The sequence below is a fragment of the Tachyglossus aculeatus genome, chromosome 16 (assembly GCF_015852505.1).
Source record: "Tachyglossus aculeatus isolate mTacAcu1 chromosome 16, mTacAcu1.pri, whole genome shotgun sequence".
Classification (NCBI taxonomy): Eukaryota; Metazoa; Chordata; class Mammalia; order Monotremata; family Tachyglossidae; genus Tachyglossus; species Tachyglossus aculeatus.
Genome location: NC_052081.1, coordinates 40,964,706 through 41,253,063, shown reverse-complemented (window position 1 = coordinate 41,253,063; position 288,358 = coordinate 40,964,706). Strand labels below are relative to the sequence as shown.

General features: G+C 47.7%; 1 protein-coding gene and 1 non-coding gene across 3 annotated transcripts; both read right to left on the bottom strand.

The window, feature by feature from the left end:
- Nucleotides 1-73,787: 73,787 nt before the first annotated feature.
- Nucleotides 73,788-73,925, bottom strand: LOC119938827. Its single transcript, XR_005454528.1, has one exon. It is a non-coding gene; the product is annotated as a small nucleolar RNA SNORA7 (small nucleolar RNA).
- A 29,969-nt stretch (nt 73,926-103,894) lies between these two features.
- Nucleotides 103,895-280,001, bottom strand: GRIK3 (glutamate ionotropic receptor kainate type subunit 3). 2 transcript variants are annotated; one of them, XM_038757791.1, is made up of 17 exons: nt 279,887-280,001; nt 165,567-165,743; nt 164,198-164,455; nt 163,334-163,515; nt 159,453-159,506; nt 150,083-150,256; nt 147,060-147,203; nt 141,606-141,713; nt 136,090-136,203; nt 128,895-129,098; nt 117,915-118,138; nt 117,379-117,417; nt 114,636-114,754; nt 111,140-111,357; nt 106,871-107,093; nt 105,898-106,148; nt 103,895-104,110 (listed from the first exon to the last, which is right to left on the bottom strand). In XM_038757791.1, the coding sequence occupies exons 1-17, from the start codon at nt 279,999-280,001 to the stop codon at nt 103,916-103,918; spliced, it is 2,799 nt and encodes a 932-aa protein (XP_038613719.1). In that variant the 3' UTR covers nt 103,895-103,915. The 2 variants fall into 2 exon arrangements, with proteins under 2 accessions (XP_038613719.1, XP_038613718.1); XM_038757790.1 differs by lacking the exon at nt 117,379-117,417.
- Nucleotides 280,002-288,358: the final 8,357 nt, after the last annotated feature.

Here is a 288,358-nt window from a genome sequence, read left to right as displayed (position 1 = left end):
TTCCCTCGTCTGTAAAATGGGGATGAAGACTATGAGTCCCACGTGGGACAACCTGATCACCTTGTAACCTCCTCAGTGCTTAGAACAGTGCTTGGCACATAGTAAGTGCCTAATAGATGCCATAAAAAAAAGGAGCACAGGCCTGGAAGTCAGAGGATGTGGGTTCTAATCCTGGCTCTACCACATGTCTGCTGTGTGACCTTGAGCAAGTCACTTCACTTCTCTGTGCCACAGTTACCTCAGCTGTAAAATGGGGATTGAGTGCGTGCCCATAGGGAACAGGGACTGCGTCCGATCTGATTACCTTGTATCTACCCCAGTGCTTGGCACACAGTAAGTGTGTCAGCTGTGTGACTTTGGGCAAGTCACTTCTCTGGGCCTCAGTTCCCTCATCTGTAAAATGGGGATGAAGAATCTGAGCCCCCCGTGGGACCACCTGATCACCTTGTAACCTCCCCAGCGCTTAGAACAGTGCTTGGCACATAGTAAGTGCTTAATAAATGCCATTATTATTATTATTATTATTAAACAAATATCACAATTGTTATCATTATTATTACTAATTGATTGGTGGATCGATCAGTCCACTCATTACTTACCAAGGAACCGCTATGACCGGTGAGATCTTCTCTCCGCCCCTGACCCCAGGGCTTTTCCAGACATCTGGTCTCTTGCTCACATCATCTGCTCCCAGAATACTCCTCTCTTTTCCGACGTGAGTCTTGCTGACTGCCTTGTTCTGGGAGGTGCGGAGAAGTCAGATGGGAAAACCCAGCCCAGGAGTGAGTGATATCGAGTTTGTCCATTCTCCGCCCAACCAGAACTCCTTCCTTCTGTTGGTCTGACCAAGGCGAGCCCCGTCCTTGATCCTGGAGCAAGCCGGATCTCAAAGAGACGGCCTCTCGGAAGCCTCTCTCCTTGCCGGCAGCGGGAAAGGGTGAGATGATGCCTTTTGTCTGACTCCAGACCTAGAGATGTGCATCAACTTCCTAATTGTTCCTTTATGTCCTAATTAATCATTTACGGTTGAAGGGTAGAGAGAAGAAACTCAGCCCGCTTTTCGTGTCTGATGGTTGTAACATCATGTAAAGAGCCAAACGTTATTAAAACGGGGAGGGGTGGGGAGCGGGGGAGGTTGAAAACAGATTTAATAGAATTCATTAAGGGATGATACTTCACGAGGAGGCTTGCGATAGCAGTCAGGGAATACTCTACGCTTGTCGTTATAATAGCAACATTTTCTGTGCTTTGATCCCACCAGACTCAGAACTTTTCCCCGCATGAGCTGCTTTGAAGGCCTCTGACAATCATCTTTGATGTGGCAACTTTCTGGTTTCAGAACTGAGGGGGCCACGGGCAGGGATGGGGGAAACACAGCCTGGGTCGGGCAGGATTTCAGCAGGAGGGATGTTGATTTCTGGAGAACTGGAATTCCTAAGGAGCCTGCCTGTTCCAGGATAAGACCACCCTCTGGAAATGTTAATCCCTGGTGATGACGTGTTTAGTGGGGAAAAAGAATAACGCATTGGCACCGAAAGGCTGGGGAAATCAATCAATCAGTCAATGATATTGAACGAGAGCAATAATTACGGCATTTGTTAAGTGCTTACTATATGCCAGGCACTGTATTAAGCACTGGAGTGGATACAAGCAAATAGGGTTGGACACAGTCCCGGTCCCATGTGGGGCTCCTAGTCACAATCCCCATTTTACTGATAACGTACCTGAGGCCCAGAGAAGTAAAGTGTCTTGCCCAAGATCACACAGCAGACAAGGGGTTGAGCCAGGATTAGAACCCATGACCTTCGGACACCCAGGCCCATGCTCTATCCACTGGGCCATGCTGCTTTCCTGTTGGTAAACATATAGTACCTACTGGGAAACATTTCTAGTTCTATCTCCCTCATCTGACACTAAGCTCTGTAAGGGCAGGCAATGCGTTTTGTGCTTTTGTTGTTCTTTCCCGATTGACCTGGAGCAGTGCCTCTGATTCAGTAAATATCATTATTACTACTACTGTTAGTGTTTGGGAGAGGAACCCAAGCCTCTAAATGGGGTTTGAAATTGCCTGGCTCCCGGGCCTGAATGAGAATCTAGCGGTGATGTTGCTACTGAACTCCCACCTTGTCAGCCAGACGGCAAGGGGAAAATTGCCCCCAGCAAAGCACTCCTCTGTCCTTCAGACTGCTTGCAGCCACAGGTTCCCAGAGAAGCAGTGTACTTAATGGAAAGAGTGCGGTCCTGGGAGTTAGAGGACCTGGGTTCTAATCCTTGTCTTATGCCGTTGAGTCGTCTTCGACCCACAGCGACGCCATGGCCACATCTCTCCCAGATCACCCCACCTCCATCTGGAATCATTCCGGTATTGGATCCATAGAGTTTTTTTGGTAAAAATATGAAAGTAGTTTACCATTGCCTCCTTCCATGCTGTAAACTTGAGACTTCTCCTTTGATTCCCTCCCATGCCGCTGCTGCCCAGCACAGAGTTTTGACTTGTGGCAGATTGCCTGCCACTCGCTAGCCACTGACCAAGCTAGGAAGGGAATGGATATGCCTCCGTTTCACTTTCCCTCTCATAGTCTGGGAACTCTCCAGGTGTGACCGTGAGAGGGGAGGTTCTAATCCTAGCTTTGCTAAATGTTTGCTGCTTGACTTTTGGGCATGTCACTTCACTTCTCTGTGACTGCACATAGTAAGCGCTCAATAAATACGATTGATGATGTTCTCCCTCCTACTTAGACTTGGTTGCCTCATGTGGGACAGGGACTATGTTTGACCTAACTACCTCACATCAACCCCAGCATTTAGAACAGTATTTGACACATAGTAAGGGCTTAAAAAAATACCATGAAAATAAAAAAGTTCAGCTCACATTTATAGCAAAGGTTGGGGCTCTAGATGGGTTCAGACCATGGTTTTAGAGGCAGCTCTAGAGAAGTGGTGTGACTTCATGGAAACAGTGCGGACCTGAATCAGAGGATCTTTGTTCTAATCCTGATTTAGTCACTTGCCTGCTGAGTGGCCTCTGGCGAGTCACAACTATTGTGTGCTTCAATTTCCTCACCTGTGAAATGGGACTTCAAAACCTGTTTTTTATGGTATTTATTAAGAACTTACTTTGTGACAAACATTGTTCTAAGCACTGGAGCAGATTCAAAATACCTATTCTCCCCTGTGACTGTGAACTCTGTGCAGGACAGGGACTGTGTCTGATATGACAGAGTTGTATCTGTCCCAGTGCTCAGTACAGTGCTTAGCACATAGTAAATGCTTAACAAATACCATGATGATGATGATTATTGTTAGAAGCTTCAGTCCATGGCTCCAGTAGAAGCTCTAGAGATGTTTCTGGGTTCTAATCACGACCCTGCCACTCCTGGGTGACCTTGAGCAAGTCACTTCACTTCTCTGTGCCTCAGTTACTCCATCTGTAAAATGAGGATTAAGACTATGAGCTCTTTGTGGGACTGGGACTGTGTCCACCCTGATTAGCTTGTATCTATACCAGTGCTTAGTACAGTGCCTGGCCTCTAGTAAGCGCTTAACAAATACCATAAAAAAAATAAATTCCAGAAGAGACCTTGGATGAGGTTCTAGGGAAGACTCCCTCTATGGTTCAGAACAATTTCCCCCTGGGAGGAGCCAACCCAGATTCATGTTGACGAGGTGGGAATTTTCTGAGATTTCCAGGTGGTTCAGGCAGCGGGGGTTTCCCACCTGCTGTGACAGCTCAGGATTCACAGCCTTCAGGCTGTATGAAATAGACTCCGTCTTCAGATGGCCATCTGTCAGGGTGGGAGCCAAGATGAGCAAGGGTTGTTGAAAGAGATGTTAAAAGCGATTGTTGAGATGCGGCCACCCTGACCCTGGGGTGTGATGAATGCATTTGTGAGCACTAATCAATCTGGCTACCTCCCATTCATCAGTGCAAAATCAATCTCAAGGATGCCCTGTGTTGCATCTACTTTAATGTTGATAAAGGACACTTGAATTGATGAAGTGTCTCAATATGCACCTATTTATTGCTCAGAAAACTGACTACATGTTCAGTGTGATTTTCTTCCCTCGGTTTCATTTTTTTTTCAATATCAAACTCAACATCAAAATCATAAACCTGGGCTTATGAATCATTTTCACACTTTCTCCTTCTCTGTCATGGAATCTTGTCTTCTGTGGCCTGAAGGATGCTGTGTAGAGGTCATTCACGCTGTCCATTCTCCTGCCTCCGGGCGAAACTGCCTGTATAAGAGGATAGACCAGTGTTTATCCTGCTGCAAGATCATCCGTTTCAGCTGCATTTATTAAGGGTCCAAGGACCCAACAGTATGCTAGACTAGAGAGGAAAGTAAAGGACGTGATTCCTGCCCTGAAGGGGCTTACACAAAAGATAATATATTTGTCAAACGCTTAGGTTAGATGCAAGGTAATCAGATCGGACACAGTCCCTGTCCCATATAATAATAATAATAATAATGATGGCATTTATTAAGCGCTTACTACATGCAAAGCACTCTAAGTGCTGGGGAGGTTACAAGGTGATCAGGTTGTCCCACGGGGGGCTCACATTCTTAATCCCCACTATACAGATGAGGTAACTGAGGCCCAGAGAAGTTAAGTGACTTTCCCAATGTCACAACTGACAATTGGCGGAGCTGGGATTTGAACCCATGACCTCTGACTCCAAAGCCCGGGCTCTTTTCCACTGAGTCACACTGCTTTGTCTAAGGGAGGGAGGTGGAACAGGAATAGAATTCATATTTTACAGAAAAAGAAACTGAGGCACAGATAAGTGACACAGAGCAGACAAATGGCAGAGCCGGAATTAGATCCCAGGTCCTCTGGACCTCAGGGTGAGTAGTGTCCTTTCTACTTTTGAAGAGGGCTTTATGGTGGTAATTGGTTACAGGAGAAGCAGCATGGCCTAATGGAAAGGGCACAGGCCTGTGGGTCAGAGGATCTGGGTTCTATTCATGCTCTCCTAATTGCTTGCTACGTGATCTTGCACAAGTGACCCAGTTTCTCTGTGCATCCATTCCCTTCTCTGTAAGGGGGAGCAGCCTGGCCTATTAATAATAATAGCATTTATTAAGCGCTTACTATGTGCAAAGCACTGTTCTAAGCACTGGGGAAGTTACCAAGTGATCAGGTTGTCCCATGGGGCCTCACAGTCTTAATCCCCATTTTACAGATGAGGTAACTGAGGCCCAGAGAAGTTAAGTGACTTGCCCAAAATCACACAGCTGACAATTGGCAGAGCCGGGATTTGAACCCATAACCTCTGACTCCAAAGCCCAGGCTTTTTTCCACTGATCCACATTGCTTCCCTATTAGAGCACAGGCCTGGGAGTAATAATAATAATAATAATAATGGCATTTATTAAGTGCTTACTATGTGGAAAACACTGTTCTAAGCACTGAGGGACCCGTGTTCTAATCCTGGCTCTGCCACTTGTTTGCTGTGTGACCTTGGGCAAGTCACTTGGGCACTCTGTGCCTGTTACCTCATTTGTAAAATGGGGATTAAGACTGTGAGCCCCATGTGGGACAGGGACTATGTCCAACCTGATTAGCTTGTATCTACTCCAGCGCTTAAAACAGAGCTTGACCCGTAGTAAGTGCTTAACAAATACCATCATTATCATCTTCTAGACTGTGAGCCCACTGTTGGGTAGGGACTGTCTCTGTATGTTGCCAACTTATACTTCCCAAGCACTTAGTACAGTGCTCTGCACACAGTAAGTGCTCAATAAATACAACTGAATGAATGAATGAATGATTATTGTTATTACAACGAGGATTCAATACATGTTCTTCTTCCTACTCAGACTGTGAGCCCCATGAGGGGCAGGGACTGTGTCTGACCTGACAAACCTGTATCTACCCCAGGCTTTAGAATAGTGCTTGACACATAGTAAGTGCTTAACAAATACCCCAATTAACAAATACCGTAATTATATTAATTTTCTCTTATTTTGGGTCCATTCATGTTGGCATCTGTCTTGCCTCTCCATGTGGAATGATCTCTCTGAGGGCAGGACTGGGCAATCTTCCTCTCCAATTTCCCACAGTGCCCAGCGCATTGGGCCCTTTAGTAAACTGGCAGGTGCTGCCACTTCCGTCAGTCAGTCGTATTTATTGAGCACTTACTGTATGCAGAGCACTGTACTAAGAGCTTGGGAGAGTACAGTGCAACAGTATAACAGACACTTTCGGGTTAGTAGCCATTTATGGATTGAACGCCTCTCCAGAGATTTCCCAGGCTCCCTCAGGCCCTTGGAGAAGCTCTCCCTCGGGCGCTAATTTGGTGCAGGTTTCCACCGGGATCATTTACATTTTGCTTTATTAGACAAAAAGTCAAAGTAATTAATCAGTTGATTGCTTAATTCAGAACTCAGTCAATTACAATTTAGTCCTCATCAGTCTGCTTTCCACATGATGAACCCTGTCTGATACACTGGAAACCTTGGGGAGCTTGGCTTTGAATACAGAATAGTGACTCATGGCCCCTTCCCAGCTACTTTTCAGTCCTCTTCATCACCTCCCTTCCACCCCCACCCCAAGCCCAGAGTCCCCTCAATATGAGGAGGGGACGAGATAACCCCTGACTCCTGTTCTGCCCTCAAATCGGCCCAAGAATCCCATTCCCCCAAATCCTGTTCCTTGACCTTATTGTACCCTCCACCTCCCGCCCCATCATCCTTTTCTGGTTCCTGTACAAATAATAATTATGATAATAACAACTGTGCTGTTTGTTCAGCACTTTCTATGTTCCAAGCACCATAATAGCCCCCGGGGTAGATTACAAGATGCATTCCTTGTCCCCTAAGGGGTTCCTGGTGTAAGAGAAGTAATGTAGCCTAGTCAAAAGAACATGGGCCTGGGACTCAGAAGGACCTGGGTTCTAATCCTGCTCCCATCACTTGTCTGCTGTGTGACCTTAGGCCAGTCACTTAACTTCTCTGTGCCTCAGTTACCTCATCTGGAAAATGGAGATTGAGACTGGGAGCCCTATTCATTCATTCATTCAATTGTATTTTTTGAGTGCTTACTGTGTGCAGAGCACTGTACTAAGCACTTGGGATGTACAAGTTGGCAACACACAGAGATGGTCCCTACCCAACAGTGGGCTCCCAGTCTAGAAATATGTGGGACAGGGGCACTGTCCAACCTAATTATCTTGTATCTACTCCAGCGCTTAGTACAGTACATGGTACATAGCTTTACAAATATCCGGCTTGAATACCACAGTAATTATTATTATTATTGCTACAAGGGAGAACAGGTATTGAATCCCCATTTTACAGACGAGGCAACAGTGGAACAGAGAATTTAAGTGAGCTGCCCAAGGTCACACAGCAGGCCAAGCTGGAATTAGAACCCCATTCCTCCGACACACAGGCCCATGCTCTTTCCTCTGCACAATGCTGCTTCCCAGTGAAGAGCTGAACAACTGGAAGGGGCTGTCTATACTCACTTCATCCAGTTACCTCTCTACCAACTCTCTTCCTGATCTCCAGGAATTTGGATTTCACCAGATCTCTGTGGCCTCCAGGCTGGTTTCCTTGTTTCCTGTTGATTACTTACAGAGTCAACTCCTGGTTCTATTTCTACCTCTAAACCGCCTCTCCACAGGCTGACTCTTTTTAAGGTATTTCTCAAGCACTTATTATATGTCAAGCACTGTCCTACACTGCGGTAGATACAAGTTTATTAGGTCAGACACAGTCCCTGTCTCACACGGGGGCACACAGTTGGAGGGAGGAGGACTTAAACCCCATTTTACCGATGAGGTAACTGAGGGAAGTTAAGTGACTTACCTAAAAATCACACAGCAAGCAATTGGAAGAGTCAGAATTAGAACTCAGGTCCTCTGACTCGCTGGCCTTTGCTCTTTCCAATAGGCCAAGCTTTGGTTCTCCATTCATCTCCCTCTTCCCTTCTTTCAGGGAGCTCCCCTCCTTGTGGAGTTAAGCTATCGTGGGTAAGTAGTGAATTTGACTATGATGAGGCAGTTAGGGAATTAATGTCACATGAACGGCAGTTAGCATCATACCAGTTTACGGGAGGCAATGAGGTTGTGTCTGTACCATCTTAGAGCTCAAAACAGATGCAGTTATAAAATGGAGCATCTGCCCTAGTTCTAATACTTTTCCCTCAAATTAGGGACTGGCCCCAAATGTTTTCCAAGGCCATTTATCTGTCTGCTCTCTACATGGCTTTTTCAGTCCCTCTAGAGAAGCCGGGTTGCCTAGTGGAAAAGGCTCCTCTCAGGATGGCACCCGGAGAGCTACCTCACCCGTGTTGGGCAGAATAATAATAATAATGGCATTTATTAAGCACTTACTATGTGCAAAGCACGGTTCTAAGTGCTGGGGGGGATACAAGGTGATCAGGTTGTCCTGCATGGGGCTCACAGTTATCACCCCCATTTTACAGATGAGGTAACTGAGGCTCCGAGAAGTTAAGTGACTTGCCCAAGGTCACACAGCAGACATGTGGTGGAGCCGGGATTCGAACCCATGACCTCTGACTCCAAAGCCCGTGCTCTTTCCACTGAGCCACACCGCTTCTCTAAGGAGGATGGGAGAGAGTTGAGGGCGGAGCCTTAGGTTTACTGCTTGGAAGGAGGCAGTGGTAAACCACTTTTGTATTTTTACCAAGAAAAACTCTATGGATACACTACCAGAATGATTGCAGGTGGAGGTAGGGCGTTTGGGGAGAGATGTGTCCATGGAGTAGCTATGGGTTGGAGATGACGTGATAGCATAAGACAAGTAGAAAGGGCATGGATGAGGTAGGGTGGCGGTGGGGAGGGTTGGAGACCTGGGTTCTAATCTCCGCTGTGCCAGCTGTGTAACTTTGGGCAGGTCCCTGAACTTTTTCTTCAGTTTTCTCATCTGTAAAATGGGGCTTCAATGCCTGTTGTCCCTCCCCCTTAGAATTTGAGCCCCATTTGGGAAAGCGACTGTGTCCATTCTGATGATCTTCTATCTACCATTCTTTGGCTCATAGTAAGTGCTTAACAAATACCACAGTTATTATTATTACCGTATTGTTTTAGATAGTGAGCCCTGAGGGACAGGGTATTCTTCCCAGCGCTTAGTACAGTGCTCTGCGCACAGTAAGATCATAATAAACTGAGAGCTCACCTCCTCCAGGAGGCCTCCCCAGACAGCCCCCTCCTCCCCCTCCCCATCCTCCCTGCCTTACCTCCTTCCCCTCCCCATGCCACCTATATATATGTATATATGTTTGTACGGATTTATTACTCTATTTATTTATTTTATTTGTACATATTTATTCTATTTATTTTTATTTTGTTAATATGTTCTGTCTTGTCATCTGTCTCCCCCTTCTAGACTGTGAGCCTGCTGTTGGGTAGGGACCATCTCTATATGTTGCCAACTTGTACTTCCCAAGCGCTTAGTACAGTGCTCTGCACACAGTAAGCACTCAACAAATACGAATAAATGAATGAATGAACACTATTACTACTGTTATTACTACAGCCTCTATGAAGCCGACACCCAAGTCTTCATCTCCAGCCCAATCCTCACCCACTTTTACTTTTCGTAAGCTCGATGTGGGCAGGGAATGTGTCTACCAACTCTGTCATATTGTTCTATTGTACTTTCCCAAGTTCTGAGTACAATGCTCTGCACACAGTAAGCACTAAATATGACTGAATTATTTTTTTATGGTATTTAAGTGTTTACTTTGTGCCAGGCACTGTATTAAGCACTGGGGTAGATACAAGATACTCGGGATGGACATGGTCCCTATCCCGCATAGGGCTCTGTCTAAATCCCTATTTTCCAGATGAGGTAACTGAACACAAAGAAGTGAAGTGACTTGACCAAGGTCACACAGCAGACAAGTGGTGGAGCCAGGATTAGAATCTAGGTCCTCTGACTCACAAGCCCATGCTCTTTCCACTAGGCTACACTGCTTCTAATCTTACATTCTAGATCCTCCTAAACATTGATTTTTTAGGATGATCACCTCCTTAAAAATCACACATTAAAAATAAGATCCTCATCTTCCCTCGTAAAGCTCTTCCTTTTAAATTTTCCATCACTGCTGACCATGCCACCCCCACTTAATACAGTGACTAAGCCCCCCTTTTCCTCTGCTCCCCCTGCCCTCCCCATCGCCCCAACTTGCTCCCTTTTCTCTCCCCCCGACCCCAGCACTTGTGTATATATGCACATATTTATAATTCAATTTATATTAATGATGTGTATGTATATATAGTTCTATTTATATTGATGCTATTGATGCCTGTTTATTTGTTTTGATGCCTGTCTCTCCCCTTCTAGTCCGTGAGTCTCTGTTGTCTCTTGTTAAATTGTACTTTCCAAGCGCCACTTAGCACAGTGATTTGCACACAGTAAGCGCTCGATAAATACAATCGAATGAATGAATGAGTGATTGACTGACTCAGCTCCTGTGTGGGTTCTCTAATGGACTCCTAATTGGTCTCCCTGCCTCCAGCCTCCCCTCTCTTCTATCCATTCTGTAGTCAGCCGTGTTGACCCTTGCCTGGATCACAAGCTAGTGGGTTGGGGTTGGGACAGTCCCGAAGTACTTCCCAAACGCTTAGTACAGTGCTCTGCACACAGTAAGTGCTCAATAAATGATTGAATGAATGAATGATGAATCCAGTCACTCAGAAGACACCCCCTACCCCCCCCCCCCCCCCCGAATCTGTGGCATTGGCTTGTATTGTGCTGAAAAATTCTCTCCCGTGGCGGCTTTGTAATCTAGTAGCCTGGAGCCCATGAAATGAGATTTTCAGTTCTGTGAGCTAGAAATGGGAATAATACATTAAAGCCGATTGGCTTCCCCGATAAGGAGGCCCCAGCCAGCAGCCTCGTGAATCAGGCTCCAGTGATGCGTCCAATTCCTGCCCCTGCCTTCCTGAATCCACCCCTGCGCCTCCCACCCCTGTTTACCCCCAGCCCCTGCATCCACCTCTGCAGCTCCCTGCACCGAAGCTCCAAAGATAGGTCATGTTCCCTGACCACAGGAACAAACATATTTACAACTAGAATAAACAAAATCGAGAATTGAACGTGCAGTTGAATAAACAGATGCACCGAAGTTGTGGGGATGGGTAGAAACAAGTACACGAATAGTAGAAGTGGCCGATGGGTAGAAATAACTTGTGATGCTGGGATTTTAGCAGGGAAGGTTGTCAGCGCTTAATAAATACCACTGATTAATTGATTGAAAGATTGCTGGTAGAAGTGGAAGTTCTGGGGGTTCTGAATGTGGGGAGATCTGTGGTCTGGCAGATCTGGGGAGGGAGTTCTGAGGCAGGGGAGTAGCGTGAGAGAGGAAATGGGGGAGAGAGAATTGAGATTGAGGGGCGGTGATAAGGTTGGCTTGGGAGGAATGAAGAGCCGGGTGAGGAAAGCAGATAATCAGCCAATCACATTTATTGAGTGCTGAGAGCAGACTTCCTTGGTCTGGAAGGACCCTGTAAAAGGTGATTTTAGGTGGGCAGTACTGATCCCGTGTCATTGCAAGCTTGATGGTTGGAAAGCTCAATTAATGCTAACCTGGTTTTTAAAAATGGTATATATTAAGCGCTACTACAACTACTAATGATAATAATAATTATTGTGGTATTTGTTAAGCACTTACTGTGGGCTAGGCACTGTTCTAAGCACCAGAGTGGTTAGGTACAGTCCCTGTCCCTCATGGGGCTCACAGTCTTAATCCCCATTTTATAGATGAGGTAACTGAAGCACAGAGAAGTGAATAGATGTGCCAAGGTCACACAACAAAAAATTGGCAAAGCCCCGTTTAGAAACCAAGTCCTTCTGACTCGCAGGCCTGTGCTCTACCCGTTCAGCACAGAGTAAGTGCTCAATGAATATTACTGACTGATTGATTCCTTTGCCCATTCCCCAGGTGGCTTAGTTTCTCTGAGTCTGGCTCCTCTGAAAACCCTCCCCGGCAAGGATTTAGGCCTGAGCTTGAGGGGTCCAGATCGGAGCCAGCGATGTTTCCTTCCCATGGATGATTCCGGGGAGCTCGGCCTCACTAGCAAGGTCATCCCCGCCTGACAGAGGACCGTCACCCTTTGAGTCAATTACAGCTGCCTCTCCCTGCCTGGATGGCTTCCTTTCTCTGTTGTGATATTATCAAGACGCTTCCAATGTTTTACCTGTCACCATTCAGACTCATGAGCTTTGCAAATAATAGGGCAATGCACCAAAAATGGCAGCTCTTATCTCTACTGACACACACACCGGGAACTGGGCTTTGACTCTATCACCGGTAACAGTTAGGCTATTTATTAGGCGCTCACTGCATGGTGATACACAGTAATCAGCTCACCCCATCCCTGACTCACCCAGGACCCTCAGCCTAAGAAGCAGGGAGCACAGGTAGTGAAACCCCATTTTACAGGTGAGGAAACAGGCCCCGACAGGTCACGTCACTTGTCTAAGATCTGCCGGCAGGTGAGTGTCAGAGTCGCAAATAGAACCCAGATCTCTTGACTCCCGGATCCACAATCTTCTCCATCAGGTCACTTTGTCTTCCATTTCTCCATCATCATTCAGTGGGTGGCCTAGTGGGAAGGGCACAGGCCTGGGAGTTGGAGGACCTGGGTTCTAAGCCTGATTCTGCCACTTTCCTGCTATGTGACCTTGGGTAAGTCACTTAACTTTTCAGCACCTCAGTTTCCTTATCTGTAAAATGGGGATTGAGGACATGTGAGCCCCCTTGTGGGATAGGGACTGTATCTGACTTGATTATCTGATTCCTACCCCAGCGCTGAGCCCCATGCTTGGCACATTGCATGTAACCAATACCACAGTGATTATTATTATGCTCGTTTTGGATCTGGAGGTGTGGGAGATGAGATGTAGTCTGTGCTTACTGTGAACACTTACTGTGTTCAATAAATACCATTTTTATGGTATATTTTAAACACTTACTATGTGCCAGGCACTGTTCTAAGCACTGGGGTATCTAGGAAGTAAACAGGGACACAGTCCATTTCCCACATTGGGCTCACAGCCTTAATCTGCATTTTACAGATAATAATAATAATAGTATTTGTTAAGTGCTTACTAGGTGCTAAGCACTGGGGTAGATACAAGGAAAGCAGGTTGTCCCACATGGGGCTCACAGTCTTCATCCCCATTTTACAGATGAGATAACTGAGGCCCAGAGAAGTGAAGCGACTTCCAAGGTCACACAGCAGACAAGTGGTGGAACCTGGACTATAGAACCCATGCCCTTCTTACTCCCAGGCCCGGGCTCTGTCCCCCAAACCACGCTGCTGCTCACTGGTTGATAGATTTACAATGGGGAGCCGGGATCTGATATTTCTTAAGCACTTACCTTGTGCCAGGCGCCGTACTAAGCACTGGGGTAGATGCAAGTTAATCAGGTTGGACACACATAGGGCTCATAGTCTTAACCCCCATTTCACAGATAACCGAGGCACAGAGAAGTGAAATGACTTGCCCTAGGTCACACAGCACACAAGTGGCAGAGCCGGGATTACAACCCAGCTCCTTCTGATTCCCAAGCCCGTACTTTATCCACTAGGCCATGCTACTTCCCTGTGTCCCTCTACACAGGCTAGATTCCATCAGATAATTACCCTGCAACTGGGAGGTCCCTCTGACCTCTGCCCTGCCCCCCACCTGCCCTCAAAGTCGAAGCAGCATGGCTCAGTGGAAAGAGCACGGCCTTTGGAGTCAGAGGTCATGGGTTCAAATCCCAGCTCTGCCAATTGTCAGCTATGTGACTTTGGGCAAGTCACTTAACTTCTCTGTGCTCGGTTACCTCATCTGTAAAATGGGGATTTAGACTGTGAGCCCCCCGTGGGACAACCTAATCACCATGTAACCTCCCCAGCGCTTAGAACAGTGCTTTGCAATCAATCAATCAATCAATCAATCGTATTTATTGAGCGCTTACTATGTGCAGAGCACTGTACTAAGCGCTTGGGAAGTACAAATTGGCAGCACATAGAGACAGTCCCTACCCAACAGTGGGCTCACAGTCTAAAAGGGGGAGACAGAGAACAGAACCAAACATACCAACAAAATAAAATAAGTAGGATAGAAATGTACAAGTAAAATAAATAAATAAATAAATAAATAGAGTAATAAATATGTACAACCATATATACATATATACAGGTGCTGTGGGGAAGGGAAGGAGGTAAGACGGGGGGATGGAGAGGGGGACGAGGGGGAGAGGAAAGAAGGGGCTCAGTCTGGGAAGGCCTCTTGGAGGAGGTGAGCTCTCAGCAGGGCCTTGAAGGGAGGAAGAGAGCTAGCTTGGCGGATGGGCAGAGGGAGGGCATTCCAGGCCCGGGGGATGACGTGGGCCGGGGGTCGATGGCGGGACAGGCGAGAGCGAGGTACAGTGAGGAGATTAGTGGTGCAGGAGCGGAGGGTGCGGGCTGGGCAGTAGAAGGAGAGAAGGGAGGTGAGGTAGGAGGGGGCGAGGTGATGGAGAGCCTTGAAGCCCAGGGTGAGGAGTTTCTGCCTGATGCGCAGATTGATCGGTAGCCATTGGAGGTTTTTGAGGAGGGGAGTAATATGTCCAGAGCGTTTCTGGACAAAGATAATCCGGGCAGCAGCATGAAGTATGGATTGAAGTGGAGAGAGACACGAGGATGGGAGATCAGAGAGAAGGCTAGTGCAGTAGTCCAGACGGGATAGGATGAGAGCTTGAATTAGCAGGGGTAGCGGTTTGGATGGAGAGGAAAGGGCGGATCTTGGCAATGTTGCGGAGCTGAGACCGGCAGGTTTTGGTGACGGCTTGGATGTGAGGGGTGAATGAGAGAGCAGAGTCGAGGATGACACCAAGGTTGCGGGCTTGTGAGACGGGAAGGATGGTAGTGCCGTCAACAGAGATGGGAAAGTCAGGGAGAGGACAAGGTTTGGGAGGGAAGACAAGGAGCTCAGTCTTCGACATGTTGAGCTTTAGGTGGCGGGCGGACATCCAGATGGAGATGTCCTGAAGCCAGGAGGAGATGCGAGCCTGGAGGGAGGGGGAGAGAGCAGGGGCAGAGATGTAGATCTGGGTGTCATCAGCGTAGAGATGATAGTTGAAGCCGTGGGAGCGAATGAGGTCACCAAGGGAGTGAGTGTAGATTGAGAACAGAAGGGGACCAAGCACTGAACCTTGGGGAACCCCCACAGTAAGAGGATGGGAGGGGGAGGAGGAGCCTGCAAAAGAGACTGAGAAAGAACGACCGGAGAGATAAGAGGAGAACCAGGAGAGGACGGAGTCTGTGAAGCCAAGGTCAGATAACGTGTGGAGGAGAAGGGGGTGGTCCACAGTGTCAAAGGCAGCTGAGAGGTCGAGGAGGATTAGGACAGAACATAGTACTTGCACATAGAACTTGCACATAGTAAGTGCTTAATAAATGCCATAAAAAACCAAATCTCCCAACAGGAGGATGGCTTTTATCAGCAAATTGATCAATCAGTCAATCTTGTTTACTGTGTGCGGGGCACTGGCTTTCAGCAGCAAACTGCTGAGGTTCTGCTGAAGAAATGTTGGGTTTTCCCAGCCTTCTTCCTCCCCAGCTCCGGCCCTCTCTGCTTTGAACCCTTCTCCGTATGCACTTGATGGAGATAGAATAATAACCAAATAATGAAAAGCAATTCAGCCTTTCCTGTTCTCCCAACCCCCCGGCACTCTAATCATTTACCTGACATTGGTGCAGCCTTTAAAAGTGAATCAGTCAAGTCCTGCTTAAAAACTCCAGTGAGGAAAGAAACTGGGGCTCCGTTTGGGTTTTTCGGTGCTAAATCATTCAATTGCATGTATTGAGTGCTTACTGTGTACAGAGCACTGTACTAAGTGCCTGGAAAGTACAATTCAGCAATAGAGACAATCCCTGCCCATTTGGGGCTTAAGTGAAGTTGATTCAAAGTTGCTGCTGGTTTGTGTAGACATTCCTCTGTCTTCCCCTCTCCCTGATCGTCATAATCATCATAATTATAATAATATTATTTATCCAGTGCCTACTATGTGCTAAACCTTTGGATTAAGTGCTGGGATAGATACCAGACATTAATTCAATCGTAATTATTGAGCGCTTACTGTGGCCAAGTGCTTGGGGTAAATCATATGTGGCCCTAGTCTCAGCCTTTTCCTCTTTCCCTCTTTCTGTCTCTTTCTCCCTGGTTCCCTCCTAGGGCTTTTAGTAGCCGGCATCCATTTCTCTGGGGAACATGTCATGCCTGCACTGACTTTCCTCCTTAATAATAATATTATGGCACTTGTTAAGCGCTTACTATGTGCCAAGCACTGTTCTAAGCACTAGGGTAGATATAAATTAATCAGGTTGGACTGATTATTATAATTAAGTAGGCTTACAGTCTTAATCCTCATTGTACAAAAGAGGTAACAAGTCCAGAGAAGTGAAGCAACTTGCCTAAGGTCATGTGGCAGAACCGGGATTAGAACTCATGTTCTTCTGACTCCCAAGCCTGTGCTCTGTCCGCTAGACCACTTTGCTTCGGCAGAGAGAGTCAGCAGAGATATGTAAACTTATTACTGGCAGGGAATGTATCTGCTAATTCTGCTGTACTGTAATCAATCAATCAATCAGTCAATCGTATTTATTGAGCGCTTACTGTGTGCAGAGCACTGTACTAAGTGCTTGGGAAGTACAAGTTGGCAACATATTGAGACAGTCCCTACCCAACAGTGGGCTCAATCTAAAAGGGGGAGACAGAACAAAACCAAACATACTAACAAAATAAAATAAATAGAATAGATATGTACAAGTAAAATAAATAAATAAATAGAGTAATAAATATGTACAAACATATATATACTGTACTCTACCAAGCACCTAGTCCAGCGCTCTGCCAACAGTAAGTGCTCAATAAATAGCACTGATTGGTTGACTGTCAATCGGTCAGAGAGTGGTCAGCCTACTGAAGCAGAAACTCCTCCTTCTGTCTTTCTGTCTCTGTCCTAATCCCAGCTCTGCCACTTGTCTGCTGTGTGACCTGTGCTGCAAGTTACTTCACTTCTCTGGGCCTCAGTGACCTCATCTGTAAAATGGGGATTAAGACTGGGAGCCCCATGTGGGACAGGGACTATGTCCAACCTGATTTCCTTGTAATAATAATCATAATTATTATTATGGTATTTGTTCTTCTAGACTGTGAGCCCACTGTTGGGTAGGGACCGTCTCTATATGTTGCCAACTTGTACTTCCCAAGAGCTTAGTACAGTGCTCTGCACAGTAAGCGCTCAATAAATACGATTGATTGATTGATTGTTAAGCGCTTACTATGTTCCAGGCACTGTACTAAGCACTGGGGTGGATCCAAGCAAATCCACTCCAGCGTTTAGTACAGTGCCTGGTGTACAGTAAGTGCCTACAAATACCATTATTATTATTATTATTTTATTATTATCTCTGAGGGGAGCACTGTCCGGAGAGGGCCACCTCCAGGTGGAAGGAGCTCAGCTTGAGGTGTGTCTACAGGTGCAAGAAGCTGGGTGATTCAGAGTCACCAAACCTCCGGGAAATAGTTATCAGTGACTGACAGTCCTGGGCAGGGCCTGCGAGCCTGCAGCCACTGAGTCTGTCTGGAATACCTCCTGCATTTATTTATGTATTTGAAGGTTCTTAATGACTTCTAATTGGGAAAGGACTAAGCTAAATTTGCATCTTGATTTGACATTTAAGTGTATGATTAAATAAAAGCTACTAAGGTCATCACTTGACTAAATTGCCCTAATGAGAGTTGATTATACTGTGCATGTTAATTTGATTTGCCACTGATCACCCTATCTCACTGACTTTGAATCCATTATCACCTCCAGTTCGATTGTTAGGCAGAGCTACCACACTGGGGCCGGTCTGGTTCACCCCTTGGACTGTCCATATTAAGGGAAATGTGCCTTTAACTGTGAAGTTTAAGCAACATGAGGGCAGGGGATATGTCTCATTCATTGTTCTATGAATTCCCATAGAATTCTTTGGGAATTAATAGAAAGGCCTAGTTTAGTGTTCTGCCTGTGAATGATGGAAAATGACGATAGAAAAGAAATGGACATGTATTGGATAATAATAATAAGACGAATGATGATGGCATTTGTTAAGTGCTTACTATGTGCAAAGCACTGTTCTAAGCACTGGGGGGGATACAAGGTGATCAGGTTGTCCCACATGGTGCTCACAGTCTTAATCCCCATTTTACAGATGAGGTAACTGAGGCTCAGAGAAGTTAAGTGACTTGCCCAAAGTCACACAGCTGATAGTTGGCAGAGCCGGAATTTGAACCCATGACCTCTGACTCCAAAGCCCGTGCTCCTTCCACTGAGCCACGCCGCTTCTCTCCTCCATAGATGACTCCTCCATCACCTTAACTTTGAAATATGGAAACTTTAAAGAGGTCAGTCAATCAGGGGTATTTGTGGAGCTCTTACTGTGCAGAGTACCATAATAATTATTGTGGTATTTAAGTACATACTATGTGCCAGGCACTGTACTAATCGCTGGGTTGGACACAGCCCCTCTCCTACGTGGGGCTCACAGTCTCAATTCCCATTTTACAGATGATGTAACTGAGGCACAGAGAAGTGAAATGGCTTGCCCAAACTCACACAGCAAACAAGTGGCAGAGCCAGGATGAGAACCCATGACCCCAGGATGAGAACCCATGACCTTCTGATTCCCAGGCCAGTGCTATATCGACTACACCATGCTGCTCCTCTAAGTACTTGGGAGAGTACAGTACAATAGAACCAAAATCCAGCAGAAATAAGAATATTTCAGAGTTATTACAATGAAGTTGCTAAGATTACACTCTGATTAGGAAATAATGTTCCTAGATACAGTTTTTAAAATCAATTGTGCATTTTTTAACAGTCCTCTAGACTGTAAATTCACCAGGGGCAGGGCATGTGTCTGCCAACTCCATGGGATTGTACTCTCCCAAGAGCTTAGTACAGTGCTCTGCACACAGTAAGCACTCAATATAAATACTATTGATTGATGGATTCAATTCTGTAGGAAGTCGGGCAGATAGAAAATATCAGCAAATTTAAAAAAGGGTCTGCCACTTTCCTGCTGTGTGACTTTGAGCAAGTCACTTGCTTCTCTGTATCTCATTTTCCTCAACTGTAAAATGGGGATTCAATACCTGACCTCCCTCGGAGCCTGTGAGTCTCATGTGGGAAAGAGACTGTGTCTAACTCGATAAATCTGTGTCTATCCCAGCTCTTAGAGCACTGCTTGAGACATAGTAAGCTCTTAACAAATACTATTTTTTTAATAAAAGGTTGGATAAATTCCTGACAGAATGAATCATAATGACTGACTAGAGGTAGGATTGCAGGTGTCTGAGGGGCAATCCGGAGATGCTACACGGAACATCCCTAGCCATTAGGATGGATAGCAAAGATGGCATCCATAACCCAGTTCCTCCTTTTTTTTATGGTATTGGTTAAGTGTTTACTGTGTGCCAGGCACTGTACTAAACACTGGGGTAGATACAATTTAATCAAGTTGGATACAGTCTCTGTCCCACATGGAGCTCACAGTCCTAATCCCCATTTTACAGATGAGGTAACTGAGGCACAGACGTTCACTTCACTTCTCTGTACTAAGCACTTGGGAAAATACAATGCCATAGAGTGGGTAGACACAATCTCTGCCCTCAAAGGAACACCCAAGCCATGACCAGCTGCTATTTATTTATATTAATGTCTGCTTCCCCCTCTAGACTGAAAGCTCATTGCGGGCAGGGAATGTGTCTGCAACCCTGTTGTACTTGTTACTCTCCCAGGAACTTAGTACAGTGCTCTGTACGTTGTAAGTCCTCCATAAATATGATTGATTGTTGTGACAACGGGAAACTTCCAGGTGCTTAATTGAGAGGAAAAGTGGTGATCCAGTACAAAGAGTCCCGTGATGGGATGTCAGAGCTGCTGACAGGGTACAGCAAACACTGGGAGAGGGAAGGTTTTCCGAGTGTCTGGGAACCATTTCTTTGGCTCCACCTGCCTCACCTCGTCCATTTACTCTTCAAGGGGATTTTTCTCCCCAAAGTTTTTATTTGACCTGTGCAGTTCAGCAGCTCCTAGCAAAAAAGATTTCATTCCCCCAACCTTGGCAGAGTGACAGGGCATGTTTCCTCACTAATGGGATGCCATTTTTCACTTTCTCTGATGCTGGTGGACGGGTATTACCTCGTGAAGAGCTATCATTGGAAGGGGTGTTATTACTTTATTCCTTGCCAAGTTTCCAGAGGGGAAAGAGAAATTTAAGTGTGTATTATCCTGACATAAAGCTCCTTGGAGGCTGAAGATTTGGGCCTTTTCACCTCATCACAGGGAAAGAAATAGTCAGATAATACCAGCTAAAGTGAAATCTGTCCCAGCTGCCTAATCCCACCACTGGCAGCTGGGTAATGCAGGTCAAACCCCTCCCGTTCCCTAATTATTCTGGGAGAGATTTCAGATTCGGCTGAAATTCTGCAGTCTCTAGCCGCAGAGAGAGACACATGGGGCATATTTAACATGCTGTAGGATGCTGTGTGTAAACATGGGGAAAAATTCCATCCATTTGCCCAGTTTATTTATTTATATTAATGTCCGTCTCTCCCTCTAGACTGTGAGCTTGTTGTGGGCAGGGAATGTGTCGGTTTATCGTTGTAATGTACTCTCCTAAGCACTTAGTACAGTGCTTTGCACCCAGTAAGCGCTCAATAAATACAATTGAATGAATGAATTTGCCAGATTTAGCCACAGCCATTGCCAGCCAGAAATCCACACAGATGCTTCAGGACTGCTGCCCCCTGATTGAGCAGGAGCCAAGAGCTACCCATTTCCTTGCCAGAGGGGCATGGGTGGCCTGGCAGTGTGGCCTGGTGGCAACAGAGAGAGGTGTTAATCAATCATTGGCATTTATTGAGCTCTTACTGATGATGATGGTATTTCTTAAGTGCTTACTCTGTGTCAAGCACTGTTCTAAGCACTGGGGGAGATTCATTCATTCATTCAATCATATTTATTGAGCGCTTATTGTGTGCAGAGCACTGTACTGAGCGCTTGGGAAGTACAGTTGGCAACATATAGAGATGGTCCCTGCCCAACAGTGGGCTCACAGTCTAGAAGGGGGAGACAGATGACAAGACAGATCATATTAACAAAATAAAATAAATAGAATAAATATGTACAAATAAAATAAATAGAGTAATAAATACGTACAAACATATATGCATATATACAGGTGCTGTGGGAAGGGGAAGGAGCTAAGGTGGGGGGAGGGGGAGGGGGCTTAGTCTGGGAAGGCCTCCTGGAGGAGGTGAGCTCTCATTAGGGCTTTGAAGGGAGGAAGAGAGCTAGCTTGGCGGATGTGAGGAGGAAGGGCATTCCAGGCCAGGGGGATGACGTAGGCCGGGGGTCGACGGCGGGACAAGTGAGAACGAGGCACGGTGAGGAGATTAGCGGCAGAGGAGCGGAGGGTGCAGGCTGGGCTGGAGAAGGAGAGAAGGGAGGTGAGGTGAGGTAGGAGGGGGCGAGGTGATGGACAGCCTTGAAGCCGAGGGTAAGACAAGCTAATCAGGCTGGGCTCGGTCCTTGTCCCACATGGGGCTCACAGCATTAATCACAGAGCATGGGCTTTGAAGTCACAAGTCATGGGTTCAAATCCCAGCTCTGCCAGTGGTCAGCTGTGTGACTTTGGACAAGTCACTTAACTTCTCTATGCTCAGTTACCTCGTCTGTAAAATGGGGATTAAGACTGGGAGCCCCCTGAGGGACAACCTGATCACCTTGTAACCTCCCCAGTGCTTAGAACAGTGCTTTGCACATAGTAAGTGCTTAATCAATGCCATTATTATTATTATTATTATTAATCCCCATTTTACAGATGGAGGAACTGAGGCACAGAGAAGTGAACATACTTGTCCAGGGTAACAAAGTGGACAAGTGGTAGAGCCGGGATTAGAACCTAGGTTCACCTAACTCCCAGGACCATGCTCTTTCCACTGTGCCGCACTGCCACATGCAGAGTACTGTGCTAAGCTCTTGGGAGAGTACAATACAACAGAGATGATAGACACATTCTCTGCCCACAACGAGCTTCCAATTAGAGGAATCTCAGCTTACTAGGGAAGATTTCATGGGTCCAATTCAGCCTCCTCGGAAGCATAGTCACCTACCGGGGAGCGTCTTCTCCAACTCCCGCCTCACTCCACCCTACCAGAGGCCTGGCTCTGGGAAGACTGGGGAGCTGTGGCTAACATCGGGCCCCGGGACCATGGACCAGGGCTGCAGTGGCTGTTCCCTGTCTCCTATCCATTTCTGTCATAATGCGGGTTTTTGCTGCTCATTTTGGGTGGGATTCATAATAATAATAATGATGATGGCATTAAGCGCTTACTATGTGCCAAGCACTGTTCTAAGCACTGGGAATAATCATAATAATGGCATTTATTAAGCACTTACTATGTGCAAAGCACTGTTCTAAGCACTGGGGAGGTTACAAGGTGATCAGGTTGTCCCACAAGGCGCTCACAGTCTTCATCCCCATTTTACAGATGAGGTAACTGAGGCCCAGAGAAGTTAAGTGACTTGCCCAAAGTCACACAGCCGACAAGTGGCGGAGCTGGGATTCAAACCCGTGACCTCTGACTCCAAACCCCGGGCTCTTTCCACTGAGCCACGCTGCTTCTTGGAGGAAAGATTCATTCAAATCATTGAAAAATTCACTCAATTCATTCATTTACTCATATTTATTGAGAGCTTACTGTGTGTGGAGAGCTGTACTAAGCACTTGGGAGAGTACAATGCAACAATAAACAGACACAGTCCCTGCCCACAATGGGTTTACAGTCTAAAGGGTGGGATGCTGAAAGGGAAGTAGGGGCTGCTTATCTGACAACATGAGGCTCAAGAGCTAAGAGGGAGGAAGAAGCAGCGTGGCTCAGTGGAAAGAGCCCGGGCTTTGGAGTCAGAGGTCATGGGTTCAAATCTCAGCTCCACCAGTTGTCAGCTGTGTGACTTTGGGCAAGACACTTAACTTCTCTGGGCCTTAGTTCCCTCATCTGTAAAATGGGGATTAAACTGTGAGCCCCCCGTGGGACAACCTGATCACCTTGTAACCTCCCCAGCACTTAGAACAGTGCTTTGCACCGAGTAAGCGCTTAATAAATGCTATTATTATGATTATTATTTAAGTTCCTCTAGACTGTAACCTTGTTATGAACAGGGAACGTGTCTACCAACACTGCTTCAGTGGTCTGGGGGCTTGGGTTAAACCTGATTCAGGGCTGGCCCAGCTCAGCTTCACCCCAAAGCCGGGGCCCTGCGTCCAATGTCCAGAATTTGGGCTCAAAAGCTGGGGGCTGGTTCAGACTACCCCCAGATTGGGCCAATTGGGAAAGTTGACCTCCCCCACAATTTTAGGGGACCATTACAGGAACCCCAAAGGTGGAAGTGATCTCAAGGGATCTCAAAGAATCAGCATGACATAATGGGTAGAGCATGGGCCCAGGAGTCAGAAAGTCATGGGTTCTAATCCCAGCTCTGCCATTTGTCTGCTGCGTGACCTTGGGCAAATCTCTTCACTTCTCTGTGCCTCAGTTACCTCATATGTGAAATGAGGATCGAGACTCCGAGTCCAGCATGGCTCAGTGGAAACAGCCCGGGCTTGGGAGTCAAAGGTCGTGGGTTCTAATCCTGGCTCTGCCACATGTCTGCTGTGTGACCTTGGGCAAGTCGCTTTGCTTCTCTGAGCCTGTTACCTCATCTGTAAAATGGGGATGAAGATTGTGAGCCCCATGTGGGACAACCTAATCGCCTTGTATCCCCCCCAGTGTTTAGAACAGTGCTTGGCACATAGTAAGCGCTTAACAAATACAATTATTATTACGTGGGACAGGGACTGTGTCCAACTCGATTTGCTTGTATCCACCCCAGAGCTTAGAACAGTGCCTGGCACATAGTACGTGCTTAGCAAATACCATCATCATCATTATTATTATTATTATTAAGAGGGCATCTAGTACAGCCCCTGTCTCCTGGAAGGATGATGGTCAAGAATCCAGGACAGAGGGTTGGGAGGGTCTCCCCGTAAGATTGTAAGCCCCTGGAGGGTGGAGACCAGTCCTTGCTTCTCTTGTTCTCTCCCAAGCACTTAACCAGTGCTTCGCATACTGTAGGTACTCAGTAAGTTCCATCAGTTGGTCGATTGTCTGAAACTTTCCAGGATCAGTCAGATGGGGTCCCAGAAGGCCCCTCCCCTCGTCCCCTCCAATATCAGCCAATAAAGTGGCAAGGGGGTGATGAGGAGCTGGTTCAGTGACTCAGGATCCATAACCCAACCACTCGTGGTTTCCCAGAAACCCACTTCATCAGCCCGCTAGTGGAAAAATCCATTTACAGACGGATTGCTGAGTTGTTCTGCTATTTTCCCCCAGAGCTCATTAAACCCATTTATATAATGATTCTGCCGCCGCACTGCCCCACATCTCTTCTTCACGGATCGTTCCCGACACTTTCAATTCATTTAATAATAATTTTTTTAAAAATTTAAAGACCTCAACCAAACCACCAAAGTGGCTTAATCAGGATAAATTAAGTTACGGGGTCTTTTTTCCCCCTCCTCCTCTTTTCCTTTTGGAAGATGGAATCCGGACCACTGTATCCTCACGATCGTGCCGGCCCCTCTTAGAACTCTCCCGGGCCGGCCGACGTGGGGCGGCTGAGAGGCTGACATCTCAACAGTGTCAAGTTCTGGGAAGCAGCCGATGCTGCCACCTGAGCCCGGACTGCTGGAAAGGGCCCTGGAAAGGAGCAGAGAATGCAGGGATTTCAGGAGGAGGCAGTTGAGCTGCCATTTTCAGCCACCATGATGGCAGCCGAACAATCAATCAGTCAGTCACTAGTATTTCCTTCTCTCTCCCTCTTCCTTCCTCTCATCTACTTCCTGCTCTTTTCCTGTTCCTCTCCCTCCTCCCATTATCTTCCTCTCCCTTTTCCTTCCCTTTGTCCCTTCCTCTTTTCCTCCATTCCCTTCCCTCCCCGCCGTCTCCTCCTCCTCCTCTTACCCCCATCTCTCCTCCTCCCCCGTTCCACTCTCTCCTCCCCCTACCTCACCCACTCTTTCCTCTCTTCTTTTCCCTCCTCCTCCTCACCCTATTCTCCTTCATCCTTGCCCCATGGCCCACAGTCCTCCTTCCCCTTCCCTACTCTTTCTCCCCAAACTCCCCCCCACCCACACCCCGTCTTCTCCCTAGCGCCACACTTATTCTAGCAGAATTCTTCTTTCCTTCTCCCTTTCCAGGGACTGTGCCTGAATCTTGCTGACCATCCAAACAGTGGGATCCTGGGAAATCTTGGGATTCAATCGCCTAAAAGACATGGGTAATTTGGGGGCACGGCATGTGTTTTACTTATTTAATTAGGTTTCCTGGATCTGCCTGAAGCTGACAGGAGGAGCAGAAGCTCTGTTCAGCTGTGAGAAAAGAGGCCACATGGAATGGAAACTCTTTGGGACAAGACCCCTCTCAGGTCCACCCTGGTCCCTACATTTAAGCAGGCAGGCAGGCAAGCCGACAGACAGACAGGAAGGCAGACGGACTGCCTATTGGCCTCCTTGCCTCTCAGACAGACATGCAAATAGACGGATAGGCCAAGAGACAGGCAGAGTGTTGTCAGTGTGGCTCATTCTTTCTTTCTCTTTCTCTTTTTCTCTCTCTTCCCTCTCCACTCCCCCGCCCAACCCTCCAGGGCTCTTGACCCCCCGAGTGACCTCATCCTTATCTGGTCCTCCCAGGCAGTGGGCAGGGGGATGGACCAAATGACCTCTCAAGTTCCTTTCCAGCCCCAGAAGTCTATGAGGCTTCAGTTCGTGAGTCCAGCTCATAGCAGGAGAAAGGGTCCTCTGCTATGGAGATTGCTGAGTAAGAGCAGAGGTCTCCCAGCTTCCCACCCAGCATTTGGGGCTGGGGCAGGACCCGGGGCAGGGGCAAGGGCGGATTCAGAGACATCCCATGTGATGCCAAGATCATCCCAGCTCCTGACTCCCCAGGTTAATGTACTTACTGTGACAGGCTAGTGGCAACAAAACACTCCCAATTTAATAGAACAGCTCCCACAGTGGTCAATTTAGCTATTCAGTTTAAAATGTTAGTCTCTTTACCAGGGAATGGCTCTTATTGGATGCAGACCACAAACCTGACCAAACCCAAATTAGACTCCAGATTTCTCCCCATGGATTTTTGACCAGCAGAAGAGAATGAATTATCGGAGGGCAAATCGCAAGCACGACACTTCCCAGAAAAGCCTACTCTTCGCTTTTCTCGGTATCTGCCTTTTCCTGCTGCACAAAATCCCACTCTCTCCATCTCTTCCACACTTCCTCTCCTCCTTCCTCCCCTTCCTTCTCTCATTTCCTCTCTTTCACTTTCTCCACCCTTTCCTCCTCTCCCTTTTCCCCTCTCTTCCTCTCTCTCCTCTTCTGCCTCCATCCTCCTTTCCCCTTTGCCCCTCTTCTCCTCTTCCCTGTCCCTGCTCCTTTCAGGTTTACAGGTTTACAGTACAAATGTCAAAGTCTCTCTACAAAGCCACAAGTGTTTTCTGTTCTGCTGATAGCCAAACCTGGTTCACCACCGTCTGATGGTTAGCTAGATCCCCTGCCCTGCCGGATCTTGCTAACGTGATCTCTCGTTGGCAAGCTGTTTGGCTGCGTCAGAAAAAGGCCTTAAACTGCAGATGCTGGGGAAGGGCTTGGGGACTGGATGGGCTTTTAGTCCTGAGGTGGAAAGGAGAGGCCACTCCTGGCACAGTGCTGACGAGTGGTGGTTTGGGGCACCTTAAAACAGCACGCAAAGTAGCCCCTGGGCCTTGGAGAGTAATGATGCATTCTAAATGTCACTCTGCTTTAGGGTAAGCTGGTGGAAAGTTCCTGCAGGCTGGTGGTTTTCTGTGCTTGTTTGCAAGTTTAGCTTAAAAGTCTTGCGAGGGAGCAGAGGCCTCTGAGAGTGGGGCACTCCGGGTCCCCATGGGGCAGAAAAGAGAGGCCTATCCTGATGGGCACAAAAATGTCAGGGCTAGTTAGCCCTTGGCAGAGTGCTCATGTTTTTCTGGGGTGAACTCCCTTCCCCCATCAACTCCCCCTGCCTTTGAATGTCTCTGATAGCCTCTGCCTTGTTTGTTCTATTGACAGACCTAAACTACTACACAGTTTCTTAATCAGCTTTTAGCAAACATTGTTAAGGCTCATTAATTCAAATTAATAGATGATCTACTGTACCCGAGCCCAGATCCCCCACCCCGCCTTTGAACTTACACTGGCCAGCAACTTTAAAAATCAATTTTTCAGTCCTGACTCGGAAATTGATTTATGGTTTTCGTCCCTGCTCGGGTTGGGCCTGCTCTTTCTCAGTAGCTCCCGTGAGTACCATGTTCCCCGAGGGGACCCTGGATCCAACTCCTTGTTGAGAGTCTGGTGGGGCAACAACAATCAGAGACTGAGGGATCTGTCACTCTCGGATGGTGGAGAGGCCAGGGGAATTTTTTAAGACTGGTTTTGTGCCTGGCAGTAAACTTAGACAGTCGGCAAGCCGCCTGTTCAGTCTCTATTTGCTCAACCTCCTGTCTTGCCCTCTCCTTCATTCTTTCCCCCTCTTTCCCACCTTATAAGTCCTTCCATCTCTCTGTCTTCTCCTCCACCAATCAACAGTATTTATTGAGCACCTGCTCCATGTAGAGTGCTGTATTAAGCGCTTGGGAGAGAAACTTAGAAGTCACCACTGCTGTAGTTGTGACTGGATTCTGAGCCCCGAGAAGTCTAAAATCCTACTTCTGTAGGCACAGTTCCCTACTGATCTTTGTTTATGTTGTCCTTGTGATTTTAGTGTTTTGTTTTATATATTCGTTTCCAAGTGTTTATTACAGTGCTCTGCCCACAGTAAATGTTTAATAAATACCATTGATCAATTGATCTGTCTTTAGGTATCTGTCCTCAGTCCTCTATCCCCCTTTTTATTTTTAGATTGTAAACCCTCTGAGGGGGAGAGACTGTGTCTAATTCTCACCTGGGTATTCTCTTCCAGCACTTAGTACAGCTCTCTGCTCACAGTATCAAGATCTGGTTGTTTATGGTATTTGTTAAACACTTACTGGGTGCTGGAGTAGCTACAAGGTAATCAGGTTGGACACAGTCCCTGTCCCACATGCGGCTCCCAGTCTTAACCCCCATTTTACAGATGAGGTAACTGAGACACAGAGAAGCAAAATGATCTGCCCAAGGTCACACAACAGGCAAGTGGCAGAACTGGGACTAGAATGCAGTTCCTTCTGACTTTTAGGCCTGTGTTCTAGCCCCTAGGCCTTGCTGCTTCCTGCTATCCTATTATGTCCAACTTGATTATTTGATAACTACTCCAGTGTTTAGTATAGTGCTTGGCACATAGGTACTTAACAAATACCCCAGTTACTATTATTGTTATTATTATTATTATTATTGTCAGTGGCCACACTTCCACACTCTCCCCTTGGCCTGCCTGACAGCAGAGTCTATAGGTGAAACTCTGAGAAATTTCTCTATCTACCTGAGGTGTGCTCCCCAAGCTCCTGGCCCAGTGCTCAGCCCCTCCGAAGGCACTCAGTACATACTGGGGATACTGGTAATCCTGGGCAGCTGCTGCAGAAACAACAAGGCGAGATGAATGCCTTGAAAGTTGTCTCCACTTAGGAACCTGCTGGGAATTTAAGTTGGGAGTGATTAGAAAACAAGATATTCACTGCCAAATTGCATAATAATCAGTAAAGTGTGAATTAGCAGAAGAACGAAATGGGGTTGGAAAACTTTATTACGTACAAGTCCCTAAAGAAACATTATAATGGTCTCAATATTGGTTGCCAGTCTTGGCTCAAAGCTACAAAGAGGCGGGCCTGGAGCATGCTTGGTTTTGCCTCGTGGAGTCTCCGGTGAAGAGGCCACGGTCCTGGGGGACCCCTGCTGCAGGATGCAGATCAGGCTGGAAGCCGTGGACACCCCTGCAGGCCCCCCCACCGGCCCAACCTCCCCCCTCCCCCCCACAACCGGGTCATCTTCACGCCCGTTGGTCATGTGACTGGGCCGGGGGTCTGGCCCAGTTTGGCTGGACCATCGAAGGTACTTAGTATACATGCATTGAATCTATTGTGCTTTCGTGATGACTCTTTTTTTAAAATGGTATTTCTTAAGTTCTTACTCTGTGCTAGATACTGTCCAAAGACCTGGCATAGATATAAAATAATCAACTGGGACACAATCCAAATCCCGCATGTGGCTCACAGTCTTAATCCCCATTTTACAGATGAGGGAACTGAGGCACGGAGAAGTGAAGTGACTTGCCCAAGGTCACACAGAGCACACAAGAGCTGGTATTAGATGCCGGGTCTTCAGACTCCCGGGCCTGTGCTATTTCCACTAGGCCATGCTGCTTCTCCTTCTGGCTGCCTTCCAGGGGGAACCAATCTGCCATTATGTTGGGGTCTGCGGAGAGAAGTGATGTGTTCAGTCCGGAGGGCCGGTGACCACGATGGGGAGGCGGGAGAAGGAGACAGTCCATGCAATGTGAAATGTGTCGAATTACAGCCAGAAAGCAGGTTTCTTGGGAATCCTAATAATAACTATAATTATGGTACTTGTTAATGCTTCCTATGTGCCAAGCACTGTTCTAAGTGCTGCGGTAGATACAAAGTCAATCAGGTTGAACACAGCCCCTGTCCCACATGGGGCTCACACAGTTAAATCCCAATTTTACAGTTGAGGTGACTGAGGCCCAGAGAAGTGAAGTGACTCGCCCAAGGTCACAGAGCAGACATGTGGTGGAGCCAGGATTAGAACCCAAGTCCTTCTGATTCCCAGGCTCTATCCACTAAACCACACTGCTTCTCAAGTCCTTGGGCTCATGAAAGGAAACCGCCAAGTTGGGGCAGGTGGGTGGGCTCCTCTATGCCTCCACCCTGACTTGTCATTTCTTGTTACTCTGGCAACAAGTTATTCTGGTGGAAAGTTATTCTTGTTACAGTTTTGCAAGAGACGTTGGCTTATCGGGCGGGAGTGGTGTCAATGTAGTCGTTTGACCAGGGTCATTCACTCCATTATTATTCCCATCGCCATGGTTCCTGTGTGCCGCCAGCTGGGTGATCCTGAATCCGGGATGGCGGGGATCGACGAGGAGGACAGGCAACCCAGAGCTCAATGGCGGAAGGCAGAGTGGCTTAATGGAGTTTGGATAACACTAATTATGGCATTTGTTAAGCACTTACTGTGTTCCACACACTTTTCTAAGTGCTGGGGTGAGATACAAGTTAATCAGGTTGGATGTAGTCCCTGTCCCTCATGGGGCTCACATTCTAAGGGAGAGGGAGAACAAGTATTGGATCCCCACTTTACGGAAAAGGAAAATGAGGCTCAGAGGAGTTAAGTGATTGCCTAAGGTCTCACAGCAGACATCTGGCAGAGCTGGGATTATTAATCAATGAATGAATGAATGAATTATGTCACAAATTGTTATATTCTCCTATTTCCCCCATTGGTCATTTATTTTACTGCCTCTCTCCCACTTTGGACTATAAGTTCTTTGTGGGCAGGAATTGCATCTGCCAACTCAATTTTATTGTAATTTCCTCAGTGCTTAGTACAGTGCTCTGCACAGAGAAAACACTCAATAAATACAGTTGATGATAGTGATGATGGTATGCAGACACTGAACTTTTTTTTTAAGGTGGTACTTTGTTTTTTATGATATTTAAGGGCTTACTATGTGCCAGTCTCTGTACTAAGTGCTGGGGTAGATACAGGATAATCAGGTTGGCTACAGTCCATGTCCCACGTTGGTCTCACAGTCTAAATTCCCATTTTACGGATGAGGGAACTGAGGCACAGAAAAGTGAAGTGACTTGCCCAGAGTCATACAGCAGACAAGTGGCAGAGCTGGGATTGGAACTCAGGTCCTTCTGACTCCCAAGTCTGTACTTCATCTACTAGGCCATGCTGTATCTCAACATGACAGCAGGCTAACTCTGGGAGTGTTTTAAACACCCCCACAAATGCCTGACAATCCCCCAGACAGGCACATATGCTCTGATTTCATCTAGAACCATTGAAAAAAAGAAGTGAGGGAGCTCTGCTTCTTTGCTTGAAATTCCCTGAGAATCTCAAGAGTAAATTTTGGACTGGCCTCTCTCACAAACATCCCATGAGACTTCACTCTGGTTCTCGAGAGAATTCAAGCTCAGGGCGGTTCCACCAGCATAGCCTCGTCTATTCTCCCCAAAGGGATTGAGACTATCTAATTGCAATATTCATTAAATGCTTACTAGGTGCCAGAACATTTTGCCGAGCACTGGAGGAGATTCAGGATTATCAGATCAGACCCGGTGCTGAGAAGAAGGGAGAACAGTTATTTTATCCCCATTTTACAGATGAGGAAACTGAAGCCCAGAGAGGTTCAGTGACTTGCTCAAGGTCGCCCCGCGGGTCAGGAATAATAATAATAACAATAATAATAATAATAATAATAATAATGACATTTATTAAGCACTTACTATGTGCAAAGCACTGTTCTAAGTGCTGGGGAGGTTACAAGGTGATGAGGTTGTCCCACCGGGGGGGCTCACAGTCTTAATCCCCATTTTACAGATGAAGTAATTGAGGCACAGGGAAGTTAAGTGACTTGCCCAAAGTCACACAGCTGACAATTGGTGGAGCTGGGATTTGAACCCATGACCTCTGAGTCCAAAGCCCGTGCTCTTTCCAGTGAGCCACGCTGCTTGGAGCTGGGTCTAGGATTTGGGCCTCTGGAGTCCTGGTCCCAACCTCTTTCCACTAGCCATGCTGCCCACTTCATATTACAAGAGAACACTGAAGCAATCAGGAGAGTCTCCTCTTTAACTTCGAGAACTGTAGAGACTTGATGCAGGTACAGAGAAGGGCAACCAGGATGATGAGGTGACCAAGAGATTCTAAATCTCATAGGGGAAGGTGAACCCCTAAAAGGATTCCTTCCCATTTTAAATTCCAACATAAACCCTGGGAATAGAATCCCAATGGAAAGAGCATGGACCTGGGAATCAGAGGTCCTGAGTTCTAATCCTCACTGTACCTCGCTCTCGCCTGTCCCACCGTCGACCCCCGGCCCACGTCATCCCCCGGGCCTGGAATGCCCTCCCTCTGCCCATCCGCCAAGCTAGCTCTCTTACTCCCTTCAAGGCCCTGCTGAGAGCTCACCTCCTCCAGGAGGCCTTCCCAGACTGAGCCCCTTCTTTCCTCTCCCCTCGTCCCCCTCTCCATCCCCCCGTCTTACCTCCTTCCCTTCCCCACAGCACCTGTATATATGGTTGTACATATTTATTACTCTATTTATTTATTTATTTTACTTGTACATTTCTATCCTACTTATTTTATTTTGTTGGTATGTTTGGTTCTGTTCTCTGTCTCCCCCTTTTAGACTGTGAGCCCACTGTTGGGTAGGGACTGTCTCTATGTGATGCCAATTTGTACTTCCCAAGCGCTTAGTACAGTGCTCTGCACATAGTAAGCGCTCAATAAATACGATTGATTGATTGATTGATTGATTAATCCCACCTTTGCCATCTCCCTGTTGTGTGACCTTGGGCAATTCATTTAACTTCTCGGTGCCTTCATCTCTAAAATGGGAATTAAATGCCTGTTCTATCTCCTAATTAGACTGTGAGCCCAATATGGGGAAGGGATTATGGCAAACCCAATTATTTTGTATCTAACCCAGCACTTAGTACAGTGCTTAGCACCTGGCAAGCACTTAACACATGTCATTTTAACAATGAAGAAGCAATGCTGTACAGACCATTCTTGGACTGTGGAATCAGAGGTTTGGCATATTCATTCATTCAATCGTATTTATTGAGCACTTACTGTGTGCAGAGCACTGTGCTAAGCACTTGGGAACTACAAGTTGGCAACATATACAGTCCCTACCCAACAACGGGCTCATACTCTATTAGGGGCACATCCCTGAAAGAGTTTCTGCTCTCAGTAGGACAACAGCAGATTTCTCCCTGGAGCAGAATCTCTTTCAACCCCCCCACCCCCCAATCTTTTCCCTCCTGTCTGCTCTTTGTTTGCCAGTCCGGACACAAGTTCAGGATTTGGGGTTGCCCTGGCAACTACCCTGATGACCCAACTCTCCTTTCCCTCCTTCCACACCCATTGTGGAGAACCTCACTGTCTTCCCTAATTTGGGGGACTACTGGAGACTCCCCCAGGGGACAGGACCTCAAGATCCAGAGGCTTCTCGTGTCTCCCATCCCCCAACATCCACTGGCTGCACCCCGAGATGGCTCTGATGTCTTTATTGGAGCTGGAAGGCTTGGTGTGATCTCACAATTCTGGAGCTCCATCCCTGGACTCATTGAAGGTGCACGCATGCATACACACTCACACACTTTTATCAGACTGATGTGCCTGGAATAATTCATATCAGCCCAGGGCTCTTCTCATTCTCAAATATCTCTTCCCTCTTTCGACCCATGATGGAAGGAAAGCAATAATCAGACAATATTTTACTCATTGGGACTTGCTGCTGGCAGGTGCTTCAAAATAGAGTCTCAGGATTTATGTCACTGGGGGCCAGTTTCCCCGGGAAGCAGGGTGATTAATTTCCCTCCCTAACCACGAGGAATGTTTTCCCTATTCTGATCAGCATTAGCTGAAGACATTATCTCAATGGGTCGAGGCTCCATCCTTCCTTCCCCTACCCCCATGGGGCCCTGAGGTGGTTGGCATCTCAAAGTGGAGTGTTTCTCCAGGCAGGCGAAGTGAGTCTGTCATAGATGACCATAAGATGCCCAAAGGATGCAATTAGATACCACAGCAGGAGGAGCTGAATCCCCAACCTCCTACATCCCAAAGCTCTGACAAGATCTCAGAATTAATTGCCCAGCAGAGTTGAAAATCCATCAGTGATATTTATTGAGTGCTTGCTGTATGCAGAAAACTGTACTAAGCACTTGGGAGAGTACAATATAACAGAGTTGGTAGACACATTCCCTGATCACCATGAGCTCCCAGCTTACAATCTGAGGGAGACAGTCATAAAATAGTTTACAAATAGGAGGAAGAAGGGCTCAAGAAATAGACTGTGTGAAACAATAGGTACAGAAGTGTGTTCAAAAGTAGTGAGAGCCAAAGAGACGATCTGGAAACAGGGATGATGGCTTTCAGGGCTCCAGTTTCTTCCCTTGGTGTCCCACCAGGCATGGCATTCTCAGTGGGCACCAGTGTGATGGCACCATCTGGGTCTTCCTGCTCTCCTTGCCTCTGCTTTCTTTCAGCAGCTGCTTTGCCTCTTGCCTCCAAGACCCCGAGAGAAAGATGCTCACCTGCCTAAGCAACGTGACCCAGTGGAAGGAGCCCAGGCTGGGTGTTCAAAAGGTCTGGGTTCTAATCTCCGTTCCATTACTTGCCTGATGGAAGACCCTGGGCAAATCACTTTACTTCTTTGTGTTTCCATTTCCTCACCTGTTGAATGGGGTTTAAAATCCTATTCCCATCTGCTTAGGACAGGGACTGGGTCTAATCTGTTTACCTAGGATTTACCCTAGAGTTTGGCATATAGTAAGTGCTAACAAACACTGTGCGAAAGAGGAGTCTGCTGGCTGGGAGTTGTCCCAATCCCCGGGGGTAAAGTGGATCCCAGTAATAATAATCACTGTGGTATAAATTAAGAGGTTACTATAGGCCAAGCACAATCCTAAGCACCGGGGTAGAGGTGATGATGGAATTTGTTAAGCCCTCACTCTGTGTCAAGCATTGTTCTAAGCGCTGGGGCAGATCCAAAGCTAATTCGGTTGGACATAGTTCCTGTTCCACATGGATCTCACAGTCTTAATCCCCATTTTACAGCTGAGGTCACTGAGGCAGAGAGAATAATAATCATAATAATTTTTGTGGTATTTAAGCACTTACTATGCGCCAGGCACCGTACTAAGCGCTGGGGTGGATACAAACGAGTTGGGTTGGACACAGTCCCTGTCCCACATAGGGCTCCAGTCTTAATCCCCATTTTACAGATGAGGCATCTGAGGCATGAGAAGTGAAACGACTTGCCCAAGGTCACACAACAGACAAGTGGCAGAGACAGAATTAGAATCCAGATCCTTCTGATTCCCAGCCCTGTGCTCCAGCCTCTGGGCCTTGCTGCCTCTCTAGAGAGGACATAGATGGATTCAGTGCTGGGCTCACAGTGGGAGCACAATGGGAGGGTTAGGGTATGCGTTCTGCCCCAGAGGCAGTGGGAATTGCGGCCGGCCACCGAGACAGGCTGGAATACCAGCCAGTCGAGTTATCTGTGTCTTTCAGCCCTTTCCCGGGGAGCCTGGGGTCCTGGCCCCGGCAGGGAACAGTTTGCATGGATCAGCTCCTTACTCTGTATCCAAGCTGCAGCAAATAGCCCCATTATGGGCCTCGCTTTAAATGTCAGGTTGGTCTGACAGCACCTAAGCATCTCCAGCCCTGGGACTGGAGCAGCCAGCCATGGTGGCTTCACCCTGGGGGCTCAGCTCTATTTGGCTCATCATGTACTCACCGTCTTGAAAGCATAGTTTAACGTATGTATTTATTATATGTACACACACACACACACACACACACACACACACACATAGTCACACACATTCTCACAGTCTCACACACCTTGAGCAGCTGGTTAGTGAGGCAGAGATTTCTGTTTGTGTTATTTTGTATGCGCACATACACACAGCAGCTAGTAAGGGCAGCTAGTAAGAGATTTCTGTCATTGTTATTTTGTACGGAGGCTGCTATCCCAGATGTGGAACCTCAAAACGGATCTGTCTAGATTTTCCTCTCCTTTGCCAATTCCATGTCTAAGAAGAAACTCTGGAAATGTCAGGCTTATAGAATTCCCTCTCCTCTGGCTGGAGGAAAATCCAAAGGACCATCAGATCAGCCCCCAGCTTTCAAGTTGGACTCTATTTCCATCGATCATGCAATCACTGATATATATTGAGAGCTTACTGTACAAAGCATTGTGCATATCACTGTACTAAGCTTTTGGTACTCTAAGCACTTGGTACTAAGCTCTTGGACTACATCAACATAGAAATATAGAAGAATCATGGCCTAGTGGATGGATCACAGGCCTGGTAGAAGGATCTGGGTTCTAATCCCAGCTCTGCCACTTAATTGCTGTATGACCTTGGGCAAGTCACCTACCTTCTCTGTGCCCCTGTTACCTCATTTGTAAAATGGGGATTAAGACTGTGAGCCCCATGTGGGACATTGGACGGGGGCCAACTTGATTCTCTTTTATCTACCTCAGTGCTTAGTACAGTGTCTGGCACATAGTAAGCACTTAATAAATACCACAATGATTATTATCAATAAACACAAACCTCTACTCCCTGCTCCTTTCAGGCTTACTGGGGCCACCTGCTCTCCTGAGTCTCTCCTCTTGTGAGACAGAGAGATGAGGAAAAATTTGAGAGAAAGAGCGAACTCTTCCTCCTGGCCTCTTCCCGTTCTGGCAGGCTGTAAGGAGATGAAGAGTCGATTGAGACTTTTCTTTCCATCACGTATCACATCTTGGGTGTCGGGAGAGGATTTTTAACAGATGCATCCCCATCCCCATCTGCCCAGAGCAGCTTTTAAAAGAGGGGCAGACGCTCGACATCCAGGGTGTGAAGTGAGGATTGGCAGCCATCTCTCGCTGCACAGAAAAATTGAGGAGGGTGGAGATGTGGCTAAGGGAGGAGGGAGTATGAGGTGTCTACTGCAGCTGAAGCTGGCCTTAATGTCGGAGCTCTTGGGATGGGGAGGAAGATTGGCCAACCCAGGGTTGTGCACGGATATTTTGAGGGCTATTTTGGGCTCTGTCACTTCCTGCTTCCACTTGAGTTCCCATGGTGGGTGGGGAAAGTCCTATAATCCTTGCAGGAATTAGAGGAAGGTAAACTCATTATGGGCAGGAAATGTGTCCTCTAATTCTGTTGTTCTCATCTCTCCCAAGAGTTTAGTACAGTGCCCTTCACATAGTAAGTGCTCAATAAATACCATTGATTGATTGAATGACTTGGGTCAGGGATTGGGTTGGGGTGTTTGGGGGAGGTTGGATGAGGAAAGTTTCCGGGAAGGGGGAAGAACAGGGTGGTTGGAGCTGTAGATATGATCCCTGCCTCCTGAGGAACTTACATTTGAGCAGGTTCGGTTTCCTCCCCAGCTCGGTCAGCCTCCCTAACCATGTGTGGGTTATCAATAAGTCAATCAGTCATATTTATTGAGTGCTCACTGGGTCAGCAGAAGGAACCCGGTGGTTGAAAGCCCAAAGGAGGGGGAAGCCAAGGCGACCCCCAATTTTTTTTTTATATTCTTTCAGCTCCATTAGCTAGCACAGCTGCCCAAGCTGCTAACTGGTTGAACCTAATGAATATGTGCAGAAGCGGATGGTTCACGAGCTAAATTACTGAGGAGCAAAGCAAAACAGAATTAGGCAAGGAGAAAACCTGATTGTTTTTCAAGCGATAAAAGATTGGCACGAATTACAGGCACCATTAGAAATTTGGAAGATATGTAGATTGAAATGGATGCATTTGTTTCAATTAGGTAAACACGGAGGACGGGGAAGCACGTTCGATAATGATAGCGCCGGAGTTTCAGATCCAAATTGCCTCGGTTGATGGGGCTCCAATGACAGGAAGTTGCAGATTGAAGAGTAGACAAGATGAAGAGGAGGATAGGGGAGTATGCGGGGGTTATGGCCCGGCTATGCGGAGAGGGCATGGGAGAGCACCAGGACTGCCAGGCATGGTACAGTGGATAGAGCCCAGGCCTGAGGACCAAAAGGTCCTGGGTTCTAATCCCGGCTCTGCCATTTGTCTGCTGTATGACCTTGGACAAGTCACTTCACTTCTCTGTGCCTCAGTTACTCCATACGTAAAATGAGCATTGAGACTGTGAGCCCCACATGGGACAGGGACTGTGTCCAAATCAATTTGCTTGTATTCATTCATTCATTCAGTCAGTCATATTTATTGAGTGCTTACTGTGTGCAGAGCACTGTACTAAGCACTTGGGAAGTACAAGTTCAATACAATCCAATTCAAATACGTATAGAGAGGGTCCCTACCCAACAACGGGCTCACAGTCTAGAAGGGGGAGACAGACAACAATAAATAAATTTATTCATCAGAATAAATAGAGCTAAAGCTAGATGCACATCATTAACAAAATAAATAGAATAGTAAATATGTACAAGTTAAATAATTTATTTTTTTAAATATATTTTAAAAGTAAAATATATTTTGTATCCATCCCATTGTTTACTACAGTGCCTGGCACATAGTAAGCACTTAACAAATACTGTTATTATTATTATTATTGTACAGTTGTTTGGAGGTGAAGGGACAAAAGATCCTAAAAAATTACCACGGGGTTCCTGAGCTACTGTACGTCCAGTGGCCTCCAGGTCAACCTGCTGAAGGGCCCACAAACCCCTAGGGAGGAAGGATTCAGATGGGGCGGTGCTTCTCAACCAGTTCACAGGAATAGGGAGCAGGCAGACGGAACCTAGAGTCATTATTATTATTAATAATAATGACATTTATTAAGCGCTTACTATGTGCAAAATCCTGTTCTAAGTGCTGGGAAGGTTACAAGGTGATCAGGTTGTCCCACAGGGAGCTCACAGTCTTAATCCCCATTTTACAGATGAGGGAACTGAGGCACAGAGAAGTGAAGTGACTTGCCCAAAATCACACAGCTGACAATTGGCAGAGCCAGGATTTGAACCCATGACCTCTGACTCCAAAGCCCGTTCTCTTTCCACTGAGCCACGCTGCTTCTCTTAGAGTCTTAGACTAAGATTTAGAGTCTCAGTCTTTGACCAATTCTGCTACATTATACTCTCCCAAAGACTTAGTGCAGTGCAGAAAGCTGCCAGAGGCAGCATGGCCTAGTGGATAGAGCATGAACTTGGGAGTCAGAAGGACATGAGTTCTACTCCCACCTTCACCACTTGTCAGCTGTGTAACCTTGGGCTTGTCCCTTCACCTCTCTCAGCCTCAGTTGCCTCATCTGTAAAATGGGGATTAAGATTATGAACCCCAGGTGGGACAGGGACTATGTCCAACTTGATAAATTTGTATCTATCCCAGTGCTTAGTACAGTGCCCGGTACAGAGTAGGCGCTAAACAAATACTATAAAAAGAAAAAAAACCACTCAATAAATACTGATGACATTGATCATCATCATTGTTGCCACCATGAGCATTTATTGATCCTACTTTAGTAATAGTAGTAGTTGTAGTAGAATTTGTGAGCACCCACTTGGTGTAGTGCACTGTAATCACTGATAATAATTGTGTTTGTTAAATGTTGACTGTGTGTGAAGGCCTGTGTTAAGCACTAGGGTAGGTATAATACAGCTTTTAGCTTTAATTCTATTTGTTCTGACGTCTTGACACCTGTCCACATGTTTTGTTTTGTTGTCTGTCTTTCCCTTCTAGACTGTGGGCCCGTTGTTGGGTAGGGACTGTCTCTATATGTTGCCAACTTGAATTTCCCAAGCGCTTAGTACAGTGATCTGCACGCAGCGCTCAATAAATATGATTGAATGAATGAATGAATACAGTCAGATTGCACACAGTCTGTATCCCTCACACAGTTCACAGACTGAAGGGGAGGGAGAGCAGGTACTGAACCCTTATTTTACAGATGAGAAAACTAGAAGGAATCAAAGTCATTCATTCATTCAATCGTATTTATTGAGCGTTTACTGTGTGCAGAGCACTGTACTAAGCGCTTGGGAAGTACAAGTTGGCAAATGACTTACCCAAGGTCACACAGCAGGAAAGCGGCAGAACCTGGATTAGAACTCTGACGTCCAGGCTATTTCCGCTAGACCAAGCTGCTTATGCAGATTAATCAATCAGCAGGATTGATTGTTTACTGGGTGCAGAGCACTGTACTAAGCACTTGGGAGAACCCAATGCAACAGAGTTGAAAGACACGATCCCAACCCATGGGTGTCTTTTCCTTGGAGTCTTGGGGCAGCTGTGGAAAGAAGTCAGAGGTAGCGGGCATCAGGGGTCCTGGGTTCTAATCCTGACTCCACTGGTCTGTTTTGTCACCTTGGGCAAGTCATTTTATTTTTTGGGCCTCGGCTTCCATACCTGAAAAATGGAGGTTAAATACATGTAATAATAATATTAATAATGGCATTTATTAAGCACTTACTATGTGCAAAGCACTGTTCTAAGCACAGGGGAGGTTACAAGGTGATCATGTTGCCCCACAGGGGCTCACAGTCTTAATCCCCATTTTACAGATGAGGTAACTGAGGCCCAGTGAAGTGACTTGCCCAAAGTCACACAGCTGACAATTGGTGGAGCCAAGATCTGAACCCATGACCTCTGACTCCAAAGCCTGTGCTCTTTCCACTGAGCCACGCTGCTTCTTGTACTCACTCCATCTACGATTGTGAGCCCCATGTCGGGCAGAAACTCTATCTACCATGATTATCTTGGGTATACCTCAGTGTTTAGTACTGTACTGTTCCAAATGCTTAGCACAGTGCTCTGAAGGGAGCAAGTCAGGACGATGCAGAAGGGAGTGGGAGAAGAGGAAAGGAGAGTTTAGTAAGGGAAGGCTGCTTGGAAGCACTGAAGGTGGGGGAACATCATTGTCATTATCTGTCAGATATGAGGAGGGAGGGCCTTCCAGGCCAGAGGCAAGGCATGAAGGGCATTTCAGAAAAGGGGCATCGGAGCAGTGGATTCTTGGTTCCATTTTCTCGGAGGTTCCTGGCTCCGGGGAGGAGGTTTGTGAGGTCGATATTTGTGACTTCATTCAATCGTATTTATTGAGCGCTTACTGTGTGCCGAGCACTTGGGAAGTACAAGTTGGCAACATATAGAGATGGTCCCTACCCAACAATGGGCTCACAGTCTAGAAGGGGGAGACAGACAACAAAACAAAACATGTGGACAGGTGTCAAGTCATCAGAATAAATAGATGTAAAGCTAGATGCACGTCATTAACAAAATATAATGGCAAATATGTACAAGTAAAATAGAGTAATAAATCTGTACAAACATATATACAGGTGCTGTGGGGAGGGGATGGAGGTAGGTCGGAGGGGATGGGGAGGGGGAGAGGAAGGAGGGGGCTCAGTGTGGGAAGGCCTCCTGGAGGAGGTGAGCTCTTAGTAGGGCTTTGAAGGGAGGAAGAGAGCTAGCTTGGCAGATGTGCAGAGGGAGGGCATTCCAGGCCAGGGGGAGAACGTGGGCCGGGGGTCGATGGCGGGACAGGTGAGAACGAGGCACAGTGAGGAGGTTAGTGGCAGAGGAGCGGAGGGTGCGGGCTGGGCTGGAGAAGGAGAGAAGGGAGGTGAGGTAGGAGGGGGTGAGGTGATGGACAGCCTTGAAGCCGAGAGTGAGGAGTTTTTGCCTGATGCATAGGTTGATTGGTAGCCACTGGAGATTTTTGAGGAGGGGAGTAACATGCCCAAAGCGTTTCTGCACAAAGATGATCCGGGCAGCAGCGTGAAGTATATACTGAAATGGGGAGAGACAGGAGGATGGGAGATCAGAGAGGAGGCTGATGCAGTAATCCGGTCGGAATAGTATGAGAGATTGAACCAGCAGGGTAGCGGTTTGGGTGGAGAGGAAAGGGTGGATCCTGGCGATGTTGCGGAGATGAGACTGGCAGGTTTTGGTGACGGGTTGGATGTGAGGGGTGAATGAGAGAGCGGAGTCGAGGATGACACCAAGGTTACGGGCTTGTGAGACAGGAAGGATGGTAGTGCCGTCAACAGTGATGGGAAAGTCAGGGAGAGGGCAGGGTTTGGGAGGGAAGACAAGGAGTTCAGTCTTGGACATATTGAGTTTTAGATGGCGGGCAGAAATCCAGATGGAGATGTGCTGAAGGCAGGAGGAGACATGAGCCTGAAGGGCTCTGGGACTTCTGGGTCTTGTTCCCTTCCTCTGCTCCGGGAAGAAGCATGTCCTTGGTGTGGCAGCCCGCTTGGCTCTCTGCAGGCAGCAGATAAAGCAAGGAGATGGGGCTTGGTTCCCGCTGTTTGGGCTAATCAGCATTTTTGAGGCAGCAGCATCTGTATCCTGAAGGGTTCGAAGCGGGCAGCATGCTGCGGGCAGAGAGGCAGCCCAATAGGAGGATCCTAGAATGATGGGCTTGTGGGCGCATGTGTGTGTGTGTATGTGTGTGTGTCTATGTCAGTGGGGGGGATGCTATTAGTCTGCAGAAGATGAATAGAGTTTGTTTGGAGCCAAAGGGAGTACTTAAGTAACTGGTTTATTTCAAACTATTACAGTTATCTGGGGTTAATAAACCTCACGAGTTCACAAAGGAAGAAAAAAGAGAAGGCTTGGGGATGGGGGAGGAAAGGAGAGAGAAGAAGGGGAGGAATAGGAAGAGCCATCAGACTTCTTGAAGGCAGGGATTGTCTACCCATTCTATTTTATTGTACCCTCCCAAGAGATTGATACAGTGCCCCACATGCAGTATATACTCTAGAAATACTATTGATTGGTTGGAAGAAGTAAAAAGAGGCCCTGTTAAGCGATCCAAGCTCCTGGCTGGGATCCCTGGCATGGGCTTTGGAGTCAGAGATCATAGGTTCAAATCCCAGCTCTGCCAACTGTCAGCTGTGTGACCTTGGGCAAGTCACTTAACTTCTCTGTGCCTCAGTTACCTCATCTGTAAAATGGGGATTAAAACTGTGAGCCCCCCGTGGGACAACCTGATCACCTTGTAAGCTCCCCAGTGCTTAGAACAGTGCTTTGCATATAGTAAGTGCTTAATAAATGCCATTATTATTATTATTATCCCAGAGGGATGGGCTGCCGCTCTGCAGGCCCCTGGGATGTCTTCACCCCCGGGTGGGCCCCCGGATGAAGGGTAGATGGATGTGGGAGGGTGATACGGGAGTCACACCCAGGGAACCAGACATCCTGGCACGAAGCCTTCATGACGACAGCTCCGGGTTACCTGACCAGATTTTCTAAGCGCTTGCCAGCCGGGGGAGGGTGAACCTCCCAGTGAAAGTGATAGAAGTGGGGGTACTTGCTAAACACTTCCTTGTGGAAAACGCTGTGCTGAGTGCTGGGAAAAGCACACGGGTGAGATATAGACCTCCACCTAGCTGCCCTTGAACTGACACTCCTGCAATCAGTGGTGTTTATTGTGCACTCTGTGTGCAGAGCACTGTTCTAAGCTAAATCAATTGTAACAGTCCCTGTTGTAATCAACAACAGGGGTTTTCTCCAGGATCCTTCTCTTCTAACCCCACCCTGTTGCTAAGCATTTGGGACAGTAGAGGACTATGAAGTTGGTAGCCATAATCTGTGCCCTCAAGGAAGCAGTGCGAGTTAATGGAAAGAGCACAAGCCCGGAAATCAGACAACCACCATCTTAATCCCAGCTCCACCACTTGACTGATATGTGACCTTAGGCAAACTAATCAATCGATCAATAAATCAATCATATTCATTGAGCACTGTCTGCATTAAGTGCTTAACAAATACCATAATAATTATTAATTATTAATAACTGAGCCCCTTCCTTCCTCTCCCCCCATCCCCCTCTCCATCTCCCCCATCTTACCTCCTTCCCTTCCCCACAGCACCTGCATATATGCATATATGTTTGTACATATTTATTACTCTATTTATTTATTTTATTTGTACATATCTATTCTATTTATTTTATTTTGTTAGTATGTTTGCTTTTGTTCTCTGTCTCCCCCTTTTAGACTGTGAGCCCACTGTTGGGTAGGGACTGTCTCTATATGTTGCCAATTTGTACTTCCCAAGCGCTTAGTACAGTGCTCTGCACATAGTAAGCGCTCAATAAATACGATTAATGATGATGATGATGATTAATTATTAAGGCGCTGACAATCAAACCAGGTAGACACATGCTAAAATAAATTTCAGGGAGGAGGAAGCAATAGGGTGTAAAGATACGTGCCCAAGTGCAACAGTCGGGGGCTGGGGGGTGAGCCCCCAAGTGATCAAATAGCAGGACTGAGATGACATCACATGATAACTCAACGTGCAGGGAAGAATAAGTCTGAGTCAGTCAACTTTCTCTTTCCTCCCAGTCTGATTTCTCCCAGGGTTTGCCAAATTAAAACTCGTTTATTTTGAATCCTCAAGCTGTTCAGCACGTTTATTTCTTTCCTCTGGCTTCCAGCGGAGTGGTTCTGGAACAGATCACAGAGAACAAGGGCAGAGGGGCCTTAACACTGGGAAACAGGATCATGGAGAGGGGTTGAAAGACTCCAAGGGCAGGAAAGGGGACCTTGAGAGATCAGCTCATCCATCCCCCTGCCTCCCAGCTCAACCACACCTGAGGCAGCCAAGACTGAAACAAGAGGATTCGTCACCTGGTAATAACATTATTTATTCATTCAATCGTATTTATTGAGCGCTTACTGTGTGCAGAGCACTGTACTAAGCGCTTGGGAAGCACAAGTTTGCAACATATAGAGACGGTCCCTACCCAACAGCGGGCTCACAGTCTAGAATTGAGCATTCACTGTTTGAGAGACACCTTATTCAGTGCTAGGGAAAGTACAGCAGCTTCCCTGCCCACGGGGAGATTACACTCTGTTAAATAATATTAATGATGGTAATAATAATAATAGTAATAATAGTGTTAGTTAAACACTTATTGTTTCCCAAACACCAAACGAAGTGCTGGGGTAGATACAAGATAATCAGGTCCCACATGGTGTTCGCAGCCTAAGTAGGGGGGAGAACAGGTATTGAACTCCTATTTTGCAGAGGAGAGAACTGAGGCACAGAGAAGTGACTTGCCCAAGGTCACACAGCAGACAAGTGATGGAGCGGGGATTAGAACTCATGTCCTCAGACTCCCGGGACCATGTTTTTCCCACTAGGCCATGCTGCTTACTTTAATGGATTTGTTTACACTTACTTGTGATCCCCAGGGCTCTAGAGTCTCCGCTTCGCACCCCCATTCCGGCTTCTGGCCCTGTTCCCGGTCAGGAAGTTGTTGTTTCCTCACAAGGACGACACAGTTCCCTCCTCTACCTCCCACCATCCTTCCAGTTCCTGAGTCTGAGCCCGTTTGCTCATTGAATCTCCTGCCTGGCCACTATTAGAGTTACCATCTAGATTCTCCCCTTCTAGATTGTAAGTGCGATGTGGGCAGGGGATGTGTCTGTTTATTGTTGTACTGTACTCTCCCAAACACTCAGTACAGCGCTGTGCATGCAGTAAGGGCTCAATAAATATGATTGAATGAATTACCGTCTTAGGATATAAGCTTCTGGTGGGTTGGGGGACATCCCTCTGGGCAAGTCACTTAATTTCTCTGGGCCTCAGTGACCTCATCTGTAAAATGGGGATTAAGATTGTGAGCCCCACATGGGACAACCTGATCACCTTGTATCCTCCCCAGCGCTTAGAACAGTGCTTTGCACGTAGTAAGCGCTTAACAAATACCAAAATTATTATTATTATTATTATCCTTTGGGCTTGGACTGTAAGCTCCTCGTGGGCAGGGAACGGATCCACCAACTCTGTCACATTGTCCTCTCCCAAGCGCTTAGTTCAGTGCTCTGCGCACAGTCATGCTTACCAATTTCCATTTATGATGAGGTCATACTCTCCCAAGGGCTGAGGGCAGTGCTTTGCACTCAGAAGGCACTCGATAAATACCATTACAACACTGTTGTGAATTTCAACAGGGGTACTTACAAGAAAATCAATTAAAAGAGAATCTTGGCAAATCCCATGATTAGAAGAGGATGCACTGGAGCAGAGATGGGGGAGGGAAGTCTCTGTGCATCCTGTTACGTAGCGTGTCTTTCTTTCTCCTAGCTGTCCTCTGGCAATGTTTACCTTGGACTGATTCCTACCTGTGAGCTCAGCAGAGCAGCGGGGTGCACTGCATCATGGCTTACCCTAATTCTCTTTTCCTTTTTGGGGACTCTTACCCAGCTGGCTGCTGGGAGCTGTTTATTTTAATTTGACAAGTCACTTAACTTCTCTGTGCCTCAGTTACCTCATCTGTAAAATGGGGATTAAGACTGTAAACCTCACGTGGGACAGGGACTGTGTCCAAACTATTACTTTGTTTCTATCCCAGCGCTTAGAACAGTGCCTGGAACATAGTAAGTGCTTAACAAATACCGTAAGGAAAAAAGAAAAGCTGACCAGGTGACGTGAATTAGATGGGATAGTCTCCAGATTCCCAGGCCCATCCCACAACTGCTGATTCCCAGGCCATGGTGATGGTTGTACTCGTGTCTGGTCAGCATGACCACCCAAGCCTGCCCTCCCCTCAAGACTCTCTCCCCTCCCCCACCAATTAATAATAATAATAATGATGGTATTTGTTAAGCACTTACTATGTGCAAAGCACTGTTCTAAGCGCTGGGGAGGTTACAAGGTGATCAGGTTGTCCCATGGGGGGCTCACAGTTTTAATCCCCATATTACAGATGAGGTAACTGAGGAACAGAGAAGTGAAGTGACTTGCCCAAAGTCACACAGCTAACAGTTGGCAGAGCCGGGATTTGAACCCATGACCACTGACTCCAAAACCCACGCTCTTTCCACTGAGCCAAGATCCCTCTCCAATTCCCCCCAGCTTGGCTTTTATTACAGTTCCGTCTCTGGAGATGTGCAAGTAGTCAGATCATTTATTGAACGCCCGCTGGGTGTCATGCAATGTACTGAATGTTTGGGAAAGAGCAACAAAAGCATGTGACACATCCCCTGCCCACTGGAGTGTAAAGAGAGTAATCAGGATAGGTCACTCAGAGTCCGCTTGATGATGCATACCTGCAAGTGCTGAGGATGGATAGAAATAAAAATACTGATAATTATGGCAGTCTGTAAAATGGGTATTAAGGCTGTAAACCTCATGTGGGACAGGGACTGTGTCCAAACTGATTACTTTGTTTCTACCCCAGTGCTTAGAACAGTGCCTGGAACGTAGTAAGTGCTTAACAAATACCATAAGGAAAAAAGAAAAGCTGACCAGGTGACCTGAATTAGATGGGATAGTCTCCAGATTCCCAGGCCCTTCCCAGGAAGTTACTATGTGCCAAACACTGTGCTAAGCAGGGGTTAGATACAAGATAATCAGGTTGGACACAGTACCTGTTTTACCTGGAACTCCCAGGATAAGTGGAAGGGAGAATAGGTACTGAATCCCCATTTAACAGAAGAGGAAACTCAGGCCCAGGGAAGTGAAGTGACTTGGTCGAGGTCATACAACAGGCCAAGGGGCTGAGCCGGGATTAGAACTCTGGTCCTCTGCCCCCAAGGCCCGTGCTCTTTTCAAATGCCTGAGGCTCTGGAAGGAGCTCCAGAAAATCGGAAAATGGTGCAAAAAACAGGGTTCCCCGATGTGCCACCTCATCCTACACGTCGTCCATCCGTGCCAATGACAGGGTCTGCCAGCACATGGCTCATCCTACACCCCGTTGGCCCATACTAATGACATGATCCCCTGGAACGCTACCTCCCCTACACCCCATTGGCCTGTGCCAGTGTGCCACCTTGCCCCACGTCCCGTGGGCCTGGATTGGCATCTTCAGCGGAAATGACTCGCCGTCCGGAAGTTAGGTGATTTGGAAGTGCTCAACCTGCGTGAGCTTTGGAATTGGAGAAGGATCTCCACGTCAAAAGAAAAGCTGTCATCCCATCACGGTGTGCGAATAATGGCTCATCGCAACATTACATCCGCATTAAATGGTGAAAAACGATTAGATATTTAACCGACATTTAGCCAGATAGCCCCCAGCAAGCTGGATGGAGGCTGGCTGTTGCAATAAATGCCACCATTAAAAAATTAATTGCCAAGCCATCCAACTTGCTTTGGGGCTGTCTTGTAAAATATTAATGGGATGTCTGCGGATATGTTACAAGTCGTCTGCACAGCTCTGATGTTCTCGCCGCCTCCCAGAACCCGGCTGAGGCCCAAGTGGGATGAAGGGGCGGCCAGGGTATCCTGTTTATCAGGTGTCTTTGCGCTTCCCCAGCCTCCCTACTTCTGGGCCCAGAGGGGAGGGATTTGATGCGGAAGATGACTATTTTATAGAGGTGGAAGCAACCTCAGGGGGTCATTTGGTCCAGTCCCCTGCTTCCAGGCAGATTAATGAAATGGTAAAGATCCTGGATCCTGGGTCTCTCTCCATGCCCTCCCCATTTCCGGCCCCTTCCACCCAAGGCACAGCTACACTGAGGTATGGTGAATATATTGGGGGAGATTCAAGATAGTGAAATCAGGCGCAGTCACTGTCCCACACAGGGCTCTCAGTCTGAGGGAGGGAGAACAGGTATTGAATCCCCACTTGGCAGATGAGGAAACTGAGACACAGAGAAGGTAAGTGACTCGCTCAGGGTCAGAGACGGGGGATGAGTCTGGGTCTTCTGGCTCCCATTCCCATCCTCTTTCCATCCCGCCATGCCTGCTCCCACAAGGGAGGGTCTTAAAATGTTTAAAATGCAGATAAAATAGATTGTGAGCCCTAGGTGGGGCAGGGGCTGTGTCCTGGTGCTTAGGACATAGCAAATATTTACTAAATGCCGTCGTTGTTAATGAATGTATCCCAGAGAAAGATTTGTCCACTGTATTTGTATCAGCTTTTCAAGACATCAAAAGGCTCTCCCCACCCACCCTGTGAGCAGATGACCAAAGGAGTTATTGAACTGGGGAAGCAAGCTGATTTAGAAATGGATGATGTGGTTACTGACCAGTTCATTATCTCTCATTCACAGGAATCATCCAGCGAAGACGTCATCGAACTTCCACACACCAGTGAGTCATTGCACATGCCCAAACCGATGAACACGATATGGTTTCTTCACATCTGTTACAATCTGCTATTACAAGCCCTGGATGAATTTTCAATAAGTTGAAGGAAATTATAAATACGATTGAAGAGGACCTTAACGGAGAGAGGAGTTAAAAGGTATTTATTGAGTGCTTACTGGGTGCAGAACACTGTATTAAGCACTTGGGAAATTACAATACAATAGATTTGGGAGGGAGGCTGGGATGAGTATCAAAGTTCTTAAGGGGTACAAAGACAAGGGCAAGGGGATCGCAGAAGGGAGGGTGGTTGGGGAAATGGAGACTTAGGGAAGGTTTCTCGGGGGGAGGAAATGTGATTTTAGGAGGGTTTTGAAGGTGGAGAGAGTGGTGGTTGGATATGAAGAGGGAGGGAGTTCCATGACAGAGGCAGGATAGAGGAGAGCAAGATACACAGAGTAGGTTGGCGTTAGCAGAACGGAGTGTGCTGGTTGGATTGTCATAGGAAATCAGTGAGGTAAAGTAGGAGGGAGAGAACTGATTGAGTGCTTTTAAGTTGTTGGTAAGGAGTATCTGTTTGATGTGGAAATGGATGGACAACCATTGGAGGTTTTTGAGGAGTGGGGTGATATGGACTGAATAGTTTTTCAGAAAAATCATCCAGGAAGCAGAACGAAGTAAGAACTGGAAAAGGGGAGAGCAGAAATGACTGTAATAGGTTTTTATGTATTCACTTAAACCCATTTTCTCACTTTTACCTATGCCTATTTAAAGTCTTCTCTCTTTCCCTTTAAATTATAAACTCCTTTTGGGCCAAGATGACATCTTTTCTTTCTTTTGTATGTTCCCCGAACACCTATTCAGGTCTCAGAAGCCAGTAAACAGCCCAATATATCCTTGGAAACTGACTGTCCTCTCTCCTTACGTGAAGTAGGGGGCAAGAAGCAGGGAAGAGTCTCAAGTGAAGGTAGTAATAGGAAGGAGCAACCCTGGATAATCCACTGCTTTGAATGGGGGAGAGCTGATGAGGGCTGAAGCTTGGAATCACATTCACTCAAGTGACACACTCTGGTCCCCTTCTTTCCCAGATGCCTCAGTATCATCAGTGATGGCCTGGCTTTAGTCACTTCCTGGGATATGGTATTGGTAAAGCGCTTACTATGTTCCAAGCTCTGAACGAAGCGCTTGGGGTAGATCAGGGCTTACGGTCTAAGTAGGAGGAAGGCTAAGTATTGGATTCCCATTTTGCAGTTGAGGGAACTGAGGTCTGGGGAAGCTGTGACTTGCCTAAATTCATACAGCAGACAAGTGGTGGAGTTGGATTAGCTCCTCTGACTCCTAAACCCAGGCTCTTTCCACTAGACCATGCTGCTTCCCATAAAATGTCTTCCTAATCTGTGAACAATGGAGATTAGAGATTCTTGTCCAAATAATATGGGCAAAAATTAGGTCATTCTAGTGTCTATTAAGGGGTGACACTGTGCTAAGTGTTTGGGTGGGTACAAGATTACCAGATTAAACAGTTGTTGCCCCACACCGAGATCATGATCTGAAATACAAAAAAACAGTACAGCCTAGGGGGAAGGACATAGGATTGCAAAACAGAGGTACTGTGTTCTAATTCTGGCTCTGCCCCTTGCCTGCTGTGTGACTTTGGACAAGTCACTTAACTCCTCTGGGCCTTGGTTTCATCAATCAATCAATCAGTGGTATTTATTGAGCACTCACTATGTGCAGAGCATTGTACTAAATGCTTGGTAGAGTGCAGTATGATAGATTTGATACATGATACCTGCTCACAGAGAGGTTACAGTCTAGAGAAGGGAGACAAGTATTAAAATAAATTACAGATAGAGGAAATGACAGAGTAAATATATATATTTATGTGATACATAATTGCTGTGGGGCTGAGGGTGGAATGAATATCAAGTTCCTGTTCTTCCTAGTACTTATTCTAAGAGCCCTGTGTGGGAAAGGGACTATTTTCAACATGATTAACTTGTATCTTCCCCAGTGTTTAGTTCAATGCATGACACACAGTATTTAACCAACCAATCAATCAATAATATTCATTGAGTGCTGACTGTTTGCAGAGCCCTGTACTAAGATCTTGGGTAAATATAATAAAACAGAGTTGGTAAATAAGTTCCCTGTCCACAACGTAAGAGAAGCAGCAAGGCCTATTGGATGGAAGTCAGAGGGGCCTCGAAGTCAGAAAGACCTGGGTTTTAATCCTGGTTCCACAACTTGTCTGCCTTGTGACCATGGGCAAGTCACTTAACAGACCATGGGAAGCAGCGTGGCTCAGTGGAAAGAGCCCGGGCTTTGGAGTCAGAGGTCATGGGTTCAAATCCTGACTCCGACAACTGTCAGTTGTGTGACTTTGGGCAAGTCACTTCACTTCTCTGTGCCTCAGTTACCTCATCTGTAAAATGGGGATGAAGGCTGTGAGCCCCCGTGGGACAACCTGATCACCTTGTAACCTCCCCAGCACTTAGAACAGTGCTTTGCACATAGTAAGTGCCCAACGAATACCATTATTATTATTATTATTATTATTATTACTTAACTTCTTCGAGCCTCAGTTGTCTCATCTGTAAAACTGGGATTAAGACTGTAATCCCCATGTGGGAAATAATTCACTTGTATCTACCCCAGTGCTTAGTACAGTGCCTGGCACATAGTAAGCACTTAACAGATATCATTGACTACTCTAGACTGCTTACAGTCTAGAGGGATACAATTATATTTATTATTATTATCGTATCTCAAAAAGCACATGGTCTCTATCCCTAATCTCAGGTTGCTGGGATACAATAAATGCATTCATTTTAATTAACCAGAGGAGCAGATTCTTACAAGGGCAGTCATTACTTAGCAGGACCAAATTGCAAACTCCTTGAAGGCGGAGGGCATATCTTTTTTATGGTATTTATTAAGCATTTACTATGTGACAGGCACTGTTCTAAGCACTGGGGTAAAATAATCAGGTTGGACACAGTCCCTGATCTACATAGGGCTCAGAGTCCTAATCCCTATTTTATTCATTGATTCATTCAATCGTATTTATTGAGCACTTACTGTGTGCAATGCACTGTACTAAGCACTTGGGAAGTACAAGTCAGCAACATATAGAGGCGGTCCCCGCCCAACAATGGGCTCACAGTCTAGAAGGGGGAGACAGACAACAAAACAAAACGTGGACAGGTGTCAGGTCATCAGAATAAATAAAAATAAAGCTAGATGCACATTATTAACAAAATAAATAGAATAGTTAATATGTACGTGTAAAATGAATAGAGTAATAAATCTGTACACACATATATACAGGTGCTGTGGGGAGGTGAGGTAAAAAGAAATGAAGTGATTTGCCCAAGGTCACACAGCAGGCAATTGACAGAGCAGGAATTAGAACCCAGATCCTCTAACTTCCAGGCCCCTGCTCTTTCCACTAGGTCACACGGCTTCTTCTGTTGTACTGTCACAAGCGTTGGGAATCACGCTATGCCTTCCATAGGTGGACAGGAAATACTATAATGCTGATACCACATGATCTTCCCTTCACCCAGAAAACACGCTCTTTCCCAGAAGCTGGACTCTGAAATATTGAATGCAATTGCCCCTCCTGGATTCCTGAGAAGGTAGTTAGAAGGAGGTCACTCGCTAGACATTTTTCCCCTGGAGAAACTTCAGTTATAACCGATTACCTCTGGAGGTCAGTAGAACAATGAGAGAAGAAGGCAAGAAAATAACTTTAAAGTCACCCTTGGCCTGTTCCATTCCTGTTATGTTGCCCGCAAGGGGCAATCAGCCCTGGACGGAGTTGCCAGGTGAGCCAAGTAGCCGCTATCTAAGACCTTCAGGAGAAAGCCCTCTTGTACTGTGGAAGGAAAAGAAGGTTTGAGAAGGAGAGGGTGGGAGGCTCAATCCCCCTCGCTGTTTGTCTTCTCAGCCCAAATTTCCCAGATTAAATTTATCCTGCCCTCTGTCCCGGGGTGGGCACGGCCCCTGCTCAAGGGAAGCGAACCACTTGATGGTTTGAAAGGAAAACGAGGCTGAAACCGCAGCAACCATTAAGCAGCCCACAGAATTCGCTCTGAAGCTTTTTGTTCGATGGAACAATGGGTGTTTGGCGGCCGTTAAATCGTGGAGGAAAAATAGCGGTCTCCACCCACCTGGACAAAACCTTGTGGAGACAAAGATGCTGAGTTGTGGGGGTGTGTCCTATTGTGTATGCCTCTGTTTGGCTCAGGAATCTGCACAAGTGTCAGCTGGCACTTGGGGTTCAGGGGGCCCTACCCTCCACCTAGGACTGTCCCAGGTAGATCCAGTCAGGGAGAAACCGGCTGGCTAAGACCAGAGCTTGACACATAGTAAGAGCTTAGCAAGGTGTTTATTAAGTGCTCACTATGGGTCGGGCACTGTGCTCAGCAGTGGGGCAGATACAAAACAATCAGATTGGACACCATCTCCATCCCCCTTAGGGTTCGCCACCTAAGAGATAAGGAGAGCAGGTATCTTAGCCCCCCTTTACAGATGAGTTAACTGAGGCTCGGAGAGATCAAGTGATTTGCCCAAAGTCACACAGCAGGCCTGTGCAGACCTGGGACAAGAACCCAGGTCTCCTAACTTCCAGGTGCACTCTTTTCCCTAGGCCTCTATGCCAGGAATTGGGACTCTCCTGAAAGTGTTACATGAATCTGGAAACATGGACTGCCTGTCTGTTTATCTACCATAGTGAAGTGGATTCGGGACAAGTATTTTTTTTTTCCAGTGGTATTTGTTAAGTGCTGACTATGTGCCAGAATTGTACTGAACACGGGTAGATCCAAGCTAATCAGGTTGGACACAGTCCTTATCCCTAGTGGGGGTCACAGTCCTAATCCCCATTTTACAGATGAGGGAACAGAGGCTTGGAGAAGTGAAATGACTTGCCCAAGATCACACAGCAGACAAGTGGCGGAGCTGGGATTAGAACCCAGATCCTTCTGACTATCAGGCCTGTGCTCTATCCACTAGGCCATGCTGCTTCTCAAGTTGGGAGAGAAGGGCGGGGAGGTGATAGATTCTGAAATTTTCCTTCCCTCAGATTTTGTATCACCCATCCACAAAGGAGCAGGACTTTAAAGACCTTTAAGCCACCCTGAGAAATTCACCGCTCAGGACAAAGAAACGAAAGGAAAATTCAGCAGCCTGTACCTGGAGAAGCAGATCTGCCCGGGTACTCTCCAGCCTCAACTCCCTCCCCGCTCTCCCCCACCCTCCAGAGAAGCTACACTTGGGGCCCTCCGGTTCTCGGGGTCCCAGGGACGGACATCAGCCTTGTTAAATCTAATTAACGGGACCAGGATCTCCCCAACCCTAATCCATCGCCATGCTCCAGGCAGCCCGGCTCCATGAAAATCTGGGAAGCTTCTGTCCAGGCTGAGTTTAATTGCTATTCAAAATGTCAGCCCTTTCAAGCCTACAGTATTTCATCACTTACCTTTAAAGAACAAGGAAAAAAAAAATCAATTTGGCCGGGGAGTTTAGGTGGCAGTCACAAAGAAAGGAGCCTTCCCTCTTTACCTTCGGGGATCCAGCGGCTGTGCTTTTTATTAAAATAGCTATTTTTAAAAGTCGCTTTCTTTCTCCTTAAACCAAGATGAAAAATCCCAGCTACAATCATAGATTCTTTCATGAGGGAATAAAAAAAAAAAAAGTAAGGAAAAAAGAATCCTCGACTTGAAAATTTGCACTTCAGTGACTGGCCCTTTGCTGCCTAAAAGTTTTCCTCCCACTGGTCAGAAATAGAACAGGGGCATTTTATCAGAGACCCTTTTAAGCTTGATACTCACTTAACTATCTGCCACGTTCAAAGTCGCCACTGCAACCCCGAGGGGAGTTTTCCTCTAAAAATACAAAAAAAAAAAAATTAAAAAGGAAACTAATTATTTTGGAATATTCCTGGCACTGGAAAAGGGAATGCTTACTTCTTACAGGGATGTCGGGAAAGACAAATGAACTTCGGTGTTAGAGAACTAATCAACCTTGGGATATCTCGGAGTTAATAAGAGATGTAAGAGATGGATCAATCGGGTTCTTAATATAACCTAATGAGATGGTTCAAAGCAAAGGCTTATGAAATCGACTCTAAAAAAAAATCCACTTAAATCACCAGGTATTCGAGAGCGCTCTACAGTACAAACAATCAATCTTAATTGACACTTTATTAGGTGTCGAGAGTTAGGTGGCAACTTGGTAAATTCCCCAAATTACTTGAAGAAGTCCTCAGAGCCAGAAAAGAGGAGACTTTATTGCAGTGAAAACTCTGACTTGGACTCCAGGAGGACTGGGGGGAGGTTGAGCTAGGACTGGGGTGGGGTGCATTAGGCTTTTGAGATTTTAAGTCTCTAGAGATTATTTTTAATTTTTACTTAAGCATTTCCAAAGGTGACTGTCAGCTTCCAACAGTGTCTGTCTGCCAAGTCACTCCCTCTTCTTCCTTTCCTGATCTTCCAGCAAAACTGGAGGAGCTGACACGCTCCTGCCAGGGTCTCCTGTCCCAGCCAACTTCAGACCAACCTGCTGTGTGCCCTGGGACAGATCACCAAACCTCTCTGGGCCTCGGTGTGTCCGTCTCTAAAATGGACATAAGAATCCCACCTCTGACTCCCTAAGGGAGGTTCTTGCCAGCTGGCCTGGGAGTCAAAGGACTTGGATTCTATTCCCAGCTCTGCCACTTGCCTTCTGTGTCACTTTGGGCAAGTCATTTAACTTCTCTGGGCCTCAGTTTCCTCATTTATAAGAGGAGAATAATGATGATAATGGCATTTGTTAAGCACTTACTATGTGCAAAGCACTGTTCTAAGCACTGGGGGGGATACAGGGTGATCAGATTGTCCCACGTGGGGCTCACAGTATTAATCCCCATTTTACAGATGAGGTAACTGAGGCTCAAAGAAGTTAAGTGGCTTGCCCAATGTCACACAGCAGACATGTGGCAGATCTGGGATTTGAACCCATGACCTCTGACTCCAAAGCCCGTGCTCTTCCCACTGAGTCACGTGAATACAATCACTATCCTCCTTCCTACTTTAATTGTGTGTCCCATGTGGATCAGGAACTGCAGTTGGCTTGATAATCTTTTATCTACCCCACAACTTAGTACAGTGTGTGACAAATACACTAATTTAATTTGTGAAAAGATAAAATCTGATAGCATATGAGTATGTTTTTATTTGGATTGTCATTTGTGTATTCCTTGAGGGCAGCTAGTTCTCTCCCAAGCGCTTAGTACAGTGCTCTGCACACAGTAGGAACTCGATACATACGTTGGGCTGATTTACTGACTACTCATTCTGAGGCTTCTTGTTATTCCCTCTTATGGACTCTTTTTGAAAATAACTGGAATCTGTTTCACCAGTTCGAATGTGAGCTTCTTGTGTCTTTTCTTCTCTCAGGGGCTTAGTACAGTGCTTCATCCTCAGTAGATGCTCAAGTAATGTCACCTGCCAATTGGTAGATTACATCAATATAAATAAATAAAATTACGTGGGCAAGGGAGTGGGAAGGGCCTTATTCCCAGGGCATAGTTTGCAAGAGACATGTTCTAATGGACAGTCCTGGTCCAAAGATTTGGTCATGTGGATTTGAAACTGAGTATAACATGGTGAGCACTTCTGCAGGATGAGGAGAGCACATCACCAACAACAGCATCAGTGAGTAATGAAACTGTGGTATTTAAGTCCTGACTTTGTGCCTAGCACTGGGGTAGTACATGCAGATCAGACACAGTCCCTGACCCACATGGGGCTCCCAGTCTAAAGAGGGGAGGAGAACAGGTATTAAATTCCCGCTGTCCAGATGCAGAAACTGAGGCCCAGAGATTTGCTGAAGGTCACAGAGCAGGCGTGTGGCAGAGCCAGAATTAGAACCCAGGCCTAATGACTTCCTGGCCCGGGGGGGCTTTCCACTAGGCCACACTGCTTCCCTAGAACTTCCTCTAGAGCTGTGATTGGAAACTTTTCTAGAGCCCCCTGAAGACGTCTCCCCTTCCTCAGGGGCTGTGAGCCAGACGGGGCTGGGCTGGGCAGGTTCCCCATCCCGGGCTAGAGGGGCAGTGGTAACTGAGGGCCGCCACCACCTCCTCCGGCTGAGTCCTTGAGGGCAGAGAGGTCAGATTGGCACTTCTTCTAATCAGCAGAGCGTGGCCGGAGGGGGCTGCCGGGACCCTGGGGACTCTGCCCTGAGGCCGGGCTGGGGATTTTAATGATGACCAGAGGCCTCAGAGAAGCCTGCCAGCCTGTCGCTCTCACTCGTGCCATGGCAGGGAAATGGGCCATTTCTCTTTCAGCCCCAGCCCAATTAGTATCAGCAAATCTGGGTTGGCACCTCTTCCCTCTGTCAAAACTGCTGGGGAGGGGCAGGGGAGACAGGGAGATGAGCCGGCTGCAGAAACCGGGAAAGAGAACTCTAGACCCAGCCTCTGGGTGATGGAGCACCTGGGATTCCTGACTGTTGACCCTGCCTGAGCCTGGGGTCCTAAAGTCAGGCATCCCAGGCACCGAACCACAGGTCCTTGAACTAAGCATCCTTAGTATAGAGCCTCAGGTCCTGGAAGCAGGCATCCCGGGCACCGAACCATGGAAACTAGAGCCAGTCAACCTGGCCACCGAACTATAGAACGCAGAACTGGTTGTGGCAGAGAAGTGGAGATGTTTGGAAAGTTGAGGCAGGAGGCCTCTTCCTCCCTTCAAAGCCCTACTGACAGCTCACCTCCTCCAGGAGGCCTTCCCAGACTGAGCCCCCTCCTTCCTCTTCCCCTCCTCCCCCTCCCCATCCCCCCTGCCTTACCTCCTTCCCCTCCCCACAGCACCTGTATATATGGATATATGTTTGTACATATTTACTACTCTATTTATTTTACTTGTACATATTTATTCTATTTATTTTATTTGGTTTATATGTTTTGTTGTCTGTCTCCCCCTTCTAGACTGTGAGCCCGCTGTTGGGTAGGGGCCATCTCTATATGTTGCAAACTTGTACTTCCCAAGCGCTTAGTACAGTGCTCTGCATACAGTAAGCACTCAATAAATACGATTGAATGAATGAGGCAAGAGAATCAGAGTGGTCTAGTGGCTGTAAATTTCACTGTGTGACTGTAAATTTCCTGAGGGCAGGGATGAACGGGGTGTCAGGGGGGTGTGGTCCCAGGGTTTCCTAGTCACCATCACACACGGATGGGTGCTACTGTTGTTGGCAACCTCATCTTTGAAAAGAAAGGATGACTGCATATACAGCAGAGAATTCTGCAGAGTGGACACTCAAAGAATGCTTTTATTTTAAAGATTCGATATGTACAACTTAAACATTTTATAAAAAGCTTGAGATAACCAGCCTGTTTCTCAGCGACCAGTGACCCACCCCAGAAGCCTTCTGCTCTCCGTGGGAGGAAATGTGGCCTAGTGGAAAGAGCACGAAACAGGGAATTGTGAAACTTAGGTTTTGCTCCCAGCCCGGGTACGGACCAGTTGTGTGACCTTGGACAGGTCACTTAACCTCTAGGTCTCATCCTCAAACCGCTGCCAGGGGAAATTTCAAAATGAATTGGATGCGGGCCCAGTCCCCGTGACTCGGCCGGTGCCTGAAATGTTGTTATTGTTAAATAGACAGCCTATTTTTCAACGGATTAGACCCTGAGCCGGCACAACTGTCTGGATTTATCTGCGGTGTCCACGGACAGAGGAAGTTTACCCTTGGATGTGACAGGCACAGAGCGTGTCTTGGGAACTTCTGGATCGGGCACGGTTGTGATTGATCTACTGCAGCCGGCAGAGGCCCAGCCTCCCGGCTCCGACTCTGCTGACAGAAGCCGACCCCCTTGGAGACAAATGACCCTGGTGATGATCCACGCTGCTCTTGAAAACTCCAGAAGGCTCCTTCCAGGACAGAGAGGGTTCATTCAACCTGCCCACTGCCTGGGGGATCTGGAGACTGGGAAACAGAAATGGAAAATTCCAGACCAGGAAAGACCTTGTCCTCGTAGGAGACAGCGGTAGGAACCTGGAATACTGGATGCTTTATTATTTTATTATTTTCATGGTATTTGTTAAGCACTTACTATGTGCCAGGCAGTGTACTAAGCTCTGTGGCAGATGCAAGCTAATCAGATTGGACACAGTCCATGTCCCACATGGGACTCGCAATCTTAATCACCATTTTACAGATGAGGGAAATGAGGCCAAGAGAAGCTAAGTGACTGCCCAAGGTCACACAGCAGGTGGTGGTGGAGCCAGGATTAGAATCCAGGTCTTTTTGATTTCCCAGGCTTGAGAGTCAGAGGTCATGGGTTCGAATCCCAGCTCCACCACTTGTCAGCTGTGTGACTCTGGGCAAGCCACTTAGCTTGCCTGGGCCTCGGTTCCTTCATCTGTAAAATGGGGATTAAGACTGTGAGCACCATGTGGGACAACCTGTTAACCTTGTATCTACTCCAGCGCTTAGAACAGTGCTCAGCATATAGTAAGTGCTTAACAAAAACCATTATTATTATTATTATTTGAGGCTGGTGCTTTATTCACTAGGCCATACTGCTTCCCTTGTTACTCATAGTTCATTCTCAAGTTTTCTGTCATTCAGAGCATCATCAGTAATAGGGGTACCCAGCATGGTTTTGGGGGCTTGGTGTACTTGTTAGATAAGTGGTCTAATTCCCACCCTTATAGTCCAACCCTGATTATGCATTCCCTCATCCCTCCGAGCTAACCAGCCTGATCTAATAATGATGATAATAATACTAACAGCAATGATAATAATAATAAGACTTGTTAATTGATTTTATTTTATGGTATTTTTCTAAGAGCTTACTATGTGCCAGACACTGTTCTAAGCACTGGGGTAGATAGAAAGTAATCAGTTTGGACACAGTCCCTGTCCCACATGAGGCTCACAGTCTTAATCTCCATTTGACAGATGAGGTAACTGAGACAAAGGGAAGTGAAGTGACTTGCCCAAGGTCACACAGCAGACAAGTGCAGTGTGGCTCAGTGGAAAGAGCACGGGCTTTGGAGTCAGAGGTCATGGGTTCAAACCCCGGCTCCGCCAATTGTCAGCTGTGTGACTTTGGGCAAGTCACTTAACTTCTCTGTGCCTCAGTACCTCATCTGTAAAATAAGGATGAAGACTGTGAGCCCCACGTGGGACAACCTGATGACCTTGTATCCCCCCAGCGCTTAGAACAGTGCTTTGCACATAGTAAGTGCTTAACAAACGCCATCATTATTATTATTATTATTCTCTGTGCCTCAGTACCTCATCTGTAAAATGGGGATGAAGACTGTGAGCCCCCCGTGGGACAACCTGATCACCTTGTAACCTCCCCAGGGCTTAGAACAGTGCTTTGCACATAGTAGGCACTTAAAAAATGCCATTATTATTATTATTATTAAGTGGAGGAGCAGGATTAGAATGCAGGTCCTTCTGATTCCTCTTCTCTGTTGCCAAACATTGAGGGAGATACAGGATAATCAGATCAGACACAGCCACTAACCCATTGAGTCACTACCCCACTGTTCACAGTCTAAGGGGGTGGGAGAATGGGCATTTAATCTCCATTTTCCAGGTAAGGACTGAGGCACCAAGAAGTGAAGAGACATGCCGAAGGTCACACATCTGGCAAGCGGCGGAGCCAGGGTTAGAACCCCTATCTATCCACTCCCAGTCCTGTGGTCTTTCCTCCGGGCCACACCGCTTCTCAAAAGGATGGGGTCTCCTCCGGCTCCCCTGCGGTCCTTGTCGAACAGTATAATCAACTCCGTTCCCTCTTTTGAAGTCGTGGAGAGCAGAGGGTTCTGAGTAAAGTCAGCCCTGCTCAGAGTAAACAGCAAAGCTCCGGAACATGTTCCCCACATCAGTTTCAGATCTGAGGGGCTGCGCCTGGGGCCTCCTGGATAAGAGCAAGGAAACAGGCATCCGGGGAAGACGAGAAAAACTTAAGATGGGAATCTGCAGCTGGGCCCATCTCCTGTCAGAAGCCCGGGCAGGAGCAGTTGGTTCAGTGGGGGAAGAATCTCCAGTCTAAGACAGCGTGATGTGAACACTGATGAAGGAAAGCTTGTATTCATTCATTCACTGAATTGTATTTATTAAGCGCTTACTATGTGCAAAGCACTATACTAAGCTTTTGGGAGAGTGCAATGTAACAATAAGTAGACACATTCCCTGGCCACAGCGAGCTTGCAGTCCAGAGTCTTGAATTACTGTTGGGTAGGGACTGTCTCTATATGCTGCCAACTTGTACTTCCCAAGCGCTTAATACACTCTGCACACAGTAAGCGCTCAATAAATATGATTGAATAAATGAATGAACGAATTATAGATTATAAATTATGTATTTATGTTAACATCTGCCTTCCTCTCTAGACTGTAAGCTCCCTGTGGGCAGGGATCATTCAATTCAATTCAATTCAATTGTATTTATTGAGCACTTACTGTGTGCAGAGCACTGTACTAAGAACTTGGGAAGTACAAATTGGCAACATGTAGAGACGGTCCCTACCCAACAGTGGGCTCACGGTCTAGAAGGGGGAGACAGACAACAAAACAAAACATATTAACAAAATAAAATAAATAGAATAAATATGTACAAATTAAATAAATAGAGTAATAAATACGTACAAATATATACATACATACAGGATCATGTCTGCTAACTCTGTTCCCAAGCACTTAGCACGGTGCTTGGCACTTTGTAAGCGCTCAATAAATACCATAAAAAAGAGCTGAATTCTCCCCCCAAGGAAGCAAAATGAATGGGGAAAAACAGGTAATCATAATAATGGAGGGTATTAGCTTAATCGATTGATTTATTAACTGCTCTGTGCCAAGCATTGTGCTAAACCCTGGGGTAAATAAAAGAAAATAAGATCAGCCACAGTCCCAGTCCTACATTGGGCTCCCATTCTAAGGGGGAGGGAGAACAGCACTTAGTACAGTGCTTGGCACATAGTAAGCGCTTAATACCACAAAAAAACCAGGTGTTGAAGCCCCACTTTGTAGATGAGAAAACTGAGGCACAGAAAGTTGAGTAACTTGCTCAAGGTCCCACAGAAGATAGATGGTGGAGCAGGGAATAGAACTGAGGTCACCGAGCTCCTGGTCCTTTGCTGTTTCTAAGGCTCCCGGGTTGAAGGGATCGAGTCAAACGCTCAGTGTTCATCACCCCATGGGGGGCGGTCCATATATACTCTGAGCCTCACCAGGCATAGTCCCCTGAGATGAGGATTCTCCGCCTGGCTTCAGCCAAGGGTAATTTGCCAGACAGAAATAAGCTGCACACATGCACACGTGACTCCTTGGAAGCATGATTGACAGCTGTCAGATGTGCAGTGGAGACCCAAGTCACTTTAATTTGCCTCAAGAGATGAGAGATTTCCCAGCTATGCCTAGCACATCTCCGGAGGCGGGAGAAGTGAGGGTTGTATTCGTTTTTCTCAAGTCCTCCAGAATCAGGATTCCATTCCCTTGGCTCCCAGGGGAGCCGTGGCCTCAGAGGGAAAGAGGCAGCTTGGAAAGTTCGCTAAGCATAATTTGAGAATGTGCCACTTTGTTGAGGGGAGCCGGGTCCAGACCACTGGAAATCTAAGGATAACTAATCATTCCCGCTTTCCCGTACTGGAAACTGTGGGATATGTTGGGAAAACACATCCAATGACACTGAGGAACAGCCGACTTCAGGGAAACAGTGTGGCCCAAGTGTCAAGCACTGTTCTAAGCGTTGGGATTACTCTTCTTCTCTCCTCCCCTCTCCGCTATGGGACCCATTCACCTGCCATCACTGCTATTAAGATATTCTCCCACCTCTATCACCTCGCTCACTCTATTTTCCCAGCTTGGAACATCTTCCCTTACCAAATCTGACCGGCAACAGCTCCCCCAGGTTCATAGCCTGTTAACCCCCATCTTGCCTAGCAAGCCTTCCCCCATTATCTCCTGACACCTTAAATCATATCAGCCCGGCATCCTCCTTTAGAACTTAATTTATTTAACCTTTGCTCAGCACTTGGGCACCTAGGTAAACTTAATCACCTATTCTCTCTATTTTTAAACAGTATTTTGCGTGTCTCCCAGATTAGACTGAAACTTCTTGTAGACAGGAAAAGTGTCACATGCTTCTGTTGTCCTTTCCCAAGTGCTTAGTACAGCGCATCGCAGCCAGTGGGTGTTCAGTATATACCAGTGTCATCAGCCTCTTTATACTATACTTTGTCCCACCTTTGAGGACATTCAAATGGGATTCCGTGCACTCTTTGTGGGCAGGGATTGTGCTTTCCAACTCTGTTGCATTGTGCTCTCCCGAGTGCTTAGTACAGTGTTCTGCTCACAGGAAGCCCTCCATAAATACCATTTATTGATTGATCCCTGATTTCCCCAGTGAAGCAGGGGCAGATACCAGCATTTCCTTTCTGTCTTCCTGGCCCCTTGTGTCATCCTCTGAAAAAGAGAGGTGGAAGAGTCCCTGATGGGGATTTCATGGTCACCGAACGGAGACTGAAACATTTGTATATCCGAGCTGACAGGGTGCGACGCAGACTGTGAACGAAAGTTTGGAAGAGGACAATTTTGACTTGATGAATGATTTATTTTCCACTTGCGAGACAATGGGTGGAGGGTGCCTTGGAGCGGTGAATTCCAGGTGCATAATGCAATCAAATGTTGCTTAAATATTCATTCTCTGGAGAAGAGTGGAGCGCACAGATGAGAGGGACTACATTAGGTATAGTAGGAGAGATAACAAAAATCAAAATCCATCAGGAACCCTTCAATCAGCCTCAAAAAAAAGAAAAAGGAACCAGTCGTAGGTGGCAGGGGGCCGACTAGGGGGCCGGAAAAAGAGGGAAAAAGGAAAGCGAGTCATGGAAATGCAAAATGTGAACTGAGGATGTAGCTGAGAGGGAGGAGTCAGAGCCTCTTCCTAGATGAATGAAAATCTGAGGGAGAAACTGTGGCAAGGGAAATGGCTAAGACTTCCATAAGTAGGTCACCTATTAACAGGTCCTATAAGGCACTTTGGAAAAGTGACTTCACCTGACAAGTGGACTTGTCAAAAATCCACTAAAAAAATGGACTTTGGAAAAGAGTAATCTAAATTTTCCCTGACATTTTGGGGTTAGCGATTTGGGGGATCAACAGAAGAAGAACTGGGAACTCTGGACCCATGTCCGGAAGATGACTGTGTCTCTGAGGAACAGACACAAAGAAACAAGCTCTGTTCTCCCTCTTACTTGGACTGTGAGCCCTTGTGGGACAGGGACTGTGTCTGATCTAATTAACTTGTACTTTCCTCAGAGCTTAGAACAGTGTTTGACACATAATAAGCGCTTAACAAATCCCATAAAAAAAATCTCATGAATTCAGGTCTTTCTATAGCTAGAGAAATTCTTCTGTGAGCTTGTTGTGGGCAGAAAATGTGTCTACCAGCTCCAGTGTATTGTCCTCTTCCAAGCACTTAGTCCAGTTCCCTGCACACAGTAAGCACTCAGTAAATTTGATTGATCAATCGATTCAGTCGGCTTCCAACTAAGGCTGACGTCCTAGGTTGGTGATGCCTAGGTTGTGTGCTGAGAGGCCATGGTGGGTGTTGGGAATCGTGCAACAATCTGGGGGATTTCCTTGGGAAATACTTCAACTGAGGTTCGATGAGATGGCAGCGTTTGGGGGAAGGAGCATGGATCTGACCTCAGTTTCCTCATCTGAAAAATGGAGATAATAGCAAAGGTCTTTCCCTTCCTCAGAACTGTGCTGTGAGGATCAAAATGAACTAAGTAGTAGAGCTGAAATTAAAATCCAGATTCTCTGATGCCCAGGGCCAGGCTCTTTCCTCTAAGCCACACTGCTTCTCTAAGAGAATCAATCAATCAATCAATTGTATTTATTGAGTACTTACTGTGTGCAGAGCACTGCACTATGAGCTTGGGAAGTACAAGTCGGCAACACATAGAGACAGTCCCTACCCAACAGTGGGCTCACAGTCTAGAAGGCGGAGACAGAGAACAAAACCAAACATACAAACAAAATAAGATAAATAGAATAGATATGTACAAGATAAATAAATAAATAAATAAATAAATAAATAAATAGAGTAATAAATATGTGCAAGAGAAGTGAAGTGACTTGCTTAAGGTCACATAGCAGATACGTGGTGGAGACGGGATTAGAACCCCGGTCCTTCTGATTCCCAGACCCTGTGCTCTTTTCACCAGTCCATGTTGCTTCTCTTAATGTCTTTGTTTTGGGGATAAAAGTGCTTTATAAAATGAAAGTATGACTGACTCTATTTTATTTCTAGAGAAATTTGACCAGTACGACTTCAGCCCCAGTCCCACGTGAGTATGAGTGCAGACCCACCTCCGATAGACCAGATCATCCTCAAATCCCATCTATTGCTGGCCCTGAGTCGGGAGCCAGAAGCCCAATGCTGCCCTGTATTATTTTTACATAAAAATAGTGGCATTTGTTAAGTTTTTACTATATTCCAAGCACTGGGGTAAGTTACAAGATAATCAGAGATACTTGTTTTTCTATGTTATTTAAGTGTTTACTATGTGCCAGGCACTTTTTTAAGCAGTGGGGTAGATACAAGCTACTAAGGTTGTCCCTGTCTCACATGGGATTCACAATCATAATCCCCATTTTACATCTGAGGTAATTGAGGCACACAAGAGGTGAAGTGACTTGCCCAAGGTCACCCAGCAGCAGCATGGCACTGAACTAGAGACGAAGCATAGCCTAGTGGAAAGGGCATAGGTCTGGGAGTAAAGTTATTTGGATTCTGATCCCGGCTCTGCCAATTGCTTGCTGCGTGACCTTGGGGAAGTCACTTAAATTTTCTGTGCCTCAGTTTCTCAACTGTAAAGTGGGGATTAAATACCTGTTCTCCAACCTACTTAGACTGTGAGCCCCATGTGGGACAGGGACTGTCTGACCTAATTAACTTGTACCTTCCCCAACACTTAGACCAGTGTTTGACACATACTAAGTGCTTAACAAACGCCTTAAAAAATTAAAAAATCAGATCGGACACTGTCCCTGTTCCACATGGGGCTCACATTCTAAACGGGAAAGGAGAATGGGTATTGGATTACCATTTTACAGATGAAGAAACTGAGGCCCAGAGACATTAAGTGTCTTGCTCAAGGTCACCCAGCAGGCAAATGGTGGAACTGGAATTAGAAGTCAGGTCCTCTGGCTCCTGGGCCCTTGCTGTTTTACGCTAGGCCACACTGCTTATCCAGCTGATTTAGGGAGTTCAATAAGGAGCCAGTAACTCCCTCCGCCCCCGCTCCCCATTTTTAATTCCTTCCTCTCGTTTGTATGACTGAGTGATCTTGAAGCATCTTTGTCTTGCCTGAGAAGAGCTGAGGGGGAGGCTGGCAGTTTCAACACTTGCCAACATACTGTCGCGTTTCTTTTTCCTTTCTGTTGTTGCGGCGTTTCCTAAGAGCTATAAAACTCAGTGACCTGAACATTACATCAGATTGAAAGAGTTTCCTAATTTGTTCTTCCCCCTTGGAAGTTTCAGGGCTGGTTTGGGCTGACTCTTCTGATTTAAAGGGAGGAGAGAAAAGACGAGACAGTTTGGACCCCAAAATCTGGTGAAAATTTGGCCTCTGGCAAGGGAGAGTTTGCCTTAACACCAAGTTCTGGTTGGCTGAGGACAAATGGCTGAGTAATCTTCAGGGTGTTCCCGAGGAGAGTGGTCCGTGCTTCCTCAGGCCCTGCCCAAATCCCAAAGTGGATCTCAGAAAGAGGCTCCAGGAGAAGGTTTCTCCCAGCCTGTGCTGGTTCTAGTTGGGAAAGATGCCATCTTCCTGGTCCACAGAGGGAGTCTTTGGTGACTTGGAAGAGTCATTTAATCTCTCTGGGTTTCCTCATATGTCAAATGGGGATAAGAAAACTGCTCTCTCTTACTTTTAGATGTGAGCCTCTTGGGGGATGGGAACTGTGTCCCATCTGACTGGTGTTTGGCACAGTGCTTGGCAAGGAGGGTGTCGTATTAGTTAAGCACTTATGATGTGCCAAGCACTGAACTAAGCTCTGGGATAGATACATCCTAAACAGGTCAGGCACAGACCCTGCTTCACATGTGGCTCACAATCTACGTAGGAAGGAGATCATGTAGTGCATCCCCATTATACCGATGAGGAAACCAAAGGACAGAGGAGTTAAATGATTTGCTCAAGGTCACACATAGCAGGCAAGTGTAGGATCCAGGTCTTCTGACTCAAATCAGGCCAGAGCTCTTTCCACTAGCCCCTACTGCTTTGGCTAATGCCTTGTTGAACCCAGGAGCGGTGCCAGAGGAGCCAGTCAATCAGCGGGTAGGCTGGACCACCAACCCTATGGGATTCCCATATTCTATGTCCTGGCACGTCTTGGCTCCATGAGAAGAAAAGGTCAAGACCGGGTCTTCCGGGGGAGGTTGCTTTCTGATAAAATTTCTGTCCTCTCAGTACCCTTTCTCTCCTCAGATTTTGCTATTTCTCATCCAAACCATGGCAATATCTACTTACTCAATAATCTCTCTCCTTCTCCCCTCCCCCCACCCACTGAGTTCGTCTGTATTTTTACTCTAGCGAGGGTACGTTAAAAAGGAGAAACTTTAAATTAAGTTTCAGAGAGTTTAAATTACAGAAAACAAACCCATCATTATTATCACCAGGAAAAAAAAAAAACCCTAAAAAAACATGCTTCTGGCTTCAGGCCAGAGAAGGATAGAATTTTCCTCATTGTGGAATGAGAAATCAGAGATTTTGTTTTTGTTTTTGTTTTCCTCCTCCAATATACTGAGTTCAATAAATGAGGGACACCCATGTCAGTGTTTTTCCATGTCCCCGCAGAGAAGTAAAGGGTGTTAAAATTATCATTTCAGATGTTCTCCATAACCCATCAGTGAGTGCAGATTTTCACAGATATGATTTATTCCTTTGGCTCAGGTCAGATCAAGGTGGGGGAACTGCTTCCAAACTGGTTATTTCATTTTTCTCCTGGGATCTAAATTGTTATCATTATTATTACTATTGAATTATTTAATGGATTTCTTAAGTGCTTACTGTAGGTCAAGTACTGTTCTAAGCCCCGGGTAGATTCGAATTAAACAATCACTGGTATTTATTGAGTGCTTACTGTGTGCAGACCACTGTACTAAGCACTTGGGAGAATACCGTACAACAGAGGGAGGAAGAACAAGTATTGAACCCCCATTTTACAGAGGAGGAAACCGAGGCCCAGAAAAGTGAAATGACTTGCCCAAAGCCTGGATTAGGGTCTAGGTCCTCTGGCCTCTCATTCTAATCTGCTCTCAAGAGAACAACTACCGCATAGACTTCCCAAACCTGGCCAGTTCACTGTTAACGTGGGGCTGGTCAGAAAGGGCACATGACCCTGAGGAAGATCCAGCATCAGGATCTCCCATTAGTTAAGACAGCGGTTTTCCTCTGTGGGGCAGAAACAGTTCCTGATCGCTTTTCTCCCAGAATGGGTTTGGGATGAATCCGTTTGGTGGGGTTGAGTGGGCGGGGGGACGACGCCGACCATTATGTGTTTCAGCAGCAATCATAAATACACCCCCAGATGCCTTTGGGGACACTCACAGGCCATAACATCCTGTGGAAATGGGCTTCATTACCACCAGCTGCGATCTGGGTAATCAGCTTCGGTGAGTAATTTGGAAAACTATTGAACCACATAAAATTGGCTGTGGAGGCCTGGCGTGCGGACCCCAGGAGGGAGTGAGGAGACCACCAGGCTCCCTCAGGCCCCAGACATAGTAGAGAAGCAGCTTTGCCCAATGGATAGAGCCTGGGTTTAGGAGTCAGAAGGAACTGTGTTCTGATCCTGGATCTGACCCTTGTCTGCTGTGTGATCTTGGACAAGTCACTGCACTTCTCCATGCCTCAATTCCCTCATCTGTTAAATTGGGATTAAGACTGTGAGCCCCATGAGGGACAGGGACCGTGTCGAACCTGATTTGCCTGTAGCCACCCCAATACTTGGTAGAGTGCCTGGCACATAGTAAGCATATAGCAAACACTGTAAAATGAAGTGCCCTGTGAGCCCCAACAAAGATCCTGTTCCCAAGGATCTGAAAGAAAGGAGGCAGCAAGCCTAGAAAAAATGAGGCAGTGAGCCCTCAGCTTCTGTTTTCTTTCTAGTGTTGGTGTATTTCTGTGTCAAGGGTGTTTGCTCGTGGGCTCTGAGCTAAAGCACTTGATATTCACCCCACCCTTAGCCCCACAGCACTTATGTCCATTTCCTGCCATTTCCTCTTTTTATAATTTATTTCCATGCCTGTCTCCCTTCTAGACTGTAAACGCCTCATGGGCAGGGATCATGTCTACCACCTCTTATTATATGGTACTCTTTCAAGTGCTTATCACACTCCTCTGCACACAGTAAGTGCTAAGTAAATACAATTGTTTGATTGGGTAGCAGCCTCCTCCTCCTCCCCTCCACCCTCTCATTGCCCCCGGCACCTGGAGTTCCATGCTCCCTGGCTCATGGGATGTGTCATCCCAACAACAGACAGCGTACATGCACCAATAATTAGCTAATGCGTGCAGCGTGAGGATGGATAATTCAGTTAGGGATGAGATCCTAAATCAAAACTGACATGCAGGGAGGTTGCCACTTTGCTTTGCCTGATATCTACCCTCGCTCTGAAAATTTCATTCAATCCTATTTTTTGAGGGCTTACTGTGTGCAAAGCATGGGACTAAGCATTGGGGAGAGTACAATATAACAATAAGCAGACACGTTCCCTGTTCACAAAGAACTTCAGGCGGGAGGCTTTGGAGGGCTTTCTCCCTTCTCTTCCTGAGTCACCCCTGGCCTCTGGTGACTTAGTTGATGCCCCTCCAAAGGAGCCTCTCCAGTGGCAGCCAGAGCTAGGTGTGGGCTGGGGTCTTTCCAGGGGGAGGAGTTTGGAACAGATACTTCCCAGTCCCGCAAACATGATAGTCATCTAAATAGTAACTCCAGTCCGGCTGCCTGGCTGTAAGAGTAATAACAGTAGCAGCAATAATATGTACTAAGCTCCTTCTATATGCAAAGAGGACCTGGATTTTAATCCTGGCTCTGCCACTTGTCTGCTGCGTGACCTTGGGCAAATTACCTTCTTGGCACCTCAGTAACTCATTTGTAAAATGGGGATTAAGACACTGAGCCCTGTGTGAGATAGGGGCTGTGTCCAACCTGATTAGTTTGTTCTTCCCCCAGCATTTAGAATAGTGACTGGCACATAGTAAGCGCTTAACAATTACCGCATTAAAAAAACGTGCTGTACTAAGCACTGGGGAAAAGTTTATGGATGAAAATTAGACACATCTGGGGAATTGGGGAAAACCAGCCTGGGCCTTAATTTCCAAATATTATTCCTGAATGGAAGATGTTAAATTGAGACTTGTGGAACCACTTCCCAAGAAGAAGCGTTGATAGAATAGTGAGGCTTCTGCTTTACAGGTTCTTAGAAGGAGAAAGAGGTGGGTAGGATTGGAAGTAGCACTACCTACATGGGCAGGGGGATAGATCAAATGACCTCTTGTGGGCTCTGATCACCCAAGGACAAATTTTTTGGAACGAGATCGATCAGTCAGCCATCGATGAGTACTGAGTACTTAACCTAGGCCAAGCACTGCTCTGACTGCTAGGAGAATACAATAGACTTGGACATAATAATAATAATAATAATAATAATAATGGCATTTATTAAGCGCTTACTATGTGCAAAACACCGTTCTAAGCACTGGACATGATCCCTGTCCACAAGAATGTGCAGTCTAGTGGGAGAGACAGGCATTAAAATAAATTTCAAATGATAGGGGAAATGGTGGAGTATAGGGATATGTATATAAGTGCTCTGGGGGTGGGAGAGAAATGGATCTTTTCAAACACACTTACACCCTCACACACACAGATACTCATATACACACACCCACACAACTGCACACATACTCTCTCTCTCTCTCTCTCTCTCTCACACACACACCCCCCCCAGAACTCCGAACAGAGAGAAACTGCTCTTCCCAAAATGAAAGTCCATGAGACCCATCGGCTTAATTCTGGAAAACCTGGAGCAGAGTAAATTGAATTAAAGCTGTTATTGTGCATGGCGACTAGGTCTGTGGGCAATTGACCTGTTTTATTTATTTTGTAAACCATCAGGAAACCCAGGCTGTATATTATTTATGCTAACGAAAATGACTAGATCATAAATTCAGAATGAGGATGCCAGCAAAACAGATGGCAGTCAGTGGGGCTTTAATGGCAGGTTCTGCAGAACCTCCCCTGCCGGTGCCCTCGACAGTGAGATAGCCAGTCGAGACCTGTTGTCAAAGTGCTGTTTTTTTTAAATGGTATCTGTCAAGTGATTACCACGTGTCAGGCACTATACTAAGCGCTGGGTTAGATACAAGCTAATCAGGTTAGACACAGTCCATGTCCTACACAGGGCTCATAGTCTTAGTCCCCATTTTACAGATGAGGTAACTGAGGCCTAGAGAAATGAAGTGACTGGCCCAAGGTCACACAACAGATGAGTGGCAGAGCTAACATTAGAACCCAGGTCCTTCTAACTCCCAGGCCCATGCTCAATTCATTCATTCAATCGTATTTATTGAGCGCTTACTGTGTGCAGAGCACTGTACTAAGTGCTTGGGAAGTACAGGTTGGCAAGATATAGAGACGGTCCCTACCCAACAGCAGGCTCACTAGGCTACATTACTTCGCCTGTTGGTTTTAGGAGTTTCACAATAGCCACTGGGCAGTATCAGAAGGAGGCTAGAGAGGAAGGATGGGCTAACTCAGGGAGGAAGTTTCTTCTCCTCTATCTCCCATATGTTTGTACGTATTTATTACTCTATTTATTTTACTTGTACATATCTATTCTATTTTATTTTGTTAGTATGCTTGGTTTTGTTCTCTGTCTCCCCCTCTTAGACTGTGAGCCCACTGTTGGATAGGGACTGTCTCTATATGTTGCCAACTTGTACTTCCCAAGCGCTTAGTACAGTGCTCTGCACACAGTAAGCGCTCAATAAATACGATTGATTGACTGGTTGAAATCTCACTGTGGGCAGGAAACATGGCTACCAACTCTGTTGAACTGTCCTCTCACAAGCACTTAGTACAGTGCTCTGCACACCATGAGCACTCGATAAATATGATCAACTGATGGACCACCTGGGCCACCGTTCCGAGCCTGGACACCCTCTCTCACCCTGCGAGCTCTGGAGTTCTTTCCAACTGGCTCCGACAGAGTCAAGCCCCCATTCTGGAAGCTCGCCAGGCGCGGCGTACATGACAATCTTAATTCCAAACAGCCACTTAAAATATCAAGCTGCGGTAGACTCCAGAATGTAAATATGCCCATCAGCTTCCTCCCGCACGGATTGCCAGCTGTCTCCGCTATCGGAGAACTGAAAGAGAATTAGACTAATAGGATGGCATAATTCTTGACGACTGGCATCTCTGGCACTCTGGGGCTGGAGATGGATGACCTGAGGAGGTTGAGGTAGGGGATCCTGATCACCGGGGTGGTCGCTGAACAGAAATTCCCAAATGGGGGTCTCCTCCTGGAATAGTGATTACCATTATCTCCCATCAATACACTGATAAATTGTTATCACTAAATTATCCTCACCCCATGCAGGTTTTACATCAAGCCGGTATGAAATCCATTACTGTCTGTCAAACCCTGTGGCTAATGGAAAAAAAGGAAAAAAAAAAAGGAATGGCTCCTTCCATTACATTTTGGTCCGATCCCTTTATCTGTCTATTACTTTTACTATAACTCCCGGTAATGGAACCAGGCTAACGTAAAATGACAAGGAATCAAAGAATATGACATACAAATGGCGAGATAAATAATTCCATTTCACCCTTGATGGGGCTTCTTAAGGAACAGAGAGGGTAAATTACATGAAAGACGGGCTTTCTTTTTTCTTTTTTTTTTTTTTTGTCTTTTTCCAGCCATTCCTCTAAGGCTTTGAAGATTTATTTGGGTATTGAATTGGTTCAAAAATACATATATTTTACCTTTCCCTTTCAATTATGATTTAATCTCTGGGAAACTAGATCACTACCGTGATTCCCAGCCACGTTAACTGTGCAGACTGGAGAGGAAGACTATTTTTCACTCTTCACAGTTGACCCATCTTGAGTTGACTTGTTCGGATTCATCGGTTACATCAACGTAATTCAGTTTATCCCATTTTTCAAACATTCATTGTTTCAGATTCTTGGGAATGGGGATTTTCAGTCCATCCACTGATCCGCAGAGGAACAGTCAGAATATTTAAGCCTCCCTGATGTATCTCATACTCTGTAGTGTCAACATTACTCTTCCCTTCGAACCGAAGTCTCTCCCCTTCGAGCTTCCCTTTTAAGTGCCACCATTATTCCCCTTAAATAGTACCTCCTTCCCTTGGGAGTTTTCACACAGGGATTTATGGAGAGTGACCATAGGCTTCTGTGTTCTTTCTTCCTCTGCTGTGCATATTAAACATGGTTAATCTCCCTACGGTGGTTGTGTCAAGGTTTTTAATGTCCTTATTGCCAGGGTCACTCTTACACAAAACCTTGCTACCTAGGACCTCAGACATCACTATAGTTACTTTGAGCCAAGCTTTTCTCTCTCCCCCTATAATAATAATTGTGATATTTGTTGAGTGCTTTCTATGGGCCAAGCACTGGAGTTGCTGTTGCTGTCTTGTGCTGTCGAGTCATGTCCGAGCCATAGCAACGGCGTGGCACATCTCTCCCAGAACCCCCCACCTCCACCTGCAATTGTTCTGGTGGTGTATTCATAGAGTTTTCTTGGTAAAAATACAAAAGAGGTTTACCATTGCCTCCTTCTGTGCAGTAAACCTGAGTCTCGGACCTCAACTGTCTCCCACGCTGCTGCTGCCCTGTGCGGGTGAGTTTTGACTTGTAGCAGATTGTCTTCCACTCATTAGCCTCTGCCCAAGCTAGGAATGGAATGGATATGCCTCGGCTTGACTCTCCCTCCCGTAGTCTAGACTGGTAGAGTACTGGAAACTCTCCAGGTGTGACTCTGAGAGGTGAAGCACCGGGGTAGATGTAAGATAATCAGCTTGGACACAGTCCCTGGTCCATGTGGAGCTCACAGTCTAATCAGGAGGGAGGACTGGTATTGAATTCCCATTTAACAGAGGAGGAAATGCAGACCCAGAGGCGTTAAGTGACTTGCCTGAGGTCACACAGCAGGCATATGGAAGACCTGGGAGTAGAACTCAGGGCCTCTGACTCCTAGACTAGGGCTTGTGATGATGATGATGATGATGATATTTGTTTAGCGCTTACTATGTTTCAAGCACTGTTTTAAGTGCTGGAGTAGAGACCACCTAATCGTGTTAGGCACCTTACGTCCCACACATGGCTCACAGTCTCAATCCCCATTTTAAAGATGAGGTAACTGAGGCACAGAGAAATTAAGTGACTTGCCCACAGTCACACAGCAGACATGTGATGGAGAAGGATTAGATCCCAGGTCTTTCTGACTTTCATGTCCATGCTCTATCCACTAGATGATACTATTTCCACTCTCTCTTTTCCTCTCTTTCCCTCCACCCACCCCATTTCCTTTCTTGCAGCCAGCATTATCTGAAAGTTTAATGATAAGTCAAGATCTCTACTGGAGTTCCATCCCCCTCCCACTTCTCCATGTCTGGGAACAGGCAGGCAGCTGTTCTGGGCCCAGTGAAGGAATGTGTCTAATATATTGTTATATTGTATTCTCCTAAGCACTTAGTACAGTGCTCTGCACACAGTCAGTGCTCAATAAATACTATTGACTGACTGATTGAAAAGGAGGAAGCCAGGGGCTGAGAGACCTTTCTTTAGCTCCCTGCTATAACCCACAGCTGGCTCAGAGAGCATCTTCTCTTCCTGCTCTACCCCTTAGTCCTCTCTCCAGAGCTTGATAGAAATAAGAGAGAAGGGTGGGAGTGGCTTCTCTTCTGGGCTCTGGGGCTCAGAGAAAAGTCCCAGGGATGGGTCCCCCTCAGAGATTCATTCATTCAATAGTATTTATTGAGAGCTTACTGTGTGCAGAGCACTGTACTAAGCGCTTGGAAAGTACAATTCGGCAACATATAGAGACAGTCCCTACCCAACAGTCTAGAAGCAGGGGACAGACAGCAAAACAGAACAAGTAAAGTAGACAGATGGGCCACCTCAGCTTCTCCATCTGTGAAATGGCAACAATATAATTAATCAGTCCATTAATGGTATTTATTGAGTGCTTACTGTGTGCAGAACACTATACTAAGGGCTTGGGCTAGTATAATTGAGTAGATTTGGTAGATGCAGTCCCTGCCCAGCAGGAGTATACAATCTAAGACAAGATAGACATGTAAAAATGCTTTTGGGAAGCAGGTATGCTACAGAAACTCAAGTCTGACTTTCAGGTGCAGCCCACACCTCAGACCTTCCCGGAGAGAGATAGACAAACCAAGAATCCATCACTGATGTGTGGAATGAAAAGATGACTCCCATAATAGGGATCTTGAATCCAAGGGCCTTCTCAAATGAGATTTGCCACCTCAGAAGGCCTGCAAAGGCTGCTCATGGCTCATGGGGAACTTTCAAAACCCAATTAATTGTTTTATTAAAGACAATTAGATTAGACACTCATCTGCACCGAACATTTATTTGGCTCATGCTGGGTGAATTTATTCATTTTCCATTAATGTGTTGAATTTATTCACTTTCCATTAATGTGTCCATTTGATTCTCAGTTTCCAATCCCGACAGTTCTCCCCCAACCCTTTCCTCTTCCCTCTCCCCTTCCTTTCCAGCTCTTTCTCTCTTCAATCAGTCCATCAGGCATGGTATTCACCGAGCACTTACTGTGTGCAGAGCACTGAACTAAGCTCTTGGGAAAAGACAATGCAACTGAGTTCGTAGATGTGATCCCCACCCTCATGAAGCTAACAGTCCTTGTCTCTCACCTTACAGTCCTTGTCTCTCCCCCTCCTTCCCTTTTCTCTCCATCCATCTCTCTCCCACCCTTTCTCCTATATTCTCTCCCCATTCCTGTCATCTGATTTTCTCCAAGGTTTTACCTGTGGAAACGACTGGGGTAAGGAGTCACTCCGCTTTGGAAGGGCTTGGATATAGACTCCCTGTGGATTGGGAATGAGCCCCTGTAAGCCTGGCCTCTTGCTAACTTGCTCCTTTCAAGTATATGTGAGACTAAATATGATTGATTAACTGATAAATCCTACTCAGGAGAGGCCTACATCTTCTCTCCTTTCACCAAAGGCAAACCCTGTGGTGAGGCCAATGAAGATGGGGTGGTGGGAAGGGTCTCCATGGAAGATTCAGGCCCGGCGAATGTCTTCAGGGTGACCATTGTCAGGGTGACTGAAGCCACACAGCCTGCCTCCCCTTTCCTCCCCATCACCTTCACCCACTCCCCACAGAAGGCCCCACAGGGCCACCGCCTCACTGTATGTCCACATCCTTCCTCCCCAGGCTCCGCTCATTCTGGTCGACGTAACCGACAGCTGTTCCCTCCCACTGCTGATATTCATTTTGGGGTTATGGAAAATCCATCAAATTTGAGTTATCAGGAGCCGCGTGAGCCGGTGAGGGAAAGGCAAAAATCAATACTGAGATATTGTCTTATTTAATGGCTTCAGTAAATAGTTCTGCTATAAAGCTCTAGTGGAGGTAAATTAGGGAAGGAGAGGTGAGGTCCTTTTAATGACATTTGTTTCTGAAAAGCAGAAACCCAGCATAGCCTGGTGGTGACCCTGCCCTTTCTTAATAGGACAAGACTTGGGGTTCAGACTTCTTGGCCTTTGTAAAGATCTGGTAGGTTTTTATTAGCACTTCTGCACACTGTAGATGTTCTGTATATGCAGAGGCATTTAACATGAATTATATCTGCACGTTGACCTTTTCTCCCCTGTTTAGAAATACCAGGGATGCTGAGATGTGCAGAAAATGAATATCTAGCAAACAGAACAAGGTCAACTGCCCCTTCAGTTAGAGAGGTAGAAGTTTTTTCTGGTATTTTAAAAATACTTACTATGTGCCAGGCACTGTACTAAGCATTGGAGTAGAGACAAGTTAATTGGGTTGGACCCAGTTCCTGTCCCACATAGGTCTCACGGGTCTCTTAATCTCCATTTTACCGATGAGGCAACTGAGGCATAGAGAAGTTAAGTGGTTTCCCCAAAACCACAAACAGCAGACGAGTGGAGAAGCTGTGTTTAGAACCCAGGTCCTCTGATTCCCAGGCCTTTGCTCTTTCCATTAGGCCATGCTGTTTCTAGAGAGAGCTTTCTTGCTACTGCTGTTCTCCATATTCCTTCAAGAAATCTGTGGTATTTATCAATCCCCTACTGTGTGCAGAGCACTGTAGAAGTGCTTGGGAATGTTTAATTGTGTTAATAGACATGATCCTTCAAGGAGCTTCCAGTCTATGGTGGGTAGAGCACTGTTTCCAGCACTTGGTAAAGTACAATACAATAAAGTTGGTAGACATGGTCCTCCCCATAAGGAACTTACAGTCTAGTGGAGGAGCCAGACACTGAAATAAATTATAGATGGGAGGAAGTAATAGATTGCAAACTCCTTGAAGGCAGATATTATGTCTTACCAACTCAGTCATACTCTCCTAAGGGTTTAGTACTGTGATCTGCACAGAGCAAGTGCTCAGTAAATACCATTGTTAAATTAATAAAGATGTGCATAAGTGACTCAAAAGGGGAGTCAGGGAAGAATATGTGCAAGTGGTCAGGTTAGCACAATTCCATCATCATCATTTTTTGTTATTAATTATTTTCCAGACTCTTTTTTTTTTCGGTGGATTGGTATCTGGTAAGTGCTTACCATGGGTCAGTCACTGTTCTAAGCACTGGGGTAGATACAAGCCAGTTAGGTGGTTCACAGTCCCTGTCCCACATTGGGCTCATAATCCAAGCAGCAGGGAGAACAGGTATTAAATCCCCATTATACAAAAGAGGCAAGTGAGACATTGAGAAGACAGGTGACTTGCCCAAGGTTATGAAGCAGGCAACTGATTGAACTGGGATGAGAACCCAGGTCCTCTGATTCCCAGACCTGTGCTCTTTCCACTGATGGCCAGCTTAGAGCCGTGCAAAGGCTGGTCCAGCCCTAGGGTCCAGCTATTTCAGTCGGACAGACCAAATAACTTGAGCACGTGGAGAGTAACACACAAAGACGCCGATCTCAGAGGGGTAAAAAACTTCCTTCGGATTTTTCTCATTATGATGGCAAATAAGATTTTTAGCACCTTAAAGAGCATTGGTGAATATTTTATGGTTTACTATGCTTTATTGCATCTTCTTCGCAATAAACAATGTCTCGGAAATTAAAGCTTCTTTCTTGAACCCATTTTGTCATTGGAAAACGCTGATCTCATTCCTGTTTCTCTGGCAGAATGAAATTAACCGTGATTTGTTTTTGTTTTAATGGCTGAATGGATCCTGGGTACTGAGAACATGTGACGTGGGCCAAAAATAGCAAGAGATTGGAGTGAAGTGTTCAAATTTCTGCCTGTGGAGCCACACCCTACCAGGGGACAGGTGAGAGTAAGCATTAATAACATGAACTGTGGTATTTGATAAGCGTTTACTCTGCATGAAGCACTGTACTAAGCACTGGGGTAGATACAATACAATCTGATCAGGCACAATCCCTGTCCTCCATCGGGCTCATTGACTAAGGGGGAGGCAAAATGTGAGCTCGTTTTGGGCAGGGAATGTGTCTGTTTATTGTATTGTACTCTCCCAAGAGCTTAGTGCAGTGCCTTGTACATAGTAAGCACTCAATAAATACAATTAAATTGAGTTGAATTAATGCCCATTTTACAAGTAAGGAAACAGAAATGAAGTGACTAGCAGGGATTAGAAGCCAGGTCTTCTGGCTCCCAGGCTTGTGAGGGTCAGCAGTCCTGTTCTGGACTTGCTAGAGGTTCTAGCTGGTGCCTCAGTTACCTCATCTGTAAAATGGGGATTAAGACTGTGAGCCCCATGTAGGACATGGACCCTGTCCAACATGATGAGCTTGTATCTACCCTAATGTGTAGTTCAGTGCCTGGCACATAGTAAGCTCTTAACAAATACCATTAAAAACAAACAAACTAAGAGCTTGCTCTCTGTGGCAGGCATGATGAAGAGAAGCCTTTAAAGCCCTAATCCATGCCCCTAAACCCGTCCCTGGAAGCTGTTCTGGACTTCTCTTCCTGAAAAGAGAAACTTTCCATTGCTGGAGTTGACAGATCCCATGAGGTCATCCACAACCCACCACCAACCCATCCTCTTTTTTCCCCTCTCATTTCCAGATTCAAAAGGAGATTTTTTTTCCCACCCTTTTAATATGCACGCTCCTCTGCTCGGATGCAGTCGTCCCAGTTAATGCGGAGATATTTTCCCCTCATCTCTGTTCATTTGTGACTTCTGTTTGGCTCGTAAAATGTTTCCTAGAGAAGCGGTTGCAGACCCAGAGTTCACCCTGGAGCCTGCTGAGCAGCTGTAATTAAGCTTTGATTAGCCGGTTATACATTCCCGAGCAGAAGTCAGCACTGTACTTTGAGGATGTCCACAGATGACAGAGCAGTGAGCGGGTGGTGGGGGAGTGGTCCTGGTGGGCTTCAGTTTGGCAGTCAGGGTCAGTACATGCCAGTCTCTCCCTCTAGACTGTAAGCTCATTGTGGGCAGGGAATGTGTCTGCTATATTGCACTCTCCCAAGCGCTTAGTACAGTGCTCTGCACACAATAAGTACTCAGTCAATATGATTGACTGACTTGGAAGAGTTATAGGCCATTCAGTTTGCAGTACTTATTAAGGGAAATCAATCAGCCGTATTTATTGAACACTTACTGTGTGCAAAGCACTCTACTAAGCACTTGGGAAACTATATTATAACAATAAACAGACATATTCCCTGCCCACAATGAGCTCAATCAGTCAATCAATCGGATTCATCAAACGCCTACTGTGTGCAGAATACTGTACTAAGCGCTTGGAAGAGTACATGCTAAAAGGATTGGCCCGCCCACAACCAGCGCACAGTCTAGAGGGGGAGAGAGGCGTTAATATAAATAAATAAATGATGGATGTGGATAAATGATAAATGATAAATAATAAATGATGGAGTGCTGAGGGGCTGAGGGAGGGGTGAATGAAGGTGGTAAATCCAAGGGTGACTCATAAGGGAGTCTCCCAAGTGATTAGTATAGTGCTCTGCACACAGTAAGTGCTCAATAAATACGACTGAATGAAAGAGGGGAGTGGGAGAAGAGAAAATGAAGGCTTAGTCAGTCTAAGGAGATGCGCCTTCAATAAGGCTTTGAGGGCAGACCCGCCGCTGCTGATGGGGTATTCCTTAGCAGTTCTCAGATTGCACCAATACCTGCCCGTAATGGGCCTCCTCCTCTTCCAGGACCCTCCCTCACCACCAACATCACTACCGGGCACTCCCGCCTTCCATCTGAAGGTTCCCCATCAGATGACAGATTTCAGGGAAGGCATTTAGTAATTAGGTAGTCTGCTCCCATCAAGGAAAGTAATTAGTGGGAATCCATGCCGTTTACAAAAGCCAGTTCAATTAAAGACAAGAACACGCTTTCTGCGGCAACAAAGGAAGGACTAAGCGGACTTCACTGAGCAAATAAAGCCATAATCAGGGTGATTAATTTTAAATCTCAGGAAGGGATGGATTAGATTGATATTCCAGAAGTCTAATGGATCCCACAGGACAGCAGCAGAAATCATTTTGCTAAGGAGAAGCTGGGTGAGCAGGGGGGTCTCATTAACTGTGAACAATGGAGGCCTGAAAAATGGATTTTGGCCGAGTTTCCTTTCTTTTGTCAACACAATAGTTACTTTGTTTCTCTCCTCTGTAAAGTGACTCAGGAGGAATAAATCTCCAGGTTTTTTCTCTGGGAAAGAAAAGGCGGCAGCCTCAAAGATGGATTGGTTAGGGCTACCAACTTCAGTGAAACAAATCAGTGTGTGTGTGTGTGTGTATGTTTGAAAGCGTGTGTGAATGTTTGTGTTTGAGTTTGCCTGTTTGAAGGCACATCTGCTTCAAGAGGCCTTCCTTGATTAAGCCTTCATTCCCTCTTTGCCCACTCCCTTCTGCATTGACCTGATTTGCTCCTTTTATTCACCCCTTCCTCAGCCCCACAGCACTTATATATATATATCCATCATTTATATATATCCATCATATATATCAGGATATATATATATTATATATATATACATATATATATATATATATATATATATATATATATCCATCATTTATTTATTTATATTAATGTCTGTCTCCAGCTTGAGACTGTATACTCATTGTGGGCAGGGACTGTGTCCACCAATTTTGCAATATTGTACTCTCCCAAGCGCTTAATATAGTGCCCTGCAAACAGTAAGTGTGCAATAAATTCATTCATTCAATCGTATTTATTGAGCACTTACTGTGTGCAGAGAACTGTACTAATCATTTGGGAAGTACAAGTTGGCAACATCTAGAGATGGTCCCTACCCAACAGCGGGCTCACAATAAATACGTCCGATTGATTGTTGGATTGTTGGATTGAGTTTGCAAGTGCGTGTGTGTGAATGAGTATTTGTGAGTGTGTATGTGGACGAGTGGGTATGAGTTTGTGGGTGAGAGTTTGTGTGAATGAATTTGTGAGTGTGTGTGTGCACGAATGTGTGGAGGGGGAGGAATATGGGGAAGGGATTTTGGAGAGCTGCTTTTTCATCCTGACACCGAAGGAAAATTAAGGAATTTTCCAAGTGTTTTTCCAATGGTCAGAGTGAGGAACCCCTCATGGGAAGGACTGAATTAGGGCACATTCGGGGCCTGAGGGAAGGAACCTTCAAGGGAAGAGGATTCCTGGGACCTGGGTACTGCAAGCAGGGGAGAGGGCATTCCATCTGTAACCCAACATCCTCCACCTTCCACAGGCTCCTGATTCCTCGAGAATATCTTCTCGTCACCAGACTAGCAGGATGCTCCTCATTCCCAACTCCAGACCCCGGCTCTGCCACCTGCCTGTTGTGTGACCTTGGATAAGTCACTTCACTCTACTTCAGTTGCCTCATCTGCAAAATGAGGGTAAGATGTCTGTTTTCCCCTTAGTCAGCAAGACCCATGTGGAACAGGGACTGTGTCTGACATGATTATTTTATATCTTCCCCCGTGCTTTGAACAGTGCTTGACACGTAGAAAGTGCTTTCCAATACCACAATCACTGTACCTGTCTCCTGGTTCTCTCATCCACGAGGAAAAAACAAAGTCTTCCCAGCCACTTGCGGAAACTAGTTGCGGAGGATGAACTTTCTGGATTTATTTCCTATTCTATACACAGTTGGACAACAACTTCCACTCTGGCGTGGAACTAACTTTCATTTTATTCACCGCCTCTGAAAAACTGATGATTTTGTATCATTTTATTACACTTGATAATAATTTAAAAGGCAGCTTTAGTGCAACAATAAAACCGACTTGGGTAACAAGCTTGTGATGGTAGAAAAATATATTTTGTTGAGGCTTTTTGTTTAGGTTGTAAAAACATAGACAGGTAATTTACAAAAGGGTGACCATTTTATTTGCTGCAACCTCCCCCGCCGTCCTCTACCAGCTGCCTGCTACTGACTCATTTCAAACCTGGAGGCTGGTGTTTTCAGAGACTGTGACCAGTAACAAACATTCAGCTTTGAGAATCAGAATTGGGAGAGTTGTGCATTATAGGATGCTTTCATTATTTCATTCAGTTGAATTTATTGAGCGCTTACTAGGTGCAAAGCACTGTACTAGGCACTTGCGAGAGTACAATATAACAACAAACAGACACATTCCTGCCCACAACAAGCTCATGGTTAGAGGGAATGCTTCAGGACTGTAGATTGTAAACTCACTGTGGGCAGGGAATGTGTCTACTAACTCTGTTGTACTCTCCTAAGCACTTAGTACAGTGCTCTGCCCACAGTAAGTGCTCAATAAATACCACCGATTGATTCAGGAATTGCCCCATGTCAGAGAAGAGGAAGGAAGGTCCAGCCCAAATCAAAGTCCTGGACTCTGCCCAACTTGATTATTTTGTATTTATCCCAGAGTTTAGAACAGTGTTGATCCATAGTAAGTGCTTAACAAATACCATTAAAAAAACCCTCTTGAAGTACATGTAAGAAGGTTTCTTTAACTTTCACAGCAGACTTTGTTTCAGGCCTCTAGCTGGGGCTATGTTTTGTCTTGTTTTATAACATCTAGTTGCCTCCGACCCATAGTGATTCCATGGATGCATCTCTCCCAGAACACCCGCCTCCATCTACAAACGTTCTGGTAGTGCATCCATAGTGTTTTCTTGGTAAAAATATGGAAGTGGCTTACCATTGCCTTCTTCCGCTCTGTAAACTTGAGTCTCTGCCCTTGACTCTCTCCCATGATGTTGCTGCCCAGCAGAGGTGAGTTTGCCTGACACTCGCTAGCCACTGTCCAAATTAGGAATGGAATGGGTAGGCCTCTGCTTGCCTCTTTCTCCCATAGCCGAGACTGGTAAAGTACTGGAAACCCTCCAAGTGCTAATTAATTAATTTATATTAATGTCTGTCTCCGTCTCTAGACTTTAAACTTATTGTGGGCAGGAAACATGTCTGTTTATTGCTTATTGTTATTGTTATATTGTACTCTCCCAAGTGTTTATTACAGTGCTCTGCACACAGTAAGTGCTCAAAAAATACTATTGAATGAATGAATGAATAACTGGCAATGGAAAATCCCAAAGTACTTAGGGAGATAGGGGATTTGGGGAAAACCTGACCAAGCCAGAGATCATGTAGATCAGAGCTCTCAGTTGTGAGCACGGTTGGATTGGATCTTGATAATAATAACTGTGGTATTTGTTAAGCAGTTACTATGTGCCGAGCACTGTCAGATACAGTCCCTGTCCTACATGTAAGATCATTGTAAGCTGGAAGCATGTTTTCCAATTCCATTGTAATGTACTCTCCCAAGTGCTTAGTCCAGTGTTCTGCACGCAGTGAGCACTCAATAAATACAGTTGAATGAATAAATGAATGAATGAACTAGAATAATTCCACTCCCATTTGCTCCTCTGAATCCTATTTAAGACTGAAACTGCACCCAGACTTAATATAGCCCAGAAGTGGCATTTCTGAGTGTATGAATAGCTCCATTGTTAGCTCAGCATGAGGAGGATTTGATGCCTGATTCACCCCTGCCCCCATCTAATCCCTTGAAAATAGCCATTTCCTCAGCAGTGGAGGCCCAGAGCCCTCCCTGGAAATTGTTTTTGACCTATTGATGCCTTGTGTTATCCCAGTCACCAGCCCCGCTCAAAAGCCTCAAAGGTCTAGAGAAGCAGCATGGCCCAGTGGATAGAACACAGGCCCGAGAGTCTGAAGGACCTGGGTTCTGATCTCATCTCTGCCACTTATCTGTTGTGTGACCTTGGGCAAGTCACTTAGTGAAGTGACTTCTCTGGACCTCCGTTACCTCATCTGAAAAATGGGGATTAAGACTCGGAGCTCTATGTGGGACATGGACTGCGTCCAGACTGATTTTTTTGCATCCCCCCAGTGCTTAGTACAGTGCCTGGTTATAGAGTGGATAGTGGTATTTGTTAAGCATTTACTAGGTTTCAAACACTGTACTAAGGACTGGGGCAGATACAAATTAATCAGGTCTCCCTCTAGACTGTAAGCTCTGTGTGAGCAGAGAATGTGTCTGCTTATTGTTATATTGTACTCTCCCAAGTGCTTAGTATAGGGCTCTGCAGACAGTAAACATGCAATATGTACAATTGAATGAACAGATAAAAGGTCTCACATGGGGCTCAGTCTACATAGGAGGGAAAACAGATATTAAATCACCATTTTACAGATGAGGAAACTGAGGCCCAGAGAATCAATCAATCAATCAGTCGTATTTATTGAGCGCTTATTGTGTGCAGAGCACTGTACTAAGCGCTTGGGAAGTACAAGTTGGCAACATATACAGTCCCTACCCAACAGCGGGCTCACAGTCTAAAAGGGGGAGACAGAGAAGTTAAGTGACTTGCCCAAGGCCACACAGCAGACAAGTGGTAGAGATGGGATTGGAACCCAGGCACTCTGATTCTCAGCTCCGTGCTCTTTCCAATAGACCACACTGCTTCTCTGTGTAATTCCCACGTACGTACCCTTTCCCAGGGCTTAGTACACAGTAGGTGTTTTAATAAATACTCCTCCTCCTCTTTCTAATGCTGCTACTATTTCTACTACTACTACTATTACTACTACTTCTGCCAGTATTTCTGCTAGTAACTATTGTTCGGAGGGATGCATAGTGTGAGGAGTGAGTCATGGTTCCTCCCAGCTAGACAGGAGGGAGAAGAGAGAGGAGGGGGAAGCCATTTCAGAAATAAACCCTCTTCACTTGTTGAGCGTATTTTCCCCGGGGACAGCAGTGGAACGTAGCGCTGGGAAGCCGAGCTTGGTATCAAGAGCGGCTTGGTTTTTTCTTCCCCTATTGCTTCTTTGAATGCCGCATTGCAAAAATAAATAAAAAATAAAAGGCTTTGACACACTGCAGGCTGGCTTTGAGTAGAGTATAATAAATTGGATTTAGATGCCGGAGGAGAGAGAGAGAAAGGAACAAAAAAAGGAGACAAAAAGGTCTTTCAGAGGCTGCGAAAGGTCAAGTTGAGGTGCTCTGTGAAAGCCCATCTCCTTTGAGGTGCTGCTGGCAGAACCCAAAGGCTGGGAGCCTCTGGGGGATGGGCATCTGGCTTGAAGTTTGAAGAGCTGAAAAAGAGAGAGAGAGGGTGGGGGGAGAGAGGGAAAGAGAGGGAGGAAGAGAGGGAAAGCTGGGGAGACAGAGACCCATAGACAGATGGAGAAAGAGGAGAGAGGGAAAGAGTGAGCAAGAGCGAGAGAGAGGGAAAGTGAGTGAGAGAGAGCAAGAGGGAGAGGGAGGGAAAGTGGAACAGCATGAGAGAAGGAAAGAGAGGGATAGTGGGAGGGAAAGAGTGAGTTAGAGAAAGAGGGAAAGATGAAGAGACAGAGACACAGAAAGACAGAGGGAGAGAGAGGAAAGAGTGAGCAACAGAGAGAATAAGAGGAAAGGGAGAGGGAAAGAGAAGGAGAGAAAGTTGAGAGATAGACAAAAAAAGACATAGAGAGAGAGGAGGGGGGAAAGAGTGAGGAAGAGAGACCAAGAAGGAGAGGAAAAAGTGGGGGAAAATGTGAGTGAAAGAACGAAAGATGGAGAGACAGAGAGAGACGCATAAAGACAGATGGAGAGGAAAGAGGGGGAAAGAGTGAGAAAGAGAGAGCAAAAGGGAGAGGGAAAGAGGAAAAGAGGGAAAAAGAGAGGGAGAGGGAGAGGGAGAGCTAGGGAGGGAGAGAAAGAGAAAGAGAGGGAAAGAGTTTGTGAAAGAGGGAAAGAAGGAAAGATGGAGAGACAGAGACACACAGAGGAAGGCAGAGGGAGGGAGAGAGGAGGGGAAAATGAGAGAGGAAAGAGAGAGGGAAAGTGAGAGATAGCAAGAGGGAGAAAGGGAAAGTGAGCCAAAGAGAGCAAAAGGGAAAGGGTGAGTAAAGAGGGAGGGAAAGAGTAAGCAAGAGAGACAGGGAGGGAGAGGGAGCAGGAAAGAAAGAGTTAGAGAGTGTTATCCACCAATCTAGTTGCAGGCTCTGGTCTCTTCAGGGAAGAGATGGATGCTTGAGTTTTACTATGGGAGCGATGAAAGACAAGGCTCCCTAGCTTTGCCCACAGTCTGTGGGCAAACAAATGCCCCTGTTGAGCCAAGAGAGCCTCACAGTAAATTCTCCTGCAGGGGTGGCAGTGCTAGAATGTTTTGCGGGGAATGAAGCTTGCTGGAGATGCTGGAGGAGAGAAGGAGAAAGGAACAAAAAAAGGAGGCAAAGAAGACTTTCATATGCTGCTGAGGGTCAAATCGAGGTACTCTGTGAAAGCCCATCTCCTCTTCTCTCTTCAGGCCCTGCCTGCCTGCCAATCAGGAAACAATGAAGTCTTGGGGTGCCAGGGGCTGGGGGACAGAGGGGTGAGTAAAGGGAGCAAGTCAGAATGACACAGAAGGGAGTGAGGAAATGAGGCTTGTGATGTTCTGTTCTTGTTGGTGAAAGTTTGCCTCATAGTACCTATCACACATTTCTCCAGGAGGACTTGGCTTCTTGCTCTGTCATGCAGTCAAACAATGGCATTTATTGGGTGCTTTCTTGGTTTAGAACTCTGTAATAAGCGCTTGGGAGTGTACAATACAACAGATTTGGTAGACACATTCCCTGCCCAGAATGAGCTCATGATCTAGAGGGAGGAGCATACAGTTATTCAGCTCCTCTCTTCCTATCAATAAGTTCCTTGAAGGCAGGGATCACGTTTACCTCATTATGCTCCCTTTAGGAAGTCCTTCTAGACTGTAAGCTCGTTGTGGGCAGGGAATGTGTCTGTTTATTGTTGTAGTGTACTCTCCCAAGTTCTTAGTACAGGGCTCTGCACACGTTAAGTGCTCAATAAATACGATTGAATGAATGAAATACCGTTGATTAATGGATTAAGTGAAGCTTTTTTTGTGTTGATGCAATGGGTTGGCTTGCTTTAGTAGCCAATTTGGGTGTTCCAGAATCCCTTGCACCTCACTAAATCCCATCCCCCCTAACCAGACATCCTGGTTCCGATCCCTCCTGAGGTTCCCCCTGGTTGCTCGGGGAGTTGAGACGACTCTTATATTTACTGAGTGAGGCATCCCGGCCGAGCCCTGCTTTCTGCAGCCAACAGGCAGGGCTTTGAGGCTGCTCCTTCCGTGTGGGAGCCTGATGGAAATCAAAATTTTGTGTCCTTTAAGTGTGTTTTCTTCCCTTGGCCATTACCCGCGGCTGAAAGCCTGGTGAGGGGACCCTAAGGAGGGGCTGGTAATGAGGCAATTTTGCATGTCTTTAGCTGGCAGGAAGTCAAGGGAATGGGCACCCGGGTAGGAAATAATGGCGGCTGAGCTATAAATAAATAGGAGAAAATTTAGTGAGGCTTTATTCCTGAGGCCAGCTGCAATAGAGGCCGGAGTTTTCAAAAAAATAAGAAGCAGGTTCCTGGGGTTTCTACTCTTTTCTACCCCTGATGGCCCCACTACTGTGACTATCTGTACTGGAAGGTGGCTGGGGTTTATTTTTTAAATCTCCTTTCCCAGGGGATTTGGTGAATGTTCCTTCCTCAGTCTGACACTCCCACCCAAAAGCGGGGAGGCAGTTTTGCTTGGTGGAAAATTTGTACACTGAGAATCAGGAGTCTTGGGTTATAGTCCTGGCTCTGGCCAGTGGCTGGCTATGTGTCCTTGGATAAGTCACCTAACCTCTCTGGGCCTCAGTTTCTTCATCTGTAAAATTTGGGGTGAGATTCCTGCTCTCCCTCCCTTTCAGATTGTGAGCCTCGTGTGGGGCAAGGACTGTGTCCGATCTGATGATCTTGCAATGAGCCCAGCGCTCAGCATAGGGATTGGCCCATAGTAAGCACTTAATAAATGCTACTACTTCTACTATTACTACTACTAATAATGATGCTGATAATAATAATGTATTTGCTAAGCACTTACTGTGTGCCAAGCACTGGATTAAGTGCTGGGGTAGGTACAAGATGATCATTCAATCAATCAACGGTATTTACTGAGCACTTCCTATGCACAGACCACTCTACTAAATGCTTGAGAGAATACAATACCACAGAATTAGCAGCCATGTTCCCTGCCTATAATTAACTTACAAACTAAAGGGGAAGATGGCATTAATATAGATAAGGAATTTATAATATATACTTTAAAGATATGTTCAAATCTCAAATATCAACTGCCCAAAAGTCACAGATACCAAGTGCATAGGCGACACAGAAGAGAAAGCAAGACAGAAAAAAAAGGCCTTAATCGGGGAAGGCTTCTTGGAGGAGATGTGGCCTTAATAGTGCTCTGAAGGTGGGGAGAGCAATGGTTTGGCATAAATGGAAGGGAAGGGAGTTCCAGGTAGGGGGACACAGTCCCCGTCCCACTTGGGGTTCCCAGTCTAAGTAGGAAGGAGAAGAGGATTTGAATCCCTATTTTACAGATGAGGAAACTGAGGCCCAGATAAGTTAAATCACTTGCCCAAGATCATTCAGAAGGCAAGTGGTAGTTCTGGAATTAGACCCAGTTCCCCTGACTCTCAGGCTCACCTTCCATTCATTAGGCCACGCAACTTCTCGATTAAAGACATTCCAGACCGAAGGGTGCCAGAACTATGGGAGTGTGGCATAGGAAGGGTGTCATGATGGCAAATACTTCTTCCTGCCTGGACCACCTCTCACCTCCCTGTTCGGATATTCCGAAGTCTAAAGCGAGCTGAAAGGGAAGAAAAATGTAGCCGAGGTTCTTCGCATGGACAGTAGTTCTGCAACCTTACAGTGGTGATATTTGTTAAGCACTTCCTGTGTCAAACACTGTGCTAAATGGTGTACTAGATACTGTGTGACCTTGGGCAAGTCACTTCACTTCTCTGGGCCTCAGTTACCTCATCTCTAAAATGGGGATGAAGACTGTGAGCCCTATAAGGGACAAGGACTGTGTCCAACCTGATTAGCATTGTATCTACCCCAGCACTTAGAACAGTGTCTGGCACAGAGTAAGTGCTTAACAAATACCATTTTTTTAAAAAAAGAATCAGATTGGACACAGTCCCTTCCCACCCAGGGACCCTTGCTTGTGGGGTCTTGGGGCCAGGTCGGCTGCACTGACGTCAGAAGGGATTCAGCCCTCGTATTAAATTTTCCAAGCTTTCCGTAAAATAATTTTCCCGGAGGGAATTTGCAGGCTGGGTAATGGACGGTCCCGTTTTCTATGTCGCCGAATTCCATTTGTGGGAGATGGGTGTTTTATTGCCGAATCAGTGTTTTCAAATTGCCCTCTATTTTCTTAGCTGGATGGGAATTTACAGCACCCGGTTGGGAGCGGAATTGGTCTCTAGCTGGGGTTCGGGAATCACTCTGGACAATTGTTTGTGACTGGGTGGTCCCTCGGGCAGGTTTGGCAAGAATCTAAGGGGAAGAGGCCAGTAGAGACTGAAGACCAGAGGATATTGGGATCAGCTTGGGTTTGGGGTGTCTGTAGGATGGGGGTGAGGGACAGAAGCACCCTGGTCTCACCTGGAAGTGGAGTGCAATCCAGCAACCTAATTTAACTTCTACCTACCCCAGTGCATAGAACAGTGTTTGACACATAGTAAGCACTTAACAAATACCATTTTTTTAAAAAAAGAAAAAATTCCCTACCCACAGCTGAAGTAATCAGAAATAAATAGGTTAATACATGATTGAATGAACATATATACAAGGGGCCAAGAATGGGGATAAATCAATAGGCAAGTGGTAGAAATGGTGGTGGATTTGAACATCTTGAGGGGCTGGGGAACTAATTTGGGAAGGCTGGTTGCCTAAAAGAACACAGGCCTTGGGGGAACTGTCAGAATCCAGAATCCTGGGCTCCTCCAGTTGTCTGCTTTGAGACTCTGGGCAAGTCTCTTTACTTCTCTGTGCCTAAATCACCTCATCTGTAAAGTGGGGAATTAAGACAGTGAGCTCTGTGTGAGACAGGGACTGTGTCCAACCTGATTATCTTGTATCTAAGCCAGTGTTAGTACAGTGCCTGGCACATAGTAAGCTCTTAACAAATAACGTAAAAAAACCCAAAAAACCAAAGCGAAAAAGAGAGTGAGGCACAGAGGGGAGTTGGGTTTGGGAGGAACCAAGAGGGGAAAGAAAGCAGCAACGTAAGATGGGGAAATTTGGTGGAGGGTTTAGAAGCTGATCAAGAGGAGTTTGTGTGGAACACCGTGTCCATCAAATCAGTGGTATTTATTGAGAGCTTACTAGGTGCAGAGCAGGGGAGACCATTGTGGTGTTTCACTTCCCCTGGGTGCAGGCCTGAGCGAAAAACAGAGAGAACAGCCCCCCGCCCCCCAACCCTCCCCATCCTCACTGGAGACCCCCCGAGATTGATAGTTTTGTTTCAAACCCCAACCATGTGGCGAGGAGCTCCAGCAGCTAATTGCCGCTAATTAATAAAGCACATTGTTTATCACTTTTATGAGAGAAAAGCCCCATAACTTACTTTCTGTCCCTCCACAACTTGAGGGCCATTAAGCATTTGGTTCAGCTCTCACTGTGGAGCCGCAAGCTTTAATTAGTGACAGAGACGTGCTCCCTCCCAAACGCTGGGGTCTGCTTTCACTAAACGTTCTGGGCCTTTCGTTCCCCACCTGTGAGATCGTAACGACGCTCGGCACATCTCCGCATTCCCATCTTGACATTTAGTTTTGCTTGACTCACGGCCTTCTAAGGTGAGAATGACCCCTCACCTGAACCATCCCCCTGCCTCCAGGAGGGACTTGACCTAAACCATCTCAGTCAGATGGGAATATCTCTGTTCTCAAAGATTTCCAGGTAAAGGTTCCATAACTTCCCTCAGTGGCATTCTGGTGCTCAAACAACCCATTGGAAAATTCTTCCTTAGGTCTAACTGAAATCTTTTTTGCAGTAGTGCTGCCAATCCCAGCCTCGTCTCCCCACCGAGTCAGCTGAGTTCTCCTGGCGGTGGTCAGTCTGCGATCTTTCCCCAGACTTGTTTCAGACAGTGCTGCCTGTGCTGCTTCTCCACACCTTTCTTAGAGTTAATAATAATAATAATAATAATGATCATACTTGTTATCATATGTGCTAATTACTGTTCTAAGCACTGGGGTAGGTCCAAGTTAATCAGGTTGAACACAGTCTCTGCCCTAGTTGGGACTCACATAAAATGGACCTCATTTTACAGATGAGGTAACTGAGGCCCAGAGAGGTTAAGTAGCTTGCCTAAGGTCACACAGCAGACATGTGGCAGAGTCAGAATTTAGAGTCCTCCTGACTCTTAGGCCCTTGCTCTATCCATTACGCCATGCTGAGCGGGGGACCAGAGGCCCCAGTCACCCACACAAGGCTGCCTTGGCCCTGACAGTGGTTTAGGTCGGACCACAGTGTCCGCCCATTCTCCGAGCAAATGGGGTCAAAGTAGATGGCGCGGAATGGTGAGTTTCCAGCGATTCAGCCACATTGGGGTGGGAGATGGGGGCAGGAGGGCAGCTTCAGCACTGGTCCACTGCCATTCTCATGACCAGACCATCAGCCCCTAAGGGTCTGGCCAGGATAGGCTAGACATTCCCAGTAAGCCAGGTCCACAGCTTACGGAGGTGTATGTGATGAGTTCGTCCAGTCCACAGGGGCTTTCATGAGTCGGTCCATGGCTTGCGGAGGGGTTTGTGAGAGCAGCATGGCGTAGTGAAGACAACACTGGCTTGGGAGTCAGAAGGTCATAGTTTCTGCCACTTGTCTGCTCAGTGGCCTTGAGCAAGTCACTTCACTTCACTGTGCCTCAGTTACCTCATCTGTACAATTGGGGTGAAGACCGTGAGCCCTCTGTGGGACAGGGACTGCATCCAACCCGATTTGCTTGTATCCACCCCAGCGCTTAGTACAGTGCCTGGTACATAGAGTAAGTGCTGAACAAATACTATCATTATTATTATTATCATGAGCCAATGCACGGATCATAGAGGTGTTTGTGAGCTGGTCCATGACCCGTGGAGGTGTTTGTGAGCCAGTCCATGGCCTGCAGACATGTTTGTGAGCTGGTCCATGGCTTGCAGAGGTGTTTGTGCACCGGTCCTCAGCCCGCGAAGGTATCTGTGAACTGATCTACAGCCTGTGGAAACGTTTTTGAGCCGGATCCCCAGCCCGCAGATTTGTCTGTGAGGCAGGTCCACGTCCTACAGAGATGTCTGTGACCCAGTCCGTGGCTCAAACGTGGAGATGTTTGTGAGCCGAGGTCATGGTCAAAGGAGGTTTGCTGATTCTAGGCTGCTTGGATTCCTGAACCTCCCTGCTCCTCTACAGGCCGTTCTGGGCTCAGGGAGCTGCATCCTGCAGGTGTGGAAATGCCGATGGGGTCACTGCCTGTGAAATCTCCCCTCAAGACCTCCCCCTGAAACTCTCATGAGCTGGGGGGTGCAGGGGAAAGAGGCTTCGGCAGGGCAGTCAAAATGAGAGGGGAAGCCCTGTTCTTGAGAGAAAGCCACTCCCATTCGGCCTGAACTGTTTGGGTATTGATTTAACCTGGCAGGGACCCTCTGTCTGAGCCATGTCCAACATTTCGGGTAATAAAGCTAATGGACTCCTTCATCTTGGAGCGGCTGTATCGTCTCCGAACAGATGCTCGGGGTTATGGATGGTCTAATTAGGTCGCTGCCAAAGGCGGCCTGCCAGGCGTGGCGAGACTTTACAAATCTGGTGAACCCCAAGAGGAGCCAACAGGAAAAGGCTCAGTTGGCCAAGGGCAACCATTGGTGGAGGCGGTGGGATCAGGACAGAGGAGAGTTGGTGAGAGAGAAGAGACGGCAGGGGGTAGAGCAGACAAAGGAAAGTGGCGGGAGAGGAGAATGTGGAAAGTGGAGAGCATAGAGAGCGGAGATTATGGAGAGAGGAGAGCATGGAGAGAGAAAGGTGCGGAGACAGGGGAATGCAGAGTGCTGCTGCCACCACTGCTTCTGGGGGTCCAGGCCTCGAGATGGATGATGCCTGGTTCTTAGCCATAACTGGGGGCTTTGTCCAGTTGTGGGGAATGGGGTGAGGGGGTGGGGGAAGGAGGGTGCAGGCTGAACTCCATTTATAGCCAGGTGGAAGCAGACTGCCCTGTTGTTAATAATAATAATAATAATGATGTCATTTATTAAATGCTTACTATGTGCAAAGCACTGTTCTCCAGGAAGCCTTCTCTGACAATAATAATAATGATAGCATTTATTAAGCACTTACTATGTGAAGAGCACTTTTCTAAGCGCCAGGGAGGTTACAAGGTGATCAGGTTGTCCCACGGAGGGCTCACAGTCTCAATCCCCATTTTACAGATGAGGTAACTGAGGCACAGAGAAGTTAAGTGACTTCCCCAAAGTCACACAGCTGGCAATTGGCAGAGCTGGGATTCAAACCCATGACCTCTGACTCCAAAGCCCGTGCTCTTTCCACTGAGCCATGCTGCTTCTACGATGCATTCACACCCCTGACAGTCATGGCAGCTCTGCCTAGCCTGCCATCCTCCCATGCCCACCTCATCGGTAAGCACTCATTGCACACAGTAAGCACACAGTAAGCGCTCAATAAATATGATTGAATGAAATACGATTGAATGAATGAATTGGGAAACGGGATTTGTTTGCCACAAAGGAGACAGCAGGAAAACAGTGGGAGGGCAGCTCCAGATTGAGAAGACTGTTGGCCACTGCACTATAAGTTGGTTGGGGGCAGAGAATGTGTCTGTTTATTGTTGTACTGTACTTTCCCAAGCGCTTAGTACAGTGCTCTGCACACAATAAATGTTCAATAAATGCAATTGACTGACTGATTGAATGAGTTCCCCAAGTTGTTGGTGGGATAGCCTTCCCAGACCATACACTAGGCCCGGACTGGGGTCAGCTCTGGGGTTGGAGTCTGGCTCAGGGCCATTTAGGAGCCCCCCGATTTAGCAGGGGAAGGGATGGGGATGGAAAACGAGAGCCACAAAGCCACAAAGCCACAAATGCCACGGCAATTCGGTAGACAAAGTGCGGTGGGGGAGGGTCAATACATTTATAAATAAGGATGAATTCATCTACACCTCGGGGGTTAGAAAGAAAAGTACTCTGGGCAGCTGTTGGAAAGCAGCAATGTAAGAAGATGGTACCTAGTCTGGGAAGGCCTCCTGGAGGAGGTGGGATTTTTGAGGGCTTGGAGTTAGGGAGAGATGGGGTCTGGAGTACTTGGAGGAGGAGGGAGTTTTAGTCAGGTGAAAGGGGTCAAAGGTGGGAGAGATGAGAACGAGGCACAGTGAGAGAGAAGTTTGGAGGAATGAAGAGGGTAAGCTGGGGTGGAATTGGAGAGGAAAGTGGATCAGTATGGGGGGGGAGTTGATGGAGTGCCTGAAGCCAGTGATATGGAGCTTCTGCTTTGATGCAGAGAGCAAAATAAGTATCATCATCTTCTGTCTTACTGGCCTGACTTCATTGTTTTAAGCCCTGGGAATGTGAAGCTGGGAGGAACCTGCGGGGCTATTTGTAGACTGTAAGTTCTTTGTGAGCAGGGAACATGCTTACCAACTCTACTGTACTGTTCTTTCCCAAATGCCCAGTACAGTGCTTTACAAACAGTACACACTCAGTAGATACTATTGAGAGAGAGAGAGAGAGAGAGAGAGAGAGAGATTGCCAGGGCCTCAGGAGGAGGAAGAAGAAGAGAAGGAGGAGGAGGTCGAGTGGGAAGAGAAGGAGGAAGAGGAGGAGCAGGGACAGGAGGAGGAGGAGAAAGAAGGAGGAGTAGAAGCCTGCTATCCAGGAGGGTCTTCGCGGCAGTAGTTCCCTTGCCAGGGCCGGATAGGTTCCGGAGAGGGATTTGGGGAATCTATTCTCTGGCTTCTACTACAACGTGGTACAGAAAAAACCATCACAATAGCCTGGCAACTTTGTTTTCCCAATGACAGACCAAACGCTTCCTTGCCCCATCTCTCAAGTCTCCCAACACGGACCCATCTCAGCTGCCGAAGAGGAATCTGCCTCCACAGAGTGCCTGGCCAGTATCCCAGCCACCCACCTCAGCCAGCCCGGGCCCCCTGCTTGCCAAGCCGGTCACGGGGGTAACAGAGAGGAGTCTTTGCATTCTGAGCTAGGGCTGAGGGAGGTGAGGCAGGGAAGGCAGGCGGGGAAACAAAAGGCTGAGCTAATCGACAGCAACCTGCAACAGCTGTGGACAATGGCCACCTGCAAAGACAGGTGTCTGTGGGCTGTGGGAGGCCTGCCGACCTTTGTGCAGTACAGCTGGAGCTGCCTGGTTCTGGTCAGATAAACCAAAACCTCACCTCTCCCCTCCTCATATGCTAAAGCTCAAGAGTACAGTGATGCAAAGATACTGACTCAGAGACACTGGCTGAAAAGGATCTCAAGAAGACATCTTGTCCTACAGGTAGGACTTGATCACAGAACCACCCCTTCAACTGGGGGGGCATGGGGAAGTGGTCTAAATCTTTCTTTGAAAGCTCTTCAGAGCCTGGGGGCTCCTTTCTTTATTGCTCCCAGTGAATCACATTATGGCAAGTCAAATTTAAACTTGGAAAAGGGAGAAGTAAGATGCCATTTTGTTGCCTTTCTCAAGTGCTTAATACTTGCATGGCATTCTAGCCTGTGAGCCCGTTGCTGGGTAGGGACTGTTTCTATATGTTGCCAACTTGTATTTCCCAAGCGCTTAGTACAGTGTTCTGCACACAGTAAGTGCTTAATAAATACAATGGAATGAATTAAGTAGGTGCTCAGTAAATACCATCACTACTACTATTACTACTAGTACTATTGTTTCTGCTGCTACTATTGCTAATAATAATGATGATGGCATTTGTTAAGCACTTACAATGTACCAACCACTGTTCTAAGCACTGGTACAATGTAATCAGGTTGTCCCACTTGGGACTCACAGTCTTAATCCCCATTTTACAGATGAGGTAACTGAGGCACAGAGAAGTGAAGTGACTTGCCTAAACTCATAGAGCTGACAAGTGGCGGAGCTGGGATTAGAATTCACGATCCCTGACTCCCAAGCCTGGGCTCTTTCCATTAAGCCACGCTGCTTCTCTCCTGTTATTACTACTACTACTACTACTAGTAGCCCTTCTGCCACTATAATAATAATGATAATGATGGCATTTATTAAGCGCTTACAATGTGCAAAGCACTGTTCTAAGCACTGGGGAGGATACAAGGTGATCAGGTTGTCCCACGGGGGGCTCACAGTCTTAACCCCCATTTTACAGATGAGGGAACTGAGGCACAGAGAAGTTAAGTGACTTGCCCAAAGTCACACAGCTGACAATTGGCAGAGTCAGGATTTGAACCCATGACCTCTGATTCCAAAGCCCGGTCTCTTTCCACTGAGCCAGGCTGCACTACTACTGCTAGGTCCAGACAGCCAGGGGAGGAAGGTGTTACAGATCTGAGCCCCTGTGTGCCAAACACTGTTCTAAGTGCTGAGGTAGATATACAAGTTAAACTGGACAGAGGCCCTGTGGGGCTCCCAGTCTCAATAGGAAGGAGTACTCTCCCAAGTGCAGCTTCTCGAGAGTAAGGTCTATTAACTCTATTGTACTCTCCCAGAGGCTTAGCACAGTGCTTGACACACAGTAGAGGGCTCAGTAATTACCACTGGTTGATTGACAGAGCATTTATAATAATAATGGCATTTATGAAGCACTTACTATGTGCAAAGCACTGTTCTAAGTGCTGGGGGGATACAAGGTGATCAGGTTGTCCCACATGGGGCTCACAGTGTTCATCCCCATTTAACAGATGAGGTAACTGAGGCACAGAGAAGTGACTTGCCCAACATCACACAGCTGACAATTGGCAGAGCCAGGATTTGAACCCATGACCTCTGACTCCAAAGCCCGGGCTCTTTCCACTGAGCCACTGCATTTGCTCTGGAGTCCAGAAAAGGAGGGGACTGTGAACATGCCCTGCCCCTTCATCCTGCTCTGCTTGGTCAGCTCTGATTAGGGAGAGGGTGTGTCCTCCTTTCTGCTCATTTGATGCGGAAAGCTCCCCAGCTCCTGAGGCTGACACAGCCACTCGGTCGCTCTCCCTCAGCCCCTTGGATTCTTCTAACCGAAAGAGAGACAGAGAGAGAAAGAATGGTGGGGGGGTTTTCTAGAAATCATTTTTTTATTTAAAATTTAAAACCATATTACCTCATACAGCAAACTGTGCACTTTGATATATCACAGTGTCTTAGAAAGGAAAATAATCGGAATTCTTTTGAAATTGTATTTACACCAGCTTAGAATGATTAGCAAGTAACACAGTTACTATGAAACCAAAATTGTTACAAAATGTTTACAAAAAACTATATTCATAGAAATTCTGCATGTCCACAAAGGAAATCCCCTGATTGGCACCGAGACCAGTTTGTGAGAAACCTGTCCGAGGAAGGTGCTGAGAGCCAGGGCCGTTGGAGGAGGGGTGGGCTGTGTTGGAGAGGGGTCCCGGGGGTGGGGGTGTCAGAACCAGAGATCTAGGAGGGGCTGAGGAGGGGGTGGCTCGAGCTAGGCCTCCTCCCCCCACCCCCCCGACACCGTTCCATCCACTGGTGCTTGGTGGGTGGTCCCATGGCCCCCAGAAACTAGACACGGCCCATATCCTAGCGGGGGCTGGGAGGGAGCTGACGCAGGAGGAGGTTACCTTGTTCATCTGTCCACTGAGATGGCCTTGGGATGAGTGGTCTGACCCTCACTGGCCCCCACTTCTCCTCTGCCTGCTCCTCTGATAGGGGCATGCCAGGTCGAAGTCAAGAACAAACCAGGCCTGGGCCCGGCCCAAATCCAACCTCCACCCAACCCAATCTAAGTCCCCCCAAGGGTCACCAGGAAGAGGATAAGCCATGCCAGTGATCTCACAGAACTACAGGATGCAGACGGGAAAAGTCAAATATTGCTGAGAGACTAGCAGAGAGAGCTTTAGAGAGAGAGACAGACGGAAGGAGGGGATGGGGAGTGAAAGGGGAGAGAGGCAGGGAGAATGTAGGCGGAGATGGAGCAGGTTTTGTGCGTAAAGTTACAGACCCAAGAGCTTGGTCTGCAGGATCCGAGCATCTGAAGCCAGTTTCCAGGGTGACTTGAGGATTTCTGATCTGGGTACATCTTCCACCCAAAGTTGCAGGTTTGTTTCCTTCCCCTTTTTAATTTCTTAGCAGTTAAGTGCTTAGTACAGTGCTCTGCACACAGTAAGTGCTCAATAAATATGATTGAATGAATGAATGAGGTCTCCTGTTAAACACTACTGGTGAACCCTGGAATTAAACCCAGGACCCCAGAAAGAGGAGCTGATTCCAGTGCTAGTGGCTGGAGCTGCATCATTCACACTCAAGCCCCAGATGCCTGCTCTGGTCCTGCTGGGGCTCGGAGGGCAATGAGCCAGTGGGAGAGCAGGGCTGTTCCTCACTGCAAAATTCTTGGGACAACTTTGCCCAAGTTAGCCAGCTTTGGGCAGGACTGGGACTGGAACCCAGGTGTCTTGATTCCCAGAGATGGGCTCTTTCCCCACGATTGAAAGCTGGGCTATTCAAGACACTCCCCCCACCCCCATTTCTGCCACTCTCCAAAGTACCGAATGGGGGACATGGGCCAGCTGAAAATGGCCCTTAAATGTCCACCCCACCTTAGTGCAGCCCCCTGCTCCTTCCCTCCCATGCTTCTTTGCTCTCCCTTGTGTGAAGCCAACTGGGCTACTCATCCTGTGGCCCCAGGGGTACCCCAACTGGGGGCTGGTGCCCAGCCAGATGCCAGCCTTTCAGCCACTAGACCGCCCAGGTGGGTCCTTTCCAACATGCCCTCTGGAGGTATCCCGGGGGACACAAGCCTGAAGGGTATTGCCCAGTTATATTTCTAGCAAGTTTTTAATGGGGTTGGTGGAGGCACGATCAGTGCATTGGGGAGGGAGGCCTGCAGGCCCCTGGATGTTTCTGAGTATTCAGCTTGGAGTTGCAGCGAGCCACTCTAGTCTTCCAAAGCAAAAAGCTCTGTGGAGCACCCCGGGAGGAATCAGCCTGTCCAGGGCAGCCACTGTGGATGGATTTGGAGGAGGTGATGGGGGAAAGAACTACCAGCCCTATCCTCCCACTCCCATCCCAGGATCCCCAATTCTGCCCCTGGGCTGTCACATATTTAGGAGATTTAGACCCCATGACCTCCGATTCCAGTCCCTAGAATTGGCTTGATTGACTTTCCTGGAGCTGAAGAATTGTCAGTCCCAGGGGTCCCAAGAAGCAGCATGGCTCAGTGGAAAGAGCACAGGCTTGGGAGTCAGAGGTCATGGGTTCTAATCCTGGCTCCTCCACTTGTCAGTTGTGTGACTTTGGGCAAGTTACTTAACTTCTCTGTGCCTTTAGGTACCTCATCTGTAAAATGGGAATTTAGACTGTGAGCCCCACGTGGGACAACCTGATAACCTACCTCAACACTTAGAACAGTGCTTGGCACACAGTAAGCACCTAACAAAAATACCATCATTATTATTACCCACATTTTCTATTTGGACTGGGGGGCTCATGGCCTCTGAGGAATATTCAGTTCAGGGGCCCTCCCGGGAAGAAAGCTTTCACTGGGGCAGCAGAAAGACATGGCCCGGGGATGGGGGCAGGATGGTGGATTGAATGACCTCTCAGCACTTTGGGCAGACTGGGGGGCTGGGAGTGTCCCCTTCTGGCTGGGGCAGTGGTCTTTGGGCAGGACTGGTGGCTCCCGGAGGCTCTGGAAGGTGAAGACAAGGAGAAAACCAAGGGCTGTCTGGTACCCAACCAGATGGGCTGGTGAGTCCCCACAGGAACAGTTATCCAGACTTCCCTGGGACAAGGGGCGCCAGGTGGGTCAGAGCAGAGGAAGGATCCCGGGCAGACTGAGGCTCCTAGGGTCACGGTACGGTCACGGGGTGGGGGAAGGCAGCAGGAAATTCCTCAGTGTGATGCTCCCCCAGAAGGGCCCAAAGCAGGGCGGCCTGGGTGTATCCAGAGGGGGCGGACAAGGATGGGGACAAGTGGGTTCAAGAAGAGAAGTGGGAGGATGGAGAAGAAAAGGAGAAGGAAGTCAAGGAGAGGGCTCTGAGAGAGTGCAAGGAGCTGGGTGGGGGGGAGAGGAAGAGGGGCAAGATGGTCGGGGGAGAGACACAAGGGGCAGAGATCCCTCAAAAACCAATCCCCACCCACCCCCACAAATGTCCCAGATTCCTTTTTGCCCAGGGTCCAGGCAGATGTTGCTTCACCTGTTCCCCTTCCCCAACCAGGACAGTGGGGACTTCCTCCCCCGAGCTCCCTCCTCCTGCGTCAGTCACGGCAACCCCCTCGCAGAAGGGTCCTCCCCACCACAAACGGCTGGGCTGGCACTGACCGCGTCTCCGATGCCTGCACACAAATACTGGCCATAGTATATGCATTGTGTGTGCCGTGCGTGGGGGTGCATGTACACGGGGCCCTGTCTATGTACACTGTGCGTGTTATCTACAGTAGAAGTATGTACACCCCTTTGTACATTCATATATAGATAAGTATATATACTGTACAGAGCATCAGCCTGCCGGCGGAAGGGAAGAAGCAGTGGTGACCACTCACGTTTCAGCTGTAGAATGAGGATGTGGCTCGGCAGAACGTTGGGTGAAATGAAGGCGTTAGCTATGGCTCTCAGGAGGTGGGAAAGGAAGGAAGTGAGGGGAGGGGTCCGAGGGGCTCCTATCCAGATCCATCTTACCACCTTGGAGGGTTGGCTAGCCTTGCTTTTCAAGCCCTGAGACCCAGCAACTGTCCTTACCCCAACCCATGAGTCTTGAGGTCACTCCAGAATTCAGGCCCTCCGTTTGTCTCCAGAAGCAAGAGAAGAAGGGACCCTAAAAGTGGGGACTGTTCGAGTAAGAAAGCACGGGGTGGGGCAGGAAAGGTGTCAAGTTGGTGGGGGGGGTCTCTGGCTTGTCCTTTTCTCGAACCCCAGGTGCCACGGGGCAGACACGTTTCTCCACGCAGAGGTTCTTGGGCTGTCTGATTTGGTTGAAAATCAGAAGGTGGTAGAGGTGTGTGTGTTGGTGTGTGCACACACATGTAGCAGGTTAAGGCAGATGGAGGGGGAAGGGAGGAATAGGAGTGGGGTAGGGGTTGGGGGGATTTTACCTTTTTCCCCTGCTAGAAGTGGGAAATAATTTGCAATGTCTATCCAACTGGCCCTGTCCCAGCCTCTTTCCCAGCCTCCATTCCAGCCTCTATCCCCAGTCCTGCCCCAGCCTGTGTCCCAGCCTCAGTTCCAGCCCTGTTTCAGCTTCTTTCTGAGACTGTCCCCAGCCCTTTCCCAGACCTTTGTCACAGCCCTGTTCCAGCCTGTTCCCAGCCTTATCCCACCCTCTTTTCCCAGCCCTGTTCTAGTCTGTCTTCAGCCCCCTTCTAGCCTGTCTCCAGCCCCATCCCAAAATCTGTTCTAGCCCTGTCCCAGCCCTGCCTTCCACCCCACTCCCATTCCCCAGACAGGAAGGTAGTCCTAGTGTGAGCCAGTGGAGATGGCACTTCAGGAGCTGGGCTAGAATGGTCAAAGGTTCCTCACCTGGGAGGGAGGGTGGTGACTGGGCTGATTGAGGGGCTCCAGCCTTAGCTGAGGTGCACCCCCCAGATCTGTAAGATTTCCTTGCAGGACATCAGTGCTTATACAATGTGGGGCACAGAGAGTGCTTGATAAAAAGGAACCATGAAAGTGAAGTTCCCTTAATTGTCCAGGGGAAGGGATGTTTGGGCCTGGGTTGACCCGGGGAGGGGAAAGTGGGGATTGGACTGGTTGACCCAGAGGGGAGGGAGTTTTGGGGGTTGGTTGACCGGGGGAGGGACATTTTTGTGGTAGTCCTCCTGGGTCACTAGAAACTCTGTCCCTGTGTTCACAGCCCCGCAAGCTCCGGGGGCCCTCTGTCGAGACATCTGATCCCTTTTGTAAATTCTCTTCAGAGACCCACTGTTTCTCCAGAATCTCATCACATCCCGCTAACCCAGCACATCACAAGGAGAGGGGGTGGTGCTTAGGCACTGGGTTCTTTCCTGCCCTGGGAGCTGTTCTCCAAGGGGGCAGTTCACACTGGAGCTCAGCGAGAGTTCTCTGCTCACCACAGAACCATTCCAGGGCTCAGCCAACCAGGCCTGAGGCCAGATGACCCAAAGAGCCTGGCCACCACTTCTGGGGATCCCTTCTCTCTAGCGTCCTGGAAATTTGGGGCCCATGGACCACCAGCTGCCCAAGAGCATGGACTGAGCCCCCCGTGGTTGGTTCCCAGAGGACCAAGAGAGACGGATTGGAACTGACCACAGGTAGTAGACGGTGGGAGTGGGGAGGGAAAGGAGAATCAAAAGCCAAAGGCCCTGAACCAAAAACAAGCTCCAGCATGAGAATCAAAGCAGTGTGGCAACCCACCCCCACCCACCTCCCCAGCACCCTCTTCCCCTTCCCCTACCGTTACCACCATCACCGTCCACTTCCTGCGGTTGAGGGCCCCGTGGATGTCCGTAGTGACAGCTCTTTCTCTTCCGGGCTTGGGGCAGGGATGCTCATCCACAATCCTGACCAGTGCCGGGAAGGCAAAAGTCCACGGGCTGGCTAGGTCCAAAGTTCTCTGGCCTTGTGTAGCCAACTGGTGTGACTCAAGATCGTCTCAGCCTCTTGCCTCTCCTGGCTCCCAGGCTCTCTATTTCATGAGCTCTTGCTCTCTTCCCTCAGCTCCATTGCCTGCGATCGGGGCCCAAGAGCAAGGAGTCACTCCAGAACTGAGCTACAAGGTCAGTGGTCAACTTCCTTTAAGCCAGTGGCCTTTGGGCCTCAGACCGTCCATTCTAGGTGCCCCAATGCCTGCCCCCCATGTGCTCTGGGTCCTTGTGTCTCTGTCCGGAATTCCAACATTCCCAGGGACCCACCATCCTTTCCTTGATTGTCTTTTATTGCCATGCGCGTAGAAGCCTCGGTTGGGGTCACAGTCTGTGGTGCAGGGCTAAGGAGCAGCATTGGTTGTTTTTGTTCCGGTGTCTCTGCTGAGACGCTGTTTGAGTGGATTGATCCTGGGCCTCCCAGAATCCTCAAAGTGACCAGCAGGCTCGCAGCAGTAACACGGGTCAGTGCCGGGGTGCCCTCGGCCCAGGCGTTCTGCTTGGCTTTGTGGGAGGAGGGAAGAGGAGCTGGGGCCTGAGGCCTGCCAGTTCACGCAGGCTTCCTTGCTATGCCCAGGGCCTCCTCGCCTCCGAAGGTGATGGCAGACGGAGTTGTCCGTGAGGAGGAGGAGGAGCCCAGCTAGGCCTACATCAGCGGCTTCCTGTCGGGTCTGCCCCCAGGAGAGAGAGGGTCCCCTCCAACGCCTCTTGCCTAGTCCCCCCATTCCTCCCCTCCCCTCCCCCCACCGGGGCCTAGGGAAACACGGGTGTCAATCCGGTATTGCAGGCCAGGCTGTCCTTCCCCGGGAGCCTCCGGTCATTGAACGTGTGCATGTTGATGACGGCGTCGGTCTTGACCATGGCGGCCGGCTGCGGCTTGTGTCTGACCCTGCGCTGGCACGTCAGGGCGAGGCGGATCTCGTCGGCCACGGTGCTGCAGAAGGAGCGCTGGGGAAAGACCAGGGGCAGGAGGGCGGGAGGGAAGGAGGGAGGGAGGGCGCATTTACTCCAGGCCTAGCGCTTTTCGGGGGGACGGACTCTCCGGGGGCCAGTCTGCCTGAGACGCGGGCAGGGGACCGACCGGCCACTTCCTGGGCTGTGGTCACACCGGAATTGCTCCTCCAGGAGGCTTTTCCCGCTTCATTTCCTCTCCCCGGGTCATGCCCTCCCCTTCCCCACCTCGGCCCATTATCACTGTTGTTCAAATCCATTCAGGCCCCGGTCGATCCACCTGTCCATACGTCCGGGCTACCTCTTATCTGCAAATCATTTCGTGTCTGCCTCCCCTGGTAGAGGAGCTGAGGCCTAGAGGAAAGACCACGGGCCCAGATTCTAAATCTGGCTCTGCCACTTGCCTGCTGTGTGACCTCAGAGAAGTTACTGAACTTCTCTGTGTCTGTCTCCTCATCTGTCAAATGAAAACTCAATACCTGTTCTCCCTCTCATTTAGACCGTGAGCTCCATGGGGGACAAGGACGGCGTCCAACCTGATAATCTTGAATCTACCTCAGGGTTTAGCGCAGTGCTTGGCACATACTGCTTAACAAATGCCACGGTTATCATTATCAGGTGAAGCTCCTCGAGGGCAGCGACTGTGTCTTTCACCTCTACATCTTCTCACAGTGCTCAGTACAGAACAGCAGGTACTTGAGAAATAATGATTAATGGATTGGTTGAGATTTGAAACAGGGGGAGGGGATGGAATGTGGAAATCTCAGGTTTGGAGGTGAGGGGAGATAGGTGTCTCAGACAGAGCCCTGCTGAGCTCAAAACAGAATGGCTGTTGGTTATGGCTGCCGTTGCTGCCGGGGGCAAACTTGGGTCTTGTGAACTGGCTGAGCCGCTGTCCACCCCTTCTGCTCCGGCTTCCCCCCTCTGCTCTTTTGGAATATCTGACAGGATGATGGCCAGAGGGAGGTCTTCCTTCCATGAAGGGAGGGTGGGAGAGTAGAAGAAATAGCAGAGAACCACTGGCCCAGACTTTCCAGTGGCCCCCGGCCCTGGGCCCAGTAAATGCTATCGATCCATTGACCGACTCACCCAGCGGGGGCAGTGGGAACCCCGATCTATTGCATGGGGAGACCTGAAATGACACTTCCAGTGCCGGGCAGATGTGGCCCATGGGCCGATCCTTGCCATCAGGGAGGGATGGGTTTCCTGCAGGAAATGAGTCCCCAAACATGGCTCCAGCCCCAGCCCCCGCGAGATCAGCAGCGATCCTGTGGCTTTTCTGAGAAGCGTCATCTGGGCCATGCCGGGTGGAGGGTAAGGTGGAGGACCGGGCCGAACCCGAGGTTGGACAAACCCCCTCCTCACGCCGTTCCCCAATCTGGCGACGCTTCACCTTATCCCATCTTCCTCCCTCCTCTCTTTCAGATTTTCTTTCCAAGCTGAGGCCACAGCTCAGGATAGACGCTTAGTTCAGTGCACAGCACTCAGTAAGCACTCAATAAATTACCATCATAACTACTAATACTACTACTACTACTGTTGCTACTACTATTACTACTACTGCTGCTGCTCCCCTCCTCCTCCTCCTCCTCCTCTTCCTCCTCCTCTGCACCCAGTGATGGTCACACTTCTTGCCACCACCAGGTGCCCATCCTGCCCCCGCAAGCCCTGCCTCCCCCCTGCGGCAGGAGGGGGGGGCTGTCCTGGGGCCCCGGGCTCGGGGGAGCCCCCCAGGGCTCTGGCGGGGGCCGAGGAGGAAGGGTGGCGAGAGGGAGGGGAGTTACCTGCTCGCGTGCGGCAGTTCGGCGGAGTTTGTAGACAAACTCCCCGACGGCCACCAGCACGGAGAGGACCAGGCCGGCGGCCAGCACGATGAAGATGCCCCCAATCTTCTGGATCCCCAGGGCACTGGCCTCCTTGTTCTCCTCCTCTGGGCAGCCGCTCCCCCTCCACCACTTCTCCTTCATGATGTGTAGCTTGTCCTCCTCCTGCAGCTGCAGGATGGCGATGGTGATCTTGTCTCGGTATGGGGAGCCTGCCGGTGGCGGTGGAGGGTGGGGGGCGGAAGGAAGAGAGAGGAGAGAAGAGGCAGGTGGATGGAGGGAAGGGAGAAGAAGATGTGTCGGGGCATAGAAGGGAGGGGAGAGGGGGCCGGGGGATGGAGGGAAGGGGGAGGCGAGAGGGGAGAGGGAATGGGGAGGCAAGAGGGGAGAGGGAGGATGAGGAGAGGAAAGAAGGGGCAGGCAGACCAGATGGGAAGGAGAGAAGAGGTGGTGGGGGGAGTGGAGGAAAAGTGGAGAGTGGAGAGAGCAGGGAGCAGTGGAGGAGTCAGAAGGCACAGGACAGAGAGGGGAGAGAAGGGGGAGAAGAAGAGGGAAGAGGTTATAATCTCCACAACAGTCCAGACCACGTTCTCTGCAGTCCCCGGGGACGGAGCCGGCCGACCGGAGAGCTCAGTGGAGTGGAACCACCGGGCTTCTACCCAAAGGCAGGGGAAGACCCACTGAATGGGGCCAAGGGCCTCTCCCCAGTTCCTCACAAACTAGCCTGGAGATGGAGTGGAAGCAAGTGGGGTGGGAGCATGGGAGGGGTCTCTATCTCCCCCATAGCCTGTACCCGGGGTCCTTTCTCCTATCCCCACCCCTGCCAACTGCCCCCAGTGCCGGCGAGTCATCCGCCTCCCCCTGCCCATTGGCGGTTGCCCCCCAACTGCGGCCCGAGCTCCGGCCCAGTGTCGGCGGGGCCCCCTTCCCTCACCCATCGGCGTGCCCACGCCATAGCCCTTGGAGTCGATGAGGCCCCCGATCTGGGTCAGGTTGCAGTTTCTTTGGGTGATGTACTCGATGGCAGTGGACTCCATGAGCAGGGCGTAGTCGGCCGTCAGAGCCCGCTGGACACCCTCCTCGTTGTTCTTCACCAGGGCCGACGGCTTGCTGCTCATGAAGGCCCACATCTTCTCGAAGGTGGAGATCTTGGATTTCTGGGAGGACGAAAAGGTAGGGGGAGTGGAGGAGGGAAAGAAGGAGGGAAAAAGAGAAGGTGAGGGGAGGAGAGGGGGAAAGGGAGATCAGATTCGGCTACCGAGAAAGCAGAGTGGCCTCTGCAGTAGGGTGGCAGCTATCCTGCAGGCAGACAGAAATTCGAGATGGTCCAGCTCTTTACAACATTGCACTTACCCTCCCCCTACCAAGCTCCACGGTGGTCATAGTGGAGTTTTTTGCCTCAAAATATTCGGATAACAGAGGCCGAAGTGAATTAAGGCCACAGTTGCCTAAATGATTGGTAAACCCTGCCGAAGAGGGGGCAAAAAGGCCACCTTGAGGCAGCGGACCCTGGTTGAAAACGCACTGGACAAGGTGTCAGGAAATCTGGTTTCATTCCCAGCTCTGCCACTGGCCCTCCATGTGAGTTGCAACACAACCTCTCTGAGCCTCAATTTCCTCACCTGTACAATGGAGATTGCCAGGTGCCGTGTGGGTCAGGGACCCTGTCCAATCTCATAACCCCGTAGCCATCCTAACGCTGGTGTCTACCACACAGTGTGCACTTAATCTATGCACTAAAAACTATCATTATTATTGTTATCATTATTATCCCGGAGGACCTCTGTAATAAAGGCAGGGTTAGGGGAAGATCGGAGGCACTGCTGCTTCTTACACTTCACAGCAGAGGCGACCAGGCAAGTGTCCAGAAACTAACCGGATCTGATACTAATGCTCCCGGGCCTATTGATCTGAAGGTAAATCGCTGAGCAAACCGAGGAGATGTTGGCATGCTCTCCCACAGACATTCACCCCCAAGCTTGTGGATCTCGCAATCGACCTCACCCCAAATGCAGGACAGAGGCCACGTCTCCTGAGGCCAACTGATGCCTTGCTGCTTTCCTGCAGCAGTGGACTTCCCCAGAGACCCAAGTCTACCCCGTAAAAGGTTGGACTCGGTGCCAATCCCAGAAACTCATCCCGGGTCCAACAGCACAAGGGATCGTGGGTCAGTGGAGGAGAAGGCTCTCTGAACCCAAGTGGGGCAGCTCACATCCCCAGTGACTAGAAATCCATTTTTTCTGGCCACTGCTCAGAAGCCACTGGTGTCTCAGGACCGTTCACCCAAATAAATTAATGGAGGAGTTTAGAGGAGCCAATATGAGGCACATTGCCAAGACATATATGCTTTTTTTATCAGTGAAATTGGCAAGAAAGTAAGTTCCAGGCTTACGACTTTCAATTCCAGCCTACGCAAGGAAGTAAATTGATTTTCCCCAACTCGAGATACTTAATCTTGAGAATTTAACATTTCTGTACAAGGGAAATATATATTTATATTAATAGCCCCAGAAGAGCAGAAACCAGGATTTTTTTTTTTCTGTCCAGAGAGATAGTACCCTCTGCTACTCGCAGGAGACTGGGCGTTTTCCATATTGGAAAGTAGATACCTGCTTCTAAATGAATTGCTCTCTGTCCCCGCAGCCGGGAGTTTCGGGGCTTATCTGATCCGCACTGCTTGGCAGTTCATCATTTCCCTGGAGTAATTTTTCTGGGGAACAGAATCACCTCGGTTCAGGCATCTCCCTCGACAGCCATTCCTTATGGCAGGCTGGTCCTGGGGTCGACCTCTCCGACAGCTCCAGCTAAAGTCTCTGGGATCAGCCCTTGTGTGGGGTTATGATTATGATAATGATTATTGTATAATTGTTATAACAATATAATAATTCTGTGTCACCCTTGTGCTTGGATTTGTACCCTCAGTAACCCCACCCTCAGCCCCACAGCACTTGTGTACAAATCCGTAATTTATTTATATTAATGTCTATCTCCCTCTCTAGACCCTAATCTCGTTGTGGGCAGGGAATGTCAACCATCTCTACTATATTATACTCTCCCAGTACTCTCCCAAGTGCTTAGCACAGTGCTTTGTACCTAGTAAGTGCTCAATAAATGCCATTATTAATGTATTTGTTAAGTGTCTACTCCCTATAAAACACTGTTGGAAGCACTAGAGTGGATACACATTCCCTGTCCTGTGTAGGGCTCACAGTCAGAGGGAGAGCAGGTATTGTGTCCCCATTTTACAGATGAGGTAACTGAGACCCAGAGAAGTGAAGTGACTTGCCCCAGGTAATCGGGCAGACAAGTGGAGGAGGCAGGATTAGAACCCAGGTCTTCTGACACCCAGGGCCATGCTCCTTCCACAGTAAGAGAACCTGTGTCCTCCACAGCTTTGTGTGTTGGGCCTCTGGAGTTCACTTGTCTGCTGTGTGACATTGGATAGTCACTTCACTTCTCTGGGCCTCAGTTACCTCATCTGTAAAACGGGGACTGAGACCGTGAGCCCCACGTGTCAAACCCGATTTGCTGGTATCCACCCCAGCGCTTAGAACAGTGTCTGGCACAAAGTAAGTGCTTAATAAACAAGATAATAATTATTATGATGATGATGCATCTCTCATTCCCTCAAACTGAGTTGGTTTTATCCTCTATTCTGCAGGTACCACTCAGCCCTGCTGCCTCTGCTACCAATGAAACAGGGGCTGGGACCGCTATGCTCTTGGAGGACATGGAATCTCTGAATCCCGGCTCCCAGCCTGAGCAGGAGTTGTTTTCCTGCTCTAATGAAGCCTCCTGGCCGGAAGACTGAGGCTGTTCAGTGGTGAAGACGGCAAGCCCAGTAGGAGGCCGAAATCTGGAAGAAAATCTAAGGACCTGCACTAGGGTGGAAAGAGACCCAATCAGATTTCATGACGTTGTGTGGCTCTGAATACTGCTTATTTGTGCCACTTGCCTTTGATGTGAGGGAGTTCTGCTTGGAGACTGGTTTCATGCTTAATGTATGAAGGAGTGACGAGGGAGCACGATCAGAGGCCTGGGCTGGAGCCAGGGAATAGCCACAGAAACCCAGCCCCGCTTAGCATTTAACAGGCCCTAGGCAAAACCAGAACCTTTAACTTCCTGCCGGTCTGTAATTCCAGATAACGACCTGTCTAGAGGGCCTCTTTGCCAGCTGTCAAGTCGGCTAGGAGGGGAGGTTTTGGTTCTTTCCCCCCCCCCCCTTCTTCCTTCTCTCTTTCTTTTAGAAAAGAGTTGGGCCAGTGTTCCTGAGGTTTTATTTCAGCTTGGCATGGGTGGTGGAGGCTTGGGGTTTTATTTGATCTCCTCCCTTCCCCTAGGCTCACCATTCTATTTGAAGTTCAAGTGTGTGGTCCACAGATTTCTGTGAGTTAGGCCTGGGAGAGGAAGGGCATTTTGATGTGGGGGGGGGGGGGTCATTTAGAGGAGATGGTGGCAGAGGGAATGGTCACAGGGCTTGGGAGGGTATGGCGTCTAAAGAGGACACTTTAAAAGCCAGAGGAGGTATTGGACAGGAAGGGAAAATGAGTGGTTCAATACAAGCGGCCTGGAAATTGAAACTGATTTGGGACAAGGTCTCTTTCTTGAATATCCAAATGCAATTTGTTGGAGATACAAAGCTCTAAAAACCAAAGCAAATTATCTTCTCTCCTGTGAGAAGGAAGCTCAAATCTGAGCCAGATCCAACCAGAGCCTCGACGACTGCTTGGTTATAAGAGAGAAGCACTATGGGAAGCCTCCTTGATCCTCTGAGGCCTTTAGAAAACTTAGTCTCCCTCCTTAGAAATTTCCAAACTAAGAATACACATTCACCTGCCTGGAGATAGGGGAATGGCCCAGGTGATGATGGTGGTATTTGTTAAGCGCTTACTATGTGTCAAGCACTGTTCTAAGAGCTGGGGTAGATACAAGCTAATCAGCCACAGTCTTAGTTCCCATTTTACAGATGAGGGAACTGAGGCACAGAGAAGTTAAGTGAGTTGCCCAAGGTCTCATAGCAGGTACGGAGCAGAGCCAGGATTAGAATCAAGGCCTCTTACTTCCAGGCCCTTGCTCTTTCCACTAGGCCATGCTGCTTCTCATTGAGGCCGTCTCCCCGAATGAGACGCCCAAGATGAGACAAGCTTATGGCCCTATTCTTTCCGACTCATCCCACGGGGCTGCCGGGCAGCCCTGGCCTCACCTTGAAGAAGGTCATGGTGGCGCCATCCTTGACCGCCCCGTACTCGATTTTGGTCTGCTTGGCCAGGTCATCGGCCGAGTCGATGGGCGACTCCATGCGCTCCACAGTCAGGAAGGCCGCGAGGTTGGCGGTGTATGACGAAATGACGATCAGCGTGAAGAACCACCAGATGCCACCGATGATGCGTGTAGACAGAGCTTTGGGCATCAGCTCCGATCCTGGAGGGGAGGGGAGTGGGGGAAAGGGACAGGTTTAAAGTATACCGTACCAGGATCTTCAGGTTGGAAATGTCACTGACCCTGATGCCCCTCTTCTTCCTGGCCAGATGGCCTTGGGCAAATCACATCATCTCTCTGGGCCTCAGCTTCCCCATCTGCCTCACAGGGATGATGGCAAGAGGAAATGGAATAAGGGTTGGAAAAATCCCTTTGCAAATAATAATAATAATAATGGTATTTATTAAGCTCTTACTATCTGCCAAGCACCGTTCTAAGCACTGGGGTAGATACAAGCTAATCAGGTTGGCCCACTTGGGGCTCACAGGCTTAATCCCCATTTTACAGATGAAGCAACTGAGGCCCGGAGAAGTTAAGTGATGTGCCCAAAGTCGCACAGCTGACAAGTGGTGGAGCCGGGATTAGAACCCATGACCTCTGACTCCCAAGCCCGGGCTCTTTCCACTAAGCCACGCTGCTCATTTCTACTGCAGAGGTGGTGTTTCTAGGTGGATCTCAGGTTGAAGAAAAATCCGATTTGATTGACAGTTTGATTGACTGATTGGATGGAATTCCACATCCTTGGACTGAGGCTGCTGACTCACACAAAGTCATTTCTCCTGAGACCTTAGAGAACTTTCCTAAAACTCCATCAGGGGTCCACCCAAGGGGAGTCTAAAAGTCCGCTATGGATGACCTAGGTATATGCCACTTTTCTTAACACTACTATTAACCAGCCTAATTCTTTCAGTGCCTAAAAGTTATTTTCTGGTACAGTCAAACACTTGGGAGAAGCATTATTCTTTGCTGGCATCTATGTCGTCTCACCACCAAAGCAACGTCCTCAACAGTCATTGGGGAAGCAGTGTGGTCTAATGAATTGAGCACCGGCCTGGGAATCAGAAGGAACCGACTGAGTTCTAATCCCAGCTCCGTCTCTTGTCTGCCATGTGACTGTGGGCAAGTCACTTAACTTCTCTGGGCCTCAGTTACCTCATCTGTAAAATGGGATTAAGAGTATGAGCTCCAACCTGTGCCCAACCTGATTGACTTGTATCTACCCCAGTGCTCAGTACAGTGCTTGGCACATAGTAGATGCTTAACAAATACCATTAATAAAGAAGTCCCCGAGAGGACTGAAAGGGTTAATGCCCCTCCCAAACTGCCTGACGGATGCACTGTTAGACTAAACTCGCTGCTGGTAACAGTTCTTGGTCATGAAAGGGGAAATGAAAGCAGACCCAACCGTTTTCCAGTTATAATAATAATAATAGTGGTATTTGTTAAGCACTTACTGTGTGCCAGGCACCGTACTAAGTGCTAGGGTGGATATAAGCAAATCGGGTTGGACTCAGTTCCTGTTCCACCTGGGGTTCACAGTCTCAATCCCCATTTTAGAGATGAGGTAACTGAGGCAGAGAGAACTGACTTGCCCAAGGGCACACGACAGACAAGTGGCAGAGCCGGGAGTAGAACCCATGACCTTCCAACTTCCGGGCCTGTGCTCTAACCACTATGCCATGCTGCTTCTCTAAAGTTATCTTCCCAAAGCAGAATTGGGCACCTTTGGACAGATGCCTGTGAGTCACAGTTTGTGGGGGCCAGAAGTGAACACCGGGAAAGTGTTCTGAGGACCCTTCAGCCCTCCTCTTCTGCCCAACCTCTGTGATGAAGTCCTGTCAAGAGGGGAAGTATTCCTATTGGAGGAATTATCTGGGCAGTAGCTTCCAAGGAAATCCCAAAGCAAGTAACCCCTGACCTTAGCTGGGGATTTGACCCTGTCCCTGAAAAATCTTCCTGCCTTGATGTGGACATCTTTGGGGTTTTTTGTTTTCGATTTTTTCCAAATGAATCGCTCAAGGGAGAGATTTTCCACATGCACAATTTATTTTTTTTCCCTAATCTAAACAGCAGGAGAGAATAGATGAGGGTTCAGTGCTCCAGAGAGCAACGGGAGGTACGAGACAAGGAGCCATCAGAAAGGAAGAGGGGTGACAGTTCTCTAATGGCAGTCACTCCCAGAGATGCACAAAATGAGTGGGTGCAGCTCTAGTGATGACCTCAAACACTTGTTAGGGGAGGAAAAACCTGACCCTGCTACCAGGGAGCAACCCCAGATACAGGACTCCAGCGTTGGAGGATCCTCTAGACTGTAAGTTCGTTGTGGGCAGAGAAGGTTTCTGCCAACTCAGACTGTACTCTCCTCAGTGCTTAATACAGGTCTCTGCACACAGTAAGCACTCAATAAATACCAATGATTGATTGATTTAATAATAATAATAATAATAATAATGGTACTTGTGAAGCGCTTACTATGTGCAAAGCACTGTTCTAAGTGCTTTGTGGGGGGGATACAAGGTTATCAGGTTGTCCCACATGGGGTTTATAGTCTTAATCCCTGTTTTATAGATGAGGTAACTGAGGCACAGAGAAGTTAAGTGGCTTGCCCAAGGTTACACAGCTGACAAGTGGCCGAGCCAGGATTTGACTTGCAAGCCTGCACTCTTTCCACTGAGCCACGCACCGATTTCTGACCACACGCCCGGGCTAGGTGCCCCAGAGCCTTTTAGCAAGGCAGAATGCCCCGTTTGGAGCTCTGGCAAACTGAGGGTGTCAATGGGAAGCAGCATGGTGTAGCAGATGTAGCTACGGCCTGAGACTAAGAAGGAGCTGGGTTCTAATCCCATCTCTGCCATATGTCTGCTGTGTGACCGTGGGCCAGTCACTTAACTTCTCTGGGCCTCGTTGCCTCATCTATAAAATGGGGATTAAGAGTGTGAGCTCCAAATGGGGCAGGGACTGTGCCCAACCTGATTAACCTGTATCTACCCCAGTGCTTGGCACATTATTATAGTAGGCGCTCAATAAATGCTACTATTGCTACTAGCACGGCAGGAAGTGGAGTGGGGGAGAGGAGGGGTCCAGCTTTAATAGATGGCCACAGCCTTCCTGATTCAGGGGCAGGAGGCAGGGCGGCCTGGAGCTCTCGGATCAGTGCTGGTGTCCGGTTCTGGCTCAGTGAGATAATCCCCTCCGCTCTCTGAACGCGCTCCTAATGAACTGCACCAGTCATGCCAGGGACGGAGGCATCTCAAGGGCCTGCTGGGGGCAGGATCAGAGGGCCGGGGGGGGTGAAGAGCCATGGGGAGGAGGAGCAGGGGGATGAGGGGCATGAGATGGAGGGGCTGGGGCGGGAGGGCCGGGGGGGTGAAGAGCCATGGGGAGGAGGAGCAGGGGGATGAGGGGCATGAGATGGAGGGGCTGGGGTGGGAGGGCCGTACCTTGCTGCATCAAGGACCCCATCCCGAACCAGAAGCTGTTGAGGAGGGTGAAGTTGTTCTCTACGACATCGGAGCCTGGGTTGCAGGGGTGAGCGTCGTACCACTCGTAGGGGCTGAACCTGCAAGAGGCAGCGTGGAGCACGGAGCGGTCGGGGAGGGGGACCTCTGGAAGCCAGGGCTGGGACCCCGGAGTGGGGCCACCGGTGGAGAAGGGCTGGGGTGGAGGCGGACAGGAAGAAAATGGAAGGGGAATGGGGAGAGAGAGAAAGGAAGGAAGGAAGGGAGAAGAACCAAGACAGAAGAAGAGGGTCCTCCCTTTTTACCGCTCCTACCCCACTGACGACAACACACAGGAATATTGGATGGTGAGCAAACAGTAACAGCATCATAAACCCATACGAACATAAGCTCATCTGAACTTAGAGCGCTCTGAACCTCCCCTCCCCCACGGTGCCTCTGCTCCATTCCCTTCCACTTCCCTCCCTGTCAGTAGGTCAGTCAATTGTATTTATTGAGCGCTTACTGGGTGCAGAGCACTGTACTAAGCTCTTGGAAGGGTACAATATAACAATAGACAGACATATTCCCTGCCCGCAACAAGCTTACAGTCTAAAGGGCCTGGTCCCTGGTCCCCCCGAACACGGAAGCCATTTCCAAGCTGCGGAACCAGGCGGCAGGGGCCACGGCAGAGGGAGGCTGGGACTTGAAAATGGAAATACCAGACAAAGATGTGCGATGGTGCTTCCAGACAGGACAAACGGCCAACCTAAAGCCTCCCCCTGCCCACCGAAATAAGCAAGGAGCGCTAACTGTAATCGATTTTAACATCTACTTCCTGTAGACTGTAAGCTCCTTCAATCAATTAATGCTACTTATTGAGCACTTATATGTGCAGAGCACTGTACTAAGTGCTTGGGAGAGTATACTGCAACATAATTAGCAGACACGTTCCGTGCCCATAATGAGCTTATAGTCTTAAAGGGGGAAGACAACCACTAAGATGAATAAATAAATAATTTATAATTTAAAGATCCATGCATAAGTGTTGTGGGAGTGGGGTGACTATCAAATGTCCAAAGGTCCTTTTGGGCAGGGATCACGCCTGCCAACTCTCCTGAATTGTATTCTCCCAAGTGCTTAGTATAGTGTTCTGCACATAGTAAGCACTCAGTAAATACTACTGATTGGTTGATTGGAGACTGGCTGGCTAGGGGCTGGGAGATTAAGGAGAACCCTCGCCTTCATTTCTGGACTGTCGCCTCTCTGAGCCAGGAGCTTTTATATGCTCTCTTCCCAGGTGAGTACTTCCCTAATCCCGGATATGCATTTTCTAGAAGGCCCAACTTTTCCCGAGCCATTGAATTCTGGGGTAATTGCTTTGGTGCCAGACGTGCTAATTATTATTCTTGGTTTCCTTAGTTCAAAAAAGCCTGGTAGTTTCACAGTAATCTGCCTCCCTCCGCACCGGCCATGGAAACCGCCTCCAGGAAGGGGTCTGGGGCAGATACGGTGGGTTCTCCTCCTCTTATCCCTACTCCTTTCCCACAAGAATCCAGCCTGAACTCTTCATCCCAATCACTAAAACATATTCCCCATACCTTGATCTCACCTCTCCCACCAATGATCCCTCAGCCACACCCTCCCCCTTCACTTCTGACTGACTTGCCTCTAACCCCATCTTCAAAGCCCTCCTAAAATCCCTGCCTAACCTCTCTTTTCCCCAATCCATTCACCCTCCCTCCTGCATCAGCTATGTGTCTGTACCCCTCAGGCACTTTGGCATTCCCAGCCCCACAGCACGTAAGTACAGATCCTTATTCTCTGCAAATTCCCCTATCTGTAATATATTTTAATGCCAGTCTCCCTGGCTAAACCAAAAGCTCCATGAGGACAGAGATTGTGTCTATCAACTCTGTTCTATCGTCATCTCCCAAGTCCTTAGTACAGTAAGCGCTCAATAAGTACCACTGAGTGATCGATCAATGATGCTCCAGCTGGGTGCATAAATCAAAAGCAGGACTTCCACTGATCTCATCTTTTAGATTCCTTCTAACTCTCTGGCCTGTGTCCCCAGGCTTATCTGCAAGGCTGGGTTAATTAGCCGGGCCTTGCCTGCACTAGGTTAAACCCAAGTTCCTGCCACCCTGTTCAACCAGAGGGAGCACAGGTGAAACTCCCTTCAGCTGTAGGATGAAAGGACATGAAACAGTTGGTATGGGGAGATCAAACGGCCCCAGAGCCACTGGTGTGGGGAAGGCATCAAGGGGCCGAGAGAGCGAGCAAGCAAGGGCGGGGTGGGGAGAGAGGAGCAGAGAAACATGGGGAGAGAACCTAGCGGAGCTGCTCGAATGACAGAAAATATTCTGAAAATTGTAAAGCAACAGCCGGGAAGCAACTATAGGACTTTAAAAGGCTTGTTTGACCATTTAAAAAACCAGGGGTGGAATGAAGGGTCTTTTTTTATTTTAGGGAGGGCCTTTCTACCCAGTGAGATGGGGACATGATAAGCCGGGACTGTGATGCTGTGGCCTCAGGCTGCATCTCTCCTTTCTGGAGCAGGGAGGTCTTAGAGAAAAGGAGACATGAGAAGGTACAATTTTAGCTCTAACATCTTTTCCTTTTGGTCTCTCTTAGCGTGGAGACTGAAAGGGAAAAAAAAACGGGGGGAGGGGGGGAAGAGGGGTGGGTGGAGAAAGCATTTCAAAGCAGGCTCAGCAGAAAAAAAGACCGTAACACAAAGTACTTGGATCTCAAATTGCCTCTCCAGAGGAGTCTCTCAGAGCTTCGTTAGGATGAAAAAAAGGAGACAACAAGAAGAAATAATATATCAGAAAATAAAGGGGGAGTTGAGGAGCATGGTGGGAGGGGGTGGGGGGCATCTCCGTCACCTCCCCGGGGACGGTGGCTGGGGATCACCGCAGGGGAGGATGAAGACAGTGGTCCTGACCTATCAATCAGGTTGAAAGGTGGTTTAAAGATGTTAATGGAGTGGCATAGTGCCCCCTCCCACCCCCGAGGCCCTCATAAACCCACACAGGGCTCCCATAGGGCACCACACTAGCTACCATGGTGATGAGGGAATGCCAACCCATGGGGTCCATCCCACTTTCTGAGGGGGTCTGTCTCAGTCCCGGCCTAGTCTAGTCTAGTTTTGGCAGCCACCCAAACTTCCCCACCTATTCAGTGGGGCCCTCAAGATAATGCTCAGGGGGTCCCTGGGCTGGGCTTCCCAGGGGACTGGGAGGTCGGGGGGTGGGGGGAAATCTCAATTTCACACACCTGGCAATGACGAACAGCACACAGCTGACCCCCAGGTAGGCCAGCAGGACATACATCCAGATGTCCGGGGACAGGGGGTTGAGGAAGGAGAAGACGCCAGGGTTGGTGCCGTTGGGCTTGCGGTACAGAATGCTGACGCCCAGAGTCATGAACGGCTTTGAGAAGTCGATGGCTTTCTCCCGGATGTGGGTAATGGTCAGCGGGGCCACGGCCAGGTCTGCTTTCTGGGTGGGGTCGGGAGGAGGAGGAATGCACAGAGGAGAGGAGGGGAGAGAGAGAGATACAATCAAGCAGGGCATCAAGTGGAGGCTGGGGATAGGAGCTGGAAAACTGGATAGCTGATCCCTGCCTCCTGATAAAACCAGCCTCGGAGAGTGGAATGACTGACATTCATTCTCGCTCTGATTTTCAATGCCAACTGTGTGCCTGTGGTTTTTCAGTTAGTCAAACCACCCAGGCCTCCCGTCACCCCGCCAACTCCCTACCCTGTCAGAACAACCCCACCCCCACCTCGTCCCAATTCAGCTCTCTTGTGTCGATCAGTTCATAATCCAAGATGGTGGCACCAATGGGGAGATCCGATCCGTGCTCTCGGGTGGGGTTGAAGAACCCCACATTTCTAACCCGGTGTGTTCATCAGTTGCCTGTAAAGATGGGTCCCGAGGGCCAGGGACCGAATCTTATTGATCCTCTAATGAATTCTTCCCCAGTGTTTAGTACAGTGCTGTGCACACTGAGGGCGCTTAATAAATACTACTGAATAAATGGGTCCAGGAGTCCTGCAAATGGCCCTGTGTGCTGTGGGCTCAGAAAAGACCTAGTGGGGAACAGATGAAGGAGATTCACCATCTATCTGTACTCAGGGAATTCCCTATTGTTTCTCTGTTGCCTGAGACTGTGAGCCCACTGTTGGGTAGGGACCGTCTCTATACTTTGCCAACCTGTACTTCCCAAGCGCTTAGTACAGTCCTCTGCACACAGTAAGCACTCAATAAATACGATTGAATGAATAAATGAATGACCCGAGGAAAGTTCACTGGTATACGGAGCTGAGGGAGGGTGGGTGGAAGAGGTTGACACCAGGATCTGGGGGACATCACATAGGTTGAGCCAGTTAAGCAGCATGGCTTAATGGAAAGAGCTGGGGAGTCGGAGGTATATGTTGCCAACTTGTACTTCCCAAGCGCTTAATACAGTGCTCCGCACACAGTAAGCACTCAATAAATACGATTAAATGAATGAACGAATAATCCCTGCTCCGCCACTTGTCAGCTGTGTGACTTTGGGCAAGTCACTTCACTTCTCTGGACCTCGGTTACCTCGTCTGCTAATGGGGATTAAGACTGTGAGCCCCACGTGGGACAACCTGATTACCTTGTATCTACCCAGCGCTCAGAACAGTGCTTTGCACGTAATAAGCTCTTAACAAATGCCATCGTTATTATTACCCCAGCGCTTAGCACAGTGCTTGGCACATAGTAAGCGCTTAACAAATACCAACATTATTATTCTTGTTATTATTAGTTAACATCTTATGTTATTTTTCCTCTCCTCTCCCAACAGTTCCAAAATGACTTTAGCCTTTGTCCTGACTGAGCTGATTGGCAGGCACGAGCCTCACTTTCACAGTGCATCACGGGATGCCTGACCCACTGCCGCCTCTGCTAATCAGCTTGGTCAAGATGCTGACCCACTTCCTCCTCTTTCCCGAATCTCGTTCCCATCTTCCAAAGGCAGGACTGCTTAGGCTTCCGGAAATGACTCTCACAAATAAACCTCTAAACTCCCTGAAGAGAGTCACCCGACCTTATCTCCAACAGGGTCTCACCCTGATCAGTTAGCATCCCCACCTGCTGCAGCAGCCAACCCTCTAACTCCCAGGAAGCAAATCTCCTCACTTCTCTCCATCCCTCCCCACCTCCCCTCATGACTTTAGACGTAGCAAAGGGGCCCTAGAGAGAAATAATTGGGTCACGGAGTAACGGGCCAGGCAGAGCCCGGATGAGAGTTCATTTTCTCTCTCCACAATGGCTCTTGACAATTCTAAACCTCCTCTCTCCTGACCTTTCCCGGGGCCCATCTCACTTCCTCCAGTGCCCCCAACCCTTCTCCTGAAGGAAGCCAAACCCCACCAAGAGCGTTTTGTGAGATTGCTGTTCCTCAGGCCCTGAAATGCCCATTCCTTCCCCGACTCCTGCATACAAATACATCCACCCACCCTCCTTACAGGTCCCAGGAGCTGCCCCGTTTCAATCTGTTTAACAGATTAAAAAGGGAGAAAATAAAATAAGTAGCTCAACCAAACACCAAAAGAGATGAGGACAGAATAGGGCATGCGGGAAGCATAGGTCAGGAGCACTGTACCCTAGTCAAAAGAGCCTGGCCCCAGGCCCGGGATTCAGAAGACTGGGTTCTAACCCTGCCTCTGCCACTGGACTGCTGTATGAACTTGGACAAATCACTTACCTTCTCGGAGTCTCAGTTTCCTCTACCATAAAATGAGGATTAAATACCTGTTCTCCCTCTCACTTTGTGTCTGCCCCGACTATAATGTAGCTACCCCAGTGCTTGGCACATAGTAAACACTTAAAAAATTCCATTTTCATAATCTGTGATTGCTTCAGTTGCTTATTCACTCTGTTGACTCTATGGCCTCTGTCCCGCCTCTCTTATTATCCTGTTTGCTCCCTGTGGGCAGGACTGGTGTCTCCTTGTGGCTCTGGCTTTACTCTCAACCTGGATCGCAGGGTTCTGCACCCAACAGACTCAATCAATTGTATTTATTTTATTGAGCACTTACTGTGTGCAGAGCATTGTACTAAGCACTTGGGAGAGTACAAGAGGAGCAGTATGTGAAGCAGCCTGGCTCAGTGGAAAAGAGCCCAAGCTTTGGAGTCAGTGGTCATGGGTTCAAATCCTGGCTCTGCCAACTGTCAGCTGTGTGACTTTGGGCAAGTCACAACTTCTCTGTGCCTCAGTTCCCTCATCTGTAAAATGGGGATTGACTGTGAGCCCCTCGTGGGACAACCTGATCAAGTTGTATCCCCCAGCGCTTAGAACAGTGCTTTGCACATAGTAAGTAGTTAATAAATGCCATTATAATTATTAATTATTATTACAATATAACAGAATTAGAAGACACCATTCCCTGCCCAGAATGAGCTTACAGTCTAGAGGAGAAGAAAGACACTAATATAAAATGAATGAGTTATGGATATGTATATAAGTGCTGTGGGGCTGAAGGTGGGGTGGATAAAGGGTACAAGCTACTGTACAGCAGCATGGCTCAGTGGAAAGAGCACAGGCTTGGGAGTCAGAGGTCATGGGTTCGAATCCCTGCTCCACCGCTTGTCAGCTATGTGACTTGGGGCAAGTCATACCTTCTCTGTGCCTCAGTTACCTCATCTGTAAAATGGGGATTAAGTCTGTGAGCCCCATGTGGGACAACATGATTACCTTGTATCCCCCCCAGTGCTTAGAACAGTGCTTGGTGCATAATAAGCGCTTAACAAATACCATTATTATTATTATTACTGATTTATTGACTGGTGTCTATAAGCCACCAGCTCACTGTGGGCAGGGAATGTATTTACCAAGTCTGCCCTATTTTGTACTCTCCCAAAGTACTTAGTACAATGCTCTGCATGCAGTAAGTGCTCAATAAATAACACTGATTGATTGATTGATTATATCTGCAAATCCTCCTGCTCTCGTCCCCGGCCGCCTCATCTTGCCGCACCCATGAGTCGATGGGAATTTCTAGGCAATCAATCAGCCCCATCTCCTGGAGCCTCCTGTTCCCCGGAAGTCGAGCATATGGAGAAATGTGAATCCTCCCCGCTCAGGATCACAGAAACATAGGGTGAGAAAACGCTTCCACTTTTGGAGTTTTATCCCTTTTTTTTTTCCCATTGCCACACATGTGTCTCAGTTTCTCTGAGACCTTCCCGGGCAGCTGCTGAGATATAATCGTAGATTCCATCGAGTTGGGTGTTTGGCTTCTTTGCAACCACGCCTGAGGATTTCTGAGGAGAAGGGGAAACTGGGGTCTGGGCTCAGAAACCCTGAGGGGTTGCCGGAGCATGGAACTCCCACCTGGATTCTGACGTTCTCCGGGAGTCATCTGAGAATGGTAACACGTCCCGTCCCCTACATCACATAGGGTCTCCCTCTGCTTGGTAACATTTGGAAAAAATGTGAGCCTTATGTCTGCCTCCCCTGAGAAGAAAGTAAGCTCCATATGGACAGGAAATGTGCCTTGGGCTTCCATTGGAGGCTACCTGTTGTCATAGCATTTAAAAAAACTGTTATTATGAGAACTGAGGAAGTTGGGAATAAATTCAGAAGTGCTCAAACTGGCTGAAGGGATGATTTGGTTCAGGGTGCCGGAGATTAACAGGAGCAGGCTTGTTGGCGGGAAGTGGATTTTAGGAGGAATTTGAATGTTGGAAGAACTGTTGTCTGTCTCATGTGGGAAGGGAGGGAGTTCAGTACAGTGCTTTGCACTCAGTGGGCTCTCAATAAAGAACATCATAACAGCTGCTACTACTGCTACTACACATTTAGAAAAGCAGAGTGGCCTAGTGGATAGAGCACAGGCCTGGGAGTCCTGGCTCTTGTCTGCCGTGTGACCTTGGGCAAGTCACTTAACCTCTCTGTGCCTCAGTTACCTCACCTGTCAAATGGAGATTCAGGGCGTGAGCCCCATGTGGGACAGGGACTGTGCCCAACCTGATTTGCTTGTATCCAGCCCAGTGCTTAGCACATTCATTCATTCAATCATATTTATTGAGCACTTACTATGTGCAGAGCACTGTACTAAGCGCTTGGGAAGTACATAGTAAACGCTTAACAAATTCATTCATTCAGTCATATTTATTGAGTGCTTACTATGTGCAGAGCACTTTACTAAGCACTTGGGAAGTGCAAATCGGCGACATATACCACAACTATTTTGGTTTTACCTTTTGTAACTCTAAGGAAGGAAAATATTCCCAAGAACCCAGTTCCCTTACGCTCCCCCATCCCTCAAAAGCTATTGCTCAGTGAAATGTTCAAAGCAGCGGCCTACACAGGCTCCATCGTCCTTGGCCAACAAAGTCAAGCTCAAAGTCGACCAGATTCGTAGCAGCGGACAATTCGCCCCGGTGATCCTGGGCTATCACTAGTCATGGGCATTAGACTTTGCCGTCTTTCACCTCCTCTCCCTGAAGACTCATCCTCAAGGTGGGCGGTAATGAAGGATTTGCTGAGTGCCGGGTTCTGAGAGGGAAGTCAGCTGGATGGTGGGAAGACATGTGTCAGGTCCGGGAATTTATCTGCTGACCTTAAATTTCAGTCCTTTGGTCAGTCAAACAAAAGTCTGCGCTGACAGCCAGCTGTGGACATAGCTCTGAAGTAGTAGTAGTAGCAATACTAGCCACCTCTGTCCCTCCTCCTTAGACTGTGACCTCATGTGGGACAGAAACTCTGTGCAACCTAATTATCTTTTATCGACCCCGGGGTTTAGTTCAATCAATCAATCAATCAATTGTATTTATTGAGCACCTACTGTGTGCAGAGCACTGTACTAAGCGCTTGGGAAGTACAAGTTGGCAACATATAGAGACGGTCCCTACCCAACAGTGGGCAGTTCAGTGCTTCGCGCATAGTAAGCACTCAGCCCATACCACAGTTATTCCTGGTACTTCCCCGACTGGGGAATCTGCCCGTCTGCCAATGAAGCTGTTTCACTGGATTAATAATAATAATAATACTGGCACTTATTAAGCGCTTACTATATGCAAAGCACTGTTCTAAATGCGGGGGGGTTTATAAGGTGATCAGGTTGTCCCACGTGGGGCTCACGGTCTTAATCCCCATTTTACAGATGAGGGAACTGAGGCACAGAGAAGTTAAGTGACTTGCCCAAAGTCACCCAGATGACAAGTGGTGGAGCTGGGATTTGAACCTCTGACTCCAAAGCCCGTGCTCTTTCCACTGAGCCACGCTGCTTCCCCATTTGGGGGTTGGTATTTTGGTTTAGGTTTAGGTTTTCTCTAAACTCACTCATAAAATGTGACGATCTGGTTTAAGATTTATTTCAGCTCTAGATTTTCTACTGATTCTGGAATAGGTGCGGGCTAGGTGGTGATGTTGGCAGGGTGTGGCTTAGGATGTCTTCTAGACTGTGAGCCCACTGTTGGGTAGGGACCGTCTCTATATGTTGCCAACTTGTACTTCCCAAGCGCTTAGTACAGTGCTCTGCACACAGTAAGCGCTCAAGAAATACGATTGAATGAATGAATGAATGAATGAATGAATGGAGAGTAAAATAACTAATAACAGGTAGGGACTGTATATGTTGCCAACTTGTACTTCCCAAAAACTTAGAGAAGCAGCTTGGCTAAGTGGAAAGAGCCCGGGCTTTGGAGTCAGAGGTCATGGGTTCAAATCCTGACTCCGCCAATTGTCAACTATGTGACTTTGGGCAAGTCACTTAACTTCTCTGTGCCTCAGTTCCCCCATCTGTAAAATGGAGATTAAGACTGTGAGTCCCCTGTGGGACAACCTGATTACCTTGTATCCCCCCAGCACTTAGAACAGTGCTTTGCACATAGTAAGTGCTTAATAAATACCATTATTATTATTATTATTATTATTATTACAGTGCCCTGCACACAGTAAGTGCTCAGTAAATACGATTGAATGAATGAATGAATGAACTAATGGCTTCCTGCTGTGTGAAAAACACTTATAAATCGAGAAGCAGCCTGGCCTAAAGTGAAGCAGTGTGGCCTAGTGGAAAGAGCAGGGTAATGGGAGTCAGAGGACCTGGGTCCTTACTCCAGCTCCACCACTTTTCATTCATTCATTCAATCGTATTTATTGAGCGCTTACTGTGTGCAGAGCACTGTACTAAGCGCTTGGGAAGTACAAGTTGGCAGCATATAGAGACGATCCCTACCCAACAGCAGGCTCACAGTCGAGAAGGGGGAGACAAACAACAAAACATATTAACAAAATGAAATAAATAGAATAGTACAATTTGTACAATATATACTTGTCTGCTGGGTGACCTTGGGCAAGTTACCGCACTTCTCTGTGCCTCAGTTCCCTCATCTGTAAAATGGGGATTTAATCCCTGTTCTCCCTGCTAATTAGACTGTGAGCCACGAGGGAAAGGGACTGTGTCTGACCTGATCAACTCTCATTTGCCCCAGTACTTAGCACGGTGCTTGGCCCCTAATAAGCACTTAACAATTATGATTATTGTCGTTAATGAGCACATTAAGGCCTAGTGGATAGAGCACTGTTCTCGAAGTCAGAGGCTCTGAGTTCATTATCACAGCTCTGCCACTTGTTAGCTGCGTGACCCTGAGCAAGTCATTTCACTTCTCTGTGCCTCAGTTATATCATCTGCAAAATGGGGATTTAAGTCTGTGATCCCCGTGTGGGACATAATAATAATGATGGCATTTATTAAGCGTTTACTATGTGCAAAGCACTGTTCTAAGCGCTGGGGAAGTTGCAAGGTGATCAGGTTGTCCCACCAGGGCCTCACAGTCAATCCCCATTTACTGTGACTGGACATGAACTGTGTCCAATCGGATCAGTTTATACCTACCCCAGAGCTCATTACAGTGCCTGGCATATAGTAAGCACTAACAAATACTGTTAAAAAAACCTCTCAAAAAACAAAACACATACCCACACAAATCCCTCAAACACACCCTCCCACCTATAGAAACCTTCCCAGGTGCACATATTCATTCATACACACACAAACACACACAATAATACTATTGACTTCAGCGCACTCATTTTCCCCTAAACATAATCTCACAACTTTATCCAAAGGTAACTCAGAGGTCAAAACGAAATAACAAACAGACCTCAATGCTACCACCCTCGAGACTCATTTGAAGAAATTTAGGCTGATGAGGATAAAATCTTTCCGGATGACACTCCACCTTAGAGCTCAATGTGGGCAAGGAATGTCTCTGTTACACTGTACTTCCCCAAGTGCTTAGTTCAGTGCTCTGCACTCAGTAAGCGCTCAATAAATACTGTTAACTAACTGACTGCCTCTCCAGTCTGGAGCTCCTTTGCTTTCCCATCACACACCACCCCCGCCCGTCCCGAGCAACAAAAAAGTTGCTGGCCTAGAAATTCCACCTAACTGTGGCACGGCCTATAGAGAAATGTAATCATGTTAATTATTTTTTAGCTTCCCATTTGAAAATGACTACTTCAGGTGCCCCAGAAATGATGTCTGCATGAGAAGACATTTTAGTGGGTTGGCGTTTTTCATTATTACGTTTTTGTTCAAAGAGCTAATAATGGAGTGATAATACTCCGAAGCCTTTGCCACCCTTTCTGTGGGCTGTGGAGAAGAAGACTAATTGTCTGACGACTCTAATAAATGGTTACGGTGCTATTAAAAATGGCATCACGCTAGGGACGACAGGCCCATCAATTGTAACGAATCAGGACTAACAAGAGCTCCCGAATCTCCTGTCAGTGTCCCCGGTACCTTGATGGATATGGTGAATTAGTAAGAAATGCACAGTTGTATCAGGACAATAGATTAGTGCTCACTCATTTTTACAACTGAGACCAGGGCCTAGAAGAGCTATAATAACTGCAGTCAATCAATCAATCGCACTTATTGAGCACTTACTGTGTTCAGAGCATGTTAATGTAGCAGAGTAGGTAGAAATGTTCCCTGCCCACAGCGAGTTTATCTGTTAAATTCAGACTAGGTGCAAAGCAGTGTGGCCTAGTGGAAAGAGCACGGGCCTGTGAGTTACAAAGACCTGGGTTCTTATCACAGCTCTGCCACTTATCCGCTGTGTGACCTTGGGCAAGTCACTTCACCTCTCTATGCCTCAGTAACCTCATCTGTACAATGGGGATTAAAACTGTGAGCCCTCAGTGGGACCGGAACTATGTCCAACCTCAAAGCACTTAGTACAGTGCCTGGCACATACTAAGTGCTTAACACCCATTGTTGGGTAGGGACCGTCTCTATATGCTGCCGACTTGTACTTCCCAAGCGCTTAGTACAGTGCTCTGCACACAGTAAGTGCTCAATAAATATGATTGAATGAATTAATGAATAAGTACAGCGCTTAAGACAATGTTTTGCATGCATGAGGCTCCTTATACTCTTACTACTTCTAATAAGAAGGGATTTTCATCTTAGCTACCCAAATTGGCTGCTTTATTTGCCTTACTTGACCTTATTTGCCAAATAATTGCTCAGCTCTCCTATAATCTCAGCCCGGGCAACCTGTGTCACTTAATAAGAACACTAAGTGGTCTATTTTCCAGCCCTGACTACATACAAGCACTATGCTAAGCATCACAGAAGATACCAGTTAATCAGATCAGCCACCTGGGGCTCACGGTCTAAGAAGGAGGGAGAACAGGTATTGAATCTTCACTTTAGAGATGAGAGAATTGAGCCTCAGAGAGTTTAGGTACCTAGCCCAAAGTCACCCAGCAAACAAGTGGCAGAGCTGGAATTAGAACCCAGGTCCTCTGACTCCCAGCCCTGTGCTCTTTCCACTAGGCCACTCTGCTTTTCTCTCCTCTCGAGGCATCCCAGAAGCCGTGACTTTGCCAAGATCCACTGCTTGGCAGGGCTGGGACGGGAGGCTCAGACCTGAACCTGTTTCCTATTACTCAGCAAAGATCTCGGTGACAAGAGAACGAGATTGTAAATGACATCGATTGGAAGGACTCGCCAGGGAGACTGAGCCCGGCTGAATGCTGACTTCACGGAATGAGGAACTGGAGTTCGTTTCCACATTCCTTAGCCTCTGACGGGAGGATTAAATGAGATCTTAGGCACCCCCGGGGCACAGAGCGGCTTGAAGGCAGACGCCGTTTTCCGTCCACATTTGGAACTGCATCCTCTGCTGGGGCTCAGAGGCTCCAGAAGATGAGCCAGTCTGAGATCCAGCTTGATATCTGCCTTTTCAGATACATTTTTTATGGCATTTTTTTTAAGTGTTTACTGTGTGTCAGGCACTGGGGTAGATTCTATGTAATCAGGCTGGACACAGTCCGTGTTCCACAAGCGTCTCACAGACTTTTCCCCATTTTACAGATGAAGTAACTATGGCACAGAGAAGTTCGTGACTTGACTGAGGTCACACAGCGGACGAGTGGCAGAGCCGGGATTAGAATCCAGGTCCTCTGATTGCCAGGCCATCGTGGGGGCAGAGATTTTAGTGGGGGTGGGTGCTTGGAGGACACAGGCTTCAGAGAGCTCTGGGCCCCAGGGACACCGTTTTGGGTCTTTCTGGCCCCAGTTGGATGCTCTCAGACCTCCTCGGAGATATCAAAAGAGCAGAGCTGGGAGTCCTGTTCCCTCAGCAGACCCCACAGTGCGGGCATTCTTATCAATGGTCTTTTTTGTGTGTTTACTTTGTGCAGAGCAATTTACTAAGCACTTGGGAATGTACAATGCAGAGTTAGCGGACACTGTCCCTGCCCACGTGGAACTTATAGTTTAGAGAAGCCAATGGACCGGGATTTCTCTGGAACATCAACGGGTTTGTAAGCTAATCTCAAACCACTGAGCTGCCTGACCCACACTGGGTCCTTTGCCACGACTTTAAGGAGGTGGGCCCGGGGGGCACTGATGGGGTTGGGGTCTCTCCCTTCCTCCCAAGGTGCAAGCTGCTCAGAGACGCCGAGGGGAGAGGGTCAATATAGCTCAGGGCTTAGGGACCATGATGATGGGCAGTATCTCCTCTCCCTGGACTGAGAGGCCCCTTTTCCACCCCTGGCATCTGTCATGGCTCCCATCTCACCCTCACCTTGCCTGATGCCCTGATCCTGTTCTGCCTCCTGCCCCCTCCCTGATCACTTTGCCTGCCCTGGCCCCTTCCCCCGCCCTGGTCTTTGCCGCCACCCTGATCTCCCCCTTTAATCAGCCTGGGCACTGCCGCTGGCCCTGCCCACATCCCCACCCCCGCCCGAGCTTACGTGGTCGATGAGCTCCTTGATCATGCCATTCCACTGGCCCTTGTCGTCCTGCGCCCCGTACTTCCCGTCCTCCGCCAGCCGGATGTCATAGGTGAAGCCCAGGATGTGGGCCAGCTCCTTGAGCAGGTCGATGCAGTAGCCCTCAAAGCGTTCATTTCCAAAGAGCGCTCGATCCGACTTACGGAACATGACGAATGGCTCCTCCTGGAGAGGGGTTGGGGGGCCGTGAGAGCCTGCGTGGGGCCCAGAGGGGTGGTGGGATCCCCCGGGCAACCTTGCAGAAACCCCCATTGCCCCCCATTCCCTGCTGTCTGGGCCTTGATGTGGGACAATTCCTGGAGAAGGGAACAGGGGAGGGGAGCTGGCCTCTGAAGGTGGGTGGAAGAGAAGGTGGTCTCCTGTAGCGAGTGCAAGGCTGGAATGGGAGAGAAGCAGGTTGGAGTTTGGCCTCACCCTGCGGATGTGCCAAGTCGGAGTAGGGGCCCAGTGAGCTGCGGAATGCCAGCTGGGCTCTCCGCCCACAGCGGGATCCCAAAGCCACCATTATCTTTCCACTAGACCAGGCTGCTTCCAACTTTGGGCCCCTGCCTTCTTGCTTTGGGGGGTTGGGAGGGGTTCCTTAATTCCATTCAATAGACAAATTAACCCAAACTACCGAGTGTGAAGCTCTGTACTAAGCGATTTAGAGCATTCCATGGAAATTAATGGTCCCAGCCCTCAAGGAACTCTAGAAGTAGCGTGGCCTAGTGGATAAAGCCCAAGCCTGGGAGTCAGAAGGACTGGGTTCTAAACCCGGCTCTGCCACTTGTCTGCTATGTGACCTTGGGCAAGTCACTTCACTTCTCTGGGCCTCAGTTACCTCATCTGGAAAATGGGGATTAAGCTTTTGAGCCCTATGTGGGACAGAGGCTGAGTCCAAACTGATTAGCTTGTATCCATCCCTGTGCTTACTTAGTACAGTGCCTGGCACATAATAAGCACCTAAATACAAAAAAAAAAAAACAACTTACAATTTAATGTGGAAGATGGGTAATCATAAATTATTTACAAATAATAGGAACACACTTTGATACAGTCAAGCTCTCACACATCTTATACAGTCTCACACATCTATAGACTCCCTAAGACTATAAGCTCCTTGAGGGAAAGGAGTACGTCTACTAACTCTATTGTACTCTTTTAAGCACTTAGTACAGTGCTCTGCACTTAGTAGGAGCTCAATAAAATATCACTGATTGATTAATTGAAGGACAAAGCTCCACCTCGTCCACATTAGACTGTACGCTCCTTAACAGCAGGCCCATTTCTTTCAGTTTAATTGCATTCTGCCCAGTGCTGGACACTACACATAATAGGTGCTCAACAAACACTTAGGAATGAGTGAATCTGCAGGTTCCCTCATCTCCTCCTCCTTTCCAGCACCCCCACCCCTCCTGAAAATTCAGGTCAAGAAAGGAAGCAGCAGTTGTTATAATGGCATTTACTGGGAGCAATGCACCACAAAAAAAAATAATGGCATTTATTAAGCGCTTACTATGTGCAAAGCACTGTTCTAAGCGCTGGGAAGGTTACAAGGTGATCAGGTTGCCCCACAGGGGGCTCACAATCTTAATCCCCATTTTACAGATGAGATAACTGAGGCACAGAGAAGGTAAGTGACTTGTTCAAAGTCACACAGCTGACAATTGGCCGAGCCGGGATTTGAACCTATGAACCCATGACCACTGACTCCAAACCCCGAGCCCTTTCCACTGAGCCATGCTGCTTCTCTAAATGCTTGGGAAAGGACAACAGACTGTAAGCTCATTGTGGGCAGGGAATGTGTCTACCAACTCTGTTGTACTCTCCCCAGTCATTTCATTTCTTTTAATAGCATTTATTGAGCACTTACCGTGTGCAGAGCAGTATACTAAGGACTGACAGTTGTGGACAGGGAATGTCTGTTTATTGTTGTACTGTACTTTCTGAAGCACTTAGTACAGTGTTCTGCACACAGGGAGCACTCAATAAATACCACTGATGATGATGACAACAGAAGCCAAGGAGACTTGCCTTGTCCACAAAGGGCTTCCACTGTAATGGGAAAGACAGCTGTTAAAACATCAATCAGTCAATCAATCATTACCACGGTGTCAAGCAGACCATCGGGTTAAATGATGGAGAATGCTTGAGTTCAGATCGGTGGGACGGGGAAAGCCCCCAGACCATCCTGGAGCATCCCAAAGCACTTTGGCGAGAGGATTATGTTCTCTCCCTTTAGCCTGAGCCCTGCCTTCCACCCCCGACAGGCTTATTTACCCTTGACTTGGAACTGTTTCGTCAGGATGCCCTGAAGAGAAGAGCTGCTCCAGACAGGCAGATTGGAGAACATCTTTTATCTGAATCCAAAAGGGGCCCTCGATGCCACAGCAATTCTGAGAAAATCACTTCCCGAATCTAATTTGGTACAGAGAAGGAAGCCGTGTCCTTTCAGCTCTTCTCTTCAGTCCCATCACTCATTCCAAAAGTTGGAGGGTTGGGCAGAGGGCAGGTGTGGATAAGTGGCGCCCCTCCCTACCCGCCACCAGAAGATGGGTCAGAGATGGAGTCCAGAGCCTAAGGAGGACGGACAGGCTCTAGAGATGAAGAGATGAGCATCCGGCAGAACCTTGACACCTTGTCACAACAGGTTGAAAGGGAAACAACAAAATTTGCTTCAAATCGTCATGTGGAAATGGATGATGGACCACCTCGCCGACAACTCCCTCTGGCCTCCTCTCTGCAAGGCCTTCTTCCTCCATCCTGTTGACTATTTCCTCGAGGCATGGGCATATTCTCTCAGCACCCCCTCCTGTCCTGTGCCGACTCCTCAACCCCCCCAAAAGTTAAAATCTCTGTCCATCCAAGGCCGTTTTTGTTAAGGTCTCAGAGACCATCTTGACTCCTCTCTCTCTCTCTCTTCAGCTCTTCCCCATCACTGTCCTCTGAAATTAGCACTTCATTTGCAATCCGCCACAGCGGCTGAACCTCTCTGCATGTCCATATAAATACGCTGGCTTCAGAGCAGCTGTAAAATGCTATTAATTTCGGGAAGTGCTTTGGGGAGAGCATACATATTTAACAGCAGAAGCACTGAGCATTAAAATGGTGCTCGCCTTGGTAATGTATCTTCAGGTTTGAAACATTTCCTAGGGGGTAATTCTGAACTCCGTGAACTACTTATTCATGGACTATTTCACAATTTATTACTGGAAATGTCCAGACATCCAATTCACAAGCTCTCTCAGCCGCTAATCGATTGCTGGGTGAAGGTGCCCTCAATTTCATAACTTCACGGCTCTCAGATTGCTCTGGGAGAGAGGGGGTGATTGTTGGGGGTAATATTTCTCTTCAATAAGTCGGAGAAAACAGGAATCCCAAAAAGAGACCTGTTTCCGTATTTTTTCCCAGCTAAGGCTCTTGTTTTGATTTCTCAACAACAAGGCTCCTTGTACTTAGTAAATATTATCGACTGATCGATTACAATCGCCAGCCTCAGTGAGAGCACCTGAATGGATGAAGTCCAACTTCCAGTTGGGTTTGGAGGGGCAATGGAAACTCTTTCGGTCTTTCTGGATTGGGGGAGGAGTAAAGGAGGGCTAGGAGATTGGAACTATTGAAGTCACTTTTTGGCCTACTTCCTTCCTGGTTTCTCCTCTGGATCACATAAGGAACACACAAGCACACACACACTCACTAATCATTCTGCCCTTTTCAAGCACAGAAAGATGGCACAGATAGGGAATCAAATGGAACGTTTCCTTCCTGGGCGAGTGGAGGATCTGGGGTGGTGATGGGGTGAACTAATTGGGAATATCCAAAAGGGAACAGAGTCCAGGATGATTTCCATGGGTCCAGAGGGCTAGTGTGGTCCCCCCGAGTCCCCCACTTATTTCTCTTTTTAATGGCATTCGTTAGGACTTACTATGTGCCAGACACTGCACTAAGCACTGGGGTAGATACAAGACAATTGCATTGGAACGCTGATTCCATTGTCCCCTCTTCCTCCACTCCCCAATGAGCCTGGGTTTTTCTCTGAGGCATTCTTGCACCTCTCAAAGTCTGTATTTGGTTCCTGCTGTCCTCTCCCAAACACTTAGTACAGTGCCTGGCACTTGCTGGGTACTCAATAAATACCATCACTGGTTGGCTAAATGCTTGATGGAAGAACAGATGGAGAAGGGGACAAACCTGTGACCCTAGAGCCGCTGTGAGCTGGCCTGGGCTTGCTTCGAATTTTCTCATCAGGCTAGAAGAGCTGGCTAAGCCTCTCCCTGTCTGCCTGCCCCTCTATCTGCCTGTCTGCCTGTATATCCTCGGAGAGACTTCAAAGAACCAGGTGGGCAGAGGGGGCTGGCTCTCTTTCTCTCTCCAATCTAGTGCTTGAGAAAGTGGAAAATAGAATTTGGCTTCTCAGGAATCCCAAGACAGTGAGAGGAAGAACTCCACCCACCACATCTCTGGGCTGGAGAAAAAGAAAACAGAAGAAAAAAAAATTCTGAAGGGCAGAAAAAGAAAAAAAAAAGCAACTGTGGGGATGATGACGAACAGATTCCGTCTGCTGGGAAGCAAGCCATTTTTGCTTTCTCGTATTGCTTGGCCCCGACTTGCTTGTCACTCAAAGAGCAGTTGCCATGGGAGCGCCTACATGTTCCCGCCCAATCAGCCGGGGTGGTCAAAGCGCAACGGTTCCATGCGGCCCGTTGGTTGTCTGGCAGCTGGATGGGCCACGACTCTCTGATGTGTCCACGGACGGGAGCTGGGATCCGGGCCATAGGAGGCCTGGCAGTGCCCCACTTCACCACCCGTGGCTGCAGCTGGCCAGCCATGAAGCAGACAGTTTGACGGCCAATCCTGCCCCTCAGAGATCCCCCACACCCTTTCCGATGGCCCAGCCTGCCTGCTCCTCTCTCCATCATATCACGTGTATTTTATTCCTATCCTCAGCCCTTATGCAAAGCTGTATATTTTTATCTGCTTTTAACATGTCCAAAGCAGAACACCTCATATTCCCACCCAAACCCTGTCCTCCCCCATCTTTCCCATTACTGTAGGCAACACCACTATCCTCCCTGTCTCACAAGCCCATAAACTTGGCATGGTTCTCGACTTGTCTCATCTCATTCAACCCACATAGTCAATCTGTCGCCAAATCCTGGCGGTTCTACTTTCACAACATCGTTAAAAGCCACCCTTTCCTCTCCAACCAAACTGATACTGGGATGATCCAAGAACTTATCCTGTCCTGCTTTGACTGCTGCAACAACCTCCTTGCTGATCCCCCCACCTCACCCGACTCCAACCCTTACTCCACTCCGCTGCCCAGATCATATTTTTTAAAAATCTGTTCCGTCCATGTCTCCCCCCTCCCCAAGAACCTCCTGTGGTTGCCACCTCTGCATCATGGTGAGAAAGTCCTTACCACTGGTTTTAAAACACTCAATCAGCTCCCCCCTCCTACATTACCTCCCTGATTTCCTATTACCACCCAGCCCATACGCTTCACTCCTCCATCACCAACATACTCACGCTACCTCAATCTCATCTATCTCACCAATGAACCTTCACCCACATCCTGCCTTTGGCCTGGAATTCCCTTCCCCTTCATGTCTGACAGACCACCACTTTCCCCACCTTCAAAGCCTTATTGAAATCCCATCTCTCCCAAGAGGACTTCCTCAATTAAGCCCACATTTCCATTACTCTCTCTTCTGCACCACCTATGCCCTTTAAACACTTGATGTTTATCCCACCCTCAGCTCCATGCCACTTACGAAGATTTCTTAAATTTATTTTAATGTCTGTCTTCCCCTCAAGACTTTATGCTTCAGTCATAAATCTGCTGCGTTGTACTCAAGTGCTAAGTATAGTGCTCTGCACGCAGGAAGTGCTCAATAAATACCACTGATTGATTGATTTGTATATTCAATTACATATTTTGCTCTTTCAATCAATTGAGCAACCATGTTAATTGAGTGCTTACTGTGTGCAGAGCACTGTACTAGAAGCTTGGGAGAGAACAGAGTTGGTAGACATGTTCCCCCACCCACAAAGTGCTTATAGTCTAGAGGGGAGCTTAGAGTCCTACCTGCAGTATGTGTAGGCAATTTTTCTCTGTCTCCTCCCTGAGACTGTGAGCTCCTTGTTGTTGGGGAAACATAGCTCCTGATGGAGTCTCCTGGGAAATTAGTACAGTGCTTCATATCTGTAAATTCTATATTGTAAATGATTTATTAATATGAATGCCTGTCTACCCCACTTGACCGTAAGCTGGTAGTGGGCAGGAAATGTGTATGCCAACTGTTTTATTGTACTTTCCCACTCCCTTCTGGGTTGCCTTTTCATTTGGATTTCCCCCACTTTTACACTTTTACCTCAGTCCCACAGCACTTGTGTACAAAAACATAATTTATTTATTTATATTACTGTCTCCCTTCCTAGACTGTAAGCTCCTTGTGGTCTGAGAACATGTCCACCAACTCTTTCATACTGTACTCTCCCAAGTGCTTAGTATAGTGCTCCATACACATTAAGTGCTCAATAAATGCGATTGATTGATACTCTCTGCACATAGTAAGTGCTCAATAATACTGATGATGCTTCACACCCAATTGCCCTCAGGAAATACCAGCAATTGATCCATTGTTCATCACAGTGGACGGAAACCTGGAGACCACTTTCATCCGACAAAAATCTCTTCCCAGCCCCTAGTCTGGTCCAGGTGTGGAGAAGCAGGGGTTACCTAGAATGGACAATCTTGGGGTGATCATTAGGGCAGCCAGTATCTCCCCGGATGGTCCAGGGGATGAATTCCAGCTGGAAAAAGAATCAAATTCCAGGGATCCCCCGGATCAGAGTTGGTGAAGGCAAAGGATGGCAGCCATTCTCTAGGTAACTATATTAATAACTGGAGTATTTGTTTAGCAGCACTTACTAAGCACTAGGGCAGACACAAGATAATCGAGTCGTACACAATCCCTGTCCCACATGGAGCTCACAGCATAAAAAGGAAGGAGAGCAGATGAGGAAACCAAAGCCCAAAGAAGCGAAGTGACTTTCCCAAGGTCTCGCTGAAGGCACGTAGCAGAGCTGGGATTGGAACTCAGTTCCTCGGACTGCCTGGCCTGGGTTCTTTCAACTGGGTCACGCTGGGGTTTTGTGGGCTGGCAGCTCTTACCAGGACAGTGGTGACAATGAGGGATCGGTTGGTCAGAGAGTCTGTGACGTTGGGGCCCCTCCCCTTGGCAATCTCGGTGATGTTCAGGCCATCAGCAGGACTCCAGATCCCCACCTGCACAGAAGCAAGTGAAACAGAGACAGACAGACAGAAAGACAGGCAGACGGACAGTCAGGAGACACAGTTGAGCTCTCCAGATGAGCCAGATTCTCTTGCAGAGAGAACGCGAGCGTGGATGGTAGAAAGGAATCTTCGCACCCGTCTTTCATTTCTGGGCACCCTGATTCTTGCCCACTTCAAGGAACGAGATTCTTTTCCCAGTCACCCGAGTATGAGTCACTCTGCTCTCCTCTCCCCAGCAAACTGAATCTTGTGCTGAACAAACCTCCCATCAAACCAGTCGCTCCGCTCCCCATCTTTTTTCTTCCTATCACAACAGTTGGCCCTCCACCCTCAGTAAGAATAATAATTATAATTGTGTTTTTTGTTAGGCGCTTAGTGTGTGTCAAGCACTGTTCTAAGCACCGGTAAAAGTAAATCGGGTTGGATACAGTCCCTGTCCCACTTGGGGCTCACAGACTTGATCCCCATTTTACAGATGAGGTAACTGAGGTGTAGAATAATGAAGTTACTTCCCCGAGCAGAAATGTGGCAGAGCCAGGATTAGAATCCAAGTCCTCTGATTCCCAGGCCCATGTTCCTTCCACTAGGCCACCCTGCTTCTCACATCCATCCTCCCATCACACCAGTTGCTCTCCCCACCCTTTACTTTCCATCAAACAAGTTGGCCACCCACCCTTGGTTTGAGCCACAGCTCAAGGCCGCCTCTTCCAGGAGGCTTTCCAAGTCATCCCCACTTACTCTCCAACCTATCACCTTGCCCGGGGGCCCTCGCCTCCCCCGCTACTCTTCTTTAAATGTCCCTCTGGATGAGTCAGTTTGGTCACATTGTGGCAGGGCGTAGATATGCTGGTCTTGTTTCTCCTGCTAGACAGTGAGCTTCTTAAGTAGAGGATCAATGTTTATTCTCTCTCATGGACTGAGGGTAGAGCTTGATATCTTCTGTGTGCCTTCCATGATAATAATAATTGTGGCGGTTAAGTGCTTACCATATTATGCTCATTGTGGGCAGGTAATGTGTTGTAGTATTGTTTTGTACTCTCTCAAGTGCTTAGTACAATGCCCAACACACAGTAAGTGCTCAATAAATACGATTGATTGATTATGCCAAGTATTATACTAGAATAGTATAATACTTTTAGGCTGTGAGCCCACTGTTGGGTAGGGACTGTCTCTATATGTTGCCATCTTGTACTTCCCAAGCGCTTAGTACAGTGCTCTGCACACAGTAAGCGCTCAATAAATACAATTGATTGATTGATTATACTAAGCACTGAGGTAAATTACAGGGTAAGCAGGTTGAACACAATTTCTCCGGGTCTCACTTCCCTCATCTGTCAAATGGGGAACCCCAGGTGAGCGGGACCTGGGCCAAATGGAGATCCCTCTCCCACAAGAGGATTGGCATTTGACAGACGAAGAAACTGACCAGAAAAGTTAAGTGATTTACCCAAGGTCACACAGCAGACAAGTGGCAGAGTCAGGAGTAGAACCCAGATCCTCTGACTTGGAGATCCATGCCCTGTCCACTAGGCCACACTGTTTCTATGAAAGGCTTATGAAATCCCACCCCAGTGGGAAAAGGGGACCCCCATCCTCTACTGAAAGGAAGGGATTCAACACATTCCAATCCTGTGGCCACTGTCACCTAGACAGAACCTGAAAAGCAGCATGGCACTGTGGGAGTCACGAGGTCATCCGTTCTAATCCCAGCTTTGCCATTTGTAAGCTGGGCGACCTTGGGCAAACCACTTCACTTCTTTGTGTCTCAGTTACCTCATCTGTAAAATGGAGATTCAGACTGTGAGAGCTCACCTCCTCCAGGAGACCTTCCCAGACTGAGCCCCCTTTATCCGCTCCTCCTTCCCATCCCCCCGGCCCTACCTCCTTCCCCTCCCCACAGCACTTGTATCTGTTTGTACAGATTTATTACTCGATTTATTTTACTGTACATATTTACTATTCTATGTATTTTGTTAATGATGTGCATCTAGCTTTATTTCTATTTATTCTGATGTCTTGACATCTGTCCACATGTTTTGTTTTGTTGTCTGTCTCCCCCCTTCTAGACTGTGAGCCCATTGTTGGATAGGGACTGTCTCTATATGTTGCCAACTTGTATTTCCCAAGCACTTAGTACAGTGCTCTGCAAACAGTAAGCGCTCAATAAATACTATTGAATGAATGAATGAATGTGGGACAGGAACTATTGTCCAACCCAATTTGCTTTTAACCACCCCAATACTTAGTACAGTGCCTGGCACATATTAAGCACTTTGCAATACCATTAAATTTTTTAAAAAAAATTCCTCTTACTACCACTAGACAAAAAGACGTTTTGATGCCTTGCACCCCCTTCCCCACCCAGCTCCGGGGAAGATGAGCTGGGAAATTTTTTTTTAAATGGTATTTGTTAAGCGCTTACTATGTACCAGGCACTGTTTTAAGCACTGGGGTAGACACAAGCTAATCAGGTTGGACTTAATCCATTACCCATATGGGGTTCACAGTCTTAGTCCCCATTTTACATAAGAAATAACTAAGGCACAGAAAAGTTAAGTGACTTGCCCAAGGTCACACATCAGGCAAGTGGCAGAGAAGTGTGGGTGACTCTCAACAGGTTAGGAAAATCTGTCATGTCTCCCTCCGGCCTCTTGCACTCCGTTGAGTTAAGAATGGTCCCATCCCTCTTCCATCCCCAACTTTTGCTCCCCCATTCCATGTTCTGCTTCCTCCCTGCTCCTGGCTCCGTCCTCAGACCCCTTCAGAGAGGGTCTGGGCTGGAGTCTGGGAGGATTGGGGTGGAAGAGCAGAAAGGTCTTTGAAGTGCTATGAGTCTGCTTCAATGAATGCTTTCTCTTCATCATATTTCCTGGTGCTGACATGATGTCAGTCAGTCAACAGTATTTAGTGAGTGCTTATTATGTGAAGAGCACTATACTAAGCGCTTGGGAGAATAGGATAAAACAATAAACAGACACATTCCCTGCCCACAGTGAGTTTACCATCTAGAGACGAGCTTTGTACCTAAGCCGGCTGAGGGGAGAAACTGCCACTCTCTGACAGCATCGACCTTGGTCCGATCGGGCAGCCTGTTATCGGTTATAGCTGCATCACACATTTTACCTCAGAATCCCGGAAAAACAGTAAATCCCAACCTAACCGAAATGATGGTATGGATTTTTCCAAACTCCCAAGGCCTCAAAGGAAAAAGAGCCCTTCGAAAACTCTAAATGACTCCTCTTCAGAAACCGAAACCAAAGCGGATCTGCCCCGACGGCCCAGCCGCAACCAATCCGAGATTCCCAAATTGGAGTTTTTATAATGGAACCGTGGGGCTCGGCTGAGGCAGAGGGCACGACAGAGCCCAGGGAGATGAATTCCACCCAAATCCATTTCTGCGCTTCAGACTGCTCGCTGCCAAGGTAATTGGAACCCAGACGGCCTGTAGCCCACGGCGGCTTCTCCCCACCAGTTATTCAGCTTCCAGACGTGGCCGCGGGTCAGGGGGATCTTCTCCTGGCTCCCCAATCAATCAATCAATCATATTTATTGAGCGCTTACTGTATGCCGAGCACTGGACTAAGCGCTTGGGAAGTACAAGTTAGCAACATATAGAGACGGTCCCTCCCCTCCCCAGAAAGGCCCAACTGTAAGCTCTCAATCATGGTTCTCTGGCTCCGTTCAACATCTGCTCCAGTCCAGCCAGTCAATCTGCCCAGGATCCACTGCTGAAATACCGTCTGGTTTTCCCCCCCCTTAAACTGGGAGAGGTCAACTAATTCTCCCATAGTCCTAATGACAGTCGTGATATTTGTTAAGCACCTACTATGGGCGAAGAACTGTGCTAAGCACTAAGGCGGACACATCACCACCTTTTTTTATTAAGTATTTGTTAAGTGCTTACTATGTGCCAGGAACTGTACTAGGTGCTGGAGTTGACACAAAGTTGGACACAGTCCCTCTCCCACGTGGGGCTCACAGTCTAAGCCCCCATTTTACAGATGAGGTAACTGAGGCACAGAGAAGTGAAGTGACTTGCCCAAGGTCATACAACAGACAAGTGGTGGAACTGGGAGGATTAGAACCCAGGTCCTGTTGACTCCCAGACTCGTGCTCTATCCACTTGAAACACAGTACTTGTTCTAGGTGAGGCTGAGAGTTTGAGGGGAGGGAAGACAGGAAATTTATACTGTCCTCTCCCAAGCGCTTAGTACAGTGCCTGCTACAAAGTAACTGCTTAACAAATACCACAGTTATTACTATTATTATTGTTACTATTATTATTCATTGAGTGCTTACTATGTGCAGAGCACTGTACTAAGCGCTTGGGAGAATACAATGCAATCCGCACTTCCAGCAGAGAGTCTAGAGAGCAGAGCACAGCCAATTTGGAAAAGAATCCGTCCCTTCCCCACTCTGGGGGGGGCATCTATGATGGGAAGGGAAGCAGTCTGGCGTAGTGGATAGAGCACGGGCCTGGGAATCAGAAGGTCACAAGTTCTAATCCTGACTCTGCTACTTGTCTGCTGGGTGGCCTTGGGCAAGTCACTTCACTTCTCTGGGCCTCAGTTCCCTCATCAGTAAAATGGGGATTGAGACTGTGAGTCTCAAGTGGGACAGGGACTGGGTCCACCCGATTTGCTCGTATCCACCCAAGCGCTTAGTACAGCACCTGGCACATAGTAAGCGCTTAACAGATGGCATAATTATTATTATCATTATTATTATTATACCAAGGGATATAATATATCTCCCCCTTCCAGACTGTGAGCCCATTGTTGAGTAGGGACCGTCTCTATATGTTGCCGATTTGTACTTCCCAAGCACTTAGAACAGTGCTCTGCACACAGTAAGCGCTCAGTAAATACGATTGAATGAATAAATGAAAGGGAGATGCTTCGGTACCAATGAACCAACAACTGGGAGTGTGGCTTACTTGTTGTGAACCGGCTGTATTTTCTGCCCAGCTCACAATCCCCCAACTCACCATGGGACTGCTGTGCACACTGTAAGCACTCAATAAATATGACTGCCTGACTAACTGACTGACTGCAGCGATCAAAAAGTGTCAGGGGGAGGGTAGGGGATGGGGCGGAGGACCAGGGTGGGAGACAACATAGACCTCCCTGATTACACCTGTAATAAAAACTAGCTGGTGAGGAGAAAAAAGGCTTTGCTCTTTGTAGCAGGCAGATGAAAGGGCTTCAAAGAAAACCTTTCATTGGCAAAGGAAGCACCTTTCTTAAGCCTAAAATGGTGGTTCTACCAAATGTGTATGTGGGGGGGACACCACCCTGACCCTAGGAAGAGCTCACCCCAACATCCAACAGTGGTGGCAGAGACCCGGGGGGGCAGGGAGTCGGGGGGTTCAGGGAGAAAATAACCTCACAAACCTTTTCGAGGCCATCTTCCTTCAGGCTGATGATATCCAAGTCAAAATCTGTCCTCAACCCACTGGTTTTGTTGAAAACAATCCGTCCGGTTAAACCTTCCCACTGGGCCTGAGGGGCGGAAGAGGGCAGAGTGGCAATTGCTTAGCCTCATAAATCATCATTCGCTACAACTGTACAGTGCTTCATTTTAATTACTCCTTCCACTGATACTTTTTCCCCGAAGACCATGATTAATTAATAATCACCTCCATCATTGCTCAGGCTCCGGCACAAGCTGGCTATTTCCATAAATTCTATTATACTCTGTACCCTGATTTACATTTGCACCTTTCTTGTTGAACATCTATCTTCGATTTGGCTCAATTAGGCCCCTCCGGCCCCGCTTCCGGGTCGAGAAAGAACAAGGATGTAGGGGTGGGGGTTGGTGCTGAGGCTCGCTGAGCAGGGAACTGGCCCCAGAAATCTCAGTCTGAGAACGGGACAACCTTCTGCCAAGAAAAGCACTTTGAAAGAACATAAGTTTGTAAGCTTCTCTCATGGGAAGCAATTTTGGTACCAACTCTACTGTGTTGGAGTCTCCCAAGAGCTTAGTACAGTGCTCTGCACACAATAGACTGAGCCCCCTTTTTCCTCTCCTCCTCCCCATCCCCCTCCCACCTCTTCCTCTCCCCACTGAACCTGTATATATGTTTGTACAGATTTATTACTCTATTTATTTTACTTGTACATATTTACTATTCTATTTCATTTATGATGTGCATTTAGCTTTAATTCTCTTTGTTCTGATGACTTGACACCCGTCCACATGTTTTGTTGTCGGTCTCCCCCTTCTAGACTGTGAGCCTGTTGTTGGATAGGGACCGTCTCTATATGTTGCCAACTTGTACTTCCCAAGCGCTTAGTCCAGTGCCCTGCACACAGTTAGTGCTCAATAAATACGATTGAATGAATAGGCAGTAAGCTCCTTGAAGGCCGAGAGTGTGTCATCAACTCAATTTTGTTGTAATAATAGTAATGATAACAATAATAATGATGGCATTTATTAAGCGGTTACTATGTGCAAATCACTGTTCTAAGCGCTGGGGAGGTGACATCTTGCCATCTTATACTTCCCAAGCGCTTAGTACAGTGCTCTGCACATAGTAAGTGCTCAATAAATACGATTGATTGATTGACAAGGTGATCAGGTTGTCCCATGGGGGGCTTCCAAGTGCTTAGTGCAGTGCTCTGCCCAGAGTAGACTGTATGGTCCTTGAGGTCAGGGATTGTGTGTTCTAATTGTACTGTATTTTACTCTTTCAAGCGCTTAATATAATGCTCTATACACAGTAGATTGTAAAATCTTTCAGGGTAGGGATTGTGTCTACCAACTCTATTGTATTGTACTCTCCCAAGCACTTAGTACAGTGTTCTTGCACAAAGTAGAGAAGCAGTGGCTCCCGTGGATAAAGCATTGGCCTGGGAGCCAGAGGACTTGGTTTCTAATCACGCATCCACCACCGGCCTCCTGTGTGACCTTGGGAAAGGGCAACAGGAGAGCTGAATAATCTATTTTTTATGGTATTTGTTAGTAATAATAATAATGATGGCATTTGTTAGGCGCTTACTATGTGCAAAGCACTGTTATAAGCGCTGGGGGGATACAAGGTAATCAGGTTGTCCCACGTGGGGCTCACAGTCTTAATCCCCTTTTTACAGATGAGGTAACAGACTCAGAGAAGTTAAGTGACTTGCCCAAGGTCACACAGCAGACATGTGGCGGAGCTGGGATTAGAACCCACGACATCTGGCTCCCAAGCCCGTGCTCTTTCCACTGAGCCACACTGCTTCTCTAAGCACTTACTATGTGCCAGGCACTGTATCATGCACTGGGGTAGATGCAAACTAATCAGGTTGGACCCATGTCCTACATGGAGCTCACAGTCTTAATCTCCATTTTACAAATGAGGCACCTGAGGCACAGAGCAGGTAAATGACTTGCCCAAGGTGGTACGGCAGACAAGTAAGACTCACACTCCCTGAGCCGGCAGGTTCATTCATTCATTCATTCAATTGCATTTATTGAGCGCTTACTGTGTGCAGAGCACTGTACTAAGCACTTGGGAAGTACAAGTTTGCAACGTATAGAGATGGTCCCTACCCAAAGCGGGCTCACAGTCTAGAAGGGGGAGACAGACAACAAAACAAAACATATTAACAAAATAGATTAAATACAGCGTGGCTCAGTGGAAAGAGCACGGGCTTTGGAGTCAGAGATCATAGGTTCTAATCCCGGCTCCGCTACATGTCTGCTGTGTGACCTTGGTTAAGTCACTTAACTTCTCTGAGCCTCAGTTACCTCATCTGCGGCCAGCAGCTGCAGGTCCACTTTGTCCAGTCCCCTGCCTCTAAGCAGGGGGCTGCGTAAACCATCCGGGTCGCATCCGGGTCGGGGGGCCTGACCCACAGATCTTCACAGATTTCCACCCCCTTCCTCATGAGCCTGTTTCACTGCTCAGGCTAGAACTCAATTATTAGCATTCTAGTCAGACACTTCTTCCCTTAATGACTCCTGACTGTTCAGTCATTCATTCAATCATACTTATTAAGCACTTACTGTGTGCAGAGCACTGTACTAAGCGCTTGGGAGAGGACAATATAATAGACACATTCCCTGCTCACAATGAGCTTACAGTCTAGGCTTCAGAAAGCAGTTCCCGCCACATTATTGATCGAGCCTCAGAAATCTCCACTAGCCTAGTCTGAAAACTCCTTTCATTCATTCATTCATTCAATCGTATTTACTCAGCGCTTACTGTGTGCAGAGCACTGTACTAAGCGGTTGGGAAGTACAAGTTGGCAACATATAGAGACGGTCCCTATCCAACAGTGGGCTCACAGTCCTCCCCCTTTTAGACTGTGAGCCCACTGTTGGGTAGGGACTGTGTATGTTGCCAACTTGTACTTCCCAAGCGCTTAGTACAGTGCTCTGCACACAGTAAGCGCTCAATAAATACGATTGATTGATTGATTGATTAGAAGGGGATCTGGACTCCTCTCCCTTGCTTGGGGGTGGGAGTGAGAAGGTGGGAGGCGGGTCAGAGAGAGAAAGGGACACTCAGCTCTTCTTGAAGTCACACAGGTGTTGGCTGGGGTGGGACCAGAGTGAGGCTCCTTGATTTGCCAAGTGACAGTGAAACAGTAGACCGTTTTAGAGACTTGGCATTTCGGAGAGGAGCGGAGAAATACCAGGCTAAAGTTCAGCGTGTGTGAAGCATCTTTCATTTAGTGTGTATTGAGTGATGGCAGAAGGGCATGCTGCATGCCGGGAAATGTCACCAGGCGAGGAGCCGCTATCTCCCGCTATTTCTGCTCACTCCTGGCACGGCACACTTCATGACATTTAATTTCCGTTTAGCTTACAAGAAGAAAGCTTGTTCTCAGGGCTTATCCTGGATTTGAAGGAACTGAGGGTAATTTCTAGCACAGTGTTCTCGAGAAAGACCAGGAACCACTGGGGAAGAGGAGGAAGAGGAAGAAGTTTACTTCACAAGGCGAAGCCAAGTAGCATGGCCTTGTAGATAAATCACGGGCCTGGGAAACAGAGGACTGGGGTTCTTATTGCCGGTCTGTGACCTTGGCAAGTTGTCCCCCTTCTCCCTCTGGTCAATCCTCTTTTCTTTGGTGTCTCCACCAAAAGGAGGGTGTAGCCCTGAAGAGAGGCAAACCCCCACCACACCAACAGTGAGTTTTCAGCTCTGTCTGGTCAATAGTGCCTTTGTGGGTGGGGGTTGGGTGAGGAAAGGAGAAGCCAAAGCCACTTGCCAAGATGGCATCTGGTGGATTAACCGGTGGATTTTGGTTATCCACCCTTGACCCCGACACTGGGACTAGGGAAAGCTGGAACTCATAAGTCCACTGGGGAAGTAGCACGGCCTAAAGGAAAGAGCAGAGGCCCAGGAGTCAGAGGACCTGAGTTCTAATCCCAGTTCTGCCAATTGCTTGCTGTGTGACCTTGAGCGAGTCTCAACTTCTGTATGCCTCAGTTTCCTCAACTGTAACAAGGGGATTAAATCTTGCTCCCTCCTATTTATTCTGTGAGCCCCATGTGGGGCAGGGACTGCTTCCAGCTGATTCTAGACTGTGAGCCCGCTGTTGGGCAGGGACCGTCTCTATATGTTGCCAACTTGTACTTCCCAAGTGCTTAGTACAGTGCTCTGCAAACAGTAAGTGCTCAACAAATACGATTGAATGAATGAATACACTTGAATCTATACCAGGACTTACAACAGTGCTTGACACATAATAAGCCCTTTACAAATACTATAAAAAAAATAACGTCTAAACAGCAGCATCCCTCTGGAAGTAGTTGGTGTCAGAGACAGTTCCAGTTCAGGGCATTGCCTCAGGGCAGAAGCAGTGTGGCCTAGTGGAAAGAGCCTGGGTGTCATAAGATCGGGGTTTTAATCTTGTCTCAGCCTGTTAACTGCTTGCATGTCCTTGGGCAAGTCACTTAACTTCTGTGTGCCCAGATTTCTTCAGCTCTAAAACGGGGATCAATGGCCTCTGCTCCCTCCAACTAAGACTGTGAACAGAAACTGAGACTAGACGAGACTGAATCCAATCTAATAATAATGATATTTGTTAAGTGCTTGTTGTATTTATTCATTCATTCCTTCAGTTCTTCCTTCCTTCACGGGAAGCAGCGTGGCTCAGTGGAAGGAGCACAGGCTTGGGACTCAGAGGTCATGTGTGACTTTGTCAGCTCTGTGACTTTGGGCAAGTCCCTAAACTTCTCTGTGCCTCAGTTACCTCATCTGTACAATGGGGATTAAGACTGTGAGACCCACATGGGACAACCTGATCACCTTGTATCCTACCCAGCGCTTAGAACAGTGCTTTGCACTGTTCCCTCCCCTTCCAGCATCTATCAACGCTTGTGGATTGAATGAGTAATAACAACAACAACAACAATAATAATTACAGTACTTGTTAAACACTTACTATGTGCCAGGCACTGTACTAAGAACTGGGGTAAATAGAAGCAGATTGGGTTGGACACATTCCCTGTCCCATATGGGGCTTCCCAATTCACATTTGCGCTTAACAAATACCAAAATTATTTTATTATTATTATTCAGTTGTATTTATTGAGCACTGGGTGCAGGCCATTCTACTAAGCACTTGGGCTAGTATAATACAGCAACAAACAGACACTTTCCCTACCCACAACAACCTTACAGTCTAGAGGTGGGGATACATACATTAATATAAATAAATTACAGATATTTACTCAAGTGCTGTGGGGCTGGGAGGGGGGATGAACAAAGGGAGTAAGTCAGGGGGACACAGAAGGGAGTGGGAGAAGAGGACATGGGGGGCCTTAATCAGGCTTAGCTAAGCTTAACCAAGCACTGTTATTTATATATGGTGCTTATTATAGTATGCTATACTACGCACCCACCCCCCCCTCACCTCTTTGATGAAGTTCATGAAGCGTCCTCCGAACCTCCAGGCTTTGTGCCGGTGGCACTGCAGAGAGTTGACGGTCATCTGTGGGGCCCGCTGGTAGCAAACAGAGACAATGTGGACGGCATCGTACAGCAAGGCAGCGTCTGTCTAAAATACAGGGGAACAGCACTTGGTGGTCAAGCCTGGGGTGAAGAGTAGCCCCAGGGCCACTGGAGGTCATCCCATCCATCCCCTTGCCACCCCGCAGGACAACAATCCCGAACAGAGAGCAGGAAAAGCCATCCTGCTCCCTCCCCTTCCAGCGTCTATCAACGCTTGTGGATTGAATGAATAATAACAACAATAATAATAATTACGGCACTTGTTAAACACTTACTATGTGCCAGGCACTGTACTAAGATCTGGGGCAGATAGAAGCAGATTGGGTTGGACACATTCCCTGTCCCATATGGGGCTTCCCATTTCACAGATGAGCTAACTGAGGCCTAGAGAAGTGACTTGACTTGCACAAGGTCACACAACTGACAAGGGGCAGAGCAGGGATTAGGACCCAGGTCCTTCTGACTCCTGGGCCCATGCTGCATCCATTAGGCCCCGCTGTTTCTCTAATTCCATTACTTGGGGGAGGGAAATGGAGGCTAAAGGGGAAAATCACCCCAAATCACTGCCCATCCCCAGGGAGCCCCCCGGAAAACAGTCTTTATGCTCTCTTGTGGGCCTGGTGGAGTTGTTTGTTTTCAGAGAAAGCAGCAGAGCGGATTCACGGCCTGGATTCCACTCGGCGGCAGAAAGACTTTCCCCGGCGGTCATTCCGGCGGCTTGGGACCGATTCATGTAACTCCAAATACTTACCTGGTGCCTGACTCCCCGCATGGCTTCACCATCAGCTGAAGGGAGAGGACAGAAAACCCAGCAAGAGAAGGATGACATGGAGCTGGGGAAACGGCTGGGGCCGGGGGTGGGCAAGCAGGAGATACCCAGATTTATGATTAAGGCAGAAGCAGAGGAGGCAGGGCAGAAAGTTGGGAGAGGGTCACTTTATTTTTATCCTTCACTCTGGGAGCCTCCACTGCGATGCAGCTGCCTCCCCATCTCTGCTCCCCGGAGCCCAGGGCCACCCAAAACCACAATGGTTGCAGTTCGTTCATTCACTCATAAGTGCTTACTATGTGCCAGGCATTGCACTAAGCGCTGGGGTGGATACAAGTTAATCCCAGTTGGACACAGTCCCCATCCCACATGGGGCTCACAATCTTATTCCCCATTTTCCAGAAGAGGAAACAGGTTCACACATTGTCTTTCACCTTGGACAAGAAGATTCAAGGGCTGGGCAGGGTGGCGGGTGGGGTGCCAGGCTCCTGGCTGGATGGAACCTATTGCTTAGTTATTGGCCACTTTACCCACTGCCAGGGATGCCATCTGGATCATTCCTGGCTCAGTTTGTGACTGGAAATGCCATGTTGCCTCTTCGTCTCCTAAAGAGGGAAGGCCGAGGCTTCCTTTGAACAGGCAAGACCAAACTCCTTGCCATGGCAGGGGCTAGAGGCTGGAAGACTCTTTCCTCCCTCCCCCAACAGCCCACTTAGACACACTCTCTCTCTATTTCTCTCTCTCGCTCTGTCTCCTCCAGGCATTTGTGGACGGATTTGCGGGATTAAAAGAATTGGCCGTTGGACTCTAATTGCTTTGTATTGGGATTTCCTTTCTCCTTGTTGCAAATCCCTCGGGAGAGCCAAGAATCCTTCCCTGGTTCCTCTCCGTCGGAATCTCAATGTGCTCAGGTTTTGGGGAAGAGTCTGGAGGTGCCAGGCCTGGCAGGGTGGGGTGGGCTTCTGGTCTTCACCTCCACCAGAAACCAAATCTCTCCCGAGGCGGGGGGCAGCCCCCAGCCTGGGGCTCCCCAAGCTGCCATTTCAGACATCCCTGGGTTCCCTTCAGAGCCAGGCCACGAGCTGTCACAGACACTTGGCCCGCGTCCCCGCAGGAGATGAGAGCATGCAAATCAGCTGAGGAGCCAGCGGAGCTAAGTGGAGCTGGTCCGATGGGGTTTCTCTTTCCTCCCTCCCTGCTGTTGCCGCTCTTCCAGAGCTCTCAGAGTCATATATCCACGGCGCCCACATCATCCTCCAGGGCCCGGTGAATTCAGCGAGGCACTGGGGAGCGGGATAAAACAAGGAAGGTGTCCGTGCCTTTAGCAGGGGCAGAGCAGGCTGGGGAGCAGGAGCCTGAGCCGCTATCTGAGGGCAAGAACCGGCTGCTGGAGGAAGTCCACCCTCCCGGAGGCTGCCGGGAGATCTGGTGCCAACAGGCATCTTGGCCCAATTTCCAGCAACCACTTCTCACTCGGGGTCTGAGCAGCTCCCAGCCCCGCATGCCCCCTCCCTTCCTCTACCCAAAGTAACGGCAGAGCTAACTCAGCCAGGCAGAACCCGACAACCACTTTCCGACACTCCGCCATGGCGTGGCTTCCCTCCGGTCTGCCCTCCCCCATTTGGGACCCAGGGAGCAGCATAAATCATGCATCTATTTATAAATTATTTGTCAATAGGATAGAAAATGAGTATGCATATAGAAGCTGTCGCGTGCATTTTTGCGATCGGTAGTAGATGTAGTGACTTTGTATTTTTGTTCTAGGGCCCGAGGGGCCCCAGAAAAATTAGAAGGAGGAAGAGGAGAAGAGGAGGAGGAGGGAGAAGAGGGAAAGGGGATTTAGTCACCCTATAAATAGCAGTAACCTTTTCTACCATTTTCCCAGCAGGACTGCCCTAAGGACAGGCTAGTGGCATGAATAAATAATACTGGCAGCTTCGCCTACTGTATAGATGGTAGGGTCTGAGTAATAGATACATGGCCTGGGTGAAATAGGTTCAAACTCACTTTCAATTCCAATGAATAAACACGAGGGAAATTCCTCCTGCTTTCAGATTTTGCCTCCACCTCCTCCTGCCCTCAGTCCCCCTGCAGATTCCGGCAACATGAGCACCCCAAGGGACAATGGGAAAAGGCATCAGTCACAGGTCACGTACCATCATGACCCCGTCCAGCAGCCCTGACTCCACGCGGGGAGCTGCCTGGAGCCTCTCCATGGACCATTTTTCCACTATGGCGGACACGTGTGGGTTCTCCACATTTAGGATCCGGAAGCCGGTTAGGTTCACGCCGGAGTAACGGTACGGTTCCAGATCTAATGCATAAAGATCCTTAAAAAGGAGAGATGGGTTTAAACAATTTGCAATTTTCTCAGCTCACCACCCCGCCCCCGACATGCCACCCCTCAACCACTTCCGCGTTCCCTGTTACTCTATGCTGTTTCTAGGGAAGCAGTGTGGCCGAGTGGTTAGCGCACAGGCCTGGGAGTCGGAGGTCATGGGTTCAAATCCCGGCTCTGCCAATTGTCAGCTGGGTGACTTTGGGCAAGTCACTTCACTTCTCTGGGCCTCAGTTACCTCATCTGTAAAATGGGGATGAAGACTGTGAGCCCCACATGTGACAATCTGATCACCCTGTATCCTCCCCAGTGCTTAGAACAGTGCTTTGCACATAGTAGGCGCTTAACAAATGCCATTATTATTATTAAGGACCTGCCTGGGTTCTAATCCTGGCTCCGCCACTTGTCTGGTGCGTAACCCTGGACAAGTCACAATTTCTCTGTGCCTCAGTTACATCATCTGTAAAATGGGGATTAAATCTGTGAGCCCCACATGGGACAGGAACTGTGTCCAACCTGATTAGCTTGCCCCCAGCGCTTAGAACCATGCTTGACACACAGTAAGTGTTTAACAAATATCATTACTATTATTATTACTATTGTTTTCACATCCAGTCTCACAGCTGGAGCCCCAGAGGGCTCTGATGGGGGTGGTTCTATTGATCAATCCAAACACCTCACCCACATCCTCCCTCTTCATACCCGACAGACGATCACTCTCCCCGCCTTCAAGGCCTTATTAAAAGCACATCTCCTCTAAGAGGACTTCTTTAACTAAACCCTCCTTTCCTCTTCTCCCACTCCCTTCTTGTCTACCAACTCTGTTATTTTGTATTCTCCCAAGCACTTAGTACAGCGCACTGCACACAGTAAGTGCTCAATAAATACCACTGATTGATTGATGCTATGGCTAATGGGCAACTGAATAACCCTGAGTTTCACTGAATCACCAACATGCTGCTCCTTTAGCTGCAGTGCTCTGTTTCTATTCAGCTCCAAAAACAGTGCTCTGTTTTTTGGGTTGTCGTCTTTTTCTGTTTCTATTGTTTCATTTTTGCTTATGGACCCTCACTACTCTTGCACTGTGAGTGCCTAATTTTTCCCTGGGTAATTTCCCCCAGTGCTCAGTACAGTTCTCTGCACCCATTAGGCATGCAAGAAATAGCACTGAATGCTTGCAAGAATGGGGCTTTCTGTACCTGTGGTCCGTACAATAACAACCCCAGCCCAGTGCTCCCGGGGGGTTGTCTGGGTACCCCCATTTGACAGCTGGAAAGTGTTTTAAGGCCCAGTAGGAGAACTTGACTATATTTTCTTTTAATGGCTTGAAAAAAATAATTAATGACTGCTTCAGTCCCAATTTTCCAAGTAAGCAAGCCTTTAACACCACTTCTCCAAGCAGGATCTGACGCTTTGGCAAATAATACCAGCCCTGTCCAAGGGGGACTATTTTAAACCAACTTTGTAAATTATCCCAGGGCTCCTGGATATGGGCCAGCAGGAATGTAGGAATTCTACAATGGGGACCGCCTGCTCCCACTCACACACCTCCCCTCTATATCTCCCAGCTCCCGGGAGTCTCCAGGTGGCCTCTCACTACTCACAAGGCCCCAGGCTCCCCTGGGCCACGGGCAAGCTTGAATGGGCAATGGTGGATTTCCCTATAGGCTAATCTAGAGAGACCCATTTTGTGGAGGGAATGCACATTTTGAGGTTGACTCAAGATCCCTCTTCAATCCATGCCCACAAAGTCCCTGAGGACTCTTCTCCAGGGCCCAGAACAGCAGGTGGGATTCGTGGCTTGACCACAGCTATTGAGAATGAGTGTTTTGTCATTTTCAACTTAGAAGGATGCTGTGCCCAGCGGTTCCTGTGGAGTTATCTCTTCTTGGTGTTTCTCAGGTGCTTCTGCAGAGCAGATTTCTCCAGCCCCTCTCTGCTCATCATTAAGAAGTCACAGACGATCCGCAGAGATGCTCCTCTGCCACACCAGCAGGATAACTGAGGCAGAAGGCCACTGCCCGACAGATTATGGGAACCGACCTCCTCTTCTGCAAGGCTCTGAGGCCCCTCACGCTCTCCTGCAGAGATGCTGCTTTCTCCTGGCCCCTTCCTAGCCCCACTCTGTCCCCCTGGACACCCCTGGAATGGCAAGGGAGTGGGGAGTCCCTAAAAAGAACAAGAATTTGCCTGATGGAGGCCCTGTAGTCATATTTTACTTGCTGCCGCTCCAATTATAATAGATTTTATCATCCAAGCCAACCGTATTTACAGTTTTCCTGTTGAATTAATTACGTTCTTGAGGATAGTTGAAGGGTAATAAAATTCAAAGCACATAAAACCGAGACACGCCACACTCTGCTGGCTCCATCTTTGCCCCAATAGTTTCCCAATTGATCCTAAATTCCTTTTATTTCTCCCTTCCCCATAAATATTTCTTTTTACTTGACTCTGGTTACCGCCTGACTTCCCCTTGTCTAAAAATCCGATTCAGGCCAAAGAGGTAAAGCCGCACAGATGGGATGAGAGGATGGGTCTCTCGGGAGAGGAGGGTTCTGGGTCTTTGAAAGGGCTGTCAGTGAGAGCCATTCTGAGGGCGACACCTCAGCCTCTCTGCACACCCCAAGGAAGGGGCTGAGGTGCTTGGACGGTGTCTCTCCCAAGTGCTTAATATAATCAATCAATTGTATTTATCGTTAATAATAATGATAATAATAATAATGGTATTTCCTTAAGCACTTACTATGTGCCAGGCACTGTACTAAGCGCTGGGATAAATACAAGCTAATCGGGTTGGACACAGTCCCTGCCCCATACAGGGCTCACGGTCTCAATCCCCATTTTACAGACGAGGTAACTGAGGCCCAGAGAAATGAAGTGATTTGCCCAAGGTCACACAGCAGACAAGTGACAGAGCTGGGGTTAGAACCCAGATCCTTCTGACTCCCGGGCCCATGCTCTATCCACTGGGCCTTGCTGAGAGCTTACTATGCGCAGGGCACTGTACTAAGCACTTGAAAGAGCACAATAGAGCAGAATTAGCAGGCACCTTCTCCCCCTCTAGAATGTAAACTCATTGTGGGCAGGGAATGTCTGCTTAGTGTTGCATTGTGCGCTCCCAAATGCTTAGTAAAGTGTTCCACACACAGTAGATGCTCAATAAATACGATTGACCGACTGACCTCTCATAACGAGCTTTCAGTCCAGAGAGAACAACAGTACAGAGCTCAGCCCACAGTCAGTGCTGAGGAAATACTATTGATTGATTGATTGATTGTTGGCACAAACTGCATGACACAGTATGATGCGGTGCTTGGAGGAGCAGTCCACACAGCAGTGGACATGGCCCGTACAAGGATCCGATTTCTTTTTACAGCGGTGTTTTCCAAGGATTCAGTCCCTACGTTATATAGGAAGGTATGTCTTCCTTAGCCTATAAGTTTCCATTTCCCAACCCTATTTACCTTCCCTTCTGCGTTGTCTAAGCCCTTGAGTCTTATCCATTAAGCACTCTAATTTTCACCCCACCTGTACAATGCTAATGTACACATCCTTCTGTCGTTTATTTGAATGTCATCTCCATAAGCTTCTTGTGGGCAAGGATCGTGTCTCCCTACTTTATCATATTGTAGTAGCAGCAGTAGTAATTATAGTATGTATTAGGCTCTTACTGTGTGTGGAATCGATCAATGGTATTTATTGGGTGTTCATTATGTACAGAGCACTGTACTCAACACTTGGGAGAGTACATTACAACAGAGTGGGTAGACACATTCCCTGCCCAAAACAAGTTTACAGTTTGAAAGAGAACTTGCAGTCTATAGGGGAACAGAGCACTGTACTATGTGCTCTAGAGAAGCAGCGTGGCTCAGTGGAAAGAGCACTGGCTTTGGAGTCAGAGGTCATAGGTTCAAATCCCAGCTCTGCCAATTGTCAGCTGTGTGACTTTGGGCAAGTCACTTAACTTCTCTGTGCCTCAGTTCCCTCATCTGTAAAATGGGGGTTAAGACTGTGAGCCCCCCCGTGGGACCACCTGATCACCTTGTAACCTCCCTAGCACTTAGAACAGTGCTTTGCACATATTAAGGGCTTAATAAATGTTATTATTATTATTTTGTGCTGGGAAAGAATATCCAGTTAGGAATTAGACATTGTACCTCCTTTTAGGGAGCTCACCACTCCCAAGTGCTTAGTTCAGTGCTCAGCCCACACTGTGTGCTCAATAAATGCCATTGATTGATTGATAAATCTTCCATCCCATCAGGACCAAGTGCTTAGTACAGTATAGAAAGCGCTCAGTAAATTCTGACAATGACAACTATCGGCCAAGTCACCACTGAAGCCCTGCTGATGTGCAGAGCGCTCCCCCCACCCCCCATCTCTGATATCCTTTCTAAGTTTGACTGGGTTGAGACCCCAAGTGTTGTCTGCATCAAACTGCATTCAACCCTGCTGCTTAGCATTCAGTGGCCACTCTTCGTGCCAAATGTCGACATGTGGCATTCCGAAAGGGAGACCTTTCGGAAACATAACGGACTGATTCATTAGCACCCAACGAGGCAATCTTGGGCGGAACCCAGGTCTGGGCTTCCCGAGCTGGGAAAACATGGCCTTAAGAAATGACAGATGAAAATATCCCTCCCATGATACAAGTGTTATTGCATGAAAGTGGCATTAATTGTAATTGCTTATCTGCTAATTTATGATAATTCTCCTTTCACCTCCGGGCTATACCTACCCATGGAATGTACCCCGGGCTCAGCTGGAGCTGATTAATAGGAGGTTATCTGGGAACGGCTCAAAGCTGCCTGGAATAGATACTGGCAGCCAGAGTAATTAAAATGTCTTCTGCATTTGAAAAATACGTGTGGCTATTTTTTTTTTTTAAGGGTGAGTGTGACAACACGGACTTCCTAAAGGGAGGAAGATGGATGGCTTTTAACTCCAGGCCAGGTTCCTATAGAGTCTCGGGCCGCGGGCTCAAAGAAATAATGGGGGAGGTCCAGGAGGAAGATCGCAGCATAAAGCATCGCAGGAAGGCAGGGGGGCAGGGCCACGCTGGTGTGATGCTGAGTGACCAAACCAAGAGACTCGAGTTTAATCTCCTGCTGGGTGATCTCGGGCTGGGTCGCTTCCCCTGCCTGGGCCTCGGATTTCTCATCTGTAAAATGGGGGCAGGATCTCTGCTCTCCCCACTCTTGGATGGCAAGTTCCATGTGGGAGAGGGGCAGTGTCTGATCTGCTCATCTAACTACACTGGTGCTTCTCACTGTGCTTTGCTACTGAGTAAAGGCTTAATAAAAGCTGCAAATATTATTGATTATTAGGGCATGTAGCGGGTGGGGGCATGGGGATATTTGCTAATGCCTGATGGGACGAGTCCGAGGGTCCCTGCTCACCTCCCTGCTATGGAGTGGATCAACCAGTATTCTGGAAGAGATAATAATGATTGTAGTAACAGTAGTAACATTATTTACTATTGACTTGCTCTCTTTATATTCACTTGCTCCTTTCATTTATCCCCCCCTTAGCCCCACCACTCTAATAGTAATAATATAATAATAATGATGGCATTTATTAAGCATTTTCTATGTGCAAAGCACTGTTCTAATGCTGGGGAGGTTACAAGGTGATCAGGTTGTCCCACGGGGGGCTCACAGTCTTCATCCCCATTTTACAGATGGGGTAACAGGCACAGAGGAGATAAGTGACTTGCCCAAAGTCACACAGCTGACAATCGGCGGAGCTGGGATTTGAACCCATGACCTCTGACTCCAAAGCCCATGCTCTTTCCACTGAGCCACGCTGCTTCTAATGTACATATCTGTAATTGTATTTACTTGTATTCATGTCTGTCTCCCCCTCTAGGCTGCAAGCTCATTGTGGGCAGGGAATTTGTCTGCTATATTGTTAATAATAATAATAATAATAATAATTATAATAATAATTGTTAAGGGCTTACTATGTGCCAGACACTGTACTATGAGCTGGGGTAGAAGCAGCGTGGCTTAGTGGAAACAGTCCAGGTTAGGGAGTCAGAGGTTGTGGGTTCAAATCCCAGCTCCGCCACTTGTCAGCTGTGTGACTTTGGGCAAGTCACTTAACTTCTCTGGGCCTCAGTTACCTCATCTGTAATATGGGGATGAAGACTGTGAGCCCTACCTTGTATCTACCCCAGTGCTTAGAACAGTGCTTGGCACATAATAAACGCTTAACAAATACCAACATTATATAAGAAAATCAGGTTGGACACAGCCCCTGTCCCACATGGGGCTATGCTGTATTCATTGTATTCATTCATTCATTCAATCATATTTATTGAGCACTTACTGTGTGCAGAGCACTGTATTCTCCCAAGTGCTTAGTACAGTGCTTTGCACACAGTAAGTGCTCAGTAAATACAACTGTCTGACTAATACCTGTTCACCCACTTATATGTGAGACAGGGATGTGTCCAAACTGATTTTCTTGTATTGACCCTACTGCTGAGTTCAGTGCTTGCCATGTAGTAAATGCTTAACACCATCCAAAAAAAAAAAAAAAATTAAGCCACTTATCACGCGCAGTACACTGTACTAAGCTCTGGGAAAGAATACGGAGGTGGGGGTTAGATATGGTTCCTGTCCTTGGGAGGCTTATAGTCTATAAAAAGGGGGAGAGGGGAGATGAAACAAAACACTTAGACAACATAGAGATATAAACACACATCTGTAGGCAACATCACAACCTCAGTCCAGGTGACCGCTATACTATTTAAGCGCTTACTATGAACTAAGCACTATTCCAAGCACATGGGTAGGTTAGTGGGTCAGACACAGTGCTTTTCCCTCAAGGGGGGCAAGTATTACAACCCCAAGATACAGATAAGTAAACCAAGACCCAAAGAAGTGAAATGACTTTCCCAAGGTCACCCAGTAGGCAAGTGAGAGGCAGTTACACAGTGCTCGGAGCATAGTAAGCGCTTAACAAAAACCACAATTGTTATTATTACGATGTGACAGAGGTGGGATGAGAAACCAGGTCCTCCAGACTCCCAGGCCTGAGCCCTTTTCCACTTAGTCTCTTTTCCCTCAGCTGCAGACCATCCCGGGCTGCTGAGAGGATGCATTCTCATCGTGACACGTAAGGTTAATGAAGAAACCAATGCTCCGTCTGCTCTCTTATGAGAGTTGACTGACCTACACGGCTCCCCCAGGGAGTGGCCCGATCAGCTAACAAGGGGAGAATTCTTTTTTCTGTCTCTTAATGTCTAGGATCACAAGGACTGCTGGAGAAATTCAAATTGCCTGTGCCCACTGTGATTAGAAAGCGAGATGAAAGTCGGAGAAGAACGCTCCGCTTCAAAGGGAAGTTCCCACAGTGCCCAACCTGTCACAGCTTCAAACTGCCTGGCCAGGAGGGGCCCGAGATGAGGGCTCGATAAATACCATTGATCGATTGATTGATGGATCGAGAGGGATCCCTGGGTTCCTCTCCCCAGAACCAGGCTTGTATTTCTTTTCACCATTCCCCTCTAGAACTGTAGGCTCATTATGGGCAGGGAATATGTCTGCTAATTCCATTACATCACACTCTCCCAAGCGCTTAGTATTGTGTTCTGCACATAGTGAGTGCTCGGTAAATGCAATTGATTAATTGGCCACAGTCGATCCTTAATGCCCCTCTGACAGGGAGGCAGAGGGAATAGACACAAATCTCTGTCTTCTTCCCACTGTTCCGAATGCCAGATGAATCCACCGGGCTGGTTTGGTCCAGACAGGTGCCCCCAGAGAAATCAGAGGGAGAAATCGAGTGCCAAGCTGCTGGCCAGACCACATGTGCTGGTCATCCAATGGGACAAAAGTCTCTAAACACACCAGATAATTACTTTAAAACCAGAAAAAGTAAATCACATTTGCCTGCGGGATCCTCCAAACTCCTAATCCCAGGGTGGAGGGGGGCTGTAAAAAACCCTTCAGGTTCCAGATCTCTCTCACCTGTCCCTTGCCCCTACAAATCAGAACCAAGGAAACTCCCCACCCCCTGAGCCCCCGAAATGGCTGGCATGCTGTGGGCAGTACTTTTTCTTTTCTTATGGTATTCATTAAGCACTTACTATGTGCCAGGTACCGCACTAAGCATTGGGGTAGTTACAAGCTAATCAGATGGGTCACAGTCCATGCACCACATGAGGCAAACAGTCTTAATTTACAGATTAAGACAGTCTCCAATTTACAGATGAGGCAACTGAAGCACAGAGAAGTGAAGTGACTTGTCCGAGGTCACACAACAGACAAGTGGTGGACCCGGGATAGGAACCTAGGTCCTTCTGAATCCCAGGCCAGTGCTCTATCCACTATGCCATGCTACTTCTCTGTAAATGTGTCTTTCCTGAATGATGGTAAGAGAAGCTTCCTATAGAACAACTTCCTACAGACCAACATGAAACAACTTCACTCCATCTTCAAACAAGAGAGTCCTCTGGACTGTTAGCCTCTTGTGGGCAGGGAACATATCTACCAACTCTGTTATGCTGAATTCTCCTAAGAGCTTAGAACAGTGCTCTGCACACAGTAATCGCTTGATAAATATTCTGTAAGCTTGTTGTGGGGTGTCGTCTTATGCTGTCAAGTCATTTCCTACCCATAGCGACTCCATGGACACATCTCTCTCAGAACGCTCCATTTGCACTGGTGCAGTAGTGTATTCGTAAAAAGATGGTATTGGTAAAAAATATGGAAGTGGTTTACCATTGCCTCCTTCCATGCAGAAAACTGGAGTCCCCGTCCTCGACTCTCTGCCATGCCACTAATACCCAGCACAGGTGAGTTTTGATTTGTAGCACGTTGCCTTCCATTTACCGACTCTTGTTATTGTGTACTCTCCCGAGTGCTTAGTACAGTGCTCTGCGCAGAGTAAGCACTCAATAAATACGATCAATTGACTGAAATATGATTGAGTCCTTTGCCTTGGACACCCTCTGTGACCTAGTTCAGCCCTTCCACAGACTGGGTTTACCTCAGTTCTCACAGTTATACCCCAGTGGTGTAAAGACTCTTAAGTCCCTTACAGGCAGAAATAGCTTCATCTCTACAGTGCTCTCACAAAGATCCAGTACAGTGCTCGGCACCCAGAGGAGCTCATGAGAGACTATTGACCGATTGACTGATTGAACAAGAGAAAGGCGCAAGCAGGACTTCATACTTTACCAGAGTCGTGAAGATGAAGTGGTAATACTCGGTCATCATCCCCATTGCCATGGCCTAGGGGAGAGGAGAGTGTTAGCAGCTGGAAACTCAGCGGGGGTTTTCCCTTTGTCAGTGAGAGCCAAACTTTCCAAAGTGGGAAGAAAACAATATTATTCCTGATGGTTCAACACTTAGGTTGCTGTTTCTGCTCTAGGCCAGTCCCTCATGAGCTGTGAAACTCTGTTACACAAGAGTGGACAGTCCTCACTGAAGATGAACCACCACTGATTTCTGAGATCGCCCCAGTTAGAAAGGTCTCTTCCTGCTCACTTTCTCCCACTGGGCAACACATATTCATTTACTGATTGGGCTCCTTGGCTTTTTTTTTAGGGTTTGTATCTTTGTTCTGGTTCTACTGTGGATTCAACTCTTTGGGTCTCCCTCATTGGATCATAAACTCCTTGACAGCAGGATTGCACTCATCCCATCTCTGTTTGATAAATATTCTGTAAACCTGTAAACACCTAGTACAGATGGGGAAATAAATTTCCTCCTCCATTGGTTATTTACATGGTGGAAATCCAGGACCAAATGGCATGTTGCTAGGATGAGTGATTTCTAGGAAAATCCTTCCAAGCTGCCCTCTCCATGAGGCCAGTGGAGAAGCCATTGTCCCAACACCGGACTCCCAGTTTTGCTCATCCCAGATCTTGAACAAGCCATGAGAGATGCCAACAGGATTGTAAAAAGCTTCAATATAACGGCTTTCATACCTGGAAATGCTCTGAAGCCTGTCCCAATCTCAATCCTTAACCACCCAAAAATCTATGGTCCCTTTGGAAAAAGTGATTCCCCCGGGCAGCTCCATGCACTTTCATTCACATCACCTTTTATTAGATGACGAACCCCTTGAGAGCTGGCAGCCCTGGTCTCTCTGGTGCTCTGGGACCTGGAATTTCAGGTGAGTGGGCTAAGTAATCTAGAGCTAATCCACAAACAAAGCAGGATCCCCTAGAGCCTGGGGGCTGTATTTTGGAGCCGCTTCAGTGGAAGGGCTTAGGAATGGGCCTTGGATCCAGCTCCAGGGCTTTTTTCTGCTAGCCCCTGGCTCTAAATGACCTCAAAGCCCAGTGGTGGCACCTTGCCTATCCAACCCCTCCGTTTCCTCAGTGTCCTCCCCGGGGTCCTCATCCTCATCCCACTCTGTTAGTGTACAAACGATCAAGGAGGAAGAAAAAACCCCAAATGATCTCAGTGGTAACATGCCATAGATTTCAACGGGCATTTTGATCTCTAATTAGGAATCCTTTGCAGGTCGATGAAAGGCCAAAGATTTTTTTTTAAAAGCCTCCTGCTCGGCAACGCTCATCAGTGAAATGAAATCAATTGGTGTGAAGGAGAAGGAGCTGAGAGGTGGGTGGCCAGGCCCGAACTGGCCCTGGTGGGGGAGAGGCCTTCCTTCTGTGCCCCTTGAAGATTCCTGCCCTCCCCTCCCCAACAATGGGGGAGGACTCCAATCATTCTCCACTCCCCATGAGACGACAGTGGGGGCCTGGGGAGCCGAGGAGGCATTCTCAGGCAGAACTCTCAGAGGGGAGAGGGGAGTGGGAAGCCACAGCCCACAATGAGAGAAGGGGAGAGAGCAAGTCTCCCTTCAAAGCCCTACTGAGAGCCCTACTGAGAGCTCACCTCCTCCAGGAGGCCTTCCCAGACTGAGCCCCCTCCTTCCTCTCCCCCTCCTCCCCATCCCCCTTGCCTTACCCCCTTCCCCTCCTCACAGCACCTGTATATATGTATATATGTTTGTACGTATTTATTACTCTATTTTATTTGTACATATTTATTCTATTTATATTATTTTGTTAATATGTTTTGTTTTGTTGTCTGTCTCCCCTTTCTAGACTGTGAGCCCGCTGTTGGGTAGGGACTGTCTCTATATGTTGCCAACTTGTACTTCCCAAGCGCTTAGTACAGTGCTCTGCACACAGTAAGCGCTCAATAAATACGATTGAATGAATGAATGAAAGTCTGGGACACTTTCAGAGAAAGGAACATTGGCTCAGACAAGGACATGGGGAAACAGGGGACTCTCTACCATCACTTCCCCAATCTCACTCTTCCCTAGAGCTGAGAACAACCAAAGTGGTGTTTTATTCCCATTGTACAGCTGAGGAACTGAGGCCCAGAGAAGTGAAGTGACTTCATTAAGCAGCATGGTCTAATGAATAGAGCACAGGCCCGGGAGTCGGAAAGACCTGGGTTCTAATTCTGACTCTGCCACTAGTTTGCTGGGTGACCTTGGGCAAATCACTTAACTTTTCTGGACCTCAATTACCTCAGTTGTAAAATGAGGATTAGATCCTATTCCCTCCTACCTAAACTGTGAGCTCCTTGTGGGCAGGGAATGTGTTTGATGTTATATTGTACTCTCCCAAGTGCTTAGTATAGTGCTCTGCACACAGTAAGCACTCATTAAATTCAATTAATAATTAATACTAATAAATTGTGAGCCCCATGCAGGACAGAGACTGGTTTCAAACTGATAACCCTGTATCTACCCTTTTGCTTAGAACAGTGCATGGCACATAATAAGCACTTAAATACATTATTATTGTTATTACTATTATTAATAACAAAGCCCAGATTAGTTTTCTTCAGCTCCAAGTGGGCCCCTTTCCTCCCAGGGACTAGCGAGTGAGGAAAGGGTGGTTTTCCTTTCCTAAATCCCTCTCCCATTCCTGCTTCTTTCAGCAGGATCTGCCCTTTTGATCCTGTTGGTGCATGGCTCTGCACGAAGATTTTCCTAATCAATATGGAGATTTTCTGGGACAATATAATTGCCTTTTAAGAAATGTGCTGGTCCAAATTAGAGTGTTTTCTGTTTCTTTTACTGTGCCCTTGGAGGGGTTTTTAAGGCCATTTTGCTCTTTCTTTCTTGGACGGGCACACTACACGGCCGGTTTCCAGGCCTTTAGCACGCTGTGCCTGCGTCCTGAAAAGAAAACACAACCAATCTCAGGAAAGCTTTTCTCCCCCCGGCCCCCAACACCCTACCGCCACCCTCCTCCCTCTCGGATGCCCACAACGAGGAGCAGAGCAGATGGCACAATAAGCTATAATAAACCACATAATAAGTGAACAGCCCCGAACGCGGCTAGCGGGAGCAGGTAAATGGGCCGGGGAAAATGAGCCACTTTGCTGGGGGGAGGCTGGCTGAAGGTGGGCTCAGAGTCCCTCCCTGCCTTCGGATCCTTCTTTCTGCCTCACCTCCAGGGCCAGTTTCAGACATCTGGCTGCCCCGAGGCCCAAGTAAGATACTCCACCCCCTTGCTGGTGCATCCTGAGGCTGCTGCCTCTCTGCTTCCCTCCTGAAGCCCTTCCCATCACTCCTCTGAACTGAGACTCCACCTCTAACTTGGCCACCAGACCCCACTTTGGCAGTTCAGTTCTTGAAAAAACAATATTTATTCATCACAGGGTTAGGCCTGGACTCCTGCCCATACATCTCTCCCCTTCTCCATCCCTCTGACCCCCGGCAGACTCTGGAACGGGCTCACTGCAGGAGGCCGGACCAGATGAACTGGGTGGAGAAGCAGAGGTCAATAATTCTTAGCCAATGCTCTAGCAGACTGGGCCAATGCCAGTCACCACCTCCAAGTCCTTCCCCCTCCCCCAGCATGGCGACAACCCCATTACCCTAAAACTGGAGGACCTCTGACCTCACATCTCGACTTCACCATAGCTGCTGCTGTTACCTCCAGAGAGGCCAGAGACCCAGCCCTAGCTGAGGAGCTTGATGGTGGCTCCATGGAGGAGCTCAGACAGCAGCTTCCCCAGTGGAGAAGGGCCAGACCACCGCCCCCATCCCCACGGGACCCCCTCCCCAGGGGATGGAGACCCACCTGCTTGAGGATCTGAGCCGCCATGCTGTGACTGCAGTCGAAGATGATCCGGAACTCCCGACCCCTCTTCATCTCCTTGAGCAGGGGCCGGGCATCGTCTGAGTCGATGGGCAGCTGGCGGATCTTCAAGCGGATGTTGTACCTCGATGGGGCCATGATGAGTTCCTGCAGCCGGATGAGGCCTGGATGCAGTCGCAGGGAAAAAGAGAAGGCACAAGCGCCATGTGAGGCAGGGACGCTCTTCGCACGATCACCCTCCCGGTCCTCAGGCACTCGGTAAACTCCCTCTGGCTGTCGGCTATCCGGTCAGCCTTCAGCGGTGGGTTGGATTGCCTTCTCTGCTGGATAGTGTCCACTAGTCTCACTGTGTTCTCTCAAGTGCCCAGTACAGCACTCTGTACCCAGTGAGTGCTCAATAACCACTACTGATTAATAGAACACAAAGGCATGTGCCCATCTTTGTTTCTTCAAAGACCCAGGCTAGGAAAGGGAAGAAGCAACTAGGCCTAGTGGAACGAGGACGGGGCTGGGAATCAGAAGGCATTGGTTCTAATCCCAGCTCTGCTGCTTGCCTGTTGTGTGCTCCTGGGCTAGTCACTTCACTTCTCTGTGCCTCAGTTATCTCATCTATAAGATGGGATTTAAATGCTCTTCCCTCCTCCTTAGCTTGTGAGTCCCATGTAGGACGGGGACTGTGCCCAATCTGATTATCTTGTATCTTCCCCAGTACTTAGAGCAGGGCTTGGCAGTGCTTAGCAACTAGGCTATTAATTATTTCACCCCAGTCCCGGCCTCCACTGTCAACAATGCCAGGCCCACGGGCTTGTGACCATCCTCAAGTGACGCCCCAAAGCCTCCACCTACCTGTGCTGTCGTCATACACCACAGTGGCCGACCGCCACTTCAGGTACTGAACGAGGTCCAGGATGGCGTGGCTGAGAGAGGCGTAGTCAGGGTAGAGGTTGACATAGAATGTATCCTTGTTGTCCAGGGGGTGATGCTTCCAGCGGAGCTGGATGTGGGGCACCTCCAGGGCATTGCAGATCGACTGGACCGCGTTGGTACAGGATCCTTGAGATGGCCCAAATATGGCGACCACCCCCAGGGCTAACTGGTCACAAGCTGGAACAGAAGAGGTCACCGAGGTCGGTAGGCCCGCAGCCCGGACAGATCTGCTTGTGGATCTGCAGACAATAAGCTCCCTGAGGGCAGGGATCGTGTCTGCCAATGCTACTCTATTACAATCTCCAAAGTGCTCAGTCCAGAGCTCTGCGCTTGGTAAATGCTCAATAAATACCTTCCCTCCCCACTTCTCCCAAACGATGGGCCCACTCATGTTTGGAAATTCAATTCACTTAATTCTGGAGCCCCAACTGGATTGACTTGGAGCAGTAATCCCAACCAACCTGTAGACTTACAAAGCGGAATTACTGCATTTTCTCATTTAATTTCCTCTCCCTTTGGCCAAATTTTATTACTTTTAAGTAGGAGTTGGTTTACTATGAAGATCATATAAACATTAAGTCTAGAAATAAGGAGGGGAGGTAGAAAAATTGTACTTTCCAAGCGCTTAGTACAGTGCTCTGCACATGGTAAGTGCGCAATAAATATGATTGAATGAATGAAGAAGATGATAAGCGGGCACTGCTATGTTGTCATGTTCTCACCCAACTACTCTCCCTCACCCCCAGGCCCACAGCTATCACTGCTTACAATTAGATGGTCCCCCCACCAAAAAGAAAAATCTCTTATTTCTTCTTCAAACAACTGAAATGGGGAAGTTATAAAATGGACACAGTTACATGAGTCAGTGCAGTAAATGGCTAGCTGGGATCTCCCTTTAACTACTGACTCAATAGTCACTGGACTATTACTGCAGCCAGTTTTTCTACAGACGGATGTATCCACTAGATTGTAAGTATGTTGAGGGTAGGGATCACGATTCCTATCTTCCATCATGCTCTCCCGAGCACTTGACCCACAATACTTATCTGCTGTGTGACCTTGGGCAGGCCACTTCACTTCTCTGTGCCTCAGTTACTTCATCTGTCAAATGCAAATTAAGACTGTGAACCCCATGTGGGACACAGACTGGGTCCAATCTGGCTTACATCTACCCCAGCGCTTAGATCACTGCCTGGTACCCAGTAAGGTGTTTTACATATACCACAGTTATTATTATTACAATAGGGACTCAATAAAATCAGGAAAGGGGATCAGGGCACACACTAACCTTTCTTGGTAGCTTCAAAGCTGTCATGGAAGTGTATCCTCTGAATGTCATAGGTTAAAGTGGTGTTAGGTAACAAAGTCCTATTTCTATTGATGATATTGGCTGAAAACCTGAAGGCTTGTTCCTCTGCATTCATGACCTGGGCATTGGGGCCATCTGCATACTCGAAGATCCCTCCTGCCAGAAATAACAAAGGAGAAGTGAGCCCAACCTGGAGAAAAACATGCCCAAGCCCAAGGGAAAACCAGCAGGTATTTTGGTGCAGTGCTTGGTGCAGGGGAAGCTCTCAGTAAGTAATCCTGCTTGGTTGATTGGGGTCATGCATTCCTCATTCCAGGGTTTTTGACCCCTGTCCCACCCATTTCCCCTATCCTGCTTCCTTCTGGACCCCAGGTACCTGTGCAGGATAGTCTACTCAATGGGCCCAACTCCAGATCTGAAGAGGAAACACAGAGTCCACCTATGAGGAACAGAGACCTGAAAAGCCCCAACTCCAAAAGCCAGAGGAAAAAGTTTGTTCTCGGTTCGGCTGGACAAGAACGGCATCCTGAGTGTCCCCTCCCCGCGGCCTGCCTGCACAGGCCTCAAAGACTCTCATCCCAGAATCCCTGCAAATTTTTCTGCCTGAGGTCCCGCGACTCCCTCCCTGAACCCCCCTGGGCTACAACTTGTCAGCTCCAAGCTGAGCAAGATTACAGAAACCCAGGGCAGGCAGACACGGGGGCTCAGTTGGGTCGATCCCCACATGCTGAGGGGAAGGCCTTCAAACCCAGAATCTCCGGATTTGCAGAAAGCACCACCAGCATAACCACTCTTGTCACCAATAGGAGCTCCAGTACCAGAACCACCACTGGAACCACTAGCACCACATATCTGCTGAGCATCCAGAGCCCAGTGCGTCGTGTTAAGCCCTGCATTCCTCAGCCTTCTCTCCATCCCCTGAGAACTGAGAAGAAGAGCACAGAGCCGGACACAGAGTGGTGGGGCGGGGGTTGCTGCTACAGCACAAGAAGCTGGTACATCATTCAGTTGACCTGGAGCACTTTGCCACTTAGCACTGATGTATCTAAAAATAAACCCCTATTTAAAAGCATTTTACAATCTCCTACCTATCTTTAAAAAGCTACAACTCCCCAGTCTCCTCACCCGCCCGACTCCGCCTCCTCTCCCTCTCTCTCCACCAGCCTAATTGCTTAGAAATCCAAACCAAAAAACAGGGCTTTGCATAAGTGATGAAGGACATCCAAAGCTTGCTCTCCCCCCCTCCCTGCCCCTGACGGCTCCCTCTGGTCCCCCAACAAGTCCTCCCCTAGTGTCCAAGAGGCAGCCTCCTCTCCAGCCGGACATTCCTAACAGCTCCGACTGGGGCTGCGCACCATCTGATCCTCTTCTACCCGCGTTCCTTTGCTCTTTTCCGTTTGTACACGCAGGCCCACGATCATTATTTAAAGAGCCTAATAGCTAGGTTGGCGTAGTTGATTAATGCATAATCTTAATCATGATTACACGGTGTAATTGGCATTAATTTGAAGAGCCAGTTAATTATGAAAATAATTGTCGCCGCTTTCTGCTTTGACAAAATGGAGACCCGGCTGGATCGTTCTGTCGGGGAAGTTGGGTGAGACTGTTGGGCTGAGAGGAATACTTGGACTCGGAGTGAATCTCTCTCCCAGGAAGAGGGGACTGGAGTTCACGAGGAAGGGAGAGGCTTTGCAATAGCAAGGAAATCCTAGACAATCGGCTGCTGGCTTCCCGAAGAAAGACATGTCCCCCCTCTCCCGACTCAGGACCTGGGACCTGACCAGAGCTCTGACACAGGCCCCAGTCCCCATCGAATAACAATGCCTCCTTCACCAGGAACGGCCCTGGTTTTTCCCCGGGAAGGTCGGACGGTCCCACTTCTCCCGGCAGAGAAACCAGGCCTTTGCCAATTCACACGGAGGAGGCAGGGCCGTCTCGGCGTCTTCCCTCGCTTCATCTGGGCTGCGAAAGCTGGCGTTCGTGCTCACAGTGACTTCCAGAATTTCCACCTCCCCAAATGGGGCCTGGTGCAAAGATACCTAAAAAGTCTCATTTATATCACCCTCCTAGGGGACAGGAGAGGACAAGGATCTCCCTTCCAGGGAACATGTTTACCATTTCTGTTTTACTGTGTTCGCCCAAGCCCTTGGTACAGTGCTCTGCACACAATAAGCCCTCAAATACCACTGATGGATTGATTTCTAGGTCCCAAATATTTGTGCTATCCACCCCACACGGAATATTCATTCATTCAATCGTATATTGAGCGCTTATTGTGTGCAGAGCACTGTACTAAGTGCTTGGGAAGTACAAGTCGGCAGCAGATAGAGAAGGTCCCTACCTAACAATGGGCTTAGAGTCTAGAAAGGGGAGACAGACAATAAAACAAAACATTTGGACAGGTGTCAAGTCATCAGAATAAATAGAAATAAAGCTAGAGGCACATCATTAACAAAATAAATAGAATAGTAAATATGTACAAGTAAAATAGAGTGATAAATCTGTACAAACATATATGCAGGTGCTGTGGGGAGGGGAAGGAGGTAGGGCAGGGGGGATGGGGAGGAGGAGAGGAAAAAGGGGGCTAAGTCTGGGAAGGCCTCCTGGAGGAGGTGAGCTCTCAGTAGGGCTTTGAAGGGAGGAAGAGAGCCAGCTTGGCGGATGTGCGAAGGGAGGGCATTCCGGGCCAGGGGGAGGACGTGGGCCGGGGGTCGACGGCGGGACAGGCGAGAACGAGGCCCAGTGAGGCGGTTAGTGGCGGCAGAGGAGCGGAGGGTGCGGGCTGGGCTGGAGAAGGAGAGAATGGAGGTGAGGTAGGAGGGGGTGAGGTAATGGAGAGCCTTGAAGCCAGGAGTGAGGAGTTTTTGCTTGATGCGTAGGTTGACTGGTAGCCACTGGAGATTTTTGAGGAGGGGAGTAACATGCCCAGGGCATTTCAGTCAATTGCATTTATTGAGCACTTATTGTGTGCAGAGCATTGTATTAAAGCACTTGAAAGAGTACAATACAACAATAAACAGTGACAGCAGGGGCTGTATCTACCCACCCTATTGTACTTTCCCAAGCACACAGTACAGTGCTCTGCCCACACTAAGTGCTCAATCGGTGCCAATGATTGATTGGATAACCACCCCCAATACCCCTGTTGCTTCCTCTCACCTGTAACCTACTTTATCATTTGTCTGCCCTGCTAGACTGTAAGCTTCTTGAGGGCAAGGATCATGTCTACTCTACTGTACTCCCCCAAGAGTTTAGTCCAGTGTTCCACAAAAAGTATGTGCTCAATAAACACCACTGACTGTCCAAGGAAGACGGAGAGGGGCAGAAAGGCCAAGGGGAGGAGGCCAGAACCTTGACTTCAGTCCCTGGGGCAGAAGGCAAGAAAAATTTAAAAAGCCACATTGACATTCCGAACAGAACCCCAGGCAACTAAATCCTGGAGGAGACAGGAATTATCCGATCCCTCCATTTTATTTTCTCCTTAATAACGTGGCTACATTCTAGCCTGACTTGGTCCTTTTAAAAAAGCAAAATCCTGGAATGAAGCAGACCATAAAGGCAGAAGAAAGACTCCATTTCCACAAAGCCCAGAGAGGAAATCCACAGGAGAACATAGAATGGAAGCACCTGGGTGTTTCAATTGCTCCCCAGACATTTTATTTCTATTTTTCTTAGTTTTTTTTAATTTTGGTTTAAAGTATCTGCGATGTCCTGGAGACTAATTGAGTTAGTACTTACTGGGTTTATTGCTAATGGCCTTTTCTGAGTACTGGCTGCCTTGCCTATAGGGATCACAGCTTTCTCATCTCCCCTTCCTCGGCCTCCCATGGCTTTGCAGATGTAAGAGATCTGAGTAAGCTGGAGGGGGGAGGAAAAGAGGGGCTCACACAGCTGGGACCCCAGCCATCTCACCGAAGTTGCGTTAATTTTCTTTGGACGGCCAGAGTGGGGGGATCTGGGTGTCCAGATCAGTTAATCGATCAATCGAGTGCTTATGGTGTGTAGAGCACACAGTGCAGTGTAACAGGGTTGGTAGACACGTTCTGTTCCCGAGATCTTGGAAGGCAGCCTGGGCCAGTGGAAAGAGCCCGATAATAGCAGTCAGGTGACCTGGATTTGAATCTCAGCTCAATCCTGGGCCTCCGATGTGATCTTGAGCAATTCACTTAACTTCTCTGTGCCTCAATTTCCTCTTCTGTCAAATGGGGATGAGGTACCTGCTCTCTCTTCCTCTAAGATCGTGGGAAGCAGAATGGCCTAGTGGAAAGAGCATGGGCTTGAGTGTCGGAGGACCTGAGTTCTAATTCCTGACCCGCCACTTGTCTGCTACATGACTTATGGCAAGTTTCTTATCTTATGTGTCTCAGTTCCCTCATCCACAGAATGCACATAGTAAGCGGTCAATAAATGGGATTGATTGACTGACTGATCGGACAATGAATACTGGGATGAACTTCAAGTTTTGGCTGCTGTCTCCTTCTCTAGGGACTGCAGAACTTGCGTGAGCGCACACACACATACACAAACACGTTTATTCTGAAGACAGACTGCATCTTGGGATTTGAATAACTAACTGCAGAGAGAGAGAGAGAACACAACAGGATTGACTTCAATCTGTCCCCAATAAAGACATTAAGCTGCAGAGGGAATAAGCTTACTGGATCCCAAAGGCGATGTGTTTAATGGTCTCCAGTGTACTATAACTCCACCAACATTTCAGTATGGAAGAATTATGCTTCCCTACCCCATGAAAACAGCCAGCAAGATAATACAGTGGGCTCCTGAGGGGAAGGTCTTTCCACCCAGGGAGCAAATTTAGGACTTCCAAGGGTGCTTGACTGGAGTTTATCAGCCAACTCCCGAATACCATGTTGACTAAAAAAACCCCCAAAAACACTAACCCAGAAAACAAGTCCCACTGCCACCACGAAATCCTTCCTCCTGTAGCCAACCTGTGATGATCAAACCCAACAGGCATTTCTGAGCAGGTGGGAGTGGAATTAGACCCAGGAAAATGGAGCTTTGGGGGACGATGAGCCTTGTGCCTTATTAAACCTGCCTGTATGTTTTAAATATCAATTGTTGGGCAGGTTAAATACTTATTCGGCTGCATTTTAGCTTAAAACAAGATAACTGATCTCTAGAGATCTTGAATGAACAGTGGAGAAGTTGCACTAATTAGAATCAACTAGCCCCTCTGGTTTTTTGAACCGTGGAAAATCCTGCTGGAGTGACAGGAGAAGCCAGAAAGGGGGAGCCTGGTTTTATAATAAAGCCAAACTGCAGGGCTGGTTAGGAACCCTATGTCATAAAAATTAGATCCCTCCCAGCTCCTTCCACCCCTCCTTCCCTGCACAGAGAAGAGTTTCTTGCAGGGGACAAAAAAGGCAGAGCCTCAGGTGTCAGAGGACCTCCCTGTTCTCAAAAGGCAGTTCAACTTCTGGGGAAGTTTTGAGGAAACTCTCTCATTCTGCCCATCTGAGTGTGCCTAATAAAAAAGGAGGTCCTGGGTTCAAATCCCAGCAGGGTCCTAAATCCTCAGGAGGGGGCCATTTCATTAACTGCTATTATAAGTTATAAGTTACACACCTGTATGCATCTCCTTTACACTTTGCTTCGACACAAGACATAGACAAATCACTTGATTTTTCCTAGTTCAAATCCTGTCCCTGAAGGTGAATCCCAGCAATCATCAAATTAGGTCCTCATACCTGCCCTAGATGTAACCTCAAGCCCACCTTCCCGGCTCCTCCTAACTTGGCTCTCTCCATTGACCACCCCATCATCCTCTCTGGAACCTAGGCTGGCAACCTTGCTAACATCCTTGACTTCCCCTGTTATTAGGCACTCTCGTCCAATCTTTGGCTGAAACCTGTCAATTTTTTCCTCAAAACCAGCTCACAGAGCCACCATTTCCTCTCATTCATTCATTCAATTGCATTTATTGAGCGCTTACTGTGTTCCTCTCCACCCATACAGCCACTATTCAAACACTTGTCATATCACAATGAGACCACTGCATCCATCTCCTTGCTGGTCTCCCGGCCTCCAGCTCGCTCTCTGCCCTGGGTCAGTCCACATTCTGAGCTGATGTCTGTATCCTCTTCCTGAAGCAAAGCTCAACGCTTGCCTTCCCGCATCTCCTCAAAACCTTCCACTGGTTGCCCACCCATCTACCCATCAAGCCAAGGCTACTCACCATTGGTTTTAAGACTCTTCACTGCCCCTCTCCATCTTCTTTATTGGCTTTCCTTACTTGCTCATACCCAAATCTTCCCACTTCCAAAGCCCTTCCAAAATTCCACTGTGTTCAACAAACCTTCCCCAACTAGTTACTGCTACATAGAAAATCTCCTCGGCCATCCAGCCCCATCTAGTACTAGGGCATGCATTCGTGCTTATTTGATTGTGTATGGTAGATGAGAAGCAGTGTGGCCTAGTGGTTAAAAGCACAGGCCTAGGAGTCAGAGGATCTGGGTTCTAATCCTGCTCTGCCACTTGTCTGTTGTGTGATCTTGGGCAAGTTGCTTGGCTTCTTTGTGCCTCATTTCCCTCATCTGCAATATGGAGATTCACTACCCATTCTCCCTCCTGCTTTAGACCGTGAGCCCCATGTGGAACCTGATTATCTTGAATCTATCCCAGCATTTAGTACAGAGTAAGTGTTCAAATATCACCATTATTATTATTATTTATTCTGATTCCACTAGTTGTACCTCTAGGTCTATATCCTCAGAGTGAAAACTTCCTGTGGATAGTGAACGTCTTGTGTTTCTGTTGCATTTTTCAACCTTACAGTACAGCGCAACTGCATTAAGTAGGTTTTGGATGAATCAATCCATGGTATTTATTGACTGCTTTCTGTGAGCAAAGCACTGTACTAAGTACTTGGGAGAGAAAAATAGAGTAAGTAGACAAGACACCTGCCCTCAAGAAGTTTATAATCAAGGTGGGTGAGACAGGCATTAACAGTAGTGACAGGGAATGGGGGAGTAACAGTATATTAAGAAATGTACATAAATGCTGTGCAGGTAAGAGAGTGCTTAGGGGAATACAAATTTGGTACATGGGTGATTCAGGGGGGTGGTAATAGGATGGGGAGAGAAAAGATTAGTCAAGGAAGGCTTCCTACAAGAGACAATTTTAATATCACCCACAGTACTATGTACATACCCATAATTTATTTATATTAATGTCTTTCTCCCCCTCTAGACTGTAAGCCCATTATATTTTAATGGTCTTTGTTAAGTGCTTACTATGTCACACGCTGGGGTAGATACAAGCTCACAGTCAAGGAGGGGTGAAAACAGGTATTGAATCCCTATTTTGCAGTTGAAGAAAGACACAGAGAAGTTGAGTTGTCCAAGATCATGTAGCAAACAACTGGTGGAGCTGGGATTGGAACCCAGATCCGCTGGTTCCCAGGCCAGGCCTCATACTCTAGGCGATGGTATTGCACTTTTTCCCAAGAACTTAATAAAATCCCCTGCAGAAAGTAGGTGCTCAGTGAATCCGATAGATTAATAGGGCTTGGAAGATGGGAAAATGCTGTTAGGTACCACTATCTTTACTATCACCTCTCTCTTCCAGCCCCAAGGAGCTGTGAAAAGTTCCAGAATGTCAGAAGGCCCAGCAGGCCCTGCTATGGGCTGGTTTCATTTGTTGGTGTTTTCTGCTGGAGCAGCTCAGTCAGACCCAGTGTTCCCACACTCTGACTTCCAAGTGCCGACCGCCTCTCACCTTTTACTCCTTAAACAAGCAGCGGAGACACTTGCCTCTGAAAAGCGGCTACTTTTTCTAACACTTTTCTCTTCCCCGCTGACAGCTAGCACTTTATGATAGCATTTTGACAGCTTCCTTCCACTGATACTAAACCTCAAAGAATTCTGGTTGAAGGAGCTTTTAGGAGACCCTCTCCTGAGGTGCTGGGACAACAGGATACAGCCTGCTGGCATCCCCCCTCCCCATTCCCCCAGGAGGCAGATAATAAGAACAACCACTGTTTCTGCCCTCCATTCCTTTCCCCTGCCCCCTCCAACCAGCATATGCACGCACACACACACACACACACACACACACAATGTGTGTATACACACGCACACACATATATATACATACATATGCATATATACTCTCTATATACTCTCTCTATATATGTATATATACTCTACAGTGTGGAAGCTGTTCTACAGATGAGTGGTCGAGTGGCAAAGAGATACATTATTAATGTTTCCAGTTAATTAATTGATTAATTAACTGATTAACTGATTAATCGATCAATTAATTAATTACTGGGTTGGCTGTATATATATATCCCATCCCACCCCCAGCAACTGCCCAGAGCCTCATGTCCGGATTTTTCACCAGCATAAGGTCTCACTGGATCTCTGCTGGGGTCTAGTGGTGAGAAAAGCTCTATTTCTCCGTGGAACCAATTTGTGAATATGTGTTCTCTTGCACACGCACACACAAACACACACACCCCTTGTGCTATATGGATTCTGAAAAGGCAGTGTAGAAGAATAAGATAGCTAACACACACCTACACTGTGAGCCCCATGTGGGACAGGGACTGGGTCCGACTTGATTGTTTATATCTATGCCAGCACTTAGTACAGTGCTTGACAAATTGTAAGTAGGTAATATCATAATCCTAATCCTCTAATAATAATGATAATAATAATTGGGATATTTATTAAGAACTTACTATGTGTTACACAGCCCCAACCCCACCTGTAGCTCACAATCTTTCTTTTTATTTTTTTAATGGCATTTGTTAAGTGACTTGCCCAAAAATCTCACAGCTGACAACTGGCAGAGCTGGGGTTTGAACCCGTGACCTCTGACTTCAAAGCCCGGGCTCTTTCCATTGAGCCACCCTGCTTCTCTAACTACTGGGCTGGGTAGTTGATCTCTTAGGAGAGAGTCAGTAGCCCAGGAAAGTCCACCAGGGAGATAGGTTGGTGCTGTCATCCCCACCCCGAGGCGAACCGCCTCTCCCTCTGTAAGCACCACCATTAAACATGCAGAATCTCATCTTGTTCCCCATGTACGAGACACTCTGTGTCACAGGAGGTGACAGTTCTCTACGGCGTGAAAGCTGTTCTACAGATGAGCAGTCGAGTGGCAAAGAGATACATTATTAATGTTTCCGGTTAAATTAACTGATTAAAACCACCCCAGGTAAAAACGTTCGTATCAGCGCTTTGCCCGCGGCAAATGAGAAATTAATGGAATACGGTGGCGTGTTCTTAATGAAACACAGAGAGGGGCCTTCTGAAAAGATATCCTCTATTCGGAGGGAGCAGGCCCGGAGGGTTGGGAGATCCATCTGTTCCGGGTGGGGAGGGGTGGGCAATCACCTGACAGTGAGTGGGAGAAGCAGGGAGGAAAAGAGGGCCAGTGAGTTTCCAAAATCTTTCCCAATCTGCCATCAGTTCCCTGCATAGGATCGCTCTCCTTTCCCTTGTTCTCCCCTTCTAGACTGTAAGCTCGTTGTGGGCAAGGAACGTGTCTGCCAATTCGGTTGTGTTATACTCTCCCAAGTGCTTAGCACAGTGCTCTGCACAAAGTGCTCAATAAATACAATTGATTGGGATTGTGTTGCCTGAGATTTCTGCTGCTCCTGGGAATCAAGGGAGAGCCTCTGATCCAGGCCGTTGCCATTTAGCCATTCAAGGTTTCTTTGGCCATCTGTCATTTTTTGTATTTGACACCCCCCAAAACACACACACACACAAACAACAACAACAAAAACCCAAGTTCAATATCTCCAAGCTTCTAGTGTTGTTTTGTTGTTTTTTTAACTACCTTCTTTAACTTCTTAAGGTCCATTTACCAGTCTCTTTTTCCTAATATTATGCACCCTCGAATTAGGTTTCATTTTGGGGTGGGGGGCTCCCTTTTCACCCTAGAAGAATGTGAAACTTGATCAAATTACAGTCATAACTCTCCCTCAGATACTCTTGGCACCAGATACTGTCCACTAATCCAAACTGAAGCCAGGATCTTGCCTTTCAATCAATCAATAAATGGTATTTATTGAGAACTTCCTGTGTGCAGAGCACTGAAGTAAGAGCTTGGGAGGGTATAATACAACAGAGATGGTAAATACTTTCCCTATCCACAACGAGTTTACAGTCTGGGAAGGGATCTTGTTGGTTCCTGGACAACCTTGGTGTAGCAGTTTGGCCACCAAACTAGCTCTATTTCTCCCTTCAAAGCCCTACTGAGAGCTCACCTTCTCCAGGAGGCCTTCCCAGACTGAGCCCCCCCTTTTCCTCTGCTCCTCCTCCCCTCCCCATCATCCCCACTCCACCCCTCTGCCCTACCCCCTTCCCCTCTCCACAACACTTGTGTAAATTTGTACATATTTATTACTCTATTTTATTAATGATGTGTATATCTATAATTCTATTTATCTATTCTGATGGTATTGACACCTGTCTACTTGTTTTGTTGTCTGTCTCCCCCTTCTAGATTGTGAGCCCGTTGTTGAGTAGGGACTGTCTCTATCAGCTGCCGAACTGTACTTTCCAAGCACTTAGTACAGTGCTCTGCACACGGTAAGTGCTCAATAAATACAATTGAATGAATGAATGAAGCAAAGGCTTGGGAGTCAGAAGGACCGGGGTTCTAATCCTGGCTCTGCCACTTGCCTTCTGTGTGACCTTGGGCAAGCCACATCACTTCTCTGGGCCTCGGTTACCTCATCTGTAAAATGGGAGTTAAGAGTGGGAGCCCAATGTGGGAAAGGGACTGTGTCTAATCTGATAAGCTTGAATCTACCCCAGTGCTTAGTACAATGCCTGGCAAAGAGTAAGTACTGACGAAATACCATAAAGTAAAAATATTATTGAGCGGTTACTGTCTGTAAACCCATCCTCTAAACTGTAAGCTCATTATGGGCAGGAAATGTGTCTACCATTTCTTTCGTATTGTACTCTCCCAAGCACTTAGTACAGTGCTCCGCGTCCAGAAAGCACTCAATAATTATCACTGATTGAAGAGCACTGTACCAAGTGTTCCCTCCCCACAATCCTGGAAAATTTAGCCCCAAGCAAATCGCCAAGGCTGCGAAGTTTGCCTGGAAGTTCCCCGTGGCCTGGGGGACTTTCTTCCTCTAATTAGTTTTCTCTTCATGCTTTTGAGCAGGGAGTTGTCGAAGAGGGAGGGCAAGGGGGTCTCTGCCTCCCACGGGTGAGGGGGGATGGCTGTGCCATCGTCCCCCTCGCCCACTCCAGCAGCAGTTCTCTCCACTCCAGCTCCATCGCAGGTGGGAGCCGCTCTAGACAGTTGCTGGCTCACGCCAGGGCCCTCATAACTACTTCTCACCCCGGCACGGAGCCTTCTGACCGGGGTTAGTGCCGATATCATTAGCTGTTTACTGTGCGAAAGTTCACACTTCTGGAGGCTGCATTATATCTGTCAGAAACACACTGCACACCCCACTTGCAGTTCTGCCAAGGGCCCGTCCCCAGAGACCCGGGGAAAGCAAATAATTTAGCACACACGCACAAACACACATGCACACACACACACACAATGACAGCAAAACAAAGAGCAGTTAGTGAATTGCTGCTCTTTCCCAGCATCCTTCAGGCCCACCAGCTGATAGACTGCAAACCCACTCGGCTTTGGGACCAAATCCAAGCGCTTGAGGAAAGGAGGCCAGGGAATACTGCTCGCTGCCCAAGGTCTTCCTGAAAACAAAACACACAACAATGGCACCCACCCTCCACTATCCTCTGTTCCCATGCATGGTTTGCAGCCCTTTCAGAGCCTTATCCCCAAATGTCCCGGCTAAGCTTACCTGCCTGGCTAGTTCCTAAATGCGGCTAATCTGATCGGAAGCTGCAGACGAGTGTGATCTCTCTAATGGGATCAGGTCCAGGTGAACGGAGTAAACCCCAGATGTTGTGGAGGAGAGACAAGCCAAAGCACAGAAATCCTGGCTCTCTGCTTTATATCTGGATTCCGAGCCCAACCGCACAACCGGCAGGGGAAGCTAAAAATCACTGACTCTGAGCTGTTTTCGCCATTTTGATTAGCTAATAATAATATAAAATATATTACTGCATAGGATGAACTGATGAAAAATATTCATACGTTGATGACTGAATAACTTGGATTTGTACTGTCCTTATTTTTCTGAAGCGCTTTCCTGTCAATTTCTCATATACCCATACAACCTCTCTGGGAAGTAGGGAGAGGCAGGGGTTTCTATCTAATCAATTGATCAATCAATAATAATAATAATTATGGTATTTGTTAAGTGGTCACTATGTACCAGGCACTGTACTAAGCATTGGGGTGGATACAAGCAAATCAGGTAGGACACAGTCCCTGTCTCATGTGGGGCTCACAGTCTCAATCCCCATTTTACAGATGAGGTAACTGAGGCACAGAAAAGTGAAGTGACTTGACGAAAGTCATACAGCAGACAAGTGGCGGAGCCGGGATTAGAACCCATGACTTTCTGACTCTCAGGACTGTGCTCTGTTCATTAGGCCACGCTGTACAGGGCACTGTACTAAGCACTTGGGAGAGTTTAATGTAACAGAGTTGGTAAACATGGTCTGTACCCAGAAAGAGCTTATAATAATAATAATTTTGGTATTTGTTAAGCGCTTACTATGTGCCAAGCACTGTTCTAAGCACTGGGGGATATACAAAGTAATCAGGTTGTCCCACATGGGGCTCACAGTCTTAATCCCCATTTTCCAGATGAGGTAACTGAGGCACAGAGAAGTTAAATGACTTACCCAGTCACACAGCTGATAAGTGGCGGAGATGGGATTAGAACCCATGACCTCTGACTCCCAAGCTCACGCTCTTCCACTGAGCCACTCTGCTTCTCTGATGCCCAAGACACAGGGCTAGTATGTGATTCGAACCTGGCTTTCTTGGCTCCCACTTGCCCTTTGACCATGCTGCCTCCCTCACAGGTAAGTACAGGGGAAGTAGCATGGCTCAGTGGAAAGAGCACAGGCTTTGGAGTCAGAGGTTGTGGGTTCAAATCCCGGCTCCGCCACTTGTCAGCTGTGTGACTTTGGGCAAGTCACTTAGCTTCTCTGGGCCTCAGTTCCCTCATCTGTAAAATGGGGATGAAGACTGTGAGCCCCACGTGGGACAACCTGATTACCTTGTATCTACCCCAGCGCTTAGAACAGTGCTTTGTACATAGTAAGCGCTTAACAAATACCAACATTATTATTATTATTAAGTATTCCCTGGGAACAACCAGCCCTCAAGAGTTTTCTCCCAGTAGGATCACTCTCTCCTCTCCCTCCCTTCCCCAAGCTTCCGTCTAAATGGGGCAAGGAAGAGAGCAGTCGGTCAGTCCTTCATTTGTTTTTATTGAATGCTTGCTGTGTGCAGAACACTGCACTAAGAGCTTGGGAGAGTACAATACAACGACATAACAGACAATTCCTACCCACAGTGATCTTACAGTCTAGAGGGAGATATTGACTCTTCTAGACTGTGAGCCCGCTGTTGGGTAGGGACCGTCTCTATATATTGCCAACTTGTACTTCCCAATCACTTAGTACAGTGCTCTGCACATAGTAAGTGCTCAATAAATACGACTGAATGAATGAATCCCCATTTTACAGCTGAGGACCCTCAGGCACAGAGAATCAATCATATTTATGGAGCACTTATAATAATGATGGCATTTATTAAGCGCTTACTATGTGCAAAGCACTGTTCTAAGCATGCAGAGCTCTGTACTAAGCGCTTGGGAGAGTATAATATCACAGAGTTGATAGACACATTCCCTGCCCACAACAAGCTTACAGTTTTGAGGGACTGGCCCAAGGTCATAGAGCAGGCAAGTGCAGGGCCGGGATTAGAACCCGCGTCTCCTGACTTCCAGTCTCGGGCTCTTTCCATCAGATGCCCTAGCCCAAGCTGGGTGCACGTAGAAAGAAGAAATCCAGGGTAGGGAGACACTGGGAGGAAAACAGGAATGAACATTTCAGTTCGATTTGACATTATTCATGACTCATGTGCAAATCACATGCAAAGTCCCAAGGAAACCGGCAGTCATTATTTGTGAGTCAGAGCTCTGAGAGCAGTCAAGTAACACATGGCTCGTACTCTCCTTTAAAATGCCAAACCGCCCCCTCCAGGAAGTCTTCCCAGATTAACCCACCTGCCTCCACTTACTAGCACTAGCAGATATGATTGCATTGTTAGGATGCTTACTCACCCTTCCATAAGGCCATATGTTTCAGTCATTTGTGCCTTACAGCTATTTCTGCCTCATCAGAAATGCTAACCACGAGGGCAGAAACCAAGTTTTTTGCTTTCTCTGCCTTTTCTTCTTCTTGCAAAAATCCAAAGGCCTCTACTCTATCCCTCAGCTGGCTTTGACTTTGTGGACCACCCAGATCTCTTTGAGGCATTATCTAACCTGGGCTTCACTAACAATTACTCTCCCCCTCTTCAAAGCCTTATTGAAGGCACATCCCCAAGAGGCCTTTCCTGACTAAGCCCTCCTTCCCTCTTCTCCCACTCTCTTCTGTGTCATCTAGACTTGCAACCTTTATTCACCCCCTCATCCAATCCCACATCACTTATGTCCAGATCTGTAATTTATTTCTTTATATTAATGACTCTCTCCCCCTCTAGACTGTAAGCTCAGTGTGCCTGTTTATTATTGTATTAAACTTCAAGTGTTTATTACAGTGCTCTGAAAACAGTAAGCACTCTGACTGTCCTCTCTTGGTTCTCTCCCTATTTCTCTAATGGTTCCTTCTCAGTCTCACTTGCAGGCTCCTCCTCTACCTCTCACCCTTTAATTCATTCATTCAATCGCATTTATTGAGCATTTACTGTGTGCAGAGCACTGTAATAAGTGCTTGGGAAGTACAAATCGGCAACATATTGAGACGGTCCCTACCCAACAACAGGCTCACAGTCTAGAAGGGGGAGACAGACAAAAATACAAAATGAGTAGACAGGTGTCAATACCATCAGAATAAATAGAATTATAGCTATATACACATCATTAATAAACTAGAGTTATAAATATGTACAAATATACATAAATATTGTGGGGAGGGGAAGGGGGAAGGACAGAGGGAGGGAGGGAGGTGATGGGGAGGGGAGGAGGAAGGGGAGAGGAAAAGGGGGGTGCTCAGTCTGGGAAGGCCTCCTAGAGAAGGTGAGCTCTCAGTAGGGCTTTGAAGGGAGCTAGTTTGGACTTGGGGGGTCGTGTAACTAGTTACTTTAACTGTGGGAGTCCCTCAAGACTCAATTATGGATCCCCTTCTAGTCTCCATCTACAACAACTTCCACGGAGAACTCGTCTGCTCCCATGGTTTCAACTACCATCTCTGTGTGAAAGATTCCTGAATCCACCCCTCCAACCCTGACCTCTGTCTTTCTCTGCAGTTGTGTCTTTCCTCCTGTCTTCAGGACATCTCTACTTGCATGTCCCACTGACACCTCAAATTAAACATGCCCAAAATAAAACATCTTCCCATGCAAACCAATTCCTCCCCTTTGTCTTTTCTATCAGTGTAAATAACACCACTATCCTCCCTGTCTCACAAGGCTGCAACCTTGGCATTATCCTCGACTCACTTCTCTAATGCAACCCACATTTTCAAATGTCACCAAATCCTGTCAATTTTCCTTTTACAAGTTCACTCAAATCTACCCCTTCCTCAACACCCAAACTGCTACTACACTGATCCAAGCAGTTATCCTATCCCTGTGATTACTGCACCAGACTCCTTGCTGACCTCCCTCTGTACTGTCTCTTCCCATTGCAGTTCTTAACTCTGCTACCCAGATCATTTTTCTAAAAAAAAAAAAAAAAAAGTTCAGTCCATGTCTTTCCACTCCTCAAGAACCTCCATCCCCTCTGCAACAAACTGCAACTCCCTACCATTGGCTTTAAAACACTCAGTCAGCTCATTTCTCTCTTCCTTCTGCACTTAGGTCTGTCCCCTTTAAGCGCTTGATATTCACCCCACCCCAGCCCCACCACACTTCTGTACATATCTGTAATTTATTTTAATGTCTGTCTTGCCCTCTCAACTATAAGCTCATTGTGGGCAGGGAACTTGTCTATGATCTCTACTGTGCTCTGCACACAATACATGGAAAAGCCTGGGCTTGGGAGTCAGAGGTCATGGGTTCTAATCCCGGCTCTGCCACTTACTGGCTGTGTGACTTTGGGCAAGTCACTTCACTTCTCTGTGCCTCAGTTACCTCACCTGTAAAATGGGGATTAAGATTGTGAGCCCCACGTGGGGCAACCTGATCACCTTGTATCTCCCCTGGTGCTTAGAACAGTGCTTTGCACATAGTAAGAGTTTAATAAATGCCATTATTATTACTATCATTAACAAATATTGAATGATCGATTCTCCTCCCCCATCCAGGACCCTGCCCACAGTGGGAGCTCAGAACTGGACCTACTTCCCCAAAACCAGAGGCCATTCTGGTCCAGTAGATCAACCCATCAATTGAGGATAAACAACCAGTCCATCCTGGCTGGTGACATGCTCTTAATAATTATAATTATGGTATTCATTGACTGCTTGCTATGTGCCAGGCACTGTACTAAGCGCTGCGGTGGATCCCAGAAAATTGGGTTGGACACAGTCCCTGCCCCACATAGGGCTCACAGTCTTAATCCCCATTTTACAGATGAGGTAACTGAGGCACAGAGAAGTGAAGTGACTTGCCCAGGGCCACACAGCAGACAAGTGAAGCAGCGTGGCTCAGTGGAAAGAGCCCGGGCTTGGGAGTCAGAGTTCATGGGTTCTAATCCCAGCTCTGCCACACGTCTACTGTGTGACCTTGGGCGAGTCACTTAACTTCTCTGAGCCTCAGTTACCGCATCTGTAAAATGGGGATTAAGACTGTGAGCCCCACGTGGGACAACCTGATCACCTTGTATCTCCCCAGAGCTTAGAACAGTGCTTTGCACATAGTAAGTGCTTAACAAATGCCATTATTGTTATTATTATTATTATTAAGGGACAGAGCCGGGATGAGAACCCATGACCTTCTGACTCTTAGGTCCGTTCTCCATCCACTATCCCATGCTGCTTCACTATTCCATGAGTCTCTTGTGGGAGGGCTGAAACTCCAAGTTGGAAGTGAACCCAATTCCCCGCCAGCCTCAAGCCATGGGAGATTCCAAAACCTCCAGCCTTGGGCAGCAAGGAAAGCACCCTTCCCTTTCTTCAGCTTCCTCCTTCCTCCCTGCTGCCTTTTCAAAGAGAAGGATGGTAGGAAGGGAAAAGTAGTCTGGATCTATGGCCGGATCTATCATCTGCTTGCTGCTCCTCTGCCTCTCCCCCCAACCCCAAACCTCTATCTCTCTGACACCCTCCGGCCCCCAAATTCTCTAGTTGATCCTTGAATTATTTTCCTTCTCTCCTTCTGTCCCATCAGTGGCCTGGGAAAACACCAACAGCAAACAGTGAGTAAGCTCACTGATCTGATGGGGAGAGGAGATCAGAATGTTAATCTGAGATCAAAGGGCTGCAGGGGACCCCCAGGCAGGTACAAATTAAATTAGCAGCAGATTTCTTGTCACTATTTACTTTCCTAGTTTGCATTAAGCATGGTTAAAATAAAAACAGGAAGACTGAGGAGAATGAGAGAGGGACAGAGAGTGTGTTTGTTGTATGCTGTTGCATAGGTGAGGGTGTATATGTGCAAATGGTGTGAGCAACCATGGACTTTCTGTCCAACCTGAGGACTTCTCCTTATCTATAGAACCAATTGGAATGTAGTGGCTGAACTGGGAATCAGGAAACCTGGGTTCTAGCCCAAGCTTTGCCACTTGTCTGTCCTATGACCTGGGCTAAGTCACTTAATTTCTGGGGCTCAGTTTCCTCATCTGTAAAATAGGGATACAATTTGTCTGATTTGCCCGACAATCCAATCTGATTCTCTTGTGCCTACTAAAGTGCTTAGCACAATGCTTGGCACATAAGTGTTTAATAAATACCATCCACCATTACTATTAATTGTTTATTCAATTATTTTAAACAGATGTTTCACTGACATTCTCATGACACCTCTCATATATATCCTTGTTTTTCTTCCTGGTCCCCCTACTTGTAAATAATTTGCATTTCCTTCCTCCTCCATTATTGTAAACTCCTTGGGGCCTGAGAACACTAGACTGTTTGCCGCTATATTCTTTCCAGTGCTTTGTAATTCATTCATTCATTCAATCGTATCTATTGAGCGCTTACTGTGTGCAGAGCACTGTACTAAGAGCTTGGGAAGTACAAATTGGTAACATATAGAGATGGTCCCTACCCAATAGCAGGCTCACAGTCTAGAAGGGGGAGACAGACAACAAAACAACACATATTAACAAAATAAAATAAATAGAATAGTAAATATGTACAAGTAAAATAGAGTAATAAATCTGTACTATCGGCATTGTCTTGGATAATAATAATAATAATAACATTTATTAAGCACTTACTATGTGCAAAGCACTGTTCTAAGTGCTGGGGAGGTTACAAGGTGATCAGGTTGTCCCATGGGGGGCTCACAGTCTTTATCCCCATTTTACAAATGAGGTCACAGGCACAGAGAAGTTAAATGACTTGCCCAAAGTCACACAGCTGAAAACTGGCAGAGCCAGGATGTTTCATAACTGAAATCCGAGACCCTTACAGAAAGGCCAGATATAGAATATCAGTCAGTCAGTGGTATTTACTGAGTGCTTATTGTGTGCAGTGAACTGTACTAAGTGCTTGGGAGAGTACAACAAAGTTATGCATATACAATTATCATCATTGTGGTATTTTTTAAGTGCTTTTTATGTGCCAAACACTATGCTAAATGCTGGGCTAGATACAAAATAAGCATAGTGAACACCGTCCCTACCCGACATGGGGCTCACAGTCCAAGGGGGAGAGAGATCAGATTGTTAATCCCCATTTTATAGATGAGAAAGCCAAGGCAGAGAAGCTAATTTGCCCAAGGTCACATGGCAGGCAATTGCCAGGACCAAGTTGTTGTTATATGATATTTGTTAAGCACTTACTCTGAGCCAGGCATGCTAATAAGTGCTGGGGTTGATACAAACTTGTCAGGTTGGACACAGTCCATGCCCTGTATGGGGCCCACAGTCTTCATCCCCATTTTACAGATGAGGTAACTGAGGCCCAAGGTCACACAGCAGACGAATGACAGAGCCAGGATCACAGCCAGGTCCTCTGTCTCCCAGGCCCATGCTCTTTCCACTAGGCTGCTTCTTCCTTTCCTGAGCTTCAGTCTTTGAAGAAATAGAATATAAATTGTTCGTTTACCTCCCATTGACAGTCTTAAAATTAGGAGAGAGAGGAAAAAAAACAAAACTACTTTTTATTTCCTCAGTATGTCTTGACTCGTCCCAAAAACAAAGTAATAAAATACCCGGTCCTCACATATGATGATTTAAAGTGTCAGTGTGTCTGTTAAATTGCATTGAGAAAAACTGAATGCTAATTGAATATCAGATTATTATGCAATTGATACCCCTCCACTAATACATACTAGCTGCCACCCACGAGCTGGCATGCAACATTTGTCTTATTGAGGTTAAATTAAATCTCCCATTTCATTTTCGATAGAACCCGATTCTTCGAGTCAAATGGATTTGTTTTCCCTCCTCTCTTGCAAGACTCTGAAACCAGATCCTTAAGTGAAAAAAGATGCATTGCATACCAAATGCAATTCAACAAATATTATGACATGCTGTTCATCACCGGCCCTAAATATTTAACAGTTCAACTCGATGTGATTTCTCCCCCCTCACCCCCTCCAACAGATGCTCTGAATTCGTGGCTAATAGGACCTAGAGTCTCCACGCCGCAGAACCTCACAGCTTGCAAAATGAATGAATTGGATTCCACTCGAGAATTAACGTCCGGCAGGAGCCAATTATCAGCTCTCTCTTTTGGGGGCTGATGCTTCTCTAAAGGGGGGATGGGGAGAAAGATGGGCTGAGGAGGGGAGGGTGGATTGTCTGGTGGCATATGTCACCTCATCTCTGCAGAAAGCGTTCTATGTAGGAAGAGATCAAAGGTCCTTAATAGATTTCAACGGGATCCAAAACTCCCCTGGAGCTGAATGCTCATAACTGGGAGCTCTCACAGCTGCAGAGAATGAAGCCCGGAGTGTCCTGACTTCATAAAATTGAGGAGATAAAAAGTGGGGGATTTTCTTCCCTCACTCTGGGGAAACGTGGCCAACCGATCATGTGGTAGTGTCACCCACCCCGCCCTAAGGCAGTCTTGAAGGTAGATACTCGCCCATCTGCCTGATGCCAACCAGAATGTGGGTCAGACTGGAAATGAGAAGTAATCATTTTATGGATTTGTGGCTTTCCTTAGTTGTTCAGGATGAGGAGCCCGAGGGAAGGGAGGCTGGAGAGTGATTCTTAGTTGCTGATACAGTCTCTGCCCTGATCTGAGGTTTCCTTCTTAAGGAAAAGGACTTCATCTGTAGCAGGAGTTGAATGGGGCTCAAGGAAGAATTTCCCAACTACCGTCATGATTAAATACTGGAACGGGGTGCTGGGGAAAGTTGGGGGTAATAATAATGGTATTTGTTAAGCGCTATGTCACAAGCATTGTTCTAAGAGCTGGGGTAGATACAAGCTAATCAGGTTGGACAGTCTCTGTCCCACACGGGGCTCACAGTCCTAATCCCCATTTTACAGATGAGGGAACTGAGGCCCAGAGAAGTGAAGTGACTTGCCCAAGGTCAAACAGCAAATTGGCAAAGCCAGGATTAGAACCCAGGTCCTTCTGACTCCCAAGCTCGTGCTTCTACATAACCTCTCCCACAGACTCCCACACCAATTTATTTAACTCCCTCCTGAAACGCTCAGTATCCACACTTCCCCTCAGATAATAACAGTTGTAGTAATAATAATAATGGCATTTGTTAAGCACTTACTATATGCAAAGCACTGTTCTAAGCGCTGGGGGGATACAAGGTGATCAGGTTGTCCCACGTGGGGCTCAGTCCTAATCCCCATTTTACAGATGAGGTAACTTAGGCCCAGAGAAGTTAAGTGACTTCCCAAAGTCACACAGCTGACAAGTGGCAAAGCTGGGATTAGAACCCATGACCTCTGGCTCCCAAGCCCATGTTCTTTCCACTGAGCCACACTGCTTCTCTAGTACTTGTTAAGTGCTTACTACGTGGGAAGCAGCATGGCCTAATGGAAAGAGCACAGGTCTGGGAATCAGAGGCTCTGGGTTCTAATCCCTGCTCCACCACTTACTTGCTGTGTGGGCTTGGGCAAATCACATAACTTCTCTGGGCCCCATTTGGGGATTCAATACCTGTTTTCCCTTCTACTTAAACTGTGAGCCCCATGTAGGACTTGATTATCTTCTATCTACACCAGCATTTAGTACAGTGCTTGGCACACAGTAAGTGCTTAACAAATGCCACTATTATGTATCAAGCACTGCCCTAAACCCTGGAGTATCAGGCGCTTAGTACAATGCTCTGCACACAGTAAGCACTCAATAAATTGAATGAATGAATGGAGTAGATACAAGATAATCAGGTTGGGCGCTGTCTCTGTCCAACATAGGGCTTTCCATCCAGGAGGAGGGAGAACAGGTATTTAACCCCCATTTTTCAAGTGGGGAAACCAAGGCACAGAAGTTCAATGACAGAGCCCCACGTGGGACCTGATGGTCTTGTATCTACCCCAGAGTTTAATACAGTGCTTGGCGCATAGTAAGCACTTAAATTCCACAACTATTATTACTCATCCAGCAGTTAGAACAGTGCTTTGCACTTAGTAAGCGCTTAACAAATGCCATTATTATTATTATACACATCTCTATACTCCACTGCTTTCTCCTGCCTGGAGCTAATTTCAGCATCTGTCTGTCTGGCTAGATTGCAAACTCCTTAAAAGGGCTGTAGTAAGAAATCTGGGTAGTAAAAATAGGAGGCGGCAAGGTGATTGAGGGCTTTAAAGCCAATGGTATGGACTTTGTTCACTGAGGAGATGGACGGGCAACCACTGGAGGTTCTGAAGGAGTAGGGAAACATGGCCTGAATGGTTTTGTAGAAAAATGAGCCGGGCAGCAGAGTGAAATGTGGACTGAAGTGGGGACAGACAGGAGGCAGGGAGGTAAGCGAGGAGGCTGATGCAGTATAGCATAAGCACTTGGATTAATTAGTTTGGATGGAGAGGAAAAATCAGGTTTTAACCACGTTGTGAAAGTCGAACCAACAGGATTTGGTGACAGACAGAATGTGTGGGTTGAATGAAGGAAATGAGTTGAGGAGAACGTCAAGGTTACGGGGCTCCTGAGACGGGGAGGATGGGATTTAGGTAAGCATCCCACCCAGCTAAGGACACGGAAGCCTTGTTCCTGAGTGATCCTGCTAATGTTAAATTGATGGAATTGAAGGCATTTTAGTCTGAAATGAACCAAATATATGCTAATGAAGCTGAATATGCATTATTTAGGCAAAAACAAGCTAACTGCGAGGCAGGAAACAAAAGGGGTGAATTATTAGCTTGGCAGCTCAAAGAATTGGAAAGCTCAGGACCCGAACCAGTGACAGAGGCAAGGACCAGAAAGTTGGTAATGCGTTCCAAACCAATTAACTGCAAATTGATAACACACTCCAAGACTATTCCCCTTCTCCCCACCCAACTTCACCACTTTCCCAACTGCTTTATAATATTTTTTTCAAGTTATGGTGCATTTTTTTCTTCTGCATTTCATTCTCCTGGAATATTCAAGCTGAACAAAATGGAAGAAATAGAGCAAGAGAGGAAGAAATAAGTGGAACCACGAGGAAATATACCCAAAGTTGAAGGGCTGTAGGAGGAAAAATAAGAAAGAAATTGATAAAGGAAAAACCATTTTCTATCGAATTCTAATCTGCTAGTATGGTGTGAGTAGCTCCGCCTTTCATCCAGGAAATGGGGAATTCATTCCAGACAGGAAGGAATCAATGGTATTTACTGAGCACCTGTGTGTAGAGCACTGTACTAAACACTTGGAAGAATTAAATACTAAAAACTTCTCCCAATACGGGAAGCCACATGGCCTAGTGGAAAGAGGACCAACCTAGGAGTCAGAGGACCTGGATTCTAATCGCAGCTCTGCCTTTTACCTCTTGTATGACCTTGGGCAAGTCACTTCACATCTTTGTGCCTCAGTTTCCTCAACTGTATGAGTAGGGAACATGTCCGCTAGTTCTGTTGTCTTGTTCTCTCCCAAGTACTTAGTAGAGTGCTCTGTGCATAGTAAGTGCTCAAAAAATACCATTGATTGTAAAATGAGGACTTAATTCCTTTTCTCCATCCTACTTAGACTGTGAGCCCCATGTGGGACAGGGACTGTGTCTTACCTGATTTAAATTTGTATCTACCCCAATGCCTATAGCAGTTTGACACAGAATAAGAACTTAAAAAATACCATTTAAAAAAATCACCCATGTATATTTCTAACACACTGTATTCTTCCTATCTGAAAATTCCCTAAGTGTCTGTCTCCCCCACTTGACTTTAAGCTCCTAAAGGGCAGGAACAGGATTACTGTAATCTTCCCAAGTGCTTAGAACAGTGCCCAGTACACAGTAAGCACTCCATAAGTGCTCCTGATTAGCCCACTTGAAGATTAAGGTCACCATTCTCGATAATGGGTTTTCCTATTCCATAATGTTTCCGCCTCTAAGAGTGGAATGAAACTCTTTGGTCCCTGGCAATTTGGAGATTTGGGGGGGTGGGGGAGCCCCAAACCCCACTGTTTTTCTGAGAACCAGGTTGAGAAACAGTGAAGTCTTCAGCCTTCAGCCTGGTGATCAGCCATTTGTGGACTAAAACCATAATAAACAGAATTTTACATTGGATAATTCCACAGCTAATATGGAAAGCCAGAAATTACAGTGGGCAAATTGGATTACTCAGAGCATAACAAACTGTCTGATCTATACCCCGCCGCCGAGACGGTCGGTTTCTGAATTTCTGGGGTGGGGTGGGGGCTGGCAGATACTGAGGATGGCTGACCCAGACAAGATAGCACCTATGCGGGGGCAGGGGCAGATTCAGGCTCCCCACCCCACCCCCAGAGATCTCAATAATCATAATAATAAGAGTAATAAAATCATGTTATTATTATGTACACTTGTGTGCCAAGTACTGTACTAAGAGATAATATAATAATAATAACGATGGTATTTGTTAAGCACGTACTATGTGCAAAGCACTGTTCTAAGCACTGGGGAGGTTACAAGGTGATCACGTTATCCCACGTGGGGCTCACAGTCTTAATCCCCATTTTCCAAATGAGGTAACTGAGGCACAGAGAAGTTCAGTGACTTGCCCAAAGTCACACAGCTGACAGTTGGCGGAGTAGGGATTTGAACCCATGACCTCTGACTCCAAAGCCCGTGCTCGATATACAACACAATCAGATCAGACTCAGTCCCTGTCCCACATGGAACTCATAGTCTAGTAAGAGGGAGAACAGGACTTGAATCCCCATTTTACAGAAGCGGAAACTGAGCACTGAGAAATGAAGTGACTTGCCCAAGGTCGCACAGCAGGCAAGTGGCGGAGGCAGGATAAGAACCCAAGTCCTCTGAATTTCATGCCCATGCTCTTTGCACTAGGCCATGCTGCTTCTCTCTTGTCAAGCAATCATATTTTTGGAATGTCTAAGGGAAAAATACTGTCCTGAGCATTGGGAAGAGTGCTGCAAGGGGAAGGCCTAAATTTCCTGCCCTCAAGGAGTTTGTGATCCCATTATCTACAGAATAAGGGGAGCAGGAGAAAGAACAAGGACAAACAGTATGTGAGGAGGCAATAGCTCAGAAATGAAACACTGAATATTTATTTACGCAAATGAACTGCACTTTTTAATGGCATTTATTAAGCGCTTACTATGTGCAAAACACATTTCTGTGTGGATATGCATGCCAAGAATGGTAATAATAATAATAATTGTGGTATTTGTTAAATGCTTACTGTACGCCAGGCACTTTACTAAGGGCTGGGGTAGATTCAAGATAATTGGGTTGGACACAGTCCCTGTCCCACATAGAGCTCATATTCTTAATCCCCATTTTCAAATGAGGTAACAGGCACCTAGAAGTTAAGTGACTTCCCCAGGGTCACACAGCAGACAAGTGGCACATCTGGGATTAGAGCTCAGGTCCTTCTGATTCCCAGGACCATGCTGTATCCACTAGGTCATGCTGGGTTTGGGTTGGTGTAACTGGGCTGTTGTGAATTACATCGTGGAGGATTTCCTGGAAGAGGTAGGATTCTAGGAAGGCTTTGAAGGCAGGAACTGCCTTGGTTTGTTAGATTTGGGCAGGGGGGATTCCAGGAAACAACAGATTAAGACAGGGCCAGTGGTAGTAGGGGATTTGACTCTTTGCCACCCTGAGCCATGTTCTGTGGGGCAGGAGGACAGGAGATTGGAGAAGGTTGATGGAGAAATCAGTCTCCTCAGCGGAAGATCAATCAAGCACTTACTGAGTGCTTACGGTGTACAGAGCACTGTACTAAGCACTTGGGGGAATACAATATAACAGAGTTGGTAAACGTGTTCCTTGCCCACAGTAAGCTTGAGTCTAGAGGACTTTCCATTTGGGACCTGCTGGGACTTCTGGCCTGACTGGAACCTGGAGTTAGACTGGATCAACTCTAATGGACTTTACCTAAGAGCTCAGTACAGTGCTCTGCACACAGTAGATTGTAAGCTCCTTGTCGTGTCTAGTATTTCTACTCTCCAAGTACTTGTACAGTCAATCAACCAATCGTATTTATTGAGCGCTTACTGTGTGCAGAGCACTGTACTAAGCGCTTGGGAAGTACAAGTTGGCAACATATACAGACAGTCCCTACTCAACAGTGGGCTCACAGTCTAGAAGGTACAGCTACTCTTGTACTTGGGAAGTGCATAGTTTAGTGCTCTGCAGACAGTAAGTAGACGATAAACTCCTTGTCTTGTTTTAGTCTATCGTACCCTCCCAAATGCTTTGTAGAGTGCTCTGCACACAGTAAAACTGCAAGTTGCTGGTCATATCCTAAGTGCTTAATACAGTGCTCTGTCCCAAGTAGGCTGTAAGCTCCTTGTGATGTCTACTCTTCTGATTTTTCCCAAGCACTTTGTACAATGCTCTGCACACAGTAAGCACTCAAATACAGAGGATCTCAAATACTACGATTGACAGAGAGACTTCTGTTTGGGCTGGCTCGAAAACAGTTCTGCCTGGAGGCAGGGGGAGTGCTGGAGTGACCCGTGCTATGATTCTATGAAGGCAGAGAAATCAGCAAATTGTTGAGTCTGTTTTTGTGACAAACAATGATTTTGCAAGGTCTGGCATGATCTGAAACCCAGGGAGATTTTTTTTCTTTCTGTTCTCTCGGGGTAAACACATCTGCTGTTTGGGCAACATTGTTTTGGAGAGCTCCAACAGCAACAATGCGAGTTCTCAAAAAGGAGCCGCTTTGTATTTTAACAGTCCCTCCCCGCACCCCACAAAGATAAGCCTGAGGGATGCCCGTCTCCCTGGACGTGGATCTGAGCAGACTTAAAAGACAGGAAGTGCGGAAAGGGAGCTGTTAGGCAGAGCCTTTGATCTGCAGCGTGGCTCAGTGGAAAGAGCCCGGGCTTTGGAGTCACTGGGCATGGGTTCAAATCCCGGCTCCGCCATTTGTCACCTGTGTGACTTTGGGCAAGTCACTTAACTTCTCTGGGCCTCAGTTCCCTCATCTGTAAAATGGGGATTTAGACTGTGAGCCCCCCGTGGGACAACCTGATCACCTTGTAACCTCCCCAGCTCTTAGAACAGTGCTTGCACATAGTAAGCAATCAATCAATCAATCAATCGTATTTATTGAGCGCTTACTATGTGCAGAGCACTGTATTAAGCGCTTGGGAAGTACAGATTGGCATCACATAGAGACAGTCCCTACCCAACAGTGGGCTCACAGTCTAAAAGGGGGAGACAGAGAACAGAACCAAACATACCAACAAAATAAAATAAGTAGGATAGAAATGTACAAGTAAAATAAATAAATAAATAAATAAATAGAGTAATAAATATGTACAACCATATATACATATATACAGGTGCTGTGGGGAAGGGAAGGAGGTAAGACGGGGGGATGGAGAGGGGGACGAGGGGGAGAGGAAAGAAGGGGCTCAGTCTGGGAAAGCCTCCTGGAGGAGGTGAGCTCTCAGCAGGGCCTTGAAGGGAGGAAGAGAGCTAGCTTGGCGGATGGGCAGAGGGAGGGCATTCCAGGCCCGGGGGAGGACGTGGGCCGGGGGTCGATGGCGGGACAGGCGAGAGCGAGGTACAGTGAGGAGATTAGTGGTGGAGGAGCGGAGGGTGCGGGCTGGGCAGTAGAAGGAGAGAAGGGAGGTGAGGTAGGAGGGGGCGAGGTGATGGACAGCCTTGAAGCCCAAGGTGAGGAGTTTCTGCTTGATGTGCAGATTGATCGGTAGCCATTGGAGGTTTTTGAGGAGGGGAGTAATATGTCCAGAGCGTTTCTGGACAAAGATAATCCGGGCAGCAGCATGAAGTATGGATTGAAGTGGAGAGAGACACGAGGATGGGAGATCAGAGAGAAGGCTAGTGCAGTAGTCCAGATGGGATAGGATGAGAGCTTGAATGAGCAGGGTAGCGGTTTGGATGGAGAGGAAAGGGCGGATCTTGGCAATGTTGCGGAGCTGAGACCGGCAGGTTTTGGTGACGGTAAATACCATCATTATTATTATTATTTGGGGGGGCAAGGGGCACCCCTCAACTCTCATGCCACCGGGAAGGGTTACACTGCCTCAGAAAAATAAAAGTGGTGAAATTCCAAGACTGTGGGCTAGGGGAGAGACTCACAGAGATCATCAGAGAGACCAAACAGAGGGAGAATCAGATGCTTTGAGCACCAGCATGGCTTAGTAGATAGACCACAGGCCTGGAAAGCAGAAGGACCTGGGTTCTAATCTCAGCTCCACCTCCTGCCTACTGCAATGCAACCTTGGAGAAGTCACTTAACTTCTCTGTGCCTCAGTTCTCCTATCTGTGAAATGGAGATTAAGACTGAGCCCCACATGGGACATGGACTGCGTCCAACCTGATTAGCTTGTATTTACCCCAGTGCTTATCATAGTTCCTGGCATATAGTAAGCAGTTAAATACTTAGAGAAGCAGCGGCATGGCTCAGTTGAAAGAGCACAGGCTTTGAGGTCATGGGTTCAAATCCCGGCTCTGCCGCTCGTCAGCTGTGTGACTTTGGGCAAGTCACTTCTCTGTGCCTCAGTTACCTCATCTGTAAAATGGGGATTAAGACTGTGAGCACCCCCCCCACCCCACCGTGGGACAACCTGATCACCTTGTAACCTCCCCAGCACTTAGAACAGTGTTTTGCACATAGTAAGCTCTTAATAAATGCCTTTAAAAACATACCATAAAAATCCAGGCACATACAAATTATCCAGATAATTCAGACACTGCCCAGGGATCTTGTTTAACTCTCCTGTACTCTATCAAGTGCTCAGTACAGAGCTCTTTCCCCAGTAAATATTCAATTCCACTAACTGACGGGCTGTTCTCTCTAGACTATAAGCTTGTGTGGGCAGGAAATATGTCTGTTTACTGTTGTACTCTCCCAACCACATAGTGCAGTGCTCTGTATGCAGTAAGCACTCAATAAATACGATTCAGTGACTGACTCGGAAAGTGTTCTGTGCTTCTTAAAATTGAGAAGCAGCTAAGTTCTCTGGTCCCTCTCTCTCCGCAGTGGGATTTTTCAGGCCATCCAGGGTGTTTAGCTCCCAGTGACCCCTCAGCCTCCGACCTGACTGGCTGTAGTCAGAGATCCAACGGCAAGCTGGGAGGCGAAAGTTTGCCAGGAGTCACGGTGAGGGATTTTAGCCTAATTAAACACAACCGCCTGCTCCCACGGAGCCACTTCAAGGTCGTCCAGGCGGAGAACGAAGAGTGGCTTCAGAATTTTAAGCCTCCGGATTTTCCGCTGTGGTGAGTGGCTCTCATAAGGCAACGGAGGCCAAAGGCAAGAGGGCTCTGTTCCCACAGATCCAAAGTCAGATGGGGGTTGGCCCGCTCAGCATCCCTGTTGGGAGAGGAAGCAGCTGACAGTGTTAAGTGACCAAATTATTAGGGCAAGGTGGATGTGACTCTACCCTGCCAAGGGGACTTGCTCTGGAGAGGAAGTGGGCAACACCACCCCACCTAAGCGAACAGGACTTTCTTTGGAAAACAGAAAGCAGGCGACTGCCTTCCACAAAGAAAGGGACTTCCTTTGGAAAACAGGAAGCAGACGACTAACTTCCACAAGGAAGGAGGCTTTCTGGGGGAAACAGGAAGAAGGCAACTGCCTTCCACAAAAAAAGGAGGCTTCCTTTAGGGAACAGGAAGCAGGTGATGCCTTCCAAAGATGGAGACACTCCCTCTGCTCCAGAAGTTGGGTTGACTGTCCCAGCTCCCTCCCTGTCATGAAAGGACAGTGGAATTCTGTGCCCTTCAGCTCTCAGAAGAGGCTCAGAAAAAGGGGCAGGAGAGTGGAGCTGCAGAACACAGAGGGGAGGGAAAGGAAGACCTCAGTATGGGTACGAAGAAGGTAAGGAGAGATAGGATATGGCGTCTGAAAAGACTTCCTCTGGAAGGGTCTGGAAGATGTTATCGCCTAAAGGTTGGAGTTATCTAAGCAGAGGAGTGAGCAACTTGTCCATTGCTGAGTGTGCTAACAAAGATGAAGTCTCCTTGCAATGGTTCCAGTGCTTTGAGATCCTTGTGGAGAGGCCCTGGGGGAATAAAGACAAAGCAGTACCACTGGAATACAAGGAGAGGGTTTCCTTCTAAGTAATTCTCAGCTCACTGTACTGCAGCAAGGACTGGGGACACTGTCAGTGAAATCAATCATTTCCACTCCACTGATATTTGGTGTCATCTTATCTGCTTCCTAAATCTCTGGCCTCTGTCCCCCTCCCGTTCCTCAATCCTGCAGAGGCTGGGGGCAGCGTCACTTTCCTCATTGGTTGGGTTCTGGTTTCCATGGTGATGCAGGGCCCTGCATCACCAGAGCACGAGGAGCAAGGGCTGCCCAACCCCCTGACCTCACCTCCTCTCTGTCCCCATCTTTCAGTGGAACCCCTTTAACCTATGATTCTCCTGTTCCAACCTGTTGCTCAGGCCTTCATCAACCTCCACCTCAGCTTCACCCAACTGTGTCCCTGCCCTCCTTCAAATTCCTCCACAAGGCATTCCAATTCCTTGCTTGGGCATCCTTACTTTCATCTAATCCCACATCCTTCTGTTACTGCACAGTTCATCCATTCAATCATATTTATTGAGCGCTTACTGTGTGCTGAGCTCTGTACTAAGCACTTGGGAAGTGCACAGTTGCCATTTTATGCCTGCTTATACTTCTCATTCAAGTGTAAACCCATGACTTTTGGTATTCCCCTGCCCTTTGCTATCTCCTACAAAACCAGTGCTGTTCCCTGTTCTCTATCTGGCCTGCAGAAGATACAGGGGTGGAGTGTTATTTTTTTTTAAATGGTATTTCTTAAGCGCTTACTATGTACCAGGCACTGTAATAAGTGCTGGGGTAGACACAAGCTAATCCGGGTAGACACAGTCCGTGTCCTACATGGAGCTAACAGTACTAATCCTAATTCTATTTATACTGATGCCTGTTTACTTGTTTTGATGTCTGTCTCCCTCCCTGTAGACTATAAGCCCATTGTGGGCAGGGATTGTCTCTCTATTGCTGTATTTTAATAATAATAATAATAATGTTGGTATTTATTAAGTGCTTACTATGTGCAAAGCACTGTTCTAAGTACTGGGGGGAGATACAAGGTGATCACATTGTCCCATATGGGGCTCACAGTCTTAGTCCCCACTTTACAGATGAGGTAACTGAGGCCCAGAGAAGTCAAGTGACTTGCCCAAAGTCACAGCTCCGGGATTTGAACCCACGACCTCTGACTGCCAAGCCCAGACTCTTTCCATTGAGCCATTTACTTTCCAAGTGCTTAGTACAGTGCTCTGCACACAGTAAGTGCTCAATAAATACGATTGAATGAATGAATCCCCATTTTACAGATGAGGTAATGATGGCACAGAGGACTTGTGACTTGCCCAAGGTCACACAGCAGACAAGAGGCAGAACCAGGATTAGGACCCAGGTCCTTCTGACTCCCAGTCCTGGGCTCTATCCACTAGGCTACTCTGCTTCTCATGTTATTTGAACATGTGGGCCCAGGGCAGGTCCCCTTCTTTCCCAGTGGCTGTGATGGCCCTGGAGTGGGTAGCTATGGGGAGCATTCACAATGACACCTCTAAACACATCACCATGTAACAAACCCGACCAGACTCTGTATGGAGTCTCTTCACACAAACTCACCTTCCAGATGCCTAAATCCCCATGGTGACACCCGTCAAACTCTATGCCAAGGGGACTCGTTAAGCCGGCTCCACACAAATAAATCAGCCCCCGTAATCAAAGCCCAAGAATACACTTCAGTCTGAGTTATCTGGCCCCTGGAGCTGACAAGTGTCAAAATGGCCGCATAATCGGAATCCAAATAGTTCTGAATTGTGCCGGCTATTTGCGTGGGTAGATCCAGAGGTTGGAATAACTCTCCAGAAGTCATCTCTGGGTGGGGCTGGGCTTGGCCCCTGGGGGTCCTGAGACGCTGAGCTTTGGGCCTGGGAGAGGCGGATACAGCACCAAACCCAGCCATGTCTGAAGCAGTTGCACCCGGAACAACCCGCCCCCACCCCTTTCCGGTCCAGCTGTGTAACAAGGAGAGGAAGAAGTGAATTAAATACCATTTAAATGTCTTCTTTTTTTAATTTCCCAGGAGATAAAGCCAAAGGGATGTAAATGAAATGTCTATTTTCAATGTCTTCCGAGTCCATTGCTGCCGCCCAAGGGACCAGGTGACTTTGCCCACAGTCAGAGCTGGACTGTCATTCCCAGGTCCCTGCATTCACTTACCTGTGAGCAATGCCTTCCTGTTGCCAATATAAGCAGTAGTGGATCTCTCTGGCTGGGACTCGGAAAGTAAGGGGAAGAGTTTGGGGGTGGGGGGATAGGGATACCATTTGCCCCAGAGATGGGCAACTGCCACACATCCGATCTCTTGGGATAACCTACACACCCAGTTTTGCTTCTTTTCCTTTTCCTCCACACCCAGTAATACCAGGAACTGAGGTAGGTCATCCTGCCTGCACACAGTAAGCGCTCAATAAATACGATTGATTGATTGATTGATTGATCGATCGATCCTGAAGAGATGAGCTTCCTGGAGAAGCAGCGTGGCTCAGGGGAAAGAGTACGGGCTTGGGAGTCGGAGGTCATGGGTTCTCATCCCAGCTCCACCACTTGTCAGCTGTGTGACTTTGGACAAGTCACTTCACTGGGCCTCAGTTACTTCATCTGGAAAATGGGGATTAAGACTGTGAACCCCACGTGGGGCAACCTGATCACCTTGTATCCCCCCCAGTGCTTAGAATAGTGCCTCGCACATAGTAAGGGCTAAACAAGTACCATCATTATTATTATTATCCTGAAGGCAGGGGGCTAGCCCAGATGACCCCTTGATTCCACCTCTACGATTCCATGCTGCCCCAGGGTCTCAAAAAAGCTACACAGGAGCACTGTGGAAAACTGAGGTGGGGGGAGGACACACACACACACAAATATATATTTCAAACTGACATGCAATCTCATCACCACTCTGCCAGGGCAGCTGGGCTACAGCAGGCATCCTCTTCATGCAAATTAAATAAAACAACCTTTTTATCTGTTGGTTGATTCCCTCTTTTGAAGAAATCAACTACAAATTCACTTTTCAGGGGAAGCAATTATGATGATGGATGAAATGTCAGGGAGAGCTAAATCAAACGGCACGGCCATCCCCAGGCGGAGAAAAACAGCTCCGTTAATCGCCGGTGAAACGGAATGGTCCCGTCGCCTTCCAGGCACGGAATTCTCCCAGGTGCCCTGGGCCTTGCTACCCTCCTTTCATTACCCTCTGGGGATTGTGGCAGCCTCGAGGCTCCCCGGGGCAGAAAGGAGTGGTTTTGAGTCTCTCCGAGCCCCCTCACTGGGCCTGGAGCCGGCAGAGTTAGCACTGCCTTCTTCACTGGAGAGATCACGAGTCAGGCCGGCAAGGAAGTGGGGACCATGACCATGGAAAGGACACAGGGTTGGAACCCAGAAATCCCTTGTTCCCAGCCGACTAGTAATAATAATAATAATAATAATAATGGCATTTATTAAGTGCTTACTACATGCAAAGCACTGTTTTAAGCACTGGGGAGATTACAAGGTGATCAGGTTGTCCCACGGGGGGCTCACAGTCTTAATCCCCATTTTACAGATGACGGAACTGAGGCCCAGAGAAGTTAAGTGACTTGTCCAAAGTCACACGGCTGCCAAGTGGCGGAGCCGGGATTTGAATTCACGACCTCTGACTCCAAAGCCCGGGCTCTTTCCACTGAGCCAAGCTGCTTCTCAGCACAGAGAACACAGTGTAGTTGTAGATAACAGTAGACAACAGCAGTGTGTAGTAGACAACACAGCCACCTAAACACCACACATCCTCACCCCCAGCCACCAAGCTCTTGGCCAGAAGGACTCATTCATTCATTCAATCGTATTTATTGAGCGCTTACTGTGTGCAGAGCACTGTACTGTGCTTGGGAAGTACAAGTTGGCAACATATAGAGATGGTCCCTACCCAACAGTGGGCTCGCAGTCTAGAAGACTCACTAGGCTGGCGCCACACAGACAGATTACTCCCCCTAATCGAGGCCCAAGAACACACTTTAGTCTGAGTTACCACCTCTGGAGTTGCCAAGTGCCAAAATGGCTGCCTAATTGGAATCCAAATAGCTCTGAATTGTGCTGGCAATTTGCGGGGGGTAGACCCAGAGGCTGAAATAACTCTCCAGAGGTCATCTCAGGGTGGGGCTGGACCCCATGATGGGTTTGTATAGTGTCTATTGCTTTCCTGGGGCAGCCACGCTTCTCTGAGAGCTGTTTCACAGTCAGAGAGCCCTTCCTGCAGTAATAACAGTAGGGTGCTTTTCCTCCTCAAGAAATCCAAGCTGGTGTATACTAAAGCCCTCCATTTGCCTCTTGGGACTGGAAACCAATCAGTGGCATTTATTGAGTGCTTACTGTGTGCAGAGCGCTGTACTAATAAGCCAATCAATAGTACTGTGTGCAGAGCACTGTACTAATCAATCAATGGTAGTGATTGAGTGCTTACTGAGTGCAGAGCATCGTACTAATCAAGTGTATTTATTGAGCACTGACCGTATGCAGAACACCATACTAGGCTCTTGGGAGCGTACAACACAATACTATAACAGACAGCTTCCTTCCCCACAAGTTTAGGGTAATCGAGCCACCAACGGTATTGATTGAGTGCTTACTCTGTGCACAGCACTGTACTAATCAGTCAGTCAACCAGTTGTACTTATTGAATTCTTATTGTGTGCAGAGCAGTGTACTAAGGGCTTTGAAGAAAACAATATAACAAAGTTGGTAGACAGGTTTCCTTCCCATGATGAGTTTACTAAGTGCTTGGGAGATTACAGTACAATAGAGTAGGCATTCACAACTCTCACCAAAGTTTTCATGCCAAGATAACCCATCTGGGTTGATGAATACAAGGGGCAATTTGACTTGCCACACGGTGGAGATCCCTTGAGGGATTGCGTTTCTAGGAAAGCAGCCAGCTTTCTCCTCATGTAAGGCTCTCCCCTTCCTTCACCTGGCCTAGTGGATAGAGCACTGGCTTGGGAGACAGCAGGTCATGGGTTCTAATTCTGACTCCACCACTTAATAATAGTAATAATAACAATGGTATCTGTGAAGTGCTTACTATGTGCCAAGCACTGTTCTAAGCGCTGGGGTAGATACAAGGTAATCAGGTTGTCCCATGTGGGGCTTACAGTCTTAATCCCCATTTTTCAGATCAATCAATCAATCGTATTTATTGAGTGCTTACTGTGTGCAGAGCACTGTACTAAGCACTTGGGAAGTACAAGTTGGCAACATATAGAGACGGTCCCTAACCAACAGTGGGCTCACAGTCTAAAAGATGCAGTAACAGGCACAGAGAAGTTGAGTGACTTGCCCAAAGTAACACAGCTGATAAGTGGCAGAGCTGGGATTAGAGCCCTCTGACTCCCAAGCCCGTGTTCTTTCCACTAAGCCAGGCTGCTTCCCTAATGACGGCAGCCACTTGTCTGTTGTGTGACCTTGGGCAAGTCACTTCACTTCTATGTGCCTCAGATCCCTCATCTGTAAAATGGAGATTGAAACTGTGAGCCCTATATGGGACAGGGACTACATCCCACTATCTTGTATCTACCCTAGTGCTTAGAACAGTGCCCGGCACTTAGTAAGCGCTTAACAAGTACCATAATTATTATTATTACTCCCGGGCCTTGGGGTTCTCTCTTCCTCCTAAAGACTGAATACAATAATCTGGCTACACACCCTCTCGGAGATGAACACAGGAGCCTTATATGGGTCAGAGAAGCAGTGTGGCTAAGTGGAAAGAGCATGGGCTTTGGAGTCAGAGGTCATGGGTTCGAATTCTGGCTCCGCCACATGTCTGCTGTGTGACCTTGGGCAAGTCACTTAACTTCTCGGAGCCTCAGTTCCCTCATCTGTAAAATGGGGATTAAGACTGTAAACCCCACATAGGACAACCTGATCACCATGTATCCCCCTCCCCAGCACTTAGAACAGTGTTTTGCACATAGTAAGCACTTAACAAATGCCATTATTATTATTAGCTCATTACACTCCTAATTCACCTACTAAGCCTCTCTGGGAATGTCTGGGTTCACAAAGAGCCGGCTATTGCCTCCTGCTTCCCTCCAGTCCCCAGGCTTTGATTTTAGGGGGAGGGTCTGCACCGGGTTGGGCTCTTCAAAAACTCTTTCCACTCTTCCCTCTGTGGGCAAATGGACCAAGCCCACCAGTCACAGTTTGCAGCAGCTGGCAAGAAAACTCCTGCTGGAAGAAAAAAAGGGAGACAACTCAAAGCTTCCTCACTTCCAAGGCCAAGGGTTAACCCATCTCTTATGAATAATAATAATAATTGTGGTATTTGTTAAGTTATTACTATGTGCTGGGCACTGTACTAAGCACTGGGGTGGATACAAGCAAATTGACCCTGACACACATGGGGCTCACAGTCTTAATCCCCATTTTACACATGGGGCAACTGAGACACAGAGAGAGTAAGTTACTTGCCCAAGTAACACCCACAGCAGACAATAATAATAACAGTAATAATAATAATGGCACTTATTAAGCGCTTACTGTGTGCAAAGCACTGTTCTAAGCATTGGGCTAGATACAAGGTGATCAGGTTGTCCCACATGGGGCTCACAGTCTTCATCCCCATTTTACAGATGAGGGAACTGAGGCCCAGAGAAGTGAAGTGACTTACCCAAAGTTACACAGCTGACAATTGGTGGAGCCGGGATATGAATTCATAACCTCTGACTCCAAAGCCAGGGCTCTTTCCACTGAGCCACGCTGCCTGTGGTGGAGCCGGGATTAGAACCCAGGTCCTTCTGACCCCAGGGCCCGGGCTCTGTCCACTAGGCCATGCTGCTTATCCCGGCTCTTAAAACCAATCAGTTAGTGGGTACTTACTGTGTGCACAGCACTGTACTAAGTGCTTGGGAGGGTACAATACAGCAGAGTCTCAACCTTCCTTAGGTCAAACCGAAGGTCAACTGATTTATCTCTTGCCCCACATTTCCCCTGCTGGGTGACGGGGTCGGGGGCACAGGGGCACTGACTCCCTCTTGGGCCACCTTGCTGGAGTTTGAATCAATCAATCGTATTTATTGAGCGCTTACTGTGTGCAGAGCACTGTACTAAGAGCTTGGGAAGTACAAGTTGGAAACATATAGAGACAGTCCCTACCCAACAGTGGGCTCACTGTGTAAAAGGGGGAGACAGAGAACAAAACCAAACATACTAACAAAATAAATAGAATAGATATGTACAAGTAAAATAAATAGAGTAATAAATATGTACAGATATATTTGAAGAGTCCTCCGTCTCACCGGAACATAACCAGGAATGTAGCTGCTACTGAGGGGACCTAGTCTCACTCCCCACAAGCCGACGGCCATCAGGGAGTGCTTGGGCAGCTCACCTCGCCATTCATTAAACAAATGGTCCATAATGGCTAATGACTACCAGCACAGAAGGACTTATTGCGCTCATAACTCTGCTTTAATCAAAGTATCACAGAGCCGTTATCATTTAAAGATCTAAGTGGAGCATATTTCTCCTGATTGGGCACTTTTAATTGACTTGCTTTGTCTCCAAATAAACACTGAAATGGCGGCAATTAGTTTGCCGGTAATGCGGTGGTCTTGGGGAGTGCCAGGCTCTCAGCTGACAGGGATGAGGAAAGGTGGTACGGAGAAGCAATCAATGGGATAAAGATGCCACGAACACCTAGTCCTTGGAGTGAGTTTTCCATGGAGAAGACACCAGGCTCCCAGCCCAGAGGCTTAAGAAGAAAGGGCAGCTGCCTCTGATGATTGATAGATATTTGTTAAGTGCTTACAATATTCCAAGTCCTGAACCAAGCACTGGGGTAAATACAAGATAATCAGGTCAGACACAGGGGCTGTCCTACCATCTCAATAGGAGATAAAACAGGAATAGAATCCCCATTTTACAGAAGAGAAAACTGAAGCACAGGAAGTGAAGTATCAGGATTAGAACCCCAGGTTCTCTGACCCTCAGGCCCATGGGTTGTTTTTTGGGGGGGCGGGGGGTATGTTTTAAGCACTTCCTATGTGCCAGGCACTGTGCTAAACACTGGGATAGGTACAGGCTAATCAATTTGGACACAGATCCTGACCCACATGGGGCTCACAGTATTAATCCCTTTTTTTAAGCAGGTGAAGGAACTGAGGCACAGAAAAGGGAAGCGACTTGCCCAAGATGACACGGCAGATAAGTGGGGGAGCCAGCATTAGAACCCAGGTCCTCCTGACTCCCGGCCATTGTACCACACTGCTTCTCAGAGTTCCTTCCACTAGGCCACACTTCTTCCCCAGTGGGACTGTGAGGGTGTCCGGAGCTGGTTGGATCCCAGACTGGCACAGCAGGGCATCGCTTAGCTCCCTACATGTCTTCCTCTCGATGTTTTTTGGCTCATTGTGACGTGCTCCTGGCAGATTGCCTAGTCACTGAAACAAATAGGCTTGGAGAAGCAGCGTGGCTCAGTGGAAAGAGCACGGGCTTGGGAGCCAGAGGTCATGGGTTCGAATCCTGGCTCTGCCACGTCTGCTGTGTGATCTTGGGCAAGTCACTTAACTTCTCTGGGCCTCAGTTACCTCATCTGTAAAATGGGGATTAAGACTGTGAACCCCACGTGTGACAACCTGATCACCCTGTATCCTCCCCAGCGCTTATAACAGTGCTTTGCACATAGTAAGCGCTTAACAAATGCCAATTATTATTATTATTATTCCAACAGCTCACTGACCAGATCAGCTGACCGCAGCTGACCAAGTGGCCTATCAGAGGCCCTGGCGACTCCTCCTCCTACCTGGCAACTAAGCCTCCAACTGCTCCAAGCCATTTTATTCATATTTATGTCTGTCTCCCACTCTAGATTGCAAGTTCATTGTGGACAGGGAATGTGTCTGCTATAGTGTACTCTCCCAAGAGAGTAATACAGTGCTCTGCACACAGTGAGTACTCAGTAAATACAACTGCATGACTGGTTTGAGATTCCGCACTGCCCAAGGCACAACCACAACAGTTGCCCCTCATGGTTGAGGGTTAGGCCACAGACCAAACTCCAGGGGAAGGTTAGAGGGGGAGGAGCAGGGTTTCCAGCCCTGCTGTGGCTCCCAGAACTCAAAGGAGACCCCTACAAACCCAACAGGGCCTCATCCAGACACTCCTCCTACCTAATAGCTCAATCCATCAATTGCATTTAATGAGCACTGGAGCGCCCTGCACTAAGTGCTTGGGAGAGTACAGTGGATTTCATAAGTAGTCAGTCAATAATATTTATTGAGCACTTACTGTCTGCAGAGCACTGAGTTTAACAGATCCATTCCCTGCCCACAACGATCTTAGAGTCTAGAGGGGGAAACAGACATTAATAGAAATAAAATTACAGATCTGAACATAAATGCTATGGGGCCATGAGCTGGGGATGAATAAAGGGAGCATGTCTAAGCAACGTAAAGGGAGTGGGAGAAGTGGAAAGGAGGGTTTAGTCAGGGAAGGCCTCTGGGAGGAGATGGGCCCTCAATAAGGCTTGGAAGTGGGAGGAGGGGGAGAGTAGTTGTCTGTCAGATATGAGGAGGGGGAGTGTTCCAGGCCAGAGGTGGGCAAGAGATCAGCAGTGAGATAGACAAGATTGAGGTAGAGAGAGAGAAGACGTGATCCTTGCCCTTAAAATGCTTATGATCTATTGTGTGTGCAGAGTACTGCATGCACTAAGCTCTTGGAGGAGAACAGCAATGTTAATAGGCCTGATCTCTGCCTTCAAATAGCTTAAAGTCTACTGCATGCATGGTGCTGAACTAAGTACCTGGGAAAGTTCAGTGGAATTAGTAGACAGGCTCCCTGCCCTCAGGGAGCTTGCCATCTGCTCAGAATCCACCTGCTGATTTCAAACGTTCCTTCTGAGCGTGTCGCCAAAAAGGAAGGAGAGGGAAAGTAAGGTAAAGAACGGGAAGGAGAAAGAGGTGGAGGAGAAGATTAATAATAACTATTTATTCTGGCAAATTGCAGGAGAATTCCAGGCCATCTGTGCAAACAGCTCTGCTTTTCTCACAAGCGAGACACGCACTAAATAACCCTGCTCAGCTTCACGCGGCATCTGGGCACTTCATCAAAGTGTCAACAACCCAAGGAAGTCAGCGTGTTCCCTTTGGGCCCCACCTCACCCTTCCTCCTCCTCCTTCCACCTTCTACCAGGAGATCAGAAAAGGGGGGAGAGAAACTGAAGGAGGATGCAAGTGACTGCTGGTGTCACCTTGTGGGAGGCAAAGGCCAGTTGGGCTCTGAGCCTGCAGGGGGTTGGAGAACAGGGAACCCTCCTGAGGCGGGAAAGCCCTGATCTAGCACTACCCAGCCAAGTTCTCCTCATTTGCAAGAGAACAGCTATTATGGGGAAGCAGCGTGGCTCAGCGGAAAGAGCCCGGGCTTTGGAGTCAGAGGTCATGGGTTCAAATCCCTGCTCCACCACTTGTCAGCTGTGTAACTTTGGGCAAGGCACTTCACTTCTCTGGGCCTCAGTTCCCTCATCTGTAAAATGGGGATGAAGACTGAGTCCCCCCCCCCCCACACCCGTGGGACAACCTGATCACCTGGGAACCTCCCCAGTGTTTAGAACAGTGCTTTGCACAGAGTAAGTGCTTAATAAATGCCATCGTTATTATTATGACCCAATAGTGGCTTTAAAGCCCTCAATAACCTTCCCCCTCACCTTGCTGCTATCCTTCAGCACGGCTTAGTGGAAAGAGCCCAGGCTTGGGAGTCAGAGGCTTTGGGTTCTAATTCCGACTCTGTCACTTTTTATTTTATGGCATTTATTAAGCGCTTACTATGTGCAAAGCACTGTTCTAAGCACTGAGGCGGTTACAAGGTGATCATGTTGTCCCACGGGGGGCTCACAGTCAATCCCCATTTTACAGATGAGGTAACTGAGGCACAGAGAAGTTAAGTGACTTGCCCAAAGTCACACAGTTGACAAGTGGCAGAGCCAGGATTTGAATCCATGACCTCTGACTCCAAAGCCCGTGCTCTTGCCACTGAACCATGCTGCTTATCAGCTGTGTGACTTTGGGCATGTCACTTAAATTCTCTGTGCCTCAGTTACCTCATCTGTAAAATGGGGATTAAGACTGTGAGCCCCATGTGGGACAACCTGATTACCTTGTATCTAGCCCAGCGCTTAGAACAGTTCTTGGCACAGAGTAAGTGCTTAACAAATGCCATCATCATTTATTATAATGCCAACCTTCTCACTGTACCTCACTCAATCTCATCTATCTCTCCCACATCCTGCCTCTGGCCTAGAATGCCCTCCCTCATCATATCCACCAGATAATTACTCTCCCTCACTTCAAAGTCCTATTGAAGGCATGTTTCCTCCAAGAGGCCTTCCCTGAATAAACCCTCCTTTCCTCTTCTACTAATCCCTTCTGCGTCAACATGACTTACTCCCTTTATTCATCCCCCCAGTACATACGTCTGTGTCTGTATCTGTAATATATTTATTTATATTACTGTCTGCTCCCTCTCTAGACTGTAAACTCATTGTGGGCAGGGAATGTGTCCGTTTTATTGTATTGTATCTTCCCAAGAGCTTAGCTCAGTGCTCTGCACACAGGAAGCACTCAGTAAATACGATTGACTCACTGACAGACCGGCTCAATCCATGGTAGGGGAAGAAGCAATGAGGATCACCAGAATGATGCGCTTCGGGAGTCCTCAGCCTTTTGGACTATTTTTTTTGACTCGTCAAAGACAGCTCTAAATGGAGAGAGCAGGGAGGCATCAGTGTGGCTACCAAGCTCCTCGATAGTCACCACTACTGCCAAGACAATGAGAGCAGGGGGGTATTAACTTTTCCCCTCTGAACCAGACGTGTTGGAGCGAAGGGCACCCAGACTTTGAGGAGCAAGCGGATATGCCCTACTAAATTTCCATGGGCGCTGGCAGTCAGTGGGCCTGAAATTCTCTCAACACAATCCCTCATGGATGGTGGCTCAGCATCAGCAGGGACACCTCTGAAGCGAGAGACTGTAAGTTTGCTATGGGCAGGCAATGTGTCTCCTAATTCTGTTGTCCTCTCCCATGCACTTAGAACAGTGTTCTGCACAAAGTATTCACTCCATAAATACCACTGACTGATTGAAAAACAGACTGCACACAGGGTACAGAGACCTACACTAGGAAAGGGAGCTCAACCACTTTGTACAGTGCTCTGCATTCGTAAATTGTAAGCTCCTTAAGGGCAGGAATCTGTAGTAATAATCTACTACAGTAATAATAATTTTGTTGTTCTCACCCAAGCACTTAGTCCAGTGCTCTGTAAACAACAAGCCCTCATGAAATACCATCGACCGATGGAGTCCGGACCTGATCTATCACTTACAAAAGTCGGTCAGAGGCCTGTCAGAGTTATCGAGAAGCAGAGATTTCAGAAATGCATTCCAGGCCCAGGATGCGGTCACCCATGCCTGAGACCACCATCCCTCCCATACCAGGTCCGACCAGTCAGTCAGTCATATATATTGATCACTTACTGTGTGCAGATAACTGTACTAAGCACTTGGGAGAGTACAGTATAATATATTCATTCCCTACCCACAATAAGCTTACAGCCTAGAGGAGGAGACAGACATTAATAACACTCAGGGGTGTAGGCTGAGACGGCTGCCTCTACTAGACTCCGGTGGGCAGAAGGCATTGGAGAAGCAGCTGGACTCGGCCAGACTTGAAATCAGGCCGCTCAGCACTTTCAGACAAGCCCACGGCTAATGATCGGAAACCGTGCAGCTACAATGTCGAGTAAAGGTTACTGCCTGCTGGGGATGGGTGACCAGCTGGGACTCATCTCCACCAAGGATGGAGCGGGGAAGGCATCAGTTTAAAGTGAAACCTGAAGGGGGCTGGGCAAGGCTAAGGTGGAGGGAAGAGGAGGTGTCTCAACCAGAGGGCTGTGGGCTTCGCGGATGGGATGCTGAAGGAGGTGGTGGGAATTCCTTCCCAGGAGATCTTTAAAGGCAGAAGGGTTAGAGGCAGTCTTGCCCAGAGGCAGAGGGAGGGACAGGATGACCTCTGGAGAGGTCAGTCGACCTCCAGTTACTAGAGCTTGCCTTGCTCAGAGGCAGGGGGAGGGATGAGATGATAATAATAATAATGTTAATTAAGCATTTACTTTGTGCAGAGCACAATACTAAGCACTGGGGAGAGACTACACAGGTAGGAGTTAGACATGGTCCCTGTCCCTCAGGGGCTGGGGCATGGGGAATCACAATAGTAGTAGTAATAATAATAATATCACAGTGGCATCTGATAAGCATGTATCTGGGGTATCTTGTACCTTATATCTGGGGTAGATACAAGATAATCAGAAAGGACAGAGTTCCGAACCCATAAGGGTTTACAGTCTAAATGGAAATGGAGAACAGGAATTTTACAGATGAGGGAACTGAGGCTCAGAAAAGTGGAGTGACTTGCCCAAGGTCACCCCACAGGCGAGTGGCAGAGCCAGGATGAAAAGCCAGGTCTCCTGACTCCTAGGCACGTGTTCTTTCCACTAAGGCAAACTGCTACTCAAGCATCCAAGAAACTTTCTCAGTGGCTTTTTCATGGTTGTGCCAATTCCCAGAGGCCTAGGGCCAAGGAGAAAGAAACAGAGAGTCTAAAAAGAAATCGGGTTGCAATAAGAGTTATACAAAAATACAAAAGTTGGATTCGTTAAATTATTGATGAATCTTAACATAGGCTTGTGCCCTTTCCACTAGCCCAGGAGCTGGGGACCCTTGTTCTAATCCTAGTTCTGTCACATGCTTGCTGTGTGACCTTGGGCAAGTCACAAGAGGATTGTTGAAATGGTTGAGTCCGTCCTGAACCCAAGGATGCTCTCTTCGCTGTGGCAGAACCCGTCCTATTTCTGTCATGGCTGCCGTGGGGGCACCGGTGAAGATTAACGAGGGTGCCACTGAAAGAGAGGGGATAGGGGACTGGCTGAGTTTCTAGGGCATGAATTGCTCGGGTCAAAGACAACCATTTCTCCTCTTTTCTTCTGAGGGAGGCCTGTGAGGTGCTGAGGCATCTCAGGGACCTGAGGGAGGGGAACCTGAGGTCAGCACTGGTGAGTGCACAACCCATTGGGCAGTTTGGGCCCGAAAAAGAGACTTCGCTAATCTAGCGTCACCCCAAGACAGCAAATCCCCAGATTTTTACTAGTGCAGGCAGATAAGCACCCTTCCTGAGGGTTTCTGTTTTTAAGTGTGGAAATGGCTGGCAAACCCAGAGTTTGAGGGTGGGGAGAGAAGGAAAGACACAATAATAATAATAATAATGGCATTTATAAAGCACTTACTATGTGGAAAGCACTGTTCTAAGCACTGGGGAGGTTACAAGGTGATCAGGTTGTCCCACTGGGGGCTCACAGTTTTAATCTCCATTTTACAGATGAGGTAAATGAGGCACAGAGAAGTTAAGTAACTTGCCCAAAGTCACACAACCGACAATTGGCAGAGCCGGGATTTGAACCCCTGACTCCAAAGTCTGTGCTCTTTCCACTGAACCATGTAAGAAGATCTTTTCTCCTGGGCCACTGCCCCCACAGAAGCAGCAGCACAGATTCCCTAATTACTCATCAGTAAGCCTTTCTGTTTGGCAACAACCAGTAGTCCGAGACCACCCTGATTCCAGGGGAGAATCTCCCAACCACCCATCTCTGCCCCACTGAGGAACGCTGTCCCGAGTTGGGCTGTCCACCCAGCACATGCTGATAAGGTTATGTTCCATAATGATTTTTAAAACTAATTATAGCATTTATTAAGCACTTGTGTGCCAAGTACTATGTAAGGACTGGGGGAGGTACAAGTCCCTGTTCTACAGCTTAAGGATCAGGAGAACAGGTATTTCATCCCCAGAGAAGCAGCATGGCCTAATGGAAAGGGCATGGGTCTGGGAATCAGAGGACTTGGGGTTCTAACCCTGGCTCTGCCACTTGTCTTCTGTGTGACCTTGGGAAAGTCACTTCACGAGGGCTCAGTTTCCTCATCTGTAAAATGGGGATTAAATTCTACTTCCTGCTACTTAGACTGTGAGCCCCACGTGGAAAAGGGACTGTGTCCAAACTGATAATTTAGTCTCTACCTCAATGCTTGGCACACAGTAAGCACTTTATATATGTATGTATATATATATATATATATATATATATATATATATATATATATATATATATATATATATATATATATAAAGTTATGGATATGTACATAGCTGCTGTGGAAGTGTTGTGCATAAGTGCTGTAGGTTACTCCAAGTGCTTAGTACAGTGCTCTGCAGATGGAAGTTTTATATATATATATATATATATATATATATATATAAACTCTTCAGAGAAAGAAACGGAGGCACTTGAGGTTCAGTAACTCATCCAAGGTCACACAGCAGGGCAGAGGCAGAATTAGAACCCAGATCCCATGGCCTTACAGTAGTCTACACTGCCTAAAGTGGCAAGTCTGATGCACACCCTCTTCCCCAGAATCTCAGAAAGTGGGTTTCAGATGTCTGACTGCGAACCCTATCGAAAGCCTCTTGTTTTTTTCTCCAGGGGAAGGGCCCCTCACTCCCTTCTCACCTCCTTTCCCATTCGGGTTAGATTAAAGCAAACTCCAGTCAAAAAAAGAAATCCAAGTCAGAGAGGAACCGGGAAACAGGCAGGCCAAAATGAGACCGAGGGAAATCCCGTAGACAGTGAAACGCTTGCTGGCTGAACAGAAACGAGGATCAGACATGCTGTCACAGCAGCAGCGCAGCAGATGGGAACACCTGGATCGCGCACACCAGAAGAGATCAAGGCTACCTGCCACAAGGGGCACACGGAACTGAAAAAAGAAAATCCAAATCAAACAATGAGTCTTCAGCGCTCAAAGGGAGTGACATTATGAGGGGGAAAAGATTGAAAATCTAGAACACATCGAAGGAAATTCCAATCTAATTACATGGGCATGCCCATGTAATTATGTCTGTGTGAAAGGGGGGAAAGAAAAAAATAATAAGAAATGCTCCCCAAACAAAACAAGGAATACAGCCAATCTGTGGCCAGGAGATGGGACATTAGAAATCGGGAGCCAAGTGCAGGACTGGAAAAGCAAGTGGATGCCTTGGTCTCAATCAGTGGTACTTACCAAGAACTTTTTAGGTGCAGAGCACTGATAACTTTGTATCTACCCTAACTCTTGGCAAATAGTAAGCACTTACTGCATATATATAAATACCTATATACAATACAATTGGAAGACACGATCCCTGCTCTCAAGGACCTTAGAATCTAATGCGGGAGACAGACATTAAAATCCATTACAGGTCTCCAAAGAAAGGATGCCACTTGGCCTGGATGAGGGTCTGACGCAGGGTCAAGTGGTCTTCCATCTGCAGAGCACTGTACTAAGCACTTGGAGTAACCTACAGTACTTATGCACAACACTTCCACAGCAGCTATGTACATATCCATAATTTAAGTGTCCCATTCCCTTCTGCATCTCCTTTGAACTTGGATTTGCAGCCTTTAATCACCCAAATGCACTTATGTACATAGACAAAGTTTAATATTAATATCTATCTCCCTCCCTAAACTGTAAGCTCACCACAGGCAGGGGACCTGTTTACCAACTCTGTTGTACTGTACTCTCCCAAGCATTTACTACAGTGCTATGTGCACAGTAAGTGCTCAATAAATTCATTCAATTGTATTTATTGAGTGCTTACTGTGTGCAGAGCACTGTACTAAGTGATTGATCTACACACTTGTGTATCTCAGGACCAACCTCTTACCCAAGTCCTTCCTCTGGCCCGGAACTCATTTCCCTTTCATAAATGATAGGCCACCACTCTCCCCACCTTCAAAACCTTACAAAAAAAAAAAATCACAACTCCTCCAAGAGGCCTTGGTTAATCCCTCAGTTTCTCTATTTCCTCTCCCTTCTGCATCACCTATGCACTTGGATCTATACTCTCTAAGCTCTTGATATTCTCCCTACCCACAGCACTTCTGTGCATATCCCTAATTTATTTTAATATCTGTCTCCCCCTGGGCTGTAAACCCATCTTCCAACTCTGTTACACTGAAATCTCCCAAGCAGTAAGTGCTCCACAAATACCATAGATTTAATGGTTAGCTGTACATCTCTGCCCCAGCCCACAGTGGGGGCTCTAAAACCCAGAGCAAACTCATCTCCCCGTCTCCACCTGAGCAAATCCCCTCTCCCCTCCCCCAGCAAATCTCAAACTCATGGACTCTGGTACGCTGAGGCTTAAAGGCCACTCCTTCCTGAGGGAAAGCTCCCATCCCACTCTCAAAATATCAGTGGCAGAAAAGGGAAAACACACGGGTTTGAGAAAGCAGCCTCTTGCCACTTCTCTGGCTGCGGTAAAGCCAGCACTGTGATGTGCCAGGTGATCTGCAGCTACAGCCCAAACAATATACACCTTCAGGAACTAAGATGAGTTAGCACATTCACACACATACAAATACACACTGAATTCTAGACTAGAACATGCAGCTGTAAAGAGCAGGTTTCTGATCTTCATGTACCCAAGGGCACCAGTTTTCCACAGCAGTAAGATGGGGCAATCACCTGGCTGGAATTAGCACTTGGGCAGTGACTGGGGTTCTCCCTGGGGGTACTGGCTCCCCTACTGTGGTGCTACAATTTATTGCTCCTAACATAAAGAAGGTGAGAAGCTAATGGCTTTACCCCTCAACATTTTGGGCCCAAGACTGCTTCCCCAAGCCCACCGCCCCTCCCACCCAGCCCACTGTGCTGGCTGGGGCCTGGCTGAGGAGGCATGGTTCCCTTGCCTGCCCTGAAGGGCCAGCAATAGCTCTCTAGTATGCTCCTTCTTTCTCTCTACTGATCCCCCGAGTCAAACTCCAGACTCCTCCCCCATGCTTGACCCTGGAGTGGAGGGGGACTTTGGGGATGAGACAGGGGTCTCTCTAGCTTCCAGGGGCTCAAGCATGAGCCCACTGTTGGGTAGGGACTGTCTCTATATGTTGCCAACTTGTACTTCCCAAGAGCTTAGTACAGTGCTCTGCACACAGTAAGCACTCAATAAATACGATTGACTGATTGGGGGAGGACTTTGCACTCCTCCAGACGCCAGGGTCAACTCTGTGTCCCCACAGGGGGTGAGAGAAGCTTCAGTCCCCCACAAACACCACTACACCCCCTTAGAACTCTACTCCGACTCCTCCCTTTTAATCCACTCCAAACCAGTTCTGGTTGGGAAGATAACGGGATACACTTACCTCCAGGCAGGTAGTTGGAGACAGAGATAACAAGAGAGTAGGCTCCTGTGCCCATTAAAACAGAGGCAGAAGGCTCACAGCTGAACATCTCAGCCAGCTTTACAGGGTGCCTGTATCATGTAAAATATCCAGAGCATTTAGATAGGGGCTTGAGCCACTTCCCCAATCCCTTGGGTATGTTTTGGGGTGGGGGCATACTCTTCTAGGAAGTGGGAAGTCCCTGTGAAGAGGAGCTGGATTGCCTCCCCTCAGAGAGGTCATGGGACAGATCAGCTGACCCCCAGCACACCCTCTCCATTGGGCAGGAGTATCCCTTGGCTGAGTTGTGAAATCTTGGCCCCTAGAAAGGAGCTTCAGCTGGAAGCAGGGTTGTAAATTCCCAAAATCACATGCTCAGGTGGGATGCTACAATCCAGAATTATCTCTATAGGGCTGCCCCCAGAATTCCTTGGGAGTGGGGAGCACAGACTAGCACCCCAAAATAAGCCAATTACCAACTCACGTCAGCTGCAGCCTTATTCCCCAAAGTGGCTGTGCTCTCAACCCATGCAGTTTGCATAGGGCTCAATAGATGTCAAGATCCTCAGAAATCCACCCCCTTCAACTCCTGCTCCTATCGCTTCCCTTCTCTGGGCCTCAGTTCCCTCATCTGTAAAATGGGGATTAAGATGGTGAGCCCCATGTGGGGTGGGAACTATTCCCAACTCAATTACCTTTCTTTCATTCATTCATTCAATCATTTATTGAGCGCTTACTGTGTGCAGAGCACTATACTAAGTGCTTGGGAAGTACAAGTCGCCAACCTATAGAGACGGTCCTTACTCAACAATGGGCTCACAGTCTAAAAGGGGGAGACAGACAACAAAACATGTAGACAGGTGGCAGAATCATCAGAACAAACAGAATTATAGCTATGATATTATATATATGTATATAATTATAGCTATATTATTTCATCTACACCAGAGCTTAGTACAATGCTTGGCACACAGTAAGTGCAGCATGGTATAATGGATAGAGCCCAGGCCTGGGATTCAGAAGACCATAGGTTTTAACCCCAGCTCTGCCACTTGTCTGCTGTTTGGCCTTGAGCAAGTCACTTCACTTCTCTGTGCCTCAGTTACCTCATCTGTAAAGTGGGGTTTGAGACTGTGAGCCCCATGTGGAATAGGGACTGTGTCCAACCCAATTTGCTGTCCAGTGCTTAGTACAGTGTTTGGAACATAGTAAGTGCTTAATAAATACCACTATTATTATTATTATCAACCACAGCTCCAAATTCCAGGAGTAAAATCACAGCAGGATGTGGCCTGGGGGCTACCCTATTCTTCCCTCCTATGGTACCTCAGTTTCTCCCCACCAAGGCGAGCTCCACCTAGCTTAGAGCATAGGAGCTGATACCCCCTCCCCTCATAACAAGTCGCTCCTGGACCACTCACAAGCGTCCCCCGCCAACTCATACCCCACCAGAGCTGAGAGTGCGAGTTTATTGGCATCCTGGCTGTTGTCTCTCCCTATCATGGCTCACAGCTGTCAGAAAGGTTAGGCAGGGAGACAGCACTGAAATAAAAACCACCCAAGTACATGAGCCGTACCTGTAACCTTTTCTCCTCGCATCTCTGAGCCGTGGTTGACATTTCCATAATTGCTTCTGGGCAGTTGAGCCTGAGGTTTCCCCCGCTTTGTATTGTTCCCGTTTGCTTTGTTTCTGACCCAGCTCCTGGGTTTGGGATCTTCTCCAAAATCAGGTCTGGTTTTCCCAACAACACCTAGATGGCCTCTAGGCCTGATTATCCCTCTGGTTCTCCCTGGGGCAGCCCTTATCTGCTGTGCTTCGGGTTATCTCCCCAGGTAGGGCCAACCAATCAAAGGGATTTATTCATTCATTCAATCGTATTTATTGAGTGCTTACTGTGTGCAGAGCACTGTACTAAGCGCTTATTGAGCACTTACTAAGCACAGAGCACTGTAGTCCACCCATAGGGGAATACAATGGAGTTAGTGCGTGGGACCCGTAGTCTAGAGAGGGAGACAGACACTAAAATAAGTTATAGGTCAGGGTCTAATCAATCATCATTCCATCAATATACAGGGTCCCTGGACCACATGCTCTGTCTTCAGAACATCTAGAACCATCTGGAAGCTTCCAAGATGTCCAGAGGATTGGGGACCCCTTCAGTTGTTGGCTTTGTCCACGGATTTCCCTTGCCCTGTGGATTGTAATCTCCCCAAGGGCAGGCATCAGGACTAATTCACTCACCTATGGATTGCAGCACCTCCTTGGAGAAATTTATAAATTACTTATTCTTATTAATGTCTGTCTCCCCCTCTAGACTGTAAACTCGTTAAGGGCATGGAATGTGTCTGCTGATTTTGTGGTACTGTGCTCTCCCAAAGACTTAGTACAGTGTTCTGCACAAAGTGCTCAATCAATACCATTGATTGATTGAGTTTAACAGATGATAGGCTCACTGCTCAAAATGCTGTGTTTCCTTCAGGGACCCCTTAGGCAGAATTGGTTTAGAGACCCAGGACACCAACGAGGTTTTTCTCCAGCTCCTGGGACATCATCATCATCATCATCATCAATCATATTTATTGAGTGCTTACTGTGTGCAGAGCACTGTACTAAGTGCTTGGGAAGTCCAAGTTGGCAACATATAGAGACAGTCCCTACCCAACAGTGGGCTCACAGTCTAAAAGGGGGAGACAGAGAACAAAACCAAACATACTAACAAAATAAAATAAATAGAATAGATATGTACAAGTAAAATAAATAAATAAATAGAGTAACAAATATGTACATCATCCACTCTGTTTCTCCCTCCCCACCAAGATCTAATCCCACAGACTCAACTCTGTGATTTCTTAAAGCTCCTGGAGTAGATGAAATATAATCAGATTGGGCACAGTCTCTGTCTCACATGGGAACCACAGTCCACAGGGAATACGATTGAATGAATGAATGAATGAGTTCAGGCGGTGAATCCCCATTTTACAGATGAAGAAACTAAGGCACAGAGAAGTGAAGTGACTTGCCCAAGGTTACCCAGAAGGCAAGAGGCAGAGTCAGGATTAGAACCTGGGTCCCTTGATGAGCAGTCTTTCCCTGGGATGGGTTTTGAGGAATGGGCCCATGAGAGCGGGACAGACAATAGCGGGGACTGCCCAGGTACGGTGACCGCTTTGTCCAGCTTCATGCCTCCATAAAAACTGAGCTTACGTAAAACTTGGTCATAAAAACTGACCAAGGAGCACATGAGAGGAAGAGTGAGGGAGGCAGCCAGGGCCAAGGAGGGATGGGAGGAGAGCAGCCTGCGTTTGGCTGGAGAAAGTGATGGGAATGCTGCATAAGCAGATGCCCAGAAGAGGAAAGTTACTTAGAGAGATTAAATGAGTCAGTGTAGCATCTCCGGCACAGTCATTAAAGTGACTCAAAGCCTCAATTGTGAAGCAACGACAATTTAAATGGACGGCATATCCCAAATGCTCCGGAAAAAAAATGTAGAGAGGAGGGTGGATGGACCAACTCCTTTGGTGCTGGGCTGCTGGTGAAAGGGACATCCAGCCTCTTCCCAGCTACCCACCTGGGAGGCAGGGGGATGGATGAGATGAACTCCCAAAGGCGACTTCTAGTGCCAGGCCCACATGTTCTAGTCCAGCTAGGGCAATCTGTATGTTGACAGGGCCGGTGATGATGGTGGTCACGGCTAAAGGACTGTCCACTGGTGATTGACTGACATTTATATTGATGTTTGCCTCCCTCTCATGACTGTGAGCTCACTGTGGGCAGGGAATGTGCCCTTTTATTGTTATATTGTACTCCCCCAAGAGCTTAGTACAGTGCTCTGCACACAATAAGCGCTCAATAAATAATAATAATAATAATAATAATAGCATTATATTAAGCACTTACTATGTGCAAAGCACTGTTCTAAGCGCTGGGGAGGTTACACAGTGGTCACGTGGTCCCACGGGGGGGCTCACAATTTTAATCCCCATTTACAGATGAGGAAACTGAGGCACAGAGAAGTTAAGTGACTTGCCCAACGTCACACAGCTGGCAATTGGCAGAGCTGGGATTTGAACCCATGACCTCTGACTCCAATATGATTGGCTGACTGACTGATCTAGAATTCTCATTCATTGCCCTGGTCCCTATATCCACCCAACACCTGCTTATCAGCTGAGACACAGCTCTGGGAAGAAGCCCTGACTTGCTCCCTGTATTCATCCCCCCTCCCAGCTCCAGAGCACTTATGTACATATCTGTAATTTATTTATTTATATTGGGGTCTGTCTCCCTCTGTAGACTGTGAGCTCATTGTGGGCAGGGAATGTGTCTGTTTATTGTTACATTGTATTTTTCAAGTGCTTCATACAGTGCTCTGCACACAGTAAGAGCTCAATAAATAAGATTGAAGGAATTCATTCATTCCTTTAATTGTATTTATTGAGCACTTACTGTGTGCAGAGCACTGTCCTAAGCGCTTGGGAAGTACAAGTCGGCAACATATAGAGAAGGCTCCTACTCAACAACGGGCTCACAGTTTAGAAGGGGGAGACAGACAACAAAACAAAACACGTAGACAGGCGTCAAAATCGTCAGAACAAATAGAACTAAAGCTATAGGCACATCATTAACAAAAGAAATAGAATAGTAAATATGTGCAAGTACAATAAAGAGAGTAATGCATGAATGAATGGAAGAAGCCACTGATTGGCTGGGCCTGGTCCTTCTTGACTCTCTCAGCCGTCCTCCTTGTCACTCTCAGCTGTGCCAAGAGTCACCAGGGAGACGCAAGGAGTCGGGGTTTCCAGTCCCCAGCCTGGCTAACCCTTGATCCCCCCGCTCACCATCCAGTTTGGATCAGCAAGGCTCTGGGCAGCCAACTAGGAGCCGAGGCCAAGCCAGACACAGCTCATAGAAAGCCGCAGGAAATTTCACTGTTTCAAAGTGAAGAGAGGCAGGGGTAATTTGCACAGGCTCTGCAATCTCAAACACCAGGATGTATTTTGAGCAATTTTCCGGGCTAACAACTGTCTTGGTTCTCCGGCAGGGCTGTGGCGGGCCGCATTCTCTCGGAGTGCAGAGGGACTCGATGGGGTTTTTTGATGCTTTGCAAGAGAAGGGCGAAAAGAGTAGAGGAGGCATTTGGTCGTTTCTCCCTCGGTCATTAGCCAAGCTGAAAAGGTGCCAGTTTGAAATGAACGGCTCTGAAGACCTTTGGTCTGCCTGTGGAACAGGCAGATGGGCACTGTGCTTAAAAACCCACCACCTGCCCATGAGGCTGTGGTCAGTAATGGTTGATGTGGAGTGACCCGATGGAAAAAAAAATCAATCAATCATCCAGTGGGCTTTACTGAGTGCTCACTATGGGCAGGGCACTGTTCTAAGCAAAGGCCTAGGACTGAGAGGCAGGAGACCTACGTTCTATTCCCGGCTCTGCCACTGGCCTGCTGTGAGTCCTTGGGCAAGTCCCTGAACACCCTGAGCCTCGGTTTCTACCTCTGTAAAATGGGGATAAAATACAAGCTCTTACTACATCTTAGATTGTGATCCCAATGAGGGGCAGAGGCTGTGTCCCATCTGATTATCTTGTCTTGTCTTATGTAAATAATAATAATAATAATAACTGTGGTATTTGTTACTATGTGCCAGGCTCTGTACTAAGTGTTGGGGTGGTTACAAGCAAATTGTGTTGGAAACAGACCCTGTTCCACATGGGGCTCACAGTTTTAATCCCCATTTTACAGATGAGGTAACTGAGGCAGGGAAGTTAAGTGACTTGCCCAACGTCCCAAGGCAGACAAGTGGCGGAACCGGGATTAGAATCCAGGTCTTTCCGACTGCCAGGCCCGTGATCTATCCATTAGGCCTCGTAACCTCTTAATAGACACCACAACTAATTTGCTGCTGGGTTCATTGACTTCATCCTCTATGTAGAATAGCTGGGAAGCCACACTGGTAAAACATTTCTGCAGGCTGGTAAACTGCTTGGTTATCTGCAAGGTCGTAAAATATGAGTGAGACTTAATGGTGGCTGTCATTCTCCTTACTCTCCCCATAATGGCTCTCTTCCCTACTTTGGCCAGGGAGAAGGCTCACTTGAAATCTCTGCTTAAAATCCCTCCAGTTTCTGGTACCTCTTCTGTGGAGGTGAAAAAAACTCCACCCCAAACCTTCTGAACACCGGTTGGGTTGGTCATCTTGCCCCTCGCAACTGAACACTTCAAATATGGGAAATGAAAGTAAAATGCAGAATGGGGAAAAAAAACTGCTCTAAAGGAAAACAAAAACTGTTTGAAAGCCCTTCTCCTGGAAATCACACACTTCCCTGGTGATGGACCATGGAAGATCTCTGAGTCTGATGACTGTCTGAAAGCAGGTCTGTTCTGGCCCCAGACACAAAATTTCAACCCCAAAAGTATTTTGAAATAAGGTTTTAACAGAGTGTGAGGGTCGACAATGAAATTCTTCCTCCCTGCCGCCACCCCCCAGCTCCAATAATAATTGTAACAATAATTGTAGTATTTCTAAGGGCTTACTTTCTGCCGGGCACTGTACTAAATGCCAGGGTGGAGAGAAGGAAATCAGATTGGACACAGACCCTCTTCTATGTGGGGCTCACAGTCTCAATCCCCATTTTACAGATGAGATAACTGAGGCACAGAGAAGTGAGATGATTTGCCCAAGGTAACACAGCAGACAAGTGGCAGAGACAGGATTAGAACCCATGACCTTCTGACTCCCAAGCCCGTGCTCTATCCATCTATCTATACACCTTGCTGCTTCTCCGATCTGACGGTGCTTTCGCCTAAAATGTCACCTTTCCTGTCAGCAGCTTTCTGCCATCCAGAGGGAGCATTTAGGACAATTTCCCTCATTTGAACACAACAAAACAGCAAACTCAAGTGAGAACCAAACATATCACACTGATACCAGCCTGTCACAACACAGTTTTGCAGATTTTTATTAATGAGCCGACGTGCATGTGTGTGTGTGCGTGTGTGTGTGTGTGTGTGTGTGTGTTTTCACCCAGCTCTACCTAAGTCACCTCAGCAACCCACGCTGCTCTGCACGATTCAAGCGTCTCTCAAGCAATTGAGAGAAGCAGAGTGGCTCAGTGGAAAGAGCACGGGCTTTGGAGTCGGAGGCCATGGGTTTGAATCCCGGCTCTGCCACATGTCTGCTCTGTGACCTTGGGCAAATCACTTAACTTCTCTGAGCCTGTTACCTTATCTGTAAAATGGGGATTACCCAACAGTGGGCTCACAGTCTAGAAGACCTTAACAGATCCAATGACAATACAATGTCAATACAATGACAACAACAGTAATAAGAGCAATGAAATAATACAAAATGGTTTTAACCCCAGAGGTGTGGCCTGGAAAGTTTTAAGTTGAATGAGGAGGAACTGTGAAGACAGAAACTTCTGAGAAAATGACAAAAGAATCAGTGGAAGTCCAGTGAGGGCAGGGGCAGAGATGGGGCAAGATTTTAGAGGGGATGGAGACCAGGAGGGGCCAGGGTTTGGAGAGCACACAAGCCAGAAAGCCATCATTTTGTGTCTTTTCAGTCCTGAAAGGACACTCAGAGGCCCCATCAGAGAGCAGGAATGAGCAAGGCTGGGAAGTTCATTGGAAAAAGCCATGGTGGGGGCCATCACCTCCTGCTTCCATTGTTTCAAGCCCCAGTTTCAAACCCGAGGCCATCCTGGACCAGTCAGTCCAAACTGAATCCCACCGGCCCAGACAGATGGGGTCTCTCCTGGCTCTCCAGAGGACGTTCCACTACTTTCCTTGAGAATTGATTCCCGTGAGTCCAGCCATGCCCCTTGACCCAAACGGCAGCTCAGAGGTCTGTGGGCTAATTCCACGACTGTGAACAGCAGCAGTTCTTCTGAGGACCACTGCCCTCTTTCTTTGTGGAAGCAGCATGGGTAGTAGAAAGTTCCTGGGACTGAGGATCGAGACTCTAGTCCCAGCTCTGCTGTGTGACTTTGGGCAAGTCGCTTAACCCTTCTGTGCCTCAATGTCTTCATCTGAAAAATGGGAGCAAGATCCCTATTCTCCCTCTTTTTAAACTTTGAGCCCTGGGAGGGACCAGAACCCTGTTAGATCCATTGTCTTCTATCTCCCCTAACGCAGTGTTCAGCACACAGTTAAGAGCTTATGAAAGCCATTATTGTTATTGTTTATTATTATTGGATTCAGTGAAAAGAGGGGAGGCTGAGGTCGGGTTCAATTTGTCTGGAACTGCTGGCTATGGGGGGACAGAAATATTTGTTTTCAGTGACAGGGAGCTGAGAACCTGCCAATAGAGGAAGGGCCAGGGAAATGGAGGAGGGGAGAGAGACAGAGAGAGGGAGAGAGGGAGAGAGGGAGAGAGAGAGAGAGAGAGAGAGAGAGAGAGAGAGAGAGAGAGAGAGAGAGAGAGAGAGAGAGAGACTTGTGCTCCCTGCCAAAAACCATTATCCAGGAAGTCAATCAAGCCCAGGAAGGGAGGAGGGGGGCTTGACAGAGCAGAATCAGCGGTCTGCAGGAGGTAATATGCAATCATTCACTTAATCAGGACGGTTGTGTCTCCTGGCGTCTCTCCACCTCCCGCACTTTTGACTCCTGACATGTCTGGGCCTCGTTCTCCTCGCCAGCCTCTGGCTCACAACCTCACTTCAACCTGGCCCTTCCTCCCCCTTCACAGCCGGCAAATCACTGTTCTCCCCGACTCCACAGCCCTCCCGACATCACACCTCCTCCTGGAAGTCTGGCTTCCGTCCCCCAATCTGGCTTCCGTCCCCTACATTCCACGGAAACTGCCCTCTCAAAGGTCACCAATGACCTCCTGCTTGTCAAATCCAACGGCTCCTACTCTATCCTAATCCTCCTCGACCACTCAGCTGCCTTCGACACTGTGGACCACCCCCTTCTCCTCAACACGCTATCCGACCTTGGCTTCACATACTCCGTCCTCTCCTGGTTCTCCTCTTATCTCTCCGGTCGTTCATTCTCTGTCTCTTTTGCAGGCTCCTCCTCCCCCTCCCATCCCCTTACTGTGGGGATTCCCCAAGGTTCAGTCCTTGGTCCCCTTCTGTTCTCGATCTACACTCACTCCCTTGGTGACCTCATTCGCCCCCACAGCTTCAACTATCATCTCTACGCTGATGACACCCAGATCTACATCTCTGCCCCTGCTCTCTCCCCCTCCCTCCAGGCTCGCATCTCCTCCTGCCTTCAGGACATCTCCATCTGGATGTCTGCCCACCACCAAAAACTCTTGTCCAAGACTGAACTCCTTGTCTTCTCTCCCAAACCCTGCCCTCTCCCTGACTTTCCCATCACTGTTGATGGCACTACCATTCTTCCCATCTCACAAGCCCGCAACCTTGGTGTCATCCTCGACTCCGCTCTCTCATTCACCCCTCACATCCAAGCCGTCACCAAAACCTGCCGGTCTCAGCTCCGCGACATTGCCAAGATCCGCCCTTTCCTCTCCATCCAAACCGCTACTCCGCTCGTTCAACCTCTCATCCTATCCCGTCTGGACCACTGCATCAGCCTTCTCTCTGATCTCCCATCCTCGTATCTCTCCCCACTTCAATCCATACTTCATGCCGCTGCCCGGATTGTCTTTGTCCAGAAACGCTCTGGGCATGTTACTCCCCTCCTCAAAAATCTCCAGTGGCTACCAATCAATCTGCGCATCAGGCAGAAACTCCTCACTCTCGGCTTCAAGGCTCTCCATCACCTCACCCCCTCCTACCTCACCTCCCTACTCTCCTTCTCCAGCCCAGCCCGCACCCTCCACTCCTCTGCCGCTAATCTCCTCACCGTGCCTCGTTCTCGCCTGTCCCGCCATCGACCCCCAGCCCACGTCATCCCCCTGGCCTGGAATGCCCTCTCTCCGCACATCCGCCAAGCTAGCTCTCTTCCTCCCTTCAAAGCCCTACTGAGAGCTCACCTCCTCCAGGAGGCCTTCCCGGACTGAGCCCCCTCCTTCCTCTCCCCCTCCTCTCCATCCCCCCGTCTTACCTCCTTCCCCTCCCTACAGCACCTGTATATATGTATATATGTTTGTACATATTTGTTACTCTATTTATTTATCTTACTTGTACATATTTATTCTATTTATTCTATTTTGTTAATATGTTTTGTTTTGTTGTCTGTCTCCCCCTTCTAGACTGTGAGCCCGCTGTTGGGTAGGGATCGTCTCTATATGTTGCCAACTTATACTTCCCAAGAGCTTAGTACAGTGCTCTGCACATAGTAAGCGCTCAATAAATATGATTGAATGAATGAATGAAAGTCTTTCCTGATCAATCCCTGATAAGCAGCGTGGTTTAGCGGAAAGAGCAAGGGCTTGGAAGTCAGAGGTCGTGGGTTCTAATCCCGACTCCGCCGCTTGTCAGCTATGTGACTTTGGGCAAGTCCCTTCACTTCTCTGTGCCTCAGTTACCTCATCTGTCAAATGCAGATTAAGACTGTGAGCCCCACGTGGGACAACCTGATCACCTTGTATCTACCCCAGGGCTTAGAACAGTGCTTGGCACATAGTATGCACTTAACAAATACCGTAAAAAAAAAGTTCCCCCAGCCCAACTGGTACCTCAGCACTCCCACATCACCTATGCCCTTGATGACGATGGCATCTGTTAAGCTCTTACTATGGGCAAAGCACTGTTCTAAGTGCTGAGGAGGATACAAGGTGATCAGATTGGCCCATGAGGGGCTCGCAGTCTTCATCCCCATTTTACAGATGAGGTAACTGAGGCACAGAGAAGTTAAGTGACTTGCCCAAAAGTGTACTAACTCCCCACCTCCACCCCCTGCAGTGCTCATAGCCCTTGTGGATACAGCTGTATGCTCTGTTTATACCCTTTAGACTGTAAACTCCTTGTGGGCAGGGACTGGGTCTACCAACTCTGCTGTACTGTACTCTCCCAAGAACTTAATACATTGTCCCTCACAGTAAGCACCTAAAGACTGTTAGTTTAGGAGGATAAGTTTGGGGGGTCAGGAGGCTAGAGAGGCACCAAAGAAACCCCCCAAAATGAGCTAGGAAGATAGAAATCAGAGAGTCAGGCCGGTTGCGTTTTCTTGTGGCTTTCTTAGGAGAAGGGCTGAGATGGGTGGGTGAGGTTATTTAAAAATAGATGAAAGATTAGAATTGCCTCCACTCTGATGGCATTTCCTGCAGTGCCCTGGTGGCCGGGAACCTGGAGAAGTATTTTTCCCTTGGGTCTTTTATAGCTCAGGCCACAGCCTCCTGTTATTTTCCCCTTCCACGTGCAGGAAGGAGACAGGCCTGCCCCATTTTCCCATGAGGCTTTGCAGTCAATCAAGCAATTGTATTTATTGAGCACTTACTGTGTGCAGAGCACTGTACTAACCGCTTGGGAGAGTGTACTATAACAGACTTAGTAGACACGTTCCCTGTCCGCAGTGAGTTTATAGTCTAGAGGAAAAGCAGAGAGGCAATGGAATATTCCCAGAACCACCCGCTCTGTAGCTGTTGCTCTAGAGTACAGGGAGGGATGTGGACTAAAGATAATAATGATAATAATAAATGTGATTTTTGTTAAGCACTTACTATGTGCCAGGCACTGTACTAAGCTCTGGGGTAGATACTAGGTAATTGTGTTGGACACATTCTCTGTCCTTCGTTGGGCTCACAGACTTAATCCCCATTTTACAGATGAGGTAAATGAGGCACAGAGAAGTGAAGTGATTCTCCCAAGGTTACACAGCAGAAGCAGCATGGTTCAGTGGAAAGAGCCCGGGCTTTGGAGTCAGCCGTCGTGGGTTCAAATCTCGGCTCCGCCAACTGTCAGCTGTCTGACTTTGGGCCAGTCATCATCATCATCATCAACAGTATTTATTGAGCGCTTACTATGTGCAGAGCACTGTACTAAGCGCTTGGGAAGTACAAATTGGCAACATATAGAGACAGTCCCTACCCAACAGTGGGCTCACAGTCACTTCTCTGGGCCTCAGTTCCCTCATCTGCAAAATGAGGATTAAGACTGTGAGCCCCCAGTGGGACAACCTGATCACCTTGTAACCTCCCCAGTGCTTAGAACAGTGCTTTGCACATAGTAAGTGCTTAATAAATGCCATCATTATTATTATTATTATTAAGTGGCAGATCCCGGATTAGAACCCAGGTCCTTCTGACTCCTAGTCCTATGCTCTGTCCACGAGGCCATGCTGTTTTTGCAAACAACCCCCAAAGAGGTCTGTCAATCAATCAAAGGACTGAGCACCTAGTAGGGTGACCATTGATGACACTTGAAAATACTGGACACGGAGACCTCCCGTCCGCTAATCTGGAGACACATAGCAACGGGATGATTGAGAGTCTGCCCGAATCTAAAGCGGAACTCTCTGGACATCGGCACCACTTCCAAGCTGGGCACTCAGCAGTAGGAGCCTGGCAAAGGGAGGGTGGGTGCTGAAAATTAAAATATAGAGGGATAGGATGCTGTAGAGGTACTGGGAAGGGGACAGGCCAGTTAAAAACCAGGCAAACAACTCGTTGTGGGCAGGGAATGTGTCTGTTGTATTATACCTTCCCAAGCGCTTAGTACAGTGCTTTGCATTCATTCATTCATTCAATCGTATTTATTGAGCACTTACTGTGTGCAGAGCACTGTACTAAGCACTTGGGAAGAACAAGTCGGCAACATATAGAGATGGTCCCTACCCAGCAACGGGCTCACAGTCTAGAAGGGGGAGACAGACAACAAAACAAAACATGTGGACAAGTGTCAAGTCATCAGAACAAATAGAAATAATTTGCACAAAGTAAGCGCTCAATAAATGCAATTGAATGAATGACTGAATGAACACCCTAGTCTCTACTAGGGGCTATAAAATGGGGATTCAATTCCCGTTCTCCCTCCTCCTTAGACCGCGAGCCCCATGTGGGACGGGGCTGTCCTACGTGACTATGTGACTACCCTAGGTCTCAGTATAGTGCTTGGTACATGGTAAGAGCTTAACAAATACTACAATAAAGCCCTGTGCTGAGCGCCCAAAGCCAGCATTGGGTTCATTCATTCATTCAATCGTATTTATTGAGCGCTTACTGAGTGCAGAGCACTGTACTAGGAGCTTGGGAAGTATACGACGGCAACATGGAGAGACGGTCCCTATCCAACAATGGGCTCACAGTCTAGAATAATTTGAGATCTCAATAATAGAAGTTAATAATAATAATAATAGAAGAAGTTGAGATCAGCTGCCGCCCACTGGGTCTGTTCCTAGAGGGTTTGCCCGCTGAACTGGCCACCTCATCCTCCAGTGGCCCCTGAAGGCATTTGGGGCCAAATGTCTCATTCTCTCTTGGCTCTAGCCTGCCGGGCACACACGGTTTCTTCCCGTCAGAGCACTGATCGCTCTTGACAAGGGCTCCAGGCTGCTCCTTTCAAGGTGCTGATTGAACTGCTTCGGTGGATGGAATCCCTGGGCTCATAGTCTCAAGAGGCTCTTGTGGGTAGCGAGATGATTATCCAAAATTCATCAGAACTGGCCTGGTGAGGGGGGTGGGAGGGGCTGCAATCAGCTGGCAATCAAATGCAAGCGCTGGGCTTCCTTAGAACGGCCTGTCTGGGTTTTTTTTCTCTGCTTCGGAATGCTGAACAAGTTCTGGATATCCTTTCTGTTTCTGCCCCAAGCAATCAATCCATCTGAGGGATTTACTGAGTGTTCACTCTATGCTGAGCACTGTACCAAGTGCTTGGGAGAGTGTAATCGAATCAGTAGATTTGACTTCCGCCCTCTAGGAGCTTAAAATCTAGTCCTCAGGACATCTTTGCAAACTTTTTGTTCAACCCCTGTATTTTAACAGCTCCTGCCCTGATCCCATTTTTTGACAGAAGGAACTGGGGCCCAGAGAGGTTAAGTGACTTGCCAGGGTCACACAGCATGTCAGGAGCAGAGATTTTGTGTTTCCAGGGCAATTTGGAGCCATCTCGACTCCAGCTATTATGGGAAGCTATGGGAAGTAGTGTGGCCTAGTGGATAGAGCACTGGCCTGCGAGTCAGAAGGAACTGGGTTCTAATCCCGGCTCTGCCACGTGTCTGCTATGTGACCTTGGGTAAGTCACTTAACTTCTCTGTGCCTCAGTTACCGCATCTGCAAAATGGGGATGAAGACTGTGAGCCCCACGTGGGACAATCTGATCACCTTGTATCTATCCCGGCGCTTAGAACAGTGCTTTGCACATAGTAAGCGCTTAACAAATGCCATTATTATTATTATTATTATTATTATTATTATTATTCTCTGGGCCTCAATTACCTCATCTGTAAAATGGAGATAAAGAGTGTGAGTCCCATGTGGGAAAGGGATTGTGTCCAACCTACCCAAGCATTTAGAAACAGTGAGCACTTAGCTAGTACCATAATTACCATTCTTCTTCTTCTTCTTCTTATTATTATTATTATTATTAATAAAACACCAGCCACTGCCAGAACTCAAGAATACTAGACAAACCTTTTCTGACTCTGAAGCGACAGGTGTAGGTTACATTTAGTACATCTCATAGCATGATACAGGTGTTCCACAAGGGCCCACCCAAAGGATCATTGCAGAAGACCATAGAGCTTGGAGTATGCCACTGATTTACCTTGAACTCTCTCCATTCCTGAAGATACAAGACAGTTGTACCAAGTTTTGCTACCAGAGACGTTGCTGGGAGTATAAAATTGCACCTCCTTGAGGGGTCTTTACTAACTCTATCATTTCTCCCAAGTGTTTAGGATTATAAGCTCCAAGTGGGCAGGGAATGTGTCTACCAAATCTATTATACTGTACTCTCCTGAGTGCTTAGTACGGTGCCCTGCACAAAGCAAGCACTCAATAAATACCCTAGATTGACTGATCGGAGGCTGACGCCCCCAGGGAGCTCCCCCCACCCCGGAGGGACATCACGTGGCATGTCCTCTGGTAGAAGTTGCAAAGAGGATAATTTAAAACCAAAAAATACTATTTGTTTCCCAATTTACATGCAATTACAGCTGATTTACCACCCCGCCTGCCTCCCGCCCAGGCCCTGGGTAATTTAAAGGACAATAAAGTTGGGGGGGGTAAGGGGGGTCGAATGTTCCTTACACAATAAATCCGTGAGGGAGCAGGGACACGGGGGCTGAAATCATTAATCTGGGCTCCCAGGGATGTGCCTGCATATTTGCTTATATTAGCTATTATGCAACCCGCTGAGGTGGCACTTCTCCGTCCCCTCGTCCCCCCTTATTATTTTTTACTTTTGTGGTGAAATATGAGCTTCTGATGCCAGAAGGGCTTTTATTGTCTGCCGAACACGAGGCCCAGCCCCGTGTGCAGTTCATACAGAGTTTCCTCCACTTCCACTCGACAACATGGCGCCCACCTCTCTGTTTCCAGGGCTTCCCTGCAGTGAGAGTGAGAGGGCCCGCCAGGGTATTAGCCGGTGCCCTCTCCTCATCCCCTCCCCCAGGAGAAGTCAGGGGAGGGGAAGGCTGCCAGCCCATCAGGTTGCCTAGCTGACAGAGACCTCAGGATTTTACGGATCGGGCCAAAAAAAGGCCAGGAAAGGGCTCGGTCCCAACCGACACCCCCAAGCCTCGCCAATCTCATCTTGCCATTAGAGGAGATGGCAGACTGTGGGTAGGTGGAGGGCAGGTGGTTGGTGGGTGGAAGGTGGGTACGTGGTGGGTTGGTGGTGGTGGGCAGCCTGTAGGTGGGAGGGCGATGGGAGAGAGGTGGGCAGATGTGGGGGGTGGCCTCCTCCCTTCACATGTCCAATACCAACTGCCAGAACTCCAGCAGAAGCCGGGCCCGTACAGACTGGACCGAACCAGACCAGACCAGACCGACCCGAACAGATCCGGAGTGAGCCAGGCCAACGAGGCCCGATCCGGAGAGATGTTTGATCAAGAGCGGGGCTCTCTTCCTTCTGGCCACCCCCAGGGAGAGCGGGGACAGCTTGGAAGGGAGGTGTCGAAAGCTGTTTGAAAATGCCATTCTTGTTCTCTTGCTTCTGTTTGCCTACTCTACCTGAAGTCAGAATCTCATTTACAGTGTCTCCACTGGGAAACCTTAGGCTTATTCTCTGCTTTTCTTCTCTCTCTTCTCTCTCTTCTCTCTCTTCTCTCTCTCTCTCTCTCTCTCTCTCTCTCTCTCTCTCTCTCTCTCTCATCCATTAAGGTGTAATTATTCTTCTGAGACCTATGAGCCCTGGGCATTCACTCAGCTGAGTCCGTAGCCCCATGGAAATGGCCGAGATGAGCAAACTCTTATGGGGAATGAGGACTTTCATTGCCACAAGACAGTGGCAAATTAATCAGTCTGTGAGGGGGCTCTGAGCACTTAGGCAGCCTCCCCCTTAGATTCCCACAGGTCCAGGCTGGGGGTGGGGGGGAAGCCCTGGACAATCTCGGTCTACACTGCATCTCCCCCGGCCTCCGCAGTCTGCGTCTGTGCATCCCTAGCTGGCCTGGTCAGCCTGGACCCGGGATGGGGTGGGCTGCAATTCCTCACACACCTCAATGCTGATCCACTAAATAAAAATGAGAAGCAGCGTGGCTCAGTGGAAAGAGCCCAGGCTTGGGAGTCAGAGGTCATGGGTTCTAATCCTGGCTCCACCACTTGTCAGCTGTGTGACCTTGGGCGAGTCACTTAACTTCTCTGAGCCTCAGTTACCTCATCTGTAAAATGGGGATGAAGACTGTGAGCCCTACCTGGGACAATCTGATTATCTTGTACCTCCCCCAGCGCTTAGAACAGTGCTTGGCACATAGTAAGCACTTAACAAATGCCAACATTATTATTATTATTATTATTAAAAATGAGGTGGGATCTAGTTGAAAGATTGAGGATCAGGTGTCAGGAGATCGGGGTTGTAATCCCAGCTCTGCCACTGGCCTGCTCTGGGACCTTGAGCCAATTAAGTGGTATTTATTGAGTGCTTACTGGGTGCAGAGCATCGTACTGAGTGCTTGGGAGAGTACAATATAAAAGAGTTGGTGGACATGATCCCTGGCCTCCAGGAGCTTCCAGTCTAAAGGGGAGTGGAAACAGCTATCCCTCCCTCTTAGTTTGTGAGCCCCATGAGGGACAAGAACAAGGACATGATCTGTGCCCACAAGGAGCTTACAGTTTAGAGCGGGAGATGGATGTTAAAAGAAATTACAGGTAGGGGAAATGGCAGAGTATAAGGATAAGTCCTCGGGAGAATCCAAGAGAAGCAAGCACAAATTCCTCCACCTCAAGGAGCTTACAGTCTAATCAGGGAGACAGGCAGACAGTAACTATTCCCAAATCACAGGAAGCAGCACGGCTGAGTGGAAAAAGCATGGGCCTGGGACTCTGAGAACCTGGATTCCAATACCAGCTCTGTCACTTGTCTGCTGTGTGACTTTGGGCAAATCTATTCACTTTTCTGGGCTTCAGTTCCCTCATCTACAAAATGGGGATTCAATACCTGTCTTTCCCTCCTACTTAGGCTGAGCCCCATTTGGGCCCTGATAATCTTGTATCTGCCCCAGCCCCTAGTACAGTGCTTGGCACATGGTGACCTCTTAACAAATACCACTATGATTATCATTATTAACAGTAATTATAATAATAATAAGACCGTTCTATAAAGTTCTCCAGGGATGGAGATTCTGCAGCCTATCTGGGGTCTAATTATCCTTCCAGTTGGGAAGTTCTTCCACAGGTCTAACCTTGTTTTCTCTTGCTGCATGGTACGCCCAAACTTAATGTGGCACAATTTTTTTGCAGGCCCTGAACTGCCTGGTGGACTGAAAAAGCAAGCCAACCTGGCAGAGAACCTGGTTGGAAAGGATTTCCTAATTAACTACCTTTGGAACCCATTGTCTCCTCCAACAGACCGTTGGCAGCAGGCTCTTGGGGAACAGATGTGCTTTACCTTAGCAGGAGCCAGGGCCACCGGGCACACGATCATCTCTCGACTCGTGCTTGGCAGTCTACAATTTGGGCAAACAGAGTGACTCATAGCAAGTCACAATAGCAAGACGGAGACTTTTCAGTTCTCTCTCCCCTTGGGAAGCAAACTGATTAAGTCGACGCGTCTGAGCTCCCACTTTGGAACTCCGCCACCACTCACTTGCCGGTCCCCATGTCCCAAAATGGAAGCGAGATTAATGGAGCGACAAATGTCACCGTTTCTTTCCGAAAATCATAATTATCAGCGAGTTTCTTTATCACCTGAAATGTGCGTTCGACTAACAAAGGGACTTATCCAAAGAGCTGGTGGGGGCAGGTTGATGGGGACAACCTTTTCCCTGTTCTTTCTATGAGTAAGTCGACAATGCTCTGCTGTTCTTTGCTTAATCCAAGACAAGGACCTTTTCTGCTTCAATATGGGGAAAAGAATCAAGGGGAATGCATTTTGGTTTATTTATCAAGTGTCCGTAATAGACGGAACACCAAGGAAAGAGAGCCAGGCTCTCCTGCCATGACTTGCAATTAATTGACCACTTCTCTCCAGCTTGGTCGATCCAGCCTAGCAAAGGCGCTTCCATCTTGTGTGAAATGGCATCTCCACCTGGTAAGAAGTTAGACTCAGAACTATCGTGTTCTCACAGACCTTCTTGCCTCTAATTTCTCCCTGTTCTAGGTCATACTTCACTGGCTGCCCGGTTCATTTTTACTAAAACATCGTCTCCCCACTCAAAAATCTCCAATGGTTGCCCATCCCTCTCTACATCAAGCAGAAACTCCTCACCATCGGCTATAAGGCACTCAATCAACTCTCTCCCCACTACTTATCCTCCCTCCTCTCCCACTACAACCCTGCCCGCACATTTCAGTCATCTAATACCAATCTATAATCACGGTGCCCCTTCTCATCTCTCTCACCACCAACCTCTTGTTCATTCCCTCCCCTCTGCCTGAAATTCCCTCCCCCCTGCCTGAAATTCCCTCCCCCTTCAAACCCAGGAGATCACGGCTCGCCACGTCTTCAAAGTCTTTCTGAAATCACAGCTCCTCCCAGAAGCCTTCCTGGATTAATATCTTTCCACCTTATTTTCCCCCTACTGCCACTTCAACCCTTCGGCATCACCTAAGCACTTGTAAGCTTGTTGTGGGAGCACACCTGTCTACCAAGTTTGTTATACTGTACCCTCCCAAGTGCTCAATACAGTGCTCTGGACGTAGTAAGCGCTCAATAAATACCATTTACTGATAAATTGGAAAGTAATGTCCATATCTCTAAATGCTGTAGCTTTCTCCTACCTGGAATTAATTTCACTGTCTGTTTACCTGACTAGATTGCAAGCTCCCTGAGGGCAGAAATCTCATCTTCAATTCTCCTGAGGGGTGGAGAGTGGAATCAGCTCCCATTATGCTCCCTGCTACCTTTCAGTGCCTCCTGGAACCCTAGTCCCTAGGGCTGTTCTGAGAGGGTGAGAAGTAGTAATAATATCATTTATGAAGTGCTTATTATGTGCGGAGCACTGTACTAATCCCGGCTCTGTCACATGTCTGCTTGTGACCTTGAGCAAATCACTTCATTTCTCTGTTTCTCAGTTCCCTCATCTGTAAAATGGGGATCAAGAGTGTGAGCCCCATGAGGGACAGGGACTGTGTCCAACCTGATTACCATGTATCTACCCCAACACTTAGAACAGTGATTGGAACATAGTAAGTGCCTAAAAAGTACCATAATTATTATTATTACTAAGTTCTGGGAGAAAATGAGTGAATTAGCATAGAATTATCTGGGCCTGGTGACACAGCTGGCTTCAACACAGGGAACACCTTAATCCATCCCCAACATCCAACTCCAAGCATGCAGCTCCTAGAATTGGGCTGACTCTCAGAGTAGAGTCTTTTAGAAGCTCATGATGCCAAGAGGGAGAAACCAAAATGGGAACTGTATGGAATATTTCTAGAAATCCAGGAGCTGAAAGGAGAAGGGGGGGATTCAAAATGTGGGCTATCATCGATCCATCAATGGCATTTATTGACTGCCGATCCTGGCTGGAGCACGAAGAACAAGAATCAAGCAGGAAGTAGTATAAATTCATCAAGATAAAATTGCGGAATAATTTGATATACGAATGAAAACAGGCATAGGTACCTAAATCCTGGGATTGGAATGAAATACCTAATGGGCATGCCCACTCCCTTCTGCGTCACTCTTGTACTTGATCCCTTTATTCACCCGTCCCTAAGCCCCACAGCAGTTGTGTACATATCCATAATCTACTTATTACTATTAATGTCTGTATCCCCCTGTAGACTGTAAGCTCAATGTTGGCAGGAAATGTCTACCAACTGTCTACCAAATGTCTACCAATGTCTAGGAGAAGCAGCGTGGCTCAGTGGAAAGAGCCTGGGCTTTGGAGACAGAGGTCATGGGTTCAAATCCCGGCTCTGCCACATGTCTGCTGTGTGACTTTGGGCAAGTCAGTTCACTTCTCTGGGCCTCAGTTCCCTCATCTGTCAAATGTGGATGAAGACTCTGAGCCCCCCGTGGGACAACCTGATCACCTTGTAACTTCCCCAGAGCTTAGAACAGTGCTTTGCACACAGTCAGCGCTTAATAAATGCCATCATTATTATTATTACCAACTCTATTCTATCGCACTCTTCCAAGTACTTAGTACAGGGCTCTGCACACAGTAAGTACTCAATAAATATGACATTGATTGATTAAGGGCCAGGAGTGTTGTTGGGACACAAACACATTATGGGAAGGAGGTATATGACACCTCCTTCCCACCTCCCCCCACATCCAGCCCCAATTTATCCCCAGGGAAGGTCATGTGGAGGAGAAGAACTCTAAATCTTCCCCCTGAAAACCCTGCATCTGCCTCATTTCAGTCAATGGTATTTACTGAGCACTTACTGTGTGCAGAGTGCTGTACTCCACTTCTGCAGCTGCAGTTCTGCCTTAGGATGGCATAGAGTCTCCAATCCAAACCCCCTCCCGGTCTCCACGCCCAGGCTGCCTCAGCAGTCAGTGTTAACTGCGGCTTCCCACTTTATCTGTGTTATGCAAATCCACAATGTACTTTAAGAGCCCCACTAGCCCCACACTTTAGCTAGCAAGCAGAGGAGAATTTACCTATCTGAGAAATGCTTCCGCAGCTAAACTGATCCCAGGGGAAAGCTCCATCTGCTGCTAATTATTCAACTTCTCTGAATGGAAAAGAAAAAAACCCAACAAACATCCCTCAGAAGGTAGAGTGAGTTTCCAGTGGAAACTGGGCAATCAGTCTGATTGCCCAGAGAAGTAAGCAGTCAGGCCTAATGAATAGAGCACAGGCCTCGGAGTCAGAGGTACTGGATTAATCCCAGCTCCACCACTTCTCTGCTGGGTGACCTTGGACAAGTCACTTCATTTCTCTGTGTCTCTGTTATTTCATCTGTAAAATGGGGATTAAGATGGTGAGCCCTTTGTGGGATAGGGATTGTGCCCATCCTGGTTATCTTGTATTAGCAGGTACAGCCCTGTAGCCTGTAAACTCCTCCTATAGATTTCACACTCCTTGTGTGCAGGGATTGTGTCAACGCACTCTAATGTATTGTACTTTCCCAAGCACTTAGTACAGTGCTCTGCACACAGTAGGTGCAAATAACATTGACTGGGAGCCCTGTGTGGCTCTCATAACCTCTTATTTCATTCATTCATTCATTCAATCATATTTATTGAGCGTTTAGTGTGTGCAGAGCACTGTACCAAGCGCTTGGGAAGTACAAGTCGGCAACATATACTATGTACTTCAGTGCTTTGCATTTAAGCAATCAACCAAACATTTAATCAATACCATCACTGTTTAATGGTGAGGAGCTCTGATTTCACACCCTCTGCCCGCTGATCCTCCTTCCACAAACAGTAGCTTGTAATCTGCCCCGGCCAGGGGGTCAAACCAGGTTTTGTGAAAGGGAGCTGCGGCCAGCCCTGGATCTACACCTCCACATCTCTCCTTCCCTGTGATAAGCACTGTGCCCTGAACTCAGAGGAGGTCATAAAAGGTTCTTCTGTTTCCTCCCCATTCCTCAGGCAAAGGGAGACACACAGGTTAACCTATCTGTGAATCTCCAGATGGCTGGAGTGCCCGAAACCCTGATATGGGTTAAAAGGGAGGTAAACTGAAATAAAGAGAGCTGAGCTCTTCTTTGTGCCTTTTTGCCCTGCCTTGTCTGGCTCTTGAAAGGCAGGGGAAGAGGGCATTTTATGAGCTGGCAAGGGACAATGCAGTTTGGAGTCAAAGCAGAAATACTCTCCTCTCCTCTCTCTGTTCTACCCTCTCCTCTCTCTCCTCTCTGTTCTCCTCTCTCCTCTTTCCCCTCTCAAATCTTCTCTCCCCTCAGCTCTCTTCTCTCCTCTTACCTGTCTCCTCCCTCCATTATTCTCTTCCCTCTCTGCTCTCTTCTCTCCTCCCTCGACTCTTCTCTCCCATCTCCACTCTCTTCTCCCCTCTCCTCTCTGCTCTCCTCCCTCCATTTTTCTCTTCTCTCTCTGCTCTCCTCTCTCCTCTTTCCCCTCTCCTCCCTCCACTCTTCTCTCCCCTCTCCACTCTCTTCTTCCCTCTCTTCTCCTTTCTCCCCTCTCCTCCTTCTGCTCTCTTCTCACTTCTCTCTCTGCTCTCCCATTAGAGACTTCCCCAAAAGTAGGGGGAAAACCCCAGGCCAAGGAGTCCGGGAACATAAACCTGCACCATAGTTAGGGGCTGGAGCAGAGACTGGCTGACCCAGTGGTCCTCTGGTGGCCTGCCCCAAACCCGGGCTGGTTGGGACACAGTGCTGCTGCCCCTCAAACCCCAGCTCCCTGTGCCCTCATGGGTCTCCAGATTACCAGGTACGCCAACAGCCTAGTCGAATCCCAACCTGCACCTGTCTCCCACCCTGACCACACCCACATTGGCTAAATGGTAAGGTTATGTCCAGCACCAAAGACTAAGACTGGAGAAGAAAAACTACTAGAAGTAATGGTATTTATTGAACACCATTTTTTTGAACATAATCATCATCACCATCATCATAATCATATTTGTACAGTGCTCAAGTGCTTAATACAATGTTCTGCACACAGTAAGCACTCAATAAAATACAATCAAATGAATGACAGGCACTGTACTAAGCACTGAGGGGGAGGGAAATATAAGCAAATTATGTTGGACACAGTCCCTTCCCACATGGGGCTCACAGTCTTAATCCCCATTTTACAGATGAGCTGATTGAGGCGCAGAGAGGTGAAGTGACTTGCCCAAGGTCAGCCAGCAGACAAGAGGCAAAGTTGGAATTAGAACCCATGACCTTCTGACTCCCAGGCTCGTGCTCCATCTGCCAGGCCGGGGCCAAATCCCGCATCACCCCACTAGCACAGGGAACACCCAGTTGAGGACCTCCCAATCATAAAACCCAATGTGCCCCATCTCAGCAGATCTTCTGTCTGGATAAACTGCAAGCACCTTGAGAGCAGAGTTCACGTCTACTTTACTGTACTCTCCCAAGCTTGGAGTAAAATGCTGCTCACACGGTAAGCGCTCAGTAAATACCATCAATTGATTGATGGACTGACTGATTAGTTGGTCAGCTCTCCTGGGAAACTCTACTCTCTACCCTACTTTCCCAAGCCAAGAGAACACACAATAAGCGTTCAACAAATATCACTGATTGATTGAACGAATGAATAACCGGGTGGTCAGTGCCCCCGGGGAACTCCAGAAGCAGCAAGAGAGAAGAACATTAGAACCGAGAAGAGGGAGCTCTCTAATCACTGCCCATTTCCTTCCGTCTGCTCCTGGGAGCATCCCGGGGCTTTATGGACCAGCTGATTGAAGTTCTGTTGGACAGTATTCCTTATTACAGCATAAACTAATGCATTATGTCTTTGTTATGCTAATGTCATACCACTGCACAATTTAAATAGCACTTCCAGAAAAATTAAGTATGTTCATTGACACAGTGAAATGTTTTCACCCTCGATGTAACCTTCACAGATTCTGTACAAAATCTATCAGTCAGTGGGCTATTCATCTGCGAATGCTTAGCAATTATTATGCTAATGCATTATATTACGTTACAGCAAATTCCCTTTAAAATGCCAGAGAATGCAGCTGTCTGGCTCTGTTACCTCACCCAGATTACGGAGCTATCAATAAACAACATAATATTTGCAACTGGATGTTGACCGCATTGTGCTGGGTAGATTGAATTTCTCCGATCACACGATGAGTGCACGGACACTAATGGGACACAATAAATTCCGGAGACTCTGGGGGAGCCGGAAATGGAGGCGGCGGGGACGGAGTGGGGGACAGGCTGGTCCGCCCACCCAGCTGCCGCTACCACACTGAGATAATCTGCGACTGTACTGAGCGCTGGCTAGACTGACTGCACATCTGGGACTGCACTGAACGCCAGTTGTACATCTGCGACTGTACTAACTGTAAACCTGTGACTTCTTGGAGTGGACACTGTCCATCTCTGACTGAACCGAAAGGCGACTGTTCTGCCCAGTGACTATACTGGCCGTACACCTGTGGCTGTACTGAGCGGCAATTGTACTGACTGCACACCTGCGACTGTACTGAATGGTGGGGAGACCAGTGAGGATCATTCTGGCACAGGTTTACTCCCAGGGGTGAGGAGTTCAGAAAACTACCAACTAGAGCCTCGGGGATTCATTCATTCATTCAATCTTATTTATTGAGCGCTTACTGTGTGCAGAGCACTGTACTAAGCGCTTGGGAAGTACAAGTTGGCAACATATAGAGATGGGAAGATCTGGCAGCCTCATTTGTGATCAGTTAATCGATCAATAGTATTGATCAGTACTCTGGGCAGACACAGTAGCACTTGGAAGAGTACAGTAGAGTTAGCAGACATGATCGCTGCCCTCAAGGCAGTTCAGCTGGGTGGGTGAGGAGGATGGGAAGACAGACCTTAAAAAATTACAGGTAGGGCAGGTGGCAGAAAATAAAAATCTATACAAAAACACCATAGGGATGTCCCCTTCTCAAGCTCCTTCTTCACATACAAGACATGGAGTGTTTGGGCAGGGATGCATACACACACACACACACACACACCTGATAAGCAGCCACTGATGAATCATAGAATCAAATCACATATCCAAACACACAGGGGAGATCAGTTCACTGAACTGATTAAGCTTCCATGGAGAATCACAAAGTGGTACACAACACGGACACACATGCACACACGTACATACACATATACACACACACACACACACAAGGGTCAGTCAACTGAATTGATGAAGCACCCCTGGCAGTTGGGGTGGGAGGGGGGGGGGCATCGAGAAGGTGAGTGGGGGACGGATAGTCAGTCTAGACAGTTCATATCCTGCAGCCCAAATGATCCCGATTGGTGGTGTACACCACCTCCAAGTCAGTGGCTAATTGTGTGGCTCTCTGAGCCACTTAGACCACACAGAACTGGCAAGGGAGTTAACACTGACATTTATGTGGCTTTAAGATGCAGACAAATATCTGTAAACACACATAAAATTCATGTAAAGAAAAGCCCTGGCAGCTGCACAGCCTTCCCCTGAACCCATTTGTCATTGTGTAGTGCCGTGTCGAATACAAAAACCCCCCACAGATCTGCATATCTTAGCACCGAAACCAACTGCTCAATCCTTCGGGAGGAGGCTGACAAACAGGCCCCCTGAAGCTCATTGCTTTGACTGGAAATTTTACGGCTGGTCCCTCCAGAACCCTTGCCTTAAGTTTGGGAGGGAGCCCAGCCCGGATGTCTGGATGCCTAGATGCCTGGACTGGGGGAAGGAAGCCCAGCCTGGATGCCCATACTGTGGGAGAGGAACCCAGCCTGAATACCTGGATGGCAGGAAGGGAGCCCAGCCTGGATGCCCAGGCAGTGGAAAGGGAGCCCAGCCTGGATACCACCTGCTGGGAGCCTCCAAAGAGGCAAAGATCGTCTTAAACCCATGGTTGGGATGCGGATGATCCCTGAAACAACGGCCAGGACTTCAACAAATCTGTTCAAACATCTCCCCCAAAGGGCATGCTCTTCCCCGCAGAGTGGTCTGAAGTCTGGCAGAGGGCAAGTAGTGGGGAGGGGTGGCGGAATTCATTTATGACAGGACATCTGCCATCACTGATGCCCCTGGCCTGGAAAGGCCAAGTGGACAGGAGAGTGAAGCAGTTGTTTACAACTCTCTGATATGCAGATCTCTGTGTGTGTGTGTGTGTGTGTGTGTGTGTTGGGGGGTGTATATGTGTGTTGGGGACAGGTTGTCTCTCCTGAAGAGAGGCAAAGATGGGGTCTTGGAATGGTTTTTTTTGGAAGAGGCAGAGGAAGAGAAAGAGGAGGACAGGAGAGAGAGAGAGAGAGAATTCAGAGTTCTTTGGGGAGATACCTTCACCCCAAAAAATGGGATCAGAGGTGGGGGAGAGGGGCAGGTGATTAAGGGGCAGGAGGGCAGCCAGAGGCAAAGCCCTGGGTGGTATGCAAACCCACCAGGCAGCTCCTAGAAGGAGGAGAGTTTTATGACTCCCAAGAGGCTCATCGCCTCAATTGCCTCAACGGACGATTTAAAGCAATTGAATCTGGTGATGCCGCGGCAGGCTGGAAGTCTTAAAGCATTTCTCCAGCAGACACAGATGCTGGTGGGCAAATTCCCACCCAGACCCATCGGCCAGCTGGCAGGAATTGGAGCGGGAGAGTGGGAGAACAAGGGAGAGGGAGAGAATGGGAAAGCTGGAGACGGAGAGCAGGAGGGGGCAGAATGGGAGAGAGGGAGAGCAGGACAACAGGAGAGTATGAGAATGAAAGAGTGGGAGAACAGAAGACTGGAATAATGGGCAGGTGGGAGAGAATTCATTCATTCAATAGTATTTATTGAGCACTTATGTGTGCAAAGCACTGTACTAAGTGCTTGGGAAAGTACAATATAATAAGACACATTCCCTGCCCACAACATGCTTACAGTCTAGAGGGGCAGGCTTACAGTCTAGTCACGAAGTGGAGTGTGACAACTTGAGCTGAAAGGAATCACAAATTCTGTACCTTCTGGTGAGGAGCCAACACGAGAAGGAGACTCTAGTGCCACGCCCATGGAAACAGCATTTTCCAGAAGTACTTTCTGACCAGACACACAGCCTGGGATGTGGGGACAAGGAATATCACAGAAGGGTGGAGAGAATGGGAGAGCAGGACAGTGGGAAAGCAGGAGAATGGGTGAACAGGACAGTGGGAGAGCAAGCGAAGGGGACAGGGAGAACAGGAGAGCAGGAGAATGGAAGAGTGGGAAAATAGGAGAGTGGCAGAGGCGAATGGGAGAATTGGACAATGGGAGAGGGAGATCAGGAATACAGGAGAATGGGAGAGCAGAAAAATGGGAGAATGGGAGAAAAGGAGCACAGGAGAGCAGAAGAATGGGAAAGTGGGCATCAGTTGGGCATGGCTGGATGGAGCCTGGAGAGAACCAGGGACCTTTGGATGTTTGCTTCCCTGGGGGTGTTGAGGAAGCTGTGATCTCCTCTTTCCCATTCCTTCCCTCTGATCCCCAGAGACGGAGGACTGAAGCATTCACTCATTCAGTGGCAACAGGATGTTTGGAGGGATCTGGTGAAATCTGCCCTTCTCGACACCAGTCTTCCTAGTTACCAATGGGCTATCTACCTCCCCTACCTTTCCCTCCACTCAACCTTCTCTCTCGTATCCATCACTCAATCAATTCATGATATTTACTGAGCGCTTCCTATGTGCAGAGCACTATGGTAAGCTGTTGGGAGAGTACAACAGAGTCAGTAAATATGGTCCTGGCCAGTGAGCTTACAGTCTAACAACCCATCACGGACCTGTCTGCCATGAAGTTAATCCAGAATAGTGATGTTTTTGGCCTGTGCAATTTCCCGTGGTCACTCTGTTATATTGTATTTTTCCAAGTGCTTAGTACAGTGTTCTGCACAGAGTTAGCTCTCAATAGACACCACTGATTGATTGATATCCCTCTTGTTGGAAGGGAAAAAAAACAAGATTCACTGAGAAGTAGGAATAGCAAGAACAATAACGATGCTCCCCGGCCCCATGAAAACCAAATAAGCCTTTTCCCTCCCACCTCCCACCTCCCCGGGGAAGGACTCTCACTGTCTCTACCTTCCCCACAACAAAGTCCCAGGAAGACTTTGAACCCCTCACCCTTGCCCCAGTTCAAAGAGACCTTTTCCCATCTGCTTCCACTCTTTCAAGTCTGGGTCTCTTAGAAACTGTTGAAGAACCCCTGGGGTTGACACTGTTCTCAGAGCTCTACAGTAGGGATTATGAATATGTGTGAGTGTGTGTGTGCTTGAGTGAGGGCATGCAGATGTGTGTGTTTGCGCGCGTGTGTGTATGTGCCTGTGTTTTCTACACACTCTTTGATACTCTTCTGTCATTTCACTGAGGCCTGGAGACCTGAAACTGTGGCTTTGATGACAAGAGCGATCTAGAAGCGGGGTCCGCAGAATGGCACCCCTGGAAGGGGAGGTGTGATGAGTAGGTCATGTGATCACCCGGGTCCCCACGGACCCTGGGGAGATGGGTGTAGATTAGCCAACCTCCGCGATGCCCAGGGGCGGGCAGACCGAAGAAGGGGCTGGCATCATCTCCTGCACAAAAGGAAGCTCTCGTCTATCTCACCACCTATCTCTCGCCCACATCCTGCCTCTGGTCTGGAAGGATCCCCCTCCTCAAAACCGACAGACAATGACTCTCTCCCTGTTCAAAGCCTTATTAAAAGCACATCTCCTCCAAGAGGCCTTCCCTGACTAAGCCCTCTTTTCCTCTTCTCCCTCTCCCTTCCGCATCTTCCTGACTTGCTCCCTTCATTCATCCTCCCTCCCAACCCCCCAGCACTTTTGTACATATCTGGAATTTATTTATATTAATGTCTGTCTCCATCTCTAGACTGTAAGCTTGTTGTGGGCAGGGAATGTGTCTGTTTACTGTCATACTGTACTCTCCCAAGCACTTTGTACAGTGCTCTGCACACAGTAAGCGCTTGATAAATATGATTGAATGAATTGAACGAATGAAGGAGCCGCAGTCAGACAGGAGATGGAGAATTTTCATCTCCTGCTCCCTGATCTCCCTGGACACTGTCGTTAAACCTCCCAGCGTCGCCGCTCGACCGCATCAGGCTCAGCCAGCATAGCACAGTGGATACAGCATGGGCCTGGAGTCAGAAGGTCATGAGTTCTAATCCTGTCTCTGCCACTCGCCTGTTGTGTGACTTTGAGCAACTCACTTCACTTCTCTGTACCTCAGTGACCTCATCTGTAAAATGGGGATTGAGGCTCTGAACCCATGTGGGACAGGGACTGTGTCCAACCCAATTTGCTTGCATCCACCCCAGCGCTTACTACAGTGTCCGGCACATAGTAAGCATTTAACAAGCACAACAATTATTGTGAGAAGTATCGTTAGTCTCGTCCTTGGTATTTGAGGCAGAGTGATTGTGAGCCAGTGTGTGGATGACAGACCCCCTCGCAGGCTTCAGAGCAGCCCGCCGCCATCTGGATCTCTGGTCCCCAGCCAGTCTGACCCACGGCGCGCCCCTTCCCAGAAGTCTTCTTTGTCGTTCCCAAAAGGAGAGTGGAGCTCTGGAAGATGGGTGGGCCAGGCAGACACGGGACCACAGCCGGCTTGGCAAACGTTCTCCCTTCACTCATTTTTCTGCCACAGTGAAGGGGGTCATCTTCCCACGCAGGCCACTCCTCCATAAGCCGAGACCCCCCAACTTGCCCATTTAAGTGATTTGTAAATCCCTGAAACTCCTGGTTCCCTGCCACGTTAGAGGAATGAAGCCACTGGCTCTGGGAGAGGAGGAGGCTATGCCCAAGGAATCAGAGACCTAATAATAATAATTATTATTACGTGACGTCGAGTCATTCCCGATTCACAGCAACTCCATGGATATACTTTCTCCAGAACAGAGTACCATGTGGGACAGAGACTGTGTCCAACCTGATAATCTTGTATCTACCCCAGGATTTATACAGTACTTGACATATAATAAGTGCCTCACAAATACCATACAATAATTATTATTATTTTTAGTCTGAGAACTTAATAATAATCATGAGCTACAAACCAAACAGAACAGGTAGTGAATCCCCATTTTACAGATGAGGAAACTGAGGCTCAGGAAAGTGAAGTGACTTGCCCAGGGTCACATAGCTGGCAAGGGGCAGAGACAGGATTAGAACCCCGGTCTTCTGACTTCACGGCTCAGACTCTTTCCACAAGGTCCTGCTGCTTCTCCGCATTTATTTATAATTTCTCATTTGGAATTTGGAATTCATTGGAACTCATTTGAAATTTCTCATTTCTCCACTTGTACTTCCCAAGCACTTAGTACAGTGCTCTGCACACAGTAAGTGCTCAATAAATACAACTGAATGAATGAAAGAATGAATGAAAGCTAGATGCTCAGAGACAAGTATTGCTGTAGAGCAAGGAGATGGAGTCTCTCAGAGAGACAGCGTATCTCATGGTACTACAGCATGGCTCAGCAGCAAGAGCACGGGCTTGGGAGTCGGAGGTCATGGGTTCTAATCCCAGCTCCGCCAAATGTCTGCTGTGTGACTTTGGGCAAGTCACTTAACTTCTCTGAGCCTCAGTTACCTCAGCTGCAAAATGGGTATTAAGAGTGTGAGCCCCACGTGGGACAACCTGATCACTTTGTATTCCCCCCCAGCACTTAGAACAGTGCTTTGCACATAGTAAGCACTTAACAAATGCCATCATTATTATTGTTATTACTAAACCCTCAATGTGGAATCCTGCTTATTGCTCATGGATCGACTGATCTTAGATCAATAACCCAGATGTGCAAATTATGGTGGGCCTACCTGCAAGTAGGAATTTCAGTACAAAATTGATAATTTTAATAATAATTGATAATTTTGATAATAATAAGCTTTTTTCGTTTGTTTGGTGGGGGGGGTTGGGGGTTACAAGGTGATCAGGTTGTCCCACGTGGGGCTCACAGTCTTAATCCTCATTTTACAGATGAGGGAACTGAGGCATAGAGAAGTTGTGACTTGCCCAAAGTCCACAGCTGACAAGTGGTGGGGCTGAGATTTGAACCTATGACCTCTGACTCCAAAGCTCGGGCTCTTTCCACTGAGCCACGCTGCTTCTCTAAATGCTGAGATACATACAAAATAAGGGCATGGAATACCTCTACTTACTCTATTCTACTCTCCCGTGTTTGGCACAGTGCTGGCCGCCCAATAAACACACCGTAAACAACATCGACTGATTGATCATAGACAACCTAGCTATCTGAGAACCATGTCATTATCTTATGCTAAATTGAAATGGGCTTTATTCACTCTATCCACTCAATCAAAATACTGGCAAGCAAGGGCACCAGTTAAGTCAAAGTTTCTTTTATAACGTAATGGGCAGGGAACCCATCAACCAGCTCTCTTGACCTGAGTTCTCCCAAGTGTTTAGCATAGTGCTCCACATAACAGCAAGTGCTCAATAAATACCACTGGCTGATTGTTCTAGAAGTGAAAGAGGCTGTAAGGCAAGAAACGACTCAGGAAACTATCTGAAAAGGGCATTATAACAGGGTAGCTTTTCTTTATCCTGTCCAAAGCCCAAGATTCCTTCCTTAACAGGACTTCGGAAGTGTCCAGAAAGCTACTTTTATAGCAAGGAAACTTTTATCCCAGAATGCTGCAGAGTGAAACTCCATAAAATGCCGAGGAACAGAAAACGCTGAGATTCTTAGTGCATAGAATAATGAGGCCATAAAACCCAACTGTAAAGTTAAATAATTTACCATAAATATCTAAAGCTCTCAAATTATTCTCTACATTAACCGCCTATGTTTAAAATGATCTTTGCATTCACTATGTCACAGATGGCAAAACCAGACAAGAGAGTCCTTGACAAACCCAACTGTAATTATTCCTTCCCCAGCTGCGGTTACTTTAATGCCTTTTCAGTTAAACTGAATGGAGCACGGGCATTTTATAAATAAGGGCTTTAACCAGTTTGACAATGAAGCGTTTGAAATATACAAGGTTGATGTTGGCGGGCGGCTGGGGGGGGGGAAGGGGAGAGAGTGAGCGAACTTTGCTACATTCTAAAATCGGACTGCACATACTCACACACCCATGAACCCGCATACACAAACCCATGCACACAAATATGCATGCATATACACCCAACCATGCGTAAGCCATACACACACACATCCAAGAACAAGCCAAAGCCACACATCAATGACAAACTACATGCACGAATCCATTTGCAAACCACACGCACAAATCCATGTGCAAACCACACACACAGTCATGCTTACAACCATACATAAGCCACACTCACACACACACACACACTCACACACACACACACACACACTCACACACACACAAAATTCACCCATGAATGAGACCTGGGAGCCAGAGGATCTGGGATCTGATTCTGGCTCTGCCACTTGTCTGCTGCATGACCTTGGGTGAGTCATTTACCTTCTCTGTGCCCCAATTACCCCATCTATAAAACGCAGATTAAAACAGGGACCTGGACTGTGAGCCCACTGTTGGGTAGGGACCGTCTCTATATGTTGCCGACTTGCACTTCCCAAGCGCTTAGCACAGTGCTCTGCACACAGTAAGCGCTCAATAAATACGATTGAATGAATGAATGAATGAATGACTGTGCCCAATCAGATTGGCTTTTATTAATCAATTGCATTTATTGAGCACTTCCTATATACAGAGCACTTGGGAGAACACAACAGAATTAGCCCACATGTTCCCTGCTCACAGCAAGCTCCCAGTTGTATTTACCTCAGTGCTTAGTACAGTGTCTGGCACATAGTGAGTGCTTACAAATACCATAAAAAAAAGAATGAGCCAAAGCTACACATCCACACACAAACTACACACATGCACACACAAACAAACTCACACATACACACATACACGACATGCTAGGCATGATACTAAAAACCATTGTGCTGGGAGAGTAGTGGGTCTGCAATTGAATCCCAAATTCATTCGGGGACTCGGAGAGGTGACTTCTTAGAGGCCGAGAACCACGCTGTCAGCCGTGTTTTGGCTGGCAGCAAAGGAAGGCTTATGTCTGGAGTGGAAAGTTGCCCTTCAAGAACGGACAAGTGCCTCCCTGGCTGGTTTGTGGGAGGGAAAATCATATTGCTCAAAGGAGGTCAAGGTTACTCTCTGATTGCCACTGAGCTCTCCTCCCTGGGGCTGGGAGGCTTAATTGCTTCAAGTTGGTTGTGACAAAGAGACCTGTCAAATCAATCCCCGCTTCACATCAAGTGCTCAGCTCCAGAGGCCCTTCATGGACACAGGTTCTGGGAGGAGGATCCCGGGAGTGGGTCCTGGGGGCCGACCCTGGGAATATAGTCCCAGGGGATTATTATTAACAATAATAATAATAATAATTGTGGTATTTGTTAAGCGCTTACTATGTGCCAGGCATTGTACTAAGCACTGGAGTAGATAGAAGATAATTGGGTCAAGACACAGTATCTGTCCCACACAGGGCTCACTGTCTTAATCCCCATATTAAAGATGAAGTACCTGAGGCACAGGAAAGTTAAATTAGAGAAGCAGTGTGGCTTAATGGAAAGAGCCTGGACTTGGGAGTTAGAGGTCGTGGGTTCTAATCCTGACTCTGCCACTTGTCAGCTGTGTGACACTTCACTTCTCTGTGCCTCAGTTACCTCATCTGTAAAATGGGGAACAAGACTGTGCGCTCCAAGTTGGACCACCTGATAACCTTGTATCTATCCCAGCATTTACAGCAGTGCTTGGCACATAGTAAGCGCTTAACAAATACCAACATTATTATTATTATTATTAAGTGACTAACCCGAGGTCACACAACAGACAAGCGGCAGAGGCAGGATTAGAACCCAGGTCCTTCTGACACCCAGGCTCACGCTGTGTCCATTAGGTCACTCTGCTTCTCTAATTGTGGTATTTGTTAAGTGCTTACTATGTACCAGGCATCGTACTGACCACCGAAGTGGAAACAAGCAAATTGGGTTGGATACAGACCCTGTCCCACATTAATCTGTGGGCCACCTTTACTCTCCCTGTTTACAGGTTTATGGAGTGAGAGGATATGTGTATGTGTCAAGCCCTGTTCAAAGTGCTGGGGTTCATTCATTCATTCATTCATTCAATCGTATTTATTGAGCACTTACTGTGTGCAGAGCACTGTACTAAGCGCTTGGGAAGTACAAGTTGGCAACATATAGAGACGGTCCCTACCCAACAATGGGCTCACAGTCTAGAAGGGTTGATGATCAGGTTGGAAGCAGTCCCTGTCCCACCAGGGTCCTGCAATCTAAGTGGGAGGGACAACAAGTATTGAATCCCCATTTTACAGATGAGAAAACGCAAGGACAGCCAAGTGAAATAATAATAATCATAATAATAATAATGGCATTTATTAAGCGCTTACTACACGCAAAGCACTGTTCTAAGCGCTGTGAATGACCTGCCCAAGATCACCCAGCAGGCAAGCGGCGGAGCCGGGATAACAACTCAGGTCTTCTGACACCCAGCCCCATGTTCTTTCTTCTAGGTCACGTTGCCTCTCTTTCCAAGCAGTGGGCATTCGATAAATACCATTGCTCCTACAAAACCATCTCGGTGGGTCGCAAATCCCCCCGGAACACGGCACCAGTCCTCCGGGGCTCTGACAGACTCGCGGTCCTTCAACGGGCCAGGCGGTGGGTTGTAACAGGAGATAACGTTTCGCCTGGTTCCTTTGAAAAACCATGCCCCCCGCCGCCGTTCTACTCCACTAGCTCAGTCCAGCTGTCGGGGCCGCACCACTCCCGGAGGCCAGGATGGAGTCGGCCTCGGCCGCCACGAGGCTCTCTCCTTTCTCTCTTATTCAATTTGGGCTGCAAATGAAAAGCCGCTATTCAGGCAGGAGAGAGCAAACAGATATTGTTTTCTGGCGGCACCATATGCAATTTGTTAATGGGCTCAGCTTGTGTTGCAAACGGAGTTGTGTGTCTGCCCCCAGCAGCTGCTAGATCCATACTTATTTTGCCTGCCAGCAGAAGGAAACCAGGACATCAATATTCTTTAAGGAAACTGACACTGCGCTTGTAAATCTATTTGTTGTGTCCTGCAGTTCACCACGGAACAACCGCAACAAATCGGAAACAGAAAAGACTCAAGATATTAGAGCCAGACCTAGGCTGACTCATGAACTCTTCTCTCTAACACACACACAAACATGCACACAAACAAACATCACCCCATCACCCGAGATCCATGAGTGGAAGAGTCTTTGAGAGGGAAGCTTTGTCCATGCAAATTCAACTGGGCACCTATTCTGCCAACTTGTACTTCCCAAGCACTTAGTACAGTGCTCTGCACAAAGTAAGCGCTCGATAAATACGACTGAATGAATGAATGAATGAATCAAGCTCCTGGAGGGTAGAATCACGTCTACTTTCTCCATTATGGTATGCTTAGTATTTGCACTTGGACTTCGTATTTGCAGTTAGATTTATCTCCTTCATTCACCCAACACTAATCCCCACAAGTGCTTATGTCCACATCCATAATTTATTTTAGTGTCTGTCTCCCCTTCTACACTGTAAGCACCTTATAGACATGAAACATGTCAACCAACTCTGTTGTATTCACCCAAGTGCTTAGCCCTGTGCTCTACACACTGTAAGTGCTCAATTCATTCATTCATTCAATCATATTTATTGAGCGCTTACTGCATGCAGAGCACTGTACTAAGCGCTTGGGAAGTACAAGTTGGCAACATCTAGAGACGGTCCCTACCCAACAACGGGCTCACAGTCTAGAAGGGGGAGACAGATAACAAAATAAAAATATGATTGAATGATTTAATAGAACAGTGCACTGCTCACAGCCATTACTCAAAGGATACCACCGATTGATTGATTTAAGCAAGCATCGCTCAGACGCTAGGGGTTAAGAGGGGAATGATGTGCCTGCCACCAATGGGAGATGTGTTTAAATTGTTATTGCAGTGGCGGTGATGGTTTGCACTGAACTATTTACACTCTCTTGTCCGGCATGCCCCCATCCCACCCCTTTCCACCCCCATTCCCAGGGGCAGAGATCAAGAGGCAGATGAAAGGGAGAGCAGGTGCGGTGTGTGGGCGTAAAACGGGACATTTCTCAGGCCTCAACAGCGGCAGGCACCCACTGTGCCACTCCACCCTGGCCCTAGCTCCCACCCCTTTTCCTGGGCCAAGTCAGAACCTACAGGCAACGGGCAGAGCACTCTACTAAGCACTTGGGAGAATCCACTACAACAATAAAAAGACACATTCCCTGCCCAAGCAGGCTGGAAACAGTCCCTATCCCTCACGGTCTCAAAGGGAAGGAGAACAGGCATTTCATCCCCATTTTACAGATGAAGAAACTGGTTCACGACCAGTTGAATTTCCCCTCGTGGCTGAGGAACCCTCTCCCTTGCTGTTCTGGACGGAGTGCGGGCCTCGGAAATCAGATTAAGGCGATAACAAAGAAAATTACAAATGGCCAGAAGCGGTTACATGGGTAATGCCAAAGGCGTGGTGAGGGACAGAGATGGATCTTTCCCACTGCAGCCTCGGCAAGGAGAGCGCTTTATAGCTTGTTATGTTCACACTTTTAATTAAGTGTCTCAAATAAGGATTTAATTGGGCTGTAATAGGACATGCTATTGTGTGGGAGCTAAACACCCGGGGATTATTAAAAACATTTTTTTAAGGCTGTAAAGGTCTGTAGCCAGCACTCACAGTTGTTAAACTTCAATAAATAGGGTTCAGAAACCAAATCACCGCGTGGCCTAGTGGATAAGTTCTAATCCTGGCTCCTCCACTTGCCTGCTGTGTGATCCTGGGCAAGTCACTTCACTTCTCTTTGCCTCAGTCACCTCATCTGTAAAATGGGGATTAAGACTGTGAGTTCAAAGTGCAACAGGGACTGCATTCCCACTCGATTATCTTGTATCTACCCCAGAGCTTACAACAGTGCCTGGCACACAGTAAGTGCTTAAGAAATACCACAGTTATTATTATTATTATTGGAGATCCTGTCTACTAACTCTAGGGTACTCTCCTAAATGCGCAGTTCAGTGAGACAGAGACTGCACTTAGCAGAGTTCTTGGAATGTAGAAATACCATTATTTTGACTCGATTGTACCTTCCCAAGCACTAAGAATGGGCCTGGGATTCCAAGAACCAAGGTTCTAATTCTGGCTCCACCACCTGTCTGCTGTGTGACCTTGGGTGATTAACTTTACTTCTCTGGGCTTCTGTTTCCTCATCTGTAAAATGGGGATTAACTCTTTCTCCCTCCAATTTAGACTGTGAGCCCCGTGAGGGTCAGGTACTCTGTTCAAACTGACTATTCTGTATCTACCCCAGCACTTAGTACAGTGCTTGGCACATAGTAAGTGCTTAACGAATAATGTAATTATCATTATTATCATTAGTAGCAGTACAGCGCTCTGCCCAGAATAAGTGTTCAATAAATGCCCTTGTTTGATGGTTCTGCACAGAGTAAGCACTCAAAAAATACTACTGGTTGCTTGGTTGATTGTCAGGGCCAAAAGATGCTGGAAAGAACTGTGTGAAGGTTGTCCCCTTGACATCAACCCAATTGAGAAGCAGCGTGGCTCAGTGGAAAGAACACAGGCTTGGGAGTCAGAGGTAATGGGTTCTAACCCCGGCTCGCACTTGTCAACTGTGTGACTTTGGGCAAGTCACTTAACTTCTCTGTGCCACAGTTCCCTCATATGTAAAATGGGGATTAAGACTGTGAGCCCCACGTGGGACAACCTTGATTATCTTGTATCCCCCCAGCACTTAGAACAGTGCTTGGCACATAGTAAGCGCTTAACAAATAACAACATTATTATTAGTAGGAGTTATAGTAGTAATAGAACAGTGCTCAGTGCTTAGAACAGTACTTGTCACATAGTAAGCGCTTAACAAATACTATAATAATAATAATAATAATAATAATAATAATAATAATAATAATAATGGTATTTGTTATGGGCTTATAGAGTGGCTCAATGGAAAGAGCACAGACTTTGGAGTCAGAAGTCGTGGGTTCAAACCCCGACTCCACCAATTGTCAGCTGTGTGACTTTGGGCAAGTCACTTAACTTCTCTGTGCCTCAGTTACCTCATCTGTAAAATGGGGATTAAGACTGTGAGCCCCCCCGCCCCCATAACCTTCCCAGCGCTTAGAACAGTGCTTTGCACATAGTAAGTGCTTAACAAGTGCCATTATTATTATTATTATTATTATTATTATTATTATTATTATTATCATCATCATCATCATCATGTGCCAAGCACTGTTCTAAGCTCTGGGGTAGATACAAGGTAATCAGGTTGGACACAGTCCCTATCCCACATGAGGCTCCCAGCCTTTATCCCCATTTTCCAGATGAGGTAACTGAGGCACAGAAAAGTGAAGTGTCCTGCCCAAGGTCACCCAACAAACAAGAATTAGAACCCACATCCTCTGACTCTCAAGCCTGTTCTTGCCACTAAGCCGTGCTGCAGTAATATTGCCCTTTCCCCAGCACTTAATAAAGTGCTCTGCACCTAGTAAGCGCTCAGTAAATATGATTGAATGAATGAATGAATAATAAGGATATTTATTAAGCGCTTCCTGAATACCCACTCCACAGCCTCCTATTCCAAGATCCAACCCACCTGGCAGCCTGAAAGTACTTCCTCATACCCAAACTAACTTTTGGAAGCCCTTTTTCCCCTTGATGTCTCCTGTAAACAGAAAATCTCCCAGGAGAAGCTGCCCATTCAAGGCAGATGGGTCAGAGGGAAGGACCTTTTCCTTACCCAGGTGCCACAGTCCCTGCCACCTCCTTCTAGAGCTGGAGAACCCAAAGCCTCAGAGGGTAGGAACCCTACTAGGTGACTCCTGCTGGTGTACTCTCTACTGGGTGGCCTAAACCCAGGCTGGGGGCAGTTTTTGGGTGGAATTAGGCCTGAGAGCCCAGGATCATCCCTGACCCCAGTCCAGCTCACCCACAGGATAAAAGTCGCAGCAGGGGCCACCAGTTTCGCTCTCCCCAGCCCACCTGCTCTCGCCGGAGGGGACTAACCAAGATGCCTCCGGTCGACCCCCAGTTCTACCCAGATACCCGGGCTGCTCCTCTCCCGCTTCCTGTTCTCCTTCCCCAACTCCAGCCCTAATGACTAATCAGTCGGCATGGCTAATGACAAGGAAAAGTCATTCTTTCCAAATGCTTCTCATCGCCCGGGCCCTGGATTCAAGTGTGCCAGGTTAACGAGGGAGTGAAAGATGATTTCCGTTGCCCCTGTCACTTTGACGGACTCTGTTTGAGCAGTACCTGCCTGCGGGGCCTCCACTGGGGCCAGTTGGCGGCCACCACTGCCACAGATGCCACACTTGGGCTGCCGGCTGGCTGGGCTCGTGCCCGTTACTAGGGGAGATCACGGAGGCCAGTGGGGTCCCTCTGAAGAGGTAGATGAAACCCAGCCTGGTCCTATCTCTTCCGGGGCCCAGCAGGAAGGGGTCAGGCCCGGGTGGTGTTAAGAGCATACAATAATAATAATAATAGTATTTGTTTAACACTTAACTGTGTGCCAGGCACTATACTAAGTGCTGGGGTGGGTACAAGCAAATTGTGTTGGACACAGCCCCTGTCCCACATGGGGCTCACAGTCTCTACTCCTCATTTTCCAGATGAGGTAACTGAGGCTCAGAGAAGTGAAGTGATTTGCCCAAGGTCACACAGCTGACAAGTGGCAGAGCCGGCATTAGAACACTTGACCCACTAACTCCCAGGTCTGTGATCTAGCCACTAGGCCACATCTTGCCCATCAGGAGTTTACAGTCTAGAGCCAGACCTTCGGAAGTCATCCATCCATTCTGCTGCTTCCAGACAATCTTACCCTGCCAATCAATTGATCCATGGTATCTATCCCGGTGTAAGAGCCGGGATTTGGTAAACACAATGAGTTGTGCTTTAGAAATGAGTTTACAACCTAGGTACTAGCCCTAGATTGTAATCCCAATTCTGTCCCCATGTCATGCACGACTAAGCTCCTTGAGGGTAGGAATCATGTCTGCTTATTCTACTGTATGTCTGCTTATTCTACTGTATTCTCCCAATTGATCAATCAGTGAATCAGCCAATAGTATTTATTGAGTACTTACTATGTGGAGGGCACTGTATTGAGCATTTGGGAGGGTACTACAGAGTTGGCAGTCATGTTCCCTCCCTACAATGAGTTTACAGCCTAGAGGACTGTATATAGTGTGGTGTTCTGCTCACTGTAAGTACTCAGTAAACACCTTTGGTTAATTGATTATGCTCCCATTTGCCCTGCAAAAAGATTGGGGTGGCTGGGGGCCTGTAGTCTTCTCAAAGATGCAAAGAAGGAGGAGGCCTTGGATACCTTATTTAGGGGCTAATTATCACTAGTATGGATGGAAATCAGGGGCTTGCAAACATTAATCAAGATGCAATAAATAGATAAACAAATGAGTAAGTTGGTTGTACAGAGCCTGGTTGATGGAGAGAAAAGGACCTCTCGAGATGGACAGAGCCCAGGGAGGGTCACCGGATGACCTGAGAAAGCCATCCCATTGGGCCAATCAGAGAGTGAGTCCCTCTGCCGGAGTCATTCATTCATTCATTCATTCAATCGCATTTATCAAGCACTTACCGTGTGCAGAGCACTGTACTAAGCGCTTGGGAAGTACAAGTGGGCAACATATAGAGACGGTCCCTACCCAACAACGGGCTCACAGTCTAGAAGGGGGAGACAGACAACAAAACAAAACATGTGGACAGGTGTCAAATCGTCAGAACAAATAGAATTAAAGCTAAATGCACATCATTAACAAAATAAATAGAATAGTAAATATGTACAAGTAAAATAAATAGAGTAACAATAATAGAATCAGGAGGGTTATCATCACACCGGCTCCTCTGAGGCTCCTTTGGAAATGCAGCTGTCACAACAATTTCCAAATTATGGACCTGTTGGCCCAGCTGTTCATTATTCATGGACAAACGGGCTGCCTGAGCCTGATCCGCAGAGCCACGTGGTCATACGCAGTGACCTTAATGATGCAGGGAGACATAAAAGATAAATAAAAAAAATCAAAAACTTCACACCCAACCATCCAGCGAGGGCTAAATATAGAGCGCCAAGCCACGAGCCCAGACGGGGTGCTGAACTTGGGCAGGGATGCCGATGGCATTCTCTATGGGGATGGAGATTGACTTAGCCCATTGTGAGACCCGAGCCGAGGGTCTACCAGTCCTGCCTTCAACCTGCAACCACCATGAGGGGAACTGGCTACTATCCAGGGTCACTGAGCCTGATCTCTTCACCTCATGAACATGTGTGTGTGTGTGAGTTTGTGTGTGTGTGTGTATGGGCACACATGTTCACCTGTGAGCTCCTTCTTGGGACACTGGGAAAGCGAGTTTTAAAGCTGCGTAGGAGCAGGCCGGATGTCTGTTTATTGCTATATTCTACTCTCCCAAGAGCTTAATATGGTGTCCTGCAGAAAGTAAGCATTCAATAAATACAATTGATTGATTGAGGGATCGATTGATTATCATCCACAAGCGTGGCCACTTTGGAGGCTAGCAATCCAGCTCGGAGGATGCTTTGGTTGCTAGCCTCCTTCCAGCCAATGCGTTGAGGACATTATAACTTTTCCCCTGGATATTTTTTTCATAGTATTTGTTAAGCGCTTACTATGTGCCAGGCTGGGATAGATACAAGCTAATCAGGTTGGACACAGTCCATGTCCCAGCACAGCTTAGCGCATAGGACTGGGAGTCAGAAGGACATGGGTTCTAATCCTGGCTCTGCCACATGTCTGCTATATGACCTTGGTCAAGTCACAACTTCTCTGGGCCTCAGTTACCCCATCTGTAAAATGGGGATTAAGTGTGTGAGCCCCATGGGACACAGGGATTGTGTCCAACCTGATTAACTTGTATCTACCCCAGCACTTAGAACAGTGCTTGGCACATAGCAAGAACTTAACAAGTATGATAATTAAAATTATTATTATTATTAGTTCCCACATGGGGCTCACAGTCTCACTCCCCATTTTGCAGATGAAGGAACTGAAGTTAAGTGATCAGCCCAAGGTCACAGAGCAGATTTGGGTCCTCGCCAAGGACGGCTTAGCGTGATTTCTGCAAACCAGTCTGGCTCTGGATACATCTCCCTGTTCCCCAGAGGAACCACACAGAGAGGGGTTGGTTTCCTTCTACTTTTTGGGCCCTGATGGAGGGCCTTGAAGGTCAAAGAGAAGAAGTGGAGATACAGGAGAAACGAGGGCTGTCGCTTGCCTCTGTCTCTGATGCTGATCGGTTTAATTGCTTATCGGAGGCAGAGTTGAATTTCCCTGCCATCACTATAAAGGTTAATGAGCTTTGTATTTGAGGTTTTTCAAGAGGGGGACGAAATAGTCTCAGTGTCTTGTTTACTGTTGCATCTCCTTTTTGACCCTATTCTCACACGTAACAGATGGCCAACGGACTCATAATTGCAGGTCGCCCAGAGTCTGTCTCAGAGGGGTGACCCGCTGCCCACGGAGAAAGATGCTGTTACCATTTGTCCTCTGTGGGTTAGGGGGTAGAGAGGATGGGTAGTGACTTTCTTCCAGCCATGAAAGGCTTTTATCAGGAGGACGAGAGCCCGCTGTACTTATTTCCACAAAGGAACGAGCAAGGAGAAGAGGACACAGATGAGGGGATTGGGTTTGGCAGAAGGTTGTCAGCGGGGCTTAAAACACCAGGACCGGAGACATGGAAGTGGGTTTTTTGTGGGGCTTTTAAATTATTTTATGGTATTGGTTAAGGTTCTTACTTTGTGCCACACACTGCATTAAGCCCTGGGGTAGATACGGCCCGTTGTTGGGTAGGGACTGTCTCTATATGTTGCTAATTTGTACTTCCCAAGTGCTTAGTACAGTGCTGTGCACACAGTAAGCGCTCAATAAATATGATTAAATGAATGAATGAATACAAGTCAATCAGGTTGGACACAGTTCCCCGTGGGGCTCACAGTTTTAATCCCCATTTTACAGGTGAAGAAACTGAGGCACTGAGAAGACAACTGACTTCCCAAGGTCACACAGCAAGTACGTGGTGGAGCCGGGACTAGAACCCAGGTGCTTCTGACCCCCAGGCCCGTGCTCTATCCACTAGGCAATGCTGCTTCTCTGCTGTGGAATCTCTGGTCCTAAAGAACATTAATCAACCTATCAGTGGTATTTACTGAGTGCTTATTGTGGGCAGAGCACTATATTATGCATTATCCTTTTCTACGCTAAACAGAGAAGCAGCACGGCCTACTGGAGAGAGCAAGGGCCTGGAAGCCGGAGGACCTGAATTCTAATTCTGGTCTACCACTTGCTTGCTGCATGACTGATTTCTCAGTGCCTCAGTTTCCTCAACTGTAAAATGGGGATTCCACACCTGTTCTCCTTCCTACTTAGACCGTGAGCCCCATATGGGTCAGGGACTCTGTCTGACCTGATTAACTTGTATCTACCACTTTGGTTAGAACAGTGCTTGATACATAGTGTATGCTTAACGAATAACCAACACCATTTAAAAAAAAAGGTTGGATGGGTACAACACAAAAAAGGCAGTCAACACAAGGAGTTTATAATCTTGAGAGAAACCCCGCAATCTATCAATCAGTAAATGGCATTTATTTTATTTTTTTAATAGCATTTATTAAGCGCTTACTATGTGCAAAGCACTGTTCTAAGCGCTGGGGAGGTTACAAAGTGAGCAGGTTGTCCCATGGTGGGGGCTCACAGTCTTAATCCCTATTTTACAGATGAGGGAACTGAGGTATAGAGAAGTTAAGTGACTTGCCCAAAGTCACATAGCTGACAATTGGCAGAGCCGGGATTTGAACCCATGACCTCTGAGCCCAAAGCCTGTGCTCTTTCCACTGAGCCACGCTGCTTCTCTATTGAGTACTTACTATGTATTTATATAGTAAGTACTTAGTATTTATTGAGTACTTACTATGTGCAGAGCACTGCGCTAAGTGCTTGGGAGAGCACAATATAACAATATATCAGAGTTGGTCAACACAATCCCTACCTATAATGAGTTTACAGTCTAGAGGGGGAGATAGACATAAACATAAATAAATAAATTACAGATAAATACCTAAGTGTCATAGGGCTGAGGGAGGGGTAAATAAGACATCAGTATAAATGAATAAATTACAGATATGTACATAAGTGCTGTGGGGCTGAGGAAAGGGTGAATAAATTGCAAGGGTGACAGAGAAGGGAGTGGGAGAAGAGGAAATGGGGGCTCAGTCCAGGATGACCTCTTGGAGATGTGCCTTCAATAAGGTTTGAGGGTTAGGAGAGTGATTGTCTGTCGGTTATGAAGAGGGTTGACTTTCCAAATACCATCATCATCATCAAGCTAGAGGCAGGACATGAGCGAGAACCTGGCAGCGAGATAGATGAGATTGAGGTGCAGTGAGGAAGTTGGCACTATAAGAACAAAGTGTGCATAGTTGAAGCTGGCCAGAGTGAAGTGACATAGGAAGGGGCAAGGTGACTGCTTTAAAGCCAAAAAGTGCTCAATAATTAGCATTGATTGATTGACTGATTGATAATTAACTCTACTCTCCACAATACCGGTGTTTGCCCAGAGCTGGAGCTCTGAGAAATTCTGGGTTAGGGCTTGCAGATGATGGGAGTTGAGCCAAAACTAAAGTTAAAGGGAGATTCACACCAACTGGAGTGACACGGCTGTCAGGGGACAAAGATTTTTTTTTCCTTTTTGGTGGTTCATTTGTGTGGATCACATTTTACCAAGCTAGAGAAAATGTCAGACACTGGGAGAAAGAGATTTTAATTAGGTTAGAGTTGCCTCCAAAAAGTACTAAAATTAAATGTGAATTCATAATGCGGGGTATTATGGATAATGATATGCAAATAGGGATGGGTTATGGTTTTAGCAGGGAGCTGCTGCTATCTCTGTAATTGGGAGAAAAGTACACTGTCCCGGCTGCCTCTGTTCCAAATGTAAAGCAGAGAGCAAAAGATGAGGAGAAGAGTTCTTGTTCTCCTGCTAGATATGGAAATAACTAATATCACATTAACGCTAGGAAATGAAGCAAATATTTGGGAATATTTTAACACATTTTCTGAAAGTTCTTCAGTCGCACATAAATCCTTGGGCTCATCAAAGAGTCGTTGAGAGAAAGGGCAGAGAGGACGCCACAGAGAGAAATGGAGACTTCGTGGATTTGGGGGTTTAAACTCCTTTTTTAATGGACCACTATGTGTCAGGCACTGTATTGAGCAATGAGGTAGATATAAGATAATCAGGTTGCACACAGTTCCCACCTGGCGCTCACAGTCTAAATCTCCATTTCACAGATGGGGTAACAGGCAAAGAGAAGTTAAGTGATTTGCTCAAGGTCACAGAGCAGACAAGTGACAGAGCTGGGATTAGAACCCAGGTCCTCTTACTCTCAGGCCCGGGCTCTTTCCACTAGGCCATGCTGCTTCTCTGGAAGGTGAGTACCTTCGGCTTCTTAAGCCACACCTTGAGAAGATACACGGACGGTGCTGTTGGATGATCTCTTATTTGGAGTGGTAATTCTGAATCTGAAAAGTTACTTTGACTCTTCAGATCTGAGCAGCATGTGACACTGGCTCCCCTCTTCGTCTTGGGGGGGTGGGGGGTATTTGTTAAGCACTTACTATGTACAAGGCACTGTACTAAGAACGGGGGTAGGGGGTGTACTTGTTAAGCACTTGTTAGGCACTGTACTAAGAACTGGGGTAGATTCAAGACTGTGAGCCCACGGTTGGGTAGGGACTGTCTCTATATGTTGCCAACTTGTACTTCCCAAGTGCTTAGAACAGTGCTCTGCACACAGTAAGCACTCAATAAATACGATTGATGATGATGATGATTCAAGCTAATCAGTTTGGACACAGCCCACATCCCTCATGGGGTTCATTGTCCTATCCCCATTTTACAAATGAGGTAACCGAAGCCCAGAGAAGTGAAGTGACTTACTCAAGGTCACACAGCAGATGAGAGGCAGAGTCACGATTAGAACTCAGGTCCTTCTGGCTCCCAGGTCCATGCTGTACCCACTAAGCCATAATGCTTCCCTTCCTGTTTAGACTGTTGGACTCCTTCTCCTGTTGGAGAAGGAGCATGGCTCAGTGGAAAGAGCACGGGCTTTGGAGTCAGAGGTCATGGGTTCAAATTCCGGCTCCACCAATGGTCTGCTGTGTGACTTTGGGCAAGTCACTTAACTTCTCTGGGCCTCAGTTACCTCATCTGGAAAATGGGGATGAAGGCTGTGAGCCCCACGTGGGACAACCTGATCACCTTGTAACCTTGTAACCTGGATTAGATCCAGGACACTTCTGCCTCGGGCAGTGAGGAACTCAAGCACTGTTTCTGCCTCACAGGGACGCATTGTTGCTTTTCTGCTGTCATTTCTGAATTATTGACTTTCGCCTATTCGTTCTTGTAGGTATGAATAATGGCAGTAATAATAACTGTGGTATTTGTCAAGTGCTTACTGTTTGCCAGGCACTATACTTAGCTGTGGGGTGAATACAAGGATATAGGGTTGAATTCAGTCCCTGTCCCTGTTGGAGCTCACAGTCTTAATCCCCATTGTACAGATGAGGAAACTGAGGCACAGAGAAGTGAAGTGACTTGTGTCAGGCTGCTCAGCAGACAGAGTGTCTGAGTCATGATTAGAACCCATGACCTTCTGACTCCCAGGACAGTGCTCTGTCCGCTATGCCATGTAATAGTATTTAATAGGCATGTACTGTGATCATAGCACACTAATAATAGTAATAATAATGGCATTTATTAAGCTCTTACTATGTGCAAAGCACTGTTCTAAGCGCTGTTTAGGTTACAAGGTGATCAGGTTGTCCCATGTGGGGCTCACAGTCTTAATCCCCATTTTACAGATGAGTTAACTGAGGCCCAGAGAAGTTAAGTGACTTGCCCAAAGTCATACAGCTGACAAGTGGCGGAGCCGGGATTTAAACCCATGACCTCTGACTCCAAAGCCCGTGCCCTTTCCACTGAGCCATGCTGCTTCTAATACTAATAATACTAATTGTGGTATTTGTTAAGTGCTTACTATGTGCCAGGCACTGCACTAAGTACAGGGGGTAGATACAGATAATTGGGTTGGACACAGTCCCTGTCCCACATAGGGCTCACAGAAGCAGCATCGCTCAGTGGTAACAGCCCGGGCTTGGGAATCAGAGGTTGTGGGTTCTAATCCCGGCTCCGCTGCTTGTCAGCTGTGTGACTTTGGGCAAGTTACTTCGCTTCTCTGTGCCTCAGTTCTCTCATTGGCAAAATGGGGATTAAGACTGTGAGCCTCATGTGGGGAAACCTAATCACCTTGTATTTCCCCCCCTGCCCCAGTGCTTAGAACAGTGCTTGGCACATAGTAAGCACTTAACAAATACCATCATTTTTATTTTAATCCCTGTTTTCCAGATGAGGTAACTGAGGCCCAGAGAAGTGAAGTAACCTGCCCAAGGTCACACAGCAGACAAGTGGCAGAAACAGGATTAGAACCCAGGCCCTTCTGACTCTCAGGTCCCTGCTCTATCCACTAGGCCACTACTGAGCCCTGGGAGAGAATACACAGGAGGAAATTAGATGTGGTTTCTGTCCCTTAAAAGATCTCTGCCCTCCCCTCCACCCCTCACCTTCTGATGGAGAACTCACAAGGAATCACTGTCCATTTATTTTCTCCCGAGCACTTCTCCCAATGCTCTGCCCGCTGTAAGCATTTACTGAACATTACCATTCATCTGATGGATTGACTGTTGTCACTTCACAATTCAGACTGCTCAGACTAGCAGGGTCTTCCAGAGGTCCCTGCTTCCAGAAAAACTTCTCCCAAACTGCCCCAAACAGAAACCTCTTCTGGTTTTAAACCTCTCTAATTCATTCATTCAATCATATTTAATGAGAGCTTACTGTGTGCAGAGCACTGTACTAAGCGCTTATCCACATGAACAGAGCAGCTACTTGCGGAGAGAAGTTCAGAAAGAAAGGAACAGGCACTGAAAATCCAGGTGCATTTTTCCCGAGTCCTTTTTGATTTATGAGAAGTTAGCTGCTATTATGAAGGTTTCATTTGTTCTTTCTTTTATATGAGAACAAATGCAGAGGGTATGAACTATTGAGTTTTCATCACAATAATTTATGGATCAATAGTGCTACCACCACTATTCAGCTGTTTCCTTTATAATGTGGAGAATGTGAGGACTAAGGAAAGCATTTCCAACCAGACAGTCTTCCAATTCTCCCATTATTTAATAATAAGCTCCTCCTGTAGACTCGAAGCTCCTTGTGAGCAGGGATTGCATCTGCCAGTGTTAGAGTATTGAACTTCCTTAAGTGCTTAGTACAGTTCTCTGCACATAGAAAGCACTCAATAAAAACCATTGATTGATTAATTGAGCGATACAAATAGTAATTACTAAGTGCTTATTATGCACAAAGTGCTTGGGGAGATTCATTCATTCATTCAATAGCATTTATTGAGCCCTTACTGTGTGCATAGTACTGTACTAAGCGTTTAGGAAGTACAACTCGGCAACATATATAGATGGCCCCTACTCAACAATGAGCTCACAGTCTAGAAGTGAGAGACAGACAATAAAACAAAACAAGTAGATAGGTGTCAATACCATCAGAATAAATAGAATTATAGCTATATACACATGATTAATAAAATAAATAGAGTAATAAATATGTACAAATATACACAAGTTCTGTGGGGAAGGGAAGGGGGTAGGGCAGAGGGAGGGTGTGGGGGTGATGGGGAGAGGAGGAGAAGAGGAAAAGGGGGGGCTCAGTCTGGGAAGGCCTATTGGAGGAGGTGAGCACTAAGTAGGGCTTTGAAGGGAGGAAGAGAGCTAGTTTGGCGGATGTGTGGGGGGAGGGCATTCCAGGCCAGAGGTAGGATTCATTCATTCAATTGTATTTATTGAGCCCTTACTGTGTGCAAAGCACTGTACTAAACTGTGGCCAGGGGTCGATGGCGGGACAGGCGAGAATGAGGCACAGTGAGGAGGTTAGCAGTGGCTGAGGAGGGTGAGGGCTGGGCTGTAGAAGGAGAGAAGGGAGGTGAGGTAGCAGGTGGCGAGGTGATGGACAGCTTTGAAGCTGAGAGTGAAGAGTTTTTGCTTCATTCCATGTTTGAAAGGCAACCACTGGAAATTTTTAAGGAAGGGAGTGACATGCCCAGAGCGTTTCTGTACAAAAATAATCCAGGCAGCAGAGTGAAGTATAGACTGAAGCGGGGAGAGACAGAAGGATGGGAGATCAGAAAGATCAGAAAGGATTCGAGATGATAAGATCAGGAAGGGTCTCTGTCCCCCAAGGGGCTACCAGTCTGGAAACAGGGAGAGCAGGCATTTTATCCCCATTTTCAAGATGTGGAAACTGAGGCCCCAAAACATTTCGTGGCTGCCTCTCATTCCTGTATACTTTTCACTAGGCCAGGCTGCTTCCAACCATTTATTTCAGATGGTCTGACCACTCCATTGTCAGCTTCCAGAGGGCTTCTGTTGTACTTAGCCTATGAGCCCCATGTTACCTTCTTATCTTGCAAGTACCTCAGTGCTTAGTTCAGTGCTTGACACATAGTGAGCACTTTTTTTGCTTCCTGTTTGACAAGCACTGTTCTAGGCTCTGGGGCAGATACGAGTTTATCAGGTTGGACACAGTCCCTGTCCCACACTGGGCTCACTGTTCAATCTCCATTTTACAAAGGAGGAAACTGAGGCACAAAGAAGGGAAGTGATTTGACCAAGGTCACACAGCAAACAACTGGCAGAGACGAGATTAGAACTCAGGTATTCTGACTTCCAGGCCTGTACTCTTTCGTTCATTCCTTCTTTCATTCAATCGTATTTACTGAGCGCTTACTGTGTGCAGAGTACTGTACTAAGCACTTGGAAAGTACAGTTCAGCAACAAATAGACAATTCCTGCCCAACAATGGGCTCAAAGTCTAGAAGGGGGAGACAGACATCAAAACAAGTAAGCAGGTAAGGTCATTCCACAAAGTCATGCTGCTTCTACAGTGCTTAACAAATAACACAATCACAATCATTATTGTAGTTATTATTATTATTACTCTCCCAAGGCACTGCACTAAGCTCTGAGGTAGATGCAAGCCAATCAGGTTGGAAACAGTCCATGTCCACATGGGGCTCACAGTCCCAATCCCCATTCTACAGATGAAGTGACTGAGGCACAGAGAAGTGAAGTGACATGCCCAAGGTCACACTGCAGACAAGTGGCAGAGCCAGTACTAGAAACCAGGACCCTCTGGCTTCCAGGCGTATGTTCCATCCACTAGGCTTTTTACAGTGCTCCACGCACAGTAGGTGCTCAGAAGCAGTGTAGCTCAGTGGAAAGAGCACAGGCTTGGGAGTCAGAGGTCATGGGTTCGAATTCCAGCTCCACCACTTGTCAGCTGGGTGACTTTGGACAAGTCACTTCACTTCTCTGGGCCTCAGTTCACTCATCTGGAAAATGGGGGTTAAGACTGTGAGCCCCTTGTGGGACAACCTGATCACCTTGTATCCCCCCCGAGCACTTAGAACAGTGCTTGGCACATAGTAAGCACTTAACAAATACCAAAATTATTATTATTATTATTATTACCATGGAGGCAGATGAGGATAAATGATTTTTGCTCTTATCCTACCAAGCAGAACTGCGATGAGGATCAATAAGAGGGGAGGTGGGCGAGGGGACTGAGTGCCCAGAGAAGAGGTAAGGGAGGGATTTGAGGTGTCATCATTTGACATCACAAACTGACTCTGGGCAGAAGGAACATGGAAACTTCAATTCCACCTAATGAAATACATCGCGAGAACAGGACAGGAAGCCACCACTCTTAAAGCCTCCAGGGAGATTGACTGTCTGGCACTGATGGATCGTTTCAAAGTATTAGGTAGATAAAGAAATTGATTATTCAATAAATCATTGTCTCCGTGAAGAACCCAGTGTTTTAAAACTGAAAAGCAAATATTATAAATCTGTCTGAGCTGGGCAAGGGCTAGTGTAACCATCGAAGTTTAATCATTAGAGAGCTTCTTCTCTGGGTTCAGAGAATAAAAAACCCGCCTGCTCTCTCTAGCTTTATATCTCGATGTTCCTCCCAGAAATGAGTCAGAGTCACCTCCCTGGGACACAGGGAGCAGATGTCCTCCATCTCCGCACAGGTCAGAAGAAGAAGAAAGGGGCCTTAAGGTGTAGTGAGAGGGATTTGGGTTAGACTCAAAACGTCCCAAAGTGGGGAGGGGTTGAAGAAGTGAAGGGGAGATGAAGAAGGGGTGGCCAGAGGCAACTGTGGTATCTCCTGTACTGATGATGATGATGGCATTTGTTAAGTGCTTACTATGTACAAAGCACTGTTCTAAGAGCTGGGGGGATAGAGTAATCAGGTTGTCCTGCATGGGACTCACACTTTTTAATCCCCATTTTACAGATGAGGTAACTGAGGCACAGAGAAGTGAAGTGACTTGCCCAAAGCCACACAGCTGACAAGTGGCAGAGCAAGGATTAGAACCCATGACCTCTGACTCCCAAGTCTGGGCTCTTTCCACAGAGCCAAGCTGCTTCTCTAAATAGAAAATGGAAACCTAGAGAAGTAGTGTGGTCTAGTGCAAATATGAATGGCATTTGTTAAGGTCATACTACTGTCAAGCACTGTACTAAGCATATGGAGCATGGGCCTGGGAGTTAAAGGACCTAGGTTCTAATCCCAGCTCCGCCCCTTGTCTGCTGTGTGATCTTCGGCAAGTCACTTGGGTGGAGCGAGATCAATTCTAGGGTGGAGACAGGGGAGAGAAAAGGTCTGGAAGGGGGTGTTTGTGCAGTTGAAGAGTAATAATCTACCCACATGGGATTGGGGGTTGTGGGGATGACTATGTGGGGATCTGAAAGACCACAGAAGCCCACATGTGTTCTTTGGAGAGGGAAGACATGATAGGATATAATAATAATAATGATGATGATGGCATTTGTTAAGCACTTACTATGTGCCAAGCCCTGTTCCAAACGCTGGATCACAGGGTCACTGTCAGGAGACTCGGTTACAGAGCAGAAGTACCCAGGGCGGGAGAAGCGGCCTCCGCTCCTCAAATGCTGTGTGACCATGGGCAAGTCGCTTAACCTCTCTGGACCTCGGTTCCCTCACCTCCTTTCCCTGCCTCCCGGGTTGTTGCAGGGGGGCGTTGAGGCTGAAGGGAGTCCGTGCATGGTGATTCATCTCCCCAAAGTTCACAGGGTCTTTGCTCTCGCTAGACCAACAGACCTGCTGTAACTCAACCAAACCTGTGGGCTCACCCATATTTTATTTACTGACTCCATGCTACGAGACAAGTAAAATAGACGCCTGTCACCTCTATTGAATTGGGGAGAAAATGAGCGGAGCTGGCGACAGCCTCTCTTCCCTCAGAACATGTTTGCCTGTAAGAAGAGCCATCTGTAGCTGCCACACTGCCCATGTAATACAGTCCTGTCACTTTCCTGCCTGACCCCGGCGGGCTTGTTTGAGAAAAGGTGTCCAGGACCCCGGACTCGACGGCTTAGACATAACCCAGCTCTGCCTCTCTCCCCCTACCCACCCACCCTTTCTCTCTGTTCAGTTGGCCAGTGGAAGAGAGGCCCAGCGGGCAGAGCAGCTGGCCCAGGAAGTCAGGGCCTTGGCCTCTTGGGGTTCAAATACCAATCATTCCTGTACCTCAATCAATTAATGATATTTCCTGAGTTCCTGCTGAGTGAAGAGCACTCTACTGTGTAGGCTCATGGGAGCCCAGAAGCCACACACATGTTCCCTGGCCTCACAGACTTTTCAATCTCGTGGGGGAATCCAGGCAGACAGACCAAAATTATGGAGGGTGGGAGATAACAGGAAGTGGCACAAATATGTTGGGATGAAATCGCTGAAACTGTTGAATTACAGTTGAATGGACAAACGGACATAAAGTGCTGAAAATGGCTGTAGATTCATAAGGGTTAATGGTGGGGGGGATGGGGAAGGGCTGTTGCATTGACTCAGCCTGAGGTGTTGGGAATCAATCAGAGAAGGCTTCTTGGAGGAGGTGGGGAGTTTTTAGGAGAATTTGCAGCAGTGGGACGGCTAACCCAGATGAACAAAGCTGCTTATCCACACAGCAAATTTACACCCTCCATTTCTCCTGATCAGTGAGGGAGCAGTGATAGGGGCAGAGTGCAGCAGGGAGCATCAAGGCCTAAAAGGATGGAACTCAGATCTGGGAGTCAGAAGGACCTGAGTTCTAATCCTGGCTTTGCCATAATAATAATAATAATGATGATGGCATTTATTAAGCACTTACTATGTGCAAAGCACTGTTCTAAGCGCTGGGGAGGTTACAAGGTGATGAGGTTGTCCCACGTGGGGCTCACAGTCTTAATCCCCATTTTACAGATGAGGTAACTGAGGTACAGAGAAGTTAAGTGACTTGCCCAAAGTCACACAGCTGACAATTGGCAGAGCTGGGATTTGAACCCATGACCTCTGACTCCAAAGCCCATGCTCTTTCCACTGAGCCACACTGCTTGATCCATGTGTCTGCTCTATGACCTTAGGCAAATCACTTCACTTCTCTGTGTCCCCAGTTACCTCATCAGCAAAATGATGACTAAGACTGTGATCCCCATGTGGGACAGGGACTGTGTCCAATCCAATTTGCTTGTATCAGTCCCAGTGCCTAGTACAGTGCCTGGCACATAGTATGCTCTTAATAAATATTGCCACCATCATCATCATCATCATCATCATCACCAAGGGTCTGAGGTAAGTGGCCACCACTGAGACTGACAGCAGCCTCCTGGGACTCCACTGGGGAGCCCACTCTGCCCAACAGTCTATAAGGTCATGGGTTCCAATCCCAGCTCTGCCACCTGTCTGGTGTGTGACCTCAGGCAAATCACTTTTCTTCTCTGTGCCTCAGTTACCTCATCTATAAAATGTGTATTGAGACTGTGAGCCTTATGTGGGACAGGGACTGTGTCCAACCCGATTTACTTGTATCCACTCCAGCACTTAGTAAAGTGCCTGACATATAGTAAGCTCTTAACAAAGACCACAATTATCATTATTATTATTATTAAAATTGTTTGAGTTCACCTCCCAAGCCTACGTGCCCTGTACACGTGTCAAACAACAACATAACCGTGTCTGACAGGCTCGGGGTGGGTGATGGGGAGGGGGCAGAGGGAGGCTGAGTTCCCTCCCCCGCACCTTCCCCATTCCCTTCTGGTAAATTTCCTCCACCAGGAAGTTCGTGTCTCTCAGGAGATGGGAAACAATTTCCTCTTCTGGAGACTTTCAGACCCCCAGCAGTTGGGTGAGGAGTGGAGGGGGCTCCCTGTGGGCAGGGGCAAAGATGATGGGCCTCACTTCCAGTCCCTTCCTGCCTCTGGTTGCTTCGGCCTGAAGAAGTGCCCATTTTGCCCAAGGAGGTTGGAGGGTTGGTAGGGGTGGAAGGTGGGTAGAGGCACCACTCTCAGCCAGGGGCAGGCAGGAGAGGATCTCAGGAATCCTGACTCCTGCTTTGGCCTTCTGACTGGGCTATTCCTCCCGGAATTTCAAACTCCACTTCCTGATTTAAAATGCAGGTTGGTGGTTGCTCTGAAGGAGTCTTAAACCACCCAGCTCTGGGCCCCCACCCACCTACCTGCCTTCCCTGCTCCAAAAGCAGCATGTATCCATTAACGATGCACACACAATCCTCTCCTCATGATCGGAAAGCTCTCCACCACTCCAGAGCCTATTAACAGTATGGGCTAATTGTCTCCCAAGGATCGGAAACCTCTCCACCTCCAGAAACTATTAACAACATGGACTAATTGTCTCCCAAGGATTGGAAATCTCTCCACCATTCCAGAACCCATTAATAATACAGGATCAATTGTCTCCCAAGAACTGGAGCCCTCTCCACCACTTCAGAATCTGTTAACAATGTAGACACAATCATTTTCCAAGGATCAGAAACATCTTCACACACCCCATAACCTATTAACAATAACGGACTAATGGTCTTCCAAGGATTGGAAATCTCTCCACCCATCCAGAACCCATTAATAATATAGGCTCAATTGTCTCCCATGGACAGGAGCAATCTCCACTTCTCCAGAACCTGTTAACAACCTGTGAGAAGCAGCATGGCCTAGTGGATAGAGTACGGGCTTGGGTGTCAGAAGGACCTGGGTTCTAATTCCGACCCTGCCACCTGTTTGCTGTGTGACCTTGGGCAAGTCACTTCACTTCTCCGTGGCTTAGTTTCCTCACCTGTAAAATGGGGGTTAAGGCTGTGAGCCCTATGTGGGACATGTGGACTGTGTCCAACCTGATTATCTCGTATCTACCCCAGAGCTTAGTACAGTGCCTGGAACATAGTAAGTGCTTAGCAAATGTCATCAGAAACAAAACACAATGCAGACTCAATCATCTCCCAGGGATCAGAAACCTCTCCACCATTCCAGAACCTGTTAACAAGACAGACTAAATTGTCTCCCCAGGATAAGAAACTGCTCCATCAGTCATTCAATCAGATTTTTTAGCCCTTACTGTTTGCAGAGCACTGTACTAAGCACTTGAGAAAGTACAATGCAACAATCAACAGTGACATTCCCTGACCAAAACAAGAATATAGACTCAAAGATCTCCCACAGACTGGGGCACACTCCTGCTCCAAAGAAGTAGCATGGCTCAATGGAAAGAGCCCGGGCTTGGGAGTCAGAGGTCATGGGTTCAAATTCCGGCTCCACCAATTGTCAGCTGTGTGACTTTGGGCAAGTCACTTCACTTCTCTGACTCAGTTCCCTCATCTGTAAAATGGGGATGAAGACTGTGAGCCCCATGTGGGACAATCTGATCACCTTGTATCCTCCCCAGTGCTTAGAACAGTGCTTTGCACATAGTAAGCACTTAACAAATGCCATCATCCTCATCATCAGAATCTGTTAACAATGGAGACATGAATTCTCTCTGCCATTCCAGACCCCAAGAGTCTCTCTCACAACACTCTTACCTTTCCTTTTTCCCCTCTCTCATCAGGACTTTTCTCTTTCTTGCCCTCAGTATTTTTCTTCATCATCATCATAATATTCTTAATAGTATTTGTTAAGCACTTACTATGAGTCAAACACTATTCTAAGCACTGGGGTAGGTACAAGATAATTACATTGGACACAGTCCCTGTCCCTCATGGGACTCACAGTCTAAGTAGGTGGGAAAACAAATATTTAATCCCCACACAGGGAACTTAAGTGACTTGCCCAAGGTCACACAGCACTAAGGTGGCACACCCTCAAGGGCCCAGGAAACCTCCTCCTAGACATAATACTAATAATAATAATGGTATTTGTTAAGTGCTTACTAGGTGCCAAGCACTGTTCTAAGCGCTGGGGTAGATACAAGGGAAGCAGGTTGTCCCACATGGGGCTCAAAGTCTTCATCCCCATTTTACAGATGAGGTCACTGAGGCCCAGAGAAGTGAAGTGACTTGCCCAAAGTCACACAGCTGACAAGCGGCAGAGCCGGGATTAGAACCCACGACATGGATCCATGACATCGTTACTGAGCCGATCCCAACCCGGCCCTGTTTGAGCTGTTCACAGACCACAGCAGTGCCTGGCCCTCAGGCCCTTGCCTCAGTCTGCCCAGGGAATGGATCTAGCCAATCGAAAAACAAATAAACCCAGCCCCCCAAAGGTGATTTACAAAGTTACAAATTTAAATTTTTTTAAATTTTTTAAATTTAAAATTTTTAAAATTTACAAATTTACAAATTTGAGGAAAATTCTCCCTTTTGGCTCAGTTAGGACCAAGCAAGATCACACTCCGACAACCCTCACCAAATTTGGGACCATAGTGGACCAGTACTTGGGCCTCCTTTGAAGTAAACAAGAGCTAGGTGACCTTTACTATGGCAGAACACACTTCAGTAAATTCTGGGACGTGGAACCCAATGTCGGTTACGCCAAACTACACATCCTAGAATGCACCAAACTCCTTCATCATAGGGTCCTCTGTTACTTTCCCCTACTTTATCTTGAAGGAGTCCCAAGATCCAGTTCTAGGATGTTACTGGAAGTTTCAGGGTTCGGGGGGAATGAGAGGAAGTTTGGGGTTGAGGTTCTGTCCAGTTCTGTCCACCCAGTGGGCCCCACACTAACCCTCGGGTAAAATTTACAAATTTGAGGAAAATTCTCCCATATGGCTCCCTTTTGACCAAGTAAAGTCAAGAAATTTCATCCTTGAAAGGGCCTAGAAATGGTTTTTGCCTATTTGCTCATGGTAAGAAACAGCATGGCTTAGTGGAAAGAGCATGAACCTGGGAGTCAGAGGACCTGAGTTCTAATCCCAGTTCTGCCACTTGTCTGCTGTGTGACCTTGGGAAAGTCACTTCACTTCTCCGTGTCTCGGATTCTTCATCTGTAAAATGGGGATTAAATCCTCCCATGTGGACTGTGAGCCCTATTTGGGACTGTGTCCAACCTGATTATCTTTTATCTACCCTAGCATTTAATACAGTGCTTGGCACACAGTCCTCACTTAATAAATACCATAATAACATAATGAATGGTGGGTAGCAATTTATTCTGGAGAAAAATGAAAATACTGCAGTCTTCATTTTATTCCAGTGTCACCTCCATGGGAGGCAAAGAACTGGTTAAAAAGGAAAAAAAAACCCTCTAAAGGCAACCAAATGGTGCTTTATCACCTCGGCTGCTGGGGAAGATTCCTAAGAGATACAGAAACAACCACTAAAAGATTCTCTCCCTCCACAAGTCTTCCTCCTCTGCCTAGCTTCACTCCTGACTTCATGGTCAAAACTCCAATCCAGTCTCCAACAGCAAATTACATATTTAGTTAAATCTAGGACCCAAAGTGACCCTTGTCTTAATTACTCGTGTGCGTGTGTGTGTGTGTGTGTGTGTGTGTGTGTGTGTGTGTGTGTGTGATTTCAGGTTATCTACACTGGTCTCTGAACTCATTCAACCAACCCATAAAGGTATTTATTGATCGCTTACTGTGCTCAGAGCACTGGATTAAGCTCTTGGGAGAGTACAGTACAACAGAGTTGGAAGACATGATCTCTGCCCTCAAAGAGCTGACAGTCTAGGGTTTGTATATAGGATTTTCATCCGGTTTTTGTTCTGAGGAGCAAAACTCAGGGAAAGGCAGATGTCACGTGGATGACCAGGTCAGAGTTTAGGTCCTGATGTAGACGGCTAAAGCACGCCACTTTAGCCAAGAATAACAATACCCCTTTGCCAGCCTCTCCTCTCCAACTCCTGATATATTTTCCAGGCAGGGCAAGGCCAGCTAAAAACCAGACTGCCCATATGCATCCATCCGACTTTATAAGTGGCATAAAAGGCACGGGTCCACCCACGGACACCGTCTTTTAACCAAGGCTTAAAAATACATCATGGCCTGAATTATCTATTTTAGGGTGCACACAACCCGGGCTCCTGAAAATAACTGGCAATTAAAGGCTTACACATTTGTGGGTGGCGGGGATAAATACTCTGGATAATTGGAGTCTCGAGACCCAATCAAAATAATCAAGAATAATGGAAGGGAAAGGATTTGCGGAAGAGCCGGCTCTCCTTTGCGGTGGTGGGGAAGGGTGGGGGCATTCGTGCAGCATCTTTAGGTGAGGGGGAAATCCAGGCCAGCGGTGCGATTCTTGCCCTGCTAAACGGCCCGTGAGAGCAGGGTTCAAAGCTGTCAAGGATGAGGCCGCTCCAAACACCGCATCTCCCCTTCCCTTCTCCCAATTCCCAAGTTTAGATTGGGAAAGGCACTGGGAACAGCACGTGAAGCATACCGGCCTCTGCTGGCACTGCAGGGTAAGCACTGGGAGCTGGGGGCCACCGGGAAGCCGAGTCAAAGGCATCCAAGCCAAAGGCGACCAGGAATCCAAGCCAAAGATTCCCAGGGTTCCCAGGCCAGCATCCTGCAGGGCCTTCGGCCCCGTCTCTGGCTCGGGAACCCCCTCCCCTCGTATGGAGGGACTGATCGAATGCAATATATCATCTCCATGCAGGAGGAATAGGGAGCCCAAAGAAAAGGCTCGGTTATTTTCTACGGCTCTGGAGCGGAGCAGCGCTATGGGCACCGCTTTCTTCATCAATGACCGGCTCTCGGTTTTGATACTGACGGGTCCAGAGATGAAGCAATCTGAGTGACTGGCGGGCTCTGAGGATGGAGGGGAAGGCTTGGTGGCAGCTTGGCTGAAAATGGGACCGTGCCTGGTCGGGGTAAGAAGCCAGCTCACTGTCCACTCCACTGGGTCAGGGACACCCCCACAACCGCAGCCTCTAATGTCGATTCCTTGCAGCTGCCTGCTGAGTTCTGTGTTTCCCACTAGTCCTTGTCTCCCCCACTTCCCAGCCAATCTTTACCCCTTCCCCCACCTCCGGGAGGCTCCTGTGGCTGACAGAGCTGTGGCCAACAGAGCCGTGGCCAATGATGCTTTGGCCTGCAGCAGGTCAGGAGCCTTCCTCCAGGCAAATGGATCTGGGAGCTGGGGAATCCCCCTTTCCTGGCAGGGACAGAGGTCGGGGACCCCAAGGAGAGGCCAGAAAAGGCACAGAAGCAGTATGGCCTAGTGGAAAGAGCATAACCCTGGGAGTCAGAGGCCCTGGGTCAATAATAATAACAATAATAATAATAATTGTGGTATTTGTTAAGCACTTACTATGTTGGGGTAGATACAAGGTAATCAGGTTGGACATAGTCCCCGTCCCACACAGGGCTCACAGTCTTGATCCCCATTTTACAGATGAGGTAACTGAGGCACAGAGAAGGGAAGTGGCTTGCCCAAAGTCATACAGCAGACATGTGGCAGAGCCGGGATTAGAACCCATGTCCTACAACTCCCAGGCCCTTGCTCTTTCCATTGGGCCATGCTGCTTCTCGGCTCTGCCACATGCCCGCTGTGTGAACCTGGGCAAGTCACATAACTTCTCTGTCCTCAGTTCCATTATCTGCAAAGTGGGGATTTGATACTTATCCTCCCTTGTATTTAGTGTGAGCCCCATGTGGGACCTGATTATCTTATACCTACTCTAGCACTTAATACAGTGCTTGGCACATAGTGGGTGCTTAAGTACCATTATTATTATTACTATTACAGAGGAGTTTCAGTCAGGAGTCCTGTCAGCCCCACCCGGGTCTCAGGAGAGGACTGCTCCCTGAAAATGTTGACCATAATAATAGTAATAATAATAATGGCACTTATTAAGCACTTACTATGTGCAATGCACTGTTCTAAGCACTGGGGAGGTAACAAGGTGATCAGGTTGTCCCACGAGGGGCTCACAGTCTTAATCCCCATTTTGCAGATGAGGTAACCAAGGCACAGAGAAGTTGAATGACTTGCCCAAAGTCACACAGCTGACAATTGGCAGAGCTGGGATTTGAACCCATGACCTCTGACTCCAAAACCCATGCTCTTTCCACTGAACCACGCTGCTTCTCTGGGCAAGGCTACAGCTGGAGGCTCTCCTGGACTTCTTTACCAGTCCAATCAATCATTTCTTCAATGTCCACTCAGTTCAGAACACGCCTCGGGGCACTTGCCAAGTTTTAAAGAAATTAATTAGACCCAATCTCTGTCCCGGAGGAATGTACAACATAAGGATGAATGGAAATTCTAAAATTAAACAAGAAAAAAGAACAGATCTCTTTTTCTAGGCGGGGGAAAAGTCTGTGCTGGCCAGAAGCTGGGGGATGGATAAGTTGATCCACCTGCGGAAGGCATGTTTAAAGAAGAGACCTTATTTTTTAAAAAGCCTGCTCGTTCGGGCTCTATTCAAACCAACGGAGGTAGGGGGAAGCGGGAGCAGTGAGGAAACCAAGGAAGAGCAGGTTGTGTGTGGCCCCTCCCAGAGCAGCATGCCTGGAAGATGGAGGCAGAAATTCCTCCAGTTGATGCGTTCGCAAGCTCTGTGTCCCAGGTGGCAGGAAGCCACTTGTGTGAAGCTGTTTACTTCCAGGGGGCGGGGGAAAACATATTGATCTTCATTCAGCTTCTGTCTGCTCTTACAAAGCGATGTTTCAACACCTCACAGGGGTTAGAGGGAGAAATTCCTCATTGTCTTACCCTGAGCTGTTCCCAAACTCAACGATGACCACTGGGGTCCACCAGGCCCTGAGGTACAAGGGCTCACAGGTGCTATAGGTGACCCACTGGGGACATCCAGTGGGTTCTAGTCGCCGCCGGCTGGGTCACCCTACCCACCCCCAGACTGGTCCCAGACTCCAACCAGAGCCGGGACAGAACCACTCCGACCCGGAGGCCCGTTGAGTTGGAAGAAAATGGAAGAGCTGAGATGTCCAGCTGCCGGTGACCTTTTGCTTCGTGGCTCCACAAGCATTTCACCAGGACTATGTCCCCTTGGGCCCAGATCCCAACCAGGTGCCTCACTACAGCTTCTGGCTGATTTCTCGACGGGTGCCATCAAAACGCAAATCTAACTTTGAACGGCGTTTCCTCATCACCCTGGCCAAGGCTAATGACAGAGCAGAAGACCAGAGAACATACTCGGAAAAAGTTTCACGAGCCCCACCAGATTATCACCCAGGATGTGCCTCCCACATAATTATATAAAATAATCAATGATCATTTTTCCCTCTGACTCCCATCCAATTATTCTCCTGCTTTCTTTTCCTCCCTTCTCTCACACTCTCTGTCCTTTGTTACTTGCAAACCGCCCAACCAATCAATGCCCTGACCTCTTCCTCTGATAGACACAATTACAAAATGAAAAAGCCCTGCAATCCATCTACTTAAGATGGTTTCTTTAAACCATCCGTCACACCGTCGGCTGGGTAGGAGAAAATGCAAGCCCGAAGGTAAAGGAAAAATTGGGGTTAAAATAATTCAGAATCCAGGACACTAGAAAAGAGCTGGCTCCTTGTCTCCTAAGTCTGAAAGAATGTACCCCCGCCATCCCCCTCCCAGGGTGTGCTTCTTGGCTAAAGAAGGGCTAAAAAATAAAAACCAAACGCAAGCCATTTGAGGAGTCACTGCGGTCTCAGAGAGGAACAGTTGACAGACATCTCTTGGTGCCATGCCAACCCGATCCCCAAACCCCAGTAGGCAAACTTGGAGGTTAGGTCTGTTACGCAGTTCCAAAATTGGGGGGGGGGGGGGGGGGGGGGGGCAGGAGGGGGGATTTCCTCCAAGGTCCTGGAATTGTTTGAGTGTCTCTAGCCTTCCCCCTGAAACCCCATCTCTGGGTGAGGTACAAGGAACCTGGAGCTGCTGCTTGGGGGAAAGGATTCAGGACCTAGGGAAGGGAAGCTGACTCGGAGTTTGGCACCAGCCTCGACGAGAACATTTTTGCCTCATCACAGCTCCTACCCTCGCGTGGGAAATAGCACCCTGAGAGGCTGCCAGGCATCCGAGCGGCCACGTCTGACATATGATAACGAAGCCTGGTGCTTAATGGGGAGAAGATTAGAAAAGTGGCTGGCTTCTCCATCATCTAATTATGATACTAGACGTGAAGCCGGGGGAGCAGTGCGGGAGAGCCTGCTTGATGGGGTACATCCCTCTCCCCCTCCCCCCCGCCGCATGATGGGATGATGGCCTCCTAAGCCGTTTTCCCTTCAGCCTGAGAGGGGAGAGGCAGGGCCGGCCTAGCGACTCAGAATTCCCAGCGTGTCGTTTGGAGCTCGGCCTTCGTAGCTCGTAGGCTTCCCCGGGGCCAATGGCTCTGGGGAGGGAAGTGGTGTTCCCCTTCCCGGTGGATAGCCAGAAGCAACCCTGGGGCCGGCTCATGGTGGGGTGGCTTAGAGAAGTCTGTTTCTTCGATCCATCCCTCTTCCCCCAAACCCACCTCCCCACCATGATGTTGCCTGACTTTCACGGTCAGCCTGATCTCTTGTTGACATGAACTGGGATAGAGCTCCAGAAAGGCCTCCAAGGATTGACTGATTGATTCAGATCTCCCAACCGTGCTGGGGGGCTGTCACCCCTCTGCTGGGAAATGATGCTTGCAGGGGAGGTCAATCGGGTCTAACTTGCCCAAGATGGTTTCTGGGACATTGTCTTCCATGGACATTTTCCTCTTCCTACTGGTTGGGGAAATGCTGAAAAACAGCAGCCCCCCCATCCCTGTCCTTCCCTTCCATCCCCTCCTCTCCCGGGACCAATCTCTGGGGCTGGGGAAGCTTTGGGTAGGAAGGAAAAGCTTTCCGCACCAGTGGAGGTGGTAGAGAGTCTGGGAGAGTGAAGGGAAAGGACAGAAGAAGGGGTGGAGAGGTTGGGGAGCCCTAGCACCCCAAAGGCAGCCCTGCTGTGGGGCACAAAGTGTTCATTTGGAGCTGGCCAGCCCCTAAGCCTTGTTTCCCTTTGCCCCGAGTAAGGGGCTGGCCTGGGGGGTGACCTTTAACCCCTTCCCTCTCGCATTTTCCCACTTGACCTTGAACTGAAGCCAGCCAGCCCAGGCACATTCGGAGGATGAGATCGGGCTCAGCCCCCTCCCTTCTTCCACACCCCGAGGGGAAACAGACCTGCTCCCACCCTCAGGCCGGGAGACACTGCCTTCCTTCCCTCTGTCATTCATTCATTCATTCAATTGTATTTATTGAGCGCTTACTGTGTGCAGAGCACTGTACTAAGCGCTTGGGAAGTACAAGTCAGCAACATACCGAGACGGTCCCTACGCATCAACGGGCTCACAGTTTAGAAGGGGAAAACAGACAATCCTCCCTAGAGATAGGCGAGTTGCCAGTGGGGGCTATCGGACTTCCTCCTCCCCCCATTCCTTGAAGCCCAGGGCTGCCCCCCAGGAGGACCACCGAACAGCATCAGGATGACGATGGGGCTCGGATTCCCCCGCCGGGGAGACCCTCCAGGGCAGGGCAGGACAGGGCAGGGCAGGGCAGGACGGGACGGGACGGGACGGGACAGGATGAAGGAGGGAAGGGGACATTTGTGGCCGGGATGCTGGACAGCTCGAAACCCCCTTCTGGGCCTGCAGCCACGGTTGTGGGACCCGATTTACACAACACCCCCTGACCATCTCCACCACAATTACACTGTCCCTGCAAGGTGGGGGAAGCTTCCTTTCATGGGCGCTTGATACGAAGCCCCCAACTTCCCCAACCCGGATCTGAGACGGGGTGTGCCCACCTGGGTACCTCGGATTAACGGTGGGCACCGGCTCGGCCGCCCCTCCTCCCCTCTTTCCTTAGCCCTCCAGCCCGCCTCGTTACCAACACAAATATAAACAGCGGACGCTCCAACAATATGTCACGGGCTGAGAAAATAAAGTTGGGTTGGAGTTGCTGGCTGGGTTGAAAACAAACAGAAGCAGAAGCAACGAACGGGGTGTATCTCCCCGTCCCGACAGCCACGGTGACGCCTCTGAGGTTCCAGAATTTGAACAATTAAAATCACCCTCTCCTCCCCGAAACCACACCGTCGCGAAACCACCCATTATCACCATTATCATCATTTCCCTCCGGCCAGGTCAACCCTTCCAGAAAAAGGTCCGAGAATCCATCCCTGGCAGCCTCAGTTCTTCCCCTTTTTACGACCACTTTATGGGACATGGGATATCCTTTCTCTTCTCCCCGAATCCCGTCTCCAACGCCTAGGAGGGAGAGGGGGGCCGCGACCCCATCCTCAAAGTCTTTCCACTGCCCCGCTGTTCCAGCGCCTAGAACAGTGCTTGGCACATAGTAAGCGCTTAACAAATGCCATCATTACTATTAGGGGGACGTGACCCCATCCTCAAAGTCTTTCCACTGTCCCACTGTTGCAGTGCTTAGAACAGTGCTTGGCACATAGTAAGCGCTTAACAAATACCATTATTATTATTATTTAGGGGGCTGTGACCCCATCCTCAAAGTCTTTCTGCCGCCCCGAAGTGGAGAGGGGGCGTTGAGGGGAGAAGGGGACTGTGACCCCATCCTCAAAGTCTTTCCACTGCCCCGCTGTTCCAGCGCTTAGAACAGTGCTTGGCACATAGTAAGCGCTTAACCAATGCCATCATTACCATTAGGGGGACGTGACCCCATCCTCAAAGTCTTTCCACTGTCCCACTGTTGCAGTGCTTAGAACAGTGCTTGGCACACAGTAAGGGCTTAACAAATACCATTATAATTATTATTTAGGGGGATGTGACCCCATCCTCAAAGTCTTTCTGCTGCGCCGAAGTGGAGAGGGGACGTTGAGGGGAGAGGGGGACTGTGACCCCATCCTCAAAGTCTTCCCGCTGCCCCAAGGTGGGGAGGGGGCGTTGAGGGGAAAGGGGGACTGTGACCCCATCCTCAAAGTCTTTCTGCTGTCCCAAGGTGGGGAGGGGGCGTTGAGGGGAAAGGGGGACTGTGACCCCATCCTCAAAGTCTTTCTGTTGCCCCGAAGTGGAGAGGGAGCGTTGAGGGGAAAGGGGGACTGTGACCCCATCCTCAAAGTCTTTCTGCTGCCCCGAAGTGGAGAGCGGGCGTTGAGGGGACAGGGGGATGTACCCCATCCTCAAAGTCTTTCTGCAGTCCCAAGGTGGGGAGGGGGTGTTGAAGGGAAAGGGGGACTGTGACCCCATCCTCGAAGTCTTTCTGCTGCTCCGAAGTGGAGAGGGGGCGTTGAGGGGATTGGGGGATGTGACCCCATCCTCAAAGTCTTTCTGCTGTCCCAAGGTGGGGAGGGGGTGTTGAGGGGAGAGGGGGGCTGTGACCCCATCCTCAAAGTCTTTCCGCTGCCCCGGGGTGGGGAGGGGGCGTTGAGGGGAGAGGGATGGGGAAGAGGATACCGCGGGAAGAGCCCCGGCGCCCAAGTTCTCCTCTCCCTCCCGCCGCCCGCGGTCTCTGGTGACCAGGGCAGTGGCCAGTGAACCCTGGCCAGGGGGGCGTCCTCTCCCCGCCCCCGCCCCCTTTCCGGGGGGCACAGAGAAGAGTCGGGGACTTGAGCTGTCCTCGCCCCCCGCCCAGCCCCCTGGGACCCTCAAGCGCTTAGTCCAGTGCTCTGGCGCACAGTAGACGACCGAATGAAAGCGGGCAAAGGTGGTTTCCGAGCGGGACGGCCTCGAAGCCCCCCGCCCCCCTGTGCCCGCCGCGTCCTTACCGATCCGGATAACATGGGGCATCCCCTGGCAGTCCTGGATCCAAGAGGCGCAAGCCAGGAGCGCGGCCCAGTATTCCCAAACCCGAGTCCGGAGGCGCCGCCAAGGACCGGGCATCGTTGGGCACCGAAGCCGGGCTCCCCGGGGCGCGGCCGGGGGGCTCTACCGGCCGGCCCGCGGCCCCCCGACCACCCCCACCCTCGCCCGGAGGAGGAGCCCCGGTCCGGAGCGGGGCTGGCAGTGCCCAGCGCCCCGCCGCGCTCTGCTCATCTTACTGGGGGGTGCCCACCCGAGTGGGGTCCGGCTCGGGCCCCCCCCCGGACCCCCGAGACCCCTCGCCCTGCTCGCCCTCCACTCGCCCCGCTCCGGCTCCACCTGCAAGAGCGGCCGGGCGCTGGCACCGGGCGCTGGCACCGGGTGGCACGCGCCTCTCTGTCCCCTCCTCCTCCTCCCCCTCCTCCTCCTCCTCCTCCCGGCCGGCTCGCACAAAGCCCCGGAGTGGAGTTGCACTCTTCCACCCCCACCCACGCCCACCCCCAATCTCGCCCACCCTCCCAGAGCGCGTACACACAACACACACAAGCGCCCGGAGACCACAACCCAGGTTTTGTTGTTATTGTTGCTTTGGCTTTTGGATTCTTTTGGGGGGGAGGGGGTGTTCTGGATAGGTGAGGGTGGGGCAGCGCCAACAGAGCCCCCTCCTCTTCCTATAACGCGAAGGTGGGCGAAGCCCTCGCTCCCTGGCTCATGGTATTTGTTAAGCTGGGTGCCTGGCACTGTACTAAGCGTCCGGGTGGTTACAGGGACCGGCCGCGGGGAGGTCCCATCTTACCTCCTTCCCTTCCCCACAGCACCTGTATATATGTATACATGGTTGTACATATTTATTACTCTATTTATTTTACTTGTACATTTCTATCCTATTTATTTTATTTTGTTGGTATGTTTGGTTTTGTTCTCTGTCTCCCCCTTTTAGACTGTGAGCCCACTGTTGGGTAGGGACTGTCTCTATGTGTTGCCAATTTGTACTTCCCAAGCGCTTAGTACAGTGCTCTGCACATAGTAAGCGCTCAATAAATACGATTGATTGATTGATTGATTGAGGCTGGGTGGGCCCCGCGGATTGGGGGTGGGGACCAGTCCGGAGGGGTAGCAAGGAGAGGGGTGGCAAAGGGAGAGAAGGGGTGAAGGGTCTCCCCCTTTTAGACTGTGAGCCGACTGTTGTGTAGGGACTGTCTCTATATGTTGCCAACTTGTACTTCCCAAGCGCTTAGTACAGTGCTCTGCACATAGTAAGCGCTCAATAAATACGATTGATTGATTGATTGATTGATTGTTGTGTAGGGACTGTCTCTATATGTTGCCAACTTGTACTTCCCAAGCGCTTAGTACAGTGCTCTGCACACAGTAAGCGCTCAATAAATACGATTGATGATGATGATGATGATGATGAAGGAGCCCTTCTGCCAGGAGGCCCCCTGAGAGAGGGCAGGGTGGTGGGCACGGCTAAGAGGGGGTGCAGGCAGGGCGCGATGCAAAGTCGGGGTGCAAAGCGGGGTGAAACCCAGATCTTAGAGCTGAAGGTCCGAGCGAGGAAGTGGTGAAGCGTGGGGGTACTCCTCGTCCTACAAGGTGGGCACCACATCTTCCTTTCCCTCCACTCCGGGGTCCCTCCTCTCCCAGGAGGATAACGGGGGGCAGCAGCCTGCGAGGGGGCTCCCCTCTAGGGGGGCGAGGGGCAGAGACGGCTTAAACATCCACCTTGTTGATCACTCGGAAACAAGATTCAATTCGGTTTTTTTTTTTTTAATTTAAGTAGTGGCCACGAAGGAGCGAGGCACCTTGCCAGTCCCTGGGCAACTTCGTGACCTTTCCGCCGTCGGGGATGCGGGGCAGACCCCGCACCCAACGAAAAGGCGTCTCCCCCGGCTCGCGGGCGGATTTATTCCCTTCCTTTAAATCATCTGATCTCTTTCCATCCTGCTCAATCACTCCCCTTCCCCAGCTGTCTTCTGAAACCGCCCCTCGACCCCCGAGCATCTAAGAAGAAATCTTTAATTTTCTTTCAAAGAGTCGATTCGTCCAGATCTCTCCCCCCACCCCCTTATTACTATTTTTTTTTTTTGCCTTTTATTTTCCTCGCTGGCGGGGTGCGGGGGGGTGGCGGCTGCGGGAGGAAATGCGGATCTCTCGCTGCTATGTCCTCTTGCCAAGAATCCGCAGCAGGGACGGCCGGATTCTGGGGAGGGATCGGCCTGTATCGACGGAGAAGGGGGGAAAGAGTGAAGGAGTGGAAGGGACGCAGTATTGAGGAAAAAAAGGAAATTAAATATGATTTGAGGGCTAAAACTGTGTCATCTAACTACTGTACTCTCCCAAGCGCTCAGCCCAGTGTTCTGCACACGCTTAATAGATGCCACTGAACAGTGATGTAAGATCGCATCGTCCCATTAAATGTGGGCGCTGCGCTTGCTTTGTTATGCAGGACCTAACGACTTGCTTTTTCGGGGCGCCCAGAAGGCGTAGGAGAAGGTGGCACCCGCCCCCAGTCCCCCTTTCCCTCCCCAAGGGGCAAAGCGTAGGTCCTTCCAAGCAGCCCCAAAGATGGGGAGGAAGAGATGGGAATGGGAAAGCCCTTCCAGTCAAGCCTTATCCGCTCTCAAAGCAGCCCAGAGAGGGACACTAAGGCCGAATTTAGAGCCCAGCAGGGGTGAGGGTCTTTCCACCCTTGTGTACTCACAACTATCAATAGAAATAGAGAAAGAGGGACAGAGAGAGACTTACATGTCCCACTATTTAAGCCCTAATTCCTGTAGATAATTAGGTCCTCCTCCTAGCTGCAAATTATCCTAGTGTCCCTCATCCCTGCTAGATTGTAAACTCTTTGAGAGTCAGGAGTGTGTCTACTAATTCTCAAGACTGCAAAATGGACTGCTTTGCAGACAGTAGATGCTCAATTAATCAATTAATGGTATTCGATCACTTACTGTGTACTAAGACCGTGGGAGAGTATAACGCAATTGAGTAGGTAGACACGATCCCGCCCTCCAGGAACTCAGAGAGAGAGAGAGACATTAAAATGCATTAGAGGCAGGTAAAAATGCAAGTGTCAGTGGGGTGGAAAAAGTCAAGACGTTTAAAGGTTATGGGGCCTAAGGAAACAGGTGATACAGAAGGGAGGGCAGATAGTGAGGGTTTGGGAAGCCTTTTAGAGATGCAATTTTAGTGGGGTTTTGAAGATAGGGAGAGCGGTGGTCTGTCATACGAACTGGGAGGAAGGCCAAATGGAGGGCGTGGGTAAAATGAGACTAAGGTGCAGTGAGTAGGTTGGTGTTAGCAGAATTTAAGTGTGTGGGTAGGTTGGAGGAGGGGATAAGCAAGTAAGGTAGGAGCAAACTAGGACAGGGAGAGCTGCTTATGTATCTTAAAGGTGATGGTAAGGAGTTTCTATTTGATGCAGAGGTGGATAGACAGCCATTGAATGTTTTTGAAAGGGGAGGTGTGGATAGAAGTGTTTTTTGTTGTTGGTTTTTTTTTTTTTTGAAAAATGATGTGGGCAGCAGAGTGAAGCAGAATGGACTGGAGAGGGTAGGTTAGCAAGGAGGTGGATGCAGTAGTTAAGGTGGGATAGGACAAGAGCTTGAATCAGCACAGTAACAGTTCGGATGGAGAGGAAAGAATGGATTCTAGAGATGTTGTGAAGATAGAACTGACAGGAATGGGGGCAGACTGGATATGTGGGTTGAAAGACAGATGATTCTAGGGTAATGCCAAGATTGGGAACTTCTTGGTGCATATTTGATGATTCCCCTCCACCTCTATCCCCTCCTCTCTCTTTTCCTATTCCCTCAATCTAAGGACTACTCCTACCACTTATGTATGTATTATTTATTTTGCTATCTCATCCTTGCATATTTGTTCTCCTTATGCCCACTTTCTCCTCCTGCTCTCACTATTTGTAAATCATTGACTGAATGCTTCCCCTGCTCCTTAGGGGCAGGAAACAGGTGTCTTCCTTTATGCTTTCAAACACTTGGTATCCATCAGTGTTACTTTCTAAGAGCTTACTGTGTGCACGATACTGTACAAAGCACTTGGAAAAGTACAACGCAACAAAGTTGGTAGATGGGAAACCTGCCCGCAAGGAGCTTAGAGTGGTTGCTGTGTTTACCAAGCGCTTAATACAGTGCTCTGCACACAGTAAGTGTTCAAATATGTTGCCAACTTGTACTTCCCAAGCACTTAGTACAGTGCTCTGCACACAGTAAGCGCTCAATAAATATGATTGAATGAATGAAATATGATTAATTGCACACAGGTGTTCAGAAAGCTCCAATTCTACTACTAGAACTACTACTGTGCTGGCCAGAAGCTTTTTCTCTGCAATTGTCGTCTTCAGAGGAAGCTAACTGGTCTGGTTCCTGGGGACCAACCAAACTTCCCCACCAAAACACCAACATGAAATTGTTTTGATAAAAAAACACTACGTGCATATTCTCCCAGAGAATTCCCCTTTGGAGGGAGCCTAGGTCAGCCAAGGGAGGGAAGGCTTGGGATGCACATGGTGAGAAAGGAGAGTGGGCATTTGCTTGCCCACAATCTGTGGTATTTACTGAGCGCTTACCATGCACAGAGCACTGTAGTAAGCACTTGATAGAGTACAGTATAACAGAATTGGTGGAAATGTTGCCCCAGAATTAGAACCGAGGCCCTCTGAGTCCCAGACCCACGATCTTTTCACTTGCCCACTCTGCTTCTCAACTGGGAGGGGAAGGAAAAAGCTCAGGAAATAGTAAGGGGTCTTCAGGGGGCTTCCCCCAGAAAAATGCTCTAGCATCATGCAAAAATCCACATTCTGCAGGAAAAGGCATTCAGGACATGATCATTTTTTGCGGTGTGCCCCCGAAACACGTGTGAAGTCACTTAAATCTCCTTGTCTGGCATGCCTACCTGTTGCTACAGTTGAAAGTATAATAATAACAGTAATAACTGGGAGAGAGGAAAGCAGAGAGCCAGGAGCCTGGGCCTGAGAGGTCTGAGGAGATAGAGAAGCTGTCCTATGGAGGTTCAGAAGAAAGAAGTAGAGTGCTCTATACATAGTACATGCTCAGTCAATATGATTGAATGAATAAATACAATTAAATAAAAGAAGTGTGATTTTTTATGGCACTAATGTGCTTACTATGGGCCACGCACTGCGGTAGATACAAGCTAATCAGATTGGACACGGTTTATGTCCCACATGGGTTTCACAGTCTCAATCGCCATTTTACAGATGAGAGATCTGAGGCACAGAGAAGTTAAATGATTTGTCCAAGGTCACACAGACAGGTGGCAGAGCTGGGACTGGAACCCAGGTCCTTCTGATTCCCCAGACCATGCTCTATCCACTAGGCCATGCTGTTTCTCCATGAGGAGAGAAAAAGAAGCAAAACCACAAAGATGATGAGAAAGCATAAACTCCTTGAGGGCTGTGATTGTGTTTACCAAATGTGTGGCATTTTACTCTTCCAAGGGTTTAATACAGTATTCTGCACACAGTAAATGCCTAAGTGTCTAACTGGTTGGTTGATTGACAAAAACAACCTTATTTAATGGGGTGTTTCCTCTTCCTACTTTCTATTCATAGCAGTGGTAATAGTATTTATTAACACAATATATTTATTAAACGGTCTACTCCACGCAAAGCACTGTACTAAGTGCTCAGGGAAAAAAAAAATCCCCAGATGAGGTAAAGACCAGGTCCCAGACTCACAAGGGGGCTCATACTCTAAGAAGCCAAAGAAGCCAGTACACCATTATTATACACTCTTTTTGATACACGGTGGTGGATATGGCTATTACATATTTCTAATATATAGCACTGCATATTGCATCATGTGGAATGAAGCTGTCAGTTTAGGAAATCAATCAGTGGAGCTCATTGAGCATTTACAGTATGCAGGGCACTGTTTAAAGTGCTTGGGAGAACACAATAGAATAAAGTTGGTAGACACATTCCCTGCCCACAAGGAGCTGACAGTCTAGAGGGATTAAAGGTCTTCTCCGGGGCATCTAGTGACTGACAGCCTTCCCGCAAACCTCTGTCAAGAGACTAGAGACTAGAGACTAGAAACTACAAAGCTTAATCATGCATGGGTGGACTTTGACATAGTCACTTGTACATTTTGATCACATCCACCTAACTTTAGGTGGGCAAGGGGAAAAATACACAATATGAAATGACTACAAGGAAACCCTAACAGCGTCCAGTCTGGTCTACCCAGACTGGTTCGGCAGATCTTCCTTCTGGCGCTGAACGCAGCAAATATGAAAGACGAAACCAGAATGTACTTATTATATACTTTCATTTGTAGGAGTTTGGGAGAACTAGTTATTCATAACTTAAATAAACATATGACTTTATTCCACCATCATATTTCTCCCTCTGCTTTTTTTTTTTTATTGGGGAATTTGCATTGTAGCTAGGGCCAATCCAAGTAATATCTATTACTGAGAGACGGGGCTGGCATTCATGGGCATTTTGCATTGTTGGTAAACAAGCTTAATGCTCTCTCCTCAAAAGCCAGACTCCATATTTATGGGCCATGGAAATGCCATTAATTCAATCGCTGGCTTTTCATTTATGGATTTAAAAAAAAAATCCGAGTAACTGAAAGGACGGGAGCCGGGGCACTTCATTAACATTTCGGAAAAGCGTCGGCTCACAGCTATCCCCGCAAGATTCATGTTTCTACTCAGGCTCGAGAGCGGTAAACTCAGCGAAAGATGTCCTCCTTGTGCTTCCGGCTCCCGGATGGTTTTTGCTTTATCAGAGAACGAGTGTAGGCTGTCTGGTTTGCCTGTTTTGGAGCGGGTGAGGGGTGATGGGGAGGAGGGTAAAACAGAGCTGTCTAATTTGGTTCATTTGAATCACCCCCACGTGCACGTATTTTGTTTAGATTTATACACTCCAGATACAACCCAGTCACAATCAATGTGAGTTATGAGGCCCAGGGCTCACATCAACGGGATACACGCTCTCCCATTCTCTAAAGATACTATCGAGTAAACGCGTGGGGGTTCGGGAAGAATGGATTCTTAGGTTTTGAGTGCCCTCTACTGAAACGTTTTCCACTCTCCTTAAAGCTTGACAGACAGGCGTCCTGATGAACAGGCAGGAGAGCTGATTTGCTGGGAAAAACTCATATCCAAAAGCGCCACAAAAAAGCAGGTTCAGTGTTATTCTTCTCTGTTATTCTGCTTATTAAGCCCAGCTGAAGCCAGCCAATTCATATGAAGGAAGGCCCATTCCCAGGGCGTCTCCCAAGCGCTCTGCACATAGTAAGCACTCAGTACCGTTGTCACGTTATTCCCAGCCACGGAAAGAGGCTGCGATGGGAGAGTGAGACACCGAGGAATCCCAGAGAAGAAACCATGGAGGGATGCAGTGTGGAAAATTAGAGGATTACACCCTTCATCTTGGAAGAGCTTGCCTTCTGCCGTACACTGGTTGCCTTTTACGTGGAAGGCTTGAGATCCACTTTTGACTTTAACCTCCCCCGCTTGACCGTAAACTCCTTGAGGGCAGGTTTCATGTGTCCTCATTCTATTGTGCTTTCCCAGGCATTTAGCACAGTGCTCTGCAGACCAGAGGGGCTCAATAAATTCATTCATTCAGTGGCATTTGAGGGCTTACTATGCATGGCGCACTAATAAATACGATTGATTGGTGGATGTACAAAATGCTTAGAGATGCCATCTACCACTCTACAATGGACAAGTTGCAATGCCCACAGTCACTCAATCAAGGGTATTTAACAAGTTCTGCTTCCCTCACACAAGAAAGTCTCATGCCTGTATCCATGACCACCCCACTGGTGGCTAACTAAAACAGCACTGGCTTCTAGTAGGGGCGATGACAACGGCAGCCTGAGAACTCTGAGAATCTTTTCATCACCTTAGGTTTTTGTCAACACTCAAGTTAAGTTCATCTCCTCTGAAGTCAATTCCTGTGTTTATTATCAGCTTAACCCGCTGCTGAAAGGTATTTCTCCACAGTGAGCAAGACAGGTAGACAAACCACCAGAGAGATGCTATTTTACTGACATCTGCGTTTCAATACTTCGGTGCGGTGTGTCGCTCCCGTTTGTAGCTATACATAATGGAACAGCCACAGATTCAGATTTGGAATGGATCCAGGGCCAACAACTGTCAGTAGGAAGACGAGGCAAAGCTTATTGAAACCATTCGGCTGTTTGGGAATCTCAAATTGCCTCCCTGACTGAAGTCACGAAGATGTGGTCTGTTGGAGAAGCAAGGTAATTCATATAGAGGATGATTCCATACTACAGGAGGAAGTTCAGGAAGTATCCCGGTCCAGCCCCCTGCCAGATGAAATCCTAAAGTTCCCAGGATGAAGTTGCAGGGATAGAATTCCCCCCCGTCCCCCCACCTCGAGCCAGTGTTATTCCCTTCCAACTAGGAAGTCTTTA

What these genes read in the sequence shown, in the direction of transcription:
- GRIK3 (XM_038757791.1), bottom strand. Translation starts at nt 280,001, where the DNA reads ATGCCCGGTCCTTGGCGGCGCCTCCGGACTCGGGTTTGGGAATACTGG. An exon ending in AGGAAGATGGCCTCGAAAAG is followed by an intron (nt 136,204 to 141,605) that starts GTTTGTGAGGTT and finishes GCTTCTGTGCAG; the next exon opens with GTGGGGATCTGGAGTCCTGC. An exon ending in TCAAGGAGCTCATCGACCAC is followed by an intron (nt 118,139 to 128,894) that starts GTAAGCTCGGGC and finishes GACCCCACCCAG; the next exon opens with AAAGCAGACCTGGCCGTGGC.